The sequence below is a fragment of the Girardinichthys multiradiatus genome, chromosome 19 (assembly GCF_021462225.1).
Source record: "Girardinichthys multiradiatus isolate DD_20200921_A chromosome 19, DD_fGirMul_XY1, whole genome shotgun sequence".
Lineage (NCBI taxonomy): Eukaryota > Metazoa > Chordata > Actinopteri > Cyprinodontiformes > Goodeidae > Girardinichthys > Girardinichthys multiradiatus.
The window spans coordinates 12,696,819-12,931,934 of record NC_061811.1 but is presented as its reverse complement, the minus strand read 5'-3'; the positions used below and the strand labels follow the sequence as shown (position 1 = coordinate 12,931,934).

Sequence of the window (235,116 nt, the reverse complement as noted above, 5' to 3'; positions counted from 1 at the left end):
TGTGGCAGAAAACGCTGCACAACGAGAAGAGGTGACCGGACCCTGAGGAAGATTGTGGAGAAGGGCCGATTCCAGACCTTGGGGGACCTGCGGAAGCAGTGGACTGAGTCTGGAGTAGAAACATCCAGAGCCACCGTGCACAGGCGTGTGCAGGAAATGGGCTACAGGTGCCGCATTCCCCAGGTCAAGCCACTTTTGAACCAGAAACAGCAGCAGAAGCGCCTGACCTGGGCTACAGAGAAGCAGCACTGGACTGTTGCTCAGTGGTCCAAAGTACTTTTTTCGGATGAAAGCAAATTCTGCATGTCATTCGGAAATCAAGGTGCCAGAGTCTGGAGGAAGACTGGGGAGAAGGAAATGCCAAAATGCCAGAAGTCCAGTGTCAAGTACCCACAGTCAGTGATGGTCTGGGGTGCCGTGTCAGCTGCTGGTGTTGGTCCACTGTGTTTTATCAAGGGCAGGGTCAATGCAGCTAGCTATCAGGAGATTTTGGAGCACTTCATGCTTCCATCTGCTGAAATGCTTTATGGAGATGAAGATTTCATTTTTCAGCACAACCTGGCACCTGCTCACAGTGCCAAAACCACTGGTAAATGGTTTACTGACCATGGTATCACTGTGCTCAATTGGCCTGCCAACTCTCCTGACCTGAACCCCATAGAGAATCTGTGGGATATTGTGAAGAGAACGTTGAGAGACTCAAGACCCAACACTCTGGATGAGCTAAAGGCCGCTATCGAAGCATCCTGGGCCTCCATAAGACCTCAGCAGTGCCACTTGCTGATTGCCTCCATGCCACGCCGCATTGAAGCAGTCATTTCTGCCAAAGGATTCCCGACCAAGTATTGAGTGCATAACTGTACATGATTATTTGAAGGTTGACGTTTTTTGTATTAAAAACACTTTTCTTTTATTGGTCGGATGAAATATGCTAATTTTGTGAGATAGGAATTTTGGGTTTTCATGAGCTGTATGCCAAAATCATCCGTATTAAGACAATAAAAGACCTGAAATATTTCAGTTAGTGTGCAATGAATCTAAAATATATGAATGTTAAATTTTCATCATGACATTATGGAAAATAATGAACTTTATCACAATATGCTAATATTTTGAGAAGGACCTGTATATAATATAACTTTTGTTAAGTAAAAATCATAAATTGAAAATCTTATTTTATTGTATTTTTTCTTGTGTTCTCTCGTCCTTTAGTCCTCTGGGTGGCGCAGTCTCGCTGTTTGTTGGTTCCTTATACACGTGACATCTTGTGTGCTGGTGTCTGTTGGTCTTCTTTCTTCAACAACTAAGGTAGACTGCCTAGTTGTCTGACACAGCTCAGGGGATTATTCTGCCCCTTGTGATGAAGCTGTGTTTCCTCCAATCTCCTCCAGGGTCTCCCTGGTTCCGGTGCCTCGGCGCACTGGCTCCAATGAAACCACGTGTCTCCTTTGCCCTTCAGCCTCACTGCGTGGGATGTCTTCTCGGTCACCTGGTATGCTCCTGTGAACCTTGGCTCCAACCATTTCCGCTTGATGACTTTCAACCACACCCACTCGACCTGGGGTGTTGTTGGCTCTCCTGTAGATCTCTCAGTTCCCAGAACCTTGTTGTAGGTTTCCACCACAGTCTGTAGCTGAGAAAAATAGTCTTTGTGTGACAGATTCTGTATATCACCTGTAGATGTCAGAACTGCTCCTCGTGGTCCCAGAAAACTCCTTCCGGTTTCCAGCTCGCATGGAGTGTATCCTGTGGTTAAGTTCACTGAACACCTGATTGACATCAAAGCAAGAGGTAATGCATCAACCCATGATAATTTGGTCTGTGCACAGATTTTAGCCAATTTGTTTTTCAGGTTTTGATTCATTCTTTCAACTTTTCCTTGGGACTGAGGGTGATACACCGAGCCAAACCTGTTTCAGCCCCAAACTGGACTCCACCTGTTGCAGCTTCTGGTTCTTAAAATGGGTTTCATTGTCAGTCCTTATCTTTTCACAAAACCCGTGCCTAGGAATGTAATGGTTAATGAGACATTTAACCACAGTTTTGCTATCTTCCTTTTTCCCTGGCCATGCCTCTGGCCATCCTGTGAAAGCATCCACACACACAAGCAGATATCTGAAACCTGTTACTGACTGCACCATGTCTGTGTAGTCAATAATTATTTCCTTTCCTGGTCTTGTGATTGGAGGAAGTTTTCCCTGCAACGGTGTCAAAGTTTTCTTTGGGTTAAATTGTTAAAACATTCAGAGGGTGTCCCATCAATAAGTGAGCTGTTTTTAGAATTAATTTTGCCAGCCCTGCTGCATGTTGTGTGCATTGTGGGTGGCGTTTTTCCATGTTATCCATCCTTACGGAAATGTACATCAGCACTCTTCTCTCTCCCCCTTTTTTCTGAAACAAAACTCCATTTACTGCCAGTTTTGTTACAGAAACATCCAAATAAAATGGTATGGTGTAGTCAGGGAGCGTAGTTATGGCTGTAGCCTGTAAGGCCCAAAAATGACAGCATGTCTTTCACCCTAAGAGGTTTAGGGTGTGTTAAAATACTTTGCTTATGTGAACCTGACATGCTCGTGCTTCCTGCGTTAATAACTCTGCTCAGGAAGGATACTTGCTTCCTTGCTATCTGTAGTTTATTTTTAATGACCTTGAATCCATGTTTATGCAGATGTCTTAGCACGAGTTCTGTAGACTGCAAACAGAGCTCCACTGTGGATGCTGCCAGTAGTACATCGTCCACGTACTGAATTAGAGTCACGTTCTGTGGTAGGGGGCAAGTCTGTAACACATCTTTCAAAACCTGGTTAAATATACCTGGGGAAAGGGCGAACCCTTGTGGCAGACAGGTGTAGCACAGCTGCTCCCCACAATAGGTGAAAGAAAAAATGTCTCTGCACTCTTCTGTTAATGGCAAACAGAAAAAGGCATTAGCTAGATCAATACATGTGTACCACTGCTGTGAAGGTTCAAGGTTGGAGAGAGCAACATAGGGATTTGGTACAGGAACAGTAGGAGTCAACAGAACCGAATTTATTGCTCTTAAATCATGTACCATGCGGTATTTTCCAGTACCTTTTTTCTCTACAGGAAGGATGGGTGTGTTCCATGATGAGGCTGAGGGTTCTAACACGCCTGCTGCCTTAAGGCCTTCAATGGTGTCTCTGATGCCTTCCCGAGCCTGTTGTTTGTGTGGATACTGTGGAACCCAAATAGGCGAGGGAGATCCAACCTGAAAAGAGACTGGGGCGCAGGGGGTTAGTCCTACATCTGTGGGCCCTTCAGCCCATAACTGAGAAGGGAGGCGCTGCAAAAGAGCCGCAGCTTCAGGATGATCTGTTTTTTCTCTTCCATGATGACGTGTTAGCATCCCATGCTGCAACAGGACTTCATCAGTAGTTGTACATTTTATACAGTATGTGTCTGTGCTTTTACAATACCTTAAGTTGGTGACTGAGGTGTCCTGCCAGTCCCCAGCTGCCAGAGAGCGCTTTACCACTCCTCCCAATTCCTTAGCTTGATGCTCAGGATGCAAAGAAAGAAAAACATGAGGAATCGCTTCATCTGACATTAAATACCATTCTGCTTGTTCAGGTGTTAAATCAACTGTTGCAGCCACCCCCTCGGGAGCCACATAAATATTTTTGGATGAAATAAACCATGTCCTACATTCTACTGTTTCATTAAACAAATCCTGGTACCATTCACTGTGACAACGGTCGTAGAACAGAGTGACATGGGGTGGATCAGGCGGAGAGGTGTAGGGGCAGAGACTTTGAATCCAGGGTTTGCCGCTTGGAGATTAAGTCAGCAGTCCCCAGTAGATGTCAGCATATTCCTCCGCAACAGGCTGTAAAAGGTAATGTCCATGCTGAAGCATTTGTCCACATGCCAAAGAGGAACCATCTGGAAAAGTTACTGTTAATCCATCAGTACCACACAACACTGATGCTCCCATCTTCACTAATAAGTCTCTGCCCAGCAAATTAACAGGTGTGCTGGGTGAACATACAAAAGGGTGAGTTAGTCTCTGAGTCTCAGCCTGAACAGGAAGTGGTCCAGTCACAGGCAGAATTTGTGCAGCCCCTAAGAAGCCCATCACAGAAACAGTCTTGGTAGAGAGCAGTGGTTTAGGAGGTTGCTGTGTTATGGTGGAATAAGTAGCTCCAGTGTCCACTAAAAATTCAGACAGTTCTCTCCCACCTTTGCAGGCAACATGGGGTCTGCCGTGCCCACGCTGCCTTGGTCCTCCTCAGGGGTGTGTCAGTATGGGCAGTAAGACGGGTGTCCACCTATCTGTGGATACTGGCCCTGCGGGGGTGGGGGAGGTGCCATACCTGCATTAGGAGGGACCGTTACTCCCTGGGCAGGTGCGTGCCCAATGTCCAGACTGACCGCAGTTGTAGCACACATCTCCCGGTGCTCTGCTGGCTCCACCCCTTCCTCTGGGTGCTCCACGCCATCCATCACGACTACGCTGACCACCAACATGCCATCCGCCTCCACGACCGGGGCCACTGTACCTGTAATTATAAAATGGATAGGGTGGAGGAGGAGGTAACCCCCCTCCTTGCCATTGATCAGTCATAGACGTAGGGGTGTGTGCTGATGGAGCCGGAAGAACAGGTTGAGCTGCAGCTAACATTACATTTTCAGTTTTATCACTTTTTCTCTTATTTAATTTGTCTTTGGCCTCTTTAAGCAGCAATTTAAGGATCTGGTTCTGTAAATGCTCTTTCTCCTCTTTTTTCTTTTTCTCTGCCTCCTGAGGTGTATGGTGAATTAAATGTTTTTTCCCACTTTGTGAAGCCTGTTCCCTGCAAATCAGGATTATTTTTCATCTTTAGACACACCTCAACAGGAACTCCTTTTAACATGGCTTCTCTAAACAGCTCTCCCATTCCTGTCCCGTCACCCTTAGGACTAACTCCTGTGTGTCTCATCCACGTGTCCACTGCAGCACTAATGTGCTCTTTAGGATGCTGATTAGGGTCCCAATCGAATTGAGGGACTGCAACGGGGGCGGTGGGCGGATACTGATTTCTCATGGCCTTCCCTAGGGCTGTCATTACACGTGTCAGGGTCCTTACTGCAATCAGCATTCTGTTATATTTCTCTAGCAACCGAGGGATGCACAGATCGCCCCAAAATTGCTCTAAAGTCACCCAAGGCCAGTGTCATGCCTTTAGTCAATGTATCTAATTCCTGTAACCAGACACGTCCGCATCCTGCAATAGGTGGCAACTTATCCTCTAATGCCTGTACATCTCCCAATGAAAAAGGGACATATTTTGTCATTCCATCTGATGGGGTCAACAGCAGAAATTGAAATCTGGATGGACCGCTCTGGCTACGAGTAGTCATGGTGTGTGTTCTCTTAGAATCTTTAAATTGTTTTTCTGTTTTTTGTTGAGAAGCTTTCTCATATAATTCATGTAGTTTTGATTCCAATTGTGTAACCCCTCTTAAAAGTCTAAGCGTTTCTTGTGCTTCTGTCTCAGGCCCTACTTCAGCTCTTTCACTCAACCAATCACTGCCAGAAGCCACACTACTCTGCTCAACACTTTCTTCCTCCTTTGATACTTCTGGCTCAGGGATCCAATTGCCTTTCAGGGATATCTCCACCTTTACAGGAGTCCCCGCTGTCTGCCGGTCACCAGACCGGAAGCCATCAGGCTCAGAGCTGGGTGCCTCTGGCCGCGTTTTGTGTCTAGATTGTGAGTCAGTGCCGCACGCTCCGTCTTCACCGGACACTTTCAAAACACTTAATTTCTCTTTAAAATTCCCCAGGAGGGTCTGGCTCACTCCTGTAGGTGGGTTCACGCATGGGGTAGAGTGCTGCGGGGGAAAGTGCGGTGTAGTGGCATCTGCAGCTCTCTGTATTTGGTCAGAGAAGGACTCATAACAGGCAGGTCCGCCCACTTTTGGTGTGTATACTTTTGACGGTTCAGGGACAAACGGGTTGTAATGCGCACGTAACTGGTCTGATTCTGTGTCTCCTCTAATAAATATTTCTCCATTTTGCACGTCTATCACCGGATATATACCATGTGTGAGACTATAGGGCGAAGGGACACTCGACAGGGGTACTGCTGTCTTTTCTGACTACTTTTTTTGTGTTCTTTCCTGCTGCAGTGAATCAATCCTTGCCACCAAACCAACAAACAGCCCCATTCAGTCTCTCTTTTCCCTGCGTCTTTTGATTCAACTTTACACTTTATTCCACCAAGTTGTCCTTTCTCATCAGCTTTAATCAACCAGCTGTCTTTATCCTTCAGATACCTCTTATATTCTCGGTTCAACCATCTACCTAACGGTTTCCTGTCATCAATTCCTCGTCCTCCTTCAACAATCACCTCCTTGATCTTTTCTATAGTTTTCTGAACTTCCTTCTTTGACTTTTTCTCATGTTTTTCCATAAATTCTGCCAGCACAGTTACCTGATCTGACAACGGTATCCAGGGACCTTTACCCCATCCATCATCACTCTTTTCCCCATCAATTTCTCCTTCCATGTTGCTCAACTGTTGTCTTATTACACTATGTTATGCTTGTTTTCCCCTTTTTTGTCACTCTCTATGGCAATACCATTTATCATAAAATCACAGCTTCTACAATCACTCACACTCAAGTGCAGCCATTCGCAGCCACTCAATTTTATTCTCTTCTCACTCATATGCACAGTAAATCCAGTTAGACAAATACAACACTAAAGATATATAGCTTGCGCGCGTGGAGGGCCTCAAACCTTTCCACTCAGCGGGACTCTCTTTTTCAATCTCTCCTGGTCCGACCGCTGTGATGCCAAACCCGGTTTGACACCTAGGAATCAACCCTTCGTTGACTCCCTGGAATTCCATTTACTTAATTTTATTCTTGCAGTCTCAACATTGAAGTATCTTGATCTGTCTTCCCTCACCTGCCAATTCAGGGTCTCTGGGTCCTATCCCTTGCTACTTAGAGGGGTCCTCAGTCCCTCGGGGAGGCTCTTACTAACCCCAGCCTAAATACCCCAGTCCTCGTCAGGACGGAGTTTGGATTGCCAAATCCGGAACTTATTTACTTTCCCAGTCTCACCATTCAAGTGTCTCGACCGAAAAGTATGTTACAACAAATATTTTACTCAATACATAGTTTCTTTACCTTAATACATTATTTCAACCAACAAATATTTTTACCCAAAACTGATCAGGACTGTAAATTTAAGAGAAAACGGATATCAATTCCACAACACCACCTACACTATTAGCAGGCAAAAGGAGAATAAATATAGATCTCCTTACCTTTTGTTTTGGGTCGACCCTGTGGTGTTGTAGAACGACGTCCGCCTCGTAGTCAATTAATTATCCTTTAGTGTGTGCCAAATCTGGGTCACGGCACCAAACTGTCGAGGTAGGAAAACTTTACTGGCCGTCCGTTAACTCTTACATTACTCCTCACCTCTCATCGACTCTTTTTATTTGGCACCTCAAAGGACAATCCTCAGTCAGAGATCAGTTGTACGTTTCCACAAGTTTATTAAAACCAATCTGAATTCAGAGAGGAGACATCACACTTACACGGGTACCTGGAAACGTCTGTGTGTTGTCTGACTGGGGGCTGCGTTACATTACATTTTATACCCCACGCTGCTATGCAGTACACATACACAATCATTCTGTCTGTGGATGTCTCCCCAGCAACAGTATCCAAGAAACAGGGATACATTTCATCATTTAATTAAATAATTTTTTCCCACACGTCTTCAGGAATCATCAGGGAGAGGAGTACCATGCATCCCTAATACACTGCCGGCTTCTCACGATACAGACAGAAAACACCTGCAAGCTTTAACCTTGAATAATAAACACTCATTGTGTAAAAACGGGACTCTATAATACTAAAGGCTACTGTTAAGGTTTTTTCTAACTATCAAAAACATAACTAAAGCTCCTAATAAAAATCAATCTATAAACAGCAAAGTCCCAAATATATCTTAGTCTTAGCTACTAATAATAATGCATTTATATTTCCACACTACTAATAATAATGCATTTATATTTCCACACTACTAATAATAATGCATTTATATTTCCACACTGTTTATCTTATCTGCGTGCCATTTGCAGCACCATCTTGGATGTGTTAGAATGGTCAAGTCAAAGTCCAGGTGTAAATTCTGTAAAGAATTTGTAACAAGACCTGAAAACTGATAGTCAAATTAAAATATGACTGTGCTTGAGATACTTTACGAAGAATGGACATAGATTTCAGCCAGTAGATGAGTCAAGCTCATAGAGATATAGCCCTAACATTTGCAGTTAGCTTTTGCCAAAACATTGACTCAGATGGGGCTGATTACATGTGCATGGCACTCGTTTAACTTTTTAAAGGAAAAGTTGGTTTCCCTTCTCCTCCAAATCATAGCTATTTCTCCATAAAATACCATTAAAATACATTTAGGTTTATGGTTTCAATGGTATAAATCTGAAAAGGTTCAAGAGATATGACCTTTGCAAGGCTCTTGCACGTTTATGCTTGTGTTTGGAATCTATCTACAGAATGTAAACACAATTCATTCTGAGAAACAACAGACAAGAGCCAAAATATTTATTCTAAAATAGAAAATCATTTTTCTCAAAGACATCAGCAGCAAACACCATTGGGAACATAGATTTATTGTTATTCGTCAGCAGTATAGATAAGCAATCAATGCTCTCAGTTTTAAATGTTAAATAAGTCAAAATCTGAAAGGTAAAAAAATAAATAAAAGTTACATCTCAATAAGATATATTTATTTTATATATATATATATATATATATATATATATTAATATAGAGTGTATAGCACTGGATGTTTTCATGGAAAACTTTCAACATTTCAACAATGAGGTCAAAGCACAGCTGATGACATCGAGGTATGGATGAATATGTAAATACATACAGCAATCAATACACTTTTGGCACAAAACACACCATACAGATACATCAAATTGCACAGTACACTTTAGATCTATTAACAGATCATGAATACTTATAGATAAGCTTTGAAAATTATTTGGATTTTCTCTGCATGCGTTTTAAAATCAAATTAATTGAATTAACAGCCATGCTTTTAGCTACATCATTCTGTTGGCTAAGTATCAGGACAAAGTTTATATGCTTACTCAGTCAAACACAAGACAATTCATTTAGGTATTCCTCGAACAGTTACAGCATATTTGGGCTTATGTTGTTGATTTTATTGTAAAGTCAGATTCCTGCAAACAGAAAAACACAGAGATTAGGCATATCAATTCCCTCTGTGCATTATAATGCAAGAAGAGTTGGAGAGTTAAGGATATCAACAGATTCAGCCTTGTTTAGACCACCTTTGAGGCTGTCCAGTCCCTCCTCTGTAAGAGAGTCCAGATCAGGACACGCAAACGTGAACACAGACAGGCAGCTGCTGCAGGTGGGGGTGGAGGTCACCACCGGAGTGCTGAGAGGCTCCAGGTCACAGGAAACAGACTTATACAGGGTCTCCCAGTCCGACACTCCAAGGGAGCTGCTCAAATCTAAGTCGGGCACTGATCGAGCCGTCTCCATGGGGATTCTGTCCTCCAAACTGGGTAGCATATTGTCCAGTAGCCCCCCCTTAATGTCCAGGGATGGCTCAAGATCAGAAATGTTGACTTCAGCATTGGCACACAGTAAGATATTGGAGTTCCCAGAGATTGCTGTGGACGGATCACTGGGGATGTCCATGTCCTGGAGTAAAGGAGCTTCCTGGATACCTTCATCCTGAAGCCTGTCCTCATCTGGACTGGGTGGCAGCTCTGGGGAACTTGCTGAAACCTGTAAAATGGACTCCAGCTCCTCTGGCATCTGGCAAACTGGTTTATGTGTGACCAGTATAAATTCAAGCCGCTCTTTTTCTTTGAGCAGGTTGGCTATTTCCGTCTCCAGGGCTGCTTTTTCCTCCTCCAGCTTGTCTGTCTCCTTCAGAGAGATCGACATCCAAAATCATCCACATGGACAAACACGCAGCAGTAAGTGCAAATGACACCTGAGTAAATGCATTACTGTTTGCTTACAGCTTGAAGTGTATCTGTGAGTTCCCTCCGTCTGTTGCGACACTTTGCTGCAGCCATTTTATTCCTCTCCCGTCTTATCCTCTTCTTCTCCTCCTCCTCAGGAGACAGCTGGGAGGTGAAAGAAATAATTCAGTTACTGCCTTCATCGCCTAATCCACTGCCACTTCAAGCTCTGAAAATAAACGAGCAAAAGCATGTTTCGCTGCATTGCGTCTAAAAATAGACCATTGTTAGAGACTTGCTGTGACCTGAATTTAAAATGACATCCTAAAGAAAGCACAAAGCCATTGTGGAGTGTGCACACAATAGCACTGCTGCACACAAGGAAGTCTGACCATGTAAAATGCAAATTTTTGCCTTTTTTCTATTGGATTGCAGATTGGCTTCATCTGAGCTACCCTCACCTGCTCCGTTTTCCCTTTTCTGGCAGCATTTTTTCCCTTGCTCCCGCCTGCTTTGGGTGTTGCCTGGTGAGAGCATTGTGGTTCATTGGCTTGTTTGCTGCCCAGAGACGGGGAGACAGATGTAATAAACGTAGGCTGGACCATCCACTGGAAATCTGGGGTAGAGGATATTGCTGTAACTGTTGGAACAAATTGATTGTCCTGAGCACTCATATCTTGACTGACCTCCTGAAAAACAGGAAATTGATAAAAGATTACTGATGCTTCAGATTTTTTTTTTTTAAAGGATCTTATTGTGATCAAAGCTACCAATAAAACCTAAATATTATATGCTCAGGACACACAGGGTGTTGTATTGTTTTGATATATCCCCCATCAGAAATAGCCATCTCCGGATCAATATTTGACTTTATCATTGTTCCTGACGTCAACACTGACGCAGTAACCGTTGAGGAGTCTCCTGAATGGATTTATTTTTCTCAATGAACCGCTGCATCGACACGCTCACAATTGGTCTCAGAACGTCGGAACCACAACGCAAACACACAGCACCATATCCAGCCGAATCATTTTCAGCACATGGCTCTGTTTCAATAAATGCGTCAAAATGCGGTGCTCAAATTTAGCGCATCCAAGTTAATTAAAAATCCCATCAATCACGCCCCCCCCCCCCCCCCCCCCCTCATTTCGAAAATTAAAAATGTAACGATCAAGGCGCTCTATTTTTGATCTCATAAAGAAACATTAATATGCTTTTAAAAGCGACCCCTGCTCTCCTCCTCCATCTCTGAAACAGGGATGTACGCTGAATACGTGATCAACAAACCCATTCATACCTTGGCTCCGCTCTCTGAGGAGGACGCTGGAGAGCTCGCCTCTTCTGGCGTCTTCTGGCAGAGCGTCCCGACAGGAGACCTTGCCCGCAAGCTTGGAGAGACTGCGTCCATATCAGGCGTCAAGTTGTTATCAGTGAATAAACAGTCCCGATCTATGACAAATAAATGACTTCCGCTGGGCAGAGAGAGCGTGTCTTTTCTCCAGGTAGATACCTGGTAACTGGATGACTAGAATGCAAGCCCCTCCTATTAAGCCCTGTTAGAATTTTATGAATGAACCAGGACTGTACCACCATCAGAGGGGGAGGCGGACTGAGAGCCACGCAGGCCTACCGTGTCATATAAAGGAGCACCATTGTCAAATTTACCGGACGGTAAACGCAAAATGTGACTTCATCGAGATGCGAAAAACCAAGCAGCGCTCTCATTCATAAATATCGGCCATATGCAGTAAGAAACCCAAGTCTATCAATAATTCTCACGTATGTAACACATGCACTGCAGGGTGACAGCTTGAATCGACCAGTCATTTAATTACATGTTTTACACCGAGAGGCGAAGTGTAAGTGGAGTTGATCCGATTCCCTCAAATATAATATTTATTTTTTAGCGCCAAGCTCATTTATTTCATCATCAAAATCGCACGCCTTTGTGCTTCTATTTAAGATATAAGAAAAAAAAAATGCCATTTTTCAAACTGTTTACATAACAGATAAAAAATGAAAACAATACATCAAATCTGGTTTAAGGACAAACCCACCCTACCAATCCCAGACACCACTTTACTGCTGACCGCCTATCACAGCAAATCTTCCTGCCCACTTGATCCAGATCACTGATCCACTCTAGCAGGGACATTGGGACATTTTGTGGAGGCTGTGAGGTCACGTGGCATGACCCGGAACTGAGGAGGAGGAGGCAGAGCAGGAGGCGAAGGGTCTGTTGGAGAAGCAGCATCCTTTCCTCCCACCTGAACATCTGCATCTTCATTCACCGAGCCCGGATGCCACTGCTACTAAAATCTCAAGGACATTTTCACAAGAACATGGAAAACGCTCGGGAAAAATTCTGCTGCCAAAGTTGTATACAATCAGGAGGAAAGCTTGGAGCTTTTTTATCTCAAGTGTTGAACCATGATACGATGATACGAAATATGTGTGCCACATTTTGTTGCACTACAACCACAATCTTCACTACATTTAATGGGAACTTAAGTGTTGGTCCAACACAAAGTAGTACATGGATGCACAGTAAAAGGTTAAGGACACATGGTCTTCAAAATAAAAAATATATAAAATCTGAAGAGTATGGCATGCATTTGTATTCAGCCCAATTTACTCCAAAACCCCTGAAAAAATCAGTTGAAATCACTTGGCTGCAGAGGTCCTTTAGAGTCAATCTGTGTTCAATTTAATCTCATTCTAAATCCAGCTGTTCTGTTGTTAGAGAACATCCGAGGGCAAACAGCATAATAATGACCAAGGAACACACCAGACGGGTCAGATAACATTGTAGAGAAGCTTAAAGAAGGGTTAAGTTAAAGAACAATATCCAAAGTTTTGAACATTTCAAAGAGCAGTGTTGGGAAGATGGATGGAGTTAAATACAGGACAATCTCAAAAGAAATTTGTTAGAGGCTGCAAACGATTTGAGACTGGGGTGAAGGTTCACCTTCCAGCAGGACAGTGATCCTAGACATACAATCAGAGATCAAAGCATATTCATGCTTTTGAAAGGCACAAAGTTCAGACCAAAATTCAATTGGTCATCTGTGGCAAAAATTGGTAAATGATGTTCACAGATGTTCTTCATTCAGTCAGACATGTTTAAATCGTTGAACAAAAATTTCAATCTCTACATGTACAAAGATGGGTGGGTGGGGGTAGGCGAGTTGTGGCAGAATACATATGCATGCCACACAGTTCAGATTTGACCTAGTAAAAACAAAATGTAAAAACCATGGAACACTTTCCTTTCCCGCCACTTCACAATTGTGCACCACTTTGTGTTGGTCTATCACGTTAACCTCCAATAAAACATCGAAGCTCATGGTTGTAACATGAGAAAAGGTACGAAGGGTAGGAATCATTTTGCGAGGCACTGCAGGTAAATGCTTCTCTCTTTTTGACTGTACTTATCCATATGAAAACATCACACTGAGCAAGGTTTTTTTCTGTGTTATTTAAAACTTTCTTCATCAAAATGGAGAGGTTATCCTCAGCATGTGGTCAGTACAGTGTGACTGTACTGTTTTCACAAGATGTATCACAAGTAAATTTACTGTCATTTCTTCTTCATATACACTACTCAAAAAAATAAAGGGAACACTTAAACAACAATATAACTCCAAGTAAATCAAACTTCTGTGAAATCAAACTGTCCACTTAGGAAGCAACACTGATTGACAATCAATTTCACATATTGTTGTGCAAATGGAATAGACAACAGGGGGAAATCTTTGGTGATTAGCAAGACACACTCAATAAAGGAGTGGTTCTGCAGGTGGGGACCACAGACCACTTCTCAGTACCTTTGCTTTCTGGCTGATGTTTTGGTCTCTTTTGAATGTTGGTGATGTTTTCACACTCGTGGTAACATGAGACGGACTCTACAACCCACACAAGTGGCTCAGGTAGTGCAGCTCATCCAGGATGGCACATCAATGCGAGCTGTGGCAAGAAGGTTTGCTGTGTCTGTCAGCGTAGTGTCCAGAACCTGGAGGCGCTACCAGGAGACAGGCCGGGTACACAGGAGACGTGGAGGAGGCCATAGGAGGGCAACAACCCAGCAGCAGGACCGCTACCTCCACATTTGTGCAAGGAGGAAGAGGAGGAGCACTGCCAGAGCCCTGCAAAATGACCTCCAGCAGGCCACAAATGTGGTTGTCTGCACAAACGGTTAGAAACCGACTCTATGAGGATGGTATGAGGGCCTGACGTCCACAAATGGGGGTTGTGCTCACAGCCCAACACCATGTAGGATGCTTGGCATTTGCCAGAGAACACCAGGATTGGCAAATTCGCCACTGGCGCTCTGTGGTCTTCACAGATGAAAGCAGGTTCACACTGAGCACATGTGACAGACGTGACAGAGTCTGGAGACACCGTGGAAAGCGATCTGCTGCCTGCAACATCCTTCAGCATGACCGGTTTGGCAGTGGGTCAGTAATGGTGAGGGCCGCATGATCCTCCATGTGCTCGCCAGAAGTAGCCTGACTGCCATCAGGTACAGAGATGAGATCCTCAGACCCCTTGTGAGACCATATGCTGGTGCGGTTGGCCCTGGGTTCCTCCTAATGCAGGAAAACGCTAGACCTCATGTGGCTGGAGTGTGTCAGCAGTTCCTGCAAGATGAAGACATTGAAGCTATGGACTGGCCCGCCCGTTCTCCAGACCTGAATCTGATTGAGCACATCTGGGACATCATGTCTCGCTCCATCCACCAACGTCACGTTGCACCACAGACTGTCCAGGAGTTGGTGGATGCTTTAGTCCAGGTCTGGGAGGAGATCCCTCAGGAGACCATCCACCGTCTCATCAGGAGCATGTCCAGGTATTGTAGGGAGGTCATACAGACACGTGGAGGCCACACACAATACTGAGCCTCATTTTGTCTTGTTTTAAGGACATTACATCAAAGTTGGATCAGCCTGTAGTTGTTTTTCCACTTTAATTTGTGTGTGACTCCAAATCCAGGCCTCCATTGGTTAATACATTTGATTTCCATTGATGATTTTTGTGTGATTTTGTTGTCAGCACATTCAGCTTTGTACAGAACAAAGTATTCAATGAGAATATTTCATTCATTCAGATCTAGGATGCGTTATTTCAGTGTTCCCTTTATTTTTTTGAGCAGTGTAGTTACCAAACTGAGATTTAGACATATCTGACACTTTCTTACTTTATCACAAACAGGTTTAAACTACAAACTGTTAATTTAATAAATAATAATCATGTTAATCTAATGTTTGTTTGTAGTAAACTACACCCTAAATAAAAAGCACACCTTTTTTATTTATTTCCATACAGCTCCCATGCTTTATACATTCTTCTTAGCTTTCGCAGGTTGGGTTTCTGGAAATCCTGGAGGAATAAAAGTTCTTGATCACAATCAGATTTCAATGCTGTATAACTCATTGAATCTCAGATTTTTTTAAAGATGTGTTGATACTTTCGGGTACCTTCTGGTCCTTGTCCAGATGAAGGACGTCTACGAGGGGAACAATAGATGGACGGCCGTGGGCGCACTGGAATGGCAGCTGGCATGAAGACAAGGATGCTACCAGGCTGTGGCACTCATCGCTGCTTAGAGTGTCATTAAACTTGATGGCACCTTTTCACCACATACATGTATTAGGATAAAAGATTTCAGTCTCATCATCCTAAATAAAAATCAAGGCAGGATAGAAGTGATTTGTTGGTTTTTTTTTTTACCATGGCATGCCAGGGAGGCGAGCACTTTCAAAACAGTGAGGGGCAAAGTTCCTGTGACTCTGCCTGTCACACGGAGTAACTTAAAGAAAACAGCAGAGGAAAATACTGTATATTGATTGAGGTCATTAATGAAAGACAATGCCGTGTAAGAGGTAGCCAAACAGGTCTCATTTTACCTCTGTTTGCTCTCGAAGATACTCCTGACGTGAGAGAAAGAAGGTTGACAAACGTTAGCGAAACAGAACATTAAAACCTTATTTATTGATCTTAATATCATAAACTGTCCAATCTGATCTTTTACCTCAACAATAGGCTTGATAACAGACGGTCTGCCTCGCCTGAGTTCATTGCTCTCTTTTTCCATGAAGCACAGCGGTACCTTTCCCACAAACAACTGTGGAGCTCCTGTCTTTGAGAAAGTAACTTCAAGGCCCAAATTCTTCAAATGTGGCTGAGAAGACCTACAAGAAAACCAATCAAAGCCATCAAAGATGATGAAGTTTGGTGAAAACTAAAAAATATGCTCCTATCAGTACAAAGCACTGGTTTTGACCTCAATGACAGCTCCTATATTAGAACTACTTCCATTTAGAAAAACATACAGTTAAAAATTATCCACCAATGCTAGAGCCTCAAAGCAAGGTGGCAGCTCTTAACTGCTATTTGTTAACAGATCAGAACATAAATTTATATAAATGATACAACATGAAAATAATGTGAAGATTATTTCACAGAACGTTAGGTCACCATCATGTGGTCATTTTTCTTTTGACTAGATAAACTTTACACAACAATTTTACATGCAGCCTTTTAAAGTATTCATACTATTTAAATCTTTTCACATGTTGTATTCTAATGGGATTTTATCTGATAGATCACCATAAAGTCATGTATAACTGTAAGGTAACAAAAGGTACTTGCACTTGCATATGCTCTGATCTAAACCATTCCACAAATGGGATTTGCTAGGTTTTCTATCAACAACTGATTCCCGTTTGACAGTTTCCATAAAGGCCAGATGTGCAAATTTCATAACTTATAAATGTCCTGTCAACAGATTCTCCCACCTAAGATGTAAATCTCTGCAGCTCCCCCAGAGCCACCATTGGCCTTGTGCCCTATTTTCTGATTTTAAAAGATGGATTAAACAGTCACAAAATAGCTGTACTGAGATTAAATTACACACAGGTGGACTTTATTTACGGATTAGGTGACTTCTTAAGGCAATTTCTTGTACTGGATTTTATTTACAGGTATCATAGAAAGGGGGTGAATGCACACATTAAAACAAATTTCAGATTTTTATTTGTAAAATATTTTGAAATGTGTCCATTTCCCTCCGATTCACAGTTGTATGCTACTTTGTGTTGGTCTATTACATACAATTCTATTTAAACACATTGAAGTTTGTGGTTATAATGTAACAAAATGTGCAAAAGTTTAAGGGGTATGAAGAGCTCAGAAAGGCAAGGTGCACAAACTCAAAAACAAAAACAAAAAAACACCTAAGCAGCCGGAGCTCCTCTTCTGCTACACTGATCTCCAACGGTGGTAAAATGGTTGATGAACTCAAACGTTTCGCCCCGGCGGCATCTGGGTCATCTTCATATGAATCTAGAGCAAAACATTGAGTTGTCAGATCAGTACTACTACAGCTGTTCTGATCCTGACATCAGGTGTGTCCAAATGGACCAACAGGGTCCCAGATATTTAACATTATGCACATTTTATTGTTTACCTTCAACTAAATTTTCAAGGCGAACCCTCTCATGTGCCGCATGCTGATCCACCAACACCAGTAGGTTTCCTGATGAGGAAAAAAAAACAAAACACCATTGCAAAACAGTGTCACAAACCAAGTGATGACAAAAAGTTTGAAACTGTTACCTTCAGTGTCAGTCTGTGCCGCTGAGTCCACATCTCTTGCGTTAATAAGGCATGCAAGAAACTTTTTATCCACTTGATTAACAACCTACAGGGTAAATAAGCTGTGTTTTTATTTCATAAAATGCAAATATGCAAAAGTTCCAAACATGAATAAAACCAGAGAATAAAATTGACCTTCATTGAGTGAATCATGTTCTTAGAAAAGCGGTATGGAAAGAGGATGCTGTGGATCTTCACAGCCAGTCCATCAGCTTGTCCACTAGATATATCCACACCAACCTGGTGGTGCACAAATATTAAAAACATGGTTTCAAAAGCAGAAGAGACACCTTATCATGGCATCCCTGGAGTGCGTAGTGATAGCAAACCACTTTTACATTGCCACAAACATTTTGAACGTAAAGCTTTGCTTACTGTAGGCGGGCGGACAAACACTGGATTTTTCCATTTGGAGTACAAGGAAGAAAGGGAGTTCTCATTAGCATCGTCTGTAAAGACAGGCAGCATAAAATGTGACATAATGAATTGTTACAACCATTTTATAGGATTTTTTTTAATAGACCAACACATAGCAGCGGATAATTGTTAAGCGGAAGAACAATTGGACCTGGTTTTAACTTTTCACCACAATTACAGCTGCAAGTCTATTGGGGTATGTAGTTAAAAATAGCTCAGGCTCAGTCAGATCGGATGAAGAGTGTCTGTTAACATCAATTTTCAGGTCTTGCCATAGATATAGCAAGCATTAAGTATGTAGGCTAAAACATTTATTCTGGTCTCATCTGAGCAGAAAACCTTCTTCCACAAGTTTTCTTTGTCGTCTACAGGGCCTGTGGCAAAATGCAAATAGGATGGCTTATGGCCTTCTCTCAGCAATGGCTTTTTTAATGGTACTCTTTCATGAAGGACAGATTTGTTAGGTGCATTTATAATAGTTGTCCTTCCAACAGATGCCAGTTTAGGTAGAGGGCCATATCCTGCAAGGGTTGCAGCTATGCCAAACTCGTTCAAGTTTTGGATGATGGTTGAACAGTGCTCTGGGAGATTATTGCACCTTGGAGTATTGTTTTCTAACATAACTCTGCTCCTCCACAACTTTCTCCCTGACCTGTCTGTTGTTTTCCTGGGTCTTCATGATGCTGTTTATTTATTAATGTTCTCTAACAAACCTTTGAGACCTTCACAGAACCGCTGTTTTTATACTGAAATTACCTGACACACAGTTGGACTCTTTCTACTAAAAAAGTGATGTCTTAAGGTAGTAGGTTGCACTGAATATTTTGGAATTGGGATTTGGGGGATAACCCGGGGCTAAATACAAATACACACCACTCTGTTCTGTTTTAATGTGTAAAATGTTGCAAACCATATATTTTTTCCTGCCACTTCACAATTTTGCTTTATTTTGAGCTGGTCTATCCAATAAAATCCAAATGAAATACACTGGGGTTTCTGGTTGTAATGTGACAGAATAGAGTTATGAGTTACATTTCAAGCCCCGAACAATGATTAATCTGTCTGTGATGTACCTCTAAGCTCAGTCCCTGAGCTAACCACTCTTCCTTCCCTGGATCTAGGCAGGAAAGGCAACACTAAATCCAGCTGGAATGGGTAACACCTGTATTCCATACCTGCAGTTTAAGCAACAGGGACATTGACGAGCTTTCTTACTTACTCCTTTAGGCATGTATACCATTTGGTAGCATGTAATGAAAAGTGCTAACTCACCCATTTCAGAGATGACACTAACAGCCATGTTGGAAACATCAGATGTACAAGGTACTTGTGTTTCTTCTGAGGCTGGTTCCTCATATCTGCTGAGCCCAGTCTTTGTGTTGATATAAACAGTTTTCCCCACAGATGTATCATAGTGATGGAGCCAGTCACTGCATGTTGAGCCATCCTCATCCAGCTGATGTTTACAGCTGCTGTCCAATGAAGGTTCAACAGGCACTTTATGGTTGTGTGGATTCTGACCGTTGACCCAGTCCTGGGTAACATCTGTAAAAATACTGAGACTGTTTTTGTCCTCTGAAAGATTCCTGACTTCTACATCTTCTGCCATGTGTTGTTTCAAACTACGGAGTTTAGCTGCCGAAGATATTTTACTTCTTTTGTAATTAGCTGTGAGTTTTGTTGGGCTTTGGAAGATGCTCTGTTCCTTATCGTCATCTTTAGAGTCATCTTGATCTTGTTCATTTTCTTGGAAAGCAGAAGAACCTGCGGGATTTTTTGCAAAGCTTAATGTCTGAAAAAAATGGGCATTGTTCTGTGACTGACGATGCCAAAATTTCCCTTGAAGAGATTTACTGTACGTTTGTCTAAACTTATCAAGCGATCCGGGCGGCTCGAATGTTGATAACTTCTCAACAGCATTAACTCTGGGAATCTTTGAGGGAAGGACAGTAGCAAGGTCACTGCATGGTTTCCTAGAGGCAACATCACTGTTTGACTCCAGTGGTATTTTACGTTTTGATGTAAGGAATTTTTCCTCACAATTTAGAGCTGCATGTTGTACCTGAAACTCAGGCTTCTCGCTTTGGGACAGATTCTGAATCTTTAGACTTTGGTGAATATATGGGTCAGACAATCTAATCTTTGTGACAGGACACTGCAATATTTCTTTATTAACGTTTAATTCAAGCTGACATGTCGGAATTTGGCTGACAGGTAAATGTGAATCACTGCTACTCTGTTGGGTTTCTTGTTCTTTTGAAAGGCCACAGTCTTGTCTCTTTTGCCCGTCTAAATTTTCAGCAGCTTCAGTGACTGTTTGCTTGACTTCATCATTTAGACCAATTGATGCAGGCTCCAGATCACATTGTGGTGTCTTCTTAAATTCATTTAAAGCTATACCCATTAGATCATATCGTTGAGCTTCATCAGTTCTGCTATCATTCTGGTCGGACTCCAGGCAAACACTATCAACTGCACTCCTACGATGAACAAAATCAGATGCCAGTTTCATTCCAACGCTGATGTCCAAGTTAGAAGCACCAATAGCTCCTTGACCAGCCATCTCAGTTTCCTCTTTTTGATCCGTTCTTTCAGTACCAAAAACCACACAGTCCACGTCCTCTTGAGAAAACAGGGACACCAACCTCTCCCTCCTCAGAAAAGCTTTAACTGCTTCTTCAATGCAAAGTAAAACACCATCCCAGTCTTTGAACTCCACTAGAGTTTTTGCTGGCTCAAGACAAATGTCAAACTCTGAGCAAGAACATTTTATATTAATGATGTACACTCCATACAGATCCTGGTTTCGCTTATGCTTTGGTCTCTGGATCACAGAAGTCCCGTCTGGGCTGTCATTCTTCTGGTTTGAGCTGCTCAGCCTGCGCAGGAGACAGTTGAGGAGCTTGTGGATCCGTGTTTTTAGCAGGAGTCTATCATTCACATACAGGTACTGCAAGCTGTTGTTGTAGTGCCCCTCTTTGCCAAGATAACCGGTTACTTGAAACTGTTTGTGTGTGTGGCTGATCTCTCCCAGTTTCTCTGCCCGTGCCAGGTTGTGTATCTGAACAAAGCGGTGATAGGTATCTCTGGCTTTAGGAAGCTGCACCATCATGGTCCCTGTGCAGTCATTCTTCAAGGTGAAGGACACAGAAGGATGCATCAGGGACACAGCCTCCACCCTTTGTCTGATCCTCTCACCCTCCAGGACTACATCCACCCTCTTCCTCCGGACCGGCATGTTGTGGAAGAAGTTACAAATGATAACAGTCGTCCCTGCAGAGGGTCGAGCCGTCTCTCCTTCGAAGACAGCCATGCCCTGGCCATCCTTGAACATTTTAACGTGAGTTTTCACTGACAGTCTGCTCCGGGAGGAGATTTCAACAAGCGTAGCTAAAGAAACTATGCTCGCCAAGGCTTCTCCTCTGAAGCCATGAAATCTGAGGTTCTCCAGGTCTTCAACACAACTGCATTTACTTGTGTGGTATCTGATTCCCACATTCTCCATGTCCTCAGAAGTCATCCCAGATCCATTGTCGATCACCTGAACTTTGAATGCCTCCATGTCGATCCTGACTCCCACGCAAGTGGCTCCAGCATCGATGCTGTTTAAAACGAGCTCCTCCACGCACTGCTGAAGGGACGGGATGGCCACACCGGAGCGAAGCTTCCCCTGAACCTCCGTCGGCAAACACTTTATCATTATCTTCTTTCTTTCAAACTTTCCTTTATATTTCTGACTCTTTACTTAATAAATTCGAAAGGCGTTCTGGGTTTTAAGGTTGGCCGTTGCTACCAAGCAAACCGGGCCTAACTAATTCAGTAAAACACATAAAATCAATGTTTTGTGCGACTTAAAAAAAGGAAATAAGCTGAACTAAAATTTAACAGAACACCAATGAACCTAACCCTTGTATACAGTCGACGTAGCACAAAAAGACGTTACTTTGACCGTTTGTTTTTAACAACCGAAAAGAATACCGCCATCTTTTGGCCAGTTGCAGAATGGTTACAGCTGTCAGCCAATCACAAAGCGGAATCAACCTCTCTGCTATCTTTGCAGAAAAGTCCCGCCCCACATCGTACTTCAAGTAGAATACGGAAACATCGCCGCCATTTTCTGAGTGGCATTTCTTTAAATGACAATAGGTGAAAAACGGTTCTGATCCAAGCGTTTTAGTTTGAGTTGTGTGACTCTGGTGTGATACAGAGAAGACTTAACAAAATTATCTTCTAACATTAGTTAAAAAATACATACGGGAAAGTTTTATTTAATCTTGCCTTTTTAATAAAAAAGTTCCCCCTCTACACAGAAACATGATATACGCATCTCACATATATTTAAAAATTGACATTATTTGATTTCATTAGCTCCGTTTATCTTATAATGCATCTCAAATAATTAATAAATATTAACTAACCAAATTAATAAAACTCATTTTGTAAATTTCTGAAGGTAAATTAATTTGAAGCAAACTAGAATTCATATTTGTAATTACCTCTTAATTTGATTTGCTTATTTTGCTCATTCCTTTTGTCAATGATCACAATTAGTAGTATTAAAGTGTAAATATATAAATGTAGATAAAACTATTAATCCAAATTTCTGAATCAAGCTTTAGTTTTTCTTTAGTTTCCAACTATGCTTGTATTGGCTTCCGAGGTAAACCTGCCTGACATTTCTTTTTTTTTTTTTGCTTTATTTTAAAGAGTATTTACCCCTATTTTTATATCCCTTCATTTGACTTTGTGAAGCACCTATATTTATCACCATACCCATGGACATATCAAATGTCCAACAACCTGTCAACAGTATGCATCCAGAGGTTAGGTTTTAGGCTAAAGCAAGCGGTTATCAGATAATTTGCAACGAAACCTGAAAAACCAAAATACGATTCCGCAAATGTACACATTTCTCAAATAAAACCACTTTTAATGAAATGGTCAAAGTGTTTTAAGGCTTAAAACTGGTTTATTTGATTATTTTTCATGTGTACTTTCCCAGCTGAATGAAGAACTCTGATAAGGTAGCACAGATATGTGACTAATACCCTCTGCACACTTTTATTGATGCACAAAGAAGGAAATACCATTCTGACTAAAATGTTGTCATCCATTGGGATACTTGAAAATAACCACACCTTTTTAGTTATGCAGGCAAACACAAAAGGGGAATTTCAACCATAAAATCAGGGATGCAGCCTACCTATAAAATATTTCTATCACTACCAGGCTGCTAAAAATCCCCTTCACCCAGTTAAGTCCTTAGGGCAATGCAGTTCTAACCAAGATAAGCCTGTTCAAGGCATTTTGAATTTAATAAATTATATGGTCTAATAAAGTTCAGGGGATCAAACATACGATGCATATATTTTTACTTATGTGCTTTAAATACCACAAGTTGAAAAAAAGTTAATAACATAAATATTAATATTACAGACACAATGAACCTCTCATTTCATTTGACTACATTAAAAGATGAGTGTTCCAGGCTCTCAATAGTTTTCTCATTCTTGAACTCGGCCTTGGCGATGCAGGACTTGGGGCTCCCTGTAGATTTCAACCATTCTTGCATTTTTTCCACCTTGCTGCGTGGACCTTGTAGCTGCCCTTGCACAGTTCCTGCTTCTGTGTTTTGGACCCATCCAACTAGGCCAAGCTTCTTCCCCTCAGCCTGGTGAAACAAAGAAATATGGCATAAGATGCAAGAAAGAGGTGAGCAAAACGGTGCAACAGCTGAACAAGCAAGTAAGATGTTACAAATTAAATGCGTCCTGCAAACCTCCCAAAACTGTTCAGCTTATGTTAATTATCCAGTTTGAGGTACATGGTAATGAAAGGCTGTCCCTTATTGGCCCACCAAACAACATGTAAAGACAACAATTTTGATCTGGTCATGTATAAATCTCTGTTTGACCAAGCTCCATCCTAGCATGAAGAACTTGTAGTTCAATATTTCCCCAGCAGAGTACTTAGCTTTCAGACTGTAGGTTTACTCGTGGGTCCTGGAGTATCTAAAAATAGAACGGGAGGCATGCTCTGAGTAGAGGAACCAGATCACAGTATTTCTCCATTAGGCGTATGCTCTCTACCTTTGAGACCTGGCTTAAAAAGACCTAAAATGCCACAAGAAAGGATGCAGTGAGCAGCTTTACTCTTGATATTGGACTATACCTTTATTGTAACCTTCACTAACAACATTAGTTATTTTATTGTGTGATAAGATTTGATCACTGCCACAGGTGTTTGATCTGTGAATTCCTAAGTCACCACATTCCTGGTTGACTTGTGAAGATGTGGTGCAATCTGCAGTTTCCTTAGATAGACCATTTTCTACCAATTCATTGTTTGGAAAAAAATAAACTTGATCAAATTAAACTCTTTGGACTTAAAATGAGCATGGCTACTATGACTGAGATAAAATTAATTTGAATATGACCTGACTATTTTAGCTATTTGTTATTGCGTAAGTAAAAGGGATTGAAATTAATGTTGCTAGTAAGATTACCATTGAGTTATTTATTAATGTAAATAATATTAGACACCTTCAAAAGTGAGTTTTATTTTTCAAATTCAAAGACAAACATACAAAATTAAAAACCTCTTGACCTTTTTTAATTTGTCACATTGCAGCCAGAAACATCAATCTATTCGAGATTTATGTGATGGGCATACAAAAAGCAGTAAATAACTGTGAAATAAAAAAAAAAGAATACATAGTTTTCAAATTTTTGCAAATAATAAAAGAAAATCGGGAAAGTGTGCATTTGTTTTTTATCTTGAGTGCGACCACAGCTGCAAGTCTATTCAGGTCGTCTCCACCAGCTTTGTACAGCTAGAGACATTTTTACTCATTCTTTTCTCAAAGCAACTTAAGCCCAGACAGATTGGATGGAGAGTGTTTGTTAACATCAGTTTTCAAGTCTTGTCACAGATTCCCATTTGGATTCAGGTCTGGTGTTTGTCTGGAACATTCCAGCACATGAATATGTTTCAATTTAAACAAGTCTATTGCAGCCCTGGCTGTATTTTTAAGGTTGCTGTCAGTCACAAGTTTTTTCGGCCTCTAAATGGTTTTCTTACAGGACCGTCCTGTCTTTAACTTCATGCATCTACTTATTAACTATGACCAGCTTCCATGTTGCTGCTGAAGATAAGCATCCCAAAAGCATGATGCTGCTGACACGATGTCTCACTGCTGGGGTGGTGAGTTCATGGTAATGTGCAATGTTAGTTTTCCTCCACACAGTATTTTGTATGTGGGCCAGAAAGTTATATTCTGGTCTTTTTGATCGGAGCACATTTTACCACATCTTTAAGACATGGCTTATGTCAAACTGCAAATAGGACATCTTAAGGATTCCTCAATGCCACTTTTTCCATAAAGGTCAGGTTTTTGAGCATGAGTAATAGTTGTCCTGTTGACAGATTCTCCCCACAAAGCAGCTCCTCCATAATCATTATGGACCTCTTGGCTGCCTGTCTGATTAATTCTCCTTGGTCAGCCTGTCAGTTAAGTTAAAGGTCATGTCTTGGCAGGTTTGTAGTTCTGCCATGCTGTTTTTGGATTTTTGGAGGATGGATTAAAAAGTGAACTGAGATATGTTCAATCCTTGCTATATTGTTTTATAACTCAATTCTGATTTAAATTTCATCACAACTTTCTCTCTGTCAAGGTGTGGTCCCTGGTCTTCATGATTATGTAGTTCATAATTTGTTGCAGTATAAATTTATGGTTTTATAAAAATTCAGGACCTCGGCATAAGTCTACATACGTCTTGGTGTCAAGGATGACCCCTAGCAAGCAAGGACAACTACAATCACATGACCTGAATGGGTACCAAGAACTAAATGGGCTTTCTGTCATTGCAGTTATAGGTTTGGGTTTTGTCCCATAATCAAAACTAACGAGACCTTGCCATTCATGTCAAACTCACTTGAGTGTATTTCCGGAAAAATACTCCTTGCACTTTGCCAAAAACTTCATAATCCACAGAAATGAGTTCTTCACTGGACATCACGGACCTATAAAGAAGAAACAAAAGCCTCTTAATAAGAGAGAAATACATTTAGCGACAAAGTAAGCTTTTTTACAGCTCCATCATGCAAGGCTAACACGATTACCTTATCTTTCTACAGCTTGTTTCTATTTCTGTCTCGTATTATTTGTCTGGGATGACAATGGCTCTCTGTTCCAGCTATTTAATTAACCTTTGATTTAATATACGCATAAGCTCTGAATCGACAACGCCACGCACAGAATGATCTCAATTTTAAAACATACGGGACTCTATTTCAGGAAGTGACGTGTGAAAGACCAATCAGAGAGACGCCTGGTTTCTAGGCAACACATGTAAACGTTGAAGAATGACTTTGGTATTTAGGCTAGAAAGGAAATACAAAAAGCGGACATATCTCCAACTTATACATGTTCTTAGATTGAAACATATGTTAATGTTGGATATTTTAACTGGTAAGTAAATAGATCATATTTCCTCAACATCGCTTTAAACCGGGAATAACGTTCCTCCGGGAAGGAGGACCGAACGGTTTGGTTTTCCACGTTGTTTATACTTTCCGTTTTTTTTAAATCTATAAATTTAACTGTATTTCCGTTTAGGTGTCTTGTGGAATTCATATCTAAGTTTGCTTAGTTTTTCAGTGATAGTGTGCCTTACTTTGAAACTTTAAATTTTATCAGTGTTAAACTGGTAATTACCTGTATTGCTAAAAAATGGTGCAAGTGAGTATGGATATTCTTTAATCTACACCATTGCATTGCATCTCTGGCGGCTTGTTCAGGGTTATTGTTCCCTCAACCCCAACCTCAAGTGTTTTGCAGCCTCTAACAGGTTTTCTTCCAGGGTGACTTTAGATTGACTTCCATCCATTTTACGATCAATTTTGGGATTTTTATTTTGTCAGCAAGTTTAACCATGAATCCTTTACCTTTTACTTCACTGTTATGTGCTGCGTTGTGTGGGTCTGTCACATACAATCCCAATAACATTGAAAATTGTGGTTGTAACATTAGAAAATGTGAAAAAGTTTAAGGGTAATTTTACAAGACACTGTACATTATGTAACTGTTAAGCATATAAGGTTTATAATTTGTTCTGTGTTCTTTATTTTGTTTTGTTTTTACCGTGTCCTGTCTGGCAACACTCTGGGGAATGTTGGAGCCAAAATATTCCAGAATTCTTAGTAGAACTCTGTTGTAAATCCATTTGGGTCCGGAGCCTTTGTATTGTGTTATTGTGTTCTAATAAAATTTATTTTTTGATGTACTTACAGAAACCTCTGGTGAGAAATACCTTGAACAAGATGCTTAACGACGATGAACATTGGAGCAATCTGACAAGAGTGCCCGATTTTCAAAAGCAGTGCTGCTGTGGAGGTGCACAGAGTGGTGTTGTCTCTAAGAAGAAAGCAGATGGAGTGGATCATCCATTTCCAAACAAGCCTGTAATCCACAGACGGCCACATAAGACACAAGTTCCTCTTGGTTTGGATGGTTTTGACAAAATTTGTATTTCAACACAACAAAGAGGTGATTTTTTGCCCAAAGAATATCATGCTGATGTCACCAGAAAGACCACAGAATCAAGGAAATCCTCCCAAAGAATTTCCGGTGGTGTGCTGGGAATGGCCAGAGCAATTCATGCCAAAGAGCTAATACTGCTGGAGAAGCTGGGGAAGGTTGAGAAAAAAATAAGGCAAACAAACCAGAGGGACAGTGCAGACACAGAAACAGGTGATGTGTTCAAGAGCAGAGAGGAGAGGCAACACAGCAGAGAAAGCAAACGGGAAACAGCTCAAAGAGCCAGGATGTCTGACTATGAGGACATGGCAGAAGCAGGCTGGCATGACGACTTTACAATACCCACAAATAAAGAAGAACCCGGGACTGAAGACAGAATGAGGAATACATATGAAGTACAGAAGGTCAGATGGCAAGTCAGTCAGCAAGTGAACAGCATACACAATAAACCAAGACTCCAGAATGCAAATGAGCCACTCAGAAGAAAAAATGGAGGTGAAAAAAGTTACAAAATGTGGGGAAAAAAGGATGAAAATTACAATGAACAAAACAAGGCCTATCTGGAAAACACAACTTTGACAAGAGAAAAGAAATGCAAAGAAAAACCACATAAGAATGCCATAAATTCAGATGATAAACAGAATATACAACAGAAGAGTCTTCACAAACCTGTTCAAAGAATGGCCACAGAAACCCAAAGAAGTGCGGAAAGAAAACTGTCTACAGAACGAGCTCCAGTATTTGTTTCTAATTTTTCTCAGAGAAGCATAGAGCAACAACAGGCAGAGCTTGCGATCAGTGACAACTTCCCGCTTCTTCCCTGCACAATCTGCAACAGAATGTTTAGAAGTGACAGACTGGAGACACATGTCCAGATCTGTAAAAAACTGAAAAGACCTCGTCCAGTTTATAACATGTCTGCTCATAGGATAAAAGGAACAAGTTTAGAGGAGTACTTTGGAACTCACACCAGAAGCGAAAGTCCAGAGGTAGGCCTGTGATGTTTCACTTTTACAGGTACCAGCTTAAACATCTACTGATGCTTAGAAGATTTCTAATACTAGGTCCAGAATATGTTTGAAAAGTTGAAGGCTTTTACAGGTACATCTCAATAGATTAGGATGTTGTCCTTATCGAAAAATGTGTTTATTTCAGTGATTCAACTCAAAACGTTTCACTTATACACTATATATAAGGTGATATTTCAAGCAAATATTTCTGTTCATTTTTATAGTCTATAAACAGATACATCTTAAGAAATTGGAATATCGTAATAACGTCATTATTTTTTTCTCACTCATTTCAAATTTATATTGATTCATTACGTAGAGTGAAATATTTCAAGCCTTAATTTCTTGTAATTTTGACCATTATCCTCCGACAGAACCAAAAAAATCAGTGTCTCAGAAAATTAGGACATTGTGAAAAAGTTAAATATTGGAAACTCATGGTGTCCCACACTAATCAGTGCAAAGGTCTCCTGAGCCTCTAAATGGTCTCTTGGTCAGTAAGCTACACAATCATAGGGAAGACAGTCATATACCTCCACAAGGAGGGTAAGCCACAAAAGGCTGTTGCTAAAATAACTGGCAGAGAGTGTCAAACGCAGGTATATAAATGTAAAGTTGAGTGGAAGGACAATGTGTCAGAAAAAGGTAAACAGGCAACAGAGATAACTGCAACCTTGAGAAGATTGTGAAGCCAAGCTCATTCGAGTTTAGAGGAAATTCATAAGACTTGGGCTGCAGCTGGGGAAGGTGAAGAGCCACCACACACAGATGTATGCAGGACACTGGCTACAGCTGTCATACCTGTTGTGTTAATCTACACCTGAATCAGAGATACTGTCAAATGTGTCTCACGTGGGATAGGGAGAGAAAGAACTGGCCTATTGCTTAGTGTTGCAAGAAGTACATTTAACATTTCATAAATAAAAAAAAACAAGCTGCAACTAGAGGGAGAGTGAAGAGGCACATGATCCAAGATACTTCAGGTCCACTGTGAAGTTCGATAACTGCACCATGTTTAGGTGCTCTAATTAATGCAGATTATGTCATTGGATTGGGTCAACAGTCACGTAGCTAAGATCTGATGTAAGAGGAATTGTAAATATTTAATGCAAATACTATAGTTAAAAAGGTGCAGTGTGTGTTTTCGTCAGGTTGCAACAAGAAAGAAACGACAGAATCACAGGGGAAAGATATGACCTCTGAAAGGGTCAACTCCCGGCTGGAAAATAAAGGTCAAGATGGTCCAAACAAAATATGGAGCTTTAGACATCTTACTATCACATGGCCCCATCCCAAATAACTCTGTTGAACAACGTATTGTCTTATTATTACAGTGTGAATCCTTCAGTGTTCAAGGAATTTTCCTTTCCTCGTAAGAATGTGAAAACTCTTAATGTAAAAAATAAATGTTCACAATTTTATGCGCCTGTGTTTTATTTCTGACATTGTACACGAAACACAAAGCAACAGAGTGTTGATGAAATATAAGTGGACAGAACCAACAACAGACAAAACAGTTGAACTACAGACAAAATGTAAAAGGCTATAACAATCAAATAAAACCTCTCACCTAAGGCACAGTATCGTCATATTTGCAGTCTTTCCAAAATCCATTGTTTTGCTGCAGCTTACTGCATAGAAATGCTGCAAGTGTACATTGCAGAAAGCTTCCATCCCCATGGGTTGGGGTTTGATTAACTTTGCAGCCATAGAAACGGTCCTGGTCATGAAGTTTCACAACAAAAAGTTCCCCTCAACATTTCCAAAGGTGTGAGATAAAGTGCTCCAAGTAAACAAAAACACTCAAAAAGAAAAAGAGGCATTTTTATAAATCTAGAAACACTACATATCTACTGTAGAACGGAAGTAAATCTTTGGCATTATTAAGACAATATTGTAGTAAGCAAGGTGGTAGTCAGCTGCTGAAATGGCAAGGAAAGGACAAAAAAAGGAAAAAAAGTCTGAATGGTAAAATTATTCAATTTAGAGCAAGACAGTGACCCAAAATATCCGACAAAATCACCTGTTGTTTAACCTGCAAACAGGTGAAAGTCTTCCACCATCTCCAGAGGAATAAAATGGAGGTGCCTTTAACATCTGGAGAGTGGTGGACCTGCTGTTCAGCTACACACAGACTCCATAAATGTAAATAGCAAATCCAAACTTCCCCAAATAAAATAAAAAATACCGAAAACCTAAATAACACAGTTGTGCCTTTATAAATGATGCAGAAAAAGTTACAATACATATTCAGAAAGTACAAAAGAGAAATAGACTTGAAAAGCAAAAAAGGAAAATAATCTTGTAGCATGGTCAGCTGTAATATAAATGTTACAAGGACCACACATAATAAAGCTTAAAGAAACTGTTCAAGTGTTCATAACTCCCAAGGTAAACGGACACATGCTGCATTTAATAAGCTCTCAAGAGGTGAAAACATGTTGCAAAAATAAATCAGTAGTTCTGTGTTTCACACAATTGTTTTTAAAACAGAACATGCAAGTTTTTTAAGATATATATATCTAACTGAAAGGCAAGATGTTAAATACATTTACTGATAATCCAGCACAGTGAAAGTATGTGAATCCAAAGAAAACTGTGTTCCCACTGATGCTGCAAACATACAAGCTGCACACCTTCTGGCGTGGGACTATTATATGAAAAACCACTAACATTTGAGTCAGAGCTAACTGGAGACTCAGTGCTGAAACCATTAAAAGGCAGAGATAACATCCAGACTGCAGCACAACTCTGGGGTCAGATTGTCTCTCGCTGGTCTAAGGTTTGGTGGATCATGCTGAATCCAGCCAACATTTCAATCTGCAGAAATTAGCTACATCACTGCACCCAGGAGGAAACGTGCATGTCATACATATTACTTATGTAAAACCATATCATCATATAACATCGCCCTGGTGACTGGTTTCATTTTCACACGCTGGCTCCAGCAGATCTGCCCCCATGATTTGTGAATCCAGACCTTCTCCCTCTTCCTCCTTTGCTTGTCATAGTCTCAGGGCGACGGTTTCCATTTCTGTCTCGTTCTTTTTCTTGCAGTGTGGAGCGATTGATTGCTGCCCAGAGCTTTTCATTTTCCTTCTGCTGCTCCCTGATCTGGAAACGGCAAACATATACAGTTGGAAATCTTATTCAAGCCCCACAGCTGATTAGGTTTATCTGCAAAAAACTAGCAACTGTTTGCAATATAGAAATCAAAACTAATACTACAAATGAGTTCTAAAACAATGAACATAAAATGCCACTCTTAATAACCAATGCATTCTCCAAATGCAACCTCCTCATGCTAAGAATGGCCCTTTTGAAAATGTTCCTCACAGGCAGCACGACATTTTATCGCCGGATTTTCTAATAGTTGATTAAATCGACCTAATCCTCCAAACACTGTAGGTTTCTAGTCCCAGAGAAAGCTAAACAGTCCGAGAGCATCACTGGGCCACCACAGTGCTCCACTGTACATGGTGTATGCTTCATTCTTTCCCCTTCATTCATACTTCTGATCCATTTGCCTAAAAGGTTTCAGTGTTCATTCATTCCACTCCCAAATAGAATCCTAAAACCGCCTTGGTTTATTCATATAATTGTATGCACCTGGAAGTGATTTTTTTAGCTCCTGAGTAAGTAGTGTTGTATATCTTGTTGTTTAGGCATTGAGCCCTTATGTGTTTAGTTAGAGCCTGTGGTTTGTTATGCTTTTTCTTGTTTGTGCAAGGCAATTTTAGATACGTTGTATTTGAGATATTCTGTCCCAAACATACCTGATGCAACTAATAAAGCTCTTGATCGCCTCAGGTGTGCTGATGCCACGTCTGATTTACAAATGTGTGCTCTATGAGGCATTCCATTCAGAGGGATGAATCATTTTGAGTTTGCAGTAGTCTCTTTGTTTGACACCAGAACAATTTTGAATTTTGCCAATAAACCTACTTTGCAGTGGATGTTGAATCATTTTAGATGCAACTGTACACTTACTGTTGCTTATGTTCAATGCAGAAAAATCCGGTGGAGAAAAAACAATTACCTGCTTTTCAAGCATTTCGATCCTCTGCTCTTGATGGGCAAGTGATTCTCTCAGCTGTAAAATGAGCGTAAATGTCATCCATCCTTTGGGGGGAACTAAATAGATTGACTTGCACTGATGACTGAGTAAATGTTATACCTGAGCCACCTCATTGCTTGCTTTGCAGCATGCCCCATTTTCTCCTTTTGTGCCCCCATCCAAACATTTCACTTTATCACAGCTCATTCGTCTTGTCTGCAAAATCAAAAAAATAATAATCATCTTTAGTTTCGTACAGTTTCAAAAACAGTATTGTGAAAAAAGATAAAATCAGGGATTTATGTTTGCAATAGGAAAAAAAAAGAGGGTACATTACCGCCATTTCGGTCTCACTGCTGACAGCTTCTGCTGCAGCCTTGAGCTCTTTCAGCTCTTCAAACGGCTGAGTTGCACTTTTAGAAAAGGAGGAGAGCTGGCCATGAACAGACTGTTCACACCCTTCTGGCATTGGGATGAACTCTGCATCCTCAAGCTCCTGTTGGGTGAGAATTAGAGTGAATTAGAGTGACCTATAACCACATACAGGTATTTCATTTGCTGATTTATTCTTGTGATTTCTTAGTCTTCTGTATTTTATTAGGGCAAACCTGAGATAAAGAAATTTCAGAGGTTAAGCAGAATAAGACAATTTTTCGGTGTAATTAGCCCTGACTGGAGACTCAGAAATGTAAACATCCCCTCATTTTCTGAGTGACTGCACAACATGTAAGTGCTACTTGCTACTTGGTTGTGTTTACAATAATACTCTTAACGTGCTGTTGCCCACTGAAGTAACAGCATCTATGTGGTAAAGTGTTTAAAAACAAATAAAAATAATTTTTTTGAAGGAAACTGTATTTTTGTACAGATATGTATTTGACATGTCAAGACATCTGTGGTTAATTTAGGGCAGTGGAGAGTGAGAGAGAGCTACACTTTCAGCAAATAACAGGAAGGCTGAACAGACTACAGCAAAGTTGATGTTTAATCCTTATGAGCTTTCATCTTGTCTATCGTGGAGGATCCTGAATGTGGAAAGGACCTACATTCTCTGGAGATGTCACATGGGGACTGCCGTTTTAGTACTGCTAGCTGCGCTAACTATGCTAATTGCCAATTTAAGATGTTGAAGACAGTCTAAAATGTGAATGCTGTATCCCCTATGTTTTAAAATATAAGTAAAACCCTGTTTCATAACAACTGCTCTATTGTAGTAAGATATCACTACTGCCTCTAGTATAATTAACAAATGACTGCTTGCAGTTAGGCTAGAGAAATGCTGTTTAACATATTTTTATATTTTAGTTCTTACATGGAAATAATTATCGGAAGACAAAAAAAAGCCGAGATCAAAGACAATATTTTGATTGGTGCTGCTCTATAGCAAACCTTTCTAAGCCACAGAGGACAAGAACTGTCCCCGGTCTGGTTTCCAAATGTCATCATTGGTGCTTCTGTGAGGTCTTCCTCTGTGTTAACTTCTCGAGTACCCCCAAGACTACCATTGCGACATTCTGTCTCAGATCCAGGATCCATGTTCAGATCCTCCATTGAAGCTGAAGTCTCCTGGCCAAGCCCTTATTGTAAATAAAATTATATGTAGCCATGAGGCCATTCAAAAGATCACTATTCATGTCTGATAGTAAAGAGGTCATACCAATTGATATTCCACTGCTGTTTGAACGGATGGTCTTCGAGTTGAGCACCTTTTCTAGAAATTAGTAAAAAGGAAAATAAATGATTCGTCTGTTTTAGCGAAGCAGTGTTTTGAATGTGTTTCTAGTACCTTACCCATTATGATAATGGTATGCCAGCCACGGCAGGAGAGGTCGGGTACATGGTGAAGGGAACCAAATATTGGCCTTGGCATAGCAGGGCAAACCTCAGAACCAAATCCTTTGTCTGCAGGCATACCAAGTCTCCCATTTCCTGCATTTCCCCATGCAAAGATCTGATTGTCTGCAAGGGGAAAAATAGTGCAACACACCTGTGACCCAGAAATCTGATGCAAGGTGTCTCAAAGCTTAACATAAAATTTTTATTAGGTCTAGATAACAGCTGCTGTATTTTCTACAGAAGACTTTTCTCACCTTCAGTGGCTGCAATGGTGAATCCATCTCCACTAGACACTTTGTTTACTGTCTTCCCTCCAAATGGTCCAACAAGGACCTGGACGCTTTGGTGTCGCTTAAAGTCCTTTACGCCTAGCTGCCCGTACTTGTTGCAACCAAAAGTGATCAGGCGACCTCGTTCTACAATGCCGGAGTACAAACATAGTAAAACTTGTTTAAAAATGTAAGAAATTCTACTTACAATAGAGAGAACATCTGTGTGTCTTTGCTGTACCATCAATAGCAGCTGTATGGGTCTTCCCCGGGGCTATGACTTGGATTTTGAAACGCGACAGTTGTTTGACTAAGGTCAGTGTGGTGATGTATGGTATCCCCTGGTAAGCCTGGTAAGTAGTAATAAGGAAGTTTATGAACATAGCTGTATCATCTTAAGCCTACTGTTACAGAGATGTAAGTACAGCTTAGTACCTCTCCAGGGAGGTTTTTGATACCAGAGATGCCCTGGTTCAACCCAAGCTTGTTGAAATCATTGTTTCCACATGCTAAGACTTTGCCCATCTCTGTCAGAAAGAAGGTTCCATCGCTGCCACACGATACCGAAGAAATGCTTGCACCTCTAGGAACTTCCACCTAAAAAGTGCACATGACCCCAGATGTTAAGACACACAAACAATGATTCTGTTCACTGGGATATAAAAAAAAAAAAAAAAAAAAAACACCAAGTGGGAAGAGTCTTACTTTCATTGGAGAAGAGAAATCATCCTCACACTCAAGGCCAAGACGCCCTGCGGCAGTTAACCAAAAGACATTAATATATGGTACTTCATGTTTTTTTAAAAATGCTTTAAAACCAAACAAGCCAATTAAATATAAAGATAACACACTGAAGAGAATTGTGTCTCCACCTTGTGGCTACAGCACTACAAACAATATACCAGATGCTGGTTACAAGTTTTTCCCCAATTTTGTTACCCTACAATCACAAAATTGAATGCATGTTTTTAATATTTTATGAGACAGCCCAACTCAAAGTAGAGCACAGCTGTGAATTGGAAGAAGTATAGTTTTATTTTAACAATAAAAATTAAAAAAATATGGTGTACATTTGTGTTCAGCACACTGAGATACTTAGTAGAACCACCTCTCACTGCCATTGCAGCTGTAAGTCCCCTGCAGTATCTACCAGGTTTGTACACGTAGAGAGTGAAGTTTTTGTCAGTTCTTCTCTGCAAAATGGCTCAAGCTCAGTCTTGCTTCAAATGCTCTGTTGGACTTAGGTGTGGACTTTGGCTAGGACATTCTAACACATCAATATGCTTTGCATATTTCATGGTAGCTCCAGCTGTATGTTTAGAGTTTCTAAGATTGTCTTTCAGAATTTCCCTGCATTTAGCAAATTCATTTTTACACCAACTCTGATTGGCCTCTCTGTCCCTGCTGAAGAAAAGCATCCCCACAGTATGACCCTGCAACCAACATGTTTCACTCTGGGGGTGGTGTGTTCAAGCTGATGTGCAGTGTTAGTTCTTTTGCCACACATAACATTTTGCTTGGGGAGAAAAAGTTTAACTTTTCTCTTATTTGACCAGATCACCAGATCAGATTGGCAAAGATTTTGGGGAAAACCTGGTCTGATCCGGAGAGACGGCATACATCCCACTTTGGATGGAGCAGCTCTTCTTTCTAGGAATCTGGCCGAATTTATTAGTTCTCCAAAACTCTGACAACCCAGGGTTCAGACCAGGAAGCAGGGTCGTAGTTTAACACTCCTCCCTGCAGCTTCTGTACTGCTACCCACCCATTACCCTATTAAGACAGTGTCTCGCCCACGGCCAAAATTGAATAGATTAAAAACTAATCTAAAAAGGAGGAAATCATGAAAATTTCATTTAAAAAAAACACAACTCAGACTGAAAAGAAAAATAAAACAATTAAATGTGGCCTACTGAACATAAGATCTCTCTCTTCAAAGACTTTACTAGTTAGTGACCTGATTTGTGAAAATCAGATTGATTTATTTTGTCTCACAGGTACCTGGTTTCAGCAACAGGATTATGTTACTATAAATGAGTCAACTCCTACTAATTAAATTTTCACATTCCTCGAAATACTGGGCGAGGAGGAGGAGTAGCAACCATCTTTCAGTCCGATTTATTGATTAGTCCCAGACCAATCAATAGCTACAATTCTTTTGAATATTTAATCCTTAGTTTTCCTCATCCAAATTGCAAAGCTTCTGTTTGTTGTTTTATACCGTCCACCAGACCCTTACTCTCAATTTTTAGATCAGTTTTCAGACCTTTTATCTGATTTAGTGTTAAATACAGATAACGTTAATATAGTGGGGGATTTTAACATTCATGTAGACGCTGAAAGTGATAGCCTAAATATAGCGTTTAATGCTATCTTAGACTCAATTGGCTTTGCTCAAAACATTAACAAACCTACCCACCTTTGTCTTCATTCTCTGGACCTTGTGCTGACATATGGCATTGAGTGTAAAGAAATACCAATATTTTCTCATAACCCTGTCCTGTCTGACCATTTCTTAATAACATTTGAGTTTAATTTAACCGAGTACTCCACACCTGAAAGAAAATTTCATTATAGTAGATCATTATCAGACGATGCTGTAACAACCTTTAAAGAATCTGTTCCACTTTTAATTTCCTCATTATCACAAACGCACAGTGGACGGAAATAATTCTGTTTCTGCCCCTTCACAAATTTATTCTTTTGTTCATAGTGTTTCTTCATCATTGCGTGATGCATTAGACAATGCAGCCCCATTGAAAAAGAAGGTAATCATTCATAGGAGGCTAGCTCCTTGGTTTAATTTAGATCTGCGTACTTTAAAGCACAATGTTAGAAAATTGGAGAGAAAATGGCACTCTACACACCTAGAAGATTCCTACTTAATCTGGAAAAATAGCCTACTGTTGTATAAAAAGACACTTCACCAAGCTAGAACAGCTCATTTCTCATAATTAATAGAAGAGAACAAGAATAATCCTAGGTTTCTCTTTAGTACAGTTGCTAAACTTACACAGAGTCATAGCTCTGTTGAGCCATCCATTCCCTTAGCTCTTAGCAGTCATGACTTTATGGGATTCTTCTTAAATAAAATTGATTCTATTAAAAATTAAATCTTTGACATACTCCCGAAGATGATTACTTCATCCTCAGCAAGTGAGACAACATTGGAAATAACTGTAGAACCTGATTTGTGTTTGGACTGTGTTGATCCTGTGGAGCTTCCTGAGTTATCAGAAATATTAGCTTCATCTAAACCTTCAACTTGTATATTAGACCCAATCCCAACCAAATTATTTAAGGAAGTGTTCACTCTGATTACCAGCCCCATTTTAGATATGATTAATCTATCTTTAGTAAATGGATATGTACCACAGGCTTTTAAGGTAGCTCTAATTAAACCTTTGCTTAAGAAACCTTCCCTTGATCGAGATGACTTGAAAAATTACAGACCTATATCCAATCTTCCATTCTTATCTAAAATTCTTGAGAAAATAGTTGCTAATCAAATGTGTGAACATTTACACAGGAATGACCTGTTTGAAGAGTTTCAGTCAGGTTTCAGAGCTCATCATAGCACTGAAACAGCTCTGCTGAAAGTCACTAATGATATTCTTAAGGCCTCAGATAATGGACTTGTGTCTGTACTGGTTCTGTTAGATCTCAGTGCTGCATTTGATACAGTCGATCACAATATTCTCTTAGAAAGGCTGGAATATTCTGTAGGGATCAGGGGAACAGCGCTAGGCTGGTTTAAATCTTATCTGTCTGACAGATTCCGGTTTGTTCATGTAAATGATAAATCATCTTTAAACTCCAGGGTTCATTGTGGAGTACCACAGGGTTCAGTACTTGGGCCAATTCTCGTTACTATATATATGCTTCCAATAGGTAAAATTATCAGGCAGCATAGGATAAATTTTCACTGTTATGCTGATGACACTCAGCTTTACTTATCCATGAATCCTGATGAACCCAACCAGTTAGATGGACTACAAGCATGTCTTGAAGACATAAAAACTTGGATGACTTTAAATTTTCTGCTTCTAAATTCAGACAAGACAAAAGTTGTCGTCTTTGGACCGGAGTATTTAAAAAAGAAACTGCTTAGTCAATCACTTAACCTGGATGGCATTAAATTGACCTCCGATAATAAAGTAAAAAAACCTTGGTGTTATTTTTGACCAGGACATGTCATTTAAATCCCATATTAAACAGGTTTCTAGGAGTTCCTTCTATCACCTCAGTAATATTGCCATAATTAGAAATATCCTATCTAGGAGTGACGCTGAAAAACTAGTCCATGCATTTGTTACTTCAAGGTAGGTTTACTAGTGGTTCCTAGAGTCTCTAGAAGCAAAATGGGAGGCAAATCCTTTAGTTATCGGCCTCCTCTCCTGTAGAACCAGCTCCCAGTTTTAGTCCGTGAGGCTGACACCCTGTCTACTTTTAAGGCTAGGCTTAAAACTTTCCTTTTTGATAAAGCTTATAGTGGCTTAGGTTAGCTATCTCTGTAGTTATGCTGCTATAGGCTTAGGCTGCTGGAGAACATAATGACCACTTTCACTCTCTGCTACGTTCTCAAACTACTCTCCGATTTTGCATTATTTGCTGTCATTTCAGCTTTTAACTTTATGTTCTCTCTCTTTTCTCTTCCTAGAAGCTACACCTGGCCTGACTCTGTATCTGCCTATGACACCTTCCTGGAGGGGGGCATCGTCCAAGCTTCTGCTGTCAACAACTTATTGTTCACCTTCTACTTATGATACACTTAGCCCTGTCTTTAAGTGTTTAACCCTACTTTTCTTGTAGACATAGCTACTGACTGAACTTTTACTATGACTAACTCTATGTGTTCTTTTTCAGACTCTAAACTTGAAAACTGGCTCAGAGTTTATCTGTTCTTTCTTTCTAGGTGAAACGACTAAAGGAGCTACATCCATTAACATTTACTTTTCCTTCCCACAGAAAGAACTCCTGGATCAGTGCTTCTTTGTGTCCCTGCTCTGTTCTCTCAAACCCCCAGTCGGTCGTGGCAGATGGCCGCTCACACTGAGCCTGGTTCTGCTGGAGGTTTCTTCCTGTTAAAAGGGAGTTTTTCTTCTCCACTGTCACTACATGCATGCTCAGTATGAGGGATTGCTGCAAAGTCAACGCCAATGACTGTCCACTGTCTCTACATGCTCATCCAGGAGGAGTGAATGTTGCAAGTCTCTGACTGGCGACCTGTCCAGGGTGTGCCCCGCCTCCCGCCCATAGACTGCTGGAGATAGCCACCAGCTTCTATGGAAGAAGCGGTATAGAAAATGAAATGAATTGAATCACCCTCTTCCTTTTGTGTGCTCTACATGGGTTATGGCAAACTGCAAATAGGACTTTTTAGGACTTGATTTAAACAGTTTTCTTTTTGGTGAAAAAAGAACACTTCTATAAAGGCCCGATTGGTAGAATGGGCAACTTCACTTTCATTTTATTTGTTTGCTTAAGTACATTGATGCAGACAAAGGCTGATTTCCATTGTTAGTCTCCCTGTCAGACCAAAAAAAACAAGCAATAAATTAAAAAAAACATAGTAGCCCTAGAAGTAAACTATTAGTACTGCTTCCAACAAATTCTTCCACCTGAGCTGGGTCTCTATGCAGCTCTTCTAAAATTACCATAGGCTTCTTGATTGCTTCTTTGATTAATGCTCTCCTTTCTCACCCTGTAAGTTTAGACAGATACCAGTGTCTTGGTAGGTTTGCAGCTGTACCATATTCTTTCCATTTTCAAATGATGGATTGAATTTGAAAAACCATATTTTTTCTTTTACTTTACAACTATGCACTACTTTCTGTTGAGCTATAAGACAAAATGTTACATGCTATATAATCGGCACAAAACACTAACACAAAACAGCAGACCTACGTACCATACTCTCCACAGCCCCACGAGTAGATGCCACCATTCTGAGTCAGCACCACAACGTGGTTGTCGCCGCAGGAAACCTGGCGGACATGGCGCTCCTCAAAAAACTCCAGAAGCACTGGCTCCAAAATTTCCATGCCCATCTTTCCCTCAACACCAATGCAGCCATAATAGTCTGACCCAAACATGTAGAGCTGGTCTTCGTCTGCAAAGGAAGCAGGAACATTTTTAACGGAAAACTTTTACACTTGGGGACAACTGTTTCGGTATGTGTTGAAAGTATTTCTAACCCACCCGTTAAACAGGCAGTGAAGTCGGCCCCACATGCAACCTGCCGGATTGCCTTCCCCTGAAGCTTCTCCACCCTCTTCGGCTGACGGTAAGACGCCTGGTCCCCGTGCCCCAGCTGGCCCACCATCTTTGCTCCACCTTGCACATTCTAAGGATGCAAAAAGAGCATTTATATGCAAAGAAAAAAAAAAAAAAAGGCCAACAATATTTCAATATCTGGTTTACGGTGAATGATTGATGCATACCGCCCATGTATACAGCTCCTTTTCCACAGACACCACTGCAAAGTGGTTCTCTCCTGCACACACGTGTTGGGCACTGCTCCCAGCTTTAAACGAGTCTAGCTTCTGTGGGGTGAATTTTCCTCCTCCCCAATAATAAACCTCCCTTGATCGTGTTGTCACCACGGCAACAGGAGTTTCACTCACTGTGCTCAACCTAGAAAAACAAAAATACACAGGTAGTGGTCATAAATGATGACAGGGAGGCTTTTAGAACATTTAACACGCTGTATGTCAACTTACTTTGATTTCTTCATTGCTGAATTCAGCATAACAACTCGCTCCTCAAGCTCCCTAACAAAAAGACAAATATGTGGATGAATAATTCATTTTTGCAAGCAGAATCATTTACTACAGATAAGCTTGTAAAGGGCTGTAAATATCCGTGTCCACATCTACCGTCGGCAGCAGGAGATAAAGGGCTGGTCCAGGATTTCATCAGCTGTAGGCCTATTTGCAGGATCCTGCAATACAAACATCACGATTATCAAAGAGGCACTGTTTTTAGTAAAAACAGCAAAAAACTGTTTATCATTAGTGATGATTCAGAATAAGACTGATTATTCCTCTCACTCACTTGATTTAGGCACTCGTACACCAACTTGATCAGTCCACTCGCATAAATATCAGTGTCTACATCCATAGTCCAGTTTCCTTGGACGATTTTCACACAGAGGTTCAAAGGGTTCTATATAGACACAAAAAAACAGAGAGAAAGTAGTGGGAAATTAGTTGATGCAAAAATGCATTTATTGTGCAAGAAGTCACAATAAACCAGTGAAACCCACCGTGGCATCAAAAGTCTTTTTAAGAGTCAAGACTTCAAAAAGAACACAGCCCATGGCCCAAATGTCTGATTTGAAGTTGTACTTTGAACCCTGGCACAGTTCAGGTGACATGTAATACGGAGTTCCCACACACTGGAAATACCATGAAGAAGAAGGAGGTAAGAAAGAGTCCATCATGCGGTGTTTGTTTTAATAATAGAAGTAAATGGTGAATGCACAATACAGACAAACTGTTAAATGTTTAAGAACTGTGGGGGACTAACTGTCTCTGCCATTGAAAACTCAGAATCTAGCTTCTTTGCAAGGCCGTAATCTCCCAGCTTCATGAGGTTGGTCTTCGTTAGGAAAATATTCAGAGTTTTGATGTCTCTAAAGGAAAAATAGACCAAATCACCATAAATCAGTCATCTCCAGTTCTTTGCAAAAATATTCACACCTATCAAACTTTTTCTACATTTTGTCACGTCACAACTACAAACCTTAAGGTATCATAATTGGGATTTTATGCAACAAACCAAACAAAGTAGAGCTTTACTTATAACTAAAAGGAAAATGATGCATGGTTTTCAAAAGGTTTCAGAAAAAAAACCCTTAAAAATATCGTGATCATTTGTATTTTACCCCTCTTTAGTCTGATAACCCTTTGTCTCCAGTAGTCACCAATTAAATGAATAAAATCCATTCATGCATCTGTGCGTAATTTAATATCCATATAAATGCTGCTGTTCTGTGAAGGACTCAGGTGCTTGTCAGAGAACATAAGTGAACAAACAGCAACATGAGTTTTAAGCACAGTTTAATTATGAAACAATATCCCAAACTTAGGGGATCCATTGGAGCACTGTTCAATCTATCTTCTAAAAATGGAAAGAGAATGGCAAACAACGAAAAGAACGAAAAGATATAGGACAGGAAACAAACATGAACACGTTTCCTGTAACAATTCCTTAAATTATGCAATTCATTAAAAAATACTTAGGACAAAATCTTCTTTCTCATTTCTTCACTTATTTTTTTATAACTTCATCTTGTACAACCACCTAATTCTTTTTCCTATGCGGTTATCTGTTTGATAGCGGGCGGTTGCCCAACATGCCTCTGTTAAACTAACTGTGATGGAGAAAAAAGGAGATAATGTCAGCAATAACTTTGCAGAAATATGTATTTCTGAGTAATGAAACAGCTTTACCAGCAGATATAATCAGTTTGTTATTGGAGCCACTGAATGACCTTTTGCGGCAAAAATGGTTTTCAAAAACCAGGTTTTTCCTTCAACTTCACAGCTCTGTGCCACTTTGTGTTGGTCTATCACATAAAATCCCATTGCAATGCAAAACTGTGGTTGTAACAAGACAACACAGGAAAAGGTTCAAGCAATCCGAATCATTTTGCGAGGCACTGTGCTCAAGGTTTTTAAGAGGGCAGTGTTTCAAACAAACACATGACCTGCAAGATCCTTTCAGTAAACATCTTACCGGTGTATCACCCCAGCCTTGTGAATGTAGGCCACTGCTGAGGCGATTTGGTACAAGTACCATATAACAATCTGTCGAAACATTTTAGAGATTAGTAACACCATCACGAATATCTGTGTTTAAAACAAACAGACAAAAATATGAACTTGTACCTCTTCGGAGAAACGTTTCCCGCTCTGCTGGATGATTTTGTCATTCAGATTACCTCCTGTGGGGACACAGCTATTTAGGATTCTTCTTCCAAACTAATGGACCATCAGAACTTTGTTTCCTTACCATTGCAATACTCCATCTCGATTAACAGAGTGTTTTTATCCATGAAGTGATTGAAGTAAGCAATGATGTTGTTGTGCTCCAGCATGGAGAGGATGCTTATTTCATTCGTGACATCTCTGCGTGTCTTCTCTGAGAGCGAGTTCAGTTCCACCTCCTTCCACACAACCAGGGAGTTGTCCTGGGAACAGTGCATAATAATAGAAAACGACTAAAACAAATGCTGTTGTTATCCAAGTTGTTTGGCTGATTACTCAATGAGTGCAGAATATGACCCACAAGAAATATGAGGGGATGTATCCATGAATATCTGACTAAAAAAAAAATTATAAAAATATTTAGGGCTACAGAGATATATTTCGTTATATTCAGTGACTTCCAACAAAAGCTACTGATAAAGTCCAACTCTGCTTAACTGTTTGGGGCACTTTAGTGATGCTAAATGTGACAATCAAGGAGTTATTCAGATTCTCAGGAAATAAATTACATGATCTTCTATTCTCCTGCAGACTTGAACACAAATACTGAACAGTGCAATGAAAACATGTACCCTTTAGCAGATTTCTTGTTTTTGCTTTTTTGACAAAGGTAACCTGGGTAAAAGTAAAAATCTTTTTTTAATTCAGCATTTCAGAAAAACAGCATAATTCAGTCAAACATGGGGGTGGTAGTGTGATGGTAGGACTTGGATGACTTGTAATAACTGATGGAACCATGAATTCTGTTCTCTACCAGAAAATCCTGAAGGTGAATACCCGGCCATCAGTTTGTCATCTCTAACTCAAGCACACTTGGCTAATGCAGCAGGACAATGATCCAAGACGCACAAGCAAGTTCACCTTTAATTAGGAGTCACTAGGAGTGGCCTAGTCAAAGTCTGGACCTAAATCCGATACTGTGGTAGAATCTCGAAGCTGTCATATAGCTGGATTAAATTTATGTTAAAAAACGAATAACATCTGCTATTTTATGGTAATATTTGGAAATCCATATATTAACTTGTAATGTGCCAGATTTATGATTAACACATGGACTTTCTGTTTGCCATTTTTAGGCTTTGTGTATTAGACAACAAAACTGAGAGATGAGTACAGAGGATGTTCTAAATCTTACTTATCCTAATTGTGTTTATAGTCTCAAAACTGACACACATTTAGAAAATTGAAAAGAGGCATGGGGTTTAATCTCTCAGTAGGCCAAAATGGTCTCCTCTGACTAGAGCACTTTCATCCACAAGTTTGCTGTGTCCCTTACATAGCTGGTGGCAAACTGCAAACAGGATTTCCTTACGGACTTCTATCAACAGTGGCTTTCTTCTTACCATCAGTCCGTGTAGGTAAGATTCATGAGGTGCATGACTGTAAACAGAATCTTCCACCTAGGATGTAGATATCTCCAGAGGTGGACCTCTTGGCTGTTTCTCTGATTAATCCGTCCTTGCAGGGACATCAATTTTCACATGATGGCATGAACAGTGAGATGTTTAAAACTATGAATTTATTAAATTTCCAGTGTGTACGAATGCTCTTCAGCAAACCACTGTGGCCCTTACAGAACAGCTGCATTTATACTGAGATTAGATTACACAGGTGGACTCTGCAAAGAAATTGTTGCACTGACTTTTATTTAGGTGTATCAGAGTAAAGGGGTTGACTAGTCCTGCACACCACATTTTTAGATATTTAACTACTGAACCATAAACCCTTCCCCCTAGTTCACAATTATAAACTACAATAAAGTTTATTAAAGTTCGTGACTTTAAATTGACATAATGTGAAGACATGTCAGGTGAAAAAATACTTTTGTAAGACTATGTCCTCCGTGCCTTCTACACATTGGTGTAAATTTGTTCTGATAACCTACTTACCTCTGTTCTTCTGTACAGAGTAGCTTCACCAAACGCCCCCTTTCCGAGGATCCTGATAGGAATGTAATGCAACTTCTCCTCTTCGCCACTAAATGTGCCTGAAGCTGATCGCTCGCTGACCACAGAACCGCTGCCCAAATCAGAATTTAGCGAGTCGAAATGTCTCTCATAGTCCTCCAGAGACATTTCTGCTCAAGGATTTGTCAACTACAGACAGAGAGGTGGAAAAAAAAACCGACAAGGCCTAACGACAACACTTTATAAAACACCTATACCAAAGTGCGCACGCATGAACCATGTTAGTCCTTTCGACCAGAAGAAACAGCTGCGAAACTAAAAAGCACGACCAGATTCCTCCAAGCCCGCATGTAACACACACCGCCACAAATAGATATCGCGGCAAAGTGACTGCAACTACAGTAGCTACACAAATATCAAGTGCGACACATTAAAGCGAAGAAGCGCTGATAACTTTTCTCTCGACTTTCAAAGTAAAATGTCCCCGTTTTAAACGAGATGCGGAGGATTTTTATGACGAAAATCCCAAAAGCTAACTTCCGGTTAAGTTTAGCTTCTGTTCAAACGGCTAGCTTGATTTGGCTAATCGGTTAGCAAGAAAGGCAACCTTCAACTGAAATAAACATGTTCCTATTCTACTCTAAGAAGACAATTTTACATGTCAAATTTCAAAAGTTGAAGAGTATTTAAGTTTAACTATCTCAGAATACAGAGCAACAAAACAATGACAGCTACAGCGTCACTTCCCAAAGCACAACACCGGAAACGCTCTCTTTGTCAGACAGCAGTAAAGAAAAAAATGCAAGGGCTTATTTGATTTTCATTTTAAAATACAAAATATTACATTTTAATAATTTTTTGTAGTCAGAAAACGCATAAGTTGAAATATAGGACTGATTTTCTTTTATATTTGACATAATTAAAAGAAAATCGTTGAATGAGAGAGAAACAAATCTATTTTTTCACATTTAGACAGGCACCTATTCTGTAAGCATCGTAATGTGACTGTAGGTGGCGCTGTGTCTTCAGTACAACTCAAAGGTGTCGTCCCAACTATGGTTGCACCACAGATGTATATAACAAAATCACTGATGCAAAAGTATTTATATGTACTAATAGGGAAATGTAGGCAGCGTAGTATAGGGTGATAAAATAGCTGTTCTGCTTATTACACATGTATAAATGTGTGTCGTATACAATGTATAAAATACATTATGTAAAACTGAGAAGCAAATGTTCACAATGCTAAAGGCCATTCATATAAAATTTGTGTATTTGCACCTGTATGCATATTTTTTACAGTATTTTTAGGGGAAGTGCACAGTACGTTAAAACTTGTGCTCCTATTGGAGTTTTTCTTTAGGACATTGAAAGTGGATCATCAATGATGGGTATCAGAAACAGATTTAAGCCCTGCGAGCGGAGGAGACAAACTAGCAGTCCAACATGTCAGCATTAGATGAAACAGAAATGTTTCTTTTCGTGTTGTCTTTGTGTACAATATAGTAATGTATCTGGTGAGACATAAATAATTTGTTTATTTCTTGTGGCAAACGCCCTCATAGAAGGATTTTTCTTCAACTAGGCCTGTTATTTCTTTTAGACCGAGTCCTCTACTGTGTGGAAGAACTGGCACAAAAGAGAAGACTGCATCAAAGGCGGAGCTGATCTTGCTCTGATTGATAACCAGCAGAAACAGGTGGGATGAGAAAAACCACAGACTACAAGCTTTTGTTTTCAAGTGCTAAAAGGAGGCAGAAACATTTATTGGTGTATTCTTTAAATTCATTTATTTGCAATCCCCGTATAGACGTTTAAAAAGCTGTCACATAAATTCATCTCTTACTTTAGTACCCTAATGTCACATTGAAAAAAAAACATTAAATCTTTAATTTGAATATATTCATTCAGTGGGAAAAAATCCAACATTTAGAAATAATAGATTTTAGCTAAATCATTAGTGGCACATTTGTTTGTAAAATAAAAAAATCTTTAAAATACATATAAGTTATGTATGTTAAGTGTTTATTTATATTTACTTTACATTTTTAAGTTGATCAGCATTTTTTTGGAGCTTCTAACTAGTGATCCATGGCCTTCTCTTTTCCTGAGTAGAAATATAATGTCTCTAGACCGGATGAGGATGCATATGCAGTCATATTCCTGTCAGGAAGGGACAGAGCAGATGGTACTTCTTGAGGAAGCGTAGGTCTTTTGGTGTTTGCAGCAAGATGCTGCATATCTTCTATAAGTCTGTTGTGGAAAGTGTGATCTCTTCTGCCATCATCTACTGGGGAAGCAGCATCAGAGCCAGGGACTTATAAAAGCTCAACAAGCTAATAAAGAAGGCTGGATCTGTTCTGGGGACTCCTCTGGAACCTCTGGAGATCATTGTGCAAAGAAGGATTCTTCATAAAATGAAGAATATTATGGAGAACCCTGAGCATCCTCTTCATGAGTCTGTCCTACAACAACAGAGTGTCTTCAGTCGGAGGCTTCTTCAGATCTGCTGTAAGACGGAGCGCTACAGGAGATCCTTCCTGCCCACAGCCATCAGCATCTACAACGGCTCTTTGAAGAAACCTGCATAATATGAGCTATAACAACATTTAATTTCCCTGTGGGATTAATAAAGTAGTTTTGAATTTGATTTGAATTGAATTGAATATTCAATAAAGTAGAATATGTGCTTCAATAAGGCTTGTTTGTCAGACTAAATCGTTTGAAAATACCAACCTTTAAGCAGGCACTAAACATGGTTTTCATTAAGCCCACGTTTCTGTATTAAAATATTTTTTAATGGGCTGATGTAATCAAACTTTTCATAAGCTGTAAGCAGAAAATCATCATAATTAACAGAAACAAATGCTTGAAAACATCAATCTGTGTGAAATTAATATATATAAAATGTTTCACTTAGTGAACTGAGTTACTCAAGTGAAAAAAAAAAAACATGCAGTATGAGGTGTTCAGGGTGATGTGCAGTGTTAGTTTTCTGCCACACGTTGAGTTTTGCATGTAGGCCAGAAAGTATTATTTTAGTGTCATCTGTCCAGATCGGTCTCGTTTAAAAGGGATGATTAGAAAAGTGCTATAAAGGTTTAGTTGATTTTAATCTTTAATTACAGCTTTTCCTACAAATAACCAAAATAAGCTAACTGAAGAAAATATTAACAAAGCTAAAAACTGACCTATGCTTAAGCAAATATAAGATAATCCAACCAAAATTAAACTAAAATAAGATCAAATAAACCAAGTTGAATACACTAGCTGGAGGTAGATGAATTTATAGCATATTAGCAAAATAAATCTGCCCATCCTTTACATGTCCATAAGAATGTTTTTAAAAAAAATCAGTGATTCATCTGTTTCAATATTTCTGTTGTTTTATTTTGTGTGTGAATGTGCTGGAGATCCACTATTTGGACAAAATTAAGAGATGGCAGCCATTTATATGCTGAGTATTGTATGGTACTGTTTAGCTATTTTAAATGTCAATAAAATGTTACAGTGTTAGCCTCTGTAAAATCTACATCCTGCATAAAACATCAGAAATGTATTTGTATGGCATCATTTGGAGATCACGCAATATAATGTGATTACATGGTATAACATTAAAAGTTTTCAAACTAATGTTATGGGTATGTTAAGTCTGTTTTCAGCCACTTAACCGTAAACTGCCCCATCAAGACTACATTTTCTAATCTTTAACACATGACTCTATTGGTTACCACACATTCACCAGAACTCTATTTGAAACATGATCACACAAGCACGCACATCCCCCTTATCACTAGTTTGAACAGGACAGACAAACAGATCGATGGGGACTACTTGCAGTGCTAAAGTGCAGAATTCAGAGTAAAAAAGGGAGGAAAAGATGTCGCTCGAAGGAAAGATTTATCAAGATTTGACAACGAATGAGGGTTTACATTCCCATCGCCGAACATTTGGACCAGGTAGAGTTTACAAGAAACTTTATTGCAGCTTCCTAACATTCCCTGACTTCCTTTAACACTATAGGTTTTATTGTTGTATTCAGTTTCTCTTGCTTTAGCTTACAGAGCTATTTAAAATATAATTACAAAGGAAATAAAATAGTGTCACAAATAATTTGAAGATGTAGTTTGTGCTTTAAAAGTATAACTTTTATGCTGGTATTTGCCAGTGGCTTATTAGAGGGTAAATAATAATAATAACTATGAAACATCCTCTTGTTTCTATTTGAATATTTGGCAAGACAGAATTAGCTATGTCTTAATCTTATGCGTAATGTTTTACTGCTTCGTTTGTTTTATTGTTTTTTTATCTTTCTGTAACAGCACTGTGAAAGCACTTTACAAATAAAGTTATAATTATGAAGAATAACATTCTGATAAAAATGTTTATGGTCTTTTTCCAGAAACCGGTGGACATGTGTTTCAAAATCACCGAATGGTTATACTAAGTCTTGGCTTGCTAAATGCTGCTCTGCTGATTTCTGCTGCTGTCATTGGGATTTACTGTAAGTATGAGAATCCATATGTACACTATTGTAAAGTCACTAGAAAAATTCTTAGCTGATCTCCAACCTAACAGGAACATATTAGATATTAAAAGCAGAAATACCAGTCCCTAGGGTGTTCAAGGCTACCGAAAAAGGTCAGGTATAAGAAATTAAGATGTTTCACTGGACATAGTATGGTGGTGGAGCTAAAAGAAAGATCAGAACATCATCAATTGTCTCCTAAAAATGTTTAGGTATTATTCAGTCATTTAGATGTTGAGATCTGGCCCAAATGTTTTAAAAGATAAGCTGCTACCTAAGCAAGAAATATTATCATCGATTTCAGCTTGTATTCTCTTACATGTTTTTTTTGTTGTTGTACAGGTGCTAATGCCAAAGACCTTCAGATTCCTGATTTAGCAGCTTCACCCCTTCTTGTTGAGGTGAACTTTCTCCGCAACCATACGGAAATAATAAGAGACAAACTGGAGGCTCAGAACACTTTGACGAAAGAGCGCACCAACCATGTCCAGCTAAAGCTGGAAGTGAAGCAGAAGAAGATTTTGACTGACAGCCTTCAGATGAAAATTAGCATGCTGCAAACAATGAAGACAAAGCTCCAGTCCAATACATCTGCTTTTGGTAGATTTAAGCTTTTAAGAAATACAAGTTGTTTCTCCACTGTGTCTTGCAAAAGTATTCATCAGTGAGTGTCGAGAGTGGCGTGGTGGAGGGCCCCAGAATGCAAACAGAAAGGCATCTTAACTGTAAATAAAGATGGTTTATTTTAAGCAAAGCACTCACAAAAGGAGGCAGGAACAAAACAGGTACGGGCACAGATGATAGTAAGAAGTAGTGATGTTTCCACGATGAGTAAACAGAATGATTGTGTATATATGGAGCATGGTACAGGGGAAACGAGAAGACTGATTAAATGATGCATGTAGACTAAATGAAGCTGATTGCAGGTTGACAGATGCAGGAAAAACAAAATGTGACTAGGGCAAAAAAGAAATCCAATAATATCAACTAATCGGGAAAACATAACATACAGAACATGAACTACAAAAACAATAATAAGAAACTAAAGCACAGCCAAGAAAATAATAAACAGAAACAAGATCCAAAACGTAAACTGGAAATAAGAATAACTAAAACCCAAACAAAAAACCCAAAACACCCTAAAATCATGACAGTGAGTCAATCAATCAATCAATGGTTATTCATAGAGCACATTTGCAATTTTTTTGCATTGGCCAAAGTACTTTACAAAGAGTATAGTGCAAACTATAGAAATATTGAGCGAAGCAATATTTTGAAATATCACTGAAAGTAAAGAACTCAAATACAGTTCAACAAAGTTAACTAAACATGTGGCTGTAGACACTGGTGTCATCTCTACACCTGATATTTTATCACATTCCAACCACAAACTTCAATGCATTTAATTGTGATTTTATGTGAAGGACCAACATGAAGTAGTGCATGAAGTTGAAAAAAAAGGAAACATCGTTTTCAAAGTTTTTTGAAGAAATACTGAAAATGGTTGCATATATTCAGCCCCCTTTAGTCTGGTATTTCTAAACGATGAAGCGTCCCTGTCCCTACTGAAAAAAAGCCTACCCACCGCATGATGTTTCTACCTCCATGTGTCATAATGGGAGGGATGTTGTGTTCAGGGTGCTTGTGAGTTGTCTGCCAGACGCTCAAGCTTTGAATGGGCTTCTTCTGGCTTTCTGATTAAAACTCCTCCATAAAGGCCATATTTGTGAAGAGCAAGACTAATAGTTCCTCTGTCAACAGATGCTCTCATCTGACCTGTGGATCTTCTCCAGTTACCGCCCTTGGCTATTTTCTGAGTAATGCTCTTCTTGCCCATCCTGTCAGGTTTTGTGGACAACCATGTTTTGGTATTTTTGTAGTTGTGCAATACTCTTTCTACTTTTTTAATGGATTGAAGTATCCTCTGTGCGATGTTTCAAGTTGGGATATTGTTTTATGCCCTAAACCTGCTTTAAACTTCTCCAGAACTTTCTCCCTGACCTGTCTGCTGTGTTCCTTGGTTGTCATGATGCTTTGTTCACTAATGTTCTATTTAGTAATTACGTGACCTTTGAAGGAGATTGGTCAAACATTTAGGGGCATTGGAGTGAAGGACGTTAAATGTTACATTTTTAAGTTTTGCACTACTTTGTGTTGGTCTATCACATAAAATTAAATGTAAAAAAGTTCAGGAGGTGTGAATGCCTTTGGGAGGCACTGTACAACTTGGATTGCACTGTTTCTGAAAATATTTTTAAAAAGAGCTGTTTTGCTTTCTGTTAAAACAGAGAAAAACTGTGGCAGATGCCCATCAGGATGGCTCCTAGTTAAAACGTCATGTTATTACTTCTCTAATTATGAAGTGGCCTCAAGAAAGAACTGGTCTGATAGCAGAGCAGACTGCATTCGTCAAGGAGGCGACCTGCTCGTGATCGACAACTTGGAGGAACAGGTGGGTCAAAATCTAAAGACAGATTTATATCAAACGAATTCAAGGATTTTCATTGTTTTTAAAAATATTCATTAAAGAGATGAATTATAACAAAAATGTGAATTTTTCTAAAACACAAAATCCTGTAACAGAAAAAAAGAAGTCACTTAGCTGCTTACTCTTTGGCTTCTCTATGTTTTAGACAACTAATGTATTATCTCGTATGTCATATTGTTTACAGCAACTCATAAGTATGAATTTTCCAAGGACGGAAAGTAGTAGCATTTGGTTGATATACGGATTCTGGATTGGCCTTACTGATGTGCAACATCAGGGAACGTGGACATGGATAAACAATGTGACTGAGACGTCTGTAACGTAAGACTTGCAATGACTATTAGCATTAACACTGATTGAAATAACCTTTAAAAAGCATCATAGCCTCCAACAAACACAATGTCAAGAATGTCCTCTACTGATCACAGGTACTGGAAAACTGGGGAACCCCGTAGTACTGGAGCTCAGAGTGGGAACTGTGCTGCTTTTCATTACTATGGAGACACTATAAAGACTTGGTACACTGGAAACTGCCAAGAGTATCTACTTAACTGGATCTGTGAAAAGAGGCCAAGCAATGTATGAAATCGTTTAAGCATATATATGAGCCGCCTGGCAACTTTTGATAGCCAATGTAGTTGGTTATAGTATGAAAACTTAGATTTTCATGACATCAAATCATAAAAAATTTTTCTTCTTCATTTGTCAAAAATTTTTTCCATTATCTTGTTTGACATATGAAAATGTCATTCATTAGGGCCAGGGCCCTAGGTTAGAGCTAGTTTTGTTGCCCTACAAGTTTCTCTTACAAGTTACAATAGGTTGATACATTAGTTACTAGGCATGTAATGGTACATTCAGAAGTGAGATTTTAGTAATTAGTAATGAACTTAGTTTGTGGGAAAACTAAGAATCTTCACAGTTTTGTTTTTTTTCAGAAATAAAGGTTTTACAATTTACAAACTGTGTTTTAAAGAATCTTTATCAGTTTAGAAGGTTTTTGTCAAGATTTGACTCGTTTATCTGTTGCACTTTTATGCTTGCCAAATCATAAGGAGGTCTTAATGCCAAAATAAACTGAAAATACTTGTTTTGATTTCACAAATGAATAAAGGTTTTGTGAATGTGAAGAAAACCCCTGTGAAATAACTTTTTAGTTTAGCAGCAATAGGAAGCTTCGTAGCAGAAGCTAACCTTACAGTTGTTCTCGGGTTAATTGATAAACAGGTGCAGTATGTCAAAATGTTTACAAATCAATTGCATCTTGCCAGTCAATGTTTCATTTTCCTACCTCGATCATATCTGCATTTAAATGGTGAAGGAAGATGCGATGGCATAGGAAAATCACTTTCTGACATCCCCTTGCAATGAAGTTCGAATGATAGCATACACAATTGGATCACTACCTAAGCCAGTCTGGCTCGGATGTTAATGTCCAAGTCGAACAATTATGCTGCAAGAATGCTGCAGCTCTCACGTGTCATGTCTACCTGACATGTGTGCTAAAAATGAACCTACTGTAGCTCAAATATCCCAGCAATAACACAATAATAAAATAACTTAATCTTATGATTAGCTATGCAGACTTTTTATTCACCTCAGCATGTATAGTGCTTGCAGCTGAAAATGAAACAAATGGAATGACTAATTTTTAGAAAAATTTGGCTAATGATTATATGAACACTTGGGGGCACTCACAGCAATGAAATTTAATTTCAAGATGTTCAGTTGAGCTTAAATATAGAAAAATATGATAAAACGGTGACTTCACAGCGAAAGTAACATGCCCTGTTCTGACACAACCGAACACTGTGAACTTCACAACGTTAATCCCTGTATTTATGCACTAAACAGAATGGGAGTGGATCAAAATCAACACACGTATTTAAATAACATGACAAAATTCAATGTCATACAACATAACCTGAATCAGATCAGAAACAGTGTAAAACCAGATTTATTTCACTCACTCTTTTAAGGCAGCTCTTTTAATCTTACCATGGTGTTAACCCTCACTTATCATCTTAACAGACTGGAGCACACCAAACTAAATGTCTGAGGTTTAAGCAGGGCAAACATCCTTCAAATTGCTGAGTAACAATATTTTTATAGCATGCACCAGTTGTGATAAAAGTGATTTTAGTAATTGTAAGTGGGGAAATATTTGGTGGTTACCAGAAATTTGAATTTTTTGTTTGCATCTTAGTTAAGATTTCAAAATGTATTTTATTCAGCTTTAATGTTTATTTATTTATCTTATTTTTATATTATATTGCAATATTTTTAAAGTTGATATTAAATACCCATATGTTCAAATACTATGTTAGAAAAACATACCAGCAGTCATATGGGTTGCCCTACATTTTGACATTACTGTATCCAGGACCCATAATAATAGTTTAAATGTATTTACAACATGCTTAGCGGAACTGGATAGCTTCTTGTGAGACAGACTTCACTGTGAAGAAGAATTTTAAGGTTTTTTAACATTGTCTGGCCTCATAAGTACACATAAACATCAAAAGTTTTTGAAAATGACACAACATCCTTTCTAGAAATGGGTTCATCCATGCGAAAAGTAATGACCAAAAACGTTATAAGGGCAGGCATAGTTCAAAAAATTTTTAATATTTGTTATGAATGGTGAAGACTGGAGTTAATAATAGCATTGATAAAATTAAAGCAATAGGAAAAATATGTTGATATATCATACAGTTAAGTTCCAAATTACTCAAACCTGGAAATTTTACCAACATCTTGGTCAAGATGTTGGTAAACATTTTCTTCTGATAATGAATACTATTAATGTTTTGGAGTGGCTCAGCCAGTGTCCTGATTTGGAGCTGATAGATAATCTGGGAAGGGAGCTAAAGATTAGGGTGATGGCAAGAAGACCTTCCAACCTCAAAGACTTGGGGCTCATCAACGATAAACAATGGTGAAAAAACCTGTAGAAACATAACATTTTCGATTGATTTTTTAGAAGGGTATAAATAATTTTTGACATGTGATTTTTAAATAAAATGTAAATAAAAACAGATAAATAATTTTAAAAAATCCACACTCCTTTTAAATAGTTTTATTATATTTTGAGAGATGCCTGTCTCTTTCCTTTCAGACACTTTAATCAATCAAATGATAAGAACCTCACCTACTACACTTTTTTTAATTCTAAACCTCTAAAATGCTGTGTTTGAAAAACATCCACTTATTAAAAACTAAAATAATTTTAAGGTGCCCAGCCCTGCTGGGCCTTGCTAAAGTCTGGCCCAGGCACTCGGTTTACTCCCTGTCAATATTTAACAAATGAACTTTTTCTGTGTGCTACGTTATCCACGCAAGTGCTCACAGGGCAATGTCCTAACAAACAATCTCTGCTGGATTTGTCTGGAAGACCATTCTCAATTTAACGTTCAAGAATGGAGGAAAGCCTAATTTTAGGTCGTTCTTATAACAGACTGACTAACAGTCAGGGGGAAACCACTGAAAATGAGCTCCATCTTCACTCCCATCAAGAGACCCAAGGTATGTAAAACCAATCAGAAATTATGATTCTGAAACAGTATTCCAGAAAATTAACACGATAATTTCTTGCTTTAGCTGTGAGGAATAAACACATACTTTCCATTACCTATTTTAACTTGTGTGAAGCTTTACCATTGGACTCGAAAATGGGTTACATATTTAATTAATTCATCTAGCTTTTACATTTTTACTTCTGCTTATATTGTTTATAATATTCATGTTTCTCTACTGTTGATGGTGCTGATTTTCCCTGTGTAGTGACTCTGTCGACAGTGACACCTGAATCAAGCATGAATCATTACAAACTGCTCAAAGCCAGCCTAGCAGTGCTCGCAATCATCCTGCTAGTGGCTAATATTGGCCTGGGAGTGTACTGTAAGTTATTTTTACCAAAGTGACTTTAAACTTCTGCTAATGTTTAATGCTATGTATAGGACGTAAAGAGCATTCTGGTAAATTGTGGCTGGGAAAATGAGGGATTAAGGTCGAATGTTTACATGAAGTCATAATGGGCATGAATATAATATTTATTTTCATATTTTAAAACAATTTGAACAGGGTTTTTTTTCTCCATAGTAGAATAAAACAAATAAGTTAAATAATTTTAAAAATTAGATATGGGTGCACATGTTGGAATTTATTGGGTATCATCTCTAATTCACATGGGGCAGTGAAACAGACCCTCAGTATGATGCTTCCACCACCATGCTTGATAGTCTTCTTAGGTTTGAAAGCTTAAAACTGATTCTTCCAAACATCGTTCTTGTCCAAACAGCTCAAGTCTTGTCTTGTGTGACCATAAAAACTATAGACTTAAATCTTAATGGTTTCTGGATTATCCCTTTCTTTTCTGACCATATCAAAACTTGTTGAGGACCAGCCCCAGTCTTAACCCTAGTGAAGATTTATGAACCATGCTTCAAAGTGGGGTCCATGCAGGTAACCAACTGGAAGTCTTTCAATTCTGAAAGGGTGGTCAAATATCCAGTCGTAATAATGGTAGGGTCCTTGGTAACAAAAAGTCTCCAGTTTTCTGAGCAGTTACTTAAGAAACATTTAACGAAATATTATTATGGGGTCTATATATATACAGTATTTGAGCCAGCATGTATAATTTTTGCTCTTTGGATTACAGAAAATCTACAAACAATTCTTGTTTTTAAACTTCATTTAAAGTTTTGTGTTTTTTAGTCATTCCCCACTGAAAGAAGAATGGTTCAAATTTGTCTTATTCCTGTTCATGCCCATGTTGAGTGTATGCAAACCTCTAACTATGGAAACTAAAACTAAAATGATAGGAGAAAGAAAAGAAAAAGTTAATTTATGTTCAGAAATGTAAAATCAGTTTAAAAAAACAAAAATGTTTAGATTTTATTCCGTTGCCCAATCAGCAAATGTAGGCTTGAGTCTGAAACTCTGAAAGCCAAATCCCCTCAAAGCTTAAACAAATCCTATGGGAAGAAAACTTGTGCCATCAGAAACTGAATTTGAATTGCTCTGACTGAATCTGTATTTGTGTAATTTGAAATTAAATGCATTGGTTTGAAAATGAATTTCACTAAACTGAAACTGAATATAATGGTTTAAAACTGAACTTGTTTGGTTTGAAAATTGCTTTGCTTCGTATTGAAAATTCAGTTTGATTACTTTCACTTTCAGGTCTGAAATTCCATTTCAGTTCCAAAATTCAGCTTTTTGTGTCACACATCCGGGTTCCTGAAGCCAGAGATTAATCAAACACAGATTTACTGATTCACGGATGTCATTCACTGTTGCTGTGTCCAAATTCAGGACTGCATCCTTTGAAGGACGCATTTGTAGGCCAATAACGTTCTGGATGAGAAGACAAATGCTGTCCAATCTCCAAGGTTTCAACAAATGCGTCCTTCTTATCCCTATTTGAAGGATGGTTCTGGTGTATCGTCCTTGTCCCACCCTATCCCATGATTCATTGCGGGTCGAAGTAGATTGTTCAAACAGAAGTAACAAAGGCCGGAAGAGAGAAAAAAGCTGTGAATAAAATTGGATATATTGCGCATTCTGTGAAACAAATAAACTTTTACAATGTTTTTAGACGAGAATGTAGCTGTGTAAACCTAAAATATCTGATCAGTTTATCAAGATATCGCTTAATTACACAAATATGCCGATATGTTCGTCCGCTGCCCCAGCAGCCGGCTCGCCTCGCCAGCTGTCAGCTGACCGGGTGGTTGAGGTGCACTAAACCCCGAGAGAACAGTTGACTTCCGGCACATTGTTTTCAAAATCCCGCTGGGTTTCCCCAATGGGTGGAAGTTAAACAGAACATTATTATAATAAAAATAATTATTATTATTATTATGCTCTGCAAATAAACTAATTTAAACTTTGTTCCTAGAGTTAACATGTTAGTGTTTAAGTTGTTGAAAGCTTTACAAATAAATTAAACAAATGGTATTTGTCATCAATGTATTTTATCTAGGGCTGCATGGTGGTGCAGTTGGTAGCACTGTTGCCTTGCAGCAAGAAGGTCCTGGGTTCAATTCCCAACTGGGGGTCTTTCTGCATGGAGTTTCCATGTTCTCCCTGTGCATGCGTGGGTTCTCACTGGGTACTCCAGCTTCCTCCCACAGTCCAAAGACATGCCTGTTAGGTTAATTGGTCACTCTAAATTGCCCTTAGGTGTATGAATGAGTGTGTGCATGGTTGTTTGTGTGTTGCCCTGCGATGGACTGGCGACTTGTCCAGGGTGTACCCTGCCTCTCGCCCATAGACTGCTGGAGATAGGCACCAGCTCCCCCGTGACCCACTATGGAATAAGCGGTAGAAAATGACTGACTGAATGTATTTTATCTAGTGTTAGATTTTTTTATCTATGAACACAAAAATATTTTTAACATTTTAAATGGCTGAATAATGAACAAGATCATAAAACAATAACACCTTAAAACAAAACAGCATTATAATCCATCAGCAATATGTAAAAGGGTAAATAAAAACGGTGTAGTTATTTACAGTAGAGACAGCATTATTAACCTTCAGGCTTCATTTGTTCGTCTTCACAACTCTGCGCTTCATGCTAACACGGTTGCTAGGCAACAGAAGTTACGCTGAGGTACAAGAGAAACGCAGACCGACGTAACACCGGCGGTACACTATGCTAATCTGGCATGTTTAGCTAATAGCTACAGGTAGCATAAGTGTTGCTGTTTGACCATCATTTGTTTACATGACGCTTCTTATAGATGCTTATTTGACTTGGTGATTGACATCCGCCAAGCTCATGTAGCTGGACTGCTCCAGCTCAACATGCCGTAAAGGAAGTTTAACCTGATGTGAAACATAAATCGATGAATCTGTGTTTGATTAATCTGTGGCTATCCTCAAGGACCCGGATGTATGACACAAAAAACTGAATTTTGGAACTGAAATTGAATTACAGACCTGAAAGTGAAAGTAGTCAAAATGAATTTTTAATGCAACAAAATACATTTTAAAAGCAAATTAATTCTGTTTCAAACCATAATATTCAGTTTCTGTTTAGTGAAATTCATTTTCAAACCAATGCATTTCATTTCAAATTATGATCAACAGGGATTAGGTCATATAGAAACCGTCATTTTCTAACTCAATCTGTTGTTTATGGGATTAAACATGTTCTTTTAATCTGGCTATTGGTGATATTTAGATAGAGTCTTACTTATATGTTTGTTTTAATGACCTTTTCTGAAATACCACTCATTGTCTTCAGTTAACTGCAAATGATTGTACTTTAAAAAATGTGTGCAAATATGAATTGTTTAACAAAAATATCTTGTTTTGTAACAATATTTTAATTGCCTACAGATAACAAACTTACTGATAACAATATAGTAAGAGACATCAGCGGTGAGATAACCAAACTACAGGCTTCTTATGACGCTGCAGTGCAAAGCAGGGATCGGGCCAAGAAACAGCTGGCGATGGAGATCAGCGAGCAGCAAATCACCAAGTGGGAACTCGAACACCAGAGCCTTAGATTCAAAGAGTATGAAAAGCAGGTTGGAAAGATGCAGATGGACATTGCAACGTTGAAATCCCTACTACCGATAATAAGTGAGAGGCTTTTTAATCATTATATCACGTGTTTTTATTGTAAACAAGCCAACTGGACATTATGATTTCCTTTTTGTTTTTTGGCACCAGAGGAGGGGTGCAGACACTGTTTGCCTGGATGGGCTTTCATAAGCTCAAGCTGCTATTACTTCCCATTTTCTGACACATTTTACCGCACATCGTGGAACGAGGCCCGGCAAACCTGCAGGAGGCTAGGAGGTGACTTGGCAATTATAAACAGCAGAGAGAAGCATGTAAGACATTATATTTACACTACTAACTGATATTTGTGGGAAAACGCTGGTCCAGGCTTAGCACTTACAAATTACTCTTCATTCTAGAAAATATATAGTGCTGTAAAAGTATTTGGCACCTAAACGTAACTAGTTGTGCCACTCTTGGCCAAAACTCCCATGCAATAACTAGCCATGAGTCTTTAACATCACTTTGGCCCACTCTTTTTTGCAGAATGGCTTTCATTTTTGAGCATGGAAGGTCTGTTTAAGGCCAAGCCACAGCATCTCAATCAGACTAAAGTCCAGACTTTAACTAGGCCACTCCAAAACTTTAACATTTCTTTAGAGCCATTCAGTGGAAGACTTGCTGGTGTGCTTTAGGTCAGTCTCCTGCTGTGTAACCCAAGTGTGGTTTAATTTCACAAACTGATGGCAGGAGAAGTTGTTTAGATCCAGCAGAAACAAAGGAGCACCAGACCACAAAACTACCACAACCATCATCTTCAACTCACAAAAGAACTACATAAGAAATCCATAATAGGATAAATACTTTCTCACTCCATTGTATGTGTGTCAATGAACTGATGATCTGTTTGTAAATGCTTTCTTGTTAGCTTGGAATAACTAAGTTGATAAGCACTAATCAAGACTCCGCAACACCAATGTTCCAGAGTGGTTTCTGGATTGGACTGAGAGATGTGGAAGAGGAAGGTGTTTGGAAATGGCTGGATGGGACCAGACTGACTGAGGGGTAAACATTATATATAGTCAATAAACCTGTTTAAATCTAAAGGCATCTCTGGTTCTAAAAAAAGCTGTGTCTTGAGCATATATTACTTCTCAAGAAAGCAACCTTTAATTTGTTGCAGGTTCTGGAACATCGGTGAGCCAAACAACCAAAACAACGAGGACTGTGTAGCTGTGTATCCTAAAAGCAACCCATTCTTGTCATGGAATGATGCACCGTGCAATTACAACCTGAAGTGGATTTGTGAAATGGCACCAATAGCTTTGTGATAACAAAATCATCCTGTTGAAAGTCCTGGGTTTATTTGGCGAAGCAACAAATGAACTCCACCACAGTGACTCTGTTGTTTCTTTATTGTTCACCCTGCGGCAAGAAAGACCTAACTACAAAAAACTTTCTCTTAAAATACTTTCCTATATATTACGTTTTTGTATAACAACAAATATTTGACTCCATATATATATACATATATATATATATATATATATACATATATATATATATATATATACATATATATATATATATATATATATATACATATATATATATATATATATATATATAGAGAGAGATAGAGAGAGAGAGAGAGAGAGAGAGGGAGAGAGAGAGAGAGGGAGAGCAATATGGAAATTTGCAGTTAATTTTACAATTGTAAAATTTACAAACAATTGAGTGAAATAAAAATAAAGAGATAAGTGTCTTTCTGTACATGTCTACAATACAACTGAGTGGAATTTTGAGGTTATATCATCATAGAAAACAATGTTTGGATTCAACTTGTGCAACATTTTTGTAAGAAACACCTAATATATATTTCGCAAGGTACAGTACATATCTCATGCTGCTGATTTATTCCTTAAGTCTGGATTTTGAGTTACTGATCTATTAAATGAAAACACAAAAATACAAACTAATGCCCCTGTGTTGTTTTCCGTCGGACTACCCTGCCCATCTTTTACCGCTTTCCTAACATTTGGTCGGATGCCTGATGGCTTTTGAACCTCACAGCGCAGAAAAGTGCTGCCGAAGCTGCTTGAGAAGCTGCTGAGTGTCTACGTGCTCTGGGAAAGCATCTTCAGACTTCTGAGCTGCAGTGTAGCTGCTCTGAAGGTCTCCAATCTGGACACAGATAAAATACATCCATATCATGTACATACATACCTACATACATTTCAAAGTGATTATTTTCTTGACAAAGGTGTACTGTTTAGAGGCTCTAACATATTCCACAGTAGTGCTTTACCTTTTCACACAGAATGGAGAGATTGAAGTTTGGCTCATACATGTGAGGGGCAAGAGAGGCAGCTGTCTGCAGGAACGCTTTGGACTGAATCAGAGACGATAGTTCTTATAAACACATTTGAACAGAATGTACATTAAAAAAGCAACTTATCTATCTAATGTCTTCTAAACCACTCATGTTTTTTTTATTACTTTTTTGCAATTTTGTCATCTTGCATTACCATGACAGAGGACTTGACTGCCTGCTGATGGCTTACAGAAAGATGAATGCTCTATGAACAAGCAGACGCCGTATTCTTTTATTGAATTAACTCAAAATCTTGTAAGGTACAGTTACAATGAGTTACAATGAGTGGTATGAAAATGAACCACAAAGCTCTTGGTAAAATTAATTAATATGGGTTCTGAAGAAGAAAAGGAAGAAGAAGGATGAAGAGGACTTCTACATATGTAAATATTTCTATCTTGCATTACTGTACTACCTAATGCAAAAAAAAAAAAAAAAAAACAATAACATAAATAAATCCAGTTGTAAAAGAACACTTTAATCCATGAATACTATAATATATTTTGGTATTACAACACAAATAACAGTTTATGCTTTTTTTCCAAAAGGGGAACTTCTACATGATATGTTGGATCACGTATATTTATAATCTCATATTTACCAGCTAAATAATATCTATGTCCTTACCTGCTCAATATGACCTTTTCGCAGCTCCAGGACCGACAGGTTGTTGTAGGCCTCAGCATGATCATTATTGAAAGCCAGGGTCAGTTTGAAACACTGATATGCCAGCATCAAATCCCCAATGCCCTTTGAACACACAACAAAGGAAATCAGTCTCTATTTGCAGAGCATTAGCTTCTAAGTTCAATTTCTGATTATTTTTTTTTGTGCAAACTTGGTAAGGAACAGAAACAAAAGGTAGATGTGATGTTTTTAGTTTGCTGACTCACCACAGCAACATGTCCAATATTGTACCAGACATCGGCCTGCTCTTCATCACTGGCCACCAGTCCCAGAGCCCTCTCAAAAGAGGACAGAGTCATGTCGTACTGTTGTGCGTAGAAACAGCAGAGGCCCAGGTTGTTGTACAGCTGGCAGTTATAAACTCCCATTTGGAGAAGCCGCCTAGGAAAAGAAGAAGCATGCTCAATCAATCATAACTTCTCATTATATACAGAGCTTTGGAAAGTATTAATACCCCACAAAGTTTTTTACATGTTGTCAGATTACAACCAAAAACTTCAATGTATTTTGTTGGAATTTAATGTGGCATTTACCTCCCCAACCTTAGTCTGATACCCCTAAAATAATCCAGTGCAACCAGCTGACAGCTGTCCACCTATGAATAGTTTAATCTGAATTTCAGTCTATCCCAACTGCAAACCTACCTAGACATGGCCATCCACCTAAACTGACAAGTTGAGCAAGCAGAGCTTTAATCAAAGATGCAGTCAAGCAACTCATGGTAACTTTGGAGGAGCTGCAGAGCTCCACCACTCAGGTATGAGAATCTACTGATTCTGTGTATTAGTTGTAGATTCTTTGCGGCAAAACAAAACCAATTACTGAAAGGAAAAAATAGTCAATTATCAAACATTTTCACAACCCATCCAGGGGACACAGCAAACATGTGGAAAAAGGTGCTCTGCTCAAAGGAGAGCATAATTCAACTTTCTAGCCTACATGAAAAACACTGCATGTGAAGGAAAACTAATACAACAGAAAGAACTGAACACACCACCCCCTTGATGAACCATGGTGTTGGCAGCATTATGCTGTGTGAATAGGTGTCCTCAGCAGGGACAGGGAAGCTAGTTGGAGTTACTGGGAAGATGGATGGAGATAAATACAGGGCTCTCCTATTGGGGAAACCTGTAAAATAAGCTTAAACACACAAGAGCTACAATAAAATGATTTAGAACAAAACATTTTCATATTCTGACTTTTCAGACTTTTATTTGTAAACAAAATTTTAAAAAATCCTTCCACTTCGAAATTACACACTAGTATTTGTTTGTCAATCATAATTTGAGGATGTAACCCGACAAAACGTAAACACTTTAACTGATTTGACTTTTCAGAGGCATTTTAAACTGTAGAAATACAGTACCAATTTAAAGGTAGAGTAAATCCGCCTGACCTGTAGAACCGTAGAGCGATCTCTGGCTGATCAGTATAGAAGTGATTGCTGCCTATGCAGGCAATTGCCTCCACGTGTGTGTTGTCCTGCTTCAAGACCTCCTTGTAGTACTCGGTGGCTGAGGGAATGTTGTTCATCTCCTGCAATGAAATCACATTAGAAACAGTAAATATGGCCACAAATCTCATTTAAATCATGACAGGAGACAGAGAGGGCTTTCTGTTGACACATTGTACCTCATGGATGCGGGCGATTCCTGTAAGAAGGGTGACCTCACCAGGGAAGTGGTCCAGGCCTTGCTTGAAGAGGTTAAGGGCTGTTACTGGTTGATCCAGACGCTGATAAACCTTGAAGGAAACACATCCATGATTTTTCAATTTAATGATTTCTTAAACATGCTCCAAGTTAGTAATTACTGGAGTCACAGTTTAGTCACTACCTTTGTAAGGTAGAGATATGTATCTACCACCTCCTGTTGGTTGAGAGCTGATCGAAACTGTTTCTCTGATTCTCTGTATAAACCAAGTCTGAACAGATATAAAGAGTTAACCATAGCATGGTTCTGATAAATAACACTGGTTGAATCTGCACAGTTTATATTGTTAAGAGGCACTTACCTGTGGTAACATTTTCCCAGTTGAACCTTCCACCACCAATCTTTGAACTGAGCATGCTCAGTAGCTTGAGCTGCCAAATCTAAAGCCTATACAGAAATTTAAGCCACACAGATTAGCATCCAACAGCCACAGATTAAAAATGCAAACCAATTCTATCTGTAGCACATATGAATGCAACACTTACAGTTTTAACATCGTTTTCATGATGAAAGATGTACTCAAATAAAGTCTGCAAAGAGAAAAAAATGATCATATGAAATGTGAAAAAAAGAAAATAATTGTAATAAATTGCTGGAAGGAACATTTTTCGCCTTACCCTGGATAAACAGGGCTTTTGGGAATATTTGGACAGATTTATTCTTGACAAATTTATAAAAGGTCCTTCTGGATTAGTTAGCATTGAAGCCTGGGGAGAAAGAAAAATACAGTGTTGTGTTAAACAGTGACTGTCACATTTACTGGCACCCCTGTGTAAATGTCTAAAACAGCTTAAAAAAATTCATCTTTAGACCAGAGGCATATTCCAACACTTAAAATTGTTACACCGTTCTACCGTTATTTAAATAAATCACAATGAGAAAAAGACACTCACGAATTTATTTGTTTTTAACAAAATAACTAGAGGCATAATTGTTGTTAGTTAAAACAGTCCCTTTATATTAAATATAACTGAAACACTGTTTAAATGTATACTTTCTTTTAAATTCATCTGAGTTTCTAGGAACTATTAATAAGTAATCCACAACTTTTTGTTGTCTTGGTGTATAAACATAGCGTCACACAGTACCACATTTCTTTTAGCCACTGACCACTCATCTGGATTGGGACCCATGTGTTTCTTGGTACCACGCACAAATCATAAAGGAGGGGAAAAAATATCTCCAAAGCCCACTTCTAGAGAACTGCAGCAAATACTGACATCTTGGGTTACCAAGTCTACATAACAACCAAAAGAATCTATCTTTATGCCAAAAGGTTGTTGTGACATCAGAAAAAAAAAACCTCGCCTGTCCTACCATCATCGACGTAAACATGCAGAGCTTCCTAAACTCTACTGGAACTGCATGGTTTGGTCAGATGAAACTTAATCGTGTCTTGTTAGCAAAACAGGGCTTTACAAACTAACAGCAGAGGTACCGATAATTGTGTCACTTCTGATTTTATTGTAAACAATTATTTCCTAATGTGATCTTTTTCTACAGTGAACAAATGTATTCAAATTAAAAGTTTAATTTTTCTAAATCTTTCATTGTGAATTTATACTACGGCAATTGAAGATTTATTTATTTATTTTTACACATCTTTAACAGGGGAATCAATTCATAATGTCATTAATATTGTATATATTAGTAACAATATGCCAATCTTTCAAATGATTTACATTTAATTAATTTTAAAATATGATCTGAAAAGTCAGTTGAAAAGTCATATTTTTTTAAAGCCCATGTTGATTTGGGTCCTTTAACAGAGTATCTGACTCAGACAGCAACAAACCCAGGTGTGTGACTGGACAGTAATTTTAAACTTCATGCACAGATTAAATCAGTAATCAGGTCCAGTTTTTATCATCTGAAGCAACTGGCCAAAGTCAAACCATTTATTTCACTGCATCATTTTGGGATTTTAATTCATGCTTTTATTACGACTCGGTTAGATTACTGCAATGGTCTTTATGTTGGGCTGAGCCAGTCTTTAATCAAATGAATTCAGCTGGTTCAAAATGCTGCTGCTCGCCTTTTAACTGGTACAAGGAAACACAAACATAACACTACTGTTTTGGCATCTCTCCACAGGCTTCCGGTTCATTGCTTATTGATTTTAAAGTTATTTTATTTGTTTTTAAGTGTTTACATGGTCCTGCCCCTCAGTATCTGTCCGACCTGATTCAAATGCATGTTCCCTCACGCTCTCTCAGGTCGATTGATCAGTTACTGTTGGTTGTCCCAAAGCCAAACAAGAGGTTAAGAGGTGACCGAGCTTTTTCAGTTGCTGCCCCCAAGTTGCGGAATAAGCTGCCATTGCAAATTAGACAGGCAGACTCACTTGCTGTTTTTAAGCCCTCTCTTAAAACATATTTTTTCTCCTTGGCTTTTAAATCAGTTTGAGATGCTGGCTCTTATCCTTTTACTCTTTTATTTTATAAATTTACCTATTTTTATTAGTTTGTTTTATATTGTTTTTATGTTTTATAAGATGATTTTAGAATTATTGTATTTATGCTAGATCTGCTAAGCATACATTTATTTTATTAGTTTTATCAGTGTACAGGACTTTGGCCAACGGTGTTGTGCTTTATTAATAAAGCTGTATTGTATTGTATATTATGTTTTGTGGGTGGAGTGTATTTGCACGTGAATACTCACAGTTCCCAAACGAATGAATCTACCAGAAGAACTAGTGACAGGACGAGCAGTGCTTGCAGTGCGTGGGGTTTTGATTGCCTGCTCCATTGTTCCAGGACGCCCTGACTGTGTGCTGGGTCTCACAAAACCTGTGATAGGACGCCCTGATTGTGTCATAGGCCTAAACATTGCAAACCAGGTTAACTGTGTTTCTTTTACTGGTTGATCATTTTTCTATTGTTTTTTTTTTTTTTCAAACCTTGAAGGCAACATACCTGACCGCAGGGGTGGGACCACCACCTTGACTTGTTCCAGGGAGTCTCAGTGATGTTCCAGGTCCTAAAAGAGAGTTTTACCAATTAAAAATTATCCTGTTTTTATTCTGAAATGTTGTGCTGAGGATGAGCTGGAACCTACGTGCAACTTGTGCAATAGAGCTCTCATCCAGCATCATCTCAGCAATCCCCTCCTGGTCAACATCAACTTCATCAACGTACACCATCTCTGTAAGGGCTCTGGTTTTTAAGCTCCATGCAGCCTGTGAAATTCAATGTTTGAATCATACAAAGCACTCAAGTACAGCTAAAGGTGAAGATGTTACAATCAGGTCCTATAATAACAATAAATATACATTTTAGCGACAAGCCCCTTTCATAACACTTAATGTTACTGTACAAAACTAAAAAACAACAATAAAACCAGACAAAAACATCAAATAAATGGAGTAGTGCAATTACACAGAGTAAGCAGCAGAAGTAAGATCTAAGGAAATGGGAAAGATGGTGACATAAAGGAGATCAAATAAGTAAAGGGGCAAGGTGGTGGATGACCTTGAATGTAAACAGAGAGATTTTGAAATTGATTCTGAATTTGACCAGGAGCCCATGGAGCTGCTGGGTGATGATACAAGCAGTTGAGTTCTGGACCATTTGGAGAGTATGGAGGAATTTTTGAGGGAGACCAAAATAAAGAGAGCTGCTGTAATCCATACAGGAGGTGACGAGGATGGGAACAAGAACTGAGGTGGAGTGAAGGGAAGGGAAGGGATACGATTAATGTTGCCTAGATGAAAATATGCAGACCGGGTGATGGACTAAAGACAAGCAAAGCAAAACAAAACAAAAACAAAAACAAAAAAAAAGACAGAAATAGAGTGCAGTACTTTTATTACCTCTGAGATAAGGAAAGCCGAGTCCTTAAGGCATGCAGTGAGTTTCAGAGAGGAATAAAGCCAGGGTGTAAATAGGGATAAACGAAGGAGAGACATATTAAAATAACATGCAGGGGAAAAAAGAGAAGAAACATAAAACAGCAAAAAATGATTGTGGTGGTTTAAATAAATACAAATACATGCAGCCTGAGCGAGTCCTGGTGCATGTAGAAAACTAATCGGGATTACTCTGCAGCAGCTTTAAAACTGTGTTAGCATACTAGCAGGGTCGGCTAACTACAACATCCTTACCTGGTCGTAGGGGTTGTCTTGCAATATTTTACCACAAATATCTGAACACTGTTGAAGCTTTCGCCTCCTGAAATAGCTCACTGCAAGAAACAAGGGATCCATCGTCACCTCCATCGTGTATCAGATTGTAAGCTCTGCGAACGAGCTGCTAAACAACGTTTAGGTGATGGTGAAGCTAACGCTTCTTCGGTTACTAGGCAACACAGGGGGGAGGCGGTCCCTAACTACCGGAACTTCCGGTCAAGTGTTAAAAATAAAATAAAGCCATTTACGTTAGATTAAAATCTTTCAAGTTCCTTAAATAAATTGTGAGGTGCTATTGTGGATGGCAATGTAACGTGAAAAGCATGTTAGCCATCTCTATTTCTTAATAACGTGTCAACTGCTTTGTGAAAGTTTTTGAAGTTCTGAAAATCTAATCTAATCTACACAAAAATAGAAATATGAAAGACCCTGGTATTTTAATAACGCAGGCTTTGGAGGACCAGCTTCTCTATCCATACTGAAGAAAAACATCCCACAGCATGATTCTGCCACCACTATGTCTCACTGCGGGGCTGGTGTGCAGGTCTCAGAGTAAATGGGGGCTGAATAGAAATCCAATCACTCTTTTCAGATTTTTAATTAAGAATAAATGCAGAAATAAATAAATGACTCAATAAAATAATTACTGGGCCAAAATGTAGCTAGAAATACAAACTAGTGTGCCATTAAATGCAATAAAACAATAAAGAGAAAAGATTTATTTAATAATTCATCAATTTATCAGATATAAATATATGTATTTCTATTTCAATCTATTAATTTTATTTAAACCACAAATTTTCCAATCATATATTTTTTCTTGAACTCTATATTTTTCCTTTATTTAATACAAGCGAATTTCTTGCCGTTTTATTTTTCCTACCACTTTTATTTATTTCATATTTATTACCACTCGAATATATTTAAAACATTTTTTTTTTCACCAATATGTATAATTTTTCCAACTATTTTACTGTCCCTTTATTTCTTAGACACTGATATATTTTCTCCTCTAATATATCCCTGTTGTACTTTTTTATCCAACGGATTGACCGGTAAATTGAGAGCTTTGCTTTTCGGCTCAGCTCTCTCTTCACCACAACGGACCGGCACAGCGCCCCCATTACTGTGGCAGCTGCACCGATCCGTCTGTCGATCTCCCGCTCCATTCTTCCCTCACTCGTGAACAAGACCCCATGATACTTAAACTCCTCCACTTGAGCCAGGAACTCCCCTCCAACCTGAAGAGGACAAGCCACCCTTTTCCGGTCGAGTACCATGGCCTCGGACTTGGAGGAGCTGATCCTCATCCCAGCCGCTTCACACTCGGCTGTGAACCGCCCCAGCGCGTGCTGTAGGTCTTGGCTAGAGGGGGCCAGCAGGACTACATCATCCGCAAAAAGAAGAGACAAAATCCACTGGTCCCCAAACCAGACGCCCTCCGGCCCATGGCTGCGTCTAGAAATCCTGTCCATAAAAGTTATGAACACGACCGGTGACAAAGGGCAGCCCTGCCGGAGTCCAACATGCACCGGGAACAGGTCCGACTTAGTGCCGGCAATGCGGACCAAACTCCTGCTCCACTCGTACAGGGACCGGATGGCCCCTAATAAAGGGCCCCCGATTCCATACTCCTGGAGCACCCCCCACAGGGCATCACAAGGGACACAGTCGAATGCTTTCTCCAGGTCCACAAAACACATGTGAACTGGTTGGGCAAACTCCCATGAACCCTCGAGTACCTTGTAGAGGGTATAGAGCTGGTCCAGTGTTCCACGGCCGGGACGAAAACCACACTGCTCCTCCTGAAGCCGAGGTTCGACTATCGGCCGGACTCTCCTCTCCAATACCCTGGCGTAGGCCTTACCAGGGAGGCTGAGGAGTGTGATCCCCCTGTAGTTGGAACACACCCTCCGGTCCCCCTTCTTATAAAGGGGGACCACCACCCCAGTCTGCCAGTCCAGAGGCACTGTCCCCGACCGCCACGCAATGTTGAAGAGGCATGTCAACCATGACAGCCCAACAACATCCAGAGACTTGAGGTACTCAGGGCGGATCTCATCCACCCCCGAAGCCTTGCCACCACGGAGCTTTTCAACCACCTCGGTGACTTCAGCCTGGGCGATGAAAGAGTCCAACCCCGAGTCCCCAGCCTCTGTTTCCACCATGGAATGCGTGACGGCAGGATTGAGGAAATCCTCGAAGTAATCCTTCCACCGCCCGATAATGTCCTCAGTCGAGGTCAGCAGTCTCCCACCCCCACTATAAACAGTGTTGGCGAAGCACTGCTTCCCCCTCCTGAGGCGCCGGACGGTTTGCCAGAATCGCTTCGAGGCCAACCGGTTGTCCTTCTCCATGGCCTCACCAAGCTCCTCCCAGGCCCGAGTTTTTGCCTCTGCCACAGCCCGGGCCGCGGCACGCTTGGCCTCACGGCACCGCCTATATATATATATATATATATATATATATATATATATATATATATATATATATATATATATATATATATATATATATATATTCCAAACTAATGTTGGAATGTCTTTAAATGCTTCATAGTAAGAGCTTTTATTAATAATTATTAGTTTAATTTAAATTATGTAACATTTTCCTGTGTATTGTGTGTTATTTTATGAAACGGAATAGATGAAATCAGTTGTGTCGTGATGGGAAATGTTCCCTCCTTCTTTTTGCCCTTGCAGATGAGTCAAAGGATGTTATTGGTTGATCTGCTGCTCCGTCAGGACTGTGGGCGGTGCTTGTGGGAATACAGTACAGCTCCATCTTTAGAGGATTTGACAGGAGCTTTGACCTGTGTCGAAGAGAAGCGGAAGCCCGCGACAGAAGAAGTACAAGAAGACTCTCACAATGAAAAGAGCGACGTAGAAAATTGTTTCTCAGAGATCTTCATACCGAGCAGCCAGCCAGACTTTATAATTTTTACACAACCCTGAAAAAATGTTTCAGTTCTTCACCCGCTGGACTGGTTAATATCCAACGGAACTAATGTAACACAGAGGCTTAAAAATAAATCCTTTTTGGCGAATGACACTGTATCAGAGAGCCTACGTGACAGCATTGGAGAGACACACACTGAGGGAGAGATGGCTGACAGGACTGCTCCCAACTGCCACCTGAGACTGGAGTGGGTGTACGGATACCGGGGACATCAGTGCCGCAACAACCTGTACTACACCGCCGCCAAGGAAATCGTCTATTTCGTCGCGGGGGTGGGAGTTGTGTACAACACCCGGGAGCACAGGCAGAAATTTTACTTGGGGCACAGCGATGACATAATCAGGTAGAGTAAAACCAGACATGGTAAAAAATGTTGGGTTTCTTTTTGCTTCAGCACCGCGGACAGCACCAGACTCCCAGAAGTCAGTGCAGTGACAGTGTGCTGTTGACATTGTGCATGCAGGCGTCACCTTGTGCTGTGTAATAGGATATGAAAGCAGCATATCCATAAATTGTCGAGAGTTTTATGTTTAAGGGCAGATGATTTTACTCAGCCACTCTATATCACCTACATATGCCAAATGTTCTGGCTGCTTGGAGATCCCATATTTACAGTACAAAACTCAAAAATCAGTGACATGTAAGCAAAATTATTAATTGGCCAGTGAATAATAGAAAATTTTCAGGTTTTTTTTTCTTAAATTGCCTTAGATTACACCATAAAACAATTTGAGAACAGTCTGTGAACAATTTAAACTTAAAAATAATAATCATTTTACAAATTGTTGCTGTAGAAAATATCATTTATTTATTTTTAGACACAAGACCTTAAATTCCTTTACGTTGTGATGGGTAGAGACATACAAATCATGAGGAAAAAAATGAAAAAAACAATAGCGTGAATCTTTGCACGACTTTATCACATTACTAGCATTAAATAAAAAAATTTATGTATCTTTCTTGAATCAGAAGAACCTTAACAAATAATACAAAAAAAAAAATGCATTCCTGATAATAACATGCATTCATGAACTATGTACAAGTATAGATAAATACATAATAATAAGGAAGGAAGCAACAGAAAATAATATGAAAGTAAATCAATCAGTCAAACAATCATTAAGTAAAGAAGTAAACAAAAAAAAGTAAGTACCAAGGAACATGGGACAATTAGTATTTTCATGTAAACAATTACAGCCATACACAACATAATGCATAACATTATGTATGACCAATGTTCTATGCATGACCTTGTCCATACGTTGGTATAAACAAGCAATAAATCAAACGTACAAAGAAATAAATAAATACTGAATACAACTTGAATGATCCCCAAGGGGCAATTGGTTTTTTAGCAAGCTATCAAATATAGAAATACACATATTTACAAATGCATTTCTTTATAGGGGTGGCCACTGCCCAACCATAGGATTTATAAACACAAAAACTGGAATTACCTTTACATTTCTAATCTAACTTGCTTGATTGAAATGAAACTAATTTTGATGGTGCATTCAATATTCTCCACAATTCATTGTTATGGTGTACATGCTTTCTTTTCAGCATGCCCTGATACAATGAACTGTCTCCAGCACCTCAGAGATCATGTTGACATGTGTGTGCAGGGGTTGGCCTGGAGATGACAAGCTTTATAAAATGAGCCGGTCGTCAGCTGGGTTTGTGCTTCATTATTAATCGCACAATAGAGAGACAGTAACCGCCAGTTGCCCTGTGCCCGGTCAAGTTCTTCAGTTCAAACACGTCGCAAAAAGGAGGCACTTTAAACCATGCTGGGATGTTTATTGACAAATGCCTTTTTGTAAAAGTACCCAACTCATTACTTGTGTTTCAAAGATTTAGACACTCCGATAGTCATTTATTCTTATTAAAAATTCAGCAAACACAACTCTCATATATAGTTCCTTGCAAAGGTTTCCAAATCACTTGAACATTAACACATTTTGTCAGTTGACAGTTACAGTTACAAAGTTAATTTTAGTGGACATTTATGTAATAGACATAATTGTGAGATACCTGGTTTTCAAAACATTTTACGAATAAAAGTCTAAAATGTATGGCATGTATTTTTATTCAGCCTCCTGTACTCTGACACCCCTAAAAATATCCAGTGCAACTGGTTGCCTTCAGGCTGCACTATTTAATAAATAGAGTTCACCTGTGTGTAATTTAATCTCAGTATAAATACAGCTGTTCATTGAAGGCCTCAGAGGTTTTTTAGAGAACATTAGTTAACAAACAGCATCATGAAGACCAAGGAACACAGCAGACAGGTCCGCGAGAACTTTTAACCTTGAGTTAAAATGAAATTTACAGTCAAAGTGAAACAACTAAAGCTGCATGTATTTATTGTCATTGCAGCATCAATACTGTGAAGAATTGCTTGGACTGAAATAAACATTAGGCATAAGACCAAGCGTGATGCATTTGTACTCTGCCTGCCTATAATATATTTGGCCAATCAGATGCCCACACCCAGTTTCCAAAATTGTGTCTAAGATGCTGAAGCATATAGCATTAAGACAAAAAAGCTGACAAAAGGGAAACATTAACATTTACTTCTAGTCATTCAGTATAAAACAATAGAGATGCATATTGCATTATTTATATCAACAATGCATAAGTTTCAAATCAGTTCAGCGTTTTCTGTTTGCTCACTATTTAATGGGGCAGTTTTTAAAGATTTCAGCCTTAATTTTTTCTCTTTTGTGAAGCTCCTTAGCCTGCACCTCAAAACATCTGCAAAAGGACACTTTTGTTAAAAGATTTGTGAACATGTTTGATCAAATAGAATTATCAGGTATCTTTAAAACAGGCATTTAAATAAAAATACATGCTGAGCAAAGTTAGGTATTATTATTGATTTGGCAATACACATTTTATGGTTCCCCAAATGGCTGCAAAACATTGAGTTGCACTTTAATGCCATATATCTGGAGGTCAATACAAAAGTTGGAATTAGGCAACAATAGAAAGAGACATCACTGTTTAGATGAATGTTTAATGGTTTCAGCAACACAATCTTCTCTGCTATTTTAGAAAAACTGTTTGGTTCCTGTGAATGTTATAAGATGAATGTTATGGTCACAAAAATGAAAGCCCACCTCTTACTTGAATAATTTATCTTCTTTATGATGGGATATATTTTCTTCTAATAGAGAATTACGAGAGACGACGTTAAAATAATTGTCAATGCAGCTGCAGAGATCAAGCAATTAATTTGTTAAGATTGCATAACGTCTCACAGGTTTGTGGTGAGAACTGCCTGCGTTTCAAGTTTGTCCAAATAAAAATGGAGCTGATTGTTATGGAGTTACTGTTCACTATATTTTGTTGGGATGTTATGAGTTAGGTCAAGGAGGAGACTTATACATCGCTTTCAAATGTTTGTACAATTAAAAATTTGAAAAGAGTGATTGGATTTCTATTCAGTCCCCTTTTACTCTGAGACCCGCACACCAACCCCGCAGTGAGACATAGTGGCGGCAGAATCATGCTGTGGGATGTTTTTCTTCAGCATGGATAGAGAAGCTGGTCAGAGCTGATTGGAGAATAAATGGAGCTAAATAGAAAAGCTGTTAGAGGCAGCAACAGTCTTGATCCAGTGAAAGAAGTTCACCTTCCAGCAGGACAATAGCACTAAGCATACAGCCAGAGCTACAACTGAATGGTTTACATTCAAAGCATGTTAATGGTTTAGAATGATCCATTCAGGGTGCAGACCTATATTCCAAATGAGAATCTGTGAAAAGACTCAAACAAAATTATGTTCATAGACGTCCTCCATCCATTCTGATCTTGAGGTGTTTTACAAAGAGGAATGGGCTATAATACAAGCCTGTACGTGTGCAAAGCTTTTAGAAACATACCCTAAAAGACTTGCAGCTGTAACTGCCTTGAAATTATGGTTCTGTCGGGGTGCGACATTTTTGGACTTTGTTTGTGGCTTTGTGTTTGTTTACCTTTTGCTTAGACGTCTCTATTTTGGGTTTTGTAACCTTTTTTTTTTTTTTTTTTTTTTTTGTTATTTTGCTCCCTCTACCGCCTTCTAGTGTTTTGTTGTTTTCTCTCCTTTTTGTTCTTAGTTTTTCTTTATGGTTGCTTTCTTATGACTTCATATGGTTTTCTTATTATTGTTAATTATTATTATTATTATTATTATTATGGTCCTTTGTTCTCCTTGGATTCTTTAGTTTAGTTTCTCATTTAATATCTCTGTGTTTATTTATGTTAGGTATTTGTTCTCTTTCTTAGTTTAGTTTCTCAGTTTTGTTTTTATAGTTCCAGTCTCCTTTTTTAGGTTAGCTTTAGTTATTGTTTTCTTTTGGTTTGCGCATTTTCTAGTTCTCACGTTTTCTGTTTTCCTTTTCACTTATTTCAGTCAGTGTTGGTTTAGGTTTTGTTTATTTTACGGTCAGGTTTTCTTTATGGGTTCTTTGTTAATATTTAGCTTGTGGTGTTTCTTCTATTCCCTCTAGTTTCTCAGTTCACTTTAGTTAATGGTTATTCTAGGTTCTTATGTTTCTTTTGGTTATTTATCTTTGTCCATAGTTTTGCTTAGATCTGTTTCCCTGAGTTTTGTTATTCAGTCCCTTACTTATAGTTTTGTTTTTGTAGTCAGGTTCCATTTGGTTATGTTATTGTCTAGCTCCTCTCGTGTTTCCTTTTTCTAGTTTGGTCACTGTAGCAACTACTCACATTCCCTCAGTTCTCTACAGCCTGGTCCACACCTGATTTCTATCTCCCCTGATTTCCTACCTCTCATTCTCATTGGTCCATACTCCACTTCCCTCTGTTCATAAGCTCTCTGGTTTTGATTGTTCTTCGCTGGTTCCTTCTGTTCGCTCCGTTCACTACCCACGTCTATGTGCTGTATTACCATGTTCCTGCAGAGGCAACTTAGTAAGTTATGGATTTTGTCTTTGTTTATACCTGCAGTGTTTTGTTATGCTTCAGAAGAATCTTTTTTGAATAAAGACAAAACCTTCCTTTAAACATGCTGCTGCCAAGCTCTTGTCTGCACTTTGGTCCGACTCTCAACCAGAACGTGACAGGTTCTACAAAAAAAAAAAACTTGTATCGTTTTGCGTTCTATTCAGAACTAAGAACTGTCTAGTATTAGCCTGTCAGAATAAAATCCCAATAAAATACATGAAAGTTTATGGCTGTGATGTGACAAAATGTAAATAGATAAAAGGGGTGTGAATACATCTGCTCTAAAAAGGATGTTGAAGAGAATCATTACATATTTTACCTTCACAATACCTGACCCTGCATGTCCTGATAAGTGTGGTAAGTGTTAGCATCAAGGCCCCACATACAGGAGACCATATGCAGGAGACTGAAAGGAACAAAAGTAATTGAGCAAACTTACTAAAACAGAAGTGTTGAAACACCAAGGCACATTCTGGAAAAATGAAATCCTTCATAAATCCCAAAACGATCATTTAAAGCTGTTTAACTCATACTGCAGCGCAGGAGAACCGTCACAGAGACGGAAACAATGAAGACAAATACAGGTGAAGACCAGAATAAAGGTAAAACAAGACATGACTAATAAGGACAGAGGCTTCTAATAGATAGTATAAATGTTTACACATACGGTATAGTTAGGCACATTGAGGCTTTACAAACAGACATTTCTCAAAGTCCTCAGGTATTATATTTCGAAAACTTCCTGAGTGTTGATATGTCTTGAGTCGTCTTTTCTACAAACATTAAACATGAGAATGAGGTGATTTATATCACAGATTTCACTTATGTCTTCATTTTTGAGTATCTCACCCATATGTTAGTATCATTGGTTTCAACTGCGGAAGGCACATCCAGGTTTCTCAAGGCAGAGGAAGATCTGGCTTGTTTAAAATTTCAGAAATCTAATCAAAACCAGGAAGTTCATGCTCATGTGACTGCTTTAAGATCAAATAATTCTTGGGAATTTGGTCCCTGAAGAGCACATCTGCCCTACAAGTTAGGATCCTTAACAGTTTATGCATTTACTGTAGCAACGAGGTCTTATTTACCCCTGCTGTTAGGGGAGTTTAGGAAAAAGGCTTGGTGCTGTGAATGTTCCACACAAGAAAAACATCTGATTGTTTTTGGACATCTGGGATTTATTATAATAATGACGATTTAATATCAATGTTTACCCAAATAGGGCATACATGTTTACTCAAATGCATCATCAAGAGCCTGAAATTAATATTACACTTTTGCCAATGATGACAGTATGTAAACTATATGTTAATGTGTGAGTTAACATACTGTAAGTGACAAAACTGAGATCTGACAACAGTTTTTATGTTATCAGATCAATTTCTAAAGCTAAAGTAAGATTTTGTTAGTGTGTTTATTGTTGGAGCCATCACAAATTTCTTTATTTCACAATCTAATTAAGAGGGACACAACTGGTAATTTATTATGCTAATTTGGGATTTGGAAACTAATTCTAAAATAGTCTTTACTCTTGCAGGAGATGTCCCCATTGTTTTTACGTTCTGCTTTTTGTTAAAATAGTCTCTATAACTGTGCCCTAAACATGAGCATTTATCATGAAGAGTACATATTTGTGAAGTAGGTATCTTTTAAGCTGTCCTTCAACGCTTGAGCCGCATATTTGCATTTTCACCTTGAGAAATAGCCTCCAGGGGATGTGTATTGCCCCTGAATTTACATGAAAACAGTCAATTTAATTGCTGCAGCATTTGCTGTAGCTACTTTCATGCTACAGCATTTGGCAGATGGAGGGCGGCCAAGCAGCCATTGCTTATATCAAATAGAAGTGCCGTGGCAACGTGCTGCAGGCTAAGTCATTAGTGATGGCATTTAGCAAGCTCTTCAGATGGAGAAATGTAAGCGAAACGGTGAGCATGTAGCTGTCACTTAGGCTTCTTGTTTTACATGCAGTAACATTGTCATTCTGTGCGTATTTAAACACTGTGGGATACACAAATTAAGTGAAATTTTAAAATAAAATCAGAGGTATCAGTGGATGTCATTGAGCTTTTCAGCGTAGACATATTTCCATTACAGCACCTGCTTGTGTCAAGTGTTTTTCTCCTCTGTGTCTCTCTGCATCTCAAAATGCTTCAATGATTTTTTCCCTTTCCTCTGACAGCTATTTTTAGATTCTTTTTCACTCTGATTATATAAGGCATAAAAAGTAAAATGAGGATTGTGCCAGGTTGGACAGAGGTTCAAAGCAGGAGAAATCAAAGGGAAAGATAGATACCACAGCTGGGACAAAGTTCAGCCCAGTCACGTCTAAATCACCTCAGCTTTGTCAAGACAATAATGATATCCCTTTTTATCTGCATATAGAGAGCCACCTGACAGAAAAGAAAGATTCACACTTAAAATGTGAAGAAAAGACAACAAGAAGTGGCAGAAAGTGCCGATTGCGTTTGCTCAGGACATGTCAGAGTTTTCTTGAAGACATACCTTGAATACAAAATTAAGGAGAACATCTGGTTAAACAGACAGGCTGATTTTAATAGGCTCTGTGGTACCATGAGATGTACAGTACAGGCGAGGTGAACGTGACGGGGATCTGCTGAGAGGATGGGTGGAGTGGACACAGGGACGGGAGTGACAGTTTAATACAGCCATTTGTTTCCCAGCAGTAGAGTGGGAGCGCTGGTGGGTGGGGGCAGGTTTGAGTGTATGGAACAAAAGGATTATGCAACAGTGTTACAAACATATGCCTGGTGATGTGAGGAAACCCCGGATGGGTGACAAAAAGAGAAAGGTGTGAATGATAGTTTAAGAAATTGACAATAAAACAAAAAGAATGAATCTGGGGAGTTCACCAGTGCTGATTTTTGTTCTCTGGGATTTCTCTGTTGACTTGAATGAAGCCTGGCTGTGTGTGCATTTGAGCATGACCGGGTTAATTGAACCATGTCACCTCATCAAGCTGCTTCTGTGATTCCACCATCAGACCCAGTGCGGGCTTAATGTGCTCATCTCAAATCAGTGGTTTCTCCTGGCAGGGTGAATTCCTCCTCTGCCCAAAGCACACACACACACAAGCACAAAAATGAGAAAAGCTAACTGTTTTTCCCCTCTTTGCGTTTCGTTACAGTTTAGCTCTACATCCGGAGCGCGTGCTGGTCGCCACAGGACAAGTTGGCAAGGAGCCTTACATCTGTGTGTGGGACTCTTACACTGTGCAGACCGTGTCCATCCTGAAGGACGTGCATACACATGGCATCGCCTGCCTGGCTTTCGACCTTGAGGGACAGGTACAGTGTGGGAGCTATTACTGCAAATTTGAATCACAGAAACAGGATTTCTTAACGTTTTTCTTTGGTCCTCAGCTACTTTTGCTTATTTTCTATGCTGATCTGATCATTTTCATAGGGGTTTTTACAGGGCCTTGCAAAGGTATTGATACCCCACTGCAATGCATTTTATTTGAATGTTATTTCATAGACCAGCACAGTAGCACACCATTGTAAAGTGGAAGGTAAATTATGCATTGTCAAAACGTTTTACAAATAAAAATGAGCAATTATCACATCAATTTTTAAGACACCCACAGATTCTCAGTTGAATTTAGGACTGAACTTTGACTGGGCCGTTCTAACACATGAATACTGTTTGATCTAAACCATTTACATCGTTGCTTTGGCTCCATGTTTGGGGCTGTTGTCTTGCCAGAAGGTGAACCTTCGCCTCAGTCTCACACTGGTGTCCTTCAAGGATTGCCCCTTTATTTAACTCCATCCACCTTTCCAATGATGTTGACTAGCTTCCTTGTCCCTGCTGAAGGAAAACATTCCCAAATCTAGATGTTGCTGCCATGATTTCACCATGGGGATGGTCGGTCCAGGCTAAAAAGTTAAATTCAGACCTGGACTAATTAGTTGGCATGAATAGGTGGCACTGTATTTTATTTAGGGATACACAGTAAATGTGGCTGACTACAAAATGCAGCACACTTTTCAGATGTTTGAAAAGAAAATTAAAAGGCACATAACCTTTTCCTTTCAACTCACATTTTTTTGCTACTTTGTGTTGGTCAATTAACATATATTCTAATAAAACACATTGAGATTTCTTTTTGTAACTTGACAAAATGTGAAAACATTAGAGAAGTATGAATTATTTTTAAAAAGGCATCTTAACCCTAGCCTATAATTTAAGCATGAAAAGGCTCTTCAACTCAAAGGATGAGCAAGTTTGTCGACACAAAACAAGAAACCTAAATTGGATCTTTGGACCCTTTTTACTTGAAACTTTTCAAATACACAATTAGTTACCATTTCTTCAGCTTAATTTGGGAAAATAAAGATACTATCAGATATTAAAAGTATTTTTGCACCAAGTACCTAATTCTCCAAGAGATACTAGCTGAAAACTGAGTAGTAGATAATATATGTTAGGGAAGCGATGAAAATTTCAGGTTCTAAATGACAGTTAGATCCCATTCAGCTGCAGTAGACAGTTTTAAATATGCCTCATCTCCTTTTCTCCTCCTTTGAAACCAGCTCAGTACATTTACCATCAGTTAATGTTTATTCATTGCCTCATCCTGCTGCTCATTCTGGCTTGAAAAATCAATAATGATCCAGCCCATCCGTTGAGGCAGAATCAAAATTGTTCATGTCTGCTTATTTCTTTATTTATATCTGAGATAAAAGTCGTGGCCGGGAAGAACTAAATAAAGCTCGACATGCTTGCAGCAAAGCTGATTTTAATGATTTGCTAAGTCTGGAAAATATTATTGCTCATGTTTTGTTGGTATTTGACTGTAACACATCTCCTTAGTGGGTAGCTGGAAATTAGATTGACCAACAGGATCATTGCTTTTTTTTGAGAGTTGAATGTTTGTCACCTATTTAAGAGCTTACACTCTTTCAAATTTCCCTGCAAAACAAAACTGGGCATCAGTCAATGAAAGAGATATTTACATTATTGTTTTCTTTTTACATTTATATCAGTTTAGATTTGCTTTTAGCAAGTATAAAATTATTGCTGATAGTTGTGGGTTTTCATCTCTCCTCCAGAGATTTGTCTTACTGTCTGTCTTGAAAATTTCCATCTTTACAGTAAAGTCAGGAACTTAAAGTTAAAAACACTAACTGGGACAGAAAAAATGCTCAGACGTGTTCTGCAGGAGGTGCGACATGATTCAAAAAGGCCGTATATCAATAGGGGATCGCAGAAAAGTTTGAAACCTGGCCTTGGCAAGGTTTCTTAGCTGTGGTATAAAATTAAGGGCTAGGAAAAAAGTCAAAAACTGGGAGAATCCAATTTAAAAAGTAACCTGTAATTGCAAATTATAGGTTGAAACTAGGAAAGATTTTTTGTAATTGTTGCCATCTGTCTTTGGTATAAGAATTCATGTCCTTACTAGGGATACCTCCTGTCAAATGACCTCATGTGAGAAACACGCTGTCACAAACATGCCTCCAACCTTGTGGTGTTTTCTCTTCACTTCTGCTGAAGCCTTGATGTGACAAATACTAGTTATGCACTCCACAATTCTGGGCTTTAAGGAAGAGTGGCAAGAACAAAGCAACTGTTGAAAGAAAACCAAAAAAAAGTCCTGTTTGCCGTTTGCCTCAAGCCATGCAGTGGACACAGCAATGTTCTGGTCATATGGGACCAAACTGAATTTTTTGACATACATACACAACACCTACATACAAAATTTGTGGAGAAAAAACTCACATTGCACATCACCCTAAACACAAAACGTGCACTGCTAAACGCCAGCTTCATGGGATGCTTTTCTTCAGTAGTGTAACGGGAGCTGGGCAGAGTCACTATAGAAAGGTGAACAAAGCTAAAAAGAAAACCTGAAGAAACTGAGGAAGAGGTTCAGCTTCGCTTCTGCCGAGAAACATCCTGAACACAGCCAAAGCTGTAAGGTAATGGTTTAGATCAGAGAGAAACCCCAAAAGACTCGCAGTTGTAAGTATTGCAAATAATGGTTCTACAAAGTGTTGACTCAGAGAGCCTAACACAGTTGTATGCCACACGTTTCAGATTTTATTTGTAAAAACATATTAAAACCATTTATTGTTTTCCTTAAACATCATGATGCTGCACTATTTTGTGTTGATCTACTGCTAAAAAACCTAATAAATTACATTGGATTTTGAGGTTGTAACGTAAAAACTAAATTTCCAACATCCATTAAATGATTATGATTCAAATATATCTTTATCCTACGAGTCTTCTTTGTCGTTTGAAATGCGTTGCGTCTGTATTTGCAGTTGTTAAACAGCCATATGGAACCCTACTGGTAACTAGCTAGAAAAAAACTAAATAAAGCCCCACAATTTTTAGAAGGTCTCTGTGTCATCAGAATTTAAGTTAGGCAACCATAAATTTCCTGAAATTATGTCAGTTCATCTGAATTGCTGTTGGGATAAATCACTTGACTGAAGATTCTTAAATCATACAAATAACCCACATTCCAGATGGTTTCACTCGCGTTAATCTCTGTTCCTCATGAATTCAGATTTCTAAAATACAAATCGAGACTATTCAAATGACTTAAAAGACACTTCTATACATAGCCAAACATTGATTCTGCAGAGGATTAAAGAGGGCATTCCTTAACATGTGAAGTAAACTGCAAAGGAGAGAAGGATTTCCATGAGGGGCTGCTCTCTACTCTTCTGCTCCACTGATGCTGCCTACTCATTCAGCTGTACGTGTCTCTTCTGGCAAAAGTGCTCAAATGTGCCCCATGGAAGTGCCAGAGGCCAGACAACTGTTCTGTATTAGCTCCTTGATTGTGGTTTATCAGGCTATGCTGAAAGTTTGCAGTAATCTGTGTAAGGGAGCAGATAGTCTGTTCAGTCTGTGATTTCTATGTGCTCTCTTTGCAGTGCCTTGTGTCTGTGGGCTTGGACTCAAAAAACACAATCTGTGTGTGGGATTGGAGGAGAGGGAAAGTTCTGGCAGCTGCTCCTGGTCACACAGACAGGGTAAATACTTTCATCCCTTTTGGTCTCTCAATCACATAGAATTTTCAAAAGAAGTTTAAGATTAGTTTTGGTTTTTAATGCTGCCAAAATATGGTGCAGATACACTTTTCCCCTGCTACAATGAGAATAGAATTTAAACTAATAAAATTCATTAAGATATTTTGATGGTGCCTACCATTTGGTTGCACCATAATAAAGGTGTTAGGCCCAAAATGGAACTAAACATTATCTACTAAGTTAGGTAATATGCTTGCATTCACTAATATGCTAGAATTAGCTAAAATACTAACACCAGCTTATATGCCATTATTGGCAATTTTTTTTACTTTGGTTAATACTAGCATGTTAGCTAACATTAACTAAATCTTCTATGCTAACAGCAGTGTATCTGCTATCATTAATTTACATGCTAACGTTGACATATAAGCTAAGAGTACTTAACACTATCTGTTATGCCACAGGAGTTTGTGTAATATTATGGACAAAGATTCTAACTTTAGCCAATATGTAAACATTAGCCTCCAGGCCATCACTAGAATGTTAGCTTAGATTGGTTAACTTTCTATAATATACTAACAGCTGTTTATATGTTATCTTTAGCTAACATTATAGCATTATGTTTACATATTAGTTAAAATGCTAACACTTGCTCATATGCTAACTTTAGCTTGTTGGCTAATACTAGCATGTTAGCTAACACTAATTAACTCTACCTACTATGCTCACAGAAGCAGCATATTTCATTATTTGCAAAAATTCTTACATTTGCTAACATGCTAACTTTAGCAATTTTGTCTTTTTAGCAAAGGCATTTACTTTGAAGAGTCACTGTAAACTCTACTGTACATTAAAAGTCTAAGTTACTAACCCTGTGCATGGAATTGGCTTTGTTCATAGCTATGGCAGGTCCCAAACATGTATTTAATTAATTAATCCTGATGTTTAAGGCCTTTGCTTTTTTTCCACAGATATTTGACATATCTTGGGATCTGTACCAGCCGAACAAGCTCGTAAGCTGTGGTGTCAAACATATCAAGGTACAGCCACTCTTGTTCATTATACAAGCAGCTAATCACAGCCTGACGTGCTGAGGCTGTGCCTGATTTGTGTCATATCTGTAAAAGAAGGTGGTTCTTAGAAAATTTAAAAAGGCCCCTGTCCGTAAACCTTTATTTTGTCCCTGCTTGTTCTGCTTTATCTCTCTAACAATATCAAACATTCCTAAAATAGATCCCTGTAAATCCATGCCCATGGTTATTAGGCACTTTACATAAGTAGGACAGGCAATGACTCAGAGTCTCTCCCCTCAGATGTGTAGTAATCTGCACTGCAGAGAGCAAACATTTTCTCTTTTCATCAGGGACCATTACACTACCACTCAGCCTTTTCAGTTCTCTCCATTCAAAAGCCTCCACTGCACAAACCACAAATGTGCCCGTTTCCCTTTTTGGCCCAATCTCTATCACTACTCATCATACAAAAGTGGTGTGCATAAATCTTCAATGAGTTATTGCAGAGTGTCTTCTCCAAGTCCACCCTAGGGATATGCAGTCGTGTTTCTAGCCACGGAGGCCTTATTTTCCAAAACACTGGGAAAATAATGAATTGTGCTTGGATTGGAAATACACCCCCTGGCCCTGCAAGGCTAAACAGTGTAGCATGAATAAATGGGTTTGAAGCAGCCAGGCCAGACAACTGTACTTATGTTTCACTGGTGATTCCCTTATCACATTCCAGCTTGACTTGCCTCTCCTCTCGTAACCTTTCCTCCACTACTATGGCACAGAAATCCCCTCCAGTAGTTGCACGCCACCCCTAGTCCTCGCTGAATCCTGCAGCTCCTGCCCTCATCCTATTCCTCCCTTCCTTTCCCCCCTTCTGGTTTTCTGATGCCAAGGCAATCCAGCAATTGTCCCACATAATTCCCCAGGCTTCACCCTGTGGACCATGTGACATCTGCTCTCCCGTCCTGTGCTCGCTCAGCGATTATAGCACTCAGAGAATGCAGAAGATTTAGACCCGGTAATCCACTCACTATAGAGCTGAGGAAAACACAAACTTTGTGGCGAGGACACTCTCCTCCTCACATAGACCTTTGCAACTGTTTGTGCTCAGATTTGTTCAGGACTAAGTCCTCAGATTGCTGCTCTTTTACCACACACATCACTCACATAAATCACATTTGGCCATCATCTTTCTACTGACTGAGTGGTTATTTAGGAGTTGCAATACACTAGTTAGAAAAACTCAAAACCTTTTTCCATCTTTGTATGTTTGTATAATCGTCTTAGAATCCATTCCAGAGACCTTTTAATGTGTCCATTATGCATTGCTGTTGATGCAAACATATTCTGCTATGATGAAAGGACTTTTTTACATGGAAAAATGTTACCAGATATGAAATAGAACAGTGCACAGTGGTACAGTTCTTAAAACTATTGCATTGTAGCAAGAAGGTTCTGGGTCCAAATCCCCACCAGCTCCTGTCTGCATTGAGTTTCTCCCTGTGCATCTGTGGGTACTCTCCAGATACTCCGGCTTTATTTTACAGTCCAAAAACGGCTTGCTAGGTTATGTAGTCTCTCTAAACTGCCTTTAGGTAGGTGTGCATGCACGTCTTTTTTGCCCTTTTTGACTGGCAACATATTTGATATGATCGCTAGAGATAGGCACCAGCCTTCCTGTGACTGAAACAATTAGGAAGCCAGCTAGACCAATGAGTTTTCCTTTAATCGGAACTGATTGTTGATCGTCTGGTCGTATTATTAAAAAAATCTGAATTTCTTTACCACATTTATTATAAGCTTTAAAACTAAGACTTCCCATCAATTTAAATAAGAAGGATCTCATGATTTTTTTTTTTGTTTATTCATTAAAATCATATGAAGGTCAGGAGCATATAACCCTAGGAATGGGTACCTTTCACATTTGAACCAATACGGTACCTATGCCCAGTTCATTGTTACCACTACTCAGCGGTACCAATTTTCGGTACTTTTGTGTACGTTTATGTGGTAATAAATGTAAATGTTTTAATAATAAAATCAAACAAATTTGTAATTTAACATATTTATTTCTCAATTTATAAACTTTAATGAATATATCAAACCAACATCCAATTGTTTGTATTGTAACATCACAGTGTTTTAAACATTTCTTCTTCCATGTTGCTGGATGCAGACGACCAGTCGTAGGCATGCCAACGGTGCCAAATGCAGGAGTTGTAGTTGTAGATCTGAGGCTGACGAGAAAAATCTTGTGCTTAACCAGGTCCTTGCTCAGATTAGAAGTATTCCCAGTGCTGGCCTTGTATGTCGTGTCACAAATATTGCAGCGAGCGTAATCTGCATTAGATTTTGAAAAGTGGAGCCATACTTTCTAGTGCTTTCTATCAGCCATGTTTGCTTTGTTGACTGCAGGAGCGGCTACTGACGTCATTATGTTCTTGTGCATGTCCGACATCAAAATTGTCCACTCATCCACTCTCTCAGTGTCACGATGATGCGTTTAGGTACCAACCAAATTATTTATGGAAGTGTTCCCTTTGATTACCACCTCCATGATTAATCTACCCTTAGTAAATTGATATGTACCACAGGCTTTTAAGGTAGCTGTAATTTAACCATTACTTAAGAAACCTTCTCTTGATCAAAATGACTTAATAAATTACAGATCTATATCCAAATTACAGACCTATATCCAATCTTCCGTTCTTATCTAAAACTCTTGAAAACATAGTTGCTAATCAAATGTGTGAGCATTTACACAGCAATTATCTGTTTGAAGAGTTTCAGTCAGGTTTCAGAGCTCATCATAGCACTGAAACAGCCCTAGTGAAAGTCACCACTAATGATATTCTTATGGCCTCAGATAATGGACTTGTGTCTGGATCTCAGTGCTGCAGTTGATACAGTCGATCACAATATCCTCTTAGAAAGGCTGGAATATGCTGTAGGGATCAGGGGAACTGCGCTAGGCTGGTTTAAATCTTATTTGTCTGACAGATTCCAGTTTGTTCATGTAAATGATAAATCATCTTCAAACTCCAGGGTTAATTGTGGAGTACCACAGGGTTCAGTACTTGGGCCAATTCTCGTTACTATATATATGCTTCCAATAGGTAAAATTATCAGGCAGCATAGGATACATTTTCACTGTTATGCTGATGACACTCAGCTTTACTTATCCATGAATCCTGATGGACCCAACCAGTTAGATTGACTACAAGCATGTCTTCAAGACATAAAAACTTGGATGACTTTAAATTTTTTGCTTCTAAATTCAGACAAGACAAAAGTTGTCGTCTTTGGACCGGAGTCTTTAAAAAAGAAACTGCTTAGTCAATCACTTAACCTGGATGGCATTAAATTGACCTCCGATAATACAGTAAAAAACCTTGGTGTTATTTTTGACCAGGACATGTCATTTAAATCCCATATTAAACAGGTTTCTAGGAGTTCCTTCTATCACCTCAGTAACATTGCCATAATTAGAAATATCCTATCCAGGAGTGACGCTGAAAAACTAGTCCATGCATTTGTTACTTCAAGGTAGGTTTACTAGTGGTTCCTAGAGTCTCTAGAAGCAAAATGGGAGGCAGATCCTTTAGTTATCAGGCTCCTCTCCTGTGGAACCAGCTCCCAGTTTTAGTCCGTGAGGCTGACACCTTGTCTACTTTTAAGGCTAGGCTTAAAATTTTCCTTTTTGATAAAGCTTATAGTTAGTGGCGTAGATTATCCTGAGCTATCTCTGTAGTTATGCTGCTGTAGGCTTAGGCTGCTGGAGGACATAATGACCACTTTCAGTCTCTCTGCTACATTCTTATACTACTCTCTAATTTTGCGTTGTTTGCTGTTATTTTAGCTTTAAACTCTATGTTCTCTCTGTGTTTCTTCTCTTCCTAAAACCTGCATCTGGCCTTGCTCCGTGTTTAGCTGTGACACCTTCTTGGAGGGGGGCGTTGGCTGAGCTGTTGTTACCAACAACTTAATGCTCACCTTCTACAGATGATACACTTGTCCCTGTCTTTCAGGGTTTAACTCTGTCTCTCCTAGACATAGCTACTGACTGAGATTTTACTGTGATTAACTGTATGTGCTCTCTTTCATAGTCTAGACTAAAAAACTGGCTCAGAGCTTATCTATTTAGTTGTGTTTCCCTCCTAGATGAAGCCACTAAGGGAGCTACAATCATTAATGTTTTACTTTTCTTTCCCATACAAAGCACTCTTGGATCAGTGCCTCTGTGTTTTGCGTCTCTGCTCTGTTCTCTCAAATCCCCCAGTCGGTCGTGGCAGATGGCCGCTCACACTGAGCCTGGTTCTGCTGGAGGTTTCTTCACGTTAAAAGGGAGTTTTTCCTCTCCACTGTCACTACATGCCTGCTCTGAATGAGGGATTGCTGCAAAGTCAATGCAGGACACTGTCCACTGTCTCTACATGCTCATTCAGGAGGAGTGAATGCTGCATGTCACTGACTCGATGCAATCTGCTGGGTTTCCTTAGAACAACTTTTAACCAGTTTGAATAATAAACTGAATCTGACTGCACTGTTTGCTAATTAGGATTAATTAGAATGTATATACCTGACTTGAAATCTGTATAATTCGATTAAATTGTCTTTGTAAAGTGCCTTGAGACAACATGTGTTGTGAATTGGCGCTATATAAATAAAACTGAATTGAAACATCGTGCGGTTACGTGAATGGGTACTCGGTAGTACAGACGAAATTTGGTCAGTATCTATAAAAGTACAGAATTTGGTACCTATCCCTATTTAACCCAGAGAGATATTTGTTGCTTAGAAAAACATTCCTGCAATTTTAAAAAGGCCAGTGAGGATCTTTATGTGATCGCTCTTTTGTCTGCAGATAAAACATAAAAACAAAGTTTAAGATGTAAAATGTTTGTAAGCCATAGCCTCACTTTTAATGCAAGTATTACCTTGTCTATTTAGTTTAACTGGGGCATTTATTTTTGTTGATTTAAAAAAAAAAATCAAACCAGCTTTATCTTTGATTGTCACATAATTATACCCAACAACAGAGAATACTGTACATGCTCTCAACCACAGCAAAGTTGTTTATGAAATACATGCTTCTTTGTTGCCATGATCTAGTTTCTGCTATCAAGGTATACAAAATTTAAACATGGTTAAAAAATGCTAAAATGTTTCTGCCAGCCTGCTCCATATCTCTTAAATGAGATGCAAGTGAAAGATTTGGAGTAAGCAGTTTTCTCACTCTGTATGGGGTATGCAGGAACACTGCTTTCTCTGCTCCCTTTTTGCTGCACACTGTCAGTCAGCTGGCTGAAGGACAGCAACTATACTTCCCCTGTCTTAACGTAAAAGGAAAACAAGTTATTTGGAAACATTCCTGGTTACAAAAGACACAGGTATTCATGGTGTGGAAATAAAATGTGTCACACATGTATAGAAGTGGAATTGCTACGATGAAACGTGCTTAGATAGTATACCTGCTCAGGCAGTACCTGCTGCCGCACCACTGAGATGAAGTCTGTTGGTGTGAACCTGGGCAGAATGTAGACAAAAAGCTATGGACATCAATTCAAAGCAACATGGTTCCCAGTTCATATTTAATCTCTGGTGTGCAATTATACATGTTGCATTTCCTTGGAAATTTTAATTGCGGGTGCATAGTGGTTTTCAGTCTGTGTGACTACAATGTATATGCACATTTAGTCTTTTAAAGATAAAGCAGAAAAAAACTAAAATCCATGTTAAGAGTGACATTCAGGCAAATAGAACGTCTTTTAACAAATACTTTGCTTCAAGTATTGTATCTGTTTGTTGCGTTCTCCTGCTCCGAGCTCCATCATAAACCCCTCCGGCGTCTGGTCTTCCTTCAGTAATATGGGAGTGAAGGGATTAGCCAGTTCCTGTGTTTCGCTGCCTTATCAGTTGTAGGCAGGGCGGACTGTGCAATCACATTGCCTCCATCCCCACTGTTTCCACGTACACCACACAGCAGCTCATGACACACTTTATTCTGCATCTCCATCCTCCCTGATAACTCACGCACCAATATCATCTTACCTACTTAACCTTCAGGCATGCATTCCCTACATGCAGGGGCGTGTTAATATCACATATTTCCAAAAATCTCTCGGAGGGTCTGTGGACACCACCTGTCCTGTTAAGCTGTGTTACCTTGCTTTGGATGTTTAATGGCAGGGCTGGATCTAAGCCTGTGATGCTTGTCTTTGATAATCGATTCCTCCTGTTAGCGCTCAGCAGCTTTATCAGTCAAGACAACAGGTGTGAGTGAGGGTGTGATGGCCTGTTGCCGTCATGGAGCTGTGGATTTGTTTCCTTTCCATTATCCCAATGCAGGGCCTCTCTCGATCTGTAAAAAAAACAACAACAAAAAAACAACTCAAATCACCTAAATTAGTGAGTAATAAAATAAATGTGTAATAAACCAACAGTCGCTTTGTGTAGCGTAAATGTTCCTCTTGGAATACCAGGGAAAGGGCTGTCAGAGGAGTGATGAGTGTGTCACGGTGTGCCGTGAAACGTGCCGGTGTCTGCGTTTCAGTATTCGAGACGCCTTCCCTCAGCTTCATAACTGTGATCTCATCTCCATGTAGACGGGGCGTCTCTCTTTCGTTCTTTCCTCCTGCGTTGGATGGATTTAGTCTTCAGATGAGCCCGTGTGCATGCATCCTAATGATGCTGTTCATAAGTAATGAGCCTGTGTGGACGTGCCTGTGTCTGTGCATGCTGATCTGGTGGTTGCAGAAATGACCCTCCACCCCTTCTTCCCTAAGCAAGATCTACAAGTATTACAGGCCAAGCAAAGGGGGTGTTTTAATTTAATTGAACTTTGCTGTCTTCAAGGTCCTTATGCGTTGTTTATACAGTGGATTTAAAAAGCCTGGAGAACCCTGTTAAATGCCAGGTAATGCAATGTATCAAAATGGAGCATATTAAATGATTTCTGAATATTTTCACCTTTGATGTGATATAAAGCAACATGAAATCATTTGGAGAGAAATTTAAAAACTAAAATATACTGGTTGCATAACTGTTTTTTAAGTGTGCACATCCTCAACATTGTTGAAGCACCTTTTAAATTTCTTACAGCATTCAGTCTTTTTGCTTAGGAGTCTATCATCAAAGCACTTCTTAACGGTGAATATCCACTCTTCATTGCAGAAATGCTTAAAATCTGTCATATTGTGAGGGTATTCTATGTGCATGGTCCTCTTCATCACTCAACAGATTCAGGTCGTTGCTTTATCTGGCCGTTTTAAAACTTCTTCTAGAGAAGCCATTCTTTTGTTAAATTTGATCTACGCTTTAGGTGGACGTCATGCTGAAAATTAAATCCAGCTTCTTCCTCAGCCTTCCAGAAGAAACCAGAAGGTTTTCTGCCAACACTGACTAGTGTTTGGGACTGGTCATAATTCCCTTTTCTATGAAGCTGCCACTACCATGCTTCACTGTGGATGTGGTGCTCTTCTGGTAATGTGCAGAGTTGCTTTTGTGTCAGACATATCTTTTGGAAATGGAGCCAAAAAGTTCAACTTTGCTGTCATCAGACCATAACACATTTTCACACATGCTTTTGAGAGCCTTCCATAAATTTAGGCTTGGATATTTAACATGTTAACATGATATATAACATGTTCTATACAGCCAGTGCTGGCCAGAAAATCCTAAATCTTCTTATATATTGCTGTCAGCCTCTTGGAAGCCTCCCCAATCAGTTTTCTTCTTTCCTTTTCATCAATTTTAGAGGTACATATGGTTCAAAGTATCTTTGCTGTTCCCAGGACTGTGCTCTTCTGGACTGAGGTCATCGATGTTCTACCAGTTATCATTTGGAGCCAGTACTCCAGTGTGGGGGTCACTTCCCCGAGTGCTGCTGTTGCCTTCTCCTGCCAGGCTCTGTCTAGCTCTTCACCTGACATCTTGGTATTTCTCCACTTTCTTGTATTCCTTTTTCCTGAGGTTTCCATCGTTTGGGATGGCCACTTCAATGACGAGTGTCCTCTGCTGCCTATCAGTGATGTCAATTTGACTGAATACAGCTTTCATTAAAGGATGCAAACAAGCAAATGTCTGGAAAGTTCCTTTCAGGACAGGAGAACTTTATTTCTGGATATTCTGATGTACTATAGCTGATGTTAGGTGTGTACAGAATAAAACTAAATGAAATATATCAAAGGGTGCTTCAACCAAAAATTATTTTAAAGGTGTGCACACTTATGATTGTTGGAGCTTTTTATTTCTTTATATTTGCCGACATATTTGGTTGTTTTTCAGTTGAACTGTACAGCATAAATGTCCCATTAAAGGTGCAAAAAGTTTAGAAAATATTAATCTGTCTGACTAGGCATTTTACTGTATTATAAACAAAACCCACATGACCTTACATGGCACTGTTGTTTCCAAATACTGCATAATTGTCAATTTGCTCGTTCAGGACTGGATTAGACAGGAGGATTAGCCACAAAGCTGTTCATTGTTGTTTCTTTTGTTGTTTTTTATTTTTTTTAAATTTTGTTTAGTTTTGGAGTTTATGCGGTAATGCTCTCACACCCAAACGTGGCGTTTTTGGCAAAACGGGGGACCTCCAAACCATCCTCTGCCTCGCCTGCGCAAAAGACGAAGTCACATATTCAGGGGCTTTGAACGGGGACATCTACGTTTGGAAAGGCATAAACCTGATGAGGACAATTCAAGGAGCTCATGGGGTATGTTATCACTCACTTGTTAAAATGCTGCAACATATATGTAGGGATTGCAGTTAAACCTATATTGTGAACCTGCCAAAAACTAAAGCCATGCATGTTTGCTTCGTTTCATTCTGTTCAGAAGGGAAGGATCAGCTTTTTGCTCCACAGGATTAAATGATATCTGTGGGATCAACAGCTGGGTGAGGGGGGTAGGCAAATGGAGGGAGGGGATAATAACTACAGTACATCGTCATTCCAGCTTTTTGTATTTCTGATTTTCTTACTAGAGCTTCAACAAGATGCCTGCTAATGCATAGAGCATTTGTAAGACAGATCATTAGTGCTGTGAGGGAACAGTGAAAACAATGCATGCAAGTAAACTCTCCTGCTCCTCACGTCTTATCTTGAGGCCACAGTTGCGTGTTTGCAATTGTTAAAGCCTCGTTTAGCAAATGGCTGGCTTGTAGCTGGGACTGGTTGTGTCGTCCCCCGTTTGCTGTGCAGATCCTCGCTGACAGCCTGTCATTTTTCTTCCCCAGTCAGGGATTTTCAGCATGAATGGCTGCGAAGAGGGCTTCGCTACAGGGGGACGGGACGGCTGTGTCCGGCTGTGGGATCTCAACTTCAAACCCATTACTGTCATTGATCTCAGGGAAACAGACCAAGGATATAAAGGTGATGTCAAACTGCCTACTTTCTTCTCCTTTAATGAGGGTACAGAAGAGCAGCAAGGCAAACTGTGTTCTCTGAGGTGCCGAGATAATCCTATAAATCTACGTAAAAACACTGTTGGATGTCAAAAGAAAATCTCTCCAAATTACTGCTTGGTTAACTAACATTATCCTTCTTGTTTTCTGTTTCTTCCATCTTTACTTGTAATCTTGGACGTAACAGTAGCTAGAGGTGAAAATAGTCGAGGTGGGTAACATTATCCAGGGCGGAGATTAATTCCCATTTCAGTCTGTTTGTAGCAGTCCCCATCGTTGCTCAGCTCTTTCTCTTGTTATTAGCAAGTCTGCACTATGTACAGTTGCCATCTTCATTCAACGTCTTGTGGAAAAAGTGAAATGTCAAATAGAAAACAAACTCCTTGTAATATATATTTTATCACTTCTGTTTTAATAATTCCACTGTAGTAAAAAGAGCAAAAAATCCTAAATCAAACCTAAACTAGCTGTAGCAGTGCCTTGCAAAAGTATTCATACCTCTTGCACTTGTTGTGACATCCAAGCTTTAATGCATTTTGTGAGGATTTTATGTGATATATCCCCACAAGGTAGTGCATAATTGTGAAGTGGAAAGAATGTAGGTTTTTTTGCATTTTTGTTTGCGTACTCAAATCCATAAGGTTATCCATAATTTTGCGTCTATTCAATATTCAGTCCCCTTTACACAGATGTCCTTGAATCAAATACAAGCAGCTGCAAAAGCAGCCAGAGGGTAACTCCAAAGCAGTTGCTCAGGTGGGAGAATCTCTTAACACTATTAAGTATTAACTATTAGTTTTAAACAACACAGATCTGGCCTTTAAGGCAAGAGTAGCAGAAGAAAGCCACTTATAACAGAAAGCCACAAGAAGTCCTCTTTTCAGTCTGCCACAAGCCATGGAGGAGACAGAGCAAACATGTAAAAGAAGGTGCTCTGGTCAGATGAGACCAAAGCAGAACTATGCACAAAACACTATTAGTGCGCCAGCAAATTTTCACCAACATCATCCCCACAGTGAACCATGGTAGTTGCAGTATCTTGCTGGGAGGACACTTTTCTGCAGCGGAAAAAGGAAAGCTGCTCAGAGTTGATGGAGCGGAGCTTCACCTTACAGCACGACAACAGCCCTGAACATGCAGCCAAGCTACAATGTGATGCATTTTTATCAGTTAAAATGGTTCAATCAAAGTCCAGGCCTGACTCTAATTTAGAATCTGCTGCACGACCTGAAAACCGTTGCTAGAAGCAATATATCAGCTAGTTTAACCCCAATATGCTGATGCTGCAAATACCCCGTCAAAAGCAAAGCAAAAATGTAAATCACTAGGTGCGATTATTTCTCTGTAATTGCAACAAAGCTGGTTGTAAAAATATTAAGTTGAGCTGGGAGGATTGGGGGTCCAAATGCATGCCGTACCTTCTATAGTTTTAATATGACAAAATGAAGAAAGGTTAAAGGGGTATAAACATATTTGCAAGGCTTCGATAGTAACCTGCCCTGTTTTTTCTGTACATAAAATCCAACCTTAATGCTGAAATCAAACATTTGTTGCAGGGCTTGATGTTCTTTCTCTGGCTCAATATAGCTCTGATTATAAGTTATTTAAATCTTGTTGTATGTACTGCATGATAGGCAAGAATCCAAACATCCACAAAAGCTCAAAACATGTGCGCATTGTATGTGAGCAGCACATGCATCATGCATTTGACTGTAGCTGTACTACCCAGATTCAGTTACAGACTGGCTTGACATGTGTCATCACCCTGTACAAATCTCCGTCCCAGCCTGCAGATGGCTTTTATCACCTCCTGTCTTTATAATGGCTTTTGTGCTTCTTATAATGACTGTAAAAGCAGCAAATGTTTGTCTGCTCCCGTGCTTGCGTGCCTTTTGTTTGTTCTGTTTTCACAGTTTGCCTGAACCATTTTGTGTGTGTGTGAATGCTTTGGATAGGGCTGTCTGTGCGCAGCGTGTGCTGGCGTGGAGATCACATCTTAGTGGGGACACAGGACAGCGAGATCTTCGAAGTGGTGGTTCACGACCGCAACAAGCCCTTCCTCATCATGCAGGGTCACTGTGAGGGCGAGCTGTGGGCACTGGCCGTGCACCCCACCAAGCCTCTGGCCATGACAGGAAGTGACGACCGCTCAGTCAGGTGAAACTCATCCTTCATTTCCACATATTTTGCTTCCAGACTTACTTGTGCTATTTGCAAACCTTGATTAATACTCCTTCATGCTTTCTAATGATCTTTCAAAAACATTTATTAGACCTTGGCTACTTTTTTACAAAGTTTTAGGATTTTATGGGCATCAAAAGGCCACCACTCTAAGCAAGTTAGCAAAGAACCAGTTTTATATTGGACCTTTAGGCACTTAGTTACGACCTGTCACAATCACAGTTTTTTTCTATTTACTTTGTTGGATCTGTTAATTATGCCAAAGGTAACACCGTTTGACAAACAGAAACAGTAAATTAGCTAGTCTAATAGGCTGAGATGAATATAAAGACAATTTTAGTGGTTTCAAACTTGCACGGTATTACATAGTTTAGTGTAATCCAAGATCTAAAAATATTACAGAAACTGGTCCTCTAATAAAACTGTGTTGCTTGAAATATTTAAACCAAACGTACATCCCATTAGACATTAATCATTTTGTAGCTTCTCCCAAAGTTACAGTCACAAAGCTTTTTAACTAAGAGCATAAAGTGATAAAGGGTAAGATTTGCAACATTTTTGCTTTTTCTGTGTTGCTCCTGCTGATTGTGTTGCAGGTTTCTCCTCTCTTCTCACTGTCTGGCTGTGTAGTTTCACTCTTGTTTATTCCAACCTTCTGTATCTGAAGGATATGGAGCCTCATTGATCATGCATTGATTGCTCGATGTAACATGGAGGAGCCAATCCGCTGTGCAGCCGTGAGCACTGATGGTATACATCTAGCGCTAGGAATGAAGGATGGCTCGTTCACTGTTCTTCGAGTCAGGTTGGTCACACAGTTAAAGGACAAATCATACATTTCCTTTCTAAATGCCCACTAAATGCACAGCTATGTTATTATATTTTCTGTCCTGTTTTTTAGGGATATGACAGAAGTGGTCCACGTCAAGGACCGGAAGGAGGCTATTCATGAGCTGAAGTACTCCCCCGATGGGGCCCATTTGGCTGTCGGCTCTAATGAGAACACTGTGGACATCTATGGGGTGGTGCAGAGGTACAAGAAAGTGGGCGAGTGCATCGGCTCAAGAAGCTTCATTACACACATGGACTGGTCCACAGACAGCAAAAACCTGCAGACGAACGACGGCAGCGGCAGACGGCTCTTCTACAGAATGCCAAGTAAGTCCACAGCCATGAACCACTCTGTTTCTTGGATGTGAAATGGAAAAAGCTGTTTTTGTAAGATAAACTGTCTTCTGTTGAGGTGGGAAAGAGGTCACCAACAGGGAGGAGCTGAAGCTGGTGCAATGGGCTTCATGGACATGTGTGTTGGGCCCTGAGGTTAATGGAATATGGCCCAAATACTCAGATATCAATGACATCAACTCTGTTGATGCCAACTTTAACAACCAAGTGTTAGTAACTGCAGATGACTATGGATTAGTCAAACTGATGCGATACCCGTGTATAAGAAAGGGTATGAAATACACATATATATATTCTTTAGCATTTATACTTTTTAAAGTATCATGTAGCATGTAGTGTTAACCCATTTGTTTTCTCTGTATTTTAGGTGCAAAATTCAAAAAGTATTTAGGTCACTCAGCCCACATAACTAATGCTAGATGGTCACATGACTACCAGTGGGTCATAACAATTGGTGGGGCAGATCACTCTGTGTTCCAGTGGAAGTTTATTCCTGAAAGAAAGTCGTCGAAAGAGGCTCTTCATATTGCACCACAAGGTGAGATAAGGCTCCCATCATGTTTAGTGAGGAGATTTTGTGGCGTGGAAGACAACCATTAAACTACATCGATGTAAATAAATAAATCAGCATCATAATTTGTCTTGTATTCTATTAAGATTTTGTTTCTGAAGGATGAATTCTTCTCCATAAGTTTAAAATGACATAAAATAGGATAAAAGTAAAGAATAAAGGGTGAATAATTAAAACAGAGAAATATATTTATAAATGGTGTTTGCAATAAACAGTTTAATTACCTATAAAGCCTTTTTGTGTTTGTAGCTCACTATTTACTAATCTGCATTCTGCTCCCACCAGCTTCCTGATCTTCATGTGTTAAACTACCAGAGAGATTTCTCCCCATAGCTTGTTTTCAACAAACTATAATTTCTTTAATGTGCAGCAAAGGAATGGTCGTCACATTAATTAAGACGCATCCAATAAAAGCGAATGGAGCTTGGAAAGTATAGTTGCTTTGTCATTCTCAAGTCATATTTTTCCTCAAAGCAGAGTGCAGCTGTGCTCTCTGAAATTACACCACCTACTAACTGCCTTTCCTTTTAATTTTCCTAATGGATCTTGTGAGTGGTTGCCCTAAGCTGCCAGCTCTGCTTATTGCCCTGCTTTGGCACGGATTCGCTGTGCTGCATCTGCGTTTTTAGACATTTTGTCTCCAACGTTTTCATTGTGAAGCATGACAGCCTAATAAATAGCAGATGTCATAGTATTATCACATGACCGACCTGAACTACCAGGGAAACTGGCTGTTGTTTGGGTTGGGGGACTTGTCTGATGAAGAGGCAGGTGATGGATTTTCTTTTCTGGGAAGCTTTTATGTAAATTTGTTTTCTGCCTGCAGAGACCTTGGCAGACTCTAACAGCGAAGAATCTGACTCTGATCAGTCAGATGTGCCTGAAATGGACTCGGAAATTGAGCAGGAGACACAGCTCACATATCGGCGACAGGTTTGTCACATGTTTGAACACAAGCTGGAAAATCAGGTGCATTTTATAAGCAGCTTATGCAAGTATATTTTACATGCATTCAGGTTTATAAAGAAGATCTACCTCAGCTCAAAGAGCAGTGCAGAGAGAAACATCGAGCAACAGCAATGAAGAAGAGAGAACGAGCACCAGGAAATGGTATCAAGCTGCACTTCATCCATGGGTATGATTGAAGACATTTTGTTTTAATTCAAGCTATACCAACTGTCTTTTCTCCATAATATCACTCCCTATATTGCTTTATTGCAGCTACAGAGGCTACGATTGCAGAAGCAACCTGTTCTATACCCAAACAGGGGAGATTGTCTACCATGTAGCTGCTGTAGGAGTTGTGTACAACAGGCAACAAAACACTCAACGATTCTACATGGGCCATGATGACGACATCCTTTGTCTGGCTATCCACCCCCTAAAGGACTATGTAGCAACAGGCCAGGTAGATGTGCAAACTCAAGGATTGTTTCTTGGTCATAGAAATGAACAAAAAAGCACATTTTAGGTGTTCTAAAGTTCTGATTTATACCAAGTTTATGAATTAGATGATGGGCTTTGTTTATTCAGGTTGGCAGAGATTCCTCAGTCCACATATGGGACACAGAAACGTTAAAACCCATGTCTGTGTTGAAGGGTTTTCATCAGCTTGGAGTGTGTGCCCTCGACTTCTCAGGTAATAACCAACCATTCAAGACAGTATATATACAATACCTTGCAAAAGTAATAATACCCCTTTTAACATTTGTAAGATGTTTCATGTTAAAATTCCAAAACATCCATGTATTTTATTGGGATCTAATGGGATAGACCAACACAAAGTAAAACAGAAATGCAAAGTGTAAGCCTAACAAATGTGTGGAGTACATTTACATTCAGCCCCCTGTACTCTGATACCCCTAAATAAAATCCAGTGCAACCAATTACCTGCAGAAAACATCTAATTAGTCAAGTTTACTTGTGTCGTTTAATCTCAGTACAAATACAGTTGTTTTGTTAATAGACTAAGAGGTTGAATAAACGGCACCATAAAGATCAAGAAGACCAAAGTAGTGGACAGCTTTAAAGCAGTGTTAGGTTGTAAAACAACAGCCCAGGGTTTGAACATCTCATAGATCAACAGTCAAGTCAACATCCAAGCTGACTGGCTATTGTAATTCTGGAGGAGCTGTAGAGATTTACAGCTCAGGTGCAAGAATCTGTCCGCAAGACAGCTACTAGTTTTACACCCCACAAATCTGGCTTATACAGAAGAAGAAAGGCAAAAAGAAAGGCATTGTTGAGAAAAAACAAAAAGTCACGAAGGTTTCCCAAATTCAAGTAACAGATACATCGAGCGTGTGGAACAAGGTGTTCTAGTCAGGTGAGAACGATACTGATCTTTTTGGCTTACTCTTGAAAGAAAACATTTTAGAGGCTCTAAGACTTGGAACCAGGGTGGAGGTACACCTTCCATCAGGACAAAGACCCTAAATATACTGCAAAAAATGCAACATGTCACGTGTGGAGTAAAACTAACACTGCCCGTCCCCTAAACACACCATCAACCATGATAGTGGCAGTATGTTGTGGGGAAGTTTCTCTTTAACACGAACAGGGAAGCTGCGCTGCAAAGCAAAGTTTTAGATCAAAGCATGTTTACATGTTGAAAGGTCCATTCAAAATCCAAACCTAAAGCCAATTGAGAGCCTGCGGTGAGACTTGAAAGATGATGTGAAAAGCAGTTAGAGGTATACCCCTTTAGACTTGCAAATCACAGCAGAAGGTTGTAGTTCACAAGTATTGACTCAGGGTGGGCTAAATATAAATGCAAGCCACTTTTTCCCAATTAGTTTTTGTTTTTTAAAACAAAAAAGTTTCTTTCCACTTCACAATTACACCACTATGTATTGATCTATTACATAAAATCCCAATAAAGCTTATCGAGGTGTGCAGTTGTAATGAGTTGAAATGTGGAAAGGTTCAAGAGGTGTTAATACTTTTGCAAGGCAGTCTATGCACCCATCCTGCTTTCAAAGGCTACAAAGAACTTGTAAGGAATGAAATTAATTCACAAGGCAACCAATTTAGAAACAATACTGAAAAAAATGTTGCTGCTGTTTTCTGGTTGCCTTCTGGTTTTCTTAACAGCCTTCAGGTAGAGCTCCTCATCTCTCTGTCTTTAATTAGGCCCAGATAGAAGCGTGGCAGAGATCAGTGAACAGCCTGCTGCACATCAAACCGATGGGGGGCCTTTTATCTTACTAATAAGAACCAAACTTTGTGGAGCAAAGTGAGGACTGGCTTTCTCAGCATTAATGTGCTTAATGATTTTCTTTTTTCCATCCACAGCGGATGGCAAACGTCTGGCCTCGGTCGGCCTGGACGACAACCACACCATTGTGCTGTGGGACTGGAGGAAGGGGGAGAAGCTCTCTGCCATGCGGTTAGTTTGGTGCAGCTACATCACAAGGTCGATCCTGCAGCCTGGTTCGACCTACCTCACTGTTAATTCAGCTGAGTGGGACTTACTTAAATATGGACATTTATAGATGAGAGTTAAATTGAAGCCATTTTGCAGCTGAAAGCTGATTAAAAGGAGAAGATAGAAAGTGAATTTCTTTCTATATTACGAGGTTCCACAAGTGTGATACTAAACCCTGCTGAATGGTTACAGTAGGAGTTTGCTCCAGGGTCTTTTCTTTAGATACATAATCAAAATGAAACTCGAGTAAGGAGTCAGTCAAACCTTTTCTTTGCAAAGAGACAAATGAGGCAAAATTGTGTCCTTTTGCAAATGGGTTTAAAGTAAAAGTAAAAAAAATATCACATGTAGGTTCTGATACACTAAGATCCAAAATAAGGAGCACTGAATTGTATGTGTTTAAAAAAAGGTCGCACATGCTGTTAGTGGGCGTGTTGTGGGTAATCTACTAAGAAAAAGCATAGCTCGAATGGCTCAAGAGAAATGGCTATGGATCAAACTGGGCCATGTCTGCAGTCCTGCTGCATTAATCTGCTGACGTCTTCTTTCCCCCCACATTCATGGCATTTTGAATATGCTGTGGAAAATGCAGCAGACAACTATAATCAGCACTACCTTTTCTATGCTCCAGAAGCGCTCCTCCAGTACGATCGCACCGAGTGACGGTGCGCTAGAATTATCCAGATGCAAGAACATGCAGCGTTCATTGCTTCTATTTGTGTCTTGCTCCAAATCATCCCTCAAAAATGGCATTGTTGGATAGACGACATGTCTCTACTATTTTTATTTCTGACAATTCTTGGTGCACCTCAGTAGTAGAGCAGCTTTACAGGTTTGCACGTGTTTTTATATAAACCTTTAGTAGATCAGGAACATAGTGTTGTGAAAAAGTACTCACCCCCTTACAGATTTCTTTATTTTGCTTTTGTCACATAGACACTTCAGACTGTCAAAACTAATTTTAATATCAGACAAGTATAATAACAGTAAATATTCAGTTTTTAAATGATAGTTTAATTTATTTATTTATTTTTTATATTCAAACCAACCTGCAAGTATGTGAAAAAGTAATCGCTCCCCTTGTTAAATCATGAATTAACTGTGCTCAGTTTCACTTCCCATATTCTGGGTGGGTTACTGCCAGACCTATGGAATCAAGAAATCACTTATTTAGTGTGTCTGACGTCACAAAACAGGTTAAAACTGTTATGTCCTGATCTAAAAAAAAATCAAGAACACTTGAAAAACTCTGGAAAGGGTTACAAAGCCATGTTAAATGTCTGGGACTCCAGCGAACCACAGTGAGAATCTTGATCCACAAATGGAGGAAACATGGGACAGTGGTGGTGAACCCTACCAGGAGTGGCCGACCAACCAACATTTCTCCAAGTGCACATCAGTGACTCATCCAGGAGTCAGAAGAACCCAGAACAACATCTAAACCACTGCAGGCTTCACTTGCCGTGATTAGGATTCAACAATAAAACAGAGACTGGCATCCATTAGGGAGTTTAGAGGGAAAACCACTGCTTGACTTAAAGGAACACAAAGGCTTGTCTTAAATTAGCCAAACAAATATCTTAATCATCCCCAAGACTTTTAGGAAAATATTCTGTGGATTAACGAAACAAAAGCAGAGTTTTTGGAAGCGTTGGATCCCGTTACATCTGGCATAAAACCAACACGGCACTTGAGAAAAACACGCTACCAACAGTGGAACACAGTGGCTGTGTAATGGTCACGGGATGCTTTGCTTCTTCAGGATCTGGACAACTTGGCGTTTAATTCTGTTCTCTGGTAGAAAACCATGAAGAAGAATGTCAGGCCATCATGACCTAAAGCTCGAGCACTCCAGGGGTTGGCAGCAGGACAACAATATGAAGCTCACCTCTGAATGTCTTGAGAACAACAAAAAAGAAGGTACAGGAATCATTTTCTGGTTATAATAAACACTGGATGGCAGCTGTCCCCACCAAGGGTGGCACCACCAGTGACCAGGATCAGGGAACAATTACTTTTTAACATTGGGCAGGCTGGCTTGGTTAGCCTTTTTCCCTTAATAGATAAAATCATTTTAAAATTGTGTCGTATTTACTCTGTTCGGAAACATTTAAGTGTGACAGAAAAGCAGAATAAATCTGTAAAAGGACAGTTAAGAGGTCATAAAAATACATGTTTCAACACTGTATCAATAGGTGTGTGACAGGCAGGCTTTTTTTTTCTAGTAAAGGCAATGTTGTAAATGCTGGTTCCACCTAAAGTTTACCCTCGATGTAAACAATACATGCAAGCAGAAATTGGACGTATTCACCACACTTTTATTTTACCAGCCTTGAATTATAAATTTCGTTAAAGCTTGATGTGTTCGGTTAGCTCATAACTCTCTGTTTTACTGCAAAATTAAAAAAATCAGGAAGCATGTACCAGAAGCAACTGTACAGAAAAGCTGCCAAAATATCTATAGAACATGAGTAGTTGTTTCCTTGTTGCTCAGTCAATCAATTTAAATTTCCCCTCCTGGCTGCTTTAGAGCAAGTGCAATGCAGGTTGTTCCCAAGGCTCCTAATATACCTCAGGGACAGCTTGGAGCAGCACTAATCTCCTTTGCAGACCCTGGTTGTGCAGCGCAGTGTGGTGCACAGAGGGAGATGAGGCTTGACAGAGCTGGCTTGTACAGCATCACTGTCTCATCTTTAGCTGGGTGAGGAGGAGGCGGTATAAGACACAGAGGCTGCAGGGAAAGGCAGACATACGAATAAAAGGCCATTCAAACCAGTGAGTTATTTTGTCTGTTAATTATCTGGATAATATGTACATGGTAGCTTAAATAAATGTATTTTTTATTAAAAACATGCACATAAAATACAGTACCTTGCAAAAGTATTCACACCCTTTGAACATTTCCACATCTTTGTCACAACCACAAACTTCAATTTATTTTGGGGGGATTTTCTAAGTAGAGCATAACTGCAAAAAGCCATCATTATAAGAATGCAGTGAGAGATCCCGTTTGCAGTTTGCCACAAGCCATATGAGGGCAAACATGTAGAAGAACGGACCCAGGTCAGATGAGAACCAAAATGAAACAGCGACACAGGGTGGTGGCAGCATCATGCTGTGGAGATGTAATTCTTAAGCAGGGATAGGGAGGCTGGTCACAGTGGATGGGAAGATGGGTGGAGCTAAATACAGGGCTATCCTGGGCAGAAAACCTGTTGGAGGCTGCAGAAGACTTGAAACTGGGACGGATGTTTGCCTTCCAGCAGGACAACTACAAGCATAGAGTCAGAGCTATAATCAAAAGGTTTAGATCAAAGTGTAAGATTTGCAAAGCTGGTAGGAGCTGTAATGGGAAGATGACACTAGAAGGTTTTGACTCACATCTATGCATCACTTTTTGTTCTGTCCCATAAAATCCCACTAAAATACATTGAAATCTTTGGTTGCAACCTGATAAAATGTAAGAACAATTCATGGAGTATGAATACTTTGGCAATTAGTGGATGTTTTAAGACAAGGAAATATGCTTAAACAATATCTATATTGGAGGATATATGACAAGGATGATATTTTAAGTTTTTGTGTGTGTCTTGTTTTTCAGAGGGAGTAAGGACAAGATATTTGTCATCAAAATAAATCCCTACCTGCCTGACAAGCTCATCACCGCTGGTGTGAAACACATGAAGTTTTGGCATAAAGTTGGTGAGACTGGAATTAGACTCTAACAAGCAGAAACTCTATCTTGGCTTTGACACATTTCAGAGCCAGTTCACTGACTGGCTCTCTTTCAGGTGGTGGTCTAATTGGACGCAAGGGGAATATGGGGAAGACGGAGACGATGATGTGTGCTGTGTACGGTTGGTCGGAGGAGATGGTGTTTTCAGGCACATGCACTGGGGACATTTGCATCTGGAGAGACATGTTTCTTATGAAAACCGTCAAAGCTCACGACGGTCCTGTTTTTAGCATGCATGCTCTTGAAAAGGTGAGTTACAGAGCCAAAGGAAGGATTTTAATTTTCTTTTGACTTTATGTTAATTCATGACGTATGTCTATTTAGCTTTCTATTTTTCATGTATGTAGAGCCTTCTTACAGATGCTCTGACAGTGGCAGGTGCAAATAAACTGGTAGTATTGCAGCTCTAAATGTGACACTTTTTCCCCTGTAGGGGTTCGTGACTGGTGGAAAGGATGGTATAGTAGCTCTGTGGGATGACACTTTCGAGAGATGCCTGAAGACCTACGCTATAAAGAGAGCAGTCCTAGCTCCAGGCTCCAAAGGTAAAAAGGTCATCCTGTTCCCAATTACCCTCCGCTGTCCTTGGATCGTTCATCCTCTCCGTTTACATAACACAACCATTTTATCAAAATGCTTTAAAACATTCAAGATTTTTTGCACATGTTGCTGTTCGGCTTTAAGATAGGGCCTTGGACTTTTTTCTATAATTTATCCCCTCCGCAGGGCTTCTGTTGGAAGACAACCCCTCCATACGTGCCATTTCTCTCGGCCACGGCCACATCCTGGTTGGGACCAAGAACGGCGAGATCTTGGAGGTGGACAAGAGTGGCCCCATCACTCTCCTCGTCCAGGTGGGAGAACAAAAAAAACACGATGCACCTTGCAAAAGTAATCATACCCTTTGAAGTATTTCTGTCACAGTACAGCGATAAACTTCAATGTATTTATTAGGATTTTTTTTTGTAACAGACCAACAGAAAGTAGTGCATAATTGTTAAGTGAAAGGAAACAGTTTTCTAAGAGAGGAGCATTAATCGGAGAAGCAGCCAGAAGGTCCGTGGAGGAGCTGCACAATTGCACATGTCAGACAGGAGAGTCTGTGGATAGGTGCAATTCACAGAACTGGCCTTCATGGAGGACTACCCTAGGGGAAGCTATTGTTATGGATGTATGATTCTGTGGCCTTTTCTAATCATCTCTTTGCTGCCCTAATTAAATATATCTGCCCTTGTTGCTTATCTGCAGCACCGCTCACTGCTACAGCTTACACAACATAACTGTTGATATCACATAAGACGCAACACATAGTCAAGGATAAACTGATACAAGAGGATGACATCCTTTAGGAGGGTTAAGAACAGGCCTAGATAAAAGCAGGACTCACACTCCATTCTTTGCTCCTCTCGGTTCATCCCTAAGATGGGCTGAGGGGGGCCCGGTACCGAAGGTGAGTGTCACTCTGTATCTGTTCAATTGTATACTCTGTACACTGATCATTTTGGCATTAAATCTTGATTTTATATTTAACCATTTCTCATTATTCCACAAGGTAAATCCTTTGCTGGTTTTACTGGTTGGGTCTCGGAACTGGAGAGAAACGGACCTGGTGGTGGACAGGGAGGAAAGAGAGTAGAAACTCCCATTTTACAACACTATTGTTGGAAGAAAGCCATAGAAGTCCTGTTTGCAATATGGCCATGAGCAATGACCGCAACAGAAAGGTCAGAGATAAAGTTGTATAGAAGCTTGAAGCTGCAGAGCTTCACGGGTCAAAGGGAGAATATGTTGACAGGACAACTATTAGTTGTGCACTTCACAAACCTGGCTATTATGGATACGTGGCAAGACAGAAGCCATAAGAAGTTCTGTTTAAAGTTTCCAGCAAGCCATGTAGAGGACTGAGCAAACATGTGGGAGAATGTGCTTATTTTTAAGAGTCTTAATTGTATTGCATCACCATATTTGTCTGAACTGGTGCACCCTTTCAGTCCATCAAGAGCTATAAGGTCCCCAGATCATCTGTTGGTAGACTTTCCCAGACTGTGGCTTAAAAGTAATGGTGACCGAGCTTTCTCAGTGCCAGCGCCAGCTCAGCCAGTCAAAAGCAGAACAGCCAGTAAACCCAAAAGGAAATAATCTGTGTATGTGACTAAGTGTGAAAAAGTTTAAGGGGTGTGAATAATTTGCAATGAACTGCAGAATATTACTGAAGGTTACATCAGGCTTTGAATTTGGAGGTGTACCAGAAAGCAAATGACAAAATATTCTTGCTATGTGTTGTGTTGTGGACCAGTAAGAGTTTTCTGCCAGTCATATGTCAAAACAAATAAATATTAGATCTTATATGCAACCTAAACTGATCCAAAGACTAAATATATATTTGTAATAATCATGTTTATATTAGATAACCTGGACAAAAAGCATGCTTGTGCATTTAACAACAGCCTTAATGCATATCTGTTCTGTGGTTTTCAGGTGGATAATATTAGTGCAAACTAATCTATAGAGATTCAGAGTCAATGCTCATAAATGCTGATGAATTAGTGTCAATCAATAAAGAAATTGTTAATTTGGTCAAGTGGTTCTGGAAGTTCTTCCCATTCCCCTTGACTGCGGACAAGAAGAACAAATGCTCGTGCTCTGCCCATTTTAACAGACAGGATCAATTTATGTGAGACAAGAAACTATATTTGCTCTTGAATCTGGTCTCTAGGTAACAGGCGAGCAAGGGCAGCTATGTTAGTTGAATCAGAATATAAGTGATAGACTTTGCTATTGCTATACAGTAAGTCAAAGGTTAGATTGCCAGAGTAGGCTGCAGATCACTGCTTCTACCCTTTTAGCCCCCTTGGTTCCCTCATTGCGTGTTTCTAGATTAAATATGTATTCTCTGGGATGTATCTGCAGGGTCATATGGAGGGTGAGGTGTGGGGCCTGGCCACTCATCCCCACCTCCCTCTCTGTGCCACGGTCAGCGATGACAAAACCCTGCGCATATGGGACCTGTCCCCCAGCCACTGCATGCTGGCTGTACGCAAACTCAGGAAAGGTTTGTCACATTTAAAAACACCAAAGCATGAATATATTTTTCTGGCAGAGAATATGCTGGTTTCAGGGCTTTAACAGACACCCTGTCCTCTGCAGGCGGCCGTTGCTGCTGCTTCTCCCCTGACGGCAAAGCTCTAGCAGTGGGCCTGAATGACGGCAGTTTCCTGATCGTGAACGCGGACACCCTGGAGGACCTGGTGTCCTTCCATCACCGCAAGGATGTCATCTCTGATATCAGATTCTCTCCAGGTTGGTGGTTCACCTACGCATTTCTTTACCAGCTGAAAAAAACTCCTTTGGCATGTAAATAGACCTCTTAAATCACAGTGCCCTTCAGAGCAGCTGAGTTTACGGCATGTTGGAGGCTGTGCTGAATATCAGCAGGTATACATGTTTTCCCCCTCCCACTGTGAGTCAGGGGGGGAGAGACTGCTGCAGGCCTGACCCAAATTAATAGCTTTCTATAACAAGGCCAGACAGAGAAGCAACATGAGGGGAATGTGAAACAGTGGGGGTTGACAAAGTGAGAGCAAGAAACTAAACTCTCTTTGGTCTGGTCACTTAATCTTCAATGAGATCCTGTTACTTGACGCAGAATCCATGGATTCCTTATACAGCTAACTGTTAAAGTCTCAGGATACAAAATGGGCTGTTAGTACTGTTAAAATTATAATAATTTTTTGTTAAAGTACACAGCTGTGTGCCCAAGACTAAAATTTGGAATAATTACTCAACAAACAATCCACAATTTCTCTAATCCACACTCCAACTTATGCATACCGACTCATTCACGCCCAAAATTATTCACACCCCCTGGCAGATTCAGGTTTAAAGTTATCGTTTTATTTTAATATGAAAAAGCCGGTGAGCAAGCCAATAAAGATTTTTGCAATGATTATTGAGAAGGGTATAAATAGTTTTAGACATGCCAATGCCATTTTCACTGAAATATAAATACAAACAGCTAGCATTTCTTTTCTTTTCAGATTTGCTACTCCTATTAATAGTTTATTGTCTTTAGAGAGATCACTGTCTCATTTTCTACCAGAAACAAACTTAAGGGTTTAATAAAAATAACTTTAAATCCAAATCAGCGGAGGGTGCCACCAATTTTGGATTCAACTGTACACTCCTAATAATATTGGGCTAAATGAACCATGGTGGATTGCAGAGAAAGCTCACACTTTGTGTAACTATCAATAAGCTCCTGGCATATTTCTTGCTGTATAATTGACTACTGTTGTTGACAGAACCGGTCAAATTCATTCAAGTTGGCTTTCAGGGTCTCGACTTATATGCATAGTCAATACATTTCAATAGGACTGAGGGGCATTCTAGTAGCTTCCTGTTAGCCTGCTTTATTCATTCCAGGACCTGTTTGGTTGTGCATTTTGGATCATTTTTCTATTGGTCTACCTGATTCTGTTCCAGTTCCAACAAACTGACCCAAAGTGTGAATTCAGAACAGAGGAAATTGGTTAGGATGTTAAAGAGTATATATCTGAGTCTGCATGTACAATTTCAACCCTGGGAGAAAATCCACAAAAAAACAAACTTGTTTACTCAGCTTTATTTTTAAAAATCATTAAAGTTGAATGGTTCAAATTAATAATTTATAGCCGGCAAATTAATATGACTTTCATGCCGGTTATTAGTGTATGTGACCCTCTGGTTTACCCTGAAACATATACAGTACAGACCTAAAGTTTGGACACACCTTCTCATTCAAAGAGTTTTCTTTATTTTCATGACTATGAATATTGTAGCTTCACACTGAAGGCATCAAAACTATGAATTAACACATGTAGAATTATATACTGAACAAAAAAGTGTGAAACAACTGAAAATATGTCTTATATTCTAGGTTCTTCAAAGTAGCCACCTTTTGCTTTGATTACTGCTCCACACACTCTTGGCATTCTGTTGATGAGCTTCAAGAGGTAGTCACCTGAAATGATTTTCACTTCACAGCTGTGCCTTGTCAGGTTTAATAAATGGGATTTCATGACTTATAAATGGGGTTGGGACCATCAGTTGTGTTGTGCAGGAGTTGGATACAGTACACAGCTGATAGTCCTACTGAATAGACTCTTAGAATTTGTATTATGGCAAGAAAAAAACAGCTAAGTAAAGAAAAACGAGTGGCCATCATTACTTTAAGAAATGAAGGTCAGTCAGTCCGAACAATTGGGAAAACTTTGAAAGTGTCCCCAAGTGCAGTCGCAAAAACCATCAAGCTCTACAAAGAAACTGGCTCACATGAGGACCGCCCCAGGAAAGGAAGACCAAGAGTCACCTCTGCTGCGGACGATAAGTTCATTCGAGTCACCAGCCTCAGAAATCGCAGGTTAACAGCAGCTCAGATTAGAGAACAGGTCAATGCCACACAGAGTTCTAGCAGCAGACACATCTCTAGAACAACTGTTAAGAGGAGACTGTGCGAATCAGGCCTTCATGGTAAAATAGCTGCTAGGAAACCACTGCTGAGGACAGGCAACAAGCAGAAGAGACTTGTTTGGGCTAAAGAACACAAGGAATGGACATTAGACCAGTGGAAATCTGTGCTTTGGTCTGATGAGTCCAAGTTTGAGATCTTTGGTTCCAAACACCGTGTCTTTGTGCGGCGCAGAAGAGGTGAACGGATGGACTCTACATGCCTGGTTCCCACCATGAAGCATGGAGGAGGAGGTGTGATGGTGTGGGGGTGCTTTGCTGGTGCCACTGTTGGGGATTTATTCAAAATTGAAGGCATACTGAACCAGCATGGCTACCACAGCATCTTGCAGCGGCATGCTATTCCATCCGGTTTGTGTTTAGTTGGACCAACATTTATTTTTCAACAGGACAATGACCCCAAACACACCTCCAGGCTGTGTAAGGGCTATTTGACCAAGAAGGAGAGTGGTGCTGCGCCAGAGGACCTGGCCTCCACAGTCACCGGACCTGAACCCAATCGAGATGGTTTGGGGTGAGCTGGACCGCAGAGTGAAGGCAAAAGGGCCAACAAGTGCTAAGCATCTCTGGGAACTCCTTCAAGTCTGTTGGAAAACCATTTCAGGTGACTACCTCTTGAAGCTCATCAACAGAATGCCAAGAGTGTGTGGAGCAGTAATCAAAGAAAAAGGTGGCTACTTTGAAGAACCTAGAATATAAGACATATTTTCAGTTGTTTCACACTTTTTTGTTCAGTATATAATTCCACATTCATAGTTTTGATGCCTTCAGTGTGAAGCTACAATATTCATAGTCATGAAAATAAAGAAAACTCTTTGAATGAGAAGGTGTGTCCAAACTTTTGTTCTGTACTGTATGTGGTAGTTTTATTTGAAGAACACATAAAAATATGCCTTTGTGTAGAAACTCTTGCCTGATAGCGACAGAATAATTAACCGTTTTATGTTTTACTGGTTCAGGAACTGGGAAGTACCTCGCAGTCGCCTCAGGAGACAGTTTTGTGGATATTTACAATGTAATGAGCAGCAAACGGGTGGGAGTGTGCAAAGGATGCCTCAGCTACATCACCCATCTGGACTGGGACAAAAGAGGTGAACAGGACTCCTAAAGCACTGTTTTTATTGCTTTGTTAGAGAAACAAATTAAATTAAAAGTCCCTCTGGATTCTTTCATTCACAGGAAAACTACTCCAGGTCAACACGACGGCGAAAGAGCAGTTTTTTTTCGAAGCCCCTCGTGGCAAGAGGCAGACCATCCCTGCTTCCGAGGTAAGCAGGGCGGAGGAGAATATACGCAGGAGCAGTTGTGGCTGTGGCGCCTCCAGCCCACTTTTCCCCCTCGGGATCAGGCGAGACTCAGCGAAGGGCAGTGAAGCATTAACACGGCCCATTTTTCACCAGTATCGTTCTAATTTAGGCCATGGAAGTGGGATAGTGTTTGTGGTCTTGCGTTAATGCATCATGGCATTCAGGCACCTTGCAAAGGCGCACAGCGGAGGGGCGCATTTACAAAATATGTGTCAGAAATGATAGATGCTATTAGGTCAAGTCTCAGCGGAGAATGACACATCCTCCTTAGGCATTTATCTTCTCTTCACATTCATTACCTTAGTGTGCTGCAGACTTGATCAGATGAGCTTCATGGGTTTGAAAACACAATCACATAAAACCCAAATTATACACTAAAAAACTGTAGTTAAATGTGACAGAATGTGAAAGAGTTTAAGGGGTGTCAATACTTTTGCAAAATATTGCATTTATTTACCTTGAGACTGGTTAAATGTTTTCGATGTTGCAGTATAAAAGATGGGACTTTACCCACACCCCCGTAAAATCTACAATATAACGCTAATACAGTTTTATTGTTATTATCGGTTCGCTGGGCGTGCAGATAGGTGTCTTCCGGTTTGTCTGACACTGAACGCTCTTGTTGAAAGGCAGCCTTCGTAAATAAATCTCTGCTAACTTGTTTCAGGTGGAGAAAATCGACTGGAGCTCATGGACATGTGTCCTGGGGCCGTCTGTTGAAGGCGTCTGGCCTGTGATCAGTGAGGTCGCGGAGGTGACCGCTGCCTGCCTTAGCAACGACAGGAGGGTTCTAGCAACAGGAGATGACTTAGGATACATCAAGCTATTCAAATACCCTGTCAAGGTAATAGACAGTTTTTAATTATATATGCCCTTTACACTTATTAGCACCCTCCTGAAGCATCGTCTAATTTATAGGTTTTCCAATGATCTTAGAGTTGCAGCACTTCTAATTGGTAATCAGTGGTTTTTGTTTCACTGGGGTATAAATATGACATGACTCAGAGGCCTATCTCTCTTAGCCACTGAGAGAACCCAAGTTTGTCTTCACACAGTGAGCAGGGCAGTAAGGGGAGATAAATAATCTCCAGAGCTCCCTGTTGTAGAACTATAGCAAAGTCTCTCTAACGACCATGAGATGATTATTTACATGCCAACCAGTTGATTGGGAATGATGCCAGAAAAAAAGCCGCTAAACTCTACTGGGACATTAACTGGAACCATGTGCTTCGGTCAGGTGAGACTAAATTTCCTAGGGTCAACCTTTGCTACAAGATCTACCTTCTCCACCTTAACACTTAATTCATGTTGTGGTTAGCTGTCTTGCATTTAAATGGGACACTCTGTCACAAAGCAGATACATAATCAGTTCTCACCGTCTGCTAATGTGTGAAAATATTTTAAATGCTCATATCTGACATGTAAACAATTATCAACACTACAGTTGACATTATTTTTCTTATTGAAGAGGAACAGTTATAAAATACCAAATACAACCTGGGTAAAAACAAATATACTTTATTACATTCAAAGTTGCATTTACAGTTTTGATAATATATTGCCAGGTTGCTAACAGAAAATTCTACATAGTATATAATTGCTCCAAAATAGCACACTTTAAATATACTAATATTCAAACATACTTGAATTAAACTGATACTTAGAAAGGCTGCAAGTATAATTAAGTATGAAAGTTTATTAACCGTGGTTGATTAAATAGCAAACTTTCTAACTAATTAATAAATAACAACAGTGATAATGTATATATTAGCACACTATACATTATAGCAGCCTAACTGAGAAAGTATTTGGGAGTGTATTTGCAGGCTGAGCAGCTGCCTGCTAATCCAAACCCCTTAGAAATGTAGGGTCAGGTGTTAACAATAAGGGGCAAGGAGTGAAGATGTAGCTGTTTCTCAACAATCACTCCACGTTGGTTTAGGGTGGAAAAGCATTTCACTGTTAAGTACAGTAGAGTATCTGTGATGATGTGGGCTGTTTCTGCTCCAAAAGGCCCTAGAGCTTTGATTAAGTACATGACATAAGGAACCCTTTGGAATAGATTCCTGAACATTTTACATTAAAAAGAAAATCTGGTAGTCTATTGCTTGTAAATGAAAATCCAAAGCCAACCCATTTGATCAACCCATAAATGTGCATCTTTATCAATGCTGTTTCTTTTAACAACATCTCTTGGATTTGTGCAAATATTATGCTAATGTTGTGTTAATGTCACAAGTGCTTAAAGGATGTTGTTTTTCCCTCCAGGGAAAGTATGCAAAGTTCAAACGCTATGTGGCACATAGCACGCATGTTACCAATGTGCGGTGGACCCATGACGACAGCCGTTTGGTGACAGTTGGTGGGAGTGACACCTGCCTCATGATCTGGGCCCACGAGCCTGAGGGCCTGCGAGAATTCAAGCTGTGTGACAGTGAGGAGTCAGATATCGAGAGCGAGGATGACGGAGGCAAGAAACTAACTCGCGTTTAGAATTTAAACAGTCAGACTGTGTTGTTGTTACATTAAAGATGCCGTTTTTGTCTTTTATTAGGTTACGACAGTGACGTGACCAGGGAGAACGAGATCAACTACACCATCAAGGCCTTATCTACCAACATGCGACCAATGACAGGGGTGAAGCCCCACCTGCAGATGAAGGAGCCCTCCATTGACGAAAGGTATTTTCTTACCCAAAACTGTGATGGAGGTTTCTCAGCTGCTCTGGACAGAATCCTACCTTTTTCCAACATTTCTTTTCCTGTGTAAATTCTCTTCTTTCCCCCACTCCTTTTAATCAACTCTGCCTTTTCTGCTCTTCTTTCCTGTACTGGCTGTCCATCTCTGATTATCCTGCTACACTCTTTTCTACAACATGAAGGCAAGGGGTGGTTAGGTAAGTTTTGGTAATGTGCTGATTCTAAAGGAAAATATTTTTTTCACATTGAAGCTTATGGTTTGAATTATTTAGTCAACTTACAGTTTTAAAAAAATGGTCAAAAGAAAAAACTTGGATGTTTTTGGATGGGTCTGATTGGCAGGAAACATTCGACTGAAGGTCACAACTGAAGCTTGAATTTATGCTTTTTAAATCTCAGCACAACAAACTAGATGGATTGTAGTTGAGGTGGATTCACAGTGGCTTTCTGAGTTTCTTTCCTGCATTTTGTCATGTTACAGCCACAATATATTTTGTTTTTTTGGAAAGCCAATTAATAAAAAACATTGTAAAGTTGAAGGAACATCATACATGGTTCCTTTTTTCTCTACCCCAAAGAATTGGAAAAGTTTGGCATGCATTTTTATTCAGGCCTCCTGAGTCAGACCACCTTACGTTGTAATTATTATAGCTTTGGGTCCATTCTTCTTCGTAAAATAGCTCAAGCTCTGTTAGAAAGGACGGAGATAATTTGTGAACATACATTTTCAAGTCTTGCCACAAATTCTTTAGATTTAGTTTCGGACTTTGACTAGGTCATTATGACACATTACCATATTGCTTTGATCTAAACCATTCCATTGTAGCTCTGGCTGATGTTAAGGGTTGTTCTGCTGGTGGAAGGTGAACCTCCACTCCACTGCTGTCTTCGGTCTTTTGCTGCTTCTAACTGGATCTCTTCCAGGATTTTCCTGGATTTGGCTCCCTTCATTTGCCCATCAACTCTGAGCAGTTTCCCTGTCCCTCATAAAGAAAAGCATCTCCACGGCATGAGGCTGCCAAAGTTTTTTTTTTACTGAAGGGATGGTGGGCAGTGTTGGTTTTGCTCCATACATTGTTTTGCATGCAGGCTAGAAGGTTGACAACTGACAATTAAACTTATGCTTTTTAAATTTCAGTACAACAGATTTAAAAATGCGGTAATAAAAATAGATTGAATTTAATATGGATTTCTTATTCTCTGACCGACTTTACCTACACATCAAATTTTAAAAGAAATATTAACAATTTAAAAATCTAAATTTGTCATTCTTTAAGTCTTTTTGAAGAACCTGTTTCTGTATTTCCCACATTGATCTTTTTACAGTGTTTACAGTACACTGTGGGAAAGACATCCTGTGCTTCACTCTGATTGATCTTCACATTTCCTCTTTTCGCTTGACGATGCCAGCTTTCCATGCAGCATCCTCTGGCCAGCAGTAATCAGAAACAGACGAATGCCATGTCGCTATTTCACATCGGAGCTGATTTGTGTTGGTGTTCATGTTCTGAGCAGCAACAATTTTGTTATTTTTGTATCCAGCAGTCAGGAATAAATGCAGTGGGCAAAAGTTTCTAATTTTTGTTTTCTTCCTTGTTTTTGCTGCCATGAAGAGGGTCAAGGTAATTATCATCATCATTTCCTGCTCTCGTGTAGATATCTGAGATAAGAGGGAAAAATGCCTGTTTCTGAATGTTTTTCCTCATGTCTCAGCTTTGCTAAACTAAAATAAATAAATACTTTTGAGAAATAATTGAGCATTGTTTGTTACATTGCTAATCTTAAAGATTAATTAAAGTTTTAGACAGAGCACCCCCTCCACCCATTTTACTAATGTTTTACCCTGTATCTCTGTGCAACTGACAGATAAGAGCCTTGAATCTTAACTGTCCCAGTCATCACTTTACTTCCTGTTTATTTCGTATCTTTATAATTTACGACATATTGTATTCACTACAATGACTCAAGGCCTTTGAGCAGTACTGTATATGAAGCATTTAAGTGGTTAAGTTAATGAGTGAGAGTGACTAATTCATACAGTGTAAAGTAACCACCATCATTATGATCCTCATTATTGCCATCATGAGCTGGAGGAGCTCTCTCATCCTAGCTGTCTGTTTCAGGCCTCCTGTCAGCAGAGCGCTGCCGCAGCCTGAGAAGCTGCAGACCAACAATGTGGGCAAGAAGAAGAGACCCATCGAGGTAACTTCTCCTCAGCCTCACCAAAACACAGCTGACTAATACAGACACACACATGATGGGCTGTATGTAAGCAGAGTAAAGCTTACTGCAGTGCTAATATTTCAGCTGAAGATGCAGCATGCTTGCTTTCCATCCAGGCATCCTCTGGGGGAGCTGTGATGATGCTGTAATTGAATCACTGAGGCCGTCAGCTGGCTCTAGGGATGTCTGTTGTCATGGAGTTAACCTTTCTGACTCTCAGACTGTCTTCTTTCCTCCCACAGGACCTGGTCCTGGAGCTGGTGTTCGGTTACCGTGGCAATGACTGCCGCAACAACGTCCACTACCTGAACGAGGGTGCGGACATCATCTACCACACGGCCTCAGTTGGCATCGTGCTCAACCTGACCACCTGTAAGAAGGCATTAGAGACACAAGGAGATGAATATGATGAACTGAACGACAAACTGGGTTTAATTTTTTCTTTTCTTCTGTTTGTTTTCCTACAGCCTGCCAAAGTTTCTATGTTGAACACAGTGATGACATTTTGTGCCTGACAATCAATCAACATCCTAAATTCCCCAATGTGGTGGCAACTGGCCAAGTAGGTATGTTTGTGAGAAGTCAGCCTCTTGTGTTTTTGCTCTAAATGTGCTTATGATACCCTTTCAAAGTATTTAACATAAATTTATAATGCAGTTAATCTGGTGTACAGGTGTGCAACTTTTTAAAACAAAAAACAAAAGAATGAGAGAAATGCAAAATTTTCTCTTTGCACAGACTAAAATAAACAACTCATGTAGGTTTTTGATTAAATAAATGTACAAACATGGAAATTATGACAGGAAAGGCAAATTAGAAATGGTTCTTAACCAATTTTACAAATATAAATTGCAGAGTGCATTTGTATTCAGCCTCCTTTACTCTGACACCCCTAAATAAAATTCAGTGCAGCCAGATGTATTCAGGAGTAACCTAATTAGTAAAAAGAGTCCTCGCCCTGTGTTTTGTAATCTCAGCTTGTCTCTGTGAAGGCCTAAGAGGTTTGTTGAAGAACATCTGTGAACAAACAGCAGCACAAGTCAGAGAGAAAGTTGGGATAATATGTTGCCAAAATGAGCATCAGTGGTGCTTTTGACATATTTGGATTCTAAGGAAGAGGCCAAATATGAAGAAAATGTTGTTGAAAGAAAGCTAGAAAAAGTCTGGTTAGCAAACATGTGGAGGAAGGTTTTTTGGTCAGAAGAGATCATACTTTTGACCTACACGCAAAATGCGGCAGAAAACACATATTCAAGAATCAGGAAGAGTCAAGAATCCTTTAGTGTCATTATGTAGTACGTTACATAATGAAATTTAGTTTGGTAACTCACATCACATCAGAAAAAGCACTTGAATAACTTTATATCTATCATACATTCATATAACAGAAGAACAGGGGGTGAGGTGGATTTCACAGCTATGGGGAAGAACCTCTCTCTCAGTCTGGTGTTGTGTGTTTTTATGTCCCTGTCCACTGCCTGGGTGGGTGGGATCTGCAGCAATACATCTGGCCTTCCTCTGGATTCGTCCAGCTTATACCATGTCTAGATGTGGGAGTGGATTTCCCACAATCCCCTGTGCTGTTTTCCCCACCATGGCCAGGTTCTTTCTGCCAAGATGCTGTCATACTAAGACAGAGAATGCTTTCTATTGTTGCTCTGTAGACGTTCACAAGTAGCCGAGAACAGAATCCAGTCCGTTTTAGCTTCCTGAGTAGGTGCAATGTGTTCAGCGACCAGGTCAGGACAGATTTTATGTGGATACCCAGGAACTTGATATTGTCTATGCGCTCTCCCGCCACCCCACGTATGAGGAGAGAAGCTTGTTCTGTCTTCATGGGGGTCCTGAAATCTGACATGACCTCCTTGGTCTTGCTGGTGTTTACGACAAAGTTGTTGTCTAAGCAACAGTGTGTCAGGTGTTGGATGTCCTCTCTATAGGAAGTCTCATCATTGTTCGATATGAGACCCATCATGGCAGTGGCATCATCTGCAAACCTCACAACTGTGTTAGTAAAGCAAATTGCAGAGCAGTGAAGAGGGTGAAGAAGGCCGGGCTGAACACACAACCCTGTGGCGTTCCCCTTTTCAGGACTAGTTAGGAAGATGTCCAGCAGCTCCCTATTCTCACCACCTGACGTCTGTAACTCCACATAGCCCCAAAAACACTATCCCCATGGGGAAACATGGTGGTGGCAGCATCAAAAATGGACAAAACATCAGTCTCTAGATATGCAAAACTGCTTGAGAACCTCCCTACATACTTGCAGCTTTAGCTGCAATGAAAGGTGGTTCTACGAAGTATTGACTCAGGGGGCTGAATACAAATAGACACAATTTTTCTAATGTTTATTTATAAAAACTATTTTATTTTTCCTTTTCCTCACAATTATGTGCTGCTTTCTTTTAATTTCTCACATAAAATCCTGATAAAATATTAAACTGTTCAAGGGTATTATACTTTGCAAGGCACTGCATACAATCAAAAAGCTGTCAAATATTAAGTGGCAGAAAAGCTGAGAAATTTTATTTCCAAAAGCATATACTTCCAGAAAAAAATTTGTGATTTTTGAAATAAATCACATTTTCTATTTTTACAGGTGATACTGGTGACATGTCAGGTAAGACATTTTCAAAAATCATAAGAAACTCTTAAATACGAAGGAAAATCCTTTAGGAACGTTATCTGCGATTTAATGGTCAGTTAACTTGATTTTGAAGATGCAATTTGCATGAGTCAATACACAAATAAAACCACAATCATTCCATTTATTTTAACTAAATTAGATAATTAAAGCCATAGAGATAAAGAAAAATATATAATTTAATCTGTTTATGCCTTCTGTTCCTAAGCCACGTCTCCTTCCATCCATGTGTGGGAAGCCATGACCAAGCAGACACTGTCGGTGCTGCGCTGTTTCCACGCCGGCGGCGTCTGCTCCGTCAGCTTCAGCGCCACGGGACGACTCCTGCTGTCTGTGGGTCTGGACCCTGAGCACACTGTCACCATCTGGAAGTGGCAGGAAGGTAACCCAGGAAGAAGATCCCCTCAGATTTGTTTTTTACCCGGGTTTTAACTATGTCACAATACTTCTGCTGCACTCCTCTGGTTACCTCAGGTGCCAAAGTGGCCAGTCGGGTCGGTCACACGCAGAGGATCTTTGTGGCAGAGTTTCGTCCTGACTCAGACACACACTTTGTGTCGGTGGGCATTAAGCATGTGCGATTCTGGACGTTAGCAGGTCGAGCTTTGCTCAGCAAGAAAGGTGTGCTGAGCTCCATAGAGGATGCCCGGATGCAAACCATGTTGTCTGTAGCATTTGGAGCTGTAAGTAACTGTTGCCAACTTCAGCATTTGATTACGCCTAATTGTTTAAAAGAATAAAAGTCTCTAAATTGTTACTGTCTGTTTCCTGAATCTGTAAAGCTCTACTTGAACATGCTGTGAACTGTTTTTTGCATTGCTTTCTCTGCTCTCTTAGGCCACTAGATTAGTGCAGATTTGTTTTCTTTTCAGAATAACTTGACATTTACAGGTACCATAAGTGGGGATGTGTGTGTGTGGAAGGAACACATTTTGGTAAGAATAGTGGCCAAAGCTCACACGGGCCCCGTGTTCACTATGTACACCACTCTGAGAGACGGCCTTATTGTCACGGGAGGCAAAGAAAGACCGTAAGTGTGCGTTAACTACGGGTCGTGGTAAAAAGACTATTTTTCATGACATTCAGCACAGTCATGGGCATAAATACAGACACCTTGTTGCTAGCTTACATATTTAAGAGGAAATTTAACATCCAGGTTCTGGCAAACAAATGTTTTTCTTCTATTGATCAGTGCCAGTGTTGCCACCTCTATTAAAACATGAATTTTGACAGTCTGGTGCACAACAAGGAGGAAATACCGTCAAGACCTTAGAGAGGAAATTATAGCTACCAGTCCAATCTGGAAAGAGTCATAGGACCTTTTTCCTTTTTCTCAGTTGTATGTCTATTTAAATGTTAATTATAAGAGAAAAACATTTAATAAAGACACCAATCTTTCCACATCTTTAAACATCCCAAAAGATTCACCCCAAGGTCAGATATTAGGAGAAAAAACAAAAACCCCAAGAGTTCAGTCTCAGAGTCTGCAGGCCTCAGTTAACATCACAAATATTTAGGTTCATAAATGGAAAATTAGAAAAAGTCTGAACAAGTATGGCTTATTTGACTGGTTTTCAGGAGAAGGCCTGTTTTCCTATAGAGAAAATTGTAACATGACTTGGTTCTAAAAAAGTCACCAGTTAAAGAACTGATCTGGGAACAATGTCCTTTGGACAAGGAAGACCAAACTTGAGATATGTGACCATAACGAACAACACAATGTTTGGAAGAAAACAATCACAGCATATCAAACCACCTGTCAAGCACGCTGGTGGAGGGGTGGTGATTTGGGCATGTTTTGGTTCCGACACAAGAACCATGCAAATTCCAGTCACTGAGTCGAACATCAACTCCTCTGTACACCAAAGAATCCTAGAGAGTACATGACCCCATCTGTCTGAAGCTTGGTCCACGCTGGGATCCTCACATCAGCAAGTCTACAACAGAACAGCTGAAAAGGGACGTAATGAGTGTTGTGATGGCCAATTAATGTCCAGACATCAACCTGGCTAAATTCCTGTGGTGGGACCTTAAGAGTTGACCAGAATTCCTCCACAGCGTTGTGAGAGACTGATAGTCAGAAGGAAGAGGACTACTAGGACTTCTAGTTACTGCTGCTAAAGGTAGTTCTTCAAACTACTGAATCACTTAGTTTTTCCCATGAATGTGTTGAACGTTTTTGAAAGTTTCTTTTTCCCAACGCTGTATGTAGCATAATACACCACTGAGGTAAAAATGTATTCTCTAATATTGATCAGCTGATGGATGCAGCGATTTTTCCCCAGATCAAAAGAAGGAGGTGCTCTGAAGCTATGGGACCAAGAGTTGAAACGCTGCAGAGCCTTTCGGTTAGAAACCGGACAGATCATAGACTGTGTCCGTTCTGTGTGCAGAGGAAAGGTAACACGAATAAAAATTATTCAGTTATTTAAATGTCATCCTCTGCTTTCTGGTAATTTCTGCTTGTGGTTGTTACAGGGTAAAATCCTGGTCGGCACCAGGAACGCCGAGATCATTGAAGTGGGAGAGAAGAACGCAGCGTGCAACATTCTGGTGAACGGACATATGGACGGCCCTATATGGGGTTTGGGCACTCATCCTTCCAGAGACGTTTTTCTTTCCGCCGCTGAGGACGGCACCGTTCGTCTGTGGGACATCCCAGAAAAGGTCAGAATGACTCTCAGCTGGACTTCTCTCATCATTTGTTTCTCTGGAAACTTGCTGAGCCTGTGTTTTCGTGTTGTCTTGTGGGAAAACAGAAGATGCTAAATAAGGTGAACCTGGGCCACCCGGCGCACACCATCAGTTACAGCCCTGAGGGGGACATGGTGGCCATCGGCATGAAGAACGGAGAGTTCATCATCCTGTTGGTTGCCTCGCTGAAAATCTGGGGCAAGAAAAGAGACAGGCGTTCCCCTATACAAGATATCAGGTAATGATGGTGGACTGTGATGAAGCGTGCAGTTCAATCAGAAACACAGTATTGTAACTGGTGTGCCTGTGTACAAAAAAAAAAGTCTATAACTGTGACTTCTTCTGGTAAAATGGCAAATGCACATTTTTGTTGCAGGTTCAGTCCAAATTCTCGCTACTTGGCTGTCGGCTCCACTGAGTGCGCCGTTGATTTCTACGACCTGACGCTCGGCCCGCAGCTGAACCGCATCAACTGCTGCAGGGACATTCCCAGCTTCGTCATGCAGATGGATTTTTCTGCAGACAGCTCCTACATCCAGGTACAGACATCGATTAGCATCTCATCATAACTCCAACCTTCTGTGGCTGTTCTATTTCTGAATCTCATTGCTGTTACACAGATATCCACAGGTGCTTACAAGCGGCTCGTGTATGAAGTGCCATTTGGGAGGCAGATCACAGAACAGATTCAAATTGACAGGATTACCTGGGCTACCTGGACAAGGTAACAAATATCGTAACAGGCATCTCAAAAGCCTTAAACTTTTACTTATTTTATCAGGTTACAAACAGACGTCTGTTTATTTTAGTGGGATTTTATGGGGTAGTCATACCAACGCACATGGCAGTGCAAAACTGTGAAATCTAAGGAAAAGCATTTCAAAATCTGTAAAGTTTCACATGCATATGTATTCTGCCCCCTTCGCTTTGATACGCCCTAAATAAAATCCAGAGCAACCAGTTATCTTCATAAATAACATAGATGGTATTGATCTCACAATGGAGAAATTAATTTGTTACAGCAGCTCTTAGTAACACACAAGTAGGGTGCAGATAGTTAGGATATCATTAAGTTAAATGTGCAAAAACAAGTAGTAATAATAAAATAAAATAGCGTATGTTCAACAAGTGGTGGAGATGATTGTGCTAAAATGATTGCAGGTATTGACAATTACAGAGGTTATTGCACAAGTTATTATACAACAGTCGGACAGCGGTGGGGATGAAGGACCTGCGGTAGCGCTCCTTCCTGCACTGAGGGTGTCTCAGTTGGCCACTGAAGGAGCTGCTCAGCTCCTCTACAGTCCGGTGGAGTGGATGAGAGGTTTTATCCATGATGGATGTGAGCTTGGCAAACATCCTCCTCTCACCCACCACCTCCACAGAGTCAAGTGGGCAGCCTAGGACAGAACTGGCCCTCCTAACCAGCTAGTTCAGTCTCTTCCTGTCCCGCTCTGTGCTGCCTAGAGCCCAGCAGACAATAGCGTAGAGGATGGCAGAGGCTACCAAAGAGTCATTAAAGGTCCTGAGCAAAGGCCTGCACACTCCGAAGAACATCAGTCTCCCCAGAAGGTGGAGGCAACTCTGGCCCTTCTTGTACAGGGCGTCGGTGTTATAGGACCAGTCCAGTTTATTGTTGAGGTGAACACCCAGGTAATTAAAACTGCCAACTGACTCAATGTCCTTCCCCTGGATGTTCACTGGTGAGTGAGGTGGTGTCCTTCTCCTGAAGATGATCACCATCTCCTTCGTCTTACTGGCACTCAGTCCACAAATCCATGATGACAGGACAGGGACCTTCACCGGACTGAGGCTCAGGTTGTACATGTGGCTGAGGCTGCAGAACACTTGAAACTGTGGTGGAGGTTCATCTTCCAGCAGAACAACCACCCTAAAACATCCAACCAGAGCTACAATGGAATGGTTTTGATCAAAGCACACTCGTGTTAGAAAGGCCCAGTCAAAGTCCAGACCTAAATCCAGTTGAGAATCTGTGGCAAGACTAGAAGTCTTAGTTCACAGAGGCTCTCCTTCCAATCTGCCTGAGCTGAGCTGCTTCACAAAGAGGAATTTGCTAGAATTTCAGTCTAGATGTGAAAAGCTGTTAGAGACATACAAAATGCATTTTCCTCTTCCACTTCACAGTTATGCATTACTTAGTGTTGGTTTATCACATTAAAACTTGATAAAATACATTTAAGTTTTTGGTTGTACCTTTAGATGGTACTGCATACTTCCTTTGTGAATGTTGGGAGTGAGAAAAAAATACATTGTGATATGTGTGTTTTTACAGCGTCCTGGGAGACGAAGTTGTAGGAATCTGGTCCCGTAATGCTGATAAAGTGGATGTGACCTGTGCTTGTGTGTCCCATTCGGGCCTAAACATTGTCACTGGAGATGATTTTGGAATGGTAAAGCTGTTTGACTTTCCCTCTCCAGAGAAGTTTGTAAGTATAGTTTTATATTATTTTTACTATTCTAATTATTTTTTGTCTTTACATTGTTCCATGAAGGTTGCATATTTTTGAATGCCGTTGACATTATAATGTTCAGGTCACTTCGGTTCTTTATTGCCCCCTAGTGGTAATTAGTGATATGTGGTTGTCCATGAACTGAAATGGTAAACATTTAACCCACTGCACGTTTTTAGAGCAATAATTATTTACAGTCCAGTCAATAGGATGCTATGTTATGAGATTAGTTCTCATGTTTATCAGAGCTGAGAATGAATCTTGGTCACGTTGCTGATCAGCAGTGATGCTTGTTAGTATCTGCTTTATAAATGTGGAGATGACGTGCATCCGGTGTTCAGCTGAGTGCTTTCTGCATAACCTGTTTTTTCTTCCAGACAGTTTTAAGTGTTGCATCAATATTTTTTCATAGATGACTGTGACGTGTGTCTGCTGATATATTTTCTTTTAGGCTAAACACAAACGCTTCCTGGGCCATTCTGCTCATCTGACAAATGTACGCTTCACAAATGGAGATCGGTTTGTCGTCAGCGCCGGCGGAGATGACAGGAGGTACGACTGAGGCTGACAAAGGTTTTAAATGACTTGACAGGGCAGCATCACAGGTTGCAGCCACATGCTTAAATGCATTATGCTGAGATTTTGAGGTGTAGTGCATAATTGTAAAGTGGGAGTGGTTGGTTTTCACGTTTTCTTTGCTTCACCGGATTTACAGCTGCAGCTCCTTTTGGGTTTGTTTGTAACAGCTTTCTGGAGAATGTAATTTTTGCCCCTTTTTCTTTGCGAAATGCCTCAAGCTCAGCCAGATTGGATAGAGAACATCTGTGAACATCAGGTTTCAAGTCCTTCCACAAATTCTCAACTGGATTAAAGTCTGGACTTTAACTGGGCCATTTTAACACATGAACATACTTTGATTTAAACCATTTCATGGTACCCTGGCTTCATGTTTAGGACCACTGTAACTGATGCATTCATTTTTAACTTCAGTTCTTTCATTTGCAGCCTCTTTGTGTGGAGGTGTGTCCACGCCCCTCACTGAGAATCCCTCCAAGACCAGCGTCCTCCATCAGAGGAGCATCAGCATCTCCCATCGTAGCTCCATGGAGGGAAAGAGGGATGTGGAGGAGGACAGTTGCGGCAGCTTGATGAGTTAAAGTCGTGATTCGATTTACTGCCTCAAACCTTGGTGCATGCATGTGTGCTGAACTCATTTTCATTTCAGTTGTGAACACGAAAACAGGTGGAGAGCATACAGACTCTTGTATATCACATACTAATTATAAAAAAGAACCTAATGTGTGCATATCATTCAGTGAATTATTTTTGAAAAAAGAGCTATCTGTGTACATCTCTACACTCGACAGGCCTATAAAGTTGTGTTTCTGATAATGCCATTTTTTAAAACATGTAGCATTAATGAATCAGCCTTAATCTGAGTGTCTGTGAAGATTTGGGGTGTGTTTTGGTATCTTTTGGATCATGAAATCATTTGTTTTGTTGTTTTTTTTTACTGGTTACTCTAAATCTCGTGGCCTTCCTCCTGAATGTAACATCCAATGTTATGTTCTGGATGTCAGCATGCCAAAGCATACTATGCACTGTACACCTGACCTGGTCACTGTGTTGCCCTGGTGAATCATTTATGAGTTACGTGGTCGTGTTGTTGACCTCGGACCTCCCTTCAGCAATGTTTCCCTCATGACGTTATATTTGTTAGAGGACCCGTTTTGTGGTTGTATGAGTGTGCATGGCTTACAGGAAGACAATCTGTCCCGACCAAATTCCTCAGAAAATAAACAGAAAAAATAAAACAACTGCTGTATATTGACCATTGACCTCTTAACGCACTGTTGCAGTTTTTGCCGTCACTTTCTTGGGTGTGCTGCTATTATTGTTGTGTTTCCTTGAATATGAACAGTGTGACTTTTATGGAGAGTAATTAATGTTTTGTGTAATAACATTTATTGTGGAAATGGAATGTTTATCAGAGTCGAATATAAAGTGCAAAACAATTTCCTTGTATTTATATACTAACTACTAAACAAATGTTGCTGCAAATTTTGATTTACATTTCATCATTGTATATATCATCTGTAGATATTCTTTTTGTATATTTTTGTGAAGTGTTTCTTAAACTCCACTTTAATAAAAAAAATTAATTTCCTTTTTCAATCTTATGGCTTTTATGAGCATGTTGACATAAAATTTAATTTACAGTAAATATATATGCTTGACAGCCACTGACTGTCAAAAGTATTCACACCCCTTGAACCTGTATTTAGCACCACCCATCTTCCACTCTGACCAGCATCAATGTCCCTCCTGGCAAAAGAAAAACCATCCCCACAGCATAATGCTGCCACCACCAGTCACCATGAGGGGTGCAGTGAAAGTTTTCTGGCACACATGATGTTTTGCTTATAGGTCAAATAGTTTAATTTGGGTGTCATCTGACCAGAGCACCTTCTCACACGTTTGCTGTGTCCCCCTACATGGGTTGTGTCAAACTTTAAATGGGACATCTTATGGTTTTCTTTCAAAAACTGCTGTTTCCCACTTTTACATCAAGGCCAGTTTTGTGGTCTGTTTAATAGTTCTCATGTCATCAGATTCCCCCATATGAGCTGTGGATCTCTGCAGCTCCTCCAGAGTTACTATGGCCTGTTTAATCCAGGGATCTGCAACCTTCACAATCAAAAGAGCCATTTTGCCTCACTGTTACTAAGTGTGCAAAATCTACAAAGTTTACCAAGTTTTATCAAAACGTGCAATGTCAAATTTTAAAATTAAAAGAAAAATAAGTACTAGAATTATATTATTTTTTAGGTTTTACTTTTTGCATTTATGACATCACAAATTTATTTAACAAGTCACTTCATTTATTCCAGATCAAAACATTATAAATTAAACCTTTACAATCATATGGCAGTTATGACTTATTTACATAAAGGAAAATCTAAACACTGAAAAGAACTTTTGTTTTGCTGGAAACCATCAGCTGCTTGTATGGATCTTTAAATAAACTGAATAACTAAAACATCTGTTTTTCATTCACTTCGCTTCTCACAATCACACAAACAAAAGCTGGCAAATTATTCCCCAGGTTCTGCATTACTTGTGGAACAGAACCAATTCAGATAAAAACCAATGCCTTTACTCACTAGATTATTAGGTGAACATAGTGTTTGCATCTTAGTATCAACTATTAAAGCTGATAAAATTCAACTGCATAATCCACCTTCCATTACAGACAACTTTCTGTTCATTTGTCTGCACCTAATCCTGACCTGTGTTGCTTTTCTGAAACACTTTGCAATAAAAACCTGATGAGATCCAAGTAACATAATGTGGTAATGGAACGCTACGAGCTGTGAAGGAGAATTCAACAGATACATATTCCTTGTAACTGTTGAACCTTAATGTCATTACCCACAACAATTAACGGTGGAACTGAGTCTCTTTAATCAACCCATTTGAAGCAAATGAACGTGAAATCATTTAAGTTGCAAGTGGTGATTGTGTACTTACAATGTCCCCATGTAAAGGATGCTGATTTCTGTTTTGCTCAAGTTAAAGTTTATTTTCTGTCAGTAGTATTATAAACTGGTACTACCCCTTTCACAAACATGAGGCCTTGCAGCAATGCAACAGTAAATAACTAGACAGATGTACCCATTAATGTCAAATCTCAGTGAAGCATCTTCTATAATTTCACAGAAAAGGAGCTGCCACAGGAGCAGCCATGATCCGCCTGAGGGTTCTTGAGCACCTGAAAGGTGGAGCGGATCAGCTCCTGACTGAAGTCCACAGTGGATCCCTTCACGAACTCCAGACTCTCCTGGTCAACAATGATGCCCACTCCCGCCTGCTCGAATACTCTAAAAAGAGAAGAAGGAATCCAGGGGTGGATTAGAAGACAAGAAAGAGACCACAGCATCAGTGTAGAAGAATATTTTGAGAGCTGGATGTGTGGAAAAGTTTACCTGTCCTCTTCATTCTTGTTGCAATCTACAGAAAACTTGTACTGGAATCCAGAGCAGCCTCCTCCCTCCACTTGTATTCTTAAGTACTCACCCTTCTCCATGATTTCTGATAGCCTCTGTATTGAACAGAACAGAGTATCTGTGGTTTTATAGAGCACCAGATGATTTTAACATTGAGGTTTCAAAGTACTTTAGTTAGATACAGTCGATTTAAAAACGTCTACACACCTTATTTTTCTCCTTTAAAATTGCAGGGACTTTTACAAAGTGCCTGTAATTTTTACAATTGATGATTGGGGATTGACAAGTTAAAAACAGAAAAATCAGATGAAGGTTAGGTGCATATGCTTTGATGGTTCATAAAAGGTTCATAAAATTCCTTTGTTTTCCACTGGACTCAAAGATACGACATCAAAGATCAGGCAGCACATTTCTTTCTTCTTTATGCATTATAGCCCTCAGTATGAAAAAACAACTCATAATCAGTCAAAATGGTCAAAGAAAAATCTGTGTTGGGCATGAAAGTCATAAGTGCATCTCTAATTTTAACTATTTATCCATCCTAACTACAAACTGTCTAACTTCTTTCGTGTTTTTCTAAGAACAGATTACAGTCACTAAAAATAACGATTAGGTGTAGAAGAATTTCGTTTCTGACCACCTTTTTAAAGCATCAATAAATATTTACACGTGACACACTTTAAATATGTTTCAAATATATTACAGTACTTTTTACTTCATCTGATCATGAGTATTTACGTACCTTCACGCATGACTCTGTGAGGCGCACCTTATCGTCTGATGGACTCGACTCCCCAGACATCTCCTTCCGGACGGAGGCGCTGCTGAAAAACCGTTGCCCCACTATGAAAAGCGGTTGGGAGCTTTCAGGAAGCCGGTAGAGCTCCTGCCTAACGCCGAGGTTGTTTAAGAGAGCAGGTGCTCTAAAGAAACACGGAGATGTGTTTATATGAAGGCTGCTAAAAGGATTTTTAAAGCAACTATCAGCTGAGCTAACTATGAGACGTAGCGTTACCTAACAGTTGAACCGATGGCTAGCATGCTAACAAAGATAAACACCAACAGAAAAGCTACCTTTAAGCTCTAAAACAGCATTTGAATATGCTACGTCTAAGAGAGGTTTATAATTATTTTTAAAATATGTTGAAACGTTAACATTACCTCACAAGGCTTAGTAATTTTGACCTTGACGCAGTTATCATTGCTCCTTTAAACACAGACATCTTCCATAATAGACGTCGGTAAATTTAATTCCACCCACGTAGCAACACACTGGGAGGGCTCCTATTGGTTGTAATATTTGTCAATCTGATAGTCACGCCCATTTCTTTGCATTACTGCTATGTGATTCGTCAAAACATCTGCCAATTAAATACAGCTACACGTAGCAGCGTGTTCTTGTGGCGAAAAAAATATTTAGGCGGAAAAAAAAACATTAAGATAATTTTTTTACCAGTCATTACAAAAATGAAAAATAAAGGAATACAATTTTTTTTAAGGAAAGTTTGTTGACAAGTCAAACTTGGCACATGTTCTAAAAATATAAACTGCTTTCGTTTTGTACAAATGAGCTGTACTATGAGAACAACAAACCAAAACAAATTTAACAAGTGTCGCGAAATAAAAAACAAAACATTTCTCAAGTGGCAAATTGTTTATGTAATCCAACAAAAGTTGGGCTTTTTAAATGTTCAAGCTGGGTTAACACTAGAATGTTGTACTTTGTTTAAAAAAAAATGCAGTACAATTGGGATGGGTTTGAGATATCCACATGTATGTGTACAAATTCTGGCAAAAGAAGCAAATTATCATTCACAAACTCATGTATTTTCCTCCATTTGACATCCTGTTGTCACCACATTATATGTTAAAGGATGAATTACTGTACTAAAGGCAGATGCAAAACTGGAAAACTGTCCAAAACCTGTTTACTGGACAACAGTAATTAAAAAAAAATCGATGTTGAAATTGTTGCATAACACAATCTTTGCTTTGATACGTTACCTTAAAAAAATTAAAGTAAACCTTTTATACTTTTCTGAAGGAGGCACCCTCCTCCAAACTGTGACAGTAAAATTCTGAAACAAATAGTTTATTTTTGATGCAGATGGAAAACATATTGAGCTTAGAGGTGACCTCAGAATTGTACTTTTGCATTTGTTATCTCTAAAACTGTCACCAATAATAAAAATAAAGAACTTTATTTTGGGATAATTATTGAATATGTCAGCATACCTCTCAATAGTAGGATCATTGCCAGGGGAATTGCTTTACTTATTATATTTAATTGGACATTAGTACTATTTCAGCTCATGCCTACCAACAAACATATAAAAAAGTTGCAATGATCATCCATGAAGTGTTACAAGTACCCCACTCCATCCAATCTTTGTAAAAGAGAAATTTTCTTTTTATTAGTATAAATCTGTTAATTCAAGTCGAACCAGCATGGGGAGAGAAGTTACACTTAAAATTTCAAGTATTGGACAAAAATTAAAATAATTTATAGGTAGTTTGAAATAAAACCGCAAACCTCCAACTTCTCCAAAAGATGTTCATAATTCTTTACAGCCATTTTATTTGAGGGCGCCATTCACTGGGCCAAAGTCAATTATACTCAAGCCTCCCTCCTCAGAAGATTTATTTATATCACTCTTATGTACCGGTGTTTCATTTCCACTTAAAACTAAGACAATTTTGATATATTTTGAAATATAACTTTGTCTGATATGTCGTATAAATTAGCTAGACAGACAATTCTAGATATGCACTTTTATTGTTCACAAACTGTAAATCAGACTTTGAGCGGCGTTGAATGTGGGTCAATCCTGTAGGTGGCAGTATTTCGTCAATCCTGTAGGTGGCAGTATTTCACCCTGACAGACTGAAGCTGCTTCGGATGCGCAGAGAAGAAGATTGAGGAGAAAAGGTGTGACTTGAATCGCGTGATTCAGGGGAAATAACAAGTCACTGTGGAGGTAGTCTCGTTTAAGGTACGTTTTGAGTATTTAGAGTTTTGAACGTCTAAGTACTACAGTAGATACTTAGGTGACACAGAAGACTCGTCCTGTTCGTGTTTATTAGCGTCCAAGAAGTTGCGACGGGTTGATTCCTTGTAAACTTTTTGATCAGTCCGATGAAACTGCAGTCAGTTTTCAACACGTTTTTTAAGTTACCGACATAAAAGTTGATGTAGCTCATTTTGATAATGGATGTTTTTTTTTTGTTTTTTTTTTCTGTTTTAGGGTACGCTAAAGAAGGACAGAAACATGGATGTTCGCACTGGTTTGATCGTTGTGTTTTGCTTGACGGGACTTACCTGGGCGCAGCCGGTGAAATACATCGACTGCGGTGAGTTTTACTTCATTTTATCGAGATTTCCTCCTCTGTTTAGTGCCAACTCATCTGTCTTCCTGGTTAAATACAAATATGACGAAGAATTTAAAATAAAACTTTAAAAGGGCTTGAGATTTGGGCATTTCAGTGTTTAGAAACGAAATTGTAGGGTTATTTCTGTTAAACGACCTTATTTACTCAAAATTTATTTTAAAGGGGAAGTTTAATATTTAATTTGAAAGAAATTAGACTAAATGTGGCCGATCAGGTCTTTTATCAGGTCTGTCAGCTATCGGGCTAAAAAAAAGCCAATGATGAAACCTGAACGTTAATCCTGAAATCCCACCTGATTTGACTAGGACAACGTGATTAAATCACTGACTACTATTGAATGAATCAGCTCGAAGATTTTTAACTTTATACTTTGGACTCAGGAAGCTTTTCATTGATGAGCGGTTCCCAAATTTCTACACAATCTAAAAATGACCTGAGACCAGTGATCTTATCAATTGCTGGCTTAAATATACAGCTGTTTTAAAAATAGCATTTCTGTTTTTTAAGTAAAGATTAAAAGTCTAGCTTTGAGTTCCATGCATGCAACTGAATTGGGAAAACTGCATATTGTATAATTCAAGTCAAAAAAAGTAATAGAAAAATGGATTTAATCTGTCAGGACGAGGGGAAAACGAAATCAGTGTCTGTATTTTCTTTTACAAATTTGTTTACTGTAAAAACAGAAAAATGCTTAAAGATTGACCTTTCCTGAGGATTACTGAACGAATTTAGTTGTATAAACCTACTACTTCTGAGAACCTCCTTACATCTCTACCTACTTTGATTATTTCAGGGATGCTCTTTGGGTGAGTCATGGCGTTTTAGCCAAATCTTAAGGGCATTTTCTCTAATGTCTTCCTGGTTTTGGTTTCAGAATCAGAATCTGCTTTATTGCCAAGTTTGTACAGACAAACCCATTGTTTGAAATCATTTTAGCTGAGCAGGCTAAGATTTTTTGCAGTTCTTTTTCTCCTTTTTCAATCATTTTTTGACTCCCTGAATGGTGTGTTTCTGAACAATGTCTAAAGCAACTTCAGATCACTCATACAGATTAAGGAGTAGTAGTCTACTGTAATTAGATTTTAATTCTTAATGTTAAGATTATCTCTAAACTCATACTTTGTTTCGCTTCATCATCGGATTAAAGCTATCCTACAAAGACAGTTTCTTTTTTTCCACCTTTGTCCCCAGGCTCCACTTCAGGCAAAGTGATCAGTGTAGACATCAACCCTTGTCCTTCTGAGCCATGCCAGCTTCACAAAGGAGACTCCTACAGCGTCAATGTCACATTCATTAGCAGTGCGTGGTATTTTTCTCTTTGAATTACTTTCATCTGCCCAACCTAAATATGTATATTGAATTCTGTTTTAATACATCCTCTTAAAGATGTGGATAGTGACAAGAGCACAGCTGTGGTTCACGGTATTGTTGGAGGTGTCCCGCTCCCTTTCCCCATCCCTGTGCCAGATGGATGCAGGTCTGGCATCCAATGTCCCATCAAGAAGGGGCAAAACTATAACTATCAGGCCTTATTACCAGTCAAGTCCGAATATCCTTCTGTAAGTATGATTCTCAGCTTTTCATGCGTTACCTTTTAAATTTGTATGTGTGACTGTTTTTGTGGTCTGTCGGATCATTTTGTCTAGACTGATGAAGTAGGCGCGATGCACTGTGATCACTGACTTTCTTCTGCATTTCTAGATAAAATGTGTTGTGGAGTGGGAACTGAGAGATGACAACAACAAAGACCTGTTCTGCATCAAATTCCCGGTTCAGATTGTGAACTGAGCCAGCGTAACAAAAGAACCTCGGACAAACTTCTTTCCAAAAGGGATTCAGCTTTGAGCAAAATTTTAAATATCGCCAATGATTCTTGTTAGATTTTTTCTTCAAATTTTATTTCTCTCTACTGATTTCATGGCTCACTGCACACACATTAAATCTGCCAAAATGCCACACATTTTGTGTTTAGTGCCTAATGTTCAATTTTAAGAGACAAGTGTTGAAAATGAACAACATTCCACCACTGTGCAAATGTTTACCGACTGCTGTGTAGTCTAAAAACTGTTTCTTTACTAATACTTTGTAATATTTCATGCTGTCCTGCTACATGATCTGTTGCACTGGCTGCTGTAAGAAAATATGCAACCAAAGTGATAGAGATGTCTAACTGGAGTAATAACTGCTTTCTATTGTAGTTTGAACAAGTTTGCACCTTTTTTCAAAATTTTTTATGGCTTATAGCTTATGAAAACCCATTTAGTTTCTCAGAAATTTGGATTTATTATATAAGATTGGTGAAAGTCTTAATGTGGATCCACACAATCTACTCACTTAACAGCCATTGATGCCCTCCACAAGGAGGTTTAGTTTCTAAAGGTCCACTGTTAAAGAAGCTGGCTTTTCACAGTGTTGTGTTTAAGCACATTAATGGAAAGTTGAGTGGAAGGAAAAGCGCAGCTTTGAGATTGTGACGATTTGGGGACCTGGGCTTCCATTACACCTCAGCAGTTCCACAGGCTGACTGCCTCCATGCAAATGCTGCAATAGTGCATGTAAAAGGAGCCCAGGTGAAGCATTGATTGTGTATACTGTACAGAACATGGACATACTTCTCAATAGGCTTGCATTTCTGTCAAACGTTTCTTTTTTTGATATATTCAAATTTTCTTATAAACTGAATTCTGGTTCTTGATTAGCTGTAAGCCACAATAATTGTAACTAATAAATGCTTCAAAACTATCACTGTGTAGTGAATCTATACATGTTTTACTGAATTACTGAAATTATGTATGATTTCTATCTTATGTAAGGTCAAAAGATTTGCACATAAAACTACAGCTATGTTAACTCAGTTTTTCTGGAGATTTAAAAAGAACAAATTTATTTACTCTATATTTGCAACATTTGATTTCTGGTCCTTAATCAGCTACAGAAATAAGAACAAGGCTAAGTTTAGAGTGGAAAATGTTTCAGTGACAGTAAATATCAATGGTGTGGGCCCCAAATAGACAATGATTGAGTGAACAGAATAAGATACATGAAGTAGCATACTGTAAATATAACCTTCCACCTTAACTTGAGCCTCTTTCTACTTTTACTACTTGAGGGATATTTTCATCAAAGAAACAAGACACTTGACATCTGAGATTTTATTGTTGGCAAAGAACAACAAGAAAGGAAATGTATAAATTCAGATAGAGAACAGGTTTTTTCTCAGCCTAATTCATAACACTTATGGATTATGACTAGGTTATGACACATGTTATATATACAATAAGAAATGTTTAATGCAGCTCCAAAAGTCACGAAGATCAATAAATGCTGTGCTTTCTGACAGAACCATGAGATTCAATACAAAACCAACAACAGGAACATTTGGACAGCTGAAATTGTAAGTTAAGATGCAAACACTACAAAAATAAACAATTATCTAAATGAATTTGATGAGTGGGACTAAATGCTGTTTCAGCCTGTTCAAACTACTGAGGAATGAGGTATTAATGAGTTGTGTTGTTATCTCAGTAAATAATGAACTTTTTTTTTAAACCCACACTCATTAAGGCAACTTGCTTTACAACAACTCCTTCCAAGAGATACAGACTGAATAAAAACTGGTTAGGAGCTATTTGAGCAGATATCAGGTCACAGCTTCAGTGCGAGCAGATGTGGAAACTAGATCAAAATAAACGGCTCTCTGCATCATCAACGAGTACAAAAAGGAGCAGAATTTCCACTTACAGTAACTAAGTTATAACAGAAATTAGATATTTCCACAGTAAACAGCACACTGTTGCAACAGATCCCGAACAGCCAATCTGAAGCAGTCCCTAAAACTAACATGAAGTCATTCAATGTTAAGAAAAACTAGGCTAATAGGGCTCCATAGCCTTTATTGTAGTGGCAACTAGGCTATTATACGTTACATAACAGGCCAAAGTAAAAACTTGGGTGTTTACAATTCAAAAGTTGCCCACATGCTCTTTGTCCTTTTTACTGTCCGTTTTGCTTCAACTTTTCCAGCCGCTGCAGCAGAGCGTTCCCAAACGCTTCCCTGTATCCCGGACTGAGCGTGTCCAGAAGAGAGTACACAGTCTCGTGATACTGAGTGTTTAGCTCCTCATTCACCTGATCAAAAGCGTAGCCCACCACCTGTTCAAGGAGAAGATTCGTTAGTTCTTTGAGAAACCATAAAGAACAGAGTCTCTCTGAGACTGTCTCATGTCTCCTACCCTGAGTCCGGCCTCCGTCAGCTCCAGACAGTAACGGTTCCCCTCTCTCGTCTCCACGTTGATGTAGGCCACATCGGATGCGCTGGTGAGGCTTTGCGAGACGTGCATTTCGACTACGGCGAAGAGAACATCGTTGATGACTGCGTCCGCCTCCAACCTCATGTCCTTGACGTCTCCCCGTTCAACTGAGTCCTCATCGAACGTGGATGTTATGGACTCCTCTGGGGGACAGTCTATCTCCATCTCCTGGAGCACAGAGCAGCGTACTATACAGGCCCAGCTTTGAATTTAAGGAGAAAATCCAAAGAACGGATGGAAGGGATTGTGATGTTCTTTATCGCTATGGAAACCAATGCCTACTATGCATTAAGTAAACTAAGAAAACAGACTGATCATTAGAAAAGAGAGTTTTGTGATTTAAAGCAGTTCCTTTCTTCTATCATAATGTAATGGTGGGTCATGTTTGCCTAAAACGGAAGTGAAACACAGGCATCTGACTGTTCAGCTTGCTCTATTTTTAAAATACAAGAAGACTATTGTCAATTATTAGCATCAGGAGTGTAGCATAAACCTAAACTAGTCTAAGAGGAAGTAAGACTGAACAGGTGTCCCTTCTTTTAGTCTAGTTTAGTTGTTTTTGTCTCTGTTCCTAAATCCGCCCAAGAGAAAACAAAATCATTTCCTTGTTATTGTTAAACTATCAAGGCTAAGCAGCCCGTCACTGCAAGCCTTTGTATTTCCCATGGATATAGTTATATAATCCACTAATTAAAGTAACCCTGGTTGTATTTTTAAAGTTTTCTGCATTTGTTGAACAAGTTGAAACTTGTCGAGGTCCATTTATATCAGGGTGCAGTTCAACATTACTGTGTGTGTCAGCAGTTGCGAATTGCTTCACATCTGGCTTCGTCATCATTTGCTCGGTTGGCTGGGTGCCTGCGATAGCAGCAACACTAGCCACCGAGCCCATCACTTCCACATTGAAACGCAGTGAATCAGCCTTTTAAAGGGAGGGGAAATTGCTCTGTGCTTTGCTGTTACTTTGACTGGTTTTGCCAAAATGTCTGTTATTGCTTAATCGCAAGGACTGACCGACACATCATGTTTTAAACATACAGGACCTTGCAAAAACATTCAAACCCAGATTTTTTTCGCATATTGCTACAAGCTTTTGGAGTTCAATGGATTTTATGTGACAGACCAACAAAAAGCAGTGCATACTTGTGAGATAGAACGAAAGGATACCTAATTTAAATGTTTGTTTTTGCAAACAAGAATCTGAATATTGTGCTGTGCATTGGCATTCACACCCTTTACAGTCGATATCCCTAAATAAAATCCAGTACAACCAATTACCTTCAGAAATCACTTAAATTGTAAATAAGATTCTAGCTGTGTGTAATTTTATCCCAGCACAAATAAAGCTGTTCTACTGGTCATGCAGTGCAAACCTGTCCTTAATGGGACCCATTGATTTGAAAGTCCTGTTTGCAGTTTCTCACAAGCCAGTTAGGGGACACAGCAAACTTGTGGAAGATGTTCAGATGTTCTGGTTTGGTTCTGGCCTACATGCAAAATGTTATACATGGCAAAAATCTAACACTGCATACCTCCAAAAACACACTATAACCCCGGTGGTAGAAGTGTCATGCTGTGGGTATGCCTTTCTTCAGCAGGGACAGGGTAGCTAGGCAGCGTTGATGAGGAGATGGATGGAGCTAAATGGAGGGCAATCCTGGAAGTAAACATTTTAGGTGTTGCAAAAGACTTGAGACTCGTGCGGAGGTTCACTGTCCAGCAGCACAATGACCCTAACATCCAGCCAGAGTTACATTGTAATGGTTTATATAAAAGCATATTCATGTGTTAAAATGGCCCAGTCAAAGTCCAGATCTAAATCAGATTGGGAATTCGTGGGAAGATTAACAAAATTAATATAAACTGAATCTGACGGAGCTTGAGCTATTTTGACAATAACGGGCAAAATGTTCAGTCTAATATTCATTTGTGAAAGATTTTCCTTCCATTTTACAATTATGCACTATTTTGTGTTGGCCTATCACATAATAATTCAAATCAAATACATTGAAGTTTTTGGCTGTAACATAACAACATATGACAGAGTAAACATAGTCAGATGTGACTATGTTTGTGTTTATATTCAGGTTTTTCAACTAAAATTGGTCCAATTTCAAATTCTCCTATAAGGACGATTTTCTTTTTAAGTAAGATGTGCCAGTAAATGTTCTGACATCAAACACAAAAACCAGTGATTCACCTCCTAACTTAAAGTCACAAGATAAAAACTGAAACAGCAACACTGAATGCAGATGTATCCTCTTAATTTAAGTCATATCCAGTCCGATTCAAATTGCATATTATAAAAATCAGTTACCAAATATAAATATGTAAACATATTCATAACTTCGTAATACGGTGTGTGCTTTAATTATACACAAAAAAAATAAGTAAATTATACTTTAATTGGAATACATGAATTTCGCATTCTTTATAATTTTATTATAATCATACTTGTATTTTAGGTATTATTCAGACGGGGTGTTATTTACATAATCTATTTAAATAATAACGTCACATTTAAAGTACAATAATCATTTACACTACGTAATGTATTGTAATTGGTGTTATATTGTTTAATTGCATTTCTATGTATATATCTCCCCCCATCGTAAACGTTGAAAACAGCGACATCTTGTGGCCACCTAAGAATGAGACGAACATTTCAACACGAGCATCAATAAACTGAAACAGATTTTATATTTCATATAAATTATTCTTAAGAGATGTAGATGTGTTTACTGATCAGCTGTTTCCGAAACAAAAGTGGGGCTAAATCTACCATTAAAGGGAGAAAAACAACTGAACACCTAAATTGTATTTTGGTAACTTTTAAGATTTTAAACATAAATATGCACATGATTTGAAGCAAATTAAAAGCTGGGATGTGGTTTAAAAATCATAAATCTATTGTAACGAGGTTAAATGGGTTCATTTTTCTCACCTCCTCGTTGGTTCTCTTCTTCCGGCTTGTAGAAGCTTCCAGCCCTATCTCTGAGCTGCTCTGCGTGGGGAGGGATCACTCAAACCAGTTTCTTCTAACCTTGAATGAAAAAATAATTTATAACAAAGTAAAGAGATGATAAAATCCCTCTCTACTCTTTCGCTATTTGAATAAAAAAAAACTTATAAATAAAAGCCTGATACTAATCTGGATCAGTAAAAATATGTGACACGATCATAAGCCTTCAACGTTATGGTATCACGAACAAATCCCACCCCTGTGTGGCCAGTGATAATGCTGCATTCAAAAGAAATTGACAATTGAAAGCTTCGAAAATTGAATAAAAATAGAATGGTAATAGTAAACCAAACAATCAACAGAAAATAGTTTTAATCGAAAATGTCTGGAGAGTCCCATGCTCTCTTTCAATTTGAATTATGACAACATCTATTTTTGTGTTTGGATCTCTTATTTCCGAGGTGTCTCGAATGCAACATTATCCATTGGTGCGAAGTCATGAAATGTTTGTAAACAACTCAATCAGAAGGTAACTTACGTGCAGCTTTAATGTCTTCTTTTTAAACACTTAAATTTCAGCATGTGTAATTGATATGTTTGTGTTCATTGTATATATTATTATAAATTTAATGTAAAGGGGCTGATAAAAGAAGAAATATTGGGTTTTAGATTAGCTACCTTGCTAACTAGCTCAATGCTACAACCTTAGCTCGACGTTAGCCACCAGTCGGCTATGCTAAATGCTGTAGCGTCAGTGTATCCACTATGCTCATGGACTGCTAAACATCAGGTACTAGCCGGCTAGTTAGCTAAACCACTTGTCTTTGTCCAACCGGTAGTCAAAGCACATGTCCGGTCAACGACAGCTGTGCTTTTATCACCAGAGCCAAGGCCCGACATGCATTTATTTATGTTTACTGTGACGCTAACAGCTATTTCGCAAACAGATTTCTGAGTGTGGGGCAAAGGGACATAACTATGCTTATACAGACGTTATAATGCTTTAAGTTTATTTAGAAATTTGACATCACTTTCGATATGGAACCTTTCGGATAAATAGTTAAGAAAACTTCTTGCTTAATGCTTTTTTCTGCCAACAATTTGTGTCATGTCCGATGTTTTGGTGTCACATTACAGATGAGGTAGGGGGGCTCTTCTGTGTGTTCTTGCTGTAGGTGCAGCAAACTGGAGTCGAATCAATTCCCACACACATCTCTGAGTGTCAACACATCCTCCAACGTGTCCCAGATCTTGGGATATGAAGGATGTTTGAGCTCATATTTTTTCAGCATCTTCAAGTCAACAGGATGACAGCTGTAACATCAGTGGTTCCTTCATAGTTGCCTGAATAACCTCAACGTAGCAGTGACACAGTCTCAAAAGCCACTTTCCTTACCACTGCGCTGTTCAACCACCAAGTTAAGATGCCCTGGCCATTTTCAGAGTCCATCAAAAAACGGGCCTGCAGGTACCTCCTACATCGGTACCTGGGGAATTTTCTGCAGGAGAAACTGAGCTTGGATCAGCTCAGCCTTGATCTTTATCAAGGCACTGGGTCCCTTGCACAAGTACCACTGGATAAATGGGTATGTGTTATGTTAAAGTTACAGTTTTAAGTGCATTTATGTTGTTGTAATATGGAACCTAATAGTTAAGCTTAATAGTGTATACATACGTCTGTGTTGCTGAGGAAAATCTGTTCAAACTTGCCATGCTGCCACTTTTTTCCAGCTTGATTTAAAAGTAAATTCTAGAATATCTGTATTATTTGTCACTCATGTAGAAGAAATGTCTATTTTATGAAATATAAACAGTTCCCATTAATGAGATCTAAGCCATAACAAATATTTATTTAAGTACCAAAATGTTTAGTCTGTTGCTGGTAAGTTAATATGAGGGTGTGTGTACATACGGTAAAATAACAGGGATGATAGTATAATTAATTATACAGTAATGTAATTGTTTCCTTTGTTTTGCGGTTCTTGGGCTGTATGATAACAACAAATATTAATTAGGATCCACCAATCAGTCGAGCAGAGGTCAAAATCGTCCATCTCTTAAATGGCTCTGATCGGTTTTTGGCAGATCAGATATCGTAATCAGATTGGTTTTTTTTCTTCTATTCAAAAATGAATCAAAACTAAACACAGGCACAATTTTTGGTCTACAATGCATCAATCAAAAGCATATACTTTGATACAGTTTTTGAAGGTTAATAAAAATCCAAGATCGGGGACATATGCTTTGATGCATAAATGGGAATAACATTGTAAATCTTCTATTTTCATCTGGGTTCATTGTTAATATCTCTATCAAAGAACCTGCAGCAAATTCTGTCCCTTTAATGTGTTATAATGAGTAGAAAAAAGGTTGGAATTGGCAAAGGAAACTGGAAATCAGTCTTTGCAAGTATCTCTTATACGGAATTAAAATGCTTGTCATCTTGTCCCGTAGTCTCTCAATGAGCTCCTAGAGACAGCGGATGCCCCTTTTGAGGTAATTGCAGGGTTCATCCAGACAATATCTCTGACCGTTCCATGGGCAGCGCTGCTACAGGAAAACTGTGCCCTGGAGGTCAAGGGTTTGGAGATGGTGCTAAGGCCAAGACCTAGAGTGGGTAAGGAGATACTAATTTGTGTCTATACCGTATGACTGAAAGTGTATTATATTACCAGAAGGGGCTTAAGTAAACCTGTCACATTTTCACATATGGAGATATTGTTGTTCCTCCAGCATCTGGCACTGAGCCCATGTACTGGTCCAGTTTCATGACAAGCAGCATGCAGCTTGCCAAGGAATGTCTGAATCAAAAACTCACTGACGATATGGGAGAAAACTTTCAGCCTTTTGAGGGATTAGAGAAGTTTGCAGAGACAATAGAAACAGGTATGTTATATCTCCACTCTTTATCGACATTTCTTCAGCACACAGAGCCCAGGCCAGCTTTCTCCAGATGCTTTCCTTCAGTCTCTTGAACAATGAAGTAATTGTTTGTTTGTTTTTTGCTGTCCTGCAGTTCTGCGACGAGTTAAAGTGACATTTTTGGATACCGTTCTGAGAGTTGAACACATTCCAGAAAATTCTAAAACTGGAATTGCACTTGAAATTCGAATCAGGAAGTGAGTAACTGCATTGATGACACACAAGGATATTTCCCAGCTCTAGTGAAGAATCCATACCTCTTGAAATTTTCTACATTTCGTAAAAACAACACACTTTTAATTTAGTGTATTGGGATTTTTATATGGTAGACCAACGCTAAATAGTCTAAAATTGTTTACTCAAAGGAAAATGATACATGGGCTGAAAAAGTTTGTACTAGTAGAAGTGCAGATAGTGCTATGTGCATTTGTTTTCTCCCCTAAAAGTCCTTCTTTGAAGAAACGTCTTTCACTCCTGTTACAGCTGCAAGTATTTCTGTGTCTATTTACCAGCTTTCGCATCTAGAAATGCCTGTTGTTGCTCAATTTTCTTTGCAAAAAGCTCAATCTCAGTTCAATTAAGGGGATTGTGTCTGAAAAATAATTTTCAAGGCCTGTCACAACATCTGGATTAGATGTATTTTTGACCTAGAGCTTTTAACACATTAACATGCATTAACATGCTTGATACAACTCTGGTTGTTTAGGGTTATCGTCCTACATTTTATTCTTCCAGGGTTTTTCTGTATTTAGCTCAATCAATGTTCACATGAGGTCTTACCAGTTTCCCTGTCCCTCCTTAAATAAAGCATCCCCCGAGCATGATGCTGCCATCATCATGTTTTACAGTGGGTTTGGTGTTTAGGATAGTGTAACGTACTAATTCTCAACACTTAGGGTTTTGCTTTAGGCCAGAAAGTTAAATTTAAAGTCTGATCTGTCCAGAGTGCCCTCTTCCATGTATTTGCTGTTAAGTACATGGCTTGCGGTAAATGTTTAAACAGACTTCTTATGTTGTTCTGTCATCAATGGCTTTCTTCTTGCTACTCTTCAATGAAGGCTGGTTGTGTGGAGTATATTATCAAGAGTTATCCTGTTAACAGATTCTCACACCTGAGCTGTGGATCTCTGCTGCTCCTCTAGAGTTACCATAGCCCTTTTGGCTGCTTCTCTAATCAATGCCTTCCTTGCTTGGCTTGTAAATTTAGGTGTACGGCATTGTCTTCGTTTACCATCGAGCCAGACTTTATCCAGTGTTTGGATGGTGAATTGGACAGTGCTCTGTGATGTGTTTAAAGCTTGGGATATTGTTTTATATCCAACCCTGCTTTAAATGGCTGTGTTCTTGGACCCTTATGATGCTTTTTGTTCAATAATGTTCCTTAGCAAACCCCTGAGGCCTTCACGGAACTATATTTAATAATTTGGCTACTTCTGAATGCAATTAGTTGTACAGAACCTTATTTGGGGTACACTGGTTTAATGGGGACGGAATACATAAGCATGCCACACTTTTCAGATTTTTATTTCCAAATGGATTTAAAAACCCTGCATCATTTTCCTTCCACTCCTCAATTATGCTCCACTTTGTGTTGGTTCATCGATCATATAAAATCCCAATAAAACACATTGAAGTTTGGGGTTGTAACAAGACAAATGTTCAAGGGGTATGAATACTTTTCCAAGGCACCGTAGTTAAACCATTCTTTCACAAACGATTTCTGTCTTTTGATAATCAACATCTCAGACAAATAGACACAATACTGCTTCGTAGGTTTACACAGTTCAGTAAATTATGTAGAAATACACCTTGAATATTATCCTGTAGGTCTTTCTTTAGCTAACTGCATTTTGTACATGTGACAGGATTGTGTACTGCGATGAAACAGGGGAAGAGAGCCCAAGTGTAAATGTGCATCAGCCAACCACGTTCGCACACAAAAACATGCAGATGGATGGAATCACTGTATTCTGGGACGAGTTCTCAGTCGTGTCTCGTGATTGCAGATCCTCACCCACCCCTTCGGTTGGTGTCTCGAGTATTTCAGCTACTGGGGAGTTACGGTTAAACACAGCTTTAACACACAAACATCTCGCATTTTGTAGGAAACCGAGTCAAAGCTCTCCCCCAGCTGGAATCCCAAAATAATATGCGAGCCCCATCCACAGTTTACAGAGCCGCTGTCCTCCACAACCCCCTTTGAGACTGTGCAAGTTGGAAGCCTCAGTGGTAAAATCGAGCTGTCCCTCACTCTGAAAAACAACCTAGCTCTGCCTGGTGCAAAGGTAAACCAACAAAATCAATACATTTCTGTTCTTCTTTCTGTAATTTTGTAATTGGACTAATACTAATACTTCTGTTATTCTGCTGGTATTGCTTCTCAGTTGGATGTCGTTGGACACATTGACACAGTGCTCATTCTGCTGTCCCCGCGGCAAGTTCATCTACTCTTGGATTTATTTGGAGCTTTTTCTGGTGGAGGTGAGAACGCAGACGATAGAAAACATGGCGTAAACTATGAAGCCGTTTCACAAAATGAGTAATCTAGAAACAGCCCAACAGAGCATTTTTTGTTTTTCCCTTTAAGTTGCACAGGAATGGAATAAGGACAGAAAAAATCGTCCCATACAGCAAGAGGATGAGTATCGTCTCCATTTGGAGCTGAACCGGTGTCTGAAGAGAGACACTGTTGTACCAGGAGCAGACCCAGAACTTTTTGACAGTCAGACGACCAGAACTGTGTCGAGTCGAGGTTGGAACGAAATGCCATCTCATTATTATTCTACAATTTCTCTGTATGACAGTGTTGTACAGTTCACACAGTATGGCCCACTTCATTTTGCATTTGCTTTATTTCAAATGTCATATTATGCTTAGAAATGGGAAACTCCGAGTGTTTTGGGTCTTCTAACTGTGGTTCTAAATTTGGGCTGAGGTGCACGGTCACATTTACTGTCTGAAAGAAAAACGTATGTTTGTAAAAACGTACATTATACGTCAGGCTGGACCGCTGAAAATAAATGAGTCTGAAACAGGGATTGAGCATGAATTTATTAAACCTGTTTTGTTTGTTGTTGTAGATGATGTGTTCTTCTCCATGGCTGACATGGACATGTCTCACAGCTTATCATCCCTCCCTCCACTCGGAGAACCGCCCACAGTTGACTTGGACTTGTCTCTCAACAGCAACTACTCTGCCTCGCCTGTAGAGTCTCCATCTGGAATTGTCACAGTGAGTCCCACATTCATGTATTTGTCTGTCCATTTGTTCGTGCACCCATCTGCCTGTCCATCTATAATTTTCTGTTTCCCGATAAATTATTGTAATAGTTTTATTCTCCAGAACTACCTGGATTCTGAAATGGTTCGCTGAAATTTACTTTTAAGATTGTTCTAATAGGCTGGTATTTTTACCATGGATGTCTGCCTGTGTTTTAAGGCTATGTGGGATGACTACATGGATGTACCACGACAAAGAGAGAGGCAGGCGGGTGAATCCTCTGCCCAGTCACGGGATTCGCAGCTTCCTCAGAAACTACTGAGACAAACCTGTAAGCTCTCTTGTAAATTGACAGATATCAGGTGCACCTGTCTGCTGATGCCTTGGTGCTTTTGGAAGTCATAATTGTTTTTTTTTTTTCATTCTTGTTTTATCTGATATCAGCTTGTCTATATTATGGAACACAGTATTATATGGTAAATGTTTTCATTTTCAGCCCATTCATCCAAAACGCACGGGGATGAGTCAAGGCCGGAGTTGGTACTAAAGTTGTCGCTGAGCAGCTTTGCCGTGTCCGTCCTCCACATCGACCCGCTTCCACCACCACATGCAGCTCCCAGCCCTGTTGGACCCGTGGCTCGACATTTCTTCAGCGCACAGGGCCCGAGCCAGCTTTCTCCAGATGCTTTCCTTCGGTCTCGCTCAATGTTTGATAAGGCTTGCCCCCATGATCATCTAAGGTAAACGTTGTTTACAGTTCATTTTAACAGTTCAAAGTAGGGGTGCACCGATTGATCGGCTCCGACTTCCTTCATTTTGGGCGATCGGTCGATACCTTAATGTGAAACCAATCTTATCTCAATCCGCGAAGGTGTGACTGGCCCCTTTTGCTCTGCCATGAGTGAGGTCTGACTGACTAACCCGCCCACCAGGTCATGTCTGCACGTGTGTGGTTCTGTTACAACTTAAGATTGGAACATTAAAGGTGTGTTGTGATCTAATGACACCTGACAATGTCAGTAATGAAGAAAATCTGTATCGGCCAAAATTGCAATCGGCAGGTCAGGCTTTTTAAAGATCGGTAATCAGTGATCGGACAGAAAACTGCAATTGGTCCACCTCTACGTCAATACGCTCTCTATGACTAGGTCAATATCTGTGTACATAACCTGGGCCAATGTTTTGCAGATTTGTTGGTCAGGGTTTAAAGATAAGCAATGAGCACTGTCAGGGATCAAACCTACGAACTTTCAGGACTGACATCTCACTAAACCAGATGGAGTTTGTAGAGTGTCTGTTCCCTTCTGATCCTCCTGTTGGTGGCAACCAAAGAGGAATCCAGTACACTGAGGTCAGTACTTTTATTTCACTGTTATAGACAAAACTTCACTTTTGAGAGAGATTAGCAACATTTGTTTTATCACGCATAAGCTCCTGAAGTTTGAGACCCCAGCCAGTGACGATGAGTCGCTTACCACCTGCCTTCACCTGCTCTACAAACTGGCTGAGCGCAGAGGCCCTCAGGTGACCTTTAATCAAAAGAAATTCACTCACAATGCTGATAGAAGCCACTGTTATACCTTTTTCTGCATGGCCATCTAGCGCTCTGTTTGCCTTTCTGTTCAGGCAGGCCAGGTGCGTCTCAGCACAATTCCCAGGAAAGCCGAGATCCGGGTGGAGCTGGGTCCTGTTCGATCTGAGCTGGACATCAGCATTGTAGACCGTCTCAACTCTCTGCTGCAGCCTCAGAAATTAGCAACCACCGAGATGATGGCCTCCCATTTGTATACATCTTACAACAAACACATCAGTTTGGTAAGATGTTTACTTAATTTTTTATTTCACTGTTTTGCTGTTTAAAAAAAAAAGTCATTATGAAAGTGTTTATTTATTGTGCTTGTCCTATCACAACAATGGTTCATCCACACCGGAAAAGACAAGTCCCCTGTATATTTTCTTTGTTTCTTTTGTGCTCAGGGGTGTAAAGTCACCACTGGTTGATATCAACCATTTAAATTCTCATACTAGATATTCCAGCCTTGCAAGAAGGGCCTGTTGTTCACTGTTTCTATTGTGGTCAGGTTTTCCTAATAAGACTTGCAACAAACCAAAGGAAGGAAGATATAGAAGGAGGGAGGACAGGGGGAATAGAGGAAGGAACAGAAAACAGTAGAGAAAGAGATGTAGGATGGGACAGAGGGTGGACAGACCTAATAGAGGAATGTAAAGGGAGGATGAAAGGCCGGATGGAGGACAGAAAGATAGACAAATGGATGGGAGGAACCGAGGGAAGATTAAGGAAGGATGAATGGATGGTTGAGGAATGAAGGATTAATGCAATTAATAGAAGCAATTATGGATGGATAGAAATATCCATTATTTTTCCATACACATCCAGAGCAGGAAAGTATTTAAATTATATTCCAGCGTTTTCCAGACTTCGTAAGAACCCTGGAATATGTTGTTGTTGTTTTCCTTAGGCCACCGTCTGCTTGTATGTTTCATAATAGTATGAATTATTCTGAACATTTTACATAAAAACAATGTTTGTCATGTTGGATTAAGACTCCCTCGGAAATGTCCTCAATTCCCTCTGACAGCTGCTGCTATCAGACAGCAGGTCCTGACAGAAAATACCAAATAGACACACATCTTAAACTGATCCTTCACGTCACGTTAGTTGGATTTGCATCTTAGTCATGCCTCACTTTCATCGTGAATGAGACATTTTTGCTTTATTGTTATACTTTGTTCTGAAGTATCCATTTCTGGGCTCGGTTTCAGCACAAAGCCTTTGCAGAGGTTTTCCTAGATGACACCCACACACCCTCCAACTGTCACATATCACTGACAGTGAATGCTCCAGTGCTCGGCCTCGCTGTGCGCTTCCCTATCCCTGACCTGCGTTCTGATCAGGAGAGAGGGCCCTGGTTCAAGAAGTCCCTGCAGAAAGAAGTGCTTTTTCTAGAGCTGGAGGACCTGGAAATAAAAACAGAGTTCATGGGGGGAAGCTCACCCAACCAAACCAAAATGGAGCTCACATTCAAGGAACTTACTGGTACGTCGGTTGTCAGTTCCACTTGAAAAAGTGCAAAACTGCTGTTGACTCGCTTTTGTTTTCATGGTGCAGGAAAGTTCCAGGAGGAGCCAGATCAGCCAGCTGTCCGTTTCATCAGAGTGTCCCACAACATGGAAGGAGACATGATGACGTCTGAAAGTGTGAAATTCGACTGGCCGAGGTACACTAATGCAACCGGCGGTAAACTGATGAGTCCATTGAGCTCTAAGTTGTACTGATAGACAATTCCTTTGATCAGGGTTGTCCTGAAGATGAATCCCACTAAGGTCCACTCAATCCTGGAGCGTGTGACTGCTGAAGATGATGAGGGGGCTGAAGACCATTCACTTGAGGAAGAAGAGGAGGAGGGGGCTTCTCATTCGTTGAAGGACGTGTGTGACTTTGGGAAACCAGAACCGTCGCCCTTTTCTTCACGTCGGGTTATGTATGAAAACGAGGAGGTGAGTCATAAGTGATGTGCAACAGGTCATAATCCTCACATTAAATCTCAATACCGTTTAGCATTTCCACATTTTTGTCACATTAGCAACAAAAACAAAATTTTACTTCATTGAGATTTTATGAGAAAACCAACATGACAATGTAGAAAATAACTGTAAAAAATATAAAGTTGCCAAGTTTTTTACTCATAAAAATGCCTTCAGTTTTTATGTGTAAAAAAAACATTAAGTGTGGCATATATTTAGCCCTCGGTACTCTGATCCCGCAGAATACAATTTTACCAAAGCGAGTCCACATGAATGTAATTCAGTTTCTGTATAATTCTAGCTGTTCTGCGAAGGTCAGAGGAAATTTGGGAACAAACCCCATTAAGATGAACAGGGAACACATCAGATAGGCTGGGAAAAAGTTGTGGAGACATTTAAAGCAGGATTAGGTAATAATATAACATTTCGAGCTTTCAGTATTCCCTGGAGCAACTTCTAACCCATATCTGTCAATGGAAAAATGATGGCACAATAGTAAGACAGGGCCACCAACCTAAGGAGAGCATTAATCAGAGAAGCAGCCAAGGGGCCCGTGGTAACTTTAAAGGAGCTGCAGAGATGGAAGACTCTGTTGACAGGACAGCTATCAGTTGTACACTTAATTGAGAGCTATATCCTAGAAAGTTTAGATGCGTCCCTGCTCCAACATATCTGAATCAAAATGTGAGTTAGCTCTGCAGAGACCTGGCAAAGAGCCATTCTTTTCTGTCAGGTGTGATATGTTTGGATTGCAAAAACTTTTTAAATTATTGGTCATGCAGTATTTTATTATACTGATATGCTACACAGTTGGAAGGGAGTGAGTACCAGTAATTTAATTTAAATTAATTTTAATTTAACAGGGTTTAACAGTCTTCAACGACACCACTAGGGGTCATGTCTGTCTTGATCCAAGGTCGCGGTCATTTTTTTCTTCTCTAGAGATAAACATCAAATGTACGAAATCTAATCCAACATTTGAAGCTGAGTTAAAAGTAAAAAATAATCTAGTTATTAGTAGAACAGGCAGAATAGTATAATTAGTTGCCCATCTTTAACCATCTTCCTCAGCCTGTCTCTTAAATAGGAATAGCAAGGCTCCATTTCTTCTGTTTATAATCAGGTTTTTTTTGTTGATAACTAAGGGCCATAGCTGGGTTTAGCATTTTGATAGATGTGTACATCTTACAGCTATAATTAAGGTATCTCACTTTAGAAGTTGCATATAAGCTTTGAAGGATCAACTGATCCATGTGTGACCGGTCAGAAAAGAGCAACGAACAGGGGACAGCTGACACAGCTGGACACATCCTAAATGCACATCCATGCCAGGCTTGAGAAGCACCACTGTCTCCTTTTAAAAGGACTGAATATTTTCACTAGATCTTAAAGTAGTAACACAATGTTTTTACCAGGGCCTATCTTACTTACTTTTACATAAAGTAAAATCTCAAATATTCTTTTTGCAATAGTTTAAATGTTCTCTTTCAAACAGTTTCCTTTCAGTCTTTGCAACCAAAGATTTGGTATTAACATTTGAGCGGCAGACGCCCTTTGTCCAGGTGCAGAAATTTGCATCCAGGAGCGAGAATATTTGCCAGTCAATATATCAACGTGTTTGACTGATGAATTCTTAGGCAAATAGGTTTTGCAAATCTAAGCTGTGGACAAAAAAGGTGGTGACGGGGTATATGTGTTTCTCCGTTTGCAGATGATCATTCCTGGTGATGTTGGTGAGATGACAGAGTTCCAGGAAAAAGCCATGAACAACTCTAGATTCATCCTGGAGCTGTGTTTCCCTAATGTGCAACTGGCGCTGCCCGGAAAGGCTTTCTATGAAAAACTACACAACAGGTTCATCATTTATTATCAGCATTCAAAAATGAACAACCCGACCTGATAAATGTTAGTAAAAAATATATTTTTTGCTCTAATCATCTGATATTTAAAACATGTTAACAGCAAGCTCATTTAAAATGAAGGGTCAACTTTGGCTTGCTAACATATGAAGCTTTGTTGTAGCAGCAGATAGCTACATATACAATGCTGGCCACATTTTACTCGCATCTCTGGTTGGATGTGTGAAAAGCTTTAAATTATATGAATAATTGAGAGGTTGTGAAAAACCGACCTCTCTTTTGAGTACATTTATTCATCGGGAGTAGATCCCATCGTCACAAATAATTGTTTGTAAGAAGCACAATTATTAGTACGTCAGGCTTTTAATGCTTTGTACAAACCTTCTTTTGCTAATAGGACATTTAGTCTTCTTCTGTAATGTTTCTCAAGCTTGGACCAAACAGAAAGAGGAATCTTTGAGTATCTCTCTTTCCACAGTTTCTCCAGATCATCCAGAGTCCTGGGTCCTCTCCAATGCTCCCTTCTCTTCTGCTATTCATGGGATGGGAAACTAGAATAAAAAACCCTACAGTAAAATGTATTTATTTAACAGGGGATTGTTAGCTGTATTGTGAGGATTACTTTTCCCTACTAAATATGCACTCAAATTCAGGGTTTGATTTTCAAAACTTTTCTGTGTAAAATAAGGCTTTTGCACATCGCTATCATGGCTACCAATAAATGTGTCCTGAACTGTGTCCTCTGTGTAAAGTTTCATTAAATGAAATATGTATTCTCCATGTTTTAGGGTAAGCAACGACCTTCTGCTGTGGGAGCCCACGGCTCCATCCCCAGTGGAAACCGTCGAAAACATGCCGTATGGAGTTGGACTCTCTGTTGCCAGCCAGTTGATAAACACTTACTCCAAAGACAGCTTTAGCCAGTTTCGCTCTACTGGCCCTGATGGTGGGATTAAATTACCTGTTTCATATGAATTTCCAGTATTTCAGTTGTGTTTGTGACGTGAGATCATGTTCAAGCAATCTCTTTTTATTTATTTTTTGTGTAGAAGAGACCAGTGGCTCGGAGGACGAGAATTTGCATTACTGCTCTCCTGCCTCGGATCTGGGTTTCAGATCTCGAAAGAAGAAAAAGCCCAAAGTCCACAGCAAGACCTACCAGAGCCTCTTCTCTGTCATCCTTAGTGTCAGTCATGGGTTAGTGGCTCTTCAGATAAACGCTAAGGTAAAACCTGCTTGAAATTCTCTTAAAGTCAGCCAACTCCACTCAAACTTTTCATTGCAGTTTGTGGATTTGTTACCTTTTTCTTCAGAAAGAAGATAAATCTATACTGAAAAACAAACATGGCGAGTTCTGGATTGAGGTGAAAAACGCAGTTTTGTTCAGCGTCACTCAGTATGAAGGCTTCAAGGACCAACACTACATTTGCTTTCATACCAGCAGCATTTGCATGTACCACCAAGGTAACCTGCCTCCACTTTCTGTAATTCTTCCTTATCATTATAGCATTATAGCATTGAATATCATTGCAAATATGTAATATCTATTAATCCACCCAGGACTCCTAGATGGAGGCACCAATGTCTTAGACATGAAGTTGCCATGCAGGACACATCCCCACTGGCTGGAGCCGACCATTTACCAATCAGAGACCTCTTCAGAAAGGTCCTCAACGCCATCAGAGGGTATTGGTCTGGAAGCCCGCAGCATGGTGTCTGTCGCAGTCAAAATCTCATCACAGAGCGCAGAACGCAACATCAAGGTCAAATATTCAGATTCAGCAAATCTGTTTAGATGGAATCTGAGTTAAGAAATGGGTGACGTTAATTATTAAGGTTTTTTTTATTTTAAGTGTGGATCATTTTGTATTTTGAAGAACTTTATGTGATGTCACTTTATTTTAGCAGGAACATTGAGTGAAGATCCAAGGTTGTATTTTTCATTTGGCTGCTCATTTTACTGACATCCTTTTTTGTCTTGTCGATGCAGGAGTTTCTGGTTGCTGTTGGAGTGAGAGGAGCCACATTGCAGCAGAGAGTGGTCCCACCCAACCTGGGCTGGTATGACCAGGTGAAACAAGCTGCTCCGTGTTGCTATAAGCCCCCACATCTCTTAAACCAGACAGGCTTTAAATGGAATATTTCTCATCTTTTTGTGAAATAGATCGTTGACTTTCTGAATGTTTCGGCTGAGCCTGTGTTGGGTTACGCCCCTCCCATGTCTGTCACCACTCTACATTTACACCTTTGGAGCTGCTCATTAGACTACAGGTAATGCAGATTACACAGCGACTGCTAGTAAGCAGTTGTTTATTAGTAAATTATATTAGAAGTGTTTAAACGGAGCAATCTTTATCTTCTCAGACCTCTCTACCTGCCACTCAGATCTTTGGTGTTTGTAGAAACATTTAGCATCTCCAGCAGCGTCTCGTTAGACAATTCATCTTCCACCTTAAGGTTTGACTCCCTTGCTTTCTTGGTGATTTCAGAGATTTTATTTAAATTAGTGTGGAGAAATCAGGTTTTATAAAGATTTTCTTGCAGGATCATTTTGGACGAAGCTGCTCTGTTCCTCTCAGACAAGAATAATGTGATTTCTGTTAATCTTGCGCGGGGTAAGTTGATATTTAGAACTCTTTCCTCCACAAATGTCTGGAAATGTATGGAGTTGGAGTTAGTTTGTTTTCTGGTCTGCCTAAATTTGGAAAAATATTTAAATTTCAAGACTTTATTTCCCTTCCATTTGTCTACATGTGTTATCTATCTGTTTTTACTTGTTTTATATTAAAAGTCTGACCTCAGTTGAAATATTTGCAGTAAATTCATAGGAAAGTACAATGTTTTCTATCAAAACATTGTTCTTGACTGTGTTTTTCACACAGTATTGACCATTGTTTCATTTATTTAAAAGACTATGTTCAGGTTGTAGACATGGGAACACTGGAGTTGAGGATCATAGCTGTTAAGCCTGGAGCAGATGGAAAATTGGTAAGTTTTCCAACTTTAAATGGGATTTCTCAGAGAAAGGAGAAAGTCTGATTGGTTTGTATTTGTTTTTTGGGTGACAGTCGGAGCCCAGGTTTGAGCTGCGCTGCTCCAGTGACGTGATTCACATCAGAACGTGTTCAGACTCCTGCGCTGCCCTGATGAATCTCATCCAGTATGTGGCCAGCTATGGAGACCTAATGCCCCCGGAGGAACCAGAGACCAAGCGCAGCAGCAGTACACAAAAAAACAAGGTCAGATATAACTCCTGATTTGTTCTTAGATAAAATCTATGTTCCAAAAAACACTTTCAGTCTAAATGAATGTTTTTTCCTTTTTTTGACAGATGGAGGTTCCTAGCAGGCCAACATCTCAGATCCCGCTGCTTGCCGAGAATGAGCAGCAGATGCTGCAAGACTTGATGAGTGAAGCTATGGAGGAGACTGACGGGCAGCAGGCGCCTTGCCCACAACAAAATGGTATAGTCTTTCCTCAGATAAATTGAAAATCCTTGAGTACATAGTGGTTTACTGTTAATATATATGTGTATAATAATTCATAATTAATTCTCAGTTTAGGGAATAAGGAGGTGGGTTGTTTTAAAGCGGAAATGTTAGTTAAGGTTTTAAATTCCAAGCAAATGGTGAAATAGTTCATATTCTCAGCGGCTTTTACGGTGCCTTCACCACATAATGTTTGAATCCTTTAAACATTTTCATCTGCCGTTACATTACAACCACAAATAGAAGCCACAAGTATTTTATTGGGATTTTATGATTTTTATTTAGGGGTGTCAGAGTGCAGGGTGGGAGATAAATACAAATGCATGGATCACTTTTTAAGTTTTTATTTGTAAAAACCATGGGACTCTTTTATCCTTTTCTTTCCACTTTACAGTTATGCATGCAGTCCCAGTGGAAATATTTACATTTAGTTGCTTTAACATGACATAATGTAGAAAAGTTCAATGGGTATGAATAGTATTTCTCTCCAATAAAACAGGTCAAGCTGCCTTGTTTTGATAGACTCAGAAAGATATGCAGAAACCGCTCCTTTCATAGCAGTTTGATTGGGGCCGGTTGAATAGCATGATGGATCCACTGTTTGCTTATATTTCTAATTCTATTTAGGTTCCCATGAGGAGCACATTCATGACCATGACGCACCTCGATCAGACCTATTCCTGTTCCCTGATGAGAGTGGGAATTTAAGCCAAGATGCAAGTCCCACGTACCCAGTTCTTCCCTCTCCTCTCATTACGCCTGCTCCCAACATTGCCCATGAGACGGATGACTTTTGCATCTTGGAAACTCCTGATTCCAGAGGAGAGGTAGGGAATTACTGACTTAAATGTAGGCTTTTTTATGTAAAACATGTGTTTCTTCAATTTTAGGATGTTTTTGTTACAGGATCAAGACCAGGAGCCTGTGGTAAAGCATCTCACCTTAGATCCAGTGGAAATCAAAGACAATCACTTTAGTCAGCCTTTAGAAGGGAATGATTCCAGTAGAGGAACCATGAATTTTCCCATCCCAGAAGTCCGCTACCTCATCAGGGAGATATCTGTCATCTGGCATCTCTATGGAGGAAAAGACTTTGGGAGTGCAACTTGCATTGCTTCACCTGCTAGAAGCTGGGGGTGAGCATGTTGTGTTGGTTTCTCTCAAAAATGCATAAAGAGAAAACACACTCTCTAAGGTTTTTCTCCCTTCCTGTGTGTGGTAGATCTACTCCCCATAGCTCCCCATCTCAAACTCCAGTTAGACAAGTGAAGAGTTTGGGGCGGATTGGAGGCGGAAGAGGAAGGAACCCTGATGTCCTGATGGAAATCCAACTCAGCAAGGTTTTTTTTATTTTTTATTAATGAGCAAGTTATCCTCAAAGGGATGAAACAGAGCAGCTTTTCTGTAATACGTCCAGCATACTTTTATATGAAGTCTAAGTCCTGTTTCTCGAATTAGCAGCTGCTGCGTCTCTCTAGAAAATACAGCTTCCTTTCTGGAAGCTTCTTAGAGCATGTTTGCTTTTTCTGGCTCCACTTTTAAACGCTTCACATGATACTAAAAGTAGGTGAGTGGTCTTCACTTTTTAAAACTGTAGTTTTAAAACAACAGTTGGCAAGCTATGAGGTGCATGTCCGTAAAGCAGCTGACTGCAGGCTGGCTACCAGAGCTGATAGCCTGACTATGACCCAAAAAGGTATCATTTTCTGTACAATTAGCATTTTTACTAGTGAATTCTGACTGTGTGGTTGTTGCAGGGTCTTAGAAAGTCTTAAATAGACCAGATTTTCCATATGAGGTTCATGTGTTTGTTTATTCATTGCTTTTGTCTTTTACTATTTTATTTATTTTTACTTTGTTTAGAGGTGCTCAATGCTCATCATTATTTTTTCTAGTTCTGTCTGAGTAATTAATGGTGATGCTGTGACTAAACTACGGAGCCCAGACATTCACGCTTCCTGAAGAACATTTGAAAGAAGTTTGCTCTTTAAACTTTTAGCAGCTTGTTTAGGGAATTAAACTCGTAATGTTATTGTTACATTATTTAATGTAACCTGTTGGTTTGTATTTTTCCGTCAAATTATTAAATTAACTTACCTACGTTATTTTTTGCAACTCATGTGGGACTTAAAAAGTTGTTTAAAATGGCTTCAATTCACCTCACTGAACCTTAAAGAAACCATGTGCTAAATTTATCAGGTTTTAAGTAAAAGTTATTTTGCTACAGTTTTTATAGAAAAAAATAAGTAAATGTTCTAGAAAAAAATAGAACTTTAATAATCAACATGTTGTATTATTTTACCCTTAGTATGAATAGTTGTTGCTTTTCCGTTTTAAATAAACATATCATGTTGTATATTTTTGTTTAACATTGAACGTGTTTTTATTCAAGCTTATGCTATGAGACCATAGATGCCTAGTCGAGCGTAAAACCGCCCGATACCGATCACTAGCTCATTTTTCCGTGCATCTCAAGTTCAGTAGAATCATGTTGTTCTCTACAAATATTGCAGTAATGCCTTTAGTAAATAACTTCTTTGTTTCTTCAGGTGAGATTTCAGCATGAGGTGTACTCACAGACTCCTGTAGCATCTCGTCCAGCGATGGATCAGCCAGTGTCCCGGCAGGTGTTCGTTGTGCAGGACTTAGAGATCCGAGACAGACTGGCTACCTCACAGATGAACAAGTTCCTTTACTTGTATTCTAGCAAGGAAATGCCTCGCAAGGCCCATTCAAACATGGTAAGTAGGGCAACATACTATGACCTATTTAAGTTTTTGAATTTCTAGAACTTCATGAGTACTTTTTGTTCTTAGCTGACAGTTAAGGCTTTGCATACATGTCCTGAGTCAGACCAGGCTCCTCCTGAGTGCTCCTTGCGTGTTTCCCTAATGCCTCTTCGCCTCAATATTGATCAGGTATTAAAATCAGATATAGATGATGTTTGCACTGTTAAAGATGTTGAAACTCAGAGCATAATCTATCATATTTTTGGTTTTCTTAAAGGATGCACTGTTCTTCTTGAAGGACTTCTTTAGTAGTCTTGCAAATGAAGTTGAATTTTTCTCGCCACCTGCTCAAGAGAGTAAGACCAATGATCTACTGACACATCAACTGTTGTGCATTTTAACACAATTTCCCAGCTCCTGATTATTTCCGGTGTTTTGCAGCTGTTTGTGTTACGACAAAGAAAGCAACTGCCCCAGAGATCTCCTGCAGCTTCTCCAAACAGACGGCTGGCAGCCAAGATCCAGCCCCAATCATTTCAGTTCCTGCTCAGAGGCAGATCAGCATCAATAGTTTCTCAACATCACGGAGGGAGGAAGTGAATGATAATGAAGCTTCTTCCTCTCCCTTTTCAGACCAGCCGATCTTCTTTAGGTCGGTGGAAATTAACAAAACACTTGAAGCCAAACAGAGTCGCAACATGTCCATGTTTAATGCTGTGTTCTCTTATCAGGGAGTTTCGATTCACTTGTGAGGTCCCAATTCGACTGGATTACCATGGGAAACATGTATCGATGGATCAGGTACATGGTCTAAGAAATTAAAGCACAATCTTCACTTTGTTTTATCAGTTTTTGTTTTATTAATTTAAGTAATATATGTGTTCCAGGGAACATTTGCAGGAATCATCTTTGGGCTGACGCAGCTAAATTGTTCAGAACTAAAACTGAGGCAGCTGTGCTATAGACAAGGGTGTGTTACCTAAATACCTTATGAGACAGTGATGCATTGCTCCAGATGTTACCTTCATGACCGTGGACCATTTTTTAACCTAAACGTACACTTCTTTGTGTTACAGATTACTTGGTGTGGATAAACTATTTTTTTATGCAATAAATGAGTGGCTAAACGACATAAAGACCAATCAGCTTCAAGGAATACTAAGTGGTGTGGCCCCTATTAACACTCTGGTGAAACTGGGTGAGCATACCTTTTGGGCCCAGCTTATTTCCATGTGTTCCTCATACAACTACCCCGACCTCTGTCACCTTGGCACCCAATGTTTGTGTTTTTGCATGTTACCCTTGAGACTGGGATAACTGGGGATTTCTGTTCACATTGATAAACTTCTAAGAAAACATTTTGTTCTGTTCAGTTCACGGCCTTATGGACCTGGTTTGGCTCCCTATTGAGCAGTACAGGAAGGATGGTCGGATAGTCCGAGGATTTCAGCGCGGGACTGCCTCCTTTGGTACCTCCACTGCTATGGCTGCTCTGGAGCTCACAAACAGGATGGTTCGGACCATTCAGGTAAACTGGTCTCCAATTTATTAAACGTTATTGAATACTTTCACTCTCAGAGGACATTTGTAATGTCGTACAGGCTATAAAGCATTTACATTCTGCAGACTTGTCCTCTATGTTTTTTTGTTTTTGTTTGGCTCTTTCAGAAAATCACTACATCTATTTACTAATTTTACAATTTCTCCATATAAAAATTTATGAGTCGAGCTTTTTAATCATTCAAATACCCGCAGATCTTTGAAGGCCTTCCCCTCACTTTCAGCTGGAAACAGACTTTAAAAAGGTCTCAGGACATTGGGTTGTTAGTAAATGCTTCAGCTTTTGAGCATCGTTTACAGTTTGTATCCTCATCTAAAGATGATGTAATCAACCACTTTAGTGTTCAGCTGAGCTCCTAGATGCCACATTCTTCCCATCAAATTATTTTTGCTCTCACGCCTTTAACAGAACTTCACTGACCTGTACTTGTTGTAGAAAAATCTGTCCTAGTTCACATCATGTGGCATTCAAATAACAGCGTCTTAACGACAAATGCAATCCACTTCTTGACTGAGCCTAATGTGAAAATCAGATCAGGTTTTCCAAGAGGTTCATGGACACAATCAATCAATACACACACCTGCGGCTGTTGCCATGGTTACGTTAATGAGCTAGTGGTGGACGGTAAAGCCTTTTATTTCGTCTGTGTTCGTCTGACTTGGTAAAATCCTTTTATGAGGAAACAAATACATAAAGGAATATGCTTTAATTAATTTACACAAACACACAGACATGAATAAATACAGAGACACATGGATTAACATTTCACCAGCATCGTCACAAAGAAAACCACAATAAGAGACTGTGTTTTCATTTGTTAGGTGGTATTGTTCAGCCCTTTATTGAAATGCACTTTTTGTTACAACATGAATCCTCTAGATAACAATTTTTACTTAAAATCCCACCAATAAAACACAAGCTATGCACTTTTAAGGGAACATTTTCAACTTAATTGTAACAGTGCATTACATTTCCTGGTTTCTGCTGATTCTTCAGTTTTTGAACATCTGTTACCTGATCAGGTTTAGCTTCTTCTGCAGTTTTCTGCTTCAGTTCAGCTTCTTCAACAGATCCAGTTACGACTACTTCTCACGGCATTGCATTTCCAGAGGAAATGCAAATGTTTCTTGTGTTAATTTCTCTTAATTCTGTCTCTCTAGGCAGCGGCTGAAACAGCTTATGACATGGTTTCTCCGGTACCTGACGAGAGAGACACAAAGAGGGTAAAACGGTACTCCCATTATGGCCTGGCTCATCAGCCTGTTGACCTGAGAGAAGGTGTTGCCAAAGCTTATACTGTGGTGAAAGAGGTAAGCTAACGGCTCAGTTTACCATTCCCCTCGCCTTTACACCACTTTAAAGCACCATTCTGAAGTTTACATACACTTAATAAGGTCGTAACAATCCCATATCCTCAATGATTTTTAAAATCAAGTTGGTGCACAAGTTTAACTTTATTGTGAACTTTCTCTGATCCACACATGATATAGCAGCAATTAGCAGAGAAATCACATACTTTTCTGTAGCCATCAACAATCTTAAATGAGCATAATTCTGGTTGAATTTGACACTCTTCTTGCAGAATTGGTAAAGGTAATTTAAATCGGTTGGTTTACTCAGATTTCAAGCACACTCCTCATATTCACAATAAGATTAAGGCTGGAGCAGTTCCAGAAGCTTCCTGCAAGTACTACTGGGCAATAAAACAGTTGCAGTATTTTATCTTTGAAAAGAAAATAACAATAACAATGATAAACATAGGCTTTAAAATCCAGTAAGACAAACAGAACATCAGTGGCCTGTTAGGCAGTACAAGAGGCCATCATTATTTAGCAGTAGTGTAAACCTGATTTGCATTATTTTGCTTGTACTGAAACATATTTGCAGTCTTAAACCTTCCTGCCAACAGGTTTTGTACATTTGTATATTGCTAATTGTTTACTTAGATCTGTAATGTTGAATAATGCTAAAGGTAATTGTGTATTTAGTTTGTGACAAATTGTTATGGTAAATGTCATTAGATATAAAAATATATATTTTTATTTGTTTGTATTGAAACTACAATCATTGTTCTAAGGAATTTGAAGGTAGTCCTCCATCTTTAGTATTCCATCCACTTTCCTGGTCACCGTCCTCTCAGTCTACAGCGATGGTACATTTACTTCTCTGTGGACAGTAACACTGGTGTTCCAGCATGTTCCAGTTCATGGGAGGCTTGATCAGTTGTTCCTCGATTGTTCCTGAATGTCCTAACCACTTTCCATCCATCCAGAGCCAATTCCCAATTTGTCCCAATTTGGTTGGGACTTGGATGCAACTGGGTTTTCCATCAGGAAAGTGATCCCAAACATACATAATAATGAATTTTTTGAACGAATAAAGCTGGCTAAGATTAAACGTCTGGAGTGGCCCCAAACTCAACCCCAATAAAAGTTTGTAGATGATTCTCAACAGGTCGGTCTGAGCCAGAACACCAACCAATTTAAATGAGCTCTACCATTTCTAATAAGACCAGTGATCAAATTAAAAATATTCATGCAGAAAATGACTGAATGTGAACTTCTGACCAGAACTGCATATTTCCGCCCACAGGGCATCACAGACACCGCTCTGACCATTTATGACACAGCAACACGGGAGCACGAGCAGCGTGGGATGACGGGAGCAGTCGGTGGAGTCCTCCGCCAGCTGCCACCAGCAGTAGTCAAGCCGCTCATCATGGCCACGGAGGCCACATCTAACGTCTTGGGTGGGATGAGGAACCAGATTCACCCTGATGCACGTCAGGAGGAGTCACAGAAATGGAGGCATGAGGAGGAGTAATCCTTTTTGCTATCAAACCATGACTGTGCATCAGCTGCAGGCAGGAGCTTCTTATGTGTTTGAGGAAAGGCTGGTATTGATCTCTGGTGTAAATAAAACAGTCTCATCCTGTGGCAGTGTGACCCAATGCCATCCATCTAACGGTTTCCTCACAGTGCCTTCATGGTCATCAGCAGTGTCCACTGTTTTGCTGAATAAATGGATATATATAAATAATACAAGTACAAGCCACATATCATTCTGTTCTGACTTAAGTTCTGTCATGAAAAATCAAAACTGTGTCAGACAGATCATCTCATTAGCTTCCTTTTCAAGCAGCTCTCTATACAGATAGTGTACTTATACTACTTGGTGTCAACAAACCCGAGTGTAGGAGGTTTAATTTATTACATGTACTATATGTTGCCCTTGTTATTTACTGTAAATATGCCAAATTTGTAATCTCTCATGCAAATGCAAGAAAACAAGAGCAGAAACAGAATGTGTCAAAGGTGTGTAGTTATTTAATAAGCACTTTTAAGTGACTTGAAGGGTTACAGGTCCAAATAAATGAACAGAAAGATAACCCAAACGTGTTGTACAGCTGCACAGATTTATTTCGAACTGCAAGGTGTGCTATTTTCACAAAAGCTGCTATTCAGAAAGTCACTTTTAAACGTTTTGTTCCTTGTCTTTAGTTGCAGCTTTTCACAAGAACAACTCCTCTACATCTCTAACGTCTTATTGTCAGCTGTTTTTATTTAAGTAAACGAATATGGATGTCAGTTGTGATCATTTGCGTTACACACTTTATATTTGCATATTTTATTGTTTGTGTGGAAAGAATAATTTTTCTTGGTCAAAAAGTGTTGTTTATTAATTGTATCAAATAGGTGAAAAGTAAATAATAAACTGTTCAGATCACGCTTGTTTGCCATATTCTGTATCGATTTTATGTTGCAAAGATTATTTGATACCCCCGTTACGTCACTGCCCAAATATGTAAAGAAACGTAGTGTTTTTCTTTTTTCTCAGGCTGACACTATTTTCAACAAGTTCCATTTATACTCGGAAGTCGGGATTTCCGACCTCCGAGTAGGAACTTTCGACTGGAACCACCCGCTATAGTCGAAATTAAAAGTCGGGGTAAAGACGACCACACCCGACTTCCGCATTAAAGATGGTTGAGAATCGCATCAACAGTAGTGAAATGTGCTCACTGTGACAGTTTTTAGCAGTTCTTTGTTATTTATGTAACATTTAGTCCTTCATGCACGTGCTACTTTTCAGTGTTTATAAGACGGGTTGTTTCAACGCTGTTTATAAGCACGTAATGCGTAAAACAGTGTTCTTGTCATTCGTATTGTTGTAAAGGGCTCCTGTTACAGTTGCTAGCATACGAACGAAAACTAGCAGGAAACTGGAACTCTACAACTCGGAGATGACGGAAACTCCGACATCCCAGTTCAGACGTTTTCGAGGTTAATGGAACGCAGCATTACTTTCCCTTCGTGCGCACTACGCTGCACTGACGCTTTACGTGTGCGCGCACGCAGTTTTATATGAAACTGGTGAACTCATTAAGATAAGCTGCCTACTTAAAGAGTGTCCAACTATAGATGTATCAACAGTATCAAATATATACATTGAAAACACGGCTGGGTTAGGGTTTATGGGTTTCATTATAAAGTTTCTTAAAAAGCACACAGCTTTTTCTGTTTGATGACGTGACGAGGGACCAGAATCAGGCATATCAACTAGAATTTGTAAACACTACACAGGAACAGTGACCATTTACAGATTTTGACAGAAATCCAAGTTGTTGAGTTATACTGAGTTGCCATGATCAATACTGCAGCTGATAAATAAGGTGAGGCAAACATTGACAAGGACAATCACCATCTTCAGACCTTTACCTGATATGAATTCGTTTATATTCCTCCAGTTACCTAAATGAGTAAATATTATATTGTGCTTGTATTGCCTTAACTAGTTACATGGTTTGCCAGTTAAGTGCCACTGTATGTTTTCTGAAGCTTTACTGCTTATTCCTGCTCCTGTTGTTGACTGGAATGATGAAGAAGGTCTAACTGCAGTCCTCGAGAGCTACTGTCATGCAGCTTTTAGATACATCTCTACTCCAGCACACCAGCATTAAATGACTGGCTCATTACCAGGCCTCTGCCAAATGTAAGGCATGCTGAAGAGGTAATTCAACCAACTTAATTAGCTCTCAAAACTGGAGTTGGAGACCCCTGAAAGTTGGGGTCTGGACTCTCCTTGGCATTGCAGTGGGCAAGTGAGGGGTCTTGTGATCCTGTCTAGAGAAAATCCTAAAAACATAAATGATAAAGGTGAATCATATTTATTCTATAATTGTTAGACGAGATAAAAAAAAATAGTACATACAAATCAATAAAAGCAATGTGATGTCTGTTTAGGTTGCTTATGTTGTCACTGTTCCCCTATTTGGTTGATCTGGTAGAGGTGTCTGTATATTCAACCAATACTCAGGATCACAGGTTTCCTGCAGGTTGGAGGCAGAAAAAGGGCTGCATGGTGGGCCAACAGTAAGAAGATCCAAGGTTCAAATCACGACTGGGGTCTTTCTGCATGACCCACCATGGACAGTAAAATTCAGAAGGATGTACTCAAAATAAATCTAATCACTTGCGTTATGCCTTAATGTGATGACACGAGAGACTTGCTTGGAAGCCTATTTTTACTTTTGATCTTAAATAAATGACATTTTACCACAAAATAACAAAAGACAGAAAAACAGAGTACAAGAGGTGGCAAAATAAACTCTTGACTCATAGCTTTAAACAGTTTGTGCTTCTCATGAACATTGTGATGTCTGTGATGTTTCTAGATGTATCATGGGAAGTAAGACTGCTGCCAAGGACTCATGTGCATCAGGAGGGCATGGTGACATCTGTGTGGGGATATTTGGTCTGGGTAACCTGGGAAAACAGCTGCTGTTCAGCCTCCTTCAAAAGATCAGAATCAAACCCACACAAACTAACATATCTACCAGAAACCCAGAGTCTGCAGGTATACTGATGAGTAAATCTGTTGCTTCTCCTGCAAAAATAAATTACTCCTCCTTTTATTCTTGACAAAGTTAACCTGAAAAACAAAGACAGAGAAAAAATACCCATACCTGCATGAATACCTGTTTTTGTATTTGAATAAACAAGGATTGAGTCACAGAACAAAAGCCTTGACCCAAATATTCCTCGTCCAACTCTACAGTTACTCAGGTGATCCTTTCAGTTTATTCAACCTTTCTTAGAGTCTGTATGAAACTGTGCTTACTTACTCCTAGTCCCCCAGCATCCTTGAAGCAACATCTGTCATTTTGATGGCCAACTCCATTGTTAACCACCTATCATCACTCTTTCCCTTTAGACATGAAGTTCTCTCTTATTGAGCAGAAAAATAGAAACAAGTCAAACAATTTAAATCTTTATTTTGCTTCAAGAAGCTTCATCTTGATGTGTTGTTAATCCATCTTTGAGATAGAACATACAGCTTCTGCAGGAACCTGATGATCCTTGTTTTTGTACTGTTATGTGTGGTGTAGCTACTGCTTGTCACTTACCTATCCAGCGACTGTTGTTCATGGATTAAAACTTTCTTGCTCACAAGACATGATTTCAGATGGTGTTGTTCAGTTTGGGTGTCTGATTCAGAATAATGTGCTCAAAATGTCATTAAATTGTTCAATAAATGAGCCAGGATTGAAGTCCTGCAGTGAGTGAGTCTTTTTGTTCACCTAATCTGTCAACAGGACATCTGCTAATTGTGAACTCCACAAATCTTGCTGATTTTAAAAGTGGCAAGAAGAAAAGTCCCCTTTGAAAATTGAACTTTTTGGGCGAAATGAAGAACATTAGGTGTGGAAGAAAACAAACACTGCACATTACCCTGACCTCGCTATCCCCGCCATGACACATGGTGGTGGCAGTATCATGCTGTGGGGAGGTTTTTCTTGTTCACAGATACTTTCCTTCATATCTGAACAAAATGGACAAAAACATCCCTGTCTAAGGATAGAGACATATATTATCATGTAAAATCTCAATAAATCACATTTGTGGTTCAAACATGACAAATTGTGAAAAAGTTCTAGTGAAATGAATTTTTTTGATAGGCAGGGTATTAAAGCTGTAAAGAGTTGCAACAGAGAATCATACCTTACACAGCAACACACTTTAATTTGGTATTTCTGAAATACCTGAAGTTTTATTCCTACGTTTGTGGTTATTTCACTATATTGCAGATTCAGCTTACTTCTCTATCTACCAGCAGAGTAATGCCTTTTGTTTCAGAGGAATGTGTCCTGACAGGAGTTGAGTGTTTCTTTGACAATCGCAGACTGGCAGCATGGGCAGATGTTCTGTTCCTCTGCTGTTTGCCTTCTCACCTTGAAAGAATCTCTGCTGATCTTTGTTCTCACTTGCCATAGCACTGCCTCGTGTACAGTTTCACCACTGCTGTCCCTGTCACCAGGTCTGCCTGCATCTATTCAGGCTGGCAGTGTGCAGTTTGGATGCAAATGTGAATAATATCTTATTCTTAGATTTTTATGTCAGTATAGCTGAATGTCTTGGTCACAATGACACCTCAGACCTGTGACAGTCCTGCTTTCATCTGGCAGCAGCTTTGTCAGATCCATCGCTGACAGAGGCATCATGTCCTCTTACTTTAAAAGGTTGAGCAGTAATTCTCCTTTACTTAATTTGATAGTAATTTTGAAAAAGATTTTTGTTCTCTGTAACTGATGCTGATTTTAAATTGTTTGTGGCATCACTTTAGGTCTGAACTGGGTATGTGGAGTGTTTTACAGCCTGTTAAACATCTGCACCTCTGCCTGTCTGGGATCCAGTGGGGCTCCTTCTCTAATTAACAGCATTTTCACAGAGAAATGGATGAAAAATAAGCCATTATGCATAGAGTTTCATCAGTTCCTCTTGTGCGCCTGCTCTCGATCCGAATGAGTGAGTTGATAAAAGATCCGATATTGCATTTAATTTTTTGCTGCACGAACAATTTAAATTCTTACATAGACAGAAAGTAATTAACAAAAGTTTTTCTTTACTTGACAACGGTCTTTTCCCTGGATTTCTCTCATTGATACCCAAACCAAGGAGACACGGCTGCTTCTCTTTGTAAAGAGCAGCAAATCAGTGCAGCAGTGCATCTGTCCAGCATACAAATCACACCCTGAAAGAACAATAAACTGACAAGGTTACATCATATCAATATCAATAAATGCTTTCTTATTGCATTTTGTAAAACTTTGACATGTTTTCTGGTATTTCATTCGTCACAAATAATATTAATATAGCATTTCAATAATTCTGTGATATGTTTGAAAGTTATAAAGGACTTTTCTTTAGTAAACATAGATCTTAAGTCTTAATATGAAGCATTTAGTTCTTTAAATATATCATACTGTGCTAATTTTAGCCTATATTAAAGCATATTTAAGACTGGTTTTATATGCCATTTTTGTGCTTCAGTAAAATTTTTTGCTTGTGGTTAATATTCCTTTTTTATGGTGCTATAGCCAACATTTATTTTGCTGTTAAACAGTTCATTGTAAAAAGTAGGGTTTGTATTGTAGTTTCATATTATTGTATTGTATTTGTACCCTAATATTGCACTTTATTTGCGTGGATAACAATGCCAGTAGTTTCAATGTTATTCCTATTTTTTCAGAGGGGCCAGCAGCAACAACAACAAAAAAACAGTAACTAGTGTGTATTTTATGTACATGGTAAAAGATTAAAAACTGTACAGAATACAGTATTTTCTACTTTTTAACAAGTTTTTTTATTTTGTTTATGTTGAAAAATGAATATCTTCAAGGGCAATTATTTGTAGAGGTTTTAAAAAGGAAAATTCTTCATTTGATTAAAAGAAAACGTCAATTTCTTTCACTTTCTTGCCGTACCTTCAGGGTTTGTGAAACACAACAAGACACAACAATGATCCTAAATACACATCAAAACTGGTTTTGAAATTGATAAAGCAGACTAACACTGAGCTTCTGAAATAATCCTGACCCAATTAAAAATCTATTCTCATTATAAACTGGGTCTGCATGGCCCTAAAAACCCAGCAGCTTCAGTAAGCTCTCCTATTTGGTGGAAGAACAGTGGTCAACTATTCAGTCAGAATTATACCAGAAGCTTGTTGGTGGCTACAAAATGCTTCTGGTTTCTCTGCAGCTTGGAAAGGGACATCTAAGGAAATATCAGTGGAGCTGCGTGTATAAATTTAAACCTGTATAATGTTGACTATGTAGAAAAAAAAAAAAAAATCCACAATAAATGACATGTAGTACAGTTAGTTCCGAGTTTAAATTGTAGGCCTATATATTTTGTATTATCAGTTTACCCCATAAAAAGAAATTGTTAGAATGTATCACTAAAATCCCCAAATTTATATAATATTCATATAATAAGCGAGATTTGGACTAATTTTTTACAATTCAGAGTAAAACGCTTCCGACGTTTGAAGCTGCATTTTCAGCTTTCCTAAAGAAGAATAATTGAACTAACTTCAGGCTGAACTGTAGAAAATTATGTTTTCCCCACATGTTTTATTATAGTTGTGTTATCCAAAGGGCCGATGCTGCAGCAGAAGCGTCCTTGCTCCTTCGGTTGCAGCTTCGCTGATTTCCGTCAACGTTCGGAAAAAGACGGAAGTCAGAGAAATTCGCGTCCGTTTTTTTCCCCTGAGAAGAAGCGCCGCTGTGAGGAAACGTGTCACGTGATTGAAGGGATATGGAGGTACATTTTTAATGGGCTGAGCTGGATTTAAGTACATTAAATCGGACTGTCAGTGTTGCGTTGTGGTAAGAAAAGGTCGGCTTCGCTTTTACTACTCTCTGTGTAGCTAGCAGCTAGCCAGCTCTAAGCTAAAGGGAAGCTCAGAAAGAGCAAACAAGTAAAGGAAAGCCTGAACCTAGACGTAGAAAGCTTTTTCTTTGCTTTAGTTGTGTTTAACAGAGTGATTTCTGTTTGCTAGATTTCCAGCCTGTTTAAAGAGGCTAACTTGTCTCTCCCTCCTCCCTGCGCTGGCTCTGAGGGGCGGTCTCTCCTCTCTTCCAGCCCCGCAGTCAGAGGTGTTTGTCTTGTCATGACAGCCATGGCGAGATTAGAAGCTACATCTGAGCTCCAGTCTCGGCTGTCATCCTTGTCATTTTCATCCTTCCCCGGAATAACCTCCAAGCAGTGCGACAGCGGACCGCCGGGGAGGTAACCTGTTGCTCAGAGCTGCTGCAGTGTTTTCATCCTTGTGTGGGTATTTTGTGCTCTTGTTTTTGTAATTGTCTTAACTCCAGGCTGCATAGTACAAATCTGTCGGAGAGCTTCACCCAATCCAGCAATCAGGCCAACATGAATGAAACCAAGGAGGGTACAGCGCACCTTTCTAAGGTATGCTGCAAAGCTGTCAGAAAGTAACAACAACCTGGAAGTTAAGTGTTATTTATTTTCTATAATGCGCCATATGCGTGTGCATTTTTAGGGTAATGAAGAGGCTCCTACTGAGCTGGCCCTGGGGGAAGGAGGCGAGAACAACAGCAGTGCTGGGAGCTGTCAGCCCTCTGCTGAAATTAAAGGTGAGACCCTGCTGACAAAACTGTTTACTAGAGATGCACGATCAGTGGTGGGGCTGCATAATATTTTCCCACTATATTGGTATCGCCATGTCGAAATGCACAATACAAACACAGCAGAGGACTGTTAAAAAAGCAGGAACTATTATAAGGTGTAATATATTCATGTTGGATGGGGTCTCACTGTGGTAGATGCCTACATCTGACACAGACTGCGGTGTCAAAAATGCTAAAGAATGCAGAGTGGTGGTAGCACAGATGAGAAGTGCAAGAAAGAGCAAACATGTGGGTTTGTTGCAGTGATGTGATTGACTATATTTATCAATAATATTGCTATTGCAGGAATTTTTAATATTGTGCAGCCCTGAACAACAGTGGTCAAGTTTTCTAGCCGTCCTCATTGAACAGTCGTTAATTAATTATTTTTTAGGAACAGAGGTGACATCACGCTGCTGTGTGAGGAAAGAAAGGTTTTTACTATGATTTTAAAATAAAGAGCGTTACACAGTTGGTAACTGTCATTAGCATTTCATATTAGCCATTAGAGTGGCTAGTATTACGAAAAGGGCAGATTCTGTGTGCATTCTAAGAGAATGTAGATTTTAACATCACCGCTGAGATTTGTAAAAGGCTGCCAACATTTCCAAATCCAGCACGACACTCAGAGGTTAAAAGCTTACAGGGATAAGACAGAGCGACTTTTCTGCGATATTCAGCCTTGCTGAATGTATCGCAGAAAAGTCGCAATACATTGTGCTATAAGTCCTGCTCTCTCTCTCTCTGTGTGCCTGAATGAACCTTAGACATATTGTGATATGTCATACAATATGTTTCCTCGTAAACTGCTTCCTCGGTGTCCATTTTTTCACCAACTTCAATTTAAAAATATGACTGAGATTGATGACTGAGATTGCTCACTTTAAGTCTTTTTCCCCTCAGTAACAACTTTCCACACCGAGGAGTGTTCTTGCATATGCTAACATTGGCTCTGGGCCAATTCATCCTTTGGTACTTCAGTGAAACAGCCCCAAGGCGGAAATCAGCTGATGTCCGATGGGAGACATGACCTTAGCATACCCTTATATGTCGACCAAAATGTGTTTTATTTTAAACACCTCACTGATACTGAATATAGCTGACATTGAACTAAAGAGTGTTTTTGTTGTAACCTAATAGCGCGTAGATATAGTGTATTCACCTAATGGAAAATTATCCAGTTTTTTGACTTTCTAACTGGCTTGTAAATGGTCGCTGTCAGTCAAGCAGAACATCGGCTGATTTCTTAGTGCATCTGTTTTGTTTCATTTCATATTTGGATGCAGAGTATTTTAAATGCATTGTAAACCATATGCTTAAAAACACCAAATCTGATTTAAATTGGCTTTTAAAGAGTTAGCTGTCACTCTCTGCTTAAACAGTTTTTTTCCCCACCCAGAGGCTACCCAGATGCCACCCTTGCCGCCCCCAACAACTTGGACATCTGCTGCAGTGAAGGAGCTGAAGGCAAAGCTCCGAACTGAGAAGGACAGTGTTGTGACAGTGTACCGAGGAGACATCATGACGGTCCACGTCCCCACCGTCCCCGAGGCCAAGAGAGTGTGCTGGGAGTTTGCCACAGATGGCTATGACATTGGCTTCGGCATATATTTTGACTGCACCCCTGTGACGAGCAGGTCTATCACGGTGCACATCAGCGAGTCGAGCGATGATGAAGACGAAGAGGAAGAGCTGGAAGGTCGGCTTGCATTTAAGAAACTAGATTTATTTGTTTGTATAATGCTGTGGGATGCCATAAGCATAAACACGTAAAGCCACAGCTTTTATAGGCTATAAGTTGTATTCCATGTGCGAGGAATTCACACCTTCGGTGCCTGTAGGCTGGAGTCTTACTGCAGTAGATCAACACACGAGACTAATCATAGTCTCCAAGATACTGAAGGTCACAGTGAAAGTTTGAAGCATCGTAACAATAGATGAGACACAGAGGAGTTAGAAAAATGATTGCAACCAGTTTGTGCCCATTCACCCTTAACAATTACCGGTTTTAAATTCAGCACAGCCCAGTTAAAATCCATTATTTCAGAATCCCTCGCCTAAACATTCTGAACCGAGTTCACATTTCCAACATGAATTAGTTCTCATCCATTTTTCATGTCGTAAAGTTCAAGAAATGTATGATGTTATTCAATAATTTGCTAAATCAATTTGAGGTTTTGACTGAACAGCGGTTTATTTAGGCTATGTTCATAATTACCAATACTTTTAAAGCACTATAGGATTGGTGTTTTCTTTTAAATAAAGAAACTAATGAGGTTTAGGCACATTAGCTGGCAAAATCTTCCCCCAGGTAAATTAAAGACATATGTGCTGTTATTAAGCTACACCTACCTGTATGATGGTCTGATAGAAAAATTAGAAGTGACAGAATGCAGCTGCACCTTCTTTGCTCGTATCTGCCGTATTTCCGGCACATTAACAATAAACAAAAATAAAAAACACTGTTTAATTTATTAGTTGTGATGGTTAGCTCATTAACCCTCAGTTGATATTCTTAGATTTGACGCAAAACCGAAGCGTTTTTGTCTAGTTAAAGCTGAGCAGATTATTAATATTGGGTGCCCACAAAGACTGTGTGTTCGCAGCATCTGAACTATGCCTGTACTGTCTGCGTACACACACAGACACACACACACGCATTCAGCCAGCTGATTTTGAAGTGTAGACTTTAGCAAACATTTATAATAAACACTAAATTTAGCAGGAGCTTTCACGTAAACTGTGTTATTGGACAAAGTATTTTATGTTGCCACTCTGGATTTCTTTAGAGTAACACATGTATAATAAGCTGATATTAGCTGGTTTTGTCAGGCTGTGGAAGGTTCCCAACTTTGTTTTCAAAAGACTGTTACCTTTAATAAGGATGATAGATGGCGGTCCTTTAGTTTCCGTGCTGACTGTACGTCTTTTTTCCAATTTAAGATATTTGACACAGCAGAATTTATCTTTTATTTTTTGTAAGCAAGGGAAAAGTGTTTGAGCTTTCTGTCAGCCAGCTGACAAGCAATGCGTAATTCCTTAGTCTGAGGCAGCATGTTGACTTTTTGGCGTATGCGATGTGTGTTGCAGGGCCTCTCAGCAATGAAGACGTCGAGAAAGGCTCCAAAAGCAACACCAACTCAAATCTGGCTGAAATCCTGCCCGTGTACCGTCAGGACAGCCACTTGTCCGTCCAGGGTGGGAGCCACGACTTCCCAGGTGAAGGCACTTACCTCCTAAAGTTCGACAACTCCTACTCCCTCTGGAGGAACAAAACTCTCTACTACAGGGTGTATTACAGTGCCTGAGACGCCAGTTTTGTTGCTTATGAATGTAGAATTTACAGAAGAATATTTCTCCTGAGAGCAAAGAACTATTTTTTTGATTTGAGACATGGAAAAAGATATTAAATAATTTAAGAAAGAAATGCAGGCACATCTATTTTATATTTGCTCTTCAGGTTAAATGAGTTTCAGCGCATCATCTGTGTCAGTGTCCTGTTGGAATATAATCAGAGAAGCCTTGTCATGTGCCATATTCCCATGTGCACTGTGTTGTTTGGTCAGGAACCCATCATAAAGGTATATTGTCTTTACCTGTTACATTGTGCGAACCTGCACAGAGTGTGTTACTCTACTCCACATCCTTAATCAACCGTGCTCTAAAGAAATTATTATTTTTCATGTGTGGGTCCATATGTGTTCACCTTTTTGCTCTGTTGCACCGTCGTTTGTTGTGATAATCATTCAGCTTTGTGTGTAAATTATATTTTTTTTACTGTTGAATCTAATCATGTGACAATCCAGGATATAATATACATTCTCTCTACTGGTTCAGTGGGTGCTGAAGGAGGATTTTAGTTGAACGTACTAAATTGACAGTTTTTATGGTGCATATAAAAGCCCTCATCAAATAACGCTCTAGATTCAATATTTACCCTTGCTTTGCCAACGTTTTAATTAGCTGTTTTAATAGAGGCCAGTTGCAGTGTTTCACCCCAATGTGTTTACTAAGTGAAGATCATTGTGCTTATTTTTGATGTTCTCTGTGTGTTGGACCATCATTTTCTTGTAAATTTTACACTTTATCACTTTCACTCATACGCATATTTCCAAAGATGTCACCGATTTGGCTGCTAATGTCGTATGCAATGTAAAGCAACTGTTTTAAAGTAGTTTGCTGTCCCACACCTTCACTTCAAAGTATACTGTTTGTTTCTGAAATTTATATTCCACATTAAAGAGAAGATTGTCTAGTTTTCTGCGTCTCATTAATCGGTTGGTGGGGAAGAAAAGTATCAAAAATGTAAAGGTAGCTGCAGGTTGCAAACTGATTATCCTGTAAACATGCGCTTTTAGCTTGCTGCCATTTCATAATCACAGCAGAGCCAGGATTAGCACGTTCCTCAGTATGTTCCCTTGTGTTTCTACTAAATTGCAGCTTTAGGGGATTGATGTAATTGCTACAGTGGTGCTGATGAAACCTGGTTTTATTTTGAGAGCTCCCTGAAGGCCAGTCATAGCCCTAAAGTAACATCTACCTTCACTTATGCATCACTGTTTCTAAAAAGCAACAAGACAAGCATGTTTTTAGTCTCCTGTGTGTGGTAAAACTGCTTTGCTATACAGGTCCTTCTCAAAATATTAGCATATTGTGATGAAGTTCATTATTTTCCATAATTTCAAGATGAAAATTTAACATTCATATATTTTAGATTCATTGCACACTAACTGAAATATTTCAGATCTTTTATTGTCTTAATACGGATGATTTTGGCATACAGCTCATGAAAACCCAAAATTCCTATCTCACAAAATTAGCATATTTCATCCGACCAATAAAAGAAAAGTGTTTTTAATACAAAAAACGTCAACCTTCAAATAATCATGTACAGTTATGCACTCAATACTTGGTCGGGAATCCTTTGCAGAAATGACTGCTTCAATGCGGCGTGGCATGGAGGCAATCAGCCTGTGGCACTGCTGAGGTCTTATGGAGGCCCAGGATGCTTCGATAGCGGCCTTTAGCTCATCCAGAGTGTTGGGTCTTGAGTCTCTCAACGTTCTCTTCACAATATCCCACAGATTCTCTATGGGGTTCAGGTCAGGAGAGTTGGCAGGCCAATTGAGCACAGTGATACCATGGTCAGTAAACCATTTACCAGTGGTTTTGGCACTGTGAGCAGGTGCCAGGTCGTGCTGAAAAATGAAATCTTCATCTCCATAAAGCTTTTCAGCAGATGGAAGCATGAAGTGCTCCAAAATCTCCTGATAGCTAGCTGCATTGACCCTGCCCTTGATAAAACACAGTGGACCAACACCAGCAGCTGACACGGCACCCCAGACCATCACTGACTGTGGGTACTTGACACTGGACTTCTGGCATTTTGGCATTTCCTTCTCCCCAGTCTTCCTCCAGACTCTGGCACCTTGATTTCTGAATGACATGCAGAATTTGCTTTCATCCGAAAAAGTACTTTGGACCACTAAGCAACAGTCCAGTGCTGCTTCTCTGTAGCCCAGGTCAGGCGCTTCTGCCGCTGTTTCTGGTTCAAAAGTGGCTTGACCTGGGGAATGCGGCACCTGTAGCCCATTTCCTGCACACGCCTGTGCACGGTGGCTCTGGATGTTTCTACTCCAGACTCAGTCCACTGCTTCCGCAGGTCCCCCAAGATCTGGAATCGGCCCTTCTCCACAATCTTCCTCAGGGTCCGGTCACCTCTTCTCGTTGTGCAGCGTTTTCTGCCACACTTTTTCCTTCCCACAGACTTCCCACTGAGGTGCCTTGATACAGCACTCTGGGAACAGCCTATTCGTTCAGAAATGTCTTTCTGTGTCTTACCCTCTTGCTTGAGGGTGTCAATAGTGGCCTTCTGGACAGCAGTCAGGTCGGCAGTCTTACCCATGATTGGGGTTTTGAGTGATGAACCAGGCTGGGAGTTTTAAAGGCCTCAGGAATCTTTTGCAGGTGTTTAGAGTTAACTCGTTGATTCAGATGATTAGGTTCATAGCTCGTTTAGAGACCCTTTTAATGATATGCTAATTTTGTGAGATAGGAATTTTGGGTTTTCATGAGCTGTATGCCAAAATCATCCGTATTAAGACAATAAAAGACCTGGAATATTTCAGTTAGTGTGCAATAAATCTAAAATATATGAATGTTAACTTTTCATCATGACATTATGGAAAATAATGAACTTTATCACAATATGCTAATATTTTGAGAAGGACCTGTACACTTCAGCAAATTATGATTTTAAAACCAGATGGAGAGACTTGGAGTGGTGCTGCATTATGACAACCTGTTTTCACTATGTTGACGTGGTTCAAAACAATAAAGGAAAACACCACCTTTTATCTTTGTGAAAATAACAGACAGTGGTGTATTTGCTTTCTTTTGTAACACATAAACGTTTTAGATTAAACAGATTTTTATATCTGATAAAGATAACCTGACTAAATGCAAAATGCAGTGGTTTGCAGTTTTTTTAATTATGATTTTGTTTGTTAAAGGGGGAAAAAACATCTGAACTATTTGTCCCCATGTGAAAATATAACTGACCTCCCATATTAACTGGGGGTGAACCACATTTTTCCAGTTAGATTTTACTAGTCAGACCCAGGCCTGATTACTGCCTGACCACTAGAATCAAATAATTTCAACAGTACCTGTTGGACAACATGAAGAAGGCTAAACAATGTCAAAAATCACATCAGTTTTCTGATGTGAAGAAATTAAAGTACAGATGAGAAAAAAAGTCATTATCTGGACAAGGTTAAAGGGACTCAAGCGAACCACAATTATTTGGTTAGATAGTTTATTAAAAACCTGGGTCCATGGCAAAAAAAGAAATGAAAAGTAAGAGGCATATCCACAAATGGAAAAAACATGCAAAAGCTGCAGAGTCCCAAGGCCAAAACCAATGCTGACCAAATAGAACTCAAAGGCCTGTCTCACAAGAACATCCTGATTATCCCCAAGACTTAACATATTCTGTGGACTGACCACACATGGGTGGTACTTTTTTGGAAGATCTGTGTCCCATTACATCTGCCGTAGAACTAACACAGCATTTCAGAAAAAGAACATCATAGTGACAGTCAAACATGGTGGTGGTAGTGTGATGGTCTCGGGCTTCTTTGCTGCTTTAGGACCTGGAAGACTTGTAACTGAATTCTGCTTTGTGGCAGAAAATCCTGAAGGAGTTTGTCTGAGCATCAGTTTGTGACCTTAAGCTCAAGTCCACTTGGGATCTGCAGCAAGACAATTATCCAAAAAACACTAGCAGCTCCACCTCTGATTATCTAAAAAAAAAACAAAGCTGTAAGGGGGGCAATACTTTTTATTACTGCACTGTAAAATGGAAATTATTTATATAAATATATTATACATTTGATTATTAATTAGAAAAACCATAGAAGCTTGTGAAATATTTTTTATTTAACTTCCGTATTTGTATTTATATTCATATAGAATTAAAAATAGTTTCAGACAAACTTTCTGACTTCATAAAAAACAAATTATTTTTCCAATGTCGTTATAAAAACAAGTTTCCAAAATAGAAATATAAAAAATAAGAAATAAATTTGTTTCTTAAAATATAGGGTACAGATCGGTGCTATAGTAGCGGCTCAGTTGGCATTGATAAGTCATATTGGATCTGGTCTGTCTAAGCCTAGAAAATTAGCCAGCATTTTGAAAAGAGTCCATTCATCCTTAAATCATCTTTGCATTTTGATATAATATAAAAAATATAATGTAATGGATCTAAGACTAATGAGTTTTAACTAAGTTCTTCTTTTTGTAAAATATATATTTAACCAATGTAATAGTATTTCTAAGGAATATTTTTCACCTGATTTTTGACTTGCTAATGTCTTTCCAAACTAATTTCAAATATGTTTCATATTTTTAAATGTAGTGAATCACACTCTAGGAATTATCTAAAGCCCCAGAAAATAATATGGATTTTGCATAGCTTGTTTAATTAATTTGATAGTGTTTTTCTTAATTAGGCTATAAAATGTTAGGATATAATTATGCTCGCAAAGCTTAATTCATCTTGGAACTTCTCTTACACATTTATTTATTTTTTTTAAGTTTTTGTGTTTAATTTGTTTCGCAATTTAAGTGCAAAAACATAAAATTAATAAATCAATTAGCTATGACTGTGGTTAATTTGTGATTAGCTGCAGCTGCTTCTCCGTTAGCATCATTAGTGGAAAATATACGACTTAATAACTGATCACAGTAGTAAGATTTATAATCTGTATGGCCATTTGACGTCAGATTTGACGCTTTTACGTGATGATGTCGTAAATCTTTAAATAATCTCGGCACGCGGTCTGATTTTGGATGAATTGATCTTCAGTCTCGAGACGCCGCTCAGCGCAGCTCCCAAGTTTCACCGCCGTCTCCTGCCCGCTGTTTAAACCCTGATAGAGTCCATGCAAAATGGGAAGGCTGCATTTTTACGTCCTTTGGTCTCTGCGTGACGCTCCCCGGCAGTTTATTAGGTATGTAGTTTGTTTGTTAAGGCCGAGCAAGATGGCGGCGTGAGTGGCCACTTTCAACAATCTCTCTCAAAAATCTTTAAGTTAGGAGCTATTAATGTGACTTTGCCGTAAGAAACATTTACAGCGAAATCTTTACAAAATCTTCTAAATATATTGTGCTTAAAATTTGGAAAGGGGAAAAAAAGAAGACGTCCCGGAACGTCGTTATGATGGCTGCAAATTGCAAATGCAAATCGCAAGACGCCGACTAAAAGCCACAAACCGATGAAAGACCAAAACTTTTCATAAAATATAGCAAATATTTTCCAAACTCCAAAGCCTACAAATACCGAGGTGAAGAAACAAAAACAAATAGAAATGGGATTATACCAGTCGCTGTCAATCAAAAAGGGATTCAGCCTCAGACAGATCATCCAATCATCATGCAGAAGCTGAGCGTCCGAGCCAGCCGAGGCCAGCCCACTGCCCCATAGACCCCCAGAGACGCTCAGCGTCCGCTGGGCGGGACAAAGCCCAGCATTTTTGCTTCCCTATTGAACTCACTGTTTAAATCACTGTGAAGCTGCGGGAATGAGTGAGAGGAAAGCCGCGTCGTTACCAGAGACAAGAAGCTGATTCTGAACAAAAGTTGAGCGCGTTGTAGCGCATATGTTTTGACATTTTAGGGGAAGCTGAGCTTCCCTTGCTGTCTTGGTGCAATCACCACTGGATTATACATAAAGGCACAAAAACATTAGTACCTTAAGAGCACAGGAAATGATAATTAAAAATAAATAAATAAATGAGGGGTTTTCCAAGAGTTTCAGGTCGTTAAATATATATGATACAGATCATGTCTGAGACAAAGTTATTTCCATCTGCCAGAAGACCTGGATGCAAAGAAAAGCTACCAGATCGTGTTCACAGGCTGGGTCGTGTTGCAGGTACGAGACGTCCCGAGGAAGTCATTGTCCATTCTCCATGAGACACTACAGAGCTACGTATGGAAAGGGGCAAAGCTGTCACCCCTTTTGAAAGCAAACAACCTGCGATTAATGGAGGACTTCTCCCCAGAAGATCGTCCCAGAAGAAACATTCTGTGGCCACTGGTGAAAAAAGCATGTGAGGAAGGGAAAACGGCATTCATCATTGGTTCCAAAGCTTTGTTACTGACAAGGATGGACACAAGAAAGAACTTGTACTCTCTACTGACTATAGAAGATGACTTATCTGTCAAAAAGTCACAATTGACAGATAAGTCATAATGTTGACATATCCATGGTACTCTAGATGTAATTTATGTTGAGAGAGCTTGTTAGTTGCTCTGGTAAACTTATTCTCATGGTTATAAGCTACAGGTCTCAGTAGCTTTTTTCTTTTTTTTATTATTATTTCACTCAGTGCTTGAGGGACATCATTGAAAGAACGGCTGCTTTTCTGTTTATTAAGGAATTTTAAGATGATTTTTTGTTTTGCTTTATGCATGAAACTCATTCAACTTCAAATGACACAAAACTCTGGAAAACTCAGTGGGGGGATGAACTATGGCTAGCGCATGGTTCTACTCATTCAGCGGGAGTTTCATTATTACAAAACAACTTCAGTGGAGATGTACAGGGGTTGGACAATGAAACTGAAACACCTGATTTTAGACCACAATAATTTATTAGTATGGTGTAGGGCCTCCTTTTGAGGCAAATACAGCGTCAGTTCATCTTGGGAATGTCATATACAGGTCCTTCTCAAAAAATTAGCATATTGTGATAAAGTTCATTATTTTCTATAATGTAATGATGAAAATTTAACATTCATATATTTTAGATTCATTGCACACTAACTGAAATATTTCAAGTCTTTTATTGTCTTAATACGGATGATTTTGGCATACAGCTCATGAAAACCCAAAATTCCTATCTCACAAAATTAGCATATTTCATCCGACCAATAAAAGAAAAGTGTTTTTAATACAAAAAACGTCAACCTTCAAATAATCATGTACAGTTATGCACTCAATACTTGGTCGGGAATCCTTTGCAGAAATGACTGCTTCAATGCGGCGTGGCATGGAGGCAATCAGCCTGTGGCACTGCTGAGGTCTTATGGAGGCCCAGGATGCTTCGATAGCGGCCTTTAGCTCATCCAGAGTGTTGGGTCTTGAGTCTCTCAACGTTCTCTTCACAATATCCCACAGATTCTCTATGGGGTTCAGGTCAGGAGAGTTGGCAGGCCAATTGAGCACAGTGATACCATGGTCAGTAAACCATTTACCAGTGGTTTTGGCACTGTGAGCAGGTGCCAGGTCGTGCTGAAAAATGAAATCTTCATCTCCATAAAGCTTTTCAGCAGATGGAAGCATGAAGTGCTCCAAAATCTCCTGATAGCTAGCTGCATTGACCCTGCCCTTGATAAAACACAGTGGACCAACACCAGCAGCTGACACGGCACCCCAGACCATCACTGACTGTGGGTACTTGACACTGGACTTCTGGCATTTTGGCATTTCCTTCTCCCCAGTCTTCCTCCAGACTCTGGCACCTTGATTTCCGAATGACATGCAGAATTTGCTTTCATCCGAAAAAAGTACTTTGGACCACTGAGCAACAGTCCAGTGCTGCTTCTCTGTAGCCCAGGACTGGGGAATGTGGCACCTGTAGCCCATTTCCTGCACACGCCTGTGCACGGTGGCTCTGGATGTTTCTACTCCAGACTCAGTCCACTGCTTCCGCAGGTCCCCCAAGGTCTGGAATCAGCCCTTCTCCACAATCTTCCTCAGGGTCCGGTCAACTCTTCTTGTTGTGCAACGTTTTCTGCCACACTTTTTCCTTCCCACAGACTTCCCACTGAGGTGCCTTGATACAGCACTCTGGGAACAGCCTATTCGTTCAGAAATGTATTTCTGTGTCTTACCCTCTTGCCTGAGGGTGTCAATAGTGGCCTTCTGGACAGCAGTCAGGTCGGCAGTCTTACCCATGATTGGGGTTTTGAGTGATGAACCAGGATGGGAGTTTTAAAGGCCTCAGGAATCTTTTGCAGGTGTTTAGAGTTAACTTGTTGATTCAGATGATTAGGTTCATAGCTCGTTTAGAGACCCTTTTAATGATATGCTAATTTTGTGAGATAGGAATTTTGGGTTTTCATGAGCTGTATGCCAAAATCATCCGTATTAAGACAATAAAAGACCTGAAATATTTCAGTTAGTGTGCAATGAATCTAAAATATATGAATGTTAAATTTTCATCATGACATTATGGAAAATAATGAACTTTATCACAATATGCTAATATTTTGAGAAGGACCTGTACAAGTCCTGCACAGTGGTCAGAGGGATTTTAAGCCATTCTTCTTGCAGGATAGTGGCCAGGTCACTACGTGATACTGGTGGAGGAAAACGTTTCCTGACTCGCTCCTCCAAAACACCCCAAAGTGGCTCAATAATATTTAGATCTAGTGACTGTGCAGGCCATGGGAGATGTTCAACTTCACTTTCATGTTCATCAAACCAATCTTTCACCAGTCTTGCTGTGTGTATTGGTGCATTGTCATCCTGATACACGGCACTGCCTTCAGGATACAATGTTTGAACCATTGGATGCACATGGTCCTCAAGAATGGTTCGGTAGTCCTTTGCAGTGACGCGCCCATCTAGCACAAGTATTGGGCCAAGGGAATGCCATGATATGGCAGCCCAAACCATCACTGATCCACCCCCATGCTTCACTCTGGGCATGCAACAGTCTGGGTGGTACGCTTCTTTGGGGCTTCTCCACACCGTAACTCTCCCGGATGTGGGGAAAACAGTAAAGGTGGACTCATCAGAGAACAATACATGTTTCACATTGTCCACAGCCCAAGATTTGCGCTCCTTGCACCATTGAAACTGACGTTTGGCATTGGCATGAGTGACCAAAGGTTTGGCTATAGCAGCCCGGCCGTGTATATTGACCCTGTGGAGCTCCTGACGGACAGTTCTGGTGGAAACAGGAGAGTTGAGGTGCACATTTAATTCTGCCGTGATTTGGGCAGCCATGGTTTTATGTTTTTTTGGATACAATCCGGGTTAGCACCCGAACATCCCTTTCAGACAGCTTCCTCTTGCATCCACAGTTAACCCTGTTGGATGTGGTTCGTCCTTCTTGGTGGTATGCTGACATTACCCTGGATACCGTGGCTCTTGATACATCACAAAGACTTGCTGTCTTGGTCACAGATGCGCCAGCAAGACGTGCACCAACAATTTGTCCTCTTTTGAACTCTGGTAGGTCACCCATAATGTTGTGTGCATTTCAATATTTTGAGCAAAACTGTGCTCTTACCCTGCTAATTGAACCTTCACACTCTGCTCTTACTGGTGCAATGTGCAATCAATGAAGACTGGCTACCAGTCTGGTCCAATTTAGCCATGAAACCTCCCACACTAAAATGACAGGTGTTTCAGTTTCATTGTCCAACCCTTGTATTATGTTCAGTCTCGGAATCATATGGTCGTTTTATTTTACTAGTTGTATCAATAAATTTCTGGCTAGTGTCTGATTTGATCACTGATCAAATCAGATCAGACATCCTTCCAGCCCCTCTGTCGGGCCACAAACTTATTTTAATTGAAAGAATTAAATCTAATCATCACAGAGAAAATAAAATCACAACTTACTAGAAACTTAACACCTAACTTTTAGACAAAAGCAGTGGAAGGAAGCCTTAAAAAACATAGTATTGGAATGTAGCTTACGGTCAAAAGGCATTTTGTAAAAATATTAATGAAAGCTGGACCTGAAATGACATTTAAGAAAATAAAATCAGAGGTAATAAGAGATTATTTCAATAAATAGCATTCTACCAGAAAATATATCTGAAGAAAAAATTAGGTTAAACCAACTGCAATTGAACCTGGATAATATCTACATTTCTAAGGCTAAAGGAGCTTACATTCAATCAAGACAGAAAGGATTAGAAGAGGGAGAAAAAAACTCCTCTTACCTTTTTATTGGTTAGAAAAAAAGACACCAAATATTTCCCAGGATCTTTATTAGTCAAAATGTTCTGAAGAAACTTACAGAGTTTATAAACTCTGAACAAAATACAACCAATTAGTCAAAATAATAAAGACCACTGTGACTCTTTGGTTACAGTTGAATATATTCAAAAGTCCATTAATAAACTCAAGTCACGGGGTACCCCGTGAAGTTTTCCGAACAACTATCACCGTTTTTACATCAAGTGTATCTTGAAAGTTTGGATTGCTGAACACTTCCAACTATGACCCAAGGTCTTATAACTTTGATTCCTAAACTTCAAATTAGGGTTACATTACAACGAAATGGCTACAAAATTATTGCTGGTTGTATTGCAAAAAAACTTAAAAGTACTCTTGAAGAAGTGATTGATGAAACTCAGCCTAGATTTATAGTGGAGAGAACAAGTATTTGATACACTGTCAATTTAGCAGGTTTTCTCACTTGCAAAGCATGTAGAAGTCTTTATTTTTTATCATATGTACTCCTCAACTGTGACAGAATCTAAAACAAAAATCCAGAAAATCACATTGTCTGATTTCTAACTAATTAATTTGTATTTTATTGCATGACATAAGTATTTGATCACCTAACAACCAGTAAGAATCCCGGCTCTCACAAGGCTGTTAGTTCTTCTTTAGGAAGCCCTCCTGTTCTCCACTCATTACCTGTATTAACTGGACCTGTTTGAACTCGTTATCTGTATAAAAGACTCCTGTCCACACAATCAAACAAACTAACCTCTCCACGATGATGAGGACATCAGGGATAAAATGGTAGACCTGCACAAGGCTGGGATCGACTACAGGGAAACAGTCATGCAGCTAGGTGAGAAGGCAACAACTGTTGGAGCAATAATAATAAAATGGAAGATGTTCAAGATAACGGTCAATTTCCCTCAGTCTGGAGCTCCATGCAAGATCTTACCTCGTGGGGCATCAATGATCATGAGGAAGGTGAGGGATCAGCCCAGAACTACACAGCAGGACCTAGTCAATGACCTGAAGAGAGCTGGGACCACAGTCTCAAAGAAAACCATTAGTAACACACTACGCCGTCATGGATAAAAATCCTGCAGCGCACGCAAGGTCCCCCTGCTCAAGCCGGCACATGTCTAGGCCCGTCTGAGGTTCACCAATGACCATCTGGATGATCCAGAGGAGGAATGGGAGATGGTCATGTGGTTTGTGACAAAAATAGAGCTTTTTGGTCTAAACTCCACTCGCCATGTTGGGAGGAAGAAGAAGGATAAGTACAACCCCAAGAACTCCATCTCTACCGTGAAGCATGGAGGTGGAAACATCTTTCTTTGGGGATGCTTTTCTGTCAAGGGGACAGGATGACTGCATTGTATTGAGGGGAGGATGGATGAGGCCATGTATCGGGAGATCTTAGCCAACAACCTCCTTCCCTCAGTAAGGCCATTGAAGATGGTTCATGGCTGGGTCTTCCAGCATGACAACGACCCGAAGCAACACAGCCAGGACAACTAAGGAGTGGCTCCGTAAGAAGCTTCTCAAGGTCCTGGAGTGGTCTAGCCAGTCTCCAGACCTGAACCCAACTGACAATCTTTGGAGGGAGCTGAACGTTTGTATTGGCCAGCAACAAACCCGAAACCTGAAGGATCTGGAGAAGATCTGTATGGAGGAGTGGTCCAAAATCCCTGCTGCAGTGTGTGCAAACCTTGTCAAGAACTACAGGAAACGTCTGATATCTGGAATGGCAAACAAAGATTTCTGTACCAAATATTAAATTTTGTTTTTCCGATGTATCAAATTATTCTGTCATGCAACAAAATGCAAATTAATTATTTAAAAATCACACAATGTGATTTTTCTGGATTTTTGTTTTAGAAGAGTTGAAGAGTACCTATGATAAGAATGAAAGATTTCTACATGCTTTGCAAGTGGAAAAACCTACAAAATGAGCAGTGTATCAAATACTTGTTTTCCTACTGTACGTGGTAGACGTCTAACCTATAATATCAGACTTGTATTGGATTTGCTGGATTACTCAGGTCTAATGGAGGAAGATGGATTTTAGATGTTGGATTTTTTTTTAAGCCTTTGACACTGTTAAACATTTTTGTTTAAAGCTTTAAATGTGTTTTGGGTATTGAAAAATATTCATTGAAAGCTGTCAAATGCTACATTAGGAATGTTGTTATACAAAAACATTTTGGAATGATTTGAAACACTTTTTTTTTTTTTTTTATTGAAGAAATTTAAAATTACCTCAACCAAGGAGGCTGTCTTGTTTTGGTATGAAAAAAAGTGGAAAAGTAATACAGAACCTTTTATTTGTTGTTTATTTCTTTAAGATTTATGGTAAATGCCATATTTACTCCTCCAAACATCTGCAACAAAACCTAATTTCCAGATATTACCTTCAATTAATATCTTAAAGAGTTAAAAAAGTCGAGTTTAAATGTTAAAGCCAATCAAATTATATCTGCCCTTGAAAGATTACAACCCTCTAGCACCAATTTATATTCTGACCTTATAATAGGCATGTTCTTTAATACCCTTAAATATTATGTTTATATTCTGTTGTACATCAGACATGTTGTTCCTCTATATTTCCTGTTCGAAAAAAAAATGAAAAAAGTTTGTTTTGTAAGCCTTCAAATTTATTGTCTGGATGTCTGTAGCAAATCCAACAGAAGGTGCTTCCAAGTCCACATCCCGCTGCCTCTTCCCAAACAGCTGGTCGTCTTCGGTTTGGGAGAATGGTCGTGCAAAGACGCAACATTGTCGGCCGAGGTGGTGGTCGGTGAGGATGTCCAGCCACAGAACATAGGGACTCTGTCCACACAGATAAAGTACAGTAAGAGTGGATGAGAAGATGAAATCAGTGGTTTCCGTGGAGAAAATGCTTAGCTCCTCTTCTTCCTCTCCTCAGGTGTCTGACCTGGGAAGGTGACTGGAGCGATGACATCATCAGAGCGGCGGCAGAGAGAGGCCGGAGAGGAGTGTATGGCAAGATTGTACTGAAGGTCTGCGGAGAGGTAGGTAGGACATCCTCATTCCTCGGTAAAGCAGAGATTTGCAAAAAACTGCAAATGTTTTAAACTGCCATCAATCATTTTTAGAGTAATGTTTTTGTTTAAGGCACTTCTGACCAGTGACTAAATTAGGCATTAAAAAGGCTTCTTACAGTCAAGGGAGTGCTATGTCTACATTTACACAATATTGAGTACTGTGAAAGCTCACTACTCATTTAAATTCTGTGTTAGTGGATTATGGACCTCACTGTAGTTCTCTGAAGTCCCAAAGCCTTGGAGGTTGTTTTGTAACCAGTTCCAGATGGATTTTAGTTACTTTTTCTCATCTGTTCTTTGTCTTTAGATTAAAGAAGGATGTTTTTTATGATCGTCTAGCTTTCTTCATGTTGTCTAATTTAAGTGATTTCTTGTTTCTAAGACCTGGACCCACTACTAAGTTCCACCCTACAAAACTGCAGCTTTTTCCCCCTTTTAAAAAACAAGTTTTATGTCTGTCTCAAACCTTTTGCCCTTGACTGTACATGCAGCACACCCTTGACTTTAAGGAGCCAGAAAGGCAGGTCAGAATGAAGCAATTACAGAAAACATTCCTCTTTAAATTAGTAGAAAAGCTGCAAAACAAAAAGATGAAAAGGAAAATATTTCATCAAAACCAAATAATTAACAGGAAATCTTGCCTCTTGGAAGTAAACAGCTAATGAATGATTTCAGGACCAGATGCAACACTGTATGCCAGATTGTGAGGGTTTAATGTCATTCTCCTTGCCACAGGATGACATCAGTGTCGTTAGAAGTACCCCTTTGTCTCAGAGGAAACGCCTGATCTCAGAACAGCACAGTGTGACCGATCTCTCCAGCACTCTGCCGGAAACTGCTGAAAATGAAACGGTGAGACATGCGGAGTTTACCTGTCTTTTATTTTAAATGTCACAGTTCTCATCCACATCTTTGCAGATAATCTCAGAGTCCTCACACATGGGCAACAGTGTTTGCTATTCTGAAATCCAAGTAAATAAAGTTGACACCAGTGACTCTCTCCTGCCTGCAGCTTGGCCTACGGTGAGTGAGTTGGTATGATTAGTATTAATGTCCAAGTTAAATTAATTTGTGGGATGTGTTCTGTGCAACTGAAAGGATAAGACACCCAGGCGTACTGTCATTAGTCGGAGAGCCCGTCTGAGGTGGAGCTCAGAGGATATGGACAGTCTCACAGAGGACACGGACAAAGCATCCACCCCCAAGAAAAAGAAACTGTGCAGGATGAGCAGCCAGGAGGAAATGAGTGCGCAGATTAAAAATGAGAACAGGGAAGGTCAGAATAACAAACCTTACCAGTCTCTGAAGCCACATCTGTTTGCACAGAAACTGTGTTCATGGAGGCTGTGATTAGTTTCAGCATGCCCATCAAAGCGTTGGAGCCATACAATGTGTCTGAGTGACCCAGATACAGCTGTCCTCATTGGAGGGGAAACTTCAGATCAGAACCACTGCAAGGACTCCCTGTGGAAGCTTGAGTTGGGTTAGTTTGTTTGCTTTTATACTGGACCTTTCAACATTTGTTTTCCAACTAATGCACATTTTTTAATGCACAACTGCAAACTTGAATCAATTTTATATGATAGACCAATACCAATTAGTGCGTAGTTGTAAATTTGAGGGATAACGACTAGTTTTCTATAAAAATAAAAAATAAAGACTATATTATGCATTTATGTTCAGTTCCCTGATTCAATAAGTTACAGAATCACCTTTCCGTGTAGTTAAAGCTGCTGGTCTTCTGGGGTATCTCTTTCAATTCTTTTCCAGCTTTTCACTTTGAGAGATTGACAATAATGCCCACTCTTCATTCAAAAATAATTTAAGCTCAGTCATTTTGAATGGAGGGTGTCTTTGAAGCTCGATTCCCTGGACTTACCACAGATTTCCAGTCTGATTTTAGTTTTGAACTTTGACTAGGTCATTCTCAAAGGTGAACCTGCTTTTATCTATTGCAGCTCTGGCTGTATGTGTAGGGTTGTCCTGCAGCAGCCTCTAACAGGTTTTCTTCTTGGACTGTCCTTTATTCAGCTCCATGCAATTCCGCTTCAACTTTGACCAGGTTTCATGTGTCTGATTAAGAAAATCATCCCCACAGCATGATTCTGCCACCCCCATGTTTAACAAAACGGATGGTGTGTTTAGGATAATGCGCGGTTGGTGTTCAACCACACAGCGTTTTGGATTTAAGGCAAAAAACGAACTTACCATTTATTAATGACGAGCTACATTTTGAAGGCAAATGGTAGTACTGAATTAAATGTATGGGTATTGGAGTGAATGGGGCTGAAAACAAATGCATTTTCACTTTTCAGATTATTTGTAAAAGCATTTTTCCCAAATTGAAAGCATAAAATCCCAAATGGATTACGTTAAGAGTATGCTGTGATGGAAAAAATGTGACTGCTTTTGGAAGATGCTGCTTTAATGTAGTCTCCTTCCAAATATATTTGAACACAATTAAATCCTACATCTGTAGTGCTAAACCAGACATTCCTGAATGTTTTTTTTTGTTTTTTTTAATAGTAACTACATTCTTGCGTTACTTTTACATCTTTTTAGATGGTGACTTCTGGTTCCCAATGAACTCTTCTGCTTCTGGACCCGTGCCTCCATGTGCACGGGGACACACGGCAACCTTTGACCCAGACTCTAAGGCAGTGTTTGTGTACGGTGGCCTGCGGGAGGGTCAGCGCTACAGCGAGATGTACATCCTTAATACTCTGACCTGGAAGTGGAGGCTTGTCACTGTAGGTTTGTTGTGAGAATAGGCTCATTTAGGAGTATTATTTAGTACAGACATTGCATTTCATGTTTTCAAAGCTGGTAGCTTTATAGTTTGTGTTAGATGCTTTGACTTTGATCTCCTTTTTAAACCCTTCCAGTATTGTTTGTACTTGGGTTGAAAATTTCACATTGCAGCTTTCTGTTAAACATCTTCACCATTCAGTGTAGAAATAGCTTTAAAGAAGTTTCATAATGTTTGGGTAAATCAGTTGGGCCAAACTGTTTTTAATAATGAACTCATTTGCATTTTAGATGTAAAAAGATATTTAATTCAATATATTTTAATACAGGTGAATCTATAGTAATATCCTCTACTTGATTTTAAGAAAAGATTTAAAGACTATTCACACTAATGTCTCTAGTATGTTTTGAATTGCCAAAATTGTCCGTTTGGGTTTCATATTTACAGTAGATTTCTATTTCTGCACAATGAAAGTGTAAACACCCTCCAAAAATGTTTACTTCAAATTTCTCCAGTAGTAACAGTGATTGTATGTAGTTTTGGTAATGTATTCGCTTACTTATGTATACTTTTTTTTGGTAAACGTTCTTCTCAAGGCAAAAGGGAATGTGCCGAATTTGTCATACCACTCAGCGGTGTTCTACCAGAAAGAGCTTTTTGTCTTCGGAGGAGTTCAGCCCAGCCATGCACTGGGAGATAGATCCTGCTGTAACACTCTCTACATCTTCAGTCCAGAATATGAGCTCTGGTACCAGCCCATTGTGGAGGGGGACAAGCCTCTACCTCGCTTTGGGTCAGTCTGGTTCGAAAAATAAAGTAATATTTATTCATTTTGTACTCGTTAAATACTGACGTAGCACTTCTTCAGGCACTCGGCTACTCTTCTTGGACAGAAACTGATAATTTTTGGAGGACGAAAGACGGCGGCCTACCTAAATGATCTTCATGTTTTGGATCTGGGTAAGGAGACTGATTTGATGCCTTTGGTAACAATGTGCCCCAGTTTGCTCTAATGTTTGCATTTTCCTCTTTGAGTGAAGGACTGATGGAGTACACAGCTGTGAAATATGCGAACATGCCACCGTTGCCTCGAGGGTGAGTACATAACTAATCAACCTTGAGAAATGTCATCGACGAAGCCATCTGGTTCCAGAATATAGATTTTCTTTTTTTAATCTGGTGTCTTAAATCATCCCATTAAACCAAGCTGAAAATAAAATGGCTGAAGATGCAGAGAAAACCATCTCACATGTAAATGACTAGGTTTCATGCGGCAGCTCCGGTGTTGGATAACAGGATTCTGATCAGTGGAGGCTGCTGTGCAATTGGAGCTCTGCAGGATGTACATGTCTTCAACACAGGTGAGTGCTGATACTTGAAAATGTGCAGTCCTGTGTGAGAGAATAAATAAAATTATGCTGCTAGTTATCTGTTCAGTAAGAAAGATGTTCTGCTTTGTTTCCCCCCATTTAGAAACCAATATATGGAGCTCAATTGCATGCCCTCTGCTTTGCTCCAAGCCCCGTGCAGGACACAGCATGATAAATTTACAAACGGAGCAGGGTGAAAACAGAAATGTCAAGTGCAGAGTGCTGGTCTTCGGTGGGTCTGACTGCTCCGGTTGCTTCTATGGTGACACATTAAAATGTCCCGTGGAAATTACTGGTGACAAATGATTATACTTATGCAGCTGCAGAAAAAATGACGTAAAAGAAAATAGGTTTCTTTTGCTTTATTCTGGTCATAAATCAGAGTGTAACCACAGATTGTGCACCAGTAATAAAATGTATGCACTGATTTCTGAGGTCTTGCACTTTGCGTAACAAATGTTTCATTTGCATGTTTTGCCTATTACAAATCTGAGTTATTTGATGTTGGAAATATATTTGTATGGAATATTTTGAGTTTCATTGTTATTTAATGTTGATTCAATAAAACACTTCTTTAAAGCATTTTATTTAACACTGTACTTGTGCCACACTATCATCAGTTCATGCTGAAAGATCAGCAGGTGTGTCAGGTTGGCGAGATGGATGACTCAGTTTGAAAGCTTCAATCTCAAGCAGGGTCTCATTTATCCTTTTAATGGTCGGATATTGGCTCACGTCCACGTTATACCTGCAGAAATTACATGACATAAGTGCTTTACTAAATTCACATTTTGTCCCATTCAAACTACAAACCTACAAGAATGTTATTGGAATTTATGAAAGACCAACACAAACTACTGCATAATTGTGAAGTGGAAGGAAAATTATGAATGATTTTCAAAATCTTTCACAAAAAAATCTGATAAGTTTGTCGAGCATTTGTATTCAGCATGGCAGAAGTACTTCTTTTGGATATGTTTATCAGTTTTCCACAGCTACAAAGGATTTTGTGCATTTTTTTTTCTTTACCAAATACACAATTACCAAAAGTATTTGTCTACTTCTACGTGTACATCAATTATGACATCTTATTCTTAATTTATAAGGTTCAATTTGTTGATGGACCGACTATTGCCAGCAATAGCAACTTTAACTATTCTGTAAACATTTTCCACAATGTTTAGGCTTGTTTTCATAGTAGAATGGGAAAACCAGAACAACCAAAGGTGTTGAAGAAGGTTGAGGTCAGGACTCTGCAGGCCAGTCAGTTTTCTCCACAACAAACCTCATACATCTGCAGCCATGGAAGTGATTGAAACATCACTGATTTTGTGGTGGGACTCTATACTTTTGGCAGCAGTGTAGTTTAAGCTCAGCCTGATCTGATTGCATGGGGAGTGTCTGGGAACAGCAATATACAAATCTTGCCACAAAATCTCAAATGAACTTTGATTGGGCCATTCTAATGCATGAACATCCCAAAAGCATGATGCTGTCACCAATATGTTTCACAGTGTGGTGTGTTCAGAGTAATGTTTGGTGTTTTAAAAGTAAAATGCTGGTCTCTTTGGATCAGAGAACCCTTCTCCATATTTCTGCTGCATCCTCTACATGGCTTTTGGCAAACTTTAAACAGGAGTCTTTCTGCTGTTCTCCTTGCCTGTCTTCAATGAGACCTACATTTTCTGGAGTGCCTGCCTGTCAGTTTAGGTGTATGGCGATGTCTTGGTAGGTTTGCAAAACTCTTCATTTTCAGACGGTTGAACAGTGCTCTGTGAGATGTTCAAAGCTTGAGATATTTAATAATCTAACCCAGGTTTTAACTTGATCATGCATTAATTTCCTTCCCTAACTATGAACCATTTTGTAAACCTATCAGAAAATTTCAATAAAATACTATAAAGTCTGCTATTGCTGCCTGACAAAATGTGGAAATTTTCAATGGCTATATATATTTCTATAAGGCACTTTAGCTTGATGTGCAGGAGTTTTTTCAAAGTAGAAGATGTAGAGCAACTCAAAGTGATTTGTGAAATGTTGAAATACACACCTCTGAGCATTGTAGACTTGTGGGACCAAACAAAGGTCTGCCATGGAAATCTATAATGAAAGCAATCAGCAAAGTGTCATGTCTTTGCTGTATTTCATTTTTCTTTTAACTTTTGTTCTGATAATCATGTTCTTACCTCATCACCTACACAGTATTTGCCTGAAGTTTCCTTCAGAATGGTCTCTAAAGCTGTAAGAGATCAAAGTTCACACAAAACCCAGTGAAAACATAATTTATGAGCGCTTTTATAACTAAGGACAAACAAAAGCTTCCACCGACCTTGAAAACCACGGTTAATGAAGTGCTGCGCCCATGGTAACTTCTCTGCTCCGATCTTTTGGAGTACGTATACATTCTGAAATGTATCAAATGTTACTATAATGTTTCAGACTATTCAAAGTGGAACAGAAATCTTGGTTTTATAGCTACCTGCAGAGGCTGTATCCCCGAGGCAACAAGGTCACTTATCATCCGAACCTGGGCACGAGCCTTCGGGTCCACAGGAAGAAGACGAGGTCCTGGTCTGGTCTCATCAATGTACTGGATCACTGCAAGCTACATGAGCAAAACAAGTGTGTTCAGTAGGATTAAATGTGCTTTGAGAAAGTATTCATGCCCCTTTAACTTTTTCACATGTCTTTTATTGGGAATTAGCCTCACAGACCAACACAAAACTTTGCAGTGGCCCAATGTAGTTCCCTCCATCTTTGATCCTGTGACCCCACCATGATGCTGGGTCATCCCATTTCATTTAAAAATATACAGTACCACACCAGACCTCTCATGGATTTTTTTGTTGGTGAAAACTTTTAAGGACCTATTCTTTTCACCCCGCAAATACTTGGATAAAACCGGTTAGAGGCTGAATAAGACTTGATATTTGGGTGGAAGTTCATCTGACAGCAGGGCAACAATGGACTGGTTTAGATTAAAGTGCATTCATGTCTTAAAATGACCTAATAAATGTCCAGCCCTAAATTGAATTGAGTCTGTGGCAAGTCTTGAAAGCTAATCTTCACAGAGCCTCTGAGTACAATTTGTTTGACCTTGAGCTGTTTTCAAAAATTGGCAAAATCTTTAGTCTCTAAATGTGAAAAGCTGGTAGACATATGGGCTCAAAGAACAAAAGATGACTCTTGAAAGCCATAAATATAAGTGCATACCACACTTTTCATATTTCTATTTGTTAAAGAAGTCTAAAATCATTAATTTAATTTTCATCCTCTACAAATTTATGTTGAGTTTTGTGCTTTTCTATCACATAAAATCCACAGAAATTTGTGGTTGTAAATTTACAAAGTTTGAAAAACTTCCAGGGGTGTGAATACATTTGCAAGGCACCGTATATACTTGTAGGCTGACATGGATAGAGGGCTTAAACTTACAGACTGAAAAAGAGTGGTGCCATCAATTTCCACAGCAGGAACCTGCTGCATGGGGTTTAATGTTTTGTGCTGCTCTGTAAACTGAGGTGGACAGAGATATACCATCAGGTTTAGACATCTATTAAACTCAGATATATAAATATACACTGCAAACTGCACTGGAGCTAAAGTGAAGTTGTAATCATGGAATAAAATGAAAGATATTTTTGCTTTCTCAAGGAAACAGTAAATGTTCATACTATACCTGCTGACCGCCATCTTTGATAAGATTGACTGCAACATGGTTATATTCAATGCCCTTAAGAGCAAAAGCTGTGCATAAAAAGTTTAATAATATCTTGTTAACATAACAATGCTCTATAAAAGAGAAAAGCAGAGTAACTTACCAATCCGGACCCTCCAGGAGCAGGAGCTTCTGAAGTATCCATGGAGTACAGGCTAAAAGGAAAAAAAAAGAAACAAACATCGGAAGACCAGAATATAAGAGAACGTTGCATTTTCCCTACATGTAGTTTAGATTTGCGTGGTTCACCTTGGTTTGGGTTGCCATAGCTCCGTGAATCTAGTAAAGTCTCAACTAGAGACAATCAAGTGTTGCATGTTTTTTTCCTATAAATTCCCATCCCCTCCAGCAGCCAATGGGATGTGTCCCTGAATTCCCTCCTACTTGTACTTTGGTCCATGGCTTTGCATCATCTGGTTCACATTAAACACACACACACACACATAACTAATAGAAACACATATTAAAGTACCTTAACACGGCAAACTAACGTCAAGCGCATCCTTGTTGTAGTTATATCGTTTGTAACATGAAAATAAAGTGAACTCCTGGCTTACTGAGACGTCTGTTGTGTTGTGAACACTTCGCTATTAATTCGGCTTTCTTACACTTATAAGAAGAAAACAATAACAGCAGAAAAAGCTAGACTGAAAGTTGTTACTAAGAACACAACCCTGTTGGTCACTGTTCAGCTCCAGGTTACATTAGTTGTTGGGCTAAAAAATATGGCGGACTAACCAGCGTCATAGTTATAAAACAATTGAAACTGCATCAGCGTCCGGATCTTACGTCTACGTCGCCGCCATATTGTGAGTGGCAGTTGAAGGGACTTCATCTCCCTAAGCCCCCCCCCCAAAATTATACATTAATAAATATTTCAAACGTATAGTCATTTCAGACGATCACTTTACATAACTATGAGTTAAAATTAACAACAATACATTTATTTATGTTTTTTTAATAAAATGATCATGCAGGTCATTCCCCGGAGCTGCTAGGCTATTAGGACCCAGGGGAAAGCTACCTGAGGTAGAAAAACAAAATAATGACAAGAAATGATCTGTTTTTTAATACTAAAGTTGCCATCTATTTTCATGAACATTGCTACCATATATAGACTATAAAATAATATCTTGTCAAGTTATTTAGACTGTTCACATTCTAAAGGCTTAGGAGAGAAAAGGCAAGGGGTCTTCCAGAAAAAGAAAACATAGTGAACAAAATAACATGTCCTTATAAATGGTCTGCAGCAAATAACATATAATTGTATGACATGTTTTCTGGTATAATTTATATTTGTTTGCCATACAGTACAAATGCATATGCATAATTCTCAAATGCATAACACATATTATATTGCTGTATTATTATTATTGTTAGTAGTAGTAGTAGTAGTAGTAGCGGTAGCAGTAGTAGTAATTCTACTAGCAAATTCTTTAAAGGGTTTTAGATATTAGATATTGTATCCAAAGCAAAATAGCTGAATATTGTTTATAAATTATATAAAAATTATTTATAATAATTTAACATTTCCTTGCACATAATCCCTACTCCAAAACATGGTGGTGGCTTCATAATGCGATGGGAATGCTTTTCTTGAGCGAGGACAAGGAAACAGGTCAGATGTAAATTAAGGTATGTTTATGTGTATTTTAAGCACATTCTGTTCTTTTGCAGTTTTATTTAAATTTACAAATATTTTGTCATTTTGTCTAAATGACCTTCATTATTAGAACTGAAATGAACGCGTAAAGTTATAAACAAAAAACACTGATCAGATTTTGTCAAATGTAAACTTGATCGTTTATTTTATTCAGAAAAGTCAGTTTTTAAGTATGTTTTAACTCGTTTGTCAGGGCGAAATTGCCACACACAATATGGCCGTCACGTTAACGTATCATTCCTACTGGATGATGAAGCCAATGGCGTCAAAAAGGCGTCTTCTGTTCTATGGTCTCCGTTGAGTTTTTCTTGTTTATCCAATAGTTAGGCGACTAATAAAGCTGAGGCCACACAAAATATTGATTGGACAGGTTGTTCAGCAATGAGACCAATCATGGGCCTTTATTTGTGGGCGTGTGTACATGTTGACCAATAGTGAGCTTCGAGTTTGATCAGAAGCCGTCCGAAGGTAATCCATGTCTGTGAGGGAGATTTCTGAGTACTCTTGACCATCGTGCTACCTGCAGAATCTGTGAACTCAGGTCCTTTTCGGGCAAAACCAGTTCACCATGGCGGCATTAGCATTAAGATCGGTGTTAAGAACCAAGGTGAGCCTTAAATCTGCTAAATAAGTTATATCTGTTAAAAGCCACGCAGGCATTTCATCTGTCATTGTTTACAAAGTTACATTCTCATGTGCAGTAGCATATGTGCATTATCGATTGAGTTAAGGAAGCATGGTTTATTTTCTATTTTTTTCCCTTTATTTGACATTTATAAATGAGCAAATATTCTCCTAATTTTAAACAGTAGGCTTCTTGAAGATGCATAGTTTTATTTGTGTGATGGTAAACATGTTTAAGCCAGTTGCATTGTCAGTGGCACTAATAAAGTTCTAGCTTCAGATCTGCTTTTATTCTCCCAGTCCACTCAACTCGGTTTGACTTTGTCCCCTTTTCACCATGCACTTTGTAGTTGCTTATTAATCTTGTGCTCCAGCAAGCTGCAGGAGGAATTAGCTGGTTATTCTAACTCAAATTCAAATTCAGTTCAAATTCAAAAATAGTTTATTAATCCCAAAGGGAAATTAAATGTTGTTGTAGCTTGTATTATGCAGGTTTCTTCAAAGATCCGTTGTAGATGCTGACAGCTGTGGGCAGGAAGGATCTCCTGTAGCGGTCTGTCTTACAGCACATCTGAAGAAGCCTCTAACTGGAAGTGTGAGGTGTACAGAGTGAAAAGAAATGGTGGAGCTCCTGTGCTGCTGACTACCTGGTTAGACACACAACCCTTCAGTTTCACAAACTGTGGTCTGTTTGTCATGTAGTCTTTGATCCAGGAGATTGTTGTGGCCTCCACCTGAGTCTTCTGGAGTTTCTGACAAAGCAAATTAGACAGATGACAGTGGGTTTGTTGAAGCAGGTGTATGATGGGATCTTCAACTCCAACTCCACAGAGATAAGCAAACTCATGGGGGGGGAGAGGGGTCTCTCTCTATGACCTTCATGAAGTGTGATTACAGGGCAACAGGTCTATAGTCATTGAGGACTGATGGGTGAGTTTTCTTTGGTACCGAAACAAGACAGGAGGTCTTCCACAACACTGGAACCTTCTTCTGGGCCAGGCTAAGGTTGAAGAGGTGCCGCAGAATCCCACAGAGCTGCTCTGCACATTCCTTCAGGACTCTAGGGCTGACATCATCTGGACCTTCAACCTAATTCTAGTTCAGTCTCTCCAGTTGCGTCTTCACCTGACTTCTTGAGACACACAGGTGGAAGGGGGAAGCAAAGGGAGCATCAGCATCTTCTGATTTGGTTGAAGACAAACATGTAAAAGCAGAAGGGTCCATGACTGAGGTGGAAGATAAAACATTTGAGGTGTGACAGGAAAGCTGTGGGTCAAAGGAGGGTGGAATGTCTGTTTGGCTGTGAGCAGGAGAGGAGGATGCTGAGCTTGTTTCTGAACTGAACCTATTGAAGAATGTGTTCAGTTCATTGGCTGTGTCCAGACCTCCATCGGTCTGATCATTCTTCTGCTTGAAGCCTGTGATCTTCTTCATCCCTGTCCACACGTCTCTGATATTGTTTTGCTGGAGCTTGCTCTCCAGCTTCTTCTTGTACTCCTCCTTGCTGTCTCTTATCTTGACTTTAAGTTGCTTCTGTAAACTCCTCAATAATTCTCTGTCTCTCTCTCTGAAGGCTCTTTTTTTCTTGTTAAGCAGGTCCTTCAAGTCACTGGTGACCCAGTGTTTGTTATTGGGGAAGCACCTCACCATTCTGGTGGGGATGATGTTATCCACACAGAAGTTCACATTAGTTAGTTTACATTCAGTCATGGCATTGATGTCCTCTCCATGTGGCTGGTACAGTGCGTCCCAGTCTGTAGCCTCAAAGCAACCTCGCAGGGCTTCTTCAGCTTCCTGTGACCATCTTCTCACAGTTCTCTTTATTACAGGTTGCCTCTGAACAAGGAGCTTATATTTTGAGAAGAGAAAAACAAGAATGTGATCTGATTTGCATAGAGGACGTCTTGGTTTAGAGATGTTCAAGTCCCTGACATTTGCTTAAAACAAATCCAGCATTTTGTTTTCTCTAGTAGAGCAGCTGAAAAACTCTTGAAACATTGGAAGTGTAGCACCAGATATTGCCAAAAATGCATTGGGGTGTTGTATCTGTAGCTTAGAAACAACTGAGCTGATGACATCACATGCTGTGTTGGCAACAGCTGATGGCGGAATGTAAACTGTTGCCAAAATAACACTGGTGTACTCTCTGGGTAAATAATATGGATGAAAACTTACTAACAGTTCAATATCTGGACTGCAGAGAGGACCCTTCACAGTAACATGTCCTGGTTTACTCCCTCTGTTGTTCACAAGTTCCCAACGATCTCACATTGCCCATCATAATCAATGGAAGAGATGGTTTGAACATCCTCCTTCTCTCTCTTCTTTTTGCTCCTGCTCTGCATCCATGCCACCTCTTTTTCAACTCATCATGGATTTGGGGTTGTAGTTGAAGTATTATTTGAGCTTTTGAGATATTAATCAGCTGCTCGTGGTCGTAAAAAACAAACAAACACCTTATTGCTATGGTTATGCATCATAACAAATGTATAAAAGTAAAAGTAGGCATCAGCAAAAATCCTTCCAGCTGCAAAGCATCCGATACCGGAGAGCATAATCATCTAAATACATCAATGTTTATCCACCATGAGTAATTAGAGTTCCTAAAAGGAATATATCAGAATGAAAGTAATAGAGCAATTCCAATGTGCTGCCACCTTGAGCAGTGCAATTCTAGAATATGCACATTCCCTAAATATACAAACTACATTGCCTTTTATAATTTTTCATAAACCAATGATAAATACTTTATATACATTTTTAACAGGTCCATCTTAAAGCTGGCCGTTTGTGCTACTCCTCCTCAGTGGTGAGTGAAAGCACATCCATATTTGTGTATCTAATTCATTTTGATACCATATGTTATGCATGGATGTGATGGATTGTATCTGTCTCTTTGCAGCCAACTGTTAAACTCTTCATCGATGGGAAATTTGTAGAATCCAAATCCTCAGAATGGCTTGATATTCACAATCCTGTAAGTATTGTACCTTCCTCTACTTCTACTGGTGAATTATTTGTAGAAATGTACTGATCAGGCTTTAACTGGCCGGTACCAGTTTCTGGTATTTCTTTTGTCATCTCCGATTTTAATCAATTCTGATTTGTTTTGTTGTTTTTTTTTTTTATCTTAAAGACTAAAGCACATAAACGAGGAAAAAGTGAGCTGCAGATTCATGCATCAAAGCATATGTTCCCAACCTTTATTTGATTGTTATTAAATTTGAAAAAAGTGCATAAATGAACATAGTGTTGGTAGAAAAAAAATGAAAACGGGGGGAGCTCTTAGTTTTAGTTCTTAGGAAGAAAAAATGTCATGTTTTTCAGTATTTCATCGGCAGTTCCCCTGAAGGGGAAGTTATATAGTTAAACTAATTGTTACCTGTTTTCCTATTTCTTGCAGGCTACCAATGAAGTAATTGCCCGTGTCCCCAAAGCCACCCAGGAGGAGATGTTGGCTGCTGTAGACTCGTGCTCCAGAGCCTTTCGCTCCTGGTCTGAGACTTCTGTGTTGTCTCGGCAGCAGATCTTCCTGCGCTATCAGCAGCTTATCAAGGATAACATTGTGAGTAAAGAAGATTGTACAGTGTGAAGTGCCCTAAAATAATCAGCTCAACAGCATGTTCAGAATTATATTCTGGTGAGGTGGGGTCCAAATGGACTGGGGTCATGCCAGTGACTCTTGAGCTGAACTTCTGGTTGTGTTTCAGAAAGAACTTGCCAAGTCCATCACATTGGAACAGGGCAAAACCCTAGCAGATGCAGAAGGAGACGTGTTCAGAGGATTGCGTAAGTTTATCTGACGCATACATGGACCTTGGTTGCTTTTTAACTTATGGTCCATCCAGTGTACCTTGGCCGTGACAACCTATAGGTCAGTGTGTGCTTAAAAAGGAAGAACGTTGACTATATGCATAGCAAATATACAGTCACTTGCAAAAAACTTTGCATACTTTTGTCATGTTTCAACCACAGATGAGATGGACTACATCATCTGTTGCTGTTGTTTCCTTGTTTATTTCTTGCAGAGGTCGTGGAGCATGCCTGCAGCATCACATCTCTGATGCTCGGTGAAACCCTGCCCTCCATCACCAAGGATATGGATACCTACACCTACCGTCTTCCTATCGGTGTGTGTGCCGGCATCGCCCCCTTCAACTTCCCCGCCATGATCCCCCTGTGGATGTTCCCTATGGGCATGGTGTGCGGCAACACGTACCTGCTGAAGCCGTCAGAGCGTGTGCCGACCTGCACCATGCTGCTGGCCAAGATGCTGCAGGACGCCGGTGCTCCAGACGGGACTCTGAACGTCATACATGGGCAGCATGCTGGTGAGAGCTGATTTATGTTACCTGTAATATGACTGAATATGACCTCTTTCATTACATTTAATTCATGGTTTTTCTTCTTTATAAAATATTTTTAGCGCTGTGAAAAAGTGTTTGTCCCATTACAGTTTTCTACTGTTTTTGCTTTTCTTGTCACACTTAAAGGTTTCAGATCATCAAAATTTTTTTTATATTGGACAAAGATGACATGAACAAAAACGAAATACAATTTTCAAATAGAGATTTAATATATTAAGGGAAAAAGCTATCCAAACAAATGTGGCCCCATGTGTCAAAGTAGTTACCCACTAAACCTAATAACTGGTTGTGGCACCCATGCTGGCAACAGTGCCCCCCAGTGATTACGATAACTGACGATGAGTCTTTTACATCACTTATTCATAGATTTAAGTCTTGACTTTGAATGGGCCACTCTAAAACATACATTATTTTTTTGACTCATTCAGAAGTTCAATGGGTGCTTTAATCCAAAGCACACAAACAAGTCCAAAGACTTCCACTTTTCCCTTTTCAGTCCACAGAATGTTTTCCCAAAAGTGATCATCAAGACGATCAAGATGTGTTTGGGGGGAATGTGAGAGGTGGTGGTTTCCACCTTTAAACTCTCCCCATTGATGCCTTTTTTTGTCCAGTCATGAACACTGATCTTAACTCTTCTTAACTAGACATCAAGTTCTTTAGATGTTGTCCTGGGGTCTTTTGTGACCTCCTGAATGAGTTGATGGGCTCTTTGAGTAATCCGAAGGTTCACCACTTTTCCATGTTTTCTCCATTTGTGAATAATGTCTTTCAGTGTGGTTCTCTGGAGTCCCAAAGCCTTAGAAATGCCTTAGTAACTCTTTTCAGACTGCTGGATGCCAATGACTTTGTTTCTCACCTGTTCTTGAATTTCTTTAGAGGGGGAATAAAGTGTGTTATATTATATTATTGATATCTTTAGCCTACTTTGTGTTGTCATAGAGGTTCTTTTAAAGTGATTTCTTGATTATGCTGGCCAGGCAGTAATCAGGCCTGAGGGTGGGTTGTGAAACTGAAATAAAGATTCAGTTAATTGCAGTTATTTCATGATTTAACAAGGGTAGAGGGGGGATTACGTTTTCACACATTGCCAGTGAATATTGTAGTTTGATTAAAGAAAGCAAAAACATGAGAAATCTGTAGAAAGGAAATATTTTTTTTCATTCTTAATTAAATAATTTGGCTGATAACTGGACATCTTTCTGCCTCAGCTGTGAATTTCATCTGTGACCACCCAGCCATCAAGGCCATCAGCTTTGTCGGCTCAAACCAAGCTGGGGAGTATATTTATGAAAGAGGCTCTAAAAATGGCAAAAGAGTCCAATCCAACATGGTGAGTGCAATAATTAAAGTGATCAAACTTGCTGCTTATGCCCAGGAGGTGGCAGCATTGCCCAACAGATTCTTTGACATGTTTTTGCCCATTCTGTCCATATTACATGGACTTTCAAATGTACTGATGAGTGTGGAAAAATAAATTACAGCTGTGGAAAAGGGATAATTTTATTTGTGTCATTACACACACAAACCAACATTTTCAGCATGTTTACAATAGAGTTTTACCCACATTTTGTTTAGAATAATAATCCTATTTGTCACAAAAAAGCTTCTGTAGTGGAGATCAAACAACTGAAGGTTAACCACGTCTGGTGTACTGCAGGGCGCCAAGAACCATGGTGTGGTAATGCCCGATGCCAACAAGGAGAACACTCTGAATCAGCTTGTGGGAGCTGCGTTCGGGGCAGCGGGACAGCGCTGCATGGCCCTATCCACGGCCATCCTGGTGGGCGAGGCGCGGAGCTGGCTGCCGGAGCTGGTGGAGCGTGCCAAGGCTCTGCGAGTAAACGCAGGTACCGCACCCTCTGCCTTTCAAGAAGCCCACTCTTCCAAGGGGCCCTTTGGTTTAGCCGGACCGGGGCCACCCACGCCGCCCTAACCTCACCTCTCGCCTGATGCTCTGTTGTAATTTCCTTTTGGAATCAGCTGAAAGCACAGGGTTTGTCGAGGCAGTCATGCTGAAAATTTGTGGCCAGATCTGCGGGCCAGAACTAAATGGTGGTTTTTGACCATCAAATCCTTTGAATAAAAAGTTGATGTGAGGTAAAATGAAGATTGGTTATGCCTGTATCTGTTTAACAGCGGAGCATCTCAGGGTCCTCCACCACCTACCTGTGTTGGTGGTGAAAGATAAATGTGATTGTCAGTGGAGCTAATGTGGCGTGACGTGTAATGTTACACCTTCTTATTTTTGGGGCCCTGCTAGGGGACCAGCCTGGCGCAGATGTGGGGCCCCTGATCTCTCCACAAGCCAGGGACAGAGTCTGCAGTCTGATCCAGAGCGGAGTGGACGAAGGAGCTCAACTTCTCCTCGATGGCCGAAACGTCAAGGTCAAAGGTTACGAAAGTGGCAACTTCGTCGGCCCCACCATCATCAGCAAAGTCACAGTATGTGGGGCTCTACATTTAAAAGCAGACAGCAGATCTATTTACAGTACCTTGTAAAAGTTTTCAAACTATTAACTTTTTGTCCGAACCACAAACGTCAGTGTATTTTATTTGGATTTCATGCAGTTGACCAACAGAATAGTTTAGTCACAGGTAGAGACCAGCTGTGAACATCAATTTTTAAGTCTTCCAACTGATTTTCAATGGGATTTAGGTCTGGACTTTGACTGGGACATTCTAATACATGAATATGCTTTGATCCAAACTGTTCCAGTGTTGTCTTTTGGTATAGGGTTGCTGTCTGTTAGCTCTGTTCATCATTTCATCATAAAGATGGTGCCATCTCCGAGCAGTTGGTTGCATGGAATTTTATTTAGGGGTATCCAAGTAAAGGGGGCTGAAAACAAATTAAAAGCTCACCACAATTTTTAGATCTTCAGAAAATTTGTTGAAATCTATGGATCGTTTTTCTGCCACTTCTTGTGTTGTTCTATTACATAAAAACCCAACCAAATAAATTGAAGGTTTGTGGTTTTCACAACAAAATGTTGAAGAATTCAGAGTGTGAATACCTATTGCGAGTGTCTGAATACTGTTTTTGAAATGTTTCTTCTGTGCCTCTTTCAGCCTGGGATGAAGTGCTACACGGAGGAGATCTTCGGCCCTGTCCTGATTGTCCTTGAGGCAGACAGTCTTGACGATGCCATCTGTCTGGTCAACAAGAACCCATATGGCAACGGCACGGCCATCTTCACCACAAACGGCGCCACAGCACGCAAATACACTCACGAGGTGGACGTGGGCCAGGTGAGTGGCTGCAGTTTCCAAATGTGCCCCTCTGTCCACGGAGAAAGAGGGCATTCACATCACTCTGCCATGTCTGTGTTGCATCTCTAGCAGCGGGGAGCACATCATATTTCTTTTTGAAAATCTTCACATATTTAAAAAAAAAAGAAAAAAACAATTTCCATGTCACGTATCTGCTTGTTTGCTCCTCACCTAAAATACACACCTCGGGCAACCCTGTTCTCTCCATTTACCCACCATCCGGGACTCCAAATAGATAAAGCAAACATGTGTGTTAAAGGCAAACAGAGGAGTACAGACATATTTTTCCAGGTAACATCCAGAACAGGGAATTCTCAAATTAAAACTCAAAAGGGATTCCAGGGGCTATGTTCAGCAGACCTGCATAAATATGGCCAGCCTTCACCCTGCTTGTTTGCCTGTGGAGCCTGGTTATGCCCTGTGTTTGCTGTTCACATGTCGGGGAATGTTGTGCAGGCCATGTGCTGCGCTGCTCTCCAAAACCTCTGTGCAACAAACATCTACTTTTTTCGCACCTTCGCCAAAAGGCATCAGTGCGTCCAAACTTCTTCCTGCTGTTTCAAACATCCTAAACCAACCATGGCTCTGGAGTTTTGAAAACCGAATGTTTTATTTAGCTTTTCATCCCTCTAATAAGGGCATACTGTGTTTTCAAAGCAGCAGATGCAAGCCGCAGGTTCAGCTTTGTTTACTACGATCATGTAGGCTTGTTTTTTCAACAAGTACAAGCACACCACATCTTTATGTCCGCTGCATCTCGCTCATCCTAGCAATTTGGGTTCTTGGAAATGTTTTACGAAACTTACACTTATGGAAATGAAAGGGACAATGCTTGTTTGTGTGCAGGTTGGAGTCAATGTGCCCATCCCCGTTCCGCTCCCCATGTTCTCTTTCACTGGATCGAGAGGATCCTTCAGAGGGGACACCAACTTCTACGGAAAACAGGTAAGACTCATTTAAACAAAAAAAAAGAAAAAACACAAAGCTAAGGTACAGATGGTACAGATGCTTTAATCATGTTACAACCTTTTATAACCTTACAACAGCAACTTCAATGTATTTTATTGGGTTTTAATAGGATGTGTCCATTTGTATTTAGCCCTCTTTTTACTCTGATACCCCTAAATGAAAGACCAGTTTCCTTCAGAAGTCACCTAATTTAGTCAATAGAGTCCACCTGAGTGTAAATTAATCTTAGTATACATCCAGTTGTTCTGTGAAGGCCGCAGAGATTTGTTTGAGAACATTGGTGCAGAAGCATCATCATGAATATGGAAGCAAATCGTTACCATATTTCAAATGAAAAAGCATTTTCAGAAATGCTTTTTCATTTTAAGAATGTGGTTGCATTGTTTGACCCATAAATTAAATTAGTAATCAATAATCCTATTTGCAATTTAATTTTCTTCTTCAAGACTGCTCATTCTTTCACTTAATTAAAATGAAAAAGACATTTGAGGTTTATTTTTCAAAATGTACCCCAGCAAATAGATACCAAAATTCAATTTGAAATGTAAAATTTGAAAATGAAAAAGCATTTCCAGAAAAGCTTTTTCATTTTAAGAATGTGGCTGCATTGTTTGACCCATAAATAAAATTAGTAATCAATAATCCTATTTGCATTTTCTTCTTCATGACTGCACATTTTATGCCATAATCAAAAAGAAAACAAAGCAGACATTGCTTTTTCGTTTTCATGGTCTGCCCGCAAAGTACTGCATGGCATAAAATGTGCAGTCATGAAGAAGAAAATGCAAATAGGATGATTGATTACTAATTTTATTTATGGGTCAAATAATGCAGCCACATTCTTAAAATGAAAAAGCATTTCTGGAAATGCTTTTTAAATTTTACATTTCAAATTGAATTTTGGTATCTATTTGCTGGGGTACATCTTGAAAAATAAATCTCAAATGTCTTTTTCTTTTTCATTTTAATTAAGTGAAAGAATGAGCAGTCTTGAAGAAGAAAATTAAAATGCAAATAGGATTATTGATTACTAATTTAATTTATGGGTCAAACAATGCAACCACATTCTTAAAATGAAAAAGCATTTCTGAAAATGCTTTTTCATTTGAAATATGGTAACGATTTGCTTCCATACATGAAGACCTAAGAAACACAGCAATCAGGTCAGAGGGAAAGTTATGGAGAATATTAAAGCAGGATTAAGTTATAAAACAATATCTGAAGCTTTGCATTTGGATGGAAACGGCTTAAATTTGTCATGCAATGAGTGGGTTGGAACTGCCAGGATCAGTCTGGCCTTTTTCACTGACCAAAGCCATAATTCCAATTTAAAGTCATGTAGGGGGACACATTGAAGGTGTATCAGATGAGACCAAAATTGCAAACAATCTGTACTGTGAAACATGGTAGTGGCTGCATCATGCTGTGGGAATGTATCTTGGGAGGACATACAAACTGATGTTCATTGATGCTCTCCGTCCAACTGGACTTGAGAGATTTTGCAAAGACGAATGGGCAAACGGTTCTCTCTCTAGGTGTACAAAGCTGGTAGAGACGTACCCCAAAGGACTTGCAGATGTAATCGTAGCAAAAGGTGGTTCTAAAAAATATTGACACGGGGGGCTGAATACAAATGCACCAAGCACTTTTCAAATATGTGTCTCTAAAAAGGCATAAACCATGCATTCTTTTCCTTCCAGTTCATAGTTGTGTGCTGCTTTTGGGTTGGTCTATCACTAAAGTACAAGGTCAAAGGTCGTTATGAGACGTGAAAAACTTCAGGCAGTACAATTTTGTTTTCCTCAAGCAGTAATATTTTATTTCACTTTTTTTCTTTGTAGGGCATCCAGTTTTACACACAGATCAAAACTATAACCTCACAATGGAAAGCTGAAGATGCTACCTTGAAAAGCCCTGCTGTTACCATGCCAACAATGGGACGCTGAAGGGTTCATCTGTCAAGTGCTTCTGATGTAACTTCAAGTTTTCTTCCACAGAGAAATCACACTCACAGTATATGTTCATAGATAGATAAATGTTGTGAAATAAGACCCATTTTAAAGACTTCATATGTGAACTCTGTGTATAAGGCAAGTTTACAAGGCTTTACATGACTAAAACATTAGATAATAAAACACACCAGGGGGTGTATAGATGCTGGGTGAATGTCTGAAGATCTGTGCAGAAGAGGAAACTCTAATAAATCTTGTTGGTTCCCAAAAGATTCTTGTCTTTTCACGGAGGCAACCAGAATTTGTTTTCGATGTATGCATAAAATACACAACTAAAACCACATACATTGTAAAATAGTTGAAATAAAAACAAATCCACATTTTGCACTCTGCTGTACGGCTGACTGACACTCCTCTGGAAACCCACAACTCAAAGACACGGTTTTGAGATGCAATGAGAACTGCACTGAGCTCCTGTGGTGTGGTGCGTATCCGACACGCTGTTTGAGGTTGAGGGCAGAATGTACTTGGCGCCTGGGGTCCGTTGAGCGCCCCGCAGAGCTCCTCTCTAATTCTGGAGGACAATCATCACTTTGCGATGCTAAAATGCGAACTGTCTTGATAAATCACATGTAGTCACTGATGTTCTCGCAGCCACTGCTCTTCCTGATAAACATGTGATGTGGGACCAGTAAATCTGCACAGGCTTTCCAAATTGCACAGATGAGGTACAATGTTTTTTTACTTTGTGCAATTTTGGTGTCAAAAAGCCCATTTCTGCTCCTTGCTGGAAGCGCACAGATCCATAGCCCTGCAGACCTTCCTATCAGGGGAAAATGCAGGAAATTGCCGTTAACACTGAGATGAAAAACCATGTTTTATAACCCAATAGTGTCTTTTCGCTCTGACCTGCAGGCGGCCCTAATGGGGTTACTCTGGGTCAACCAGATTTGGACATTGCTTACTGATTGTCTCAATTTACCAAATGTTCAGACTGGATGCCAGACCACTGCTGACATGAATATACTTCCCGTCTTTCCTGCTTTATCCCATGTGATCAGATCCCCTGCACAATCGTCTCTGAAAATCATGTTACCATCTGCTCTCCGACCACAAGCGTTCAAAGAACAAAATAAACTGCTTATGCACGTGAAGAGGAGACCAATGAGCTGGAAGAAAAAAATTGTCAGGACCAGATGTTTGTTTCCAAGCACACGACTCTGTGGCCGGGCCTATTTTTACTATTGTGCCCAGACTCTTCATTCTTTTTAAGCAGTTGGATGGAAAAGAAAATTGGTCGAAGCCTAACTTATGTTTTATGGTATCCTCTTCTGCCGAGAAAATGGCTGTTTAAGGCATTAAAAGGAGGGAGGAGTCAGCAGTTTCAATTTGAGCTAACTGCATGGTGTCAGGGCACTTTGTTCTTCGGAGTTAATTGATGCAGAAGTTTTTGGTTCATTTTAGAGGAAAACAAATGGATTTTAATGTAGGCAGTGAGCACAATTCCCAATAATAGTTTAGCTGTGTGAAACACAAGCCACTTATGAGGGATGTTTTATTACCTTTCCGTCTGTCCATTCATTTTAGCAAAGAGAAGGCTGAGCACTTTTTCCTTCTGCTCCCATGTGAGATGAGACATGTGGACCTCGCTGCTTGGAGAATGAGACCTTCAGACAACAGAAGACAAATCAGAACTGCTTTTCAATAATTCATGGCTCTTCAAGTTTCTCACATTACAATCACAACGTTCAATGTATTTCATTGGCATTTTCAGGGTAGAGAAGTGGAAAGAAAAAAAAAACCATTAAAAACATTTTACACAAATATCTGAAAACTGTTTCAGTATGTCTTGATGCCAAAAAAGCAGGAAATGTTTGTAGAAAAAGATTTCATGAATCTCAAAGCGTGTTGTAAAGAATTTAGTGATACAGTTCTTCTTATGATCACACTGTCCACAACACAGGGTGGTGCCCACTCCACTTTGATGGACTGAACATGCCAATGAGCAGTAAAAAACTTGTTTGTTGTTGTTTTTTTTGAGGACTTTTGCCTTGCCCAGTCAGATTGGCAGCCTGAGGGAAGAGCTATATCACCCATATCAGAAAGCGCTACAGTCCCCAAATGAAACCCATTGCAGCCAACTGCTCTAATATGTGACAGTAGTAAACAGGCGATGGAAAGAAAGGATTAACCAGGGAAGCAGCTAAGTGGCTATTAGTAACTTTGGAGGAGCTGCAGATATCCTCTGCTCAGGTGCAAGAATGTGTCAATTCTCAGTCACGCGCCACACAAATCTGGCCTTTATGGACCAGTGGCAAACAAAGCCGTTGCTGAAAGTCACAATCGATGATATCGACTTAACATTTATGCCATATTTTGCAATGACAATAAAAAGTGAACATACATTTTTTTTTAAAGTTTCTCAGTCTTTTGGGGGTATAAAACGCTGCATGGAGTCGGATCCTCACAAAAATGAATACTGCTGAATAATTCCATTCATTCATCTTCTATACCGCTTCTTCCATAGTGGGTCATGGGGAAGCTGGTGCCTATCTCCAGCAGTCTACGGGCGAGAGGCAGGGTACACCCTGGGCAGGTCGCCAATCCATTAATTACAACTTAACCTTCACCAAAAAGGCAGCAGGACCTATGAATGATCTCATGGTGAAAAAAATGTTCAGAAAGCAAAAGTTCCCTTTTGGAGGTTTGAAAACATGATAAATTTGAGTTTATTAATTCTTATCTCAATCGTATTTTTTTCAAAACCCATAGCAATAAGCTGTCCAGTTGGCAGTTAGATACAAAAAATCTTGAGGTAATATGTGGAAGAATGTACTCTTGTCAGATGAGACCAAAATTGTTTTTGGCCTACATCCAAAATGCTACATGTGGTGAAAAAACTAATGTTGGATGTCACTCTGAGAACACCATCCCCACAGGGAAACATGGTGGTGGCAGTATCATCATGTACAGAGGCTTTTCTTATTATTGTTTCAGCTATTTGTAAAGAAATAAATCCATTCTACTTCACATTTATAGACTATTTTGGTTGGTTTATCTCATCAAATCCCACTAAAATACATTTAAATTTAGTTTAGCATACATGGGAAATAAACAGATTAAATCACTGTGATACAAGTCATGGAAATCAATAAAAAAGGAAGTGGATGTACCCTTGTGCAGCTGCCTCCATGTCTGCATAAAGGTAACTGTTACTGTTGGGACTTTTATTAAAGGTACGGATGGGTGGGAACTTTATCATCCTAGCTGTGGCCTCTCTAAACTTCTGCTGATAATCCTGAAGTGCTTGCTTTTTGTACCGAAGTCTGCTGGCAACAATCTCCTGCCTGACATGATCCAGCGCTTCATGGAAGAACACCTCCACTTCTCTGCGTTTATCTATGATGGTCCTCGCCAACTGCTTGACATGCTGCATCTCCTTCTCTCGCATGGTGAGGAGCATCTGCAGTTTGTCCAGCTCTACCTGGCCGGCCTGAATGGTAACCAGGTTCCTCTTCTCCTCCTCTTCCTGATGCTCGAGTTTTCTGGAGATTTCTCCAAGGGCCAGCTCCAGGGAAGTAACTTTGGCCATGACTTCAGACAGCTTTTTTTCTTTTACTTCTATCTTTGCAGTGTTCTTCTTAACCGTCGACTCGAGCATGTCCTGGGTGAGAGAGCATAAAGCAAAGTAAGTACAGTGCCAGTTCGAAGTTTACATACACTCACCATAAGTATGACTGATATATTAATTTTAGGCTTTTAATTATGAATCTAAGCCATTCAAAAACCACTTTAATAGACTTTACAAACAAGAATAAGGTGCACAAATTGGATTTGATGGTGTATTTCACTCATTCTCATCCACACACGTTTTGCAGCCATGAGAAAGCATCTGGCATCATTCAGGCTGGATATTTGACTACTGTTATTAAAGTTTCCTGGCACATCATCCATTCATTTTCAACAGGGCTGAGGTCAGAGGTCCTTCCAAAAGCTTAATGTGAGCCTGCTTTATCTATTCCAAAACCAGTTCTGGTGTCTGTTTAGGATCATTGTCCTTCTGGAACACCTAACTGCATCCAGGTAACCACATATCCGTCGCTTTGTGGTTGAGTCGATTAATTTGAAGTTAGTCCTCCTTCTTCATTATTCCATCTTCATTCTGCGAAATAGACACTCAGCATGATGATGCCACTACCATGCTTGACAACTGGTGCAGTGTTCTTAGGTTTGATACTTCTTATCATTGTTGACAAATAGCTCAACCTTTGTCTCATCTGATCATAAAACCTTCCTCCTGAAGACATTTGGTTTGCCCATTGGGCAGCAGTAAAGTTAATTTATTCCTAAAGCAGGTTCTTCTTGGTTGGCAGCCCTCAGCCCAAGTTGATGTTAAACTCACTTCGCTGTGGAAAGTGGGACTGGTGTTCCACAATCTTTCAGCTTTTGATAAGTTTTAGCCTTGGTGGTTTCTGAGTTGTTCTTGAATATCTTAACCAATTTCCTACTTATTGGAGAAGGAAGTTTGGGTCAGATGGTTGAAACCTGGACACATTTTGGTGTTCGAACAGGACAATGATGTCAAACACACATCAAAACAGGTTTTGGATTGGATAAAGCAGGCTTACATTAAGCTTCTGGAGTGGCCCCTAACTTAACCCTATTGGAAATTGGTAGACTGTGCTTAAAAGCCGAACGTGAGGAAATCAACCAATGTCGGATTAGAAGATGTTCAAGTATACAGCTAAAGCTAACCCAGCAGCTTGTTAATGGCTATAAAAAAGCATGGGGTTGTGGTGCAACTTGCTGAGGGATATTAAACTAAATATTAGTGATGCCATGTATTCTTTTGGGCCTGGGTGGATTAGCGAAAATCCACACTAAATTCTTGCTTTTGAAATAAATTGAAATTGTTAGTTGTATATTCATACCATCCCAAACTAATATGATGCTCATGCCCATGAGAGTGTGTAAACCTCTGACCAGAACTGTACATGAATGAGACAGTCCTAACTTTGGATATTTATTTATGTATGCTGTAGCTTGTTCTGCTGAGTGAGTGGCCAAAGCCTCTTGCGATTTGCTGTCATCAGAGGTGAGATTAATGTGCTCAGTATTTATTTGTCCGAACAAATCAGTGCCAGAGAGCTCCAAGGGAAATGCCGTTCAATTTGGACCCGGACACCTGTGGAAACGCGCCGCAACCACTGACCACTCAGAGGCTGGAGAGCAGTCAGGAGGTCGGTGGGAGTTGGACCACAAAATACACAGGGCCAGCACAAGTAAACAACATAAGGGGAAAAAACCCCCACCTGAAATATATTCTGGACAGATCCGACAAAGACATTTATGACTGAAAATGACTTTCATGAGATATCTCTTTCCAAGGACTGCTGCTTAAAAGTCATGCTGATGTTTGCTGTCTTTTGGGTCAAACACACCTTCTCCAGCGTTAGTGAGAGCTTTTCCTTAGCCAGCGAATGTGTCAGTTGCTTCAGGTCTTCGGCTTTTTGGATTGTAGCTTTCAGTGTTTCATTCAAGCGATCTTGCTCCTTGAATGCAGAGTGTAATTCCCTTTCCATCTGACTAAAAGAAAGAAAAAAAATCTAACAAAAAAAGGACCGGTCACAAAGACAAGGTTCCTACATTTTTCAAGTAAAAATTCTTGACTTTTCCAGTAAGGAGATAATGAAAGAAGGGAGGACTCAAAGAAGGAGCAAAATAAGAGAAGGATGAGAGAAGGAAGGAAGGAAGGACATAATAGGGAAGAACAAAGAAAGAGCATCAAGGAAGGAAGGATGGAAGAAGCAAGCAAGGTTAGAGGAGCTTACAGGGGAGGACATGAGGTAGGAGCAAGAAAGGAAGGAAGGTAGAAGACAACAAAGGAAGTGAGGACACAAAGAAGTGAACAAAGGAAGGGAAGGAAGAAGGAAGGACACAAGAAAGGAAAGAGGAATAAGGGACACAAGGAATAAAGTGGGGAGGAAACAAGCAGGTGACAAAGGAAAGGTACAAGAGAGGGAGGGGAGTAGGAGACAGAGAGGGAAGAGAAGGGAGGACACATGGAAGGAAAGGAAGGACACAAGAAGGATGGAAAGCCACAAGAAAGAGAGGCCACAGGGAAGGAAGGATGGAAGGAAAGGCCCCAATAAGAAAAAAAGGACAAAAAAACAGTATATGAGGAAGGAAGTCACAATGAAGAAAAGAATTACACAAGAAGAAAATACAGAAAAAAGGACACAACGTTTAGATGTCTGCACGTACACATATTTTTAGTCTTAGTTTTTACTCTTAGTTTGTTTTTCATATGGGAAAATACTGAAATCTAATTCTATATTTTTCCAAACATTTTCAGACTGTGCAGGTACCCTGTGAATACCTTCATATGAGTCTTGTTGTGTCACTTTATGATTTTATCTTAACACAGTTAATTCACAGAGCTGGTCAAGAAGACCAACGGAAACAGAAACATTAACTTTAGGGTTATGACACAGATTTTTGTCCTTGGCTTGAAGAAGTCCTAGATGGTGCAGGAATGGTTTGTTTAACTTCTAAGTTAAAAATTAAATCAATTACGGACACTCAGACCACGCTGGCAGGGCCACACCAGGATCAACGTTGATGTTTCATGAGCTGTAAAAACATCACCGCCAGTGCAGGACACACATCCTATAGCCTCAAAGGTAAACTATGGTCATCCACACATGCTTTAGAGTCTGCTTCCTGCAGGCGTTTCTGGGATGGATGAAGATGTGATAGTTGGCTCAGGAAGTATACACAGTCATGAACATGACAAATCCAAAAAATAACATAAAATCTGGTCACATATTTAAACATAGAAATAATTTTTTCTTTGTGTTCTGCTTGACAGGATATTTTAAAGGATTTAAATTTAGTATCGCAGCACTGAAAACACACTTACACAATAGCTTCATGGTGGTCCAGCTTCATCTGGGCTATCTCTTGATTGCACAGGACCATCATCTCCCTCTTTAGGTTTGTCTGCAGGGAAAATTATATAACTTCACTCTCCCACTTGGAATATTTTACCTTGTGTTTTACCACTGTCTGTTTTCACCCAACAAGAATAGATCTTGCAAAAGAACTTTGCAAAAGTATAAATTCCCCTTGTGTGTCTTTGCATTTTGTGACATTACAACCACAAACGTAGATGTGTTTTACTGGGATGTTATGTGATAGACCAACAGAAAGTAGTGCATGATTATAAAAATGGAGAGAAGATGATACATATTTTTCAGTATTTTTTAATAAAAATCTGAGAAGTGTAGTGTACCGTTGTATTTGGTTAATACTGAGGAGTCACATGTTTTTACCAGCTTTGAACATCATAACTCAAAGTTCAGTCAGATTGAATAAAGTGGGTTCAAAAACATTGAATTTAGGTCTGGTCTTTGACTGGGCCGATCTAACACATGAATGTGCTTTGATCTAAACCATTCCGTTGCAGCTCTGGCTGCATGTTTAGGGCCGTTATCCTGTTGGAAGGTGAACCTCTGTCCTAGTCTGAAGTTTTATGCAGCATCTAACAGGTTTTATTCCAGGAATGCACATAATCCAAACCCTTTCCATGTTCAGATGACGGATTGAACAGTCCTCCATGAAACTTTTAAAGCATAGGATAGTTAGGAAAATGCTTCGAAAATGTCTGCATCATGTCTGCCTAAGTCTTCATGTTGCTGTTTGTTCACTAATGCTCACTAAGAAATGTATGGGGGCTTCACAAAACAGCTGGATTGATACTGAGGTTCAATTGCAAACAGGTGGACTCACTAAGTAGGTGGCTTCTGAACGCAATTGGTTGCAGTGAATTTTATTTAGGGGTAAAAGAATAAAGGGGGCTGAATACACATGCATGCTACATTTTCCTTCCATTTCACAGATATGCACTACTGTGTGATGGGATCTCACATAAAATCCCAATAAAATACATTGATGTTTGTGGTTTAAATGTGACTAAATGTGAAAAAACGTCAATACTTGAAAATCTTTGCAAGGCGCTGAATCTTTAGTGATTTATTATAATAAAATTTCAGTTCTAATTGGTGCTTCACAGTCTAAACCTTATCTCTTTGGAAGTTGTCCTCAGTTTTCCTTAGGTTTTCCTCATGTTCTTTCTTTGAAAAGTCCATGCTTTTTCTCATCTACAAGCAAACAGAGACAAAAGTGTTGGTTGCATCATGATCACCTCTAAATTGAAAACATTTGATCCTGTTTTTTGCATCCTCACAACATTGAGTTCCTTCTCCAACCGAGCTTCATTTTCCTCCATTATTCTTATTTCGTCCTGGAGCATTTGAAAGTCTTGAGCCTTTTGAGATATGACAAAACAGAACAAAAACCGTTACATATGGTAAATTAAGACCACCAAGCTTTATACAGTGGAGACGATGCAAAAGCTCCTCCGTTTCAGCTTGTGAAAGAAAGGAGACTGTAACCAGAATTCCCAGGCCAACTTACTCACAGATCATTCATCTTAAATGTCTTAAGATGCTACTGTGGAGAAGCCAGTCTGAGAAAAAATGTGACAAAGTGACCAAAATCATGAACGACTGGAAACACGCGCACCCACAAACATGGACATGACGACTAAATGAGAGGTTATCAACCATCTGATTACAGCTTTGAGCCTAATCGTTATTCTTCAGATAACTCTCTAAATGTTCGTCTACATCAGTGCTGCAGTATTTACACAAGCCGGTTTGCATCTTCTAATTTACCCCAAATGTAACCCATCATATGGTAAGGTTTCCAAAAATAATCCCCGCTTTAGGGTTGAAAGTGATCAGCATTTCCCTCTTGTGCACAGAATAAGTATTCGCCTGACCAAACATCTTCACATGTTCATGGCTTTCACATACAACCGTTTTATCGCCTTGCAAAGTAAAAGGCGCCATCAAAGTCCCATCTTTAAGAGTGAACTCCAGCTCTTAAATAAAAAGGGACATATGTGACAGCCCCATACATGTTTGAAATAGGTTTGTTTTAACTTGGTCCAGACCATGCCTCTTTTTTCATCCTCAGAAGCTCGGTTTTACTATCATGAAGTAAGAACTGGAAGATGGAAAGCAGCTGCCAGCAAACGTTTTTCTGTCACTTGACTGTCATGTGAATTTCAAAGCTCAGGCTTTTATGATGGGAAACAGAGGTCAGTGCGGGTATGAGTCTAAATTAGTTCCTTTGGTGCGCGTTATGTAACCTAGAGGGGCTTTTTAGACTGAAGATTCTGTGTGACAATGGAAGCATGGTTAACACATCAAGACCAGCAACGTCTCTGTATTTTCCCGACCAAGCACTTTTAAATTATGCTTTTTCAATGTGGCCACTGGCATAGATTAAAATAACATTAGACCATGTCACTTGGAATGCAAGGCTTTGTTTTTTTTATTTTATTTTATGGTGCCTTTGTTTGGTTGTTGTTTTTTTAACATGGCGAATGCCAACATAATTACACATAACACCAGCTGTTAGCAGACAGCGCAGCACATTTTTGAGATGCTACAAGTTTAAGATGCGCACAGTAAAGCAACTGGACTGGAAAACGCTTTTAATATGAAGTGTTTGTAGATTTATTTTTTTTTCTTTTAAAGAACACCTGTTATGATTGACCGTGATAAGAAATAATATTAGAAAATTTTTATTGATGTTACAACAGGTCATCCAATGATGAATAAGAAATGGTGGGATAAGATATGACCTAAGCTGTTTTTGGACTGTGGGAGGAAGCCACAGTACTTGGAGAGAATCCACGCATGCACGGGGACAACATGCAGACTCCATGCAGAAAGACCCCAGCCTGGGATTCAAACCCAGGACCTTCTTGCTCTAAGACAACAGTGCTACCAACTGCGTCATTGTTCCCCCCATGTTTTACTACCATTATTAATATTATTATTGTATACTACTACCATAGTTTGCATTTATAAATTTATGCATTTAATTTCATAAAGTTTTTCTGTGTATTACAAGCAAGCTAAATGCTGAAAACAAACCTGTTTGTTTCTCTTTTGAAGTGCAAGGGCCTCTTGTGTTTTGAGTTTATCTTCGAGCATCCTGATCTGTGAGAGTAACAATTCACTGGAAACTTTTGATTTGCGTAACACTTTGGTAATTTAAATGTGCTTCATCACCTCCTGACCTTCTCCTCCCGGTCTTCTACTTCTCTCTGCCAATACCCGGTCATGCCCACAGCGTTCTGCTCAGAGCGGTACAGCTGATTGGTGAGCTGCTCGTTCATGCGGGCCATGTTATGGTGGGCGCCCCGGTAGTCAGATAGATCCTGCTCGGTGGTCTTCAGTTTCAGCTCCCACAGAGCGGCGTTGGCTCTGGCCGTCTCCAGATCCGGCTCCTTCTCGGATTTAGGCTCATGTTTGGAGCTTTTCTTTCCTTTCCTGTGACAGAATGAAACCCGCATCCCGACTGCAGCCCAATTTCCTGTTTGCACGTAAACGCAGCAAATAGAAACACACTTACCCGCCTTTCTCCCGCTTCGTTTTGGAGGTTTTTGTTGTAGGCATGATTGATGTGGTCCAACAAGCAGGGTACCTTCTTGTAGTGAGCAATGGTTGCTTTTAGTAGGCCTGTTTGTTGGGCTGTGGCTATGGTGACGCTTAATGAATTATATATGCTCTCCTGGTTTAAAAAGTGTCTCAGTCCAATAAATAAAAAATAAATCATATTGGTCACATCTTAAATGCACATCTAAATGAATGAATCCATAATCACTTAAGTGGGTCAAAATACAAATAAATAATTACAATTGAAATCAATAATTAGCTTCAATTTTAATACAATCTATGACATGCATGTTTAGATATTTCATTTATTTTGTCATGTCGTGACTTATGCTGACATACAGCATGAAATAATTTCAACTAGACCAACCATCTTGACTGAAGCATGTAAGGACCCGGCCACTGACTTTTGCCCCATAATTAAATTACATTTATTAATGTAGCGCCAATTCACCAACAAACAGGTCCAGTTCATATATTCAGCTGTTGAGTAAAGAGCCCCCAGCAATATTTATCTATATATATATATATATATATATATGTGTGTGTGTGTGTGTGTGTGTGTGTGTTTGTGTGTCATATCCAGTAAATTAGAATATCATTGAAAAGTTAATTTATTTCAGTAATTCAATTTACTAAGTGGAACACGTACTATAGATTACACACAGATTAATGTTTTCAAGCCTTTGTTTCTGTTAATTAGCATGATTTTCTGCCTACAGCTAATGAAAATACAACATTTAAGATTACAATACTTAATGAAAAGTATTTGTTTAATACCGGCTTAAAGGTTGTTATTTTCAACAGATGTTTCAAAAGTGTTTTGAGGAATCATGGAGATATAGCCTATATTTATTTTTAAAAAATGCTCATAAAAATGCTTGAAACATTTCCATTTTCTCAAACATATGGAAAAGACAAACACATATCTTTCTATCAATACGTTACATACACTCATCTTGAGCATAAATGACATTTATTTTAGACTTTTATTTATTTTTGTGAGCCACGCTTTATTGTTCTTGGAATGATTACGCAACAAACAACCTCTATTGGAATATATTTTTGTCCATACAGCGTAAAACCTATACATACATTTATTAATATATATTTCACCCTCATTAATATTTGGATAAGTGGCAAGTTTCTCTTCAATTACTCACTTGTTTTATATGTCAACAAGCTTCTGGCATAATTCTGACTGTTTAGTTGACCGCTGATCTTGGCAGAATTAATAATTGGCTGTAGATTTGAGGTGAAGTTAAACAATTCAGAGGTAGTCTTCCTACGCAAAACTATCCCACAGCATGATGTTACTGCCAACATGCTTGACAGTTGATACAGTGTTCTAAGCTAGAAAACCTTATCTTGATGAACCCAACATACTTCTTGTCATTGTGGACCAACCTGTGTCTCCTTTGACCTTAAAGGTTTTGTCCAGAAGACGTTTGGTTTCTCCATGTTGGGAGTTAATTGAGCTTTGAGGTACTGATTTAAAATTTGAGGTCCCTTTCTTGGTTGCCTCCCTACCAGTCCATGGTGATGTTGGGACCCAGCCATGGGTTTCAACATTAAACTCCGGTAAACACTTTTCTGGAACTTTCAAAATAAATTGCATTTAACTGACTTCCAGCAACTGAGGAAAGGGGGGTAGCAGCAGACTTCCCATGATGCCACTGTCTGAATAAGAGCACCCCCTCTCCAACAAGCCGACCTCTTCCACAGGCCTTCGAAAGGACCGGATAGGAGAGATAAGCGCGCTGATGTCTCTTTGCTGGCAAACAGACATAACTCTTCAACTGGATCCAAGAGTGTCATAAGATCACGCGATCATATGTACAAGTTAAGTATGAGTGAATAACTGTTTGTGTACCCAGTATTCATTCATAAAAACGGGAATTAAGGTACATGCCTGGCTTGACTTTCTCTCTCTGAGGCCTGCAGAAGCAAACTGTCCCAGAGAAGTTCCCTACAGAGAAGCGGTCTCTATGAAGCCGAGCAGAGCGGTTTTCCCTGTCTGAGAGAAGGACAACAGGAGCCGCATCACCGAGTTAACGTGCAGTGTGGTTGGCGGACAGAACGGTTTGGCAGAAGAACATAGAAGTGATTTTGGTTGAAATGATCTAAACGTTTTTCATTTTATGAAGTTTGGTTTTGTTTGTGTTGAATTCAGCTATCTTGGTGCTAGCAGAATATCTGCAGCACACCTGTTCAGGTTGTGTTCTTTGTTTGTGTGTTTTTAAAGTTAAGACACAATTTATTAAAGGGTGATTTTAAACAGAAGATTGATCATAACGCGCCGTCCGCGCTCATGCATTTTAACCCTTTTATCAACGGTAATTTTAAAGGTGTGTGTTTGATTCTGGTGCTAAGCTATTAGTCTCCTCTGTTAGCTTAACTGCCAACAGCTAAGGACACGTGCTGGTGCTAAATAATATTTACCCAGAAAGGTTTAGTTTCAAACCAGTAAATAATATTTCCCTAACATCATTTTACTAAATTTGATAACTAAGTAAACACCATTAAGCCCCCTTTGTCCAGAAAGATGTGGCTCTTTTCCAAAATACGTCCTTAAATGTTTTACCCTTCCCTTAATAATATTTCTTTAAATATTATTTTAATAAATAAAGGCAGCTAATTGGACACCGTTGAGAAATGGTCATCCAGAAGGTTGGTTTTATTCAGCAGATCATTATTTAAAACATTATTTTAGTAAAATAATGTTTTAGCTGATCTTGCATTGTGAATGGTTGTCTAAGTTGGTTCCAAGACTAACTTCACATCACTTCCAGATTCTTCAAGATAATCCTTGATTCTCAAACATAAACATTGCATGGTAATGTTGCATCACTCTTTCAGTCATGATTTTCAACCATCTTTAATCAACTTGTTTATATTGTACATAGCCCATTAGTCTTAGTCCCCGTTATTCTTTCATTCTGCTTGGTAGTTTAGTTGGATTGTTTTAGCATAGTAAAGAGTTTGTTGATTGAAATATGTTTGACTTTGAGTTGACTTATTTTTGTTAATAGATTTGTGTATTTTAAGAAATTGTGTGAATTCATTCCACAGAGTAATGTCAGAGCTCGTCTCACACCTTTCTATTTTGTCCTAATACCATTGCCTTACTGGGCTGGTATTCACAGGACAACCCTTAACAGACCAAAATATTATTTGATAAATTATTAATATTAAATAATATTATCAGATTCCTAATCCTAACAGTGATCTTAAACTCTATTCACTGTAGACAGTGACACTGATGTTCTAGCAAATTCCAGTTCATGGCAGTTTTGAGCCTTGATATGAGGCTTGTGTTAATTCTTAAATGTTTGCTGATTTTGAGATCTGCAGTTGTTTAACATGGCACAAAAAATCTTAATTTTTCTGAAGATTGGTTTAGCCAATGAGTGTTGTCAAACAAACCTTGTTTATGGTGGCTGAGACCAACTCAAAGCAGTACCTAAAAACAATTAATAATGAGAAGAAAGTAGATCTTGGCCTATTCAAGTAACTACATTTTAGATGCATGGAGTTTGCATGTTCTCCCCGTGCATGTGTGGGTTTTCTCCGGGTACTCCGGTTTCCTCCCACAGTCCAAAAACATGACTGTAAGGTTAATTGGTTTTGGGTTAAATATGAATGAGTGTGTGCCTAATGTTTGTCCAGTTCGTCTCTGTGTGGCCCTGCGATGGACTGGCGACCCATCCAGGGTGTACCCCACCTCTCACCTGTATACTCCTGGAGATAGGCACCAGCTCCCCCGCGACCCTGTACGGAAGAAGCAGGTATAGAAAATGGATGGATGGTGTCCGAACCTTTGGCACTGCGGGCCAAAATCACCAAGTTAAAAGTGCTCAGGGGGCATAATTTAAAACACAAAATACTATGATTGTGATTTCTTTTCTTTTTGCTTGCTTGGCAATAAGTCAGGCATGCAATATTTAATGAAAGCAAGCAGAAAGAACAAATTATTGTATCTCTGAAAAAGGTTCTCAGACATTTGCCTTAAAAAAAGTTTCCTAACTGTTTTGGTTGAATGTTCTCTGTTTTGTGGGTCTAGAAAATGTTTTCAGTCTATTCCCAGCAATAAAAACAAGGACTTTTTTTCTTTGCTGTAGCTATTTAGCCAAGGTTAATGAATGGGTGTTCCCATGTCTGTTTTTCAGTAAAAAAAATCACAATAAGATGTTTGTGGCCCTACTTGCTACAATATTCAAATGTAGGCAAAAAAAAACCATAAATGGTAAAAGAAAAAAACTTTGTGTTGTACCTAACATTTCCAATTTAAGGAGATATAAATTTGTCTTTAAAAATCTCATCAGATTTGGACCACACAGAATTATTCAAAGAGCCGCAAATGGCCCCTGGGCCTCACTTTGGACATCCCTGCTCTAGAACCTTCAGCACCACTTAATGAAATATTTGACTGAATGTATGTACATATTGTGGCCTGTATGTATTTGATCTGTGTGCATATGAATAAATTCATTATAAATTCTGAGTTGTGCAGCCATTTCTTGTTAAAAAAAACCCAAAAAGCATTGCAGTTGTGGCTTGTATAATTATTCAGATCAGATGAAGAGGACAAAAGATCAAAATAAAAAGTTAAAGTCAGCTCCATTGTTGCTGTGGTTTTGAGCTCACAATACAGTAGTGAGTGAAATAGGCTGCTAGGTCACTGAGGCTCACCAAAAAGAAAAAAAAAATAGCAGAAAACATAACAAGCAAAACTGATTTTTATTTATTTTTCAAAGAATTTTTTTCTACAGAAACTCACCAGAGAATAAGAGGGAAAAAAGTTCTGAACCGTCCATTTTTTTATTTCCAGTCTTTCAAAAATTTATTCAATACAGCTAGAAAATAGCTTTAATTTCTAATATCAATTATTAAGACATTAATGATACATGGAAAAAGTTAAGCTGTTTCAATGTTCTCACCTGTAGATCAGTAAAACCAGAGAAACTATCAAGTGATAAATGTTCTGTCCTTAACAAGTTATAATTGCATCATACCTGAAATTTAGTCTACAAGGTTTCGTTGTTTTCTTCTGTGAATCTTTGACCACAAAATTATCACGATGTTTTTTAGGGGGTGTTTCTTTCTTAAATCTCTTTTTTTTTTTTGCACCAAACATTTTTTTCTGGTATTGACTTGGACAGTGTAAAACCACAGTCCTTTTTTCTGATAAGATTCTGAGTGGTTTTGGCTGTGACTGTTGATCAGCAACAACAGTAAGAAATCACACGTACCTGTTTGTGTGATTTAAATAGCATTCTTCTTAGAGATACAAGCTGTTCTAAAAAAATATAGAAAAACAGAAAATTTGGTCTCTTACCTGTCATTTTTCAAATTTGAATCATTTAACTTGACAACAATAAGCCTAATAAGCTTGGATACAGCCAGCTTCCTTATGATTGACCTTGTAAAGGCTTACTGCACCACCAAAAGTGACTGCAGGAGGGTATCAGGAACTGTCTTCTGGACAATGTCCATCCAGAGTCGTGCCCATGATGGTGTGGGGCAGTGGTGTCCAAACTTTTGCCATAAAATCAAAAATTGTAGAAAAAAGTTGAATGCACTTGGGGGCCAAAACATGTATTATTGTTAAAAAAAAATTATTTCTTTTTTAATCTGCTCAATTATAAATAAACATGAAAGATTTTATTGAAATAAACAAAATAGTCCAATTTTTGTGGAAAAGTGTGTAAATATTTGTATATCCAAAACATAAATAGCATCTTTCACAATTGTGTTATAATAAGCATAAAGTTTCCAGTTTTGAGGGGTTGATTGTTTCCTTTTTAGGTTAGAAGAATTTTTAAAATCCTGGCTCACTAACAAGAACTGGACATAGGTCAATCTCACTGTGTTAATCAATGAAGGGGCAAGCGGGGTGACCCATATCTGCTTTTGAGTAAAAGTTGCTACAAGTTTTTAGTTCTATTTACTAAAAACATAAAACGAATGTAGAAACCTGAAATTTGTTTGTTGTACTACACATTTTTTATTTTAAGATTTTATTTGTCTGCGAAAATATCGGCCTAATATCTCCCTAAAACATACAGCAACAACAACAAGTGTCCATCTGCAACAACCACCAGTGTTTGCAGGTAAGATTTGCTCCATTCCACAATTCTTGGGGGCTGCACAAAATCACTCAGAGGGCTGCAAACGGCCCCCGCACCGCACTTTGGACAACCTTCGTGTAGAGCATAACATAATTTCTTTGGTTACAAACCTTTCATATTGGTCTTATGTAAGAGTTCCACTTTTTGAATTGAATTACTAAGATAAATTAACTTTTTGATTGCATTCTAATTTATTGTTGTGTTCTTGTATTAAAGCAATGATTGAATGAATCAATAAACTAATCAGGGACTTAGATGCATGTTCCCTTGAGCAGCCTGTGGACTGACTGAATATGTATCTTGTCATGTAATTGGTTTTCTCACGCTGGGCTCCATCACACAGGATCTGTTTGCACATGATCTCTTCCCACAAGTTGACATGAGGTACATTTGGCTCCTGTCAGCAGTATTGTTCATGTTGTCCTGAAAACAACAGTATGTTTTTCCACTGCCATCCCTGCCGTTGTTTTCTGGTGCAGTTGTGTGAAAACCGCTGAGATAGTTTGCTCACATCTTTAAGTAAACGCTTTCAACAGAAACAATGTAAAGGCAGGTTATAATTCAGGCTGAAACCACTGAATTTTCTCCGTCATCTTGTTCCGGAGCCTGACTGTCCAGAGTTGATTATTTATCAAACAAGCACACACAAAAAAGAGGTAGAAACTGAGAGCATGTTGGGTGTAGCTACTGTAAACTGAATCGTATTGGGTTGCTCTGTGCTCTGGCATCACGACGATAGTTTGAAGACTAAATTTAAAGGTAATTACTATGACAGTGAGGAGAGAAAACTGAAATAACCCGGAGCTTTTCAAAGCTGTCATTATCACTGGAATTGTAATGACAAGGTTTGGGTCTCTTCAATGGACTTGTTGGGGTAGGACACCCACAAACATGACATTCCAGAGGGCAACATTGCAGCATATTAATGATATATAGCAGAGTGTAGATTACAAAGCTGGGGTCCCTTCTCGTGCTTTAGGGTTTCAGTTAACTTAAAACGTAATACCAGATTTTGAAACGAGTGCTTGTTTTACACAGTGTGTGTGTGCGTAATGTGCTGTGTCATGCCTCAGACATAAGCTCACACAGCAGTGCATATTTCAGCATCTCAACAAGCCTTTTCAGCATTCATTTTAAAATATCTATGAGCACATAAAAGTTGATGTTGTTTGATATGAAATCTGTTTTAGAAAGTTATTGCTGCTGCATATCTTTACAGTTGCAAAATGAATGTAGGTGTGTATGATTTACCACAGAAACCCTCACTGTACTTAAGTGGATTACTGCTGACCAAATATTGCACATTACAAATATTACGCACAGGATCTGTCTGAACATACTATAAACGGTTTTGAAATTAGTTCACATGGCAGATCAAGTCCTTAGTAATTTCTAACAGAATATTTTCATTAATCTCCCCTCACATGGCTGAAAAACTGAGACATCCACGAGCACAAGACAGCGGTTCTGCACATGCAGACTTTGATAGGGGCAAACGACCATTCTGGTGAGCTGCAAGATTGAAAAAAGTAGCCGCAGTATTTGCAAAAAAGGAAGGAGGAAAGAAAGTCCAATATTTTTAGTCCAAATTACAGCGTTGGAACAGTGCTTTGCACAGTTGAGTGTCCAGGGAGTGGAATGGCATGATGGGTGAACACTGCTGCCAGGCCCCACCCTCCCCACATTGTCCTCACAGTGGAGTTCTTGCTCTCTAACAGCATGTTTGCCCTCCTCATACCCTCCCTGCAGCTCGTGCCAACAGCATCAGTTCTGGCTAAGTCTTTGCTGAAGCTGAAACAAAGAGGGGGTTGAGTTGCGACAGGGTCAGTTTACGAGGGATGTTTCAGTTAACTTTATTCTGTCATCTTGATGTAAAGTACACAAAACTACCTTTATATAAGGACTTTTTGCTCTGGTGTGGGTATACTTGATGCATTTGCATCCTGCTACTAGGAATTGTGCTTGAGACAGAAAATTAGTTTATGCCATGCCAGACTTCTGCCTAAATTGGAGAAACAGCTACTCATGCTTTTCATGCATTCTGTCCTGAAATGTGCCTCGCAGCCTAAACATTTTTCCCTTAGAAACGCTGTGGTTAACACAGAGATGAGTAGGAGTGAGATGGTTGCTGTAACATTCTTTTAACTTTTATGCCAGTTGGAGAGCAGATTGAATGCATTTTGGAAAGTTGATGAAATAGTTGGATTGTGAAGAGAAGGTTAAAGATTTTTTTTTTTTAGTATGCCGTCCTGTACACCATAGCCGGACTTCAGTAAGGGCTCACCAGAGAACTAGCCCCACAGCTTAGAGGGACCCTGAAATTGTCTTTTTTTTAAAAATTGATGATCTGTAAACACTATTTTTTAAATTTTTAAAGAGCGTTTACAAGCCCAAATCACGTGAGGTGATTGGGCTTGTAATCAGTGGGATTTTCATACATCTGAAAAAGATGATTTCATTGTCACGCCTCTGACCTAACCCTCCACCCCACACACCTTATTCATTACAATTAAAAGCTTTAGGCCCATATTCCATGCACTTCTTGTTTAGTTTAGTGTATTGCATAAAAACAGGCCTGGCATAGTTACTTTAACATTTTTAGGTCATTCTTTTTTTTGTAGGGTTGAAGGCATTTCTAAAGGAAACAACTTTAAAGTTTTACTAGGTAACATAGAAACATTAAAACTAAAGAAAAATAATTAGTTTAATCTGTTTTCAATCAATCATTTTTTTTTTTTTTTAGAAAACTAAGAAGACAAATATTGTTGGTTTAACAAATCATAAAAATCTAAATAAATACAAAAAAAACTCTTTGATTTGGTGCAGAACAGGAAGCTGTTACTCATATATCAACTTTAGCATAATTAGCAAGAAGGGATGTTGACCAATATTTTTGACAGTGCTTTCACTGCCTAGGGGGCACACATTCCCCATTGACATTACATGCATATAAGCAATAGAAAACCTTTATGGTAACTTATAAATTACTTTGTTTGGGGCATCCCTTGGCCAGCAGCCCTCAACAGTGAGCCACATCAAGAACCACCACTGATATATGAAAATATATCACCAAAGAAGTTTAGTTGTGGTCTGTTAGAGTAATCTCTCCACAAACCCACAAGAAATAAAGCCATAATCCCAATATATGTGCAAATTTTAAAATGCTGTAAGATTGGTGTTAATTTCTGGAAATGTGGAAACAATCAGGATTGCTTCTATAACAGCCAGAAAAAATACATCAGACATAATTTAAGCAAAAATTAAGCAGTTATGAAGTTATAAAAGCTCAAAAAGTTCCAGCATGAAGGAATTTCTGCAGGCATTAAGTATTTTAGGACCATTTCTTTCAAGTTTATCAGTGTGAGTTATTACTTTTCTACACCCTCTCTCCTTTCATATGGGGATTTTCTTTGGCTTCAATACAGCCAGGAGAAATCACAGCCAACAATAATGCTTCATATAAAAAATGAAAGGAAAAAGGGTAATGCAGCTTGGAGGCAGGTAGTCTTCAGCTCTGCTCTAAGGAGGGTGGAGGGGAGGGTGGGGGACTCCTGATGGAGTTGGGATGTACCGTCACAGGATTGGTGGATGGCTGCTCCAGATGTGGCCCCATGCCAAGCCCTTATGTCTTTATATACTGTAATCAGATGAGGGGACAGTCCTGAGTGAGCATCGCACCCACTCTGCCTCTTTGCTGCAGCTCCCCTGTCAGCCCTGGTCTCCAGCATCCACAGGTCTTCTTCTCTGCACCTCAGGCTCTGAACACGATGGCCAAGCAGACCCTCATCCTCACTCTGTGGCTCCTGACTGGGAGCCTCTTCACCGAAGCGACCTACTACCGCCACCACCGCTACATCCCGCACTTTTTCCGCTACAGGGAGCCCTCCACCAACACAGAAAACCTCCTCCCAGACGTTGTAAATCCGGCGCCCGAAGTCTCCCAGTCCGGCGTCCCGACCTACCCCGAGGTCCCCGAGGTGTTCCACCCGGCGCCCGAAGTTGTCCACACCATCCCTGAGGCTTTCTACCCGGTGCCCGAAGTCGTGCATCCGGCACCTGAGACCCATCACCAGACTCAGGTGCTACAGCTCGGCCCCGAAGTCCCCTCCCCCGACAGAAATCGTGAGAGTCGGGTGTTTTACGGAATCATGTTTGATGCTGGGAGCACCGGCACCAGGATCCACATCTACAAGTTCATTCAGAAGGATCCCGGTGAGTGCACAGCCCTCTCTGAACAGCTGACTCCCACTCTGTTTGCTGTTAGGTCATTGGCTGTGTGGTGTCAGGACCAACATGCACCAGCAGAGTGCAAGGGCAAATCTAAAAGTGGCAGAGGGGGACTTTTAATGAGCCTGTCTGAGTCAACTGTGCAGGAAGCTTTAAACCTTTAAAACTAAGCCTAAATGTAGATGAAAGTAAATGTAATTAGAAGCCAGAGCTGCAAAAATGCAAAAATAAAACACTATAACTTTTTAATTATAAATTGTATGATCTGTGCCCTGACTGTTTTTTTAGTTGAGCTGCCTGTTCTGGACAATGAAATGTTCCATGCAGTGAAACCTGGACTGTCTGAATATAAGGACAACCCTGAGGAGGTATGTATGCCTGTTAGCACCATCACTTCTTTTTATAGGGAGTTACTCATTATCACTGACCCACTAAAACCACTTAAATATTTAGTGAGTTTTATGTGATGTCAACATTTGTAATTCCAAAATAACGGCTGTGTTTTCCTTCTGCACAAAAAAACTGCTGCACTCCAACTTTGCATGTTGGGACATAAATGATATCAGTCTTTTCTCCATTGATTGATACCATGAACACAGTCACTCAATGACTTTTTGGGGCTGTAATCATGTTGTGTATGATCAACATAGGTATGGTAAAGAGATATTGTAGTGCTCCATAATCAGACCTAGGGGGAGTATACAAATAATGAATAAAAAGGACCCAAGAATGGTACCTTGAGGAACCCCATATGAAACCTTTGTTCTGTAAAGTTTATTTTCGAAAATGACACAAAGTAGTCCCACTCTGCCAAATAAGTTCAGAACCAAACAAACACAATACCAGACAATTAAATTTGAGATTACTGGTTTATAAGGCTCAATACTAGGAGTCAGAAGTTCCTACCATGGGTATTTTGCAGGAAGAATGTGAAACTTTGGGAATTACTGTTTATGCAACAGAAAACATCTGACAGAAGCATATTTTGTTTGAAACTGGCACCAGATTAGCTCTTAATTCCCCACCAGAGAAAAATAAATGCATGCTAGGTTTATCAGCTTAACTTTTTGACCACTGGAATGTAGAACCTCATTTCTAACCAGAAGGAATGAGCTGGTGTTTTACATAGGGAGTTGCTCACTGTCACTGAACCCCTTGGATTTTCATGGGGTTTGGTTCATGTGATGTAAACTCATTGTAGGTACAAAAATAGCAGCTTCTCTCTTTCTTCTAAGAATAAAAAAAAAAGTGCACAAATTAAAAGGTTCATATAACTTTACAAGAAAATGGAAGAAATACTTTTTGTCGCCTTCTGCAGGGTGGGAACACCATCCGTCAGCTGCTGAAGATTGCCAAAAAGACGGTGCCAGAGGAGGAATGGGGGAGGACACCTGTGGTCCTGAAGGCCACGGCGGGTCTGCGTCTGCTGCCCATGGAGAAGGCCAATGCCTTGCTAAAGGAGGTGAGGCACATAATTTTACTCTGCTATCAGACAGCTTGGGTCAAACCCCAGCCGTCCCACCAGGGATAGGGATGAGAAAACCACTAAGTGCTTACAAGTGACACTGAACGAAACGGCAGCAAGTCTGCCCATTTGGTGGTTATCATGTTGCAAAGAACAGCTGTTGTTGGGTTGTGTGGAGCGACCATGTTTGGTATTTTGGCATCCAGGCTTCTGTTTCAGCCAAGTTTGTGGTTCAGTTGTGTGTCACTCCAAAACAGTCTACCAAACTGTACTGTTTGTAAATCAATTTATATTTACGTTTTTTGACAAAAAAGGATTACTCATGTAACTGCTGCTCAAATTAATGGTACAACTTTGCTGAATCACTCCTAAAGGTGCAAGAAGTATTTGAAGAATCATCTTTCTTTGTGCCAGAGAACAGCGTTTCAATCATGAATGGAGCAAATGAAGGTAGGTAACTTATTGCTTTATTGACAAAGGTGCAATTTCTAACCAGGTATATTTTGACCTGTAAAACTATTGTCTTCCCATAATTCCTTTCACAAAAGTGATATTTTTGGTTAAAGCATTAAAACCAAGGACCAAAAGGCATCTTCAGATTGTTCTGTGTTTAATTTCCATATAAAGGGGGGGGACTGACTAATGTAACTATTTTTGTGCGTTTGATTTTAGGAGTCCTCGCCTGGGTCACAGTGAACTTCCTCACAGGTAAGGCATTTCTTGAGTTATGCTTTGCCGGTGTTAGTGGCTTTAGGAGGCACTTAGACACATTCCTGTATCCTTGACCCCAAATGGACAGCCAGACATACTTTATATCCTCGAACTGCTGTTGGTTAACCATATTTATTTGAAATAATTATAATGTCCTCTTCGTTGTTGGGCACAGTTATAATCATTATGATGATACTAGTGACTATAATTTGACGGAATTCGGACTGAAACTAGAAAATTTGACTTGGTGCATACTGTCCAACATCTTAATGCCTTTTTATTGCTGGTTTACAGCAAACTTACTTCACTTTAGAACCTTAAAGCCCAATAACAACAATTGTAATCATAAATAGCAATACTTTAATTTAGAGGGTCTAGAAGTCTTTTTTTTTAATGTCTACAAATCTCCATTTTCTTCATACCTTCAGGCCCATTAGGAATGTGGAACTTAGTTTTGCAATCATGTAACATCTAAAGGATTCAGACTTTTATTTTGAAAAGTTTTTATAAGCTTTCACTTTAAAAGCTCAACCTAAATTTATGTAACAAAGCAAATATTGAGATTTTTATTATGAAAAGCGTTGTAAGCTTTATTTTAAAAGTCCAAATTACCAACCCTGCTGATTGCTGGTTTAGGCCCATTATGTATTTGAAACCTACTCCAGTGATATTCCAACATTTATGTCTACTACTTTGAAGAGTATCTGTTAACTTTATTTCAAAAGCATTAATAAATCCATTTACATTGCTGGTTTAAGCCCCTTATGAATTAAGTACTTCTACTCTCCCTAATTAAAGAGTAAGGCTCCTTTTTAGAAAGTATTTGTGAGCTTTACTTTGAAAGACCAAGTTTCAATCTTCTGCTGCTAGTGGTAGGCTTAGTACTTACAGAGTTCCTGGTTTCCTAACAGGCAAAATCACACGAGATCCAAAGGTCCAAACAAATGGCCGCTGCACTCCATTTTTTCCTATGGCAGCCACTAATTATTAATGCATTTTCAATATTCAACAAGAAATTGAGTTACGCTCCTTTTCATTTGTTTTCAATAGGCCATTTGTATTCCAACACCAGGAGGACGGTGGGCATTCTGGATTTGGGTGGCGGATCTACTCAGATCACTTTCCTTCCAAAGTCGAAGGTGAGTGGTCTTTCATAAGTGAAATAAACAAGTTTACTTTTAAACCCTTTAAATAAAAACCAACTAAAATTTGTCTTTGATCACCCAGAAAACGATTGAAGTTGCTCCACCAAAATTCTCAGCCAAATTCAACCTGTTCAACCAAACATATGAACTTTACACACACAGGTAAATAACTTATTTAATAAATTATTTTAATAATAAAGCATGGATACTTATTTATTCTAAAAATATGCCATCTTTCCATAGCTACCTTGGAAATGGGCTAGTTGCTGCCCGCCTTGCAACTCTTGGAGCACTAGGAGCTGATGGTAGATCATCTTTTATTCATTTCACTAAGTCCACTTTGTGCATTTGCTTTGAGAAATGCTCAGTGTTTATTGTTTATGCTTTCCCAGGACTGGATTGGAAAGTCTTCACTAGTTCCTGCCTCCCAAAAAAATACAGAGAAGACGTGAAATTTGGAGGGGACAGCTATAAAGTTAGCGGGATTCCAGGCGGTAAGATAAAAGCCTCCTGAGGTTTTGAATGCTCTCCCATTGTCCTGACTCCAACAATCCATACATTCCTCTCTCTAAAGACTGCAACACAACGGAGTACAGTACAATACAATCTCACGTGAGAGCATATATCAGCCAATGCTTGTTTAATCTTGGCACCAAACACATGTTTTGTCACCCTATCTGTCTTTCTGTTCCCACTTGGAAAATAACTGTCGTCAACCTTGTATTTAGATGAGAGTGAAGACTGTCAGTTAACTTCACAAATAAGCCAGTCACTCCCATACCACAGTCAAGTATCCAGAGGTTGTCGGGTTTTCCCTGTGTTGTTGTATTTTCTAGTGCAGAGAGAGCACTTGGTCACAAATGTGTGTTTCAAAATAGGCGGCACAACAGGGCTGTGCTGTCACTCCTGTCAGCATATGGTTTTGGTGGCACAATTGTCCCAAATGTTCCCTTGGGGTATGTGAAACTGGTCCTTCTGGGGTTGTCCTTTAGATAAAGTCTGGTGAGCCCCACGTTTCATCTACCCGCTGACCTCAGAGCGTGGCTTCCAGCTCTCCCAGTTGCATTCCATGCATCTTTGCTTGGCAGAACAACTTCTTTTCTTCAAATCTCTTCATGTTTAGGAAGACCGTTCTTTAAATCTCTGCTGTCTTGTCTTGTTACAGGGTATGCGGGCTACAAACTGTGCTACTACGAGGTCTTGAGGGTCGTCAAGGGCAATTTTCACCAGCCCTACGAAGTAAAAGGCAGCAGCGTCTTCTATGCATTTTCCCACTACTTCGACAGAGCTGTGCAGACTGGCCTTGTCAGTAAGTGGGAACAGGCCAGCGAGTGACTTTCCAATGCCATTATGTTTTATGCTAATTATAATCTCCTTCATAAAGTTGGTATTCAAATTGCACATTTGTGTTTCTTGCACAACAGGCAGTCTAGGTGGTATGGTTGAAGTCAGAGACTTTAAGAAGAAAGCCAAAGAAGGTAAGAGTTACACCATAACTTCTTTAGAGCATTGAAAGACCGTCTCAAAAGCGTTGGGTGTCTTGAGATGATCTCTACAAATTAAACTGTCATGATTTAAAAGAGCCAATGGTTTATGCACATCTCAGGTTTTCAGGATATGGTTTAAGAGCTGAGGGGTATGAAAACTACACACCATCTCCCCTTGTTTTGTTGTGGTCCTGGAAACACTGAGTGAACAGGTGTCTGATGACCTGAGGGGTCTAGATGGTTTATACCTGACAAATAACTCTTAAATGTATTTAGGCCCAAGAGCATTCAGTACCTTATAGACCACTAAAACTATTTAAAATCTATGCTTTTACAGACAGGAAGCCAGTGTAGTGATTTAGACACTGCTGTGATATCATACAATTTCCTGATATGGTTCAAAACTTTGGCAGCAGCATTTTGAATGAGCTGGAGCTACCTGATTGATTTAATACAGGTAAACCGACCATCACAATAATCTAACCTACTAAAAAAAACAACACTAGTGTCCTGTTTTGAAAGGAAACTATTCTGCAATGCTCTTTAAATGGAAGTAGGCTGATTTCGGATGAAATTTATGTGGATGCCAAATTTGAACCTTGACTCCATAAAGACACCTAGAGTGCTTGCATGTGTTATGGTCTTTAACCTCATTCAGTCTGGTTGAGAATCTTGATCTATCACCTTGGATTTTAGGGACTATAAACAATGATTTCTGTCTTTTCTGCATTAAGTTTGGAGGAAAATCTAACCCCTCCACTCACTGATATCATGAAAACACTGAATCAGTGATTATAATTGACCAGGGTCATTTGGTGACATGGAAATAAAAAGTTGTGAGTCATTTGCTTAAGAATGGTAAGAGATGTTGCTGGACAAAAATCTTGAACAAAAATGGCCCGAGAATATAGCCTTGAAGAACCCCACATGTGGTTCTTGTTTGCTTAGATTTGTAATTGCCAAATAACACTAATCTGAACCAACCTAGCACAGTACCCCACTATTGAACCCAAGTTTTACTGTATTATAAGTAGTGCTTGTGAACTTCAGCCCTCAACTGGGGGCCATAAGTCTCTGCCACAGGAATTTAGTGGTTCTAGAGATGAAAAGTTTGGGAACCTCTGCCTAAGGGCATGGCATCTAAATGTCATATACAGAAAACTGACAGCCAAACAGCTCTAATTCTCAAGCCAGAAAACAAAAACTTCCACCTTTTTTGGTTATCAGCTTCACTTTCTGACCACTGTAATGTAGAACCTCAGTATAACCAGCAGAAATGAGTTGGTGTGTTACATAACACTGTTTGTGTTGTGAGAACACTGTCCCATGGTCTCAATAAATTAGTCTAACTACAGCTGAGCTGAAGATGTCTGCAGGTCCCAGGCAGGTGGGCACCTGGCAGATACACACCACCTGGATGCTAGAACACACTGGCACACACAAACACATGCTTGGCTGCTAAACACCACCACCCACCCGCAGCCTTATGCTGACCCGCAGCCATACTCCTCACACCTTCATGTGTATGCAGACAAGCAAAACAGAAAGGTCATCCTGTGATTGAGTAGCACAGGGGTTACAAAAGGTCTACCACGTACTTCTTTACAGATTTAAATCCAAATAATATTTAGAAATATGTGAAATGTGTTTGTTTTTATGTCATTTTGTTTGCAGTGTGCAACAAAATGACCAAATACCGTGCCATCAGCCCATTCCTCTGCATGGACATGACATATATCACCTGCCTACTAAAGGAGGGCTTTGGCTTCAAGGACAGCACAGTGCTGCATGTAAGTGACCCAGGTTCCAAAGTGCAATACATGTGGGACTCGTGATGTCACTGGGTACAAACATTGAGAAAAGTGTCTATATTTGCTCTGATGGAGAGTCTTATCTTACCTTTTTCGTCAGCTGGCCAAGAAGGTGAACAATGTGGAAACCAGCTGGGCTCTGGGGGCGACCTTTGACTTCTTCAGAAACTTCAACATCCACCAAGACTAGCTGCTGTCGCTGCCACCGGCACTGAGAGGGACAGTCTATCACTGTGGGGCCTCCTCGTTTCTTTCTAAAACCTCAGCAGTCTGCAAACACTAAAAGAACTGTCTTTTAAAAAAAAAAAAAAAAGAAATCACTATTTTTATAAGGCCAGCTTTTTCTACTGTATGTCGAGCTCATTGTTGGTGGGTTGACTTTATGTTTTATAAAACGTTTACATGTTTCCTTAAGGGTGGCAGACCTGAAATGTCTTCCTGGCCAACCTCTAAAGGGTACAGAGTGGACTTTGGAGGTAGTGATAGGAGCCATGGTATTTTTGGTGCTTACTGTGGTCCTGGTGTGCGCTGTGCAGAACAGTGGAATAAATTTTGACACCAGTTGCTGGAGCCGCAACCACAATTGTCTTTCTAGATGCTTGTAAATCTGTTCTCTTTTATTCTAGCTGTAAATCTTAATTTTTTTATAGGGACCTAGTTAATTTGCTCTTACCATTAGACAAGTACGACAACATCAGAAACAGAGCAGTTGTCTACCAAACATCTTCTTTTTCCTCAACATCGCACAAAACACTTTAACTGCAGTCACTGTAGCTAATACATAAATACTTGCTTGATTTCCTCTAGAGTTGTATATATTTA

At 39.5% G+C, this 235,116-nt stretch overlaps 20 protein-coding genes and 1 long non-coding RNA gene across 44 annotated transcripts; 11 read left to right on the top strand and 10 right to left on the bottom strand.

Annotated features, from left to right (window-relative positions):
* Positions 1-8,571: 8,571 nt before the first annotated feature.
* Positions 8,572-13,686, bottom strand: fosaa (v-fos FBJ murine osteosarcoma viral oncogene homolog Aa). Of its 3 annotated transcripts, none has more exons than XM_047392876.1 (3): positions 11,293-13,686; positions 10,053-10,160; positions 8,572-9,957 (listed from the first exon to the last, which is right to left on the bottom strand). In XM_047392876.1, exons 1-3 carry the CDS (start codon positions 11,401-11,403, stop codon positions 9,286-9,288), a joined length of 891 nt encoding a protein of 296 aa, XP_047248832.1. In that variant the 5' UTR covers positions 11,404-13,686; the 3' UTR covers positions 8,572-9,285. The 3 variants fall into 3 exon arrangements, with proteins under 3 accessions (XP_047248832.1, XP_047248831.1, XP_047248833.1); XM_047392875.1 differs by lacking the exon at positions 11,293-13,686 and adding an exon at positions 10,457-10,669; XM_047392877.1 differs by lacking the exon at positions 11,293-13,686 and adding an exon at positions 10,457-10,574 and having other exon boundaries at positions 10,053-10,224.
* Positions 10,488-22,950, bottom strand: mlh3 (mutL homolog 3 (E. coli)). 5 transcript variants are annotated; one of them, XM_047392867.1, is made up of 13 exons: positions 19,341-22,950; positions 19,142-19,243; positions 18,027-18,100; positions 17,787-17,891; positions 17,613-17,697; positions 17,464-17,532; positions 17,231-17,339; positions 16,027-16,186; positions 15,902-15,925; positions 15,726-15,804; positions 15,473-15,624; positions 15,298-15,374; positions 10,488-10,611 (listed from the first exon to the last, which is right to left on the bottom strand). In XM_047392867.1, the coding sequence occupies exons 1-12, from the start codon at positions 21,766-21,768 to the stop codon at positions 15,303-15,305; spliced, it is 3,459 nt and encodes a 1,152-aa protein (XP_047248823.1). In that variant the 5' UTR covers positions 21,769-22,950; the 3' UTR covers positions 10,488-10,611; positions 15,298-15,302. The 5 variants fall into 5 exon arrangements, 4 of the variants coding, with proteins under 4 accessions (XP_047248823.1, XP_047248822.1, XP_047248824.1 ...); XM_047392866.1 differs by having other exon boundaries at positions 10,553-10,684; XM_047392868.1 differs by lacking the exon at positions 19,142-19,243 and having other exon boundaries at positions 10,553-10,684.
* Positions 22,951-23,423: 473 nt separating this feature from the next.
* On the bottom strand, positions 23,424-26,345 carry acyp1 (acylphosphatase 1, erythrocyte (common) type). Its single transcript, XM_047392878.1, has 3 exons — positions 26,190-26,345; positions 26,003-26,090; positions 23,424-23,739 (listed from the first exon to the last, which is right to left on the bottom strand). The coding sequence occupies exons 2-3, from the start codon at positions 26,081-26,083 to the stop codon at positions 23,524-23,526; spliced, it is 297 nt and encodes a 98-aa protein (XP_047248834.1). The 5' UTR covers positions 26,084-26,090; positions 26,190-26,345; the 3' UTR covers positions 23,424-23,523.
* Positions 26,346-26,386: 41 nt separating this feature from the next.
* LOC124884855 lies at positions 26,387-30,037 on the top strand. Of its 3 annotated transcripts, none has more exons than XM_047392873.1 (3): positions 26,387-26,538; positions 27,360-28,595; positions 29,768-30,037. In XM_047392873.1, the coding sequence occupies exons 2-3, from the start codon at positions 27,390-27,392 to the stop codon at positions 29,810-29,812; spliced, it is 1,251 nt and encodes a 416-aa protein (XP_047248829.1). In that variant the 5' UTR covers positions 26,387-26,538; positions 27,360-27,389; the 3' UTR covers positions 29,813-30,037. The 3 variants fall into 3 exon arrangements, with proteins under 3 accessions (XP_047248829.1, XP_047248827.1, XP_047248828.1); XM_047392871.1 differs by lacking the exon at positions 26,387-26,538 and adding an exon at positions 26,693-26,808; XM_047392872.1 differs by lacking the exon at positions 26,387-26,538 and adding an exon at positions 26,693-26,808 and having other exon boundaries at positions 27,360-28,623.
* On the bottom strand, positions 30,033-46,408 carry LOC124884854 (serine/threonine-protein kinase Nek9). The gene is made up of 23 exons (XM_047392870.1): positions 45,661-46,408; positions 43,797-43,974; positions 43,673-43,728; positions 43,521-43,591; positions 42,309-42,414; positions 42,046-42,177; positions 41,835-41,945; positions 41,657-41,721; positions 41,501-41,551; positions 41,222-41,414; positions 40,980-41,124; positions 40,690-40,890; positions 35,484-35,530; positions 35,214-35,375; positions 35,020-35,128; positions 34,764-34,925; positions 34,465-34,632; positions 34,331-34,384; positions 34,063-34,250; positions 33,011-33,169; positions 32,794-32,889; positions 32,656-32,709; positions 30,033-31,730 (listed from the first exon to the last, which is right to left on the bottom strand). Exons 1-23 carry the CDS (start codon positions 45,844-45,846, stop codon positions 31,548-31,550), a joined length of 2,877 nt encoding a protein of 958 aa, XP_047248826.1. The 5' UTR covers positions 45,847-46,408; the 3' UTR covers positions 30,033-31,547.
* A 3,070-nt stretch (positions 46,409-49,478) lies between these two features.
* On the top strand, positions 49,479-53,822 carry LOC124855756 (C-type lectin domain family 4 member M-like). The gene is made up of 6 exons (XM_047345817.1): positions 49,479-49,637; positions 50,081-50,182; positions 50,549-50,806; positions 52,495-52,658; positions 52,879-53,015; positions 53,123-53,822. The coding sequence occupies exons 1-6, from the start codon at positions 49,559-49,561 to the stop codon at positions 53,277-53,279; spliced, it is 897 nt and encodes a 298-aa protein (XP_047201773.1). The 5' UTR covers positions 49,479-49,558; the 3' UTR covers positions 53,280-53,822.
* Positions 53,823-56,050: 2,228 nt separating this feature from the next.
* LOC124884849 (CD209 antigen-like) lies at positions 56,051-62,190 on the top strand. 2 transcript variants are annotated; one of them, XM_047392863.1, is made up of 6 exons: positions 56,051-56,219; positions 56,478-56,594; positions 60,045-60,293; positions 60,384-60,547; positions 61,201-61,280; positions 61,399-62,190. In XM_047392863.1, the coding sequence occupies exons 1-6, from the start codon at positions 56,114-56,116 to the stop codon at positions 61,544-61,546; spliced, it is 864 nt and encodes a 287-aa protein (XP_047248819.1). In that variant the 5' UTR covers positions 56,051-56,113; the 3' UTR covers positions 61,547-62,190. The 2 variants fall into 2 exon arrangements, with proteins under 2 accessions (XP_047248819.1, XP_047248818.1); XM_047392862.1 differs by having other exon boundaries at positions 61,144-61,280.
* Positions 61,616-69,298, bottom strand: ttc8 (tetratricopeptide repeat domain 8). 2 transcript variants are annotated; one of them, XM_047392859.1, is made up of 15 exons: positions 69,094-69,298; positions 68,803-68,826; positions 68,049-68,169; positions 67,907-67,970; positions 67,653-67,812; positions 65,606-65,695; positions 65,474-65,518; positions 65,290-65,375; positions 65,112-65,199; positions 64,909-65,019; positions 64,673-64,812; positions 63,483-63,657; positions 63,217-63,339; positions 62,524-62,607; positions 61,616-62,399 (listed from the first exon to the last, which is right to left on the bottom strand). In XM_047392859.1, exons 1-15 carry the CDS (start codon positions 69,205-69,207, stop codon positions 62,283-62,285), a joined length of 1,542 nt encoding a protein of 513 aa, XP_047248815.1. In that variant the 5' UTR covers positions 69,208-69,298; the 3' UTR covers positions 61,616-62,282. The 2 variants fall into 2 exon arrangements, with proteins under 2 accessions (XP_047248815.1, XP_047248816.1); XM_047392860.1 differs by lacking the exon at positions 68,803-68,826 and having other exon boundaries at positions 69,094-69,297.
* A 2,619-nt stretch (positions 69,299-71,917) lies between these two features.
* On the top strand, positions 71,918-127,266 carry eml5 (EMAP like 5). Its single transcript, XM_047345115.1, has 44 exons — positions 71,918-72,418; positions 80,177-80,336; positions 83,940-84,038; positions 85,007-85,075; positions 93,574-93,759; positions 94,281-94,416; positions 96,404-96,605; positions 97,297-97,434; positions 97,531-97,787; positions 97,873-98,085; positions 98,182-98,352; positions 99,212-99,318; positions 99,402-99,520; positions 99,607-99,793; positions 99,919-100,024; positions 101,680-101,773; positions 105,414-105,514; positions 105,604-105,797; positions 105,982-106,093; positions 106,275-106,402; positions 108,459-108,600; positions 108,696-108,848; positions 112,013-112,144; positions 112,233-112,321; positions 113,028-113,204; positions 114,629-114,830; positions 114,915-115,041; positions 115,242-115,256; positions 116,673-116,681; positions 117,183-117,261; positions 117,525-117,654; positions 117,750-117,848; positions 119,882-119,902; positions 120,135-120,308; positions 120,401-120,609; positions 120,799-120,956; positions 122,212-122,326; positions 122,405-122,593; positions 122,686-122,858; positions 122,997-123,159; positions 123,241-123,344; positions 124,914-125,067; positions 125,543-125,643; positions 126,097-127,266. The coding sequence occupies exons 1-44, from the start codon at positions 72,222-72,224 to the stop codon at positions 126,131-126,133; spliced, it is 5,928 nt and encodes a 1,975-aa protein (XP_047201071.1). The 5' UTR covers positions 71,918-72,221; the 3' UTR covers positions 126,134-127,266.
* Positions 127,267-127,955: 689 nt separating this feature from the next.
* isca2 (iron-sulfur cluster assembly 2) lies at positions 127,956-130,402 on the bottom strand. Its single transcript, XM_047345114.1, has 4 exons — positions 130,260-130,402; positions 129,841-130,021; positions 129,078-129,193; positions 127,956-128,972 (listed from the first exon to the last, which is right to left on the bottom strand). The coding sequence occupies exons 1-4, from the start codon at positions 130,319-130,321 to the stop codon at positions 128,798-128,800; spliced, it is 534 nt and encodes a 177-aa protein (XP_047201070.1). The 5' UTR covers positions 130,322-130,402; the 3' UTR covers positions 127,956-128,797.
* Positions 130,403-131,984: 1,582 nt separating this feature from the next.
* Positions 131,985-135,230, top strand: LOC124855616 (NPC intracellular cholesterol transporter 2-like). Of its 2 annotated transcripts, none has more exons than XM_047345597.1 (5): positions 131,985-132,091; positions 132,344-132,449; positions 133,680-133,787; positions 133,875-134,047; positions 134,190-135,230. In XM_047345597.1, the coding sequence occupies exons 2-5, from the start codon at positions 132,368-132,370 to the stop codon at positions 134,274-134,276; spliced, it is 450 nt and encodes a 149-aa protein (XP_047201553.1). In that variant the 5' UTR covers positions 131,985-132,091; positions 132,344-132,367; the 3' UTR covers positions 134,277-135,230. The 2 variants fall into 2 exon arrangements, with proteins under 2 accessions (XP_047201553.1, XP_047201554.1); XM_047345598.1 differs by lacking the exon at positions 131,985-132,091 and adding an exon at positions 132,101-132,245.
* Positions 135,231-135,625: 395 nt separating this feature from the next.
* LOC124855618 (gsk3b interacting protein) lies at positions 135,626-140,000 on the bottom strand. Of its 3 annotated transcripts, none has more exons than XM_047345601.1 (3): positions 139,743-140,000; positions 136,721-139,443; positions 135,626-136,640 (listed from the first exon to the last, which is right to left on the bottom strand). In XM_047345601.1, exons 2-3 carry the CDS (start codon positions 136,961-136,963, stop codon positions 136,482-136,484), a joined length of 402 nt encoding a protein of 133 aa, XP_047201557.1. In that variant the 5' UTR covers positions 136,964-139,443; positions 139,743-140,000; the 3' UTR covers positions 135,626-136,481. The 3 variants fall into 3 exon arrangements, with proteins under 3 accessions (XP_047201557.1, XP_047201556.1, XP_047201555.1); XM_047345600.1 differs by having other exon boundaries at positions 136,721-137,000; XM_047345599.1 differs by having other exon boundaries at positions 136,721-136,966; positions 139,743-139,999.
* Positions 140,001-140,234: 234 nt separating this feature from the next.
* On the top strand, positions 140,235-162,812 carry LOC124855749 (autophagy-related protein 2 homolog B-like). Of its 4 annotated transcripts, none has more exons than XM_047345807.1 (43): positions 140,235-140,289; positions 140,898-141,346; positions 142,215-142,377; positions 142,494-142,646; positions 142,777-142,879; positions 144,548-144,707; positions 144,788-144,967; positions 145,067-145,163; positions 145,270-145,434; positions 145,763-145,914; positions 146,122-146,233; positions 146,399-146,642; positions 147,091-147,253; positions 147,334-147,426; positions 147,529-147,717; positions 148,687-148,960; positions 149,033-149,141; positions 149,220-149,421; positions 151,160-151,302; positions 152,096-152,253; positions 152,357-152,532; positions 152,621-152,771; positions 152,868-153,070; positions 153,298-153,378; positions 153,472-153,578; positions 153,672-153,764; positions 153,852-153,922; positions 154,219-154,295; positions 154,376-154,546; positions 154,639-154,771; positions 155,423-155,622; positions 155,702-155,931; positions 156,018-156,135; positions 157,345-157,536; positions 157,612-157,713; positions 157,802-157,880; positions 157,966-158,176; positions 158,256-158,325; positions 158,412-158,494; positions 158,601-158,722; positions 158,898-159,052; positions 160,246-160,395; positions 161,678-162,812. In XM_047345807.1, the coding sequence occupies exons 2-43, from the start codon at positions 141,185-141,187 to the stop codon at positions 161,906-161,908; spliced, it is 6,228 nt and encodes a 2,075-aa protein (XP_047201763.1). In that variant the 5' UTR covers positions 140,235-140,289; positions 140,898-141,184; the 3' UTR covers positions 161,909-162,812. The 4 variants fall into 4 exon arrangements, with proteins under 4 accessions (XP_047201763.1, XP_047201765.1, XP_047201764.1 ...); XM_047345809.1 differs by having other exon boundaries at positions 140,251-140,289; positions 140,936-141,346; XM_047345808.1 differs by having other exon boundaries at positions 140,275-140,289; positions 140,907-141,346.
* A 408-nt stretch (positions 162,813-163,220) lies between these two features.
* Positions 163,221-167,136, top strand: noxred1 (NADP-dependent oxidoreductase domain containing 1). The gene is given in 8 exon segments (XM_047345566.1): positions 163,221-163,224; positions 163,384-163,458; positions 164,717-164,941; positions 166,222-166,402; positions 166,486-166,604; positions 166,694-166,847; positions 166,906-166,938; positions 166,995-167,136. Coding segments are annotated over 8 exon segments (933 nt in total).
* A 1,450-nt stretch (positions 167,137-168,586) lies between these two features.
* tmed8 (transmembrane p24 trafficking protein 8) lies at positions 168,587-173,811 on the top strand. 3 transcript variants are annotated; one of them, XM_047392926.1, is made up of 6 exons: positions 168,587-168,690; positions 169,012-169,158; positions 169,245-169,338; positions 169,430-169,523; positions 170,956-171,255; positions 172,647-173,811. In XM_047392926.1, the coding sequence occupies exons 2-6, from the start codon at positions 169,040-169,042 to the stop codon at positions 172,862-172,864; spliced, it is 825 nt and encodes a 274-aa protein (XP_047248882.1). In that variant the 5' UTR covers positions 168,587-168,690; positions 169,012-169,039; the 3' UTR covers positions 172,865-173,811. The 3 variants fall into 3 exon arrangements, with proteins under 3 accessions (XP_047248882.1, XP_047248880.1, XP_047248881.1); XM_047392924.1 differs by having other exon boundaries at positions 168,596-168,755; XM_047392925.1 differs by having other exon boundaries at positions 168,606-168,765.
* Positions 173,812-177,818: 4,007 nt separating this feature from the next.
* zgc:163014 (uncharacterized protein LOC100038766 homolog) lies at positions 177,819-190,801 on the top strand. Of its 3 annotated transcripts, none has more exons than XM_047346020.1 (13): positions 177,819-178,072; positions 185,711-185,881; positions 185,962-186,067; positions 186,836-186,952; positions 186,998-187,123; positions 187,199-187,376; positions 187,455-187,583; positions 188,663-188,850; positions 189,446-189,642; positions 189,718-189,809; positions 189,890-189,944; positions 190,113-190,210; positions 190,323-190,801. In XM_047346020.1, exons 1-13 carry the CDS (start codon positions 178,011-178,013, stop codon positions 190,523-190,525), a joined length of 1,722 nt encoding a protein of 573 aa, XP_047201976.1. In that variant the 5' UTR covers positions 177,819-178,010; the 3' UTR covers positions 190,526-190,801. The 3 variants fall into 3 exon arrangements, with proteins under 3 accessions (XP_047201976.1, XP_047201977.1, XP_047201978.1); XM_047346021.1 differs by having other exon boundaries at positions 177,820-178,072; positions 187,019-187,123; XM_047346022.1 differs by lacking the exon at positions 186,998-187,123 and having other exon boundaries at positions 177,820-178,072.
* LOC124855892 lies at positions 185,353-187,529 on the bottom strand. The gene is made up of 3 exons (XR_007035178.1): positions 187,397-187,529; positions 185,971-186,088; positions 185,353-185,864 (listed from the first exon to the last, which is right to left on the bottom strand). It is a non-coding gene; the product is annotated as an uncharacterized LOC124855892 (long non-coding RNA).
* On the bottom strand, positions 190,567-194,651 carry gstz1 (glutathione S-transferase zeta 1). Of its 4 annotated transcripts, none has more exons than XM_047346024.1 (10): positions 194,495-194,650; positions 194,187-194,350; positions 194,041-194,092; positions 193,899-193,966; positions 193,655-193,735; positions 192,699-192,824; positions 192,549-192,624; positions 192,406-192,458; positions 192,270-192,319; positions 190,567-190,967 (listed from the first exon to the last, which is right to left on the bottom strand). In XM_047346024.1, exons 2-10 carry the CDS (start codon positions 194,202-194,204, stop codon positions 190,841-190,843), a joined length of 651 nt encoding a protein of 216 aa, XP_047201980.1. In that variant the 5' UTR covers positions 194,205-194,350; positions 194,495-194,650; the 3' UTR covers positions 190,567-190,840. The 4 variants fall into 4 exon arrangements, with proteins under 4 accessions (XP_047201980.1, XP_047201981.1, XP_047201979.1 ...); XM_047346025.1 differs by having other exon boundaries at positions 193,899-193,952; positions 194,495-194,649; XM_047346023.1 differs by lacking the exon at positions 194,187-194,350 and having other exon boundaries at positions 194,410-194,651.
* Positions 194,652-195,957: 1,306 nt separating this feature from the next.
* aldh6a1 (aldehyde dehydrogenase 6 family, member A1) lies at positions 195,958-207,055 on the top strand. The gene is made up of 12 exons (XM_047346153.1): positions 195,958-196,207; positions 198,992-199,033; positions 199,127-199,201; positions 199,628-199,789; positions 199,935-200,013; positions 200,253-200,555; positions 201,803-201,924; positions 202,252-202,441; positions 202,855-203,036; positions 203,664-203,843; positions 204,711-204,809; positions 206,675-207,055. Exons 1-12 carry the CDS (start codon positions 196,169-196,171, stop codon positions 206,777-206,779), a joined length of 1,578 nt encoding a protein of 525 aa, XP_047202109.1. The 5' UTR covers positions 195,958-196,168; the 3' UTR covers positions 206,780-207,055.
* A 148-nt stretch (positions 207,056-207,203) lies between these two features.
* Positions 207,204-217,430, bottom strand: si:ch211-163l21.10 (basal body-orientation factor 1). The gene is made up of 10 exons (XM_047346154.1): positions 217,277-217,430; positions 216,942-217,194; positions 216,796-216,861; positions 215,034-215,114; positions 214,867-214,947; positions 213,708-213,787; positions 212,227-212,371; positions 209,959-210,449; positions 208,348-208,452; positions 207,204-207,608 (listed from the first exon to the last, which is right to left on the bottom strand). Exons 1-10 carry the CDS (start codon positions 217,318-217,320, stop codon positions 207,548-207,550), a joined length of 1,407 nt encoding a protein of 468 aa, XP_047202110.1. The 5' UTR covers positions 217,321-217,430; the 3' UTR covers positions 207,204-207,547.
* Positions 217,431-227,021: 9,591 nt separating this feature from the next.
* entpd5a (ectonucleoside triphosphate diphosphohydrolase 5a) lies at positions 227,022-234,544 on the top strand. Its single transcript, XM_047393013.1, has 13 exons — positions 227,022-227,660; positions 227,964-228,043; positions 228,994-229,137; positions 229,515-229,590; positions 229,813-229,848; positions 230,902-230,990; positions 231,079-231,158; positions 231,240-231,301; positions 231,389-231,490; positions 232,162-232,305; positions 232,421-232,474; positions 234,158-234,273; positions 234,395-234,544. Exons 1-13 carry the CDS (start codon positions 227,216-227,218, stop codon positions 234,482-234,484), a joined length of 1,518 nt encoding a protein of 505 aa, XP_047248969.1. The 5' UTR covers positions 227,022-227,215; the 3' UTR covers positions 234,485-234,544.
* Positions 234,545-235,116: the final 572 nt, after the last annotated feature.

Excerpts from the sequence above, each read along its gene's own strand:
- LOC124855618 (XM_047345601.1), bottom strand. The coding sequence starts at position 136,963 with ATGGAGATAGACTGTCCCCCAGAGGAGTCCATAACATCCACGTTCGAT. Across the intron at positions 136,641-136,720 it reads TGACGGAGGCCGGACTCAGG|GTGGTGGGCTACGCTTTTGA; the intron begins GTAGGAGACATG and ends CTCCTTGAACAG.
- entpd5a (XM_047393013.1), top strand. The coding sequence starts at position 227,216 with ATGGCCAAGCAGACCCTCATCCTCACTCTGTGGCTCCTGACTGGGAGC. Across the intron at positions 229,138-229,514 it reads CCAATGCCTTGCTAAAGGAG|GTGCAAGAAGTATTTGAAGA; the intron begins GTGAGGCACATA and ends TCACTCCTAAAG. Across the intron at positions 232,306-232,420 it reads TGTGCAGACTGGCCTTGTCA|GCAGTCTAGGTGGTATGGTT; the intron begins GTAAGTGGGAAC and ends CTTGCACAACAG.
- acyp1 (XM_047392878.1), bottom strand. The coding sequence starts at position 26,083 with ATGTCCAGTGAAGAACTCATTTCTGTGGATTATGAAGTTTTTGGCAAA. Across the intron at positions 23,740-26,002 it reads TTTTCCGGAAATACACTCAA|GCTGAGGGGAAGAAGCTTGG; the intron begins GTGAGTTTGACA and ends TTGTTTCACCAG.
- aldh6a1 (XM_047346153.1), top strand. The coding sequence starts at position 196,169 with ATGGCGGCATTAGCATTAAGATCGGTGTTAAGAACCAAG. Across the intron at positions 199,034-199,126 it reads TGTGCTACTCCTCCTCAGTG|CCAACTGTTAAACTCTTCAT; the intron begins GTGAGTGAAAGC and ends GTCTCTTTGCAG. Across the intron at positions 199,202-199,627 it reads GGCTTGATATTCACAATCCT|GCTACCAATGAAGTAATTGC; the intron begins GTAAGTATTGTA and ends TATTTCTTGCAG.
- LOC124855756 (XM_047345817.1), top strand. The coding sequence starts at position 49,559 with ATGTCGCTCGAAGGAAAGATTTATCAAGATTTGACAACGAATGAGGGT. Across the intron at positions 52,659-52,878 it reads TCGACAACTTGGAGGAACAG|CAACTCATAAGTATGAATTT; the intron begins GTGGGTCAAAAT and ends TATTGTTTACAG. Across the intron at positions 53,016-53,122 it reads GTGACTGAGACGTCTGTAAC|GTACTGGAAAACTGGGGAAC; the intron begins GTAAGACTTGCA and ends TACTGATCACAG.
- LOC124884854 (XM_047392870.1), bottom strand. The coding sequence starts at position 45,846 with ATGTCTCTGGAGGACTATGAGAGACATTTCGACTCGCTAAATTCTGAT. Across the intron at positions 33,170-34,062 it reads GTCCTCTGTGGCTTAGAAAG|GAGCTTGAGGATGCAGAGTT; the intron begins GTTTGCTATAGA and ends CTCACCCAACAG. Across the intron at positions 31,731-32,655 it reads TCGAAATGCTTGAAAAGCAG|ATCAGGGAGCAGCAGAAGGA; the intron begins GTAATTGTTTTT and ends TGCCGTTTCCAG.
- LOC124884855 (XM_047392871.1), top strand. Across the intron at positions 28,596-29,767 it reads CCAGAAGCGAAAGTCCAGAG|GTTGCAACAAGAAAGAAACG; the intron begins GTAGGCCTGTGA and ends TGTTTTCGTCAG.
- isca2 (XM_047345114.1), bottom strand. The coding sequence starts at position 130,321 with ATGTCTGTGTTTAAAGGAGCAATGATAACTGCGTCAAGGTCAAAATTA. Across the intron at positions 130,022-130,259 it reads AAATTACTAAGCCTTGTGAG|AGCACCTGCTCTCTTAAACA; the intron begins GTAATGTTAACG and ends GTGTTTCTTTAG. Across the intron at positions 128,973-129,077 it reads AACAAGAATGAAGAGGACAG|AGTATTCGAGCAGGCGGGAG; the intron begins GTAAACTTTTCC and ends TTCTCTTTTTAG.
- LOC124855616 (XM_047345597.1), top strand. The coding sequence starts at position 132,368 with ATGGATGTTCGCACTGGTTTGATCGTTGTGTTTTGCTTGACGGGACTT. Across the intron at positions 132,450-133,679 it reads GGTGAAATACATCGACTGCG|GCTCCACTTCAGGCAAAGTG; the intron begins GTGAGTTTTACT and ends CTTTGTCCCCAG. Across the intron at positions 133,788-133,874 it reads CAATGTCACATTCATTAGCA|ATGTGGATAGTGACAAGAGC; the intron begins GTGCGTGGTATT and ends ATCCTCTTAAAG.
- eml5 (XM_047345115.1), top strand. The coding sequence starts at position 72,222 with ATGGCTGACAGGACTGCTCCCAACTGCCACCTGAGACTGGAGTGGGTG. Across the intron at positions 105,515-105,603 it reads GAAGTTTTGGCATAAAGTTG|GTGGTGGTCTAATTGGACGC; the intron begins GTGAGACTGGAA and ends GCTCTCTTTCAG. Across the intron at positions 112,322-113,027 it reads AGACCATCCCTGCTTCCGAG|GTGGAGAAAATCGACTGGAG; the intron begins GTAAGCAGGGCG and ends AACTTGTTTCAG.
- mlh3 (XM_047392867.1), bottom strand. The coding sequence starts at position 21,768 with ATGATAAAGTGTTTGCCGACGGAGGTTCAGGGGAAGCTTCGCTCCGGT. Across the intron at positions 17,533-17,612 it reads GGCACAGACTGACACTGAAG|GAAACCTACTGGTGTTGGTG; the intron begins GTAACAGTTTCA and ends TTTCCTCATCAG. Across the intron at positions 17,340-17,463 it reads CCTTGAAAATTTAGTTGAAG|ATTCATATGAAGATGACCCA; the intron begins GTAAACAATAAA and ends GTTTTGCTCTAG.
- LOC124855749 (XM_047345807.1), top strand. The coding sequence starts at position 141,185 with ATGCCCTGGCCATTTTCAGAGTCCATCAAAAAACGGGCCTGCAGGTAC. Across the intron at positions 144,968-145,066 it reads TAGCTCTGCCTGGTGCAAAG|TTGGATGTCGTTGGACACAT; the intron begins GTAAACCAACAA and ends ATTGCTTCTCAG. Across the intron at positions 147,718-148,686 it reads ACAACAAACACATCAGTTTG|CACAAAGCCTTTGCAGAGGT; the intron begins GTAAGATGTTTA and ends GCTCGGTTTCAG.
- fosaa (XM_047392875.1), bottom strand. The coding sequence starts at position 10,669 with ATGAGTGCTCAGGACAATCAATTTGTTCCAACAGTTACAGCAATATCC. Across the intron at positions 10,161-10,456 it reads GAAAAGGGAAAACGGAGCAG|CTGTCTCCTGAGGAGGAGGA; the intron begins GTGAGGGTAGCT and ends TTCACCTCCCAG. Across the intron at positions 9,958-10,052 it reads TCACAGATACACTTCAAGCT|GAGACAGACAAGCTGGAGGA; the intron begins GTAAGCAAACAG and ends ATCTCTCTGAAG.
- zgc:163014 (XM_047346020.1), top strand. The coding sequence starts at position 178,011 with ATGGGAAGGCTGCATTTTTACGTCCTTTGGTCTCTGCGTGACGCTCCC. Across the intron at positions 189,643-189,717 it reads AAGCCTCTACCTCGCTTTGG|GCACTCGGCTACTCTTCTTG; the intron begins GTCAGTCTGGTT and ends GCACTTCTTCAG. Across the intron at positions 189,945-190,112 it reads ATGCCACCGTTGCCTCGAGG|GTTTCATGCGGCAGCTCCGG; the intron begins GTGAGTACATAA and ends GTAAATGACTAG.
- ttc8 (XM_047392859.1), bottom strand. The coding sequence starts at position 69,207 with ATGGAGGTGACGATGGATCCCTTGTTTCTTGCAGTGAGCTATTTCAGG. Across the intron at positions 68,827-69,093 it reads AAGACAACCCCTACGACCAG|GACTCGGCTTTCCTTATCTC; the intron begins GTAAGGATGTTG and ends GCATGCCTTAAG. Across the intron at positions 63,658-64,672 it reads ATCGCTCTACGGTTCTACAG|GCGGCTTCTCCAAATGGGAG; the intron begins GTCAGGCGGATT and ends TTCTTTTCCTAG.
- LOC124884849 (XM_047392862.1), top strand. The coding sequence starts at position 56,114 with ATGGAGGAAAGCCTAATTTTAGGTCGTTCTTATAACAGACTGACTAAC. Across the intron at positions 60,548-61,143 it reads TAAACAGCAGAGAGAAGCAT|CTTGGAATAACTAAGTTGAT; the intron begins GTAAGACATTAT and ends CTTTCTTGTTAG. Across the intron at positions 61,281-61,398 it reads GGGACCAGACTGACTGAGGG|GTTCTGGAACATCGGTGAGC; the intron begins GTAAACATTATA and ends AATTTGTTGCAG.
- si:ch211-163l21.10 (XM_047346154.1), bottom strand. The coding sequence starts at position 217,320 with ATGCCTACAACAAAAACCTCCAAAACGAAGCGGGAGAAAGGCGG. Across the intron at positions 212,372-213,707 it reads GACCACCATGAAGCTATTGT|TCAGATGGAAAGGGAATTAC; the intron begins GTAAGTGTGTTT and ends TCTTTCTTTTAG. Across the intron at positions 207,609-208,347 it reads ATGAATGGACAGACGGAAAG|GAAGGTCTGCAGGGCTATGG; the intron begins GTAATAAAACAT and ends TTCCCCTGATAG.
- tmed8 (XM_047392926.1), top strand. The coding sequence starts at position 169,040 with ATGACAGCCATGGCGAGATTAGAAGCTACATCTGAGCTCCAGTCTCGG. Across the intron at positions 169,159-169,244 it reads GACAGCGGACCGCCGGGGAG|GCTGCATAGTACAAATCTGT; the intron begins GTAACCTGTTGC and ends TCTTAACTCCAG. Across the intron at positions 171,256-172,646 it reads CGAAGAGGAAGAGCTGGAAG|GGCCTCTCAGCAATGAAGAC; the intron begins GTCGGCTTGCAT and ends TGTGTGTTGCAG.
- gstz1 (XM_047346023.1), bottom strand. The coding sequence starts at position 194,439 with ATGCGCTTGACGTTAGTTTGCCGTGTTAAG. Across the intron at positions 194,093-194,409 it reads CGTTAGTTTGCCGTGTTAAG|CCTGTACTCCATGGATACTT; the intron begins GTACTTTAATAT and ends TTTTCCTTTTAG. Across the intron at positions 192,825-193,654 it reads GCACCACTCTTTTTCAGTCT|CTTGCAGTGATCCAGTACAT; the intron begins GTAAGTTTAAGC and ends TTGCTCATGTAG.